The sequence below is a fragment of the Strix aluco genome, chromosome Z (assembly GCF_031877795.1).
Source record: "Strix aluco isolate bStrAlu1 chromosome Z, bStrAlu1.hap1, whole genome shotgun sequence".
NCBI lineage: Eukaryota > Metazoa > Chordata > Aves > Strigiformes > Strigidae > Strix > Strix aluco.
In genome coordinates, this window is record NC_133971.1 from 82,699,137 (window position 1) to 82,987,494 (window position 288,358).

The following is a 288,358-nucleotide window of genomic DNA, read 5'->3' on the forward strand; positions in this document are numbered from 1 at the left end:
TTTGTTGGAAAGTGAAAAAAACCCAACAGGTTTAATTGGTGAAATACACTGCTGAGAATGTTGAGGGAATGCAGCCATCAAGTTACATTCAGTGATGACTATCCAGACATTCAGGGAAGTATTTTATGGGAGAGGTCAGACCCAGTCCCTGTGGCAGGTATGTTGGCCAGTGGTAATGGTGTCAGCACTGCGAGATACACTCACTGTCAGCAGTGAAAAGGGTGGACAGATATGCCCCAGAGAATAAGGAAACCAAGCAGTGGAAGATAAGAGTATACACAGGGAAAATGACCAGGATGGGACAAATACTTCTCTTTAATATAGAACAGATGATGGACGCATTCTCCCAATTCTGAATTAAAGGCACAAAAAGTTTCACGAGAAAAAAAGTAAGAATCTGAAATAACTGTTCCATTCTGCAGATATTTCAACCCGTATGATCTTATATTTCATACAAATTAGAGGACACATATGCAAGTCAGTGTCCTACACACAGTATGAGGACCCTAACTCAAACAAAAGGATTTACATCTTTACTACAATAATTCGTATCATTTCCCAGAGAAGCATGGTAATAATCTGGGTTATGCTTTTCATTGTCTTTCTGATGAATATATGGTCTCTTACCCTGCAATGTAACTGTCTTTCCCAACTCACCTCCTACTTCACAAATAGTGCATGACACCAAGTTTCTTCTTCTTTAGAATTTAGCATTGTTCCGAGTCCTCTTTCAATTATTCCACATTTGTTGATTATTTTAATACACTGAAATTCTGTACAAAAAGGAGTTTTTACTCTCTCTCCAACCACAAAAGATGACGTTACACTGGAGTCTGGCAACTTAATTATTGCATGTTTTAGGTTAAGACTCAGCCTCACAGACAGTAGGTGAAGGAAAGCATCTGAGTGCTTACACGTGTACATCCTCTTAGTTAGTAAACAAGAAGTTACAAAAAAAACCCCAACACAACAAAACCCTTCCCAGATTCTTCCAGCTTCTGTTAGGAATTATTTAAAACTTAAATTATTTGATTTAGTTCACAATCCTGAAGAGTGCTAGCTTTGTCTCTCTGCTCACATTCAAAATGTTTACAGTAATGTAGTGGAAGACCATAGCGAGTAATCACTAGAGTAAGTCCCTACAAGGGAAGGAGCAAGCCTGTGATGAACATTGTGTCCAACATGCATCCATAAATCCACATGCAACTCCTGACAAAACAACTTCACAGCATAGTAATAGCTCAGTTAACAGAGTTGAAGTGAGGTCAAGCCTGGAATTCTAATTTTAATTGTCTTGTTCTGATTTTTTTTATCCTCCTAACTTTTTTCATTGTAAAATCACAAATATGTTGTGTACATATTGGTTCTGAATAAAACACTGAGACATGAGTTTATTGTTTCTCTTAGTTGGAATTTCCTAGAGAAAAGACACTGCCAAAACAATTTAATAGCATATTCAAAATTAAGAGTGCATTTTGATCCAAATGACTATAAATTAACCTAGGAAAAAAAAGGGGGGAAAGACAATAATTTCTTATTTTTCCAAACAAAACAGGAAAATAACTACAACAAAAGAGCATTTCAAACAGTCACTGAACAATACTGTGAAAGTATGTTTGTATAAAGGTAAGGACAGTTCCTTTGGAGAAAAGAGGAGTTCTACAGCCTGAGGCTGAAAGCTGTGTGTTTTGAGAAGTGTGATGTAAAAAATTAATATATTTGAGCTTCATTAATCTTTGATGTATGCTCAACAAAACCAGGAGAACTAGCTCACTCAAATCTGAACCATATCACTCCTCACAAAATTGTGTTTTTAGAAGAGCAAGACAGGTTTCCTGTCAAGGGCCTGAAAGATGTATTTTGAATTTGTTTCAAAGGTGCAGCTTTTCTCAAGATCATATTGAGGACTGTTTGCTCTCATGCATGACAGTGTTGCTCAAGGCTGCTGCTAAATGTCACAGTACCACTTGTGATAGCCACAGGGAGAAGGGGGAGTTTTCACAATAGGAATTGTGCAATCAGATTAGCCAGTCCAAGGAGGATTATAAAGATGTGAATGATCAATGCTGGCCACGTCAGCTGCCCAGCACGATGCAGGGAGATCATGTAGATGAGGGACGGATACACGAATACAAAGGCCAGACCACATGTTGCTCCAGAGTATCTGAGGGGGGGGGGGGGGGGGAGAGGAAAAAGGAAAAAAAAAAAAAAGAATGCTTTGTGTTAACTCTTATTTCTTGTTGTCATTTCCCCCCCTCAAATCAATGAACAGTCTGGCTAAACAATAACTATCTGCAGTCCCTAAACATCAATTTCTGTTACCTGCTGTCCTTCACCTCCTTCACTGGCATTTAACTATCCCCCTCTGTGTTGCTCAGCCCCCTGCTCCCCTGGCTCCCCTATACCTGCACTCTGACATGCCTCTGATGTTTCAGTCACATCTCCAGATGCTTCTGGGGACTGACTCCCTATCTTTGACTTGATGTTTCTACTTTCTTTCAGGAAATTTGTCAACATGCAACAGAAAAAGACTGGACAGTGCATCCTTTACTGTCAGAACTGCAAATCTCATTGCACCCCAGCCATCTGAGGACATATTTTAAAGCATGTAAGCATAGAAATCCTGTATCTGCAACTTTTATTTGAATTTATTTAATGAACTCCTAGCAAACCATTCTCCAGACCTGAAAAGATCAGCATACCCTCTTGGTAACATGATCAACCACAGCAAGTGAAACATTTAACTACTCTTTTTCTGACCACTCCCTTGCTTACCAAAACCTTCTCACTATTTTCCACTACTGTGAGTTTCCACCTACTAAGCTATACTGCAGCCAAATGTTCATTATTAACTAACAACATCTTTTATTTCAAATATTTGAACATTCCTTTTAGACAGAGGAAACATCATAATACAGAGTAACTATCTAAAACACAAAACCAGCAAATTGCATCAGGCTTCATATAGACAATTTATCAGCTGGAAGTTCACTGTTCAAAATGTTTAGTTACTATGCACAGTATGAACGTATTAGCAGAGGTCAGGATCAGTTTGCAAACAGATAAATGTATTGCATGGTATTTGTTTGGAATTAATAACTAGACCATCTCTATTACTGGAATATAAAAATTTTCACTAAAAGATGATGTAGAAAAAAAAGGAAATGGAAAAAACCTCAAAGATCAGTCACTGAGCAAAAGTAAGTTATTTTGCTCTCTGGTAAGATCCAAGCCTGTCATTCTGGTTTTATAATTGCAGATTTCTGTATTTTTAAACACCTCCCTCTCCTGGTTGCTGTAGGAAAGATGCAAATTAGGAATGAACGACAATGATTACAAAAATGGTGATGTCAAACGTAGAAAATAAAACTTGTAAGACTGTTTCCTCTAATCTTTCTCAATTACAGAAATCCTAGGTGTTGATTAACATGGTAAATTTAAGGTATTGTTTAGAAGTAAAACTTTTATGTCACTTTTCCCTTTGAAGTTACTTGCTTTCTTGAATTTTTATTATGGACTTTCAAAACAGCTTCAAATGGTCTTAACACAAAACAAAAACAGGGGAGAAGCCATACAATAACCAAGCAACTTTTCTACTGACAACATTTTCTTTCACGTGTATAGTTACAAGGTCCTCAGATACAGGTCCAGTGCAACTTGGAGAATCATCCCAATCACTTCAGATACAGAGGCATAATTACAGGTAGCTGTTTGTCTGAAGTTTAAGAGAGCCGGTTGTTTATATTCCTAAACCAATATTTACAACTTAAAAAGGTGTAAGCCTCACAAAATATAAAGATACAATTACCTGCACTCATATTGTTCCTTTTCAACATCAAGGGGCAAACATGCAGCAACACCACAGGCAAGTTCACTGTGCAAGCAACACTCACCTTATGATACCTCCTATATTTGGATAAAATCTTGCCATTGCTACTCCAGCTCCTACAACTGCTACGTTCAGGCTGAGCACATGGAAAATGCTACAGGAAAGTGAGGAAGGAGTGTTAAAATCTATGCTGTATTTATTACAAAATGCCACCATTGCCCTTCATTTACAGTAACATTTAACTGGTACATAGACAGTGCATGCATTTGCAGGACTCACACTATTAAAACTAATTAATTTCACACCAAACATAACATCTACTGAATATTCAGACTGCCAAACTCTTAAATATCTAGTGTTTTGACTCAAAATAGTCTTAAGGAGTAAGTATGTGTAAATTGGCAGTTCTTCTGAAAAACACCGTATGTGGTACTCAGCACTCAAGTATTTCAGATGGATACTCAAATACCAAAGAAACAATACTGTATAACTTAATTCCCACAAGAAAGAATTAGTTTGTTCAGAGAATGATCTGAATTGCTCAAAGTGAACTAATGGAAACCAGAAAAAAGGAAAAGATGCATCGAGTGGAAAACATCATGTAGAATACTAGAGGGGAAATAACACCTTAAAACTTGAACTCTAATGCATTTTGATAGAGGACAAACATTTAGAATGCTGGATGTCATTTAATATATGACCTGTGTACTGTTTATGCTGGAAATTTTTCTTGAATGTATTTTTACAAGTATCCTGTTGTTTTCCTTTTTGCGTTAAGGATGAAAAAACCTAAGGTTTTCTGTTCTGCAAAAGCAGGTTTTAATGCATCAGACAAACTCAAGTTTAGTTATGCACAGAACTGAGTCTCAGAAGAGTATCACTTTTCTTTAGAGAATATGAAATGTTGGCATATTTTAACATAAGGTAAAGTCAGGAAATACAATAAAAAACTGTGATATTTTGGTCACACAGCTGTTTCTACGAAGGGGAAAAAGAATTCGCACAAGAGGATATATAGATACACTTACAGGTTTTGTTCATTCTTCTGGAGGATTTGATTTCTTAAAATAAACAAAACCTGTAAGCCAATGCTAATTTTTACTTAATGTAGAAAGTATCTGTATTATGGAGGATGTCACTAACTAACAAGCTTTTCAAAAGTGACCACTTCCATGGCTGAAAGGCTGGCTGCCAGTTTCCACATAGAGTAATTAAAGTTTAGGGGAATTGAGGTAATTTAAACACAAAGGAATAATTTAAGATACAGACTATTTCTAACATTCACTCTGAAAAACTGATTTCAGAAAGACAGAAATATCTTTAATTTTATACATGACATTTTAACAGTGGTACAAGAGGTGTACCTCAGAGGCTGAAGACAGCAGTGCTAATAGAGCAGCTGAAACTTTAACAAAACATAATTGGATATAAATCTGGTAAAACCCCAAGAATAAAAAATAAAATCCCAAGAATCAGACTTATTAGGGAAAGAAGGACCAAACATTTACTGTTTCTCTAATACTGCTAAGGAAAGCCAATTAATTGAAGTTTCCAAAAAAAGTGTTTGTCATTAAAAATTACTTCCTCTCTCCCCACACATACGGCAGATCACAAATTTTACTGTCAAAGAGCACAATCGAAGCCAAAAGTTTATGAACACAGAAAATGACGGCACTTCTTCCATTCTTTTTTTGCCGAGATTAATTTTTTAGCAAGAGGGATTAAAAAGAATGCAGGCTTAGTAATTCAAAAATGTTCTGCAAATTTGGGTCAGTTCAGAATATTTTAGCAGAAAACCTGAAAAAAGTCTGAAGTGTTTCGTTCTGGCATATTTTAAAACAGAAGAAGTGATTTTGTAGTTCACAGTTGTTGCTTTTAAAAAAATTAGTTCTAGTCTCTTTTAACTGCTAAAGGAAAGTGGTATGTGTGTGTTCAGTGTGAAATGAAACATTTCTGAACTCTTGATTTGGGAAAAGAATAATTGGCTTGTGGGGGCAATGTGTTTTGGCTCAATTGAGAACAATTGTCTCAAAATGCTGGAGCTTCCAAAACAATTCATTACTGGCAGAGTAGTGCTTTGCAGTTTTAATTGTTACAATTAAGCAGGATCCTCAAGTACCCAAATCAAAAAGTCTGACAAGGATTTAAATCCATTTGTTTCAGGGTAACAGGTTACACTGTATTTCTCCCTCTGGAACATCCTTGGTCCTTTTTCTACCTTTTTGAAACAGCTCGAGTTGTAACTATGTTATTGGACAACAGACATTTAACTGGCAAACCTTTCTTTTATCTAGGTAGATATTCATAGCCCATCTCAGCTCCAAGACAGGAAAGAGTCCCATTCTTAATGGAGAGAAAGGCATCATTTAGAAAAAAACCCTATCCTTTTGAATAAAGAAGAATCTGATATCAAGGGCTACTAGTAGCTGTATTATTTGAGATAGTGTTTTTCCTAAGACCAAGTTTCATGCAGGTGTGCTCCAGAAGGGACAAGCATTTCTCATAGCCTGTGACATTTTAACAAGATCTAAATTCCTGTTTTAGCCTGACACTGGCTTACGGTACAATTAATGGTCACCACACAATGCAAGAGGGTAATCAGAAAACAGTATTTTTGAGGGGCATAACCATACCACCTCTGCTTATTATGACTATAGGAGAAAAATATTTAGATGATGTTAGAGATGTGGAAAGATTTAGCCCCTTTTTACCTAACCACCCTGCTGGCACACAGCAGTTTTCTAAGCAGCATGACTTTCTTCTTCATGGTCAATGGCAGCAGAGTAGGGTGGCCCAAGACAGGGCTGGACTGTCTGTTAGGGCAGTCTGATTAGGGTTGCCACTCTAAAGCACAGGTTGGATTGCCTCAAGGAGGCTGTAATTCACAAAAGAGCCACATCCACAGCAATCCAAGTGCAGCACGTGGCACTCTTGTCTTTTATATTCTGTCCTCAGTATTCTCAGTTGGGCAGATGAAGACTCCAGTTCTCTTCTATGAAGGGAATCGCCACTCACCTGCAAAAATCTCAGAATCCCACAAAAACAACAGTAGAGAGGATGAAAAAAAAATGTAAAAAACAATCAGGCCTTCCCCTAAGTCTTGCCTTTTTTCCTCACTGCAAGATTAACCTTTCGGATTGACAGAGTCGAGAAACAACCTGGTATGCCAGAAGATCATTAGAGGGCTTGATCTATCAAGTTCTCTCCTGCAGAATTGGTAGCTACAGTTAAGCCACTGAACGCCAGTGACCACATATAGCTAATTAACTTCAGCATCCTCAAAGTAGGAATCATATCAAAAATGGCGAAACCAAGGGCAGGGGACATTTAAAGAAATAAACTGATTTTAAATCCCCTCAGGTCAGATGCAAGGAAATTAGAACTGATGGACTCAGCATGGAGTCACAGGGTGAACACACACAATAAGGGAAACAGGAAAGCAAGGAAAAAAGCAAAACAGGGTCATTTAAGTAAGAATTTTTGAAAGGTTACTGTATCTAAAAATGCATTTTCTTCCTGGAAATCCCAGTCAAGGGACATTGGTCAAAAGACTATGAATGACAGCAGTTAAGAAGCAAGACAGAAGCTAGGTGAAAAGCAAATAACTAAACACTTATGCAAGCAGCAGAAATGTATTTCATCGCATCAGAAGACACACATCTGTGGGAGAACTGGCAGGTCTGCTGGGCTACCATGGAGTAAAGGGAGGACAATCTTTAAGGAAAGCCAAGTGATTTCTGTCCATCAGCTTATTTAACCTCTCAGAACAGGAAAGATGTTAAAAAGTTTTAAAAACTGATCAGATGACTGTACACAGCATTTTATGTATGGCATATAATTAATCATGGGAATTCTCTGTCACAAATATCACTGTAGCCCAGAGCCAGTAACAGTAATAAGAAAAAAGTTTTCTGTACATGTAAGTAGATCCAGAGTCACGTAACACACAGCAGATAAACCATGCCTCTGGCCCTAAGTAACCCGTTAAATGATGCCATTGCCAACATATCTGACTTTAGAAATGAAAGTAATTTCCCATTACATGACATTTTGGCCTTCCTTTACAACACCAGGGAGAGAAGAAGAGAATGAACAGTTCCTTGGGTTTTGTCCCAGTACGTTACTTTCTTTGTAGTCTGTACACTAGCATACATTTTGCAAAATGAAAAAAGGAGTTAGGATGCTTCTGTCTCTAAATCTTTTGTAGGAAGCACAGAAAGGCTGAAGGCTTTGTGATGACACCTGTCACAAGACTACTGTGCCCAGCGTATCTACACACCTATTTGTTTTTAAGATAGGCAGAGACACAGGTGACTGATACTGGTTTGTAAGAGGAAGGAGATTTCCCCTTCTTAGAAGCAGGGGAGGCTTTTGCTCTCCTTCTGCCTGCTGGAGGACGTAGGATGCTACTCATTTCCTCTCTGTTTCAGACAAGCAACCTATCACTGTTCAGCTGATCCCTGATGTGAAACCTGGAAGAAAAAAAAGTTATGTATTGTCTGCTTAAGCTTTTAAATTTGGAGAGGGTGAGCTGCTCCTCTTGCAAGATTACAAGTTAGTAGGATACACTATGGATAAGCACAGCAAAACACTGTTAGTGGAAAAATAGCTCTGCAAAGTATCTAAAAAGTGTGGGACAGAAGACATGGGGATCAGTCTTCAGACAAGAAAAGCTCCCCTGAAGTTGAGTAAATGGTTCCTCATTATAGTCCAGTTATAATCCACGGCCTACCAGCAAAAGCCAAGATATGAAACAGAATGCTGCTTTTGGTAGAAATTGCCTTGGATTAGACTAATTGTGAAGACTATGAACTAAAAAATGGCAAACTAATACCTCGATGCTTCATCATATCCAGTGACAGATAAATAGTAAAGAAAAAGGTGTTAAAGTAAAGAATCAAATTGATTTGAGCAACATAGTCACTGCTAGAAAATAAAAATTATCTGGCAGCCCTGTAAGCAGGTGTGTGATGAAGCTATTCAATCAATAGCCAGCTTTAAGACGCATCCATTCAGAATTCCAAGTACTCCAGCTAATAACTTAATGGCTATCCATTAACTCCATCCATAGCAGCAGCAGGTATCCACATCTGCAAACAACTGCTCACATGAAGAAGCCTGGCTTTCAATATCAGGAAGCTTCCAGTTCATGTGAAACCTGCAGCACATCCATATGGAGCAACCCAGGGCTTAAAAAAGAAAATAGGAAAATTTCCAGTGGAGACTTTGACCAAAGAAGGATGAGTGGGATTTGGGGGGTTTTTTGGTAAAAAAAATGAATAATTGGACAATTATAGCCAGAAGATAAATTTATAACATTCTCTCAGCTTCAAAGGAAACTTAATAAAGGAAGGATGCACCCATAGAAATATGTGTGATTAGCACATTGAGTCACAGGGTTAAATGAGGCTAGGCTGCCAACAGAGATCCTCAAATGCACAATCAATATGAATTCAGCACACTACCCAATGTGCTGCATAAAGAGATGGATGGATGTACCATCAGTGCACACTCCTAAACCTCACTTCTACAACCTGAAAATAATAGGAAAATGTAGAAAAATAATGTAAATGTACAGATCTTAAACTGTAGGTTTGTTGTTATTTTGTGACTTTTTCTTTTTTTTTTAATTCTTCTAGAAGAACAGCACAGAACCCTACTTTCTGTTCTGCTCTTCTTCTCCTGCTTTATTCTTTTGGTTCATTACTTACACAGATATTTTCTCTAGTCAAGTGATCAGGAATATTCCCCTCCATATACCTTATGCACACATCTAAGAGCTAAAGCTTGAGGCTATGCAGGTCAGTCTCCTTACTGCCTGAGAATTGTTAGCCCTGGACATTGAAGACTTCAATAAAAGAAGCCAAGTGTATACAACTACTAGTAGAGTACTCATTTTCCTACAGAAAAGCCTGGAACTTAGTATTTCCAGGTAGGCTCTTCAGGGTACATCAATAGGCTCCCCAGTGAGACAACAGTTTATGTCAGTAAGAGCTACTTCTTTATATTTGCAAAATGTTTTCCCATAAAAGCAGCTTTGGGAAAAACTCAGAATACTGAAATTTTTCCTAGAAAGGTGATATAGGCACAGTGCTACTAAAGGATCTTTGTCAGTTTTAGCTGATGGTGAGAACCAGGCATCGTATTTCACAGCCAGGTAGAAAATTGTTACTACCCTCCCAGAGACAGGTCCTGTGCTTGCTACCAGTCTTCAGTTAGTCCCCACTGCATAGAAAAACTAAGGGCTGACCTTGCTGGTTGTAAAGACACAGAAGCCAGAGCTTGGAGGTTAGTTGAGTGATTTTAGTGCTATATTTGAGATATTTCAGATACTAGAGAGGGAGACAGCCAGCCAGCCAGAATGTACTACCTTATCACTACCGGTTGGAGTGATTTAAGTGGCTTCCTAGAAACCATTTTTGACTTCTGTCTCTCTACAAGTCTTTTACAAAAAAAAAAAAAGTCCGTGAAGCTACCCACAGAACATCCAGGAGACAAGTACCAAGCAAGTATTTGCATCATCACATTCGTCATACCATGAAGGCTTAAAACAGCAAGCTGGAATTAACCTGAGAAGAGACTGGTATAAAGCTGTAGGTTCTAGGAGAGAGCATAAGGAAAATGAAAACCATTCTGGTCAGGGAGTAACTGGAGGGAGGAGATAGGAAGAGGATATCCACATAATATAAAGGACATGGCTATTTCCCAGTGGCTGTGAAATCCATGTTTAGCACTTTAATCAATGGCCTTGTTTCCAACAGTAACTTGCAGCAGTTCCTAAAAATCTCCTCAACATTAAACTGCGTACAATTTAGCATCAAAAAACAGTAGGCACTTATTTCACTGCCTAATTTTAGGCATCCAATTTCTAGACGTACTCCTACCTATTTTAGGACCCAGAAGAAACGTGAAACTTGGAACAATGTCTTCCCAGACCTGTATGCTACAGCTGATGCCACAGAGGAAATACACATTTCTTCCTGGGATATTTTTTTCCTTTCCTCCATCAACAGTAACTCACAATATAAAATAAGAAACTTGGAGATAAATGCCAACTTCTGAGCTGTGACAAATCCAGACAATACACCAAATATAAATGTCCTAGGTTTTGTTTAAAGAAAACAAAACTAAAATTGAAATCTGGATCAGCTCTTCCCTGGAGTTCAGACAGTGTACAAATGCAGGGGTGTGGCTCATCTCTGAAATTAGCATGTGAAAAGCTATTTTTATAAGCATAGCAGCAGCCTAGATAACGCTCACTTAGCTATTAGCTCCGTTTAAAAACAGATGGATGATTACTAATTATGCACAATCAAAACACACAGGGCACCCTGAGAGGATAATATCCAGACTGTATGTCCTTCACAGCTTAAAGACTACTTGATGAAATGTTTGTGGACTGAACAAAATTTTTTTCCTGTACAACTTCTCTTTTGCCATATAAATGCCTAACACAAAGGAAGAGTGTTGACAAAATTCCTGTTTATTGACAAAATGAAGAGCTACAACAAAAGAACCCCTCCACTCCGCTCTGTCAAGCTGCAGCAGTCCTGATTTACAAGCAAGTTTATTTTGCATGCCTAGTCATCCCCTGACTCTACAAACACTGAGAAATTAGCTTTTGAAATCTACCTAATTCAGCAAAGAAAATCCCCGAAAGCTCAGCCAAATATCTGACAACAGAAGGCCAGTTAAACAAAGTGTGCCAAGCTATTGTCAAGGAGTAGACTTCTTACCTTGGGTAAGCATTTCCAAAAAACTGTCTTAACAGCTGAACTCGTGCCAGATAGCCCAACAGTGGGTATACAGTCATCATCTGGAACAGCAGGAATATTCTTGCAACAAATGACATGATGTCATCGCTGGGAAAGTTATCTAGAAAATTCTAAACATAGGAATGTTACACTTATCAATGGTGTCTTAATTATATATATCTGCTGAGCTTTAATAGCTGTGTGCAAGAAAGAAAGGGATAAAAGCCAAGCAACTGCAGTTGCTAAATGAACTCCATAACAGAAAATACCTTCTCCTTCTTTTACAATTGCCTTGCCACCAAATACCAACTGACTTTTTAATATTACAGGGCCGATGACAGCTTTCATGTTAGGATTAAAGATGGAACTATTTTCTAATCTTCTGAACATCCTCAAGTAATCATGGCTGTGGAAAAGCCACCTGATTTTTTAGGCAGATGGATTGACATACTCCTGTTACTTGTCATATCATAGCTAGATATTTAAAACAGCTATTTAATTAGTAAAACTGCATCATATACAAATGGGGAAGGGATCATATACTACAAGTGGGAACAAGTGGGAACTTGCATAAGACAAGTATCACGAACATATAAAATGGCTTTGTAAGTACTTAGGATAACTATAGAAAATAAATGGGGAAAAAAACCATTTGTCATCTATTATTTAACTGTGGATTTTGCCCCATGAAGTTATTTCAAATGGTTCAAAAAATCCTTTTATGCTTAAACAATTGTACCAGTTCTAACTAACCTACAGTCAAAGGAAGCCTTAAATGCTGCTTTATTTCTAAATATTATGCAACAGACATGGAACACCTGGCATAAAACGGATCACCAATTGATAACTCCTATCTCTTGAAGTAATTTAAGGTGCGGGGATCATCCTTGCCTATAAGCAGATACAGAGTTTAATAGCTTTCACAAGATGTTTCATGTGGTGCTATTATCTGAAGAACTCTGCTGGCAAGGCTCACCACAGAGTTAGACTCCAAACCTACCCTATCTACACGAGCTTGCATTTGCACTATATTTCTTTTTCTGGAGTACCTGAAACCAGTCTCAATGAGCGGAACTGGTCATTGCACACATAAATAAATGCCAACATAATACTTTTCAGGATTAAAGAAGCTAAAGAAATTAAAGCCCCAGCTGTTCACTTGTTCATTTTGGTCCTTTCTTCATCACTTTCACAGAGTACTTTTTAAATGCTTGTTTTTTACAGAACTACTGGCAACCAGACATGAATATAAATGAGCTAACACAAGTATTACTCATCTGCTTGTGGTAGTGGCCATGAGGCATTTGCCAACTGACCAGTGTCAAGGACAGATGTGTCTGCCAGGGTGAGTCATGCAGCAAGAAGCAGTAACAGTTCTTTTTTTAATAAGTATTTATTAAAAGACCAAGGATGAATATATACTGCAGTAAAGTATCTTACCTGTTCAATACATTCTTTGGATAGTGGTGGTGAAGGGAAAGATGCAAAAATTATCACTCCAACATACAAATAGGTTAATCCCACCAGGAAGTATGCAATAGAGAGGTCCCTCACCTGAGGAAAAATAAAATCTTATTTTGGCCAGCACTGACACACCAAAACAGGCAAAAGAAAAACCTCATGAGACGATTTCTGTTGCATCTACTACTGTTGCTTTTGTATTTATTTCTGTTTCATATTTATTACTATTACTTCTACATTTTTACTTTTACTTTCTATTACTTGAACAGGGACTTCAAAGCTGGTCCTGGATCAAATCAGAAAGCTGCAGCAAGATATCCCAAAGTGGAGCTAGACAAGTATGATGTATCTATCTACATACAGAAAAGGCACTAAGAAACATATGTCAATAGATGTAGCACGTTATTGCTGGATGCACTATTTATTAAAACAAACAAACAAGAAACACCCTCTACTTTCTTGCATTCACCTATTCCAGCTAAGAGCTTTGGGACAGAGACAGCTGTCAAAGACAGAAAGTCCAGCAATGCCATATGTTAAATCTCATCAGGACTAAAATCTTGCAATTAAAGACATCAGTCTACCCAACTGCAGGTATAATATAAAGGACATTTTTTAAGAAGCTGCTTTGAAAGCTAAGAGGATGATCCACACACACTGGCTCCAAACCAGAAACTAATACGTTGGCCTTCTCTATGAATGGTGTGATAATGAAAGACATAGCTAATACACCATTAAATAAAAAATGCAAATAAACCACAAATAAAACAGAAAGGCATAGAGGTATATAAGTCCCTTAGCTTTAGCACTGCATTTTATAATGACTCTTTCATTTAAAATAGCCTGTCCACTTTATTACTGAATATCTAGAAACACTCCAATTAAGTGCACTAAATAACAGTCAAAGATTTTTAGAAAAGAGTGCTGAAGCTAGGGTCATAAATCCGTATTTAACTATGTTACATATACCTAAATGCTTAAAATTTTGACTGTATTTATAAAGTATCTAACACAAAAAAAAGTTGTCAACTACACAAAGTTTTTTAGCAACATTTAATACTGGAAAACAAGCAGCAAATCTACTCAAGCGCTTTATGAAATTGCAGAATCCACATATACAGAGACCTCAGCAATGTACTTAGTGCATTATTCTTCTACATCAATTCTTTTTTTTTGAAATAAAGTGGGAGACCATTTGTTTCTAGTTATTAACCAACTATAGTCTGTATAAGCTTATGCTACACTACAAAACACTCATTACCTTACAGCAAACCATTTGTTCAGCTGCCGCTAATAATCAGCTTCTTAAAGGATTACTAGTAATGCTTCAATACATGACCCTATTTTCCTGTGACTGAGAGGCAAGTCTTAGTAGCTCAGGCACAGCACCAGATTATTAGGACTATATGGCATCCAAACCAGGATCATAATTATGGCCTCCAGCCAGCTCACTGAGCATGGGCAAAGCTTACTCACATCTGTGCATGGAAATGTTTCCCTAAGTGTTTCTTCACACTATCTCCTTGACAAAAGAAGCATATCCTACACTTCCCTGGTATCTTCCAAGGGCAAGGTGTTCCCTGGGGAAAGTAAAAAATGCTAGATTACAAGTTTCAAGAAAAGTTCATTAGGAAGTCAGTTTTTAGAGAGGGAACTGGAATCTCCTGTTCATTTTGCCAGTGCTTTTGGGGTAGAAGATTGATGCCTTTTTCCCATCAGCCTGCAAGAGGCCAATAATATTTTTCAAACAACAATAGGCTGTTAACATGTACCCCAAGGTGACCCTCATGCCCCCAGCAGCTACACACTTCCAGCTACAACCTTGCCTTCCTGCTGACCAGTTACATGCAGCTGGAAGATGCTTCTCTAGTCTTCACTCTCCTTGCACTGGTCACACTGAGGAAGGACTATCAACCTCCATCAGAGGTTGAGCAATAGCATTTTCTTTAAATTATTCCCAGAATTTCTTCGGAGTGACGTGAGAAGCTGTACAGGTTTTTATGTAACAGCTACATCTTCAAAAGCACCAGTGCCCATTCTAAATTGAGCATCTAGATTTCTTACAGGTATTTATGAGTAACTTCATTAAGTGCAGGAGCCAGAGACTAATCAGGGTAAGGTGGTTTTGCAGAAACACAGACTCATCTCTTGAAAATAAGACTTGTATAATCTTCCAAAATGCACCCAAGACCTTCTCAAAGCACATCACCTGACAAAACCTGTTTTCATTTGCTTTAGATTTGGTATTTTTGGTGTATTCCTCATGTGTAAGGACAGCATAGTAACTCACAGTTGCTATTTGTACTCAGCCAACATATAAGCTCTAGAATCGACTGTAAAACTATTTTTGCTGTGACAAGTACTTCCAGTTGTGAGGGCAAGCAATTTGAAACTAGATTCTTACTGCTTCCCTTGGACTACACTTGATTAAGAGTCGATAGCTGGTGTGCTATTACCTGTGATTATACTAACCAGTTCATGTTCTACAGTTCTTAAGGGTATATGCTTTAATCTGTACTGAAATCAATTCTTGAGATAATTTTGATAATGTATTTTTACAGCATGTGACAACAGACCCTTGTCTTCAGGTGCTGTCACCATACAAAGAATACCCATATTTTGATTTCCATAAACAACAAAAAAAGAAGTAGACAACTCTAGACCCTGAATTTGTTTTTTTCTCAAACATCCATCAACTCCCTCGCAAACATCTGCTTCTGTGTATAAGAGGTTATCTTTGTACAAGAGTTTGTGTATCTAACAGGAACATCTTTTGATTACTGTTCATTACTCTTCAGGAGACCTGGGTTCACTCCCTAAAGACCTTGACTATAAATACTGTTTAGACAGCATAATTCCAGATAAAACCAAAGGACACGTGGAGAGAGATAAAAGGATTAATTTTAAGTAACAGAACAGAATAATCGCATTTGTCTATTTTAAATTTTATATTAAGATGTTTATATTCAGAATGGACATCACTATGGTGGAAGCTAAGCATAAAGAATACAGCAGTCCTTGCACCTAGAGTTATAAACAGATTCAAATGTAGAAAAACTGGTTGAAAGGAGGAAGTATTTGGGGGACCAGAGTGAAAGGGAAATATCAGAGATAACATGCAGGTCACAGTCCATAAGGATCTCAGCTTGCCACCTGCCAAGCCCTTGTCATGTACACCTAAACTAACAGGCAGATTTTGAGGTGGAACTTGGAGAACATATATTAGCTGCAGTTACTGCTGACCAGGAGCTTCTTTATCAGATGCACAGAACAAAGTGTTAAAAGTGCTTCTGGAAGAACAGAAAACTGTATCACTGAGGCTGGCAGCAGCAGCAGAAGGAAGGCAGAAATCAGCCTCCTAACAAAAGGATGAGTCTGATAGATTGTGTGGAGCTAACAAAGAAAACTCTGAGAAGTACGAGACGTCGTATCTCACTCAGACTAGTACCCAGGCGTGGGCTGGACCTGTGGCACAGGACTGGACACAGCACAGTGAAGGCTCTGTGGCTCTAAGGATATTTCCTATGTTACGCTGAAAAAACCTGGCAACTTGCAGGCCTTGTTTTCCCCTGTTGCATGCCATGGAGAAAATAGTTCATTTTTTCCTCAGTATCACAGTGAAAGCTGGTTTGCAGAGTTGCTTCTTGGATGGAGAAGCTATATCAGTTCTTAGTAACTATTATGACATTAGAAGTAGCTTTTGATCATCTCATTTCAGACTGGTCACTTCTCAAAAGAGAGATACTGCCTCTGTAATATCTCAACAAGACTCTGACCCATATCATAAAAACAGACTTCAAGGGCAAGTGGTAACATTTAACAGGATGACAAAAAAAGTACTTTCCCAAGATGAATAATGCTGTGCATAGTTTTGTCTGGAAGGAGAAAGCAGTGGTAGGGCAGTATCAATGGAAGCTCACTGTTTACAGGGAATAAACAGTGTTTCAGTACTGCAGAAAATAAGAACCATCCACATCTCCACGCCTTCTGCAGTTACCACCTGGACAAAATACATCTCCCCACTCACAGCCTTTCCCCCAGGTAGGTCCACAAACAATTGCTAGGAGACAGCACTAGCATATTCAAGCCTGTACATCACACCCTGGGCTTGTACAGCATCTGCACAGCTGCTCAGGGAACCAAATCATAGACGTGAATCAGAAAAAAATCCAAACAAACAAAAAACCAAACAAATCACCTTTTTGTGGCTGGGTTACTTTTTCTGTGCAATCAGTTTCGAAAGCAGCTGATGGTGCAGTGCACAAAAACGTACACTGATAAATACAAGGGTGAAGCAGTGGGAGATGGGAACAGGGAGCTGAACTTTGAACTACAGACTAAGAACACTGCTCACAGGGCTTCTCCACGCTGTGCTGCTGACATTTCGACTCACTCCAGTGCACTGCTCTGCTCGCACCCACACCACTGTACTGGAATAGCAGCCAGAGGAATCCTCCCCCTATGTGTGTTTCAGCTTTGGACAGTGATATACGCCTGTTACCAGAATGGAAGCTGCTATTGTTTTGCATTTTTGACTCCATAAAAGGAATGTTATTGTTTCTCTTACTTTTTTTCACCTCCCCAAAGAGTTGTTCTTATGACCACTCGTTTCAGGCAGTTTTGCTCAAAACTAAGCCAGTACTTTTCCAGCTGCCAAGTTCTGTGCCTTTTCATAGAACTCTGACAAAGTGACATGTTAACAGATTGATGCATAAAACAGTGGAGTCTCTATTCGACTTCCCATTAGATACTGGTAGAACAAAGCACCTTGTTGATGTAAATACACAGGAAAAAATACCCTCAACACCATGACTTATGACGGAAGTTGAGACCCCTATACATATGCAAACCTCCCACTTAGTCCAGCAGCTTAGTGAAACAGCTCTTGAAGAGCATCAGTGCTTCATTAACATTTGCAAAGCACTTTGAGTCCTGGGTGAAAGGCTCCTGGACAGCTACAAACACGGAAGGAAATACCTAGCCAAATAAAACTCCAAGAACTATGCACAGATTTGGTTTCCCCTTACAAACCTTTCCTGCCATACTTAAAGGTGGTCTTTCCGTGCAATTTGAACACTCTTCTGGAATGTCGAGTCTTGTCGAGGGCTTGGGATCCCTACTAGGGCTGACTTGGAAATTCAGCTTAAGCTCCAGGGAGGGCATTCAGAAAAGCTGATTCAAATGCAGGCAGCAGTTTTTTCCTCCTTAACACAGGAAAAACAAGCTGGAGAAGATTCCAGGTGCTGCACTTTGCAGCCGATTGCTTGCTCCAATGCAAATGGAGGGGGAAAAGCCACAGAAAAAGTCTTGAAGGTGGCATGGAGGCATTAGGCCTCCTCTGCATACAGAGCTGACTGCTGCAGTGACCATGCCTTTAGAACTTGAAAGCCACAGCTAAAGAAAAAGAGAAATCTTGCCCTTTTCCACATTGTAAGATTTTCTTAAGAAAACTGAGAAGAAACTTACTTCGTTTTCTTTCTCCAGAGCTCCACTAACCCTCTCTTCAGTTATTTCATTCATTTTCATAAATGCTCATAAACCCCAAGCAGCTTTCCTGGAGAATTCATGACTCCTTTGCAGAGGGGGTCACTCACTAGGTGGCCTTGGTTCACAGGGACAAAAAAGTAACTATGCAGATTACTAAAGCAAAAGGTCATCATTGGCACATAATCTGCACTTCACCTCTGAATAATCAAATCAGATATATTTCATCTGATGTATTGTGTAAGCAACCAGCTCTAGGTGACATTGCTGGAGCAGGGAAGTTGGACAAAATGATAGCCAAGGGTCCCTTCCGACCTCAACCATTCTGTGATTCTGTACCAGTTTTTCATACAGCTAATATTTAAAATCTTTGTATGTTATTGTAGTTACCTTTACAGCTAAGATTTTAATGAGGCTGGACAAGAATCATGGAAAGTAGGAAGGAAAAAAAAATCAAATAATCAAAATAATTACAGTAAAAATGTACTCTAGGACTCTAATTTTGTACCACGTTTACTCCATTTTGTATTTTATAATGGGAAGATATTAAGAAACAACGCAGTTCCATTTTGATGAGTGGTACATAACTTCTTCAAGGGAAACCAGTCCAAAGGTTACATATCACAAAGGTTCCCAATTCAGGCTTTAACTTTGAGGATTTCCTAAACAGGGTCACGTTTCCCTATGAACTTTGACTTGGATTATGACACAAAACTACTGAAGCAACTCTGAGCAAAGATTATTATCTAGACCCTAACATTACTTTTCAGGATTCTGATAAAATCAGTCCTGTACCCAATATTCTCCTGCATTTTTCACTCTAAAATTGGTCAGTTTTTCCAGAGTTTTACAACATTGTCAAGCCTTCTGCCTCTTCTGTGTAATTTGACCATTTAATACCAGCCTGACCACAGATAAGTCTGGGATGCTTCTCAAGGCTTTCATCTGAATAAATTTGTACTGCATCTATTATTGGTTAGTATCCAGTGAAAAGTATGTATAACTGGTTTCTTATCAGATCACAAGAGTTACATTTTCTGAAGCTATTATAGTCCCTGGATATATTTCAAAAGCAGCAGACAGGAAAAAATTAGTGTCACCTGGCAATCTAGATACAAATCAGCAAGTCTTGTGAAATTACTTACATTGTTTTCTTGATTCCTGTTATTTTGAAGAAGTGTGATGACACAATTGTGGATGAAGAAGGCAAGTGTCAGAACCCCTGTGAGCTGAGGGAACAGAATTCTAAACTCTAAGGGAGGAAAAAAAAGTGTTAACAACTCACTACTTTGAAATAAGCAATGCCAAAATGCAGAGGATATACAGTGCTGTGGAGTCTACTGGCAGAAACATGAACCTCCACGTTGAAATCTATTTTTGACCATGGCCAACACAGATATTTAATCACGAAGTACAAAAAGCATGAAGACAGTGGTTATAACACACTCTCCAGCAAAGTTTCTCAAGAGACACCAACCACCAAAGATAATTGGTTAATCTAGGATTTACACATACAAGCTTTTCAGATACTCAACAGTTTAATTGGAAAACATTTCTGAGGCAGGAATTGATTGCAGTGAGGCTATATATCTACTGGGTCCTGAGCAGGGAGATGGGGGAAGGAATCATTTGCTCTGTAGGCATCTTTTGTTCTTAAGAAGTCACTTAAGCTACCAGAGGAAAAACGACATTTGTAGATGTTGAAGAGGTTCTGCTTACAAACCAGGGCATAAAGAAATGCAGAGCAACTTCTTGTCTTACCATATTTTTTTGTCTCCCTGGGAATAGCATTGCCCTGCTTCTTTTATACTTGAAGGATTAAGTTCACAAGATTGAGTTTCTGGAACACAAGATTGAGTGCTGCAACTGGTCTAGGAGTTCACCAATGTGTAACATTGTTAAAGCACCACCTTTGTTGGCATTATATAAGGATATAAGTACTCTTTAGAGTGTTAACAGCAATTACAGATCCCTGAACTGGCTCAGCTTCTGGAAAGCATCCAGCAATATGGCAAAACACTCAGTCTCACAAACCCGTACATATCAAACCACAGAGCGCTCCATGCAAACGTATTTAAACCAGATTTCTCTAAAGTGCTATGAAGTCAGTAAGGTAAACACACCCTAGGCAATTAATGAAGGGCTCATTCAGGAATCTGCCTTCCCTAGGTCTGGATTCACTGTATCTTCAGTACCTAACTAGATGATGCGCTACTGAGAATTGAGACTCCCAGCGACTTCTGGGCTGGTTTTCCATGCAGTACTTTAATGTCAATAATAAAAATCAAACTGACAGATTCAGAATCTCTTTCAGCACTGTGTTTCCTCCATCACTACAATAATCAATAGTAGCTGGATTTATATGCATTAGCTACATGCTTTGTCTTATCTCCTAGCAGCACTAGTTGCACTGCCAAAATAATCAAACTACTGGGTGCTCTACTTCTTAGTGACCTGTGGCACACATGTGGTGCTATAACTCATTTTACACTAGGACCACTTAACAGATCTTGGACTTGAACTTTAAGATGCTTAAAACCTGATTTCTTAGACTTAGGTTGGATACCAGTTTACATGGGTTTGTTACTGAACCACAGTTTAGGCAAATTTTCTCCTGCAGTCCCAGGAAAAGTCGGTAGATGTGAGGCCATGCAAGCATTTAAAGACTGTCTGCCGGGGCAGTTCGGGTTAAAACCATGTTTCCATGCTTGCAATGGATCAAGACCAAACATTGTGGTCTACCTACTGACTGAGCAGCACATGCTTGAGTATCATTTCTACTTACAGATAGCATTAATAATAATGCCATACAAAATAAATTAGGTCATTAACACAGATGTTAATCCAATGTTTTGAAATCCATATTTTCACACTGGAGACAAAAGTAGTTTGTTAGTCAAAAAATTCTGCCTAAAAGTAAATGCAGTGATGGAGAAAAACAGATTGCATAGACAGCACTGTTTCAGAACTAACTACATCCATCTATTAATCTGTACTTATGCTGCAGTAGTCAGGAGGATTCTTAGGGAATTAGGATGATAATCCAGTTCATCCTCAAAGCATCTGCTTTGGTCTTGCACACAGTCATACTCAGCAAAACTTGCCTGGCTTTGAAGACTCAGCCAGAAAGGACAGTATTTTTCTTTTCTTGGTGACATGACCAAGCTGAAGAAACTGTTTTATATAGCTTTTCACTTGTTTCTTGTCATTCTGATCTTGAAATGGGGCTCTGAATGCCTGGCTGAGATGAGGAAGGAATGACCTTCAGCAGTTATGGAAGAATGAACAGATTTGATAATAGCTAGGGGCTGGGGGGCAGAGAAGGGGAATACTGTGTTTTGAGCAGACTTCTTTGCCAAATGTACATGAAATACACTGGCTAAACTGTTCATTCTGCTTATTATTGTTCCAGATCAATTTCAGTTCAACTAGAGAGTTGAATCAATCCAAATGGAGTGGTACAAGACAAGAAAGAATAAGACCACTGCAACTGTGATGTGAACACACTCCAATCAGTTGAATTTCATATCAGTAACTTTACTCAACTAACTACTATCTGTAGTTTACTCAGTAGTTGTTACTCTTGTTGCCACAGCGCGTTACCATGATTCCACATATTAGATCAGATTCTACTAGAAACACAGAACAACAATGTTCATTTTTTGGATCTCTATCTTGCTACAGTAATTCCAATCCCATCCTAACGTTTTAAGTTATCCTTGTTTTCTTCTCCAATTCTACATTACTGGGCCTAACAATAGTTTGGCACCCATGTGTAAAACAGTTAGTTCAGTGCTTACTGTGACTGGAAACTAAAAATGCACAAACCCACAAAAGAAACCTGAAGAACATGCATCTCTGAATTTTGCCTTAAGTAAATAAGTAACTTTTAAATAAGGACAAAATACTCATTTCTAAGAACACAAGCAGTGATACAATTCACTAGTACAGGACACAGCTCCCTGGAGCTAACTGGTCATACAATTTTGCCTGTTGTGAAGGATGGGGGAAAAACAGCTAAGCCCTAACCCCTAGGTTAAAAGTCTCTCATTCAAAGCCTCCTAAAACAAGAAACTCATCTCTTTAGACTATCTGTTCATGCAACACCACTATTTGTGACATCTTACACAGTAATTCGTAACAGTAATTTGGAAAGAACAAACGGTCACCAAAACATTAAAGAAAGGAAAGAAACATACTGGATTGCTAACAGGTGTTTAAAAGAGATGGACTAAAACCTGAGACAGATAGGGAAGTACAGGAAAATAGTACTTGTAAATTATGGTGAATGAGCTATTTCATTTAAGCAAGACAGTGTATGGAGAACTTACAGCACCTTTACCAGTCAGTCTGTCTACAGTTTGTCAGCTGTAGCTGCCTCTGAAATAGGTCTGAAAACGGTGCAGCTAGAACTTACTGTAATATAGGTGAAACAGGACTATGGCATGATATACGCTGGAGATACCTCTGATGGGCACTCCTCCACAGTGTTGATGCTGTCTTCCAACTAAGGAACATCACTGGGAAAGGGATTCCTTGTCACTTTGTCACAAGGGATCCTTCCTGAGCCTCTACGTCAGACAGCATTTCCTCGCTTTACTTATGTCACAGAGTGTTAGAAGGTAAGTAAGAAAGTCATTCATTAACTGCTTTAGGAAATCTTAAATCCATCATATATATGCCTCATTACTGCATTTTAACTACCTTACCTGGTACAAAAAAATCATTCTCTGTAAACCAGTTGTATTCTAAGTGGATTCCCAGACGAGCAGCCTTTACAGTAACCAGAAAAACTAAGTAGACAACTGAAACAGTACCTAGAAAAGACAAGAGCCAAATAAACACCAAGAGGCAGTAGCAAGTATTCATGCTGTGTTTTATTCTTGCTCCATCCAACTAGTCCCCAGTAGCCCAAACACTTAGGGTTTGTACTCATTCTTAAAAATACAGACTAGGTCTAAATTGTCTTTTCCTTTATTTCTTTCATAGGCCAGAGAGAAAGAATAATGCACTTGCACCCAATGCAAGCTTTCAGCATGTTTAGTGTTCTCCAGACACTGCACTAGTGACCGTGGAAGAAGTACCCTCTAATCCAGAGTGCTGGGCAGGTAGGTAAGTCTCTAGGCAGTAACAGATAGGTTCCAGCTTCAGCTGCAGGATTTTAATCTAACGTGAGACAAAGTCGGCCACAGTTCTGCAGCTATTACAATGTCCATTCAGTCACTGACTTTTTGAACCAAATGGCCCAGTGAGATATGAATGTTTACTGCAGTTGTGAACTTTACACTGGGAGCTAGAAGCTGATAATGACATTTGATCACTACTGATTTAAACCTTGTCTTGATCATAACCTTGGATAACCTTGATCATAACACCAGATTTGCATTCCATCTCATTGGTTCAGAGGCATCCAGCAGTACTCTGCACAGCTAAAGGAGTACAGATAAGACCATAGATGGGTATAATGGAAAACATATGGTCTTGGCTCCTGAGAAGCAGCATTTTTACAGTTTAGAATACAGGTTCAGATAGGACACCATTTCATTCTAGCAGGATCTCTGATGTTAAAAAATAAATTGAAGAAATTATAATTTGATTACACAGAGAATAGTCAAGAAATTAAGAAGATAAAAGGTTCTGTACTTGAGGATCAGCTTAACAGCTAAAATATTCTGTAGTTTCCTAAAGATTTAGGTTTCTGTAGGTGTAAAGATAAGTAAAAGTGCTCTATTAAGATCAGTTTCAGCATCTCAAAAATTGCCTTCCATTGTTTCTTGTCCTACAAACTTCAAGGTTTACAAAAACTAAGGCAACTTTGAACAGCTTCTGAATTACATAATGATTTACTGAAGTTACGAGAGATCTCATATTTTAACATTCAAGTTCTCAAATAAAAAAACGGTTGCCCATGATAATGTACTTATTTTAAAACCAGATACAGTTATAGCTAGATCTCCCTTGATAAAGTATTATCGCTGTTATATCTAGTCTACTCAGAAACGTTACTTTTTACATAGAAGTGCTATTGCTTACCCAAGTTCCTGTGTTGTATTTCATTTAGTGGTTCCAGCAACAGCAGATCTAAGCTCTAAGTAAGTGTCACACTGGAACAGAGGACAAACTAGACTCTCAATTCCCTGTCCTCTACCTCCTTTACAATACATCTTCTTTTTTAATCCGTTCTGTGATGCCCATCTCCTTTTTCCTTTCTCTTCATCGTGGGCTTCAATGCTATGCCCTCAGACCTTTCCTACTCTATAAACTGTAACCAACCCCACCCATCATCCACATGCTTTATCCACTTTACCAACCCCACCTGCCATGGTCTTCTACATTAAGACATATAAGCAAGGAGAAGTCACAACTTTTTCCTTGTAGTACAGAATAGGCAAGGGTATTGGGAGCTGGGAAAAAGCACAGCAGTGGGTTACACTGATTTGACTGATGTTGTGATTATTAATCAACTGATTGGTAGCAAATGACTTCAGGTCAGAAACAATGTTTGGAAATAACCACCTGTGTTGAAATGATTACCATATGAAGAAGGGTATGCCTGACTGTTTGTACCAAGGTAGTATGCATCAAATGCTGCATAGTAGTATGTGCATCACTGTTGGGGAAAATGTAAATATAGTGGAACTTGTTATACAGGATTATCAAGAGAGCAAAGGAAAAAAAATTAACTCCCTATTAACTGTAAGACTCAAGCAAAGCATGGTAGAAGGCCCGTGGATGATTAACAAACCAACCAATGAACAACTCCGAGGCACAATATCAGCTGCCAGCAAACTACTGGGAGAGTGGCTGGAAAATTACCTGGGGGAAAAGAACCTGGGGGTTTTGGTTGACAGCTGCCTGAATATGAGCCAGCAGTGTGCCCAGGTGGCCAGGATACAAGCATCCTGGCTTGTATCAGAAACACTGTGGCCAGCAGGACTAGGGAAATGATCGTCCCCCTGTACTCAGCACTGGTGAGGCTGCACCTCGAATACTGTATTTGGTTTTGGGCCCCTCACTACAAGAAAGACATTGAGGTGCTGGAGTGTGTCCAAAGAAGGGCAACAAATCTGATGAAGGGTCTAGAGAACAAGTCTTATGAGGAGCAGCTGAGGGAACTGGGGGTGTTTAGCCTGGAGAAAAGGAGGCTGAGGGGAGACCTTATTGCTCTCTACAACTACCTGAAAGGAGGTTGTAGCGAGGTGGGTGTCGGTCTCTCTTCCCAAGTAACAAGTGATCACATAAGAGGAAATGACCTCAAGGACAGGAAAGTGATCTTACCCCTGTACTCAGCACTGGTGAGGCCGCACCTCGATTACTGTGTTCAGTTTTGGGCCCCTCACTATAAAAAGGACATTGAATTACTTGAGCATGTCCAGAGAAGGGCACCGAAGCTGGTGAAGGGTCTGGAGCACAGGTTGTATGAGGAGCGGCTGAGGGAACTGGGGTTGTTTAGTCTGGAGAAGAGGAGGCTGAGGGGAGACCTCATCGCCCTCTACAACTACCTGAAAGGAGGCTGCAGAGAGCTGGGGATGAGTCTCTTTAACCAAGTAACAAGCGACAGGACAAGAGGGAATGGCCTCAAGTTGTGCCAGGGAAGGTTTAGACTGGATATTAGGAAGCATTTTTTTATAGAACGCATTGTTGGGCGTTGGAATGGGCTGCCCAGGGAGGTGGTGGAGTCCCCATCCCTGGAGGTGTTTAAAGGTAGGGTCGACATAGCACTGAGGGATATGGTGTAGTTGGGAACTGTTAATGTTGAGTTGATGGTTGGACTGGATGATCTTCAAGGTCTTTTCCAACCTAGACGATTCTGATTCTGTGAAGTTGCACAAGGTGAAGTTTGGATTGGGTATTAGGAAAAATTTCTTCACTGAAAAGGGTTGTCAAGCATTGGAACAGGCTGCCCAGGGAAGTGGTTGTGTCACCATCCCTGGAGGCATTGAAAAGAGGTATAGATGTGGCACTTTGGGACATGGTTTAGTGGTGGACTTGGCAGTGCCAGGTTAACAGTTGGACTTAGTCTTAAAGGTCTTTTCCAACCTAACTGATACTATTCTATGATTCCACTAACTGGAGTAGCTTTCACTGTTTTCTATACATTTTAGCCACAACGAACCAATATTTAACAGTATTTGTTACCTACCTAGGACATTAAACTTTGCAAAGAAGGATGGAGACTTCAGATTTAACAGCGGTAGAAGAACAGCAATCAGGTAAAATGGTACTGTTTGTGATTTGTTCCACCACTCCTCAAAGAGTTCAAAACCTGTATTGTTGCCAGAAGAGAACATCACACTCCTGTTCTGTGGTGGGTGACCACCAGCAGCACTTGGACAAATCACTGGAAGAAAGGAAAAGAAAAATATCCCCAGATGAAAAGGGTTTTACTTGCACAGAATGTTCACAGCCAAGATCCCCTAATTTCTGGAGTGTTCTACCTGTGGTGAACAGGACTACTCAAAAGCAATGTTTGACAACTCAGTTCCTATCTTCTTTTTTTTTTTTTAATCAGGAGTTCAGCGCTAAGATTTCACTGCTAGACACCTTGCACACTAAGCTGACAAGTGCTACAGTTCCTACAACCAAGCACTCAAAGATGTCAATTTGACTGAAGCCTGAGCTGTCCACAGATCAGCCTTCAAGGTCACATACCTATAATTAGGTGTGTTCAGTGCCTACATGCACCTGCTGAAATCAAGTCATAGCAACACACCTCTGCATCTGGCTGTGTGTTTAGCATTGTAATCTGTTCCTCCACACTTCAGTAACATCATATGAAGCAAGATGCAAGTGCATGTGGACAGATGAACCTGTATTACTGTATGCTGTTCTGGGAACACACAAACTAAGGATGACAAGAAAGCTACTATAACAACTAGCAGGTCTAAAACTCATGCACCAAACCAAAACACCCTGTCATCTTGATGATGTGCCAGGTGCAAGTACATCATTGCTAGACAACACAACGGAAGCAATTTAAGATATGCACCCATAAGGCTGCCAAAAGGGAATGTCACACGCCTGTTACAATGGTGGCTGAACAATGGCAGCACCTGAACAAGTGACTGGAACAAAACCAACCAACCAAAAAGAGCCCTTGATCAAATCTGTTTATTTGATTTTTGTTAATATCATCATTTCTTTCTAACACATGCCTATGAAGTTATGTGTTGAAATATGAACCTGTCTTACTGTTCTCATAATGTCTTGTTTTAAATTTTGGCATTCCACAATACCCAATAGCCTCCCTTCTGCATTGGCTGCACGCCTGCTCTGTTACAAAGGCAAAAGTGTAAAAAGTGTTCTATCAAATTTCTTGAGAGACCATTATGTTACTTTACTTCCAGTTTTCTCATTTGCTTTCTCTCCATTACTTATGAGAGGATTGTTTCACAGACCTTGAAAAATGCTTTTGTTCTTACTGATCTCTTTGGTAGCCCTGAATGCCCTGCCAAGAGTCATCTGAGCATCTGGTAGCCCTTAATGTAGTGAAGCAGCTGCTTTAAATCTTCTAGTTGCTGGAGGATGCTGTGGAATATTGCTGTCTGCTCTGTCTCCAAGTTATACCCCCTGCTGTATAAAAATGGGACAGAACAGCAGAAGCAGGAGAGAGCATAAAAGAAAGAGCACTGCAGCAGCTATTGGTGCCTTGCTAGTAAGGACTGCAGGAGAAACAGGATTCAACACCAGCTCAAATGCAAATCAACTGGTTTTCAGAATTATTTCTCAACTTCTTTGACTCCAAACAGCTGCTCTCCAGAAACATGGTGACAGCTAGTGTGACACACAGCTGTCTGGCTGGTACTGAAACGTTTCCTCACACCCATAAGCACCCAGGATACAGAAAACTTTCTGCTTTGTAACAAAACACTACATGTTTGGTTACTATACATAGGCAGGAAGATCAGAGGCTGCCAATGTCTAGCTCCTGGCTTCATTCTACATTATTCTGCCTACTTAAGAACTTCCACAGACCTATCTTCATAGTTGACCACAGTTTCTTCCCTTAGCTGTGCAAATGTCAGACTCTCCACAAAACACAAGTCAATGCTCATATAGCCTGACACTTGTTTCTTTTTGTGCTCAGCATCATTAAAGCTGTTCTTATAGCATTTTTTTAAATATGAATGTTGCTGCAGAGGTGGTGAGGAGCAAAGATGCCCCAGCCAAGGTTTTAAACAGCAAACAGATCTGATGCGCCTCAGTTTTAGGGTGCGAAAGTTAAAATTCCTTATGGCAATCCCTCATTGTGGAACTACTGTTTAAGAGGTCTAACTTTCATGGTTTTAAGGATCTCTCTGGGTATACACAAACTTGTAATCTGCTCTTTAATCCTTATTTCCACCCCCACTTACTTTCTTTATTTTCCTTCCAGTTATTAAGCTTTCCAAGTGTGTGGTTATTTGTGGAAGTACAAATACCAGATAGAAAATGACATTTTTAAAAAAAACCCAGGTAGTTCAAACTCATAACATAAACTTTATAACTGGAATGTGGTTAGGCATGGAAACGTGATGATTTGCCTTTAAACACCCACTCCAAACCAGGAAACAAAATATTAATATGTTCTTCTTACCTTTGTTACTTCCATTCGTGCCAGGAACAATATCTGTTACATTAATGTCATGAACGAAGTCTGAAAAGAAGAAAATCTTACTATCAATGTCCCAAATCTACTATTAGGCTTTAATCTGTTGACTTGATAAAAATTAAGTAAGGAAATATCTTGGAAAATTACATCAGAGGCGTGATACAGCAGCTTGCGCTCCCCCCAAAACCAAGTGGATATTTTAAAACTTTCTTTTAGAATTGTTTTAAAGTAGCACCCCACTGCACTATTTTCTCAGCAGCCCTGTCCATTTATGAAGTTCCTGAGTCTCCCCTCCCAGATGCTCATTTCTGTTCCCTTAGCACACCTCCACCTGTCCCAGCTCCTTGGACTGCAGTGTTGTACAGTTGGTTAATGAGGAGATGCGTCTTAACACCAGCCTTTTTGGGGACAGCAAAGAAGTGCATGCAACCATACCCTTAGTTCAGATGGTATTATATGGAAAAAGCTTCCCCTACTCATTTTTCTCATCTTTTTTTTCCAGAAGAGGCTCTGTGGGATGCTTTTTCCCTGTTGTATTTTAAAGAAGGGAATCTCTGGAAAAAGGTTTAAGTCTCACTGTCTACAGCCACCTCTAGTATTTTGTTTCTAGTACACTCCTGTGCTACTTTACTGCTTTGCCACATCAGATATTTCCAAGTTTCTACAACTTCACCAGCATGAGAGTATGGGATAGCAAATTCTTCGTATTTATGCATATATACACACAGAAAATGCCCATCAGCTTGGAAATTTAATTACTGTGTCTCTGGTTAAAATCTGCTTCTACTGCATGTGGGTGTATTATTCACACAGAAAATCAACTGGGGCAGTAGGCCTCAGATTTTTTTAACTGCAATTAACAGCAGCTTGTTTCTCATAAAGAAAGTAAAGTCTTGCGGGAAGAAAACTATTTTTTGTTTCTTCATTTTGATTTATGACTATCTGGATCACAGCTGAGTTTCTCACACTTACTGATATCAGTTCAGTGTATGCAACAGTCAAAGATTTAACTAAAATCACTCATCACCTCCTCACTTCACCACTGTTTTGTGTGGCTACTTAAAAAACCAGTACCTAGTCTGAAGCCATCAAAATAATTGATAATTTACAGAATTAGAGCACTTTAAAATTAGTTCTAGATGGATAGCCAACTTATGTTTCCTCTGTACTTAAGAAGTGTTTTAGCACTAACAATTGCATTTCTGGGTTTATTTCTGTTTCATAAAACAAAAACAGAACAAAAGCATGGCAGATCATGTTAAAAAAAAAAAAAAGACAGGATATTATACTTGGCTTACAGTTCTTGCATTCTTTGCGTACTACTACTTTCTAGACCATCCTCCTTCAGGAAATCAGTTTGTTCCCACCTAAATTGTATGTGCAGATTTTTTAGGAAGTCATCTGAACGTAACAGAATTATATACAGTAGCCTGCTTAGAATAACTTAGAAATGCATGGCTGCAAGATGCCCTTGTGTCAAACCTACATCCTATTACCCATTCTATAACCTAGTAATTAAGTAGCCACAATGAAAGTTACGACAAGGATCCAATGATCAAAGTTATCACAGAGCAAACAAATGAAATAAGAGCCTTGAATAAATATAGGTAAGTGATAAAATAATATGCCAATCTCAGGGACACTTTTCCCAGAGAAGGAACTGGTTTGATCATTCTGATGTTTGCTTATTAGAATCAGAGTTATTTGGTTTAGAATAATTTAGGATTAAAGTGATAACCTTTTTTAAAAAAAACCACAAAGTCTAAAATGAAACAGTCTTAACATATGAATTAGGTCAGCTGTAAAGTACACCAGTCATTAACCAATAAAGTATGTCCTTCAGGGATGGTGGGAACTCTTAATTAAACATTGTTTAAGAGGTATAAGTGTCTGTGCTGTTATTTGCCTCAGAGATTTGTTAATTACCTTCAAAACAGAAATCCTTAAATCTTACTCATGCTATTCAACACCATGAGTCAGATTTTCAAAGCTCTCAATTCCATCATTTATTCTCACAACTCTACATACCTAATTGATTGTATCCACAAAAGCTTGTGTGTCTGTGCACGTACAAGGGTATAACTAATCGATACTTTTTTTTGTAACAATGCCAGACTAAGAATCCTTCTTTCTCCATGCTACAGCTCTTGCAGAAACTTTCTATATGGCAGCACTCTAAGTGTGTTTGTTGAAATCTAGAGCGAAACTAGATTTTTTTTTCATTAACCTGGATGATTTCAACAGCCTAGTCTGTTATATGGCTGTTCAAATAGTTACACCCATGCAAACAAGGCGTGAGTGAAAATACAAAGTGGAAACAAGCAACCAGGTTTGGGTTGTTTAAACTACACCAAAAAGCCTCATTACTGACATGCAAATCAGATAACTGATACTCTGTCTTTCATTAAAATCACACTTTAAAAGAGCAATTGAGAAATTGGCTTTGAAAGCATACAGGACTGTGCCCATAGTTACTTATTCTCACTTAACTTTTCACAGAAAGTAACAGAAAAATCAAGTGATATGGACAACCCTTTTTCAGTATAAAGTCTTGATCTTTCCACAAGATAGCTGTGAAAGTTAACCAAAAATGTATACTTACTGTATATAAACCTTCCTGTGTTGAACAGAAAGTTGGACATAAGCACCCAATAAACAACCATGGCTCCAACCAGCGATACCATAGAAAATAAGAGGCTTGACCATTGACCAAAGGATCCAAAGTAATACTTGCAAACATCTGGGAATTCCCAGTTTGAGGTATCTATTAAAGCTGAAGAAGATACAAAAACCAGAAACATATCTAGACAAAATGTTATATTAGAGTCAGTAGAACTCTTCATGACAGGATGTGTTCTTGTTTCAGAATATTCTGACACAAATTCACAGTGCTTCCAAGGGCTAAGAAGATTGCTGTTAGCTTTAAAGTATACACTCATTAGGCGTTTGACTGAAGGAGCCTGAAGAAGTAGAAGCTTTTATTGTGGCCATACTATTACTTTGATCCAGAAGCACTGGAATAAGACATGGTGTCAAAAATGCAGCCAGGCATTTGCAGCTACAGCCTTTTGCAAGAGTTATGGCAACATAGGTCAGACCAGGAACTAGTCCTCAGCAACGCTCTGAAATGAGTTTTCACAAACTAGAGGTCTTAACTGCCTTTATTTGAGCAAGTAAGGGGTTAGTTTATGCATCAACTGCAAGATGAGTTTTGAACAATAGAAGTACATCCTAAGTAGAACCACTGTCACATGAGGCAATTGTCCATAAATTGCTTCCAACACAGAATATATACAAATATTAGGGTTGTACAGGCATACAACACAAGTGGTTGCAGCTACAGCCCACACTGTTCCACTGTGGGACATGATCAGAAATACATGTAGAGAACTGGACAGCATTTATGGAGAAATGAAAGCCTCTAACTCAGTTAAGTCCCCAAACGCTTACTAAGCGACCATCTGAAACCTTGCTTGGTAAGAGTCTGGGTTTGGCTATAATACTTAGGTCCTAAGGAACTGAAGGATAATCTAGTAAGGGAAGACAGACACTTAGTTTACAGAGCTTAGATCCAGTCTACAGAAGTAGGGAGACATTCAAAGGAACACTTTGCAGGTCAGGTCTAACATATAGTAAAGATACAGACAAACTAAGAATCTGTTAGGTCTCTGTATTTCACACTTAATAGAAGTATTTGTGTTATGAAGCTTTGTATTTCTTACGTATCATTTTCCGTGATTTCACAACTCTGTAGCAGCAATAAAGAGTCAAAATACCCATCAGCAAGATGAGAATAATTCCAGAAGTAAAGCCTGCCTGTTAAGAGGGAGAAATACACTAGCTTATTTATCAGTAACGCTAAGGAAAAATGAAGAGCAAGCTATGTTACCAAAAACATTTTCATACACATGCGTTTTTCACAGTTTTACCTGTTTTATTCCCCATGGGATACTTAATATAGATGTACCCATCATTGTATTCCATATCATAAATCTAGGAAGAAAAGAAAAAACCCAGTAAATAATTTGAGCAGCACTCTTACTTCATACTATCCTCTTAGCAACAATAGTTACATATACAATTACAGGAGAACTCAACAGATGAACTTGTGGCTCCAAGACTAGTGTTACCGGCAGGGCTTTGGATTTTTCAATCACGGGTTAGTATACAGGATACCAGAGCTTTTGGCATCAGATGGGATGAACCTGTCCCAGAGGGGGAAAGGATCTTGGGGCAGGAGTGAGCTGGGCTCAGTGAGAGAGATTTAAACTAGATTTGAAGGGGGAAGGGGACAAAACTGGAACTCCCAGATGTAAGTCCCAGGGTAGATTACCAAAGTTTGTGTGCTGATGTGCCAGTGATGACCCTCACCCTGTCATCTCAGGGGAGGCAAGGGATGGAGACATGCAGCACAAAAAAGATGCAAGGGATATGTTGATGGATCAGTAACTGTGGTAACACCTGTGAAAGGTCAGGCTGGAATTAGGACCTCTAAATGTGAAAAGGTGCTGGAGACATCATCCCATCTGAAGTGCATGTATACCAATGCACACAGTATGGGTAACAAACAGAGGGAGCTTGAAGCTATGATGAAACAGAAAAATTATGATGTAGTGGCTATAACAGAAACATGGTGGGATGTCTCCCATGACTGGAGTGTGCCAGCTGATGGCTACAAGCTCTTTAGAAGGGATAGACAAGGAAGGAGAGGCGGTGGGGTGGCGCTGTGTGTTAGGGACTGTTACGATTGCTTTGAGCACAAGTGTAGTGAAGACAGGGTGGAGTGTTTTTGTGTTAGAATCAGAGGGAAGGCCAACAGGGTAGATGTTGTCTACTACAGGCCACCCAACCAGGACAGAGAGGTGGATGAAATATTATGTAGGCACTCAGGAGAAATCTCACGATCACTTGCCCTTGTTCTTTAACTTCCCAGACATCTGCTGGAAATACAACACAGCAGAGTGGGACCAGTCCTGGAGATCCCTGGAATGTGTGGAAGATAACTTCCTGACACAGCTGGTGAGTGAACCAACCAGAGAAGGTGCCCTGCTGGGCCTCCTCTTTGTGAACAGAGAAGGACTGGTGGATGATGTGGCAGTTGGAGGCCAACTAGGGCACAGTGATCATGAAATAATAGAGTTCTCTATTCTTAGAGAGGCCAGGAGGGGGGCAGCAGAACTGACATCCTGGACTTCCAAAGGGCTGACTTTGACTTGTTTAGGCACCTGCTTGACAGGATCCCTTGGGAGACGGTCCTGAAGGGTATAGGGGTCCAGGAAGGCTGGGCACTCTTTAAGAAGGAAGTCTTAATGGCACTGGAACAGGCTGTCCCCAGGTGCTGCAAGAGAAGCTGGCACCAGAGAAGACCACCCTGGCTGAACAGGGAGCTTTGGCTACAACTCAGGGAGAAAAGGAGAGTTTACGGCCTTTGGAAGAAGGGGCTAGCCACTCACAGTGATTACAAAGAGGCTGTGAGGCTATGCAGGGTGGAAATCAGGAGGTCTAAAGCCCAGCTAGAAATTAGTCTGGCTTCAGCAATCAAGGACAACAAGAAATGTTTCTATGTCAACAGCAAAAGAAAGAGCAGGGAGAGCCTCCATCCCTTGCTAGACGCAGGAGGAAACATGGTAACAAGTGATGAGAAAAAGACTGAGGTGCTTAATGCCTTCTTTGCCTCAGTCTTTAATAACAAGACTAGTTGTACTGCGGGAATCCAGCCTCCTCAGTCAGAAGACAGAGACTGGGAGAACGACCCCCACACACATTCCAGGAGGAGATAGTCAGTGACCTACTGCATCACACACAAGTCTATGGGATCGGATGGGATACACCCGAGGGTGCTGAAGGAGCTGGCTGGGGTGCTCGCCAAGACGCTTTCCATCATTTACCAGCAGTCCTGGCTGACCAGGGAGGTCCCGACAGATTGGAAATTGGCCAATGTGACGCCCATATGTAAGAAGGGTCGGAAGGATGATCTGGGAAATTACAGGCCTCTCAGTTTGACTTCAGTGCCCGGGAAGCTGCTGGAGCAGCTCATCCTGAGTACCATCATACAACACATGTGGGACAACCAGATGATCAGGCCCAGTCAGCATGGGGTTATGAAAGGCAGGTCCTGCTTGACAAACCTGATCTCCTTCTACGACAGGGTGACCTGCTTATTGGATGAGGGAAAGGCTGTGGATGTTGTCTACCTTGACTTCAGTAAGGCCTTTGACACCGTTTCCCACAGCATTCTCCTGGTGAAACTGGCTGCTCGTGGCTTGGATGGGTACATGCTTCGCTGAGTAAAAAACTGGCTGGATGGCCAGGCCCAGAGAGTTGTGTCCCCCAGGGCTTGGTTTTGGGGCCACTCCTGTTTAGCATCTTTATTGATGATCTAGACGAGGGGATCGAGTGCACCCTCAGTAAGTTTACAGATGACATCAAGTTGGGTGGGAGTGTTGATCTGCTCGAGGGTAGGGAGGCTCTGCAGAGAGACCTGGACAGGCTGGAGCGATGGGCTAAGGCCAACTGTAGGAGTTTCAATAAGGCCAAATGCCGGGTGCTGCACTTGGGCCACAACAACCCCCAGCAGCGCTACAGGCTTGGGGAGGAGTGGCTGGAGAGCTGCCAGTCAGAGAGGGACCTGGGGGTGTTGATTGACAGCCGGCTGAACATGAGCCAGCAGTGTGCCCAGGTGGCCAAGAAGGCCAATGGCATCCTGGCTTGTATCAGAAATAGTGTGGCCAGCAGGGACAGGGAAGTGATCTTACCCCTGTACTCAGCACTGGTGAGGCCGCACCTCGATTAGTGTGTTCAGTTTTGGGCCCCTCACTACAAAAAGGACATTGAATGACTCGAGCGTGTCCAGAGAAGGGCACCGAAGCTGGTGAAGGGTCTGGAGCACAGGTCGTATGAGGAGCGGCTGAGGGAACTGGGGGGGTTTAGTTTGGAGAAGAGGAGGCTGAGGGGAGACCTCACTGCCCTCTACAACTACCTGAAAGGAGGTTGCAGAGAGCTGGGGATGAGTCTCTTTAACCAAGTAACAAGCGATAGGACAAGAGGGAATGGCCTCAAGTTGTGCCAGGGAAGGTTTAGACTAGATATTAGGAAGCATTTCTTTACAGAACGCATTGTTGGGCGTTGGAATGGGCTGCCCAGAGAGGTGGTGGAGTCCCCATCCCTGGAGGTGTTTAAGAGTCAGGCTGACATAGTGCTGAGGGATATGGTGTAGTTGGGAACTGTCAATGTTAGGTGAATGGTTCAACTGGATGATCTTCAAGGTCTTTTCCAACCTAGATGATTCTGTGATTCTGTAATATAGAACATTCAGTAATAATGCATTTTCTGGCTAATATATGACAAGGTGCTTAACATACATTGTCACTATACTGGAGTTTTTACCATAGCCATCTGTGCAACTGTCAACTTTAAAAGCAGTTCCTAATGGACTGTACACGTAGATTTCATCAGGAGCTGGAAGTACATGATCAGGAGCAATCTAACAAATGGATAAAAAACAAGACTTAGTAACACCAAAGTAACTATTGTTCCAAATACAGCAAGCCAACTCCTATAAATCACAAAATCTTTCCATGAGAAGTGCATTTTAAAAAAAACGTTGGACTACATTAATTTTCTCGCCTTGAAAAAAAAAAAAACAGTTAATAGGGTTTTTAGCTAGATAGCAGAAAAACAGATATTTCTTCTGCAAAATGTCTGTAACATACTGTGCACATATCACGCTAGTTCAATCATTGCAGCTGACCACTGCTTAAATCCTCTTTCAGATGGGAGAAATGAGTACACACATCTGGGAAACCTGGAACTCTGTTATAAAATTCAAGCTGTTTGTATGTTTTCTTTGGATAGTGAGGTCATTGCACAGCAAGTCAATCACAACTTGTGATAACACAAGACATTGTTAAGGCACTCAGCTACTTGATATTTACTTCAAAGCAAGCTGCAGAACGATTTTCCCCCTGCCTTTATTTCTGTTTCTTTTATAAACCTAGTCTGTGGAAGACCCAGGATGCCAGAGATCACACAGTTAATCTGGCCCTGTCTTTGCCTTACCAATGCCCTGTCTGCAGGAGACGTGAGCCTGCTATAGTAATGAATCCGCTTATTCATTGCTGAAGCTTCATCAGTGACTCTTTGCATGTCATCGTTCACACTGACTATGTTTGTAGGCTCCACATGAAATGGTCTAAAGGAGGGGAAAAAAAGAAAGAAAAGGAAAACCCTTAAAACCCTAGAACACAAGAGCTAACATACAACTCAGAAAACAGCTTAACATCACTCACAATGAGTCTGTCATTCATTGACACAAAACAAATACAAAAATATCACTGTCACGAGGGAAGCTGCCATCCATGAAAGAACCATACGTTTATATCATTCATATTAAAATGGCCTCTTGCCCAGATTCTGCGGGGCAATCTAACATCAAAATTCAGACCTTATATCCATTTAATGAGTTCTCAACAATGAGTCACACCAGAACTACATGTTAATATGCTTCTCCAAGCTTATTAGTGCTTATAATCGGTGTTGCTAGAACTAGCGATGAGGAACAGAGGTAGAAACAGAAAGTGTGAGAATGCAGAAGCAGAAGGAAGATGGAGAAAAAGAGGAATGAGCGGTGGTAAGGAGGACCACCTATGAAAAGACTAGGAACTACTAATTAGCAAAAACCCCTGTATGAAATTATGTTTAATGGGGAAGAAACCAAGCCCAAATAAGCCCATGTGCTAGTACTATTTTTAAGCCAACACAACTGAGAATAGAATTTGTCACAGAACATAGAACAAGACATGTCCATTTGCAGTTCTGAACTACTTCACAACTTCCCTTCAGATTTAATTAGGGTCGTCACAGAGAATAGGACTGTCAGCAACAGAAGTCCTACATCTCTCATACAGAGACACACAGAACACAGGTGATACCCCTTCCCTCTTCCCCAGCTGAGTTAGACTGCAGGCACAATCACAGCCACTACAGGAGAAAGCAGCCACATCATGTCCCTTGTTTTCTCTGCACACATGTAGGTACAGAGCAAGCAGAGTAAAAGCTGCTCCTAAAGTTACAACACAACATAAAACTAGTTTCGTGCAAGAGATGCTACCAGAGATATGTGACCTAATCAAGATATTGCAGATATTTTTTTTTCTTAATCAAGTATAATTTACTTCCATATAGGCATACTATGCTATTGCCTAAATGCCACATTCACTCTTGGAACTGACAGGCTAATTTCTCAGACAAGAGGGGGTACTGGTGACCTGTAAGCCTTGATAAAGTGTTTGGGTTTTTTTTCCCTTTCACCAGTGCTTTTAATTTCTAAAGCAATCTCAACAGCTTTCTGATCATCTTCTTCCAGGATGATGTTTAAATCACTCAGAAACAAGAACCACCTCAAAACCAGAATCCACAGAAGTAGAGATCACAACACGTTTCAGGCTAGCAAGAGCAGAAATTAGGCCAGCAATAAATCCATGCCATTTTTCCTGTAATATGAGCAAAGCCTATTTGAACTGACTGTTTTTTGATACCCATTTCTGGCTTAGACTACAAAGGAACTTGGTCAACCCCCCTTCTGCCCCAGCTCTCAATACCGTAACAAAGGTCCCATTCTCTTTCCCAGTGAATCATTAGGCATTTGCACCATGGCACCACCTTTTATCTGGAAGGAAGAAAAGGAATAGAGCTCTGAAGCTGGTTGTTATATCTTTGGAAGAAATTAAGGTAGGTCCTTATTCCTGTGTGCTTAAGGGGACACAGCAGGTAAGAGTATTTATGGGACTAATAAAAACTGACAAAAATGGAAAACACAGAAAAATAATTTCCTTCTCCACAAATTCATCCTTTCCTTCATCTTAGACTTCATTAATTCTTACACCTTCCTTCATCATGGAAAAAATGGCTTAGATTTGCTAAGCCATTTCCCACTTACTGAAATAAAAGTGAACACACTTTCAATTTTTAAAACATACTTAATTGACTCCTAGATGATTCTGTGTGATTCTGTGACTCTCCTTTTTCCACATCTCTGACACGAAGAGGGAAATCTCCATTTTGTGTATGGACTTCTGTGGTGTTTTTATAAACAATTAAGACAAATACTGCAATTAAACAGGAATAAATTTTAAGCTATAGTTTTATTACTCAAATCAGAGGCATGCAGGGCTAATTCCATAGGCATTTAATGAACAAAAGTAGTCATGGACGGTCAGCTCTACAGGACTTCACCTGTTTTAGCTTAAAATTTATTGGGTTGACCCAATCATTGGACACTGCTAAAATATTTCATTAGAAGACCTGTAAAATAAACACTGTAGTTATGAAAACAGGAAATGTAGTATGTTTAAATGCCTCCCCACCCCCCAGTCAACACTCTGCATTTTTGTTTTTCAATCACTGATACACATTGTATTTAGAACACAAGTAGTATGTGATATACTGCAGTTGCATAGTGTGAAGAGCTTTATGAGGACTACCTCTTTCCCCATCTCCAGTTAATATTATTAGTACATTCCCATAAACTTCCATTGCTACTGTGGAAAAACTACACTGAGACAAAGTCTACATTTCGTTTCAAAGCGAGCAGATCTGTGTCAACGATTCCTTCAAAATGGTGTTCAACTGCTGACATGGATGTCAAAGAAAATTCTTCTAGACTGGAAAACAGTGGGAGACTATTTTTTAAAGCAATTCAACTTAAAGCCACAGATGATTTTAAAATTAAAATAACAGAAATATGAATACAACATCCTATTTTATGGGGAAAGCAGTGTTGTTAGTCAATGACCAAACAAGTATCAAGAAAAAATTTAATGTGTAGCAAAAACCTATCTGTCTGTAGGTAAGAAATTCTTTAGGAGAAAGATATTTCATTTCCTTCAGTATTATGAACAGAGTCTTGTTTGAACAAACAATTTATGGTGCAGCACAAAACAGAAGGGTATGATCCAGAATCTAACCTATTGGTGAGGAAAGAAAAACAACAACTAACCTCGAAGAAATTCTATATATCTGGTGCTGCTGCTTCCTGCCTAGAGGAGTTTAATGCTGCCAGTACTTGGGGCTGCTCCCCCTCTTGATCCCTTCTGGTGCATGTCTGTTGAGAATGAAAATGACCGAAAGCAGCAATTAATTTTCTTTTTCTCAGGGTACCACTGCACTTCTGGTCTTACTGAGCAAGTGACTATGCTAAAATAGACTGTCCACCCATTAGTTTTATGGTTGTTAGAGATCTCTTTGAAAACATCAGTCTGACTTGGAAGCTATGCAGGCAGGCTGGGATGCAACCTTCCTCCCTGATCTCCAATAGGAGAGCATAGCACTATCTAGAATCAAGGTCATTTCCAAGCCCCCAGCTACATCCAGATCAAAGACTGGTTGAAGGGTTTACTCAGTGGTTGTAGGGTTTACTCGTAAGTCTGAGAAGCTCTGAAAGACTCAAAGTCAAAGCCCAAAGCAGGTAGGATATAATCTGGGACGTATTTTGGAAAACTCTCTTTAGAGACCGTAAGTCTAGCAGACACGCACCCTGTAGATACAAGCATCAGCAGCTCCAACAGATTCCTAGAAAACTTTCTGATTTATACAGCCAATCACATCATACCTCTTATGTGGCAAAATGATTATGAAAAGGATGTGTGAGAATGTGATCTGGGGGAAGGGAGAGGTTACATGACTGGAGGGTGTCACTACTAACAGAAAACAGTGCAGACAATTTCCATGCATTGAGATAGACTATAGTGTCCAATGAATTTATTATATCCATACTAAAAAGCATAATTACAATTTATATTTCAATAGCTAGCCTGAAAATCAATGCTCTTTTTACCAGGGCAAACACATCAGTAAAACAGCTGTTTTCCACAGCACAGGGAGTATGGACAAGATGCAGGATCTCATGCAGGAGGTCTACACCTCCCACACACTACACCCTGCAGATGTACTTCAGAAACCCTGAAGTTACACTCATCTGCTAGCTATTTCTTACACACACAAAGGGACCATTAATAAGAATTCAAGTGCTGGTCCAGGAAGAGAGAGAAGAGAGCTTCTGTCCAAACTTCCTCATATTATGAACTTCAGCAGCAATTTTTGCAAGCAAAGAAAACAGGAAGAGATGCTCATGACTAAAGCTGTTTCCAAAATATTGTGCTAGGCAAAGTTCAAGTGTTGGATTTGGAGGATTAGGGGGAACAGCACAATAGGAAAATTTGGTTGGCGAACTACATACAATCTTGCAACTGCTAGTATCCATAAGGGTGTTACATATTTCTTCTGGATATTTTTAGCAATGTACTCTTGCAGAGCAATGAAGCAGTATGACGGATACCTATCTCAAGAAGTTGTAAACTAAGTAATACTGTTTTCCAAGTACCTTTGCTGAAATATTTTTAAACAACTGGTTCTGGACATCCTCTCAAAAGCAGTGCTCTGAGTACTGAGCTGCTCAAACATAATACAATTTTTTGTGTCAGTGTTTCTTTTGGCTCTACATGATGGTATTAAAGACTTCACATTAGACAAACTTTTCATATTTAAATAAATATGAAAAAATCTTTTTTACAGGATGCTTAACAATTTCTTTCTTCTCATCCAAGAAGACCACAAGGAGCCACGTTGGTTTATTGCATAGATTTCTTTCACACCCCACATCAATCAGTTACTTTTCTGGGATGCAATAGGATTATTACACAGAAATAAAGCTAGGAAATTCCTACAGCTTTATTGTTTTACTGAGTCACCAAATTATTATAAGAATGCTGTATATGGCACAGGAGAAACTACGGAGTAAAACTGATTCACTATCATGGAAATTAAAGTAAGGAGAAAAAGTAATAATAAGAAGACTGTACTCATAGGTTGCTATTTCCTAATCGGGAACTGGCTATCTAAATAGGAGCATTACAGATGTCAGTGCAGTTCTCTTAAGGAAAACTGTACCAAAGAATTCCCTGTCTGACTTGATTTTTACTTCCTAAGCTGTCTGAATTTACTTAAGCATGATAAATAGTATGCTTACAGTTTATCCTGTAAGATCTTTATTCTCTTGTCAATACATTTTCACATTCCACACTACTGTCATTTTGATTACAGCATGACCACACAAGTATCTTAAAATGCTGGATGCAGAACCAAAGTAACCTTTCAGAGCACAATACTAAGTCACCTCTGCTGCTCACAGGATACACATTTTAACAAATAAAAAAATCACAAGCTTTACCATACTACATTTTAAGCTCTGTTCCCTGTTCTGTGTCAAAGGCAAAGCTATTCAAGTCTTCTCTTACGAAGTACAAAACGTTTTTAAGAAGGTTCTAATTCTTCCCAGTTAGGAAGTAGTAATATTAAGAATTAGTAAAAATGTTAGCAACACAGAAAAATGAAAGCAGGCAATGGAGTAAAAAGACCACATGGATGAGGAGCAGTAAAAGCATAATTAATGCAGGTAGTTTTGCACAGGTTAGTCCCGACCATTGTCTACCTTTCTGTAAGCTGAAAGAACTTTGAAAATAAAAAAGAACCAACCACTTTTGCATGAAAAAGGCTTCTCTGACTGCCATCTACAGACACTGTTTAATTTATAACTGTTTAATTTCACCTACTGATCTCTCCTACATTGTGTGAGAACACTATGGCACTTCAAAAAGAATAAAAAAAGGAAGAAGGCTTGATCTCCCTTTAGCAGGGGGCATTATCAAGTTTTTTCGTATGCAAAACCACTAAGACAAAACACCGTTTGTTTCTTTGAAGGTTCAAGTATTCTCAAAGACAACTGCAGTATCTGTTGACAATAAACAGATGTAAAAAGCAGTCAGAAGAAAAAAAGAAACTCCCTCTCTTGCACACAATAATCTTCAATAAGCCACGGCAGCAATGACATTCTAGTTTTTAAAGGGACCTAGAAAATGGGCAAAACACACCTAATATGGTATGAGTAATTCGAGTCATTGTGAAGAACAATAACATCCTTTTTAAGAGGATTAAAAGTGGCCTTATATTTTCCCCAAATTAGCAAAAGAATAATAGACAAAATAATTACAACTCTAAAAAACAATCAGCTTATTGTTCTTATGTAAACACTGAAAAGCATGACTTTTAAAAATCAAAAATCCTCCAAGCCGTTAAGAAAACCAAATAACTATGTAAATGCCATCTAATCTCAAACAACCCGAACAAAAGAACAGAACAGCACTAAAAGAGACAAACAGTGATTATAAGCAAATCCCACAAAACTCTCCAAGAGCAATCTCAATGCCAAACAACCACCCACAGTTTTCTGAATAGCGAAGTTAAAAACCGGAGCAAACTAAGCAGAGCCAATCAGGTATTGTTGCACTTGCACTGATACTTCTTTGCACCATAAACCTCCCACTCTGGAGCTGCTACTCCCTAAAGCTCTAACGAAGTTGTCCGTCAAACTGGCCACTGCTCTGACCACAACTGACACAGACCCCGACGGCCTATTCTTCCTCATTGCTTCTACTAAAGACTGCAGCTGCCTCTTTAATTCGCAGAGATAGACTTCAGCCTTGTTTGGCCCTACTATGATTTCTATGTCTTCCTGATATCCCAGCACTCATGCCCTTCATCTTTGTGCCTCCGGATGCTTGGAAGGCAGACTAGTTGTAGAAATGGAAGAATGAACTAAAAGGAGGAGCAACAAGGACAAAGTGGATAGATCTGCAAAGCTGGATGTTGTGGAGGGGGGAACACAATCCCAAGTACACGCTTCTGCTTTTGGGGAGGGCAAATGTCACATGCGATGACCTTTTATGAAGCTGAGTCTCCAAATTTAAGAAATCACAAGAAAAAAAACACATAATGAGGAAACAATACCTAACCTCACTTTTGAAAAGGGGATCTTAGCATTTCGATATATCACAAAGGTGAAAACTTTCTCTTGTCGCTACTGCATCACCACAACACTTGAAACCCTTTGCTCCTCAAACAGAACACATACTTCCTCCAACACAAGGTGCTCCCAAAAGCAGTAAAAATTAGCAGTCTTCTCGTGCCAGGAGGGCCATGAGGGGCTCAGACGCTCCTCAGAAAGAACATAAAGCAAGAATTCATTTTGCACACTTCCTTCTTCCACCTGAAAGTACTTCACCATTTCCTAATCTTTATATACACAATTCTATATGCTCCCACACCTGTGCTCCCTCCATTTGTTCCCCGGGCTCACTCAGACCCTTATCCTCCTTCCTTTCCTCGCAAAGAGAGATTATTTAGCCCCTGGCAAACATAGGCTATCGTGGCTTTCCAAAGCAGGCTGAAACAGCTGCAAAACACTATCAACAAGAACTTTTTTTGCTTAAGTGGGCACAAACAAGAGGATTTTGTATACAACACTGCCATCTGTACTTCCTTCAGGAAAACCGCTCTATTGAAATACGATGCCGGATGCAAATGGCAAAAAAAAAAAAAAAAAGCCATGAACAGCACCCAAGAGGTAGCACGCAGCTATTCCTTCATCTAAAAAAAATCAGAGCTGGTGCCTCCAGCTAGGGTAAGGTTAGTTCCCACTCCCATCTCAGCTTTGGTTTCAAGACCAGCTCACAGAAATCTTAACTGCAACAGCAGAGGAAATCTCAAACCCCGACCTCCTTTGGGGAAGAGGTGTTAAACTCTTAAGAAAACATGCAAAATAACCACTTAACTAGATATGTATTATTTTCACAGGCACGGAAAAAAGGCTGGGTGGGATACCGAATTTTTCATATTTGCTCAATCTAAAAAAATACTTTTTTTTTTTTTCCTTAAAGGTAGTAAAGGTTGCTCAGTTCCTTCGTACTAGCAAATAACGTATTCTTCCAGCACCACCTGCAGAATGCATACAGAGCCATTTACACATACTGACAGCCATTTTTCTGCACCATCTGGCAAGCTTCCTTGAACAGTCTCAACATTTCAGTTTGTTGTGCTAAATAAAAACCGTCATGATTCAGTATACACATGATATTCAGTGTTTGAAGATCACTGTCAAAGCCACATGCCAAGTTCTTATTGGAGCACTCTCTCTGAAGTGATGTTACTAGAAAAGTCTTATCCTTATAAATACAATATGAACATCTGTTCACCTGGTGCTTGGAAATAATATCATACACAGACAAAGCAGTAACTGTACTCAGATCCTGGTTTCCAAATGTTAGTCTTGTCTTTGTAGGATTCTGTTGCCAAAAGCAAAGATTAAACAACTCATTGCTATATAATCATTCCGTAGGTTCAGCCTTCCTCATACCTTTTGCACTTAAAATCTTCTGGATTGAACTGTATATTCATGATTCCATAATTGCTTTCATCCCCTCCCACAGGAACCAAAAGAGGTTTGGTATCCTCTTCCATGTTGGGTGAATATGCCTCCTTCTACTTATTCTGACCTAAAAAAAAAAAGAAGGGAGACAACTGCAGTTAAGCAAAACTCTGCTCCACTACAAATTTAACACTGGCAGAGTCCCACAGCTTCAGAAGCTCCTGGGGTGAAAGCCACCAGAAAATCCCTTCAACTTGCCACTTGAGAATTCTCATTCCATAATGCAAACATCACGGGACCAGTACATCGGGGACAGTATTTTTTACAACAGATTATCCATTTAAGTAAAGTGGTCAACATACAATCGTGCTCCCAATCTCTTTTAGCACCACAACAGACAATATAAATTAAAGGAATATGATGGATGCTTATACTGGGACTGAAACAGGTTTGTAAAGAGTGAGGCTCGGAATCTGAATTTCCTTTGAACTACCACAGCTAAGACTAAAGTCCACCATGTGCAAATTAACATTAACTATATTCATACATAGGTCTTTTCTTCCTGCTTTCAAAGCATGGGACTCCTTTTCTTACTGCTCCACTGTAAAATGAGTGTGATTTTCAAAGGAGCTGTATTTCCAATTTGTAACAGTTCTGCTGAGCACAATTTATCACAGTTATTAGAAAATATTGTTTCACTAAATTATTTCCAACTTCACAGCAAACACATATGCAGTTTTCCAGCCTATTTCCCAGAATAAAGATCACATTACTGCAGTCTACCCTGTTTTGGCTCTTTGAATTAAGGGCAATGAATGGTTTAATAATGCATTAATAATAACATATTATAGGCATTCAGAGCACTCCTGGCCAAACAATGGGGAGCAGATCACTTTTAAGATAATGGAACTCTACTTAAGACTGAATTACAGTCCCCACATGGGACTCACTGTGGTATCGTGTGCAGCTGAACAAACATAATGGCTTTAATCCCTGCTACCTCCTGGAGAAGTTCTCAGTCAGGACTCCTTCTTCAAACAAAAATGGTAGGAGTACCTGCTCTTTCACAGGGGGTCTGTTTCCTGATGCTTTAGAATGTTACACAGGAAAGATAGATGAGCTGGCACAAGATACAGAAGGATGGCACTGTATGTTTGAAAACTGGAGTGGTGATGGAAGAAGATAGAATGAGGTGTGTATCATTCTTCTGCATCCTCATGAAAATGCACAGTAAAGACCAGAAAATCCCAGAGATTATTTCAACCAAGCACTGACATGGCTCTATCCCTTTCCAGCTGCACGTTGCCCATCCTCTTGCATTAGTAAGGAGCCAATGGGTGTGTGGTCTCCACCAGGTAATAAATCTGAGCAAAATTAAGAAATGGAACATAAGTCTGATTGTCTTCAACAGATAAAGCACCTATTACTCGTATATAGTTTTTTTTTTTTTTTTTGTGGAGACTGTGAAGAAATACTTACAAGAACATAAACCTTCGGGATTAACTTACATTTTTAACACGATTCTTTTTTCTTTTTTTAGGTTAACGGGTCCAGAGGCCCGTTAAAACCGATGTCAGCTTTCCCCTGATTACGGACCGCCCGAAAAGCTTTCATGTCGTCTCTGCACACCAGACAACGCTCTGACGTGTTGTTCGTTTGCTCACGTAACGCGTTACACTCAAATCAGAGCGGCCCGAGCCGCTCCTACAGCGGCCGCCCCCCACCGCAGCCCCAGCGCCCTCGGCGGCGGGCAGGGAGGGCAGGGCAGGGCGCGGCGGAGCGGAGCGGAGGGGCTAGCCCCGAGGGAAGCAGCGCGGCGGCTCGGCCGGCCCACCACCCCCTCAGCGAGGTGCTCAAGCCGGGGTGCAGCGGCGCGCCGGCCAGAGCTGGTGAGGCAGCGCCACCCGCCGCACCGCCTCCGCGAAGCCCCCGGCACCCGAGGGCCCTGCGGCGCCGCCCTTCCCGCCCCGGCCGGGCCCGAGGGCGCTGCCAGCCGGCGCCACACAGGCAGACGCGACTCCTCGTACCTGCGGCGGCAGCTCCGCGCTCCCGCGGCGGCGACAGGAAGCACCGCGGTCTCGGGGCGGCGGCCGGAGGCCGGCGGCGGCCCCCAGCGGCGGGCGTGGCGGGCCGCGTAGTTCCCGCGGGCGGCTGCGCTGGGGAGGCCGCCGGGGCGCCGCCGCGCGCAGGACTCCGCTTCCCAGGGAGCTGTGCGCGGCGCGAGGCCGCCGGGGCGGGGCGGGGCGGGGCGGGGCGGGGCCGCGCGCCCCTCTGCAGGCGGGACTGACCGCGAGGGGGCGCTTTCCGCCAGCGCCGCGCTGTCTGGGCGCCGGGCGCGGGGGAAGGGGCCGGCCCCCCGGTCAGGGAAGCCCAAACCGCCGGCCCAGCTACGAGGAGCCTGCCGGCTCGGCTCGGCTCGGCCCGGCTTGGCCGGCGCCATCGTTATTCTCGGGGGCGCTCGCGCTTGCCTCCCCTTTTTCTCTGTAAACCAGGTCTCCAGGTGGTCAGTCGAGTGTGCCGTTCTTCCAGGCTCCGGGCATCGCTGCTGGGAACAAAACCTGCTCTGTGCTTGGCCCGGTTCTCAAGGGACGCCATTACAGTATGGACAAGCGTTTACCAAACAGCCATGAAGCAAAGATTTGCATTTGCTGGTGATGGTTGACGAGGTGCCTCTGTTAAGAAACAACAGCAGCTCAACCATTTGCTTCCATGCTTTCACAGTCAGTATGTTGACAAAGGGTAGGCATAATCCCAAACACAACCACGCTGGTCCTCATGTGGCTGGCTAAGCACCTTCTGTGAGGAGTGTCCTCACCTGCTCAGGCAGTGTGCAACACTTGCTGACCAAAGGACAGGTAAGCAGACAACAACAGGGACAATCAGCCAGCAAATACATTTTAGAAATTCACTACTTCTAATCCCAGGGGGATTTTTTGGTTCTAGTTAAAGTTGGGAACACATCCCTTCCATAGTTGACACCAAAGTCAAATTCTAGGGATATTCATAGCTCATGCTTGGGAAAACTGCTGAACTGCATGCAAGGAAGGCAGCAGAGGTAGCTTCCCCATGTGAGAACAACATTACAAAACAAGCTAAAGCACAAATCCCAATCTGTACTTTCTGTTGAAGTGCAACCCAAACCAGATTGTGTGGCTAGGAGCAGGACTGTTCCTGCTAGAAAACTGCTGTGTAATTGAATTTCAGACTGTGGGAGGAAATGAGGCAGCAGAGACTAACACCACCCGTTTCCCTGAAATTCAGCTGCACCCAAGCTCAGTCAGAACAAAACTCTTGCTTCTGCGTAGCCCAGCAAATTCACTACCTTCTTTTGCCTCTGAGCCACTCCTAGAATCCAAGTCTACATTGTGACTCTTGAACATTTGAAGATTTTGGTCGATGAGTTCAGTAGTCTGTCCACCTGCTACCACATGAATTTGAAATGCAAAGCTAACACCTCATGCTGGTGCTATGAAAATTAATTAAAGCCACAAAGGTAGAGATCTGTGAAGAACTGATTTTTTTCAGCATGCAAGTATCTAGTCTTACTCTTGCAAGCCTGTCCTGTGTCCTATGCTATGAAAGACTTACATAATTACTATTATAGCAGATAGATGACCTGTATTTCATTGCATTCTTGGTTACCAACTACTGCCCTTGAGTTATCCTTAGGAAAAATTTTTATTTTAAGAACTGTGAGCCAAACAGAAATGTACAGATTCCTCCCTCTCCCTCATCAAAACTGCTACCAACAGCTGACCTACTTCACAAAAGGGTTTTCAGTCACTGTCCTGCAGTATTTGTGTTGTGTCAGTCTATTCTGATGATACATTGCCTTCTGGGCAAAGAATGTCTCTTCCTACATACCTCAGCAGTGTCTAGAAAAATGTGAGCCTAAATTCATTTAGGATCTCTTGGTAAATCTGTAAAACAAAGAGGGTATTAAATCCATCTCTTTAAAAAATTTCCACTTACATGTTGAATCTTCTTTTGATTTAGCCTTAAGGCATAGTTTGCTCTGTACTTGCAGGTATAAGATAATTGTAATATGCACAAATTCGTAAAATTGAGGCATTGTATAACATTATAGTGGATGAACGAATAACTTTCCCCATCATTGCAAATGATGCATGGTCACATGGCTAACAAACTTAGTGGGTTTTGCATTTTGTTAGAGATGACTCTGGATTTCTTTCTGAAAAATACTGATAATACATCAGGATAGCATTTAAGATGTAGAAATTGTGTTACACTTAAAATCTTGTTTGTGGGCAAAGAGAAAGCACACTTTGTATATAAGTAAACCCAAGAATTTGTTGTTAGTGTAACTGCAGTCCTAAGAGTCTGATCATCATTACTCCAGCTCTAACTGTTACACACAAAAAATTTTTTATGCATGTGTGTACTTTCTAATCCTTTTCCTGGTGTTCTGCTTGTTAAAAGAGCACAGTTCAGTCTGGGTGTCCAGTGTTAGTTGCTCCACAGTTTGAACCCTAGGTTTCCCGAAGCAGAGTCTCAGACATCAAATCTCATAAAAATAATTAATTTAATAGAGTGGCAACCGCAGTATTGGCTCAAGCTGGGTGCCTCTGGAGAGAGACCTCAAACAAAGAAATCCCTGGGTAATTATATCCTTCACAGACTATGCATCCCCCCTTCATGCAATCTCCGTGTACCTGCCACACACCCTTTGGTCCAACAGCAGTTCTGGCCTGAGATCTTCCGACACCTTCTGCCTCCTTATTGTATTTCTTCACTGTCTCCAGGCAGTCCATTGTTTTGTCCAGTTGCAGCTGCTGTTGACACTTGTATCTTCTGCTCTGCACTGGCTCTGGAGGCCTTGTTTAACTTGAGTAGGTAACGGTCATTAAAAGTTCAGTACATATAGGTGAAAAGTTTACAGCTTGCAGCCTAAGGGTTCAACAATCTAGCTCCTTATGCTAAGTAAGTGAACAGCATACTACATCACACACCATTACAAGTCTAAGCGATTCATTCTATGTAAAACTTATTATTTAAGCTAAACAACTAATATTTCTTAACAAGGCTCACCCATCTGCTGCTGCTCTGGGTCCTGAGGTTGGTGGTTTCATTCTTGGATGGTGGTGAGAGGAGGGGACATTACAGCAAGTTGTCAGCATCTGGAGGCCTTCTCTGGGAGGAATATGATGTTTATGTCGCTGGTTTCTTCTTCCTCACTCTAGGGGGTTACACTCACACTTGGGGTTATTTTTGTAAGTTCTTGTAATATACTTTTATAAGTTTTTCTCGTGATCTGCAGCTCCATGTTATATTCGAATGTATTATATAAGATGCTGTTTATGTTGGATACTATTTTGTTCTCTTTTGGCTCTGGATGACTCTGCTTGAGTGGGGCTGGCTGGACAAAATGACCTCAAGAGTAGGCAGCAAATGTCTTGTGTAACTTGTGCCCTGCCACCATGGTTTACATTGAATTGTTAGAAGCCTTAGGAAAAAGAAAGAAAGAAAAAAAAAAGTTGTAGCTCCCTGAAGAATCTTCTGAGTTGAACAAATTAAGTTACATTTACCATGTAGTTTCTTGGTGTTCACAAAATTTCATTGTTTGGCTTCTGAAGTAGCAGGAAGTAATTTGGAGGTGGTAGTGTCCTACAATGAGCAGAATCAAATGATTCTCTGAGACAGAGAAGCTGGTTCTTATGTTTCTTAGCTGCTTTGCATTCTAAGTTGAGCTCAACCTGTGTTCTGTGCTGATATTCCTAAAAAATGAGCAGCTCTAAAGGGTAGGGCTTAACTGACAATGGGGTAAGGTGAAAGTAACCAGAACATTAGTTCAGAGAGCACTCTTCAGTAACCTCCATCTGCTGCAGGAATTTGCCTTATTGTTGCCCAAAGACCCTAACAGACATTCAGATGTTCACTGCAAAATTACAGATCCGGCATCACTTCTGTGCAACAGAAGACATAAAAGTTCTCAAATGGGCACACAGTTTTTTGAACAGTTTTTCTGATGAGGAAAATCTGTTGAACATGGTGGAGTGGTTTAACAAGTATTTACCACATTTATGGAATGATATATACTTCCTTTATGATTTTCAGAATAAGCATTGCTGTATTATTTCGCAGCATGAACAGAGTTACAGAGAAGACATACACTGCAGCAGCGGCTCAGAAACACAAGCAGAAGTGTCAGAGTACTTGCCGCATTTTTCGGTAGATGCACTGAACTGATACTGATGCCCATGAGCAGTTGGTGCCTGCAAGTTGAGGCCTGTAACAATTAGCGCTAAGAGAAGCATGCCATTATACCTTATATGGTCATGTTGTACCCAGTTGTGTATACCTGGAAGTCTCAAAGGGGGAATATTAAGAAATTCTTGTACCAAACAATGTTTAACTTTGTCTTTAACATGGCCTGAGTGATTAAAATGTATGGAGAAGATATCCTAACCTTGAGAATAGATACATTCTGGCAGAAATGCTCTAACAAGGTGGATAAGAAAGAACAGCCTGACTGGACAACAGAGTTGGGAAACATCCAAGGAGAAGAAATTGTCCTCAAAAGACTCGTGACCATAAAAGGGAAAAAGGAGTAGGGGGCTAACTCCCCAAATGACCACTGACGACCACCCGAGACCCCTGCACATGTGTAGTGTAGTTTTGCAATGCCAGCATTATGTAAATGTAGTAGATAGACAGAAAGGTGGAGACTTCTTGGAAAATGTATGAATACTCATGTCTTTAAGGTATATAAAGGATGAACTTTTGTTTTATTGTGTGCATGTTAGGTGGAATGATTCCCCCGTGCATCCAGCACTGCAATAAAGAATGCCTGCTTTCTAAAACTCCAAAATGAGTCTTAGAGAGTTCCTCTGAACAGCTTTTACCGTAACATTTTGGCACTCAAAAGGGACCTTCCGCCGTGTTTCCTGTGGATCTGGGGAGTCTCTGGGACCTTCGTGCCAGCATCAGGAACTTTTCCTGAGAAGGAACCACAGATCCCCAGACCAACTCGGGACACTGTTAAGACCCCTGATTTTTTTCTCTTTTGAAAGGCATTCTTTAAACTTGTTTGCCTATCCACATTAGTCACGGGAGACATCCTGTGCAGTGGATAGAGCTTTGTTTGGTTGTCCGGACATTGTATTTGAATGGAGGTCAGGATCATGGGTACCACTGCCTCCAAAGGGGGAATCCTGAAAAAGTCCCTACTGGGTTGCGTGTTGTGACTTTGGAAACAAATAGCGGAGTCCCCTTTGAATCAATATGCTAAGTTGTGTATTGTAGTTCTGTGTTAGGTTATGGTTTTGTGTTGTTACCGTACTATTTTGTTTTGTGTGTTGTTATTGTACTATTTTGTTTATTGTCTTATTCTTGTGATGGGTTCTGTCCAATCACAGAACGGAGGAATTCTAAAGGCTGGTCCTTTAAGCTGCATATTGAAACACTGGAAAGATCTTTGGGGAGAATCATTGAGCCGAAAGAAACTGATTGCATATTGTAATCATTGATGGCCCTTATGTACTTTAGATGATCAGGAGAAATGGCGTAAGAATGGAAGTATAAACTATAATACTGTGTTGCAACTGATGTTGTTTTGTAGACGTGAAGGAAAATGGAATGAGGTGCCATATGTGAATTTGTTCTTTGCATTATGGGATGATTATGATGTACATAAGGAATGTGGTTTGATTGGAAGCGAAAGTGATGTATTGGAGAAGTGAAAGGGGGGGATGAATGGAAGGCAAAGGGAACAAAAGGATAGTGACTCAGGTAGTTCCAACAAGGAGGAAGGTTTCAGTCTGGTGGCGGGTAGGACTAGGCGAGGAAATGCTCAGAACGGACAAGCCCCTCTCAGGCAAGCAGTAGGAACGGATAGATCAGTTGAATAAAGGTGCCATTTGCAGTATCAGATTTAATGAATTGGAAGAAGTCTGCTGGGTCCTGCCTGAGGAAAAGAGAGTGGTGCTGGAAAAAGCTCAGGAGGAGGAAAAGAGGCTAAATAGAAGGGATGGTCCAGATGGTTTTATGCTAGCACAAGAGCCAGATTGGAATCTAAATCCAAGGGCAGGCAGATTGATGAATAAACAGGATCAGCTGTTGACTACTTTGTTCGTAGGTCAGTCAGCATCAGATACAAGAAGAAAGTTACAAAAGTAGAGGGCATGTCTGGAATGTCAACTTCTCAGTTAACAGAAAATGCTGCAGTTTTAGCAACAGCATTTGCTTAAGCACAAACCTCCTCTGGGGGAAGAAATTTCCCAAGACGATGAAGAACAGGAGGAAATATGAGAAACAGAATCCCTCTGGGAAGGGATCAGCATGTGATCTGCAAGGGAAAGGGACACCGGAAAAATGAATGCCCAGACAATCGGTTAATTGGATACCCCTGTCTGCACCCATTCTGGAGGGAGACTTATTTGTGTTTGGTATGGAAGACTTGGATTGACGGGGACTGGGGAGTTGAGGAATTAAAACTCCCCAGCCGAACCCCTGCTTTCAGTTAAGCTGGGGAATGAGACAGTTAAATTGCTAGTTGATAAGGGGCAGCATATTCTGTACTAAACAGTTGTAAAAGATCCATTAGCAAATTCTTTATGTCAGTGATTGGTGCCACAAGGTGGAAAGAAAATCAGCTATTTTTCCAGCCTTTGAAGTTTGGAATTGGGAACAGGGTGTTAACCCATCAATTTCATTATATATACCAGATTGCCCTATGTCACTAGTACTGGACAGGACATATTAAGTAAACTGAATGCATAAATCACTTTTGAAAAAGGGAAAATCCAAATCCATCTTCCTGAAAATAAAGCTTTGGATGCCCAAGTCTTTATGTTACAGAGGGAAGCCGAGTTACAGGAGGTACTTTCAGAAGTAGAAGATACTGTGATTCCTATTGTATGGGTCAGAGAAGTCCCAGGAAAATCCAAAAGAGCAGAACTAGTAAGAACTGACCTTAAACCAAGATCATCCCTGGTAAGAATTAAACAGTGTCCTCTAAAGCTAGAAGCCAGAGATGGGTTGGTGCCAATAATTAAGAAATTGTTAAAGTACAAGTTGTTAGTAGAATATGAGTCAAAATACAACACCTCCATTTTGCTGGTTAAAAAGGCCAATGGTAAGGATTACCAGTTGGTCCAGGACCTGAGGGCAATAAATCAGATAACCTAGGATATTCATCCTGTAGTGGCAAATCCACATACATTGTTAACAACCCTCACTGAAGAACAGGGTTGGTTGGTTCACAGTCTTAGACTTGAAAGATGCCTTTTTCTGCATTCCCCTTGATACTAAAAGTCAGAGGAGTTCTTTTGCTTTTGAGTGGAAAACCCAGAAACAGGGAGAGAAGCACAATATACCTGGACGGTTTTACCTCAAGGCTTTAAGAATTAAATTTTAGAATTAATTTTAGAATTAATTTTATGGTAACTATACAAGTCCTATCTATGTTCTCCTGCATGTCGACATAAATAAAACTTGCAAGCCAGGAATTTAGCCTTCTTTCTTTTCTCTATGAAGTCTGTTGTAACAAAAAACATGGGAAGAGGATGATCTTAAGTTTGGGGTTTTTTTAAATAAATATATAGCCTGTTTGACCTAGGTTGTTTCTGGGGTTTTTTTGGTTTGGTTTTGTTTTGGTTTTTTTTTTATTAATTCTAGCAGAGGTATGTTCTGTTAGCCGTTAATGCTTGAAGATTTTGTTTGCAGCTAAATGATTAGTATATTAATTGCGGTTCTGCCAAACCGTGGATTTCACTTTTATTAGTAGATGTTGGTAAAATAAATCACACTTTCACAGTCCTACACGAAGAAAGGAAGGATTGTTCAGGTGCTCAGAGAGCCGAGCAGGATCATCACCAAAGCAGAAGCACTCAGATATTGTGGACCTGCATTTTCCCGAGCTCCCTCTTCCTTCCACATGCCCTACCCCGACGCCCCATGCCGGTACCCCATGCGCCCCCGTCGCACCGAGCGAGGCAGCACCGACAGCCAACCCCCCGGCCTGCTGCTCCGCCAGCCCCACGGAGGCGCCAACAGCCCCCGCCCGCCCAGCGGCGGCGCCGCCGCCGCCTCCGCTCGCCCAGCGGCGCCATAGGCCGCAGCACACGCGCAACGATGACGACCCGCGCTCCTATTGGCTGACGGGCCGGGCACCGCGCGAGGCCGCCAACTGCACGTGCGGTGGCGTTATAAGTAGCGCGGGTGAGGGCTGCCATTTTCTACCTGGGTCGAGGTGCGGCGGCGGGGGCGCGGAGGTAGAAGCGGGGCTGGGCGCCTCTCTCCTGGGAGCGGGAGGCTCTTCCCCCTCTCCTCTCCGTTCCTCCCCCCCCCCCGCCCCGGGACAGGGTGGGGGGTCGGTGAGGCCAGTGAATGCGGGACAGGCAGGATCAGCAGTGTGCCCTGCGTGGGCACCGTGGGACCCGCTGGGAGCAGGCAGGGGCCTGCTGCTAATGTGTTTTGTCTCCTGCAAGCAGATCTGGCACGGGACAGTATGAACCCAGAGAACTGGAATGTGGAGGTGGGGGACAAGGAATCACCCAGTCTCCCACCCCTTCAGCAGGTATGGGGTGGCAGCTGTTGGGCGGTGGTGTGTTTGCTTCTCTTCCCTTTCTTTCTCCCAGCCTTGGGAGAAAAAAAGCAGCCTGCTTTTTTTTCCCTTGTGACGCATTCCTATTCCCTTATGTCTGTCAAATCTAGTATTCCTGAAGTTGTGGGACAAATTGAGGACAGATTGCTGGTTTTTGGGTGTTAGTAGGCTGCAGTTTTCTGCAGTAATCAGCTTGATTTGATGGTCCTTATTACTCTCTGTTGAATAGTGAAAGGGCATTGGTGGAATTGCATTACTGGGCACTAGCAGAACCATGTCTTTTGGTGGTAGTTCTTGGCTGTGGGTTAGATGTGAACTGTAGCTTCTGTCTCTGTGCTGTTGATGTCCTTATAGCTAGTCTTTTGTTTCTTTTTAGCTGACAGTCACTGAATTGGTATTTCTTTTTACCACAGCAACAAATAGAACCTAGGTGACCCTCTCAGCTGATCTGCATTGTCTTAGAAAATGGGGATCTGATTTTTCAAGCAGGCTTAAATGTGTATAGAAACCATATATATATAGTGAGCGAGTGGCCGCATGGTGCTTTGTTCCCCGCTGGGCCTAAACTCTGACATTACTCTTGAGTTAAATTCCTGGCAGGAGAAAAGCTACAGTAAGGTCAGGATGTAGTACATTTAAGTTGTTAAATTGTGTGCAGCTTAATTGTCTCAAGAGTTTGACAGCGGGTTAGAAGAATTCTTAAAATACAGTTCTGGAGTTCATAGCAGAACGAGGGTTATGTCAGGTACCTACTGTCAGGTCTAGTTCTGAGCTAAATCTTGTGTAGAAATTGTTCCTATCTAATTTTGGGGTTTTTTGCATAGCAACAAAATGCTTTGGTGTGAAATGAAGTGTAAGATACAGAAGTGTAATGAAATTGCTAAAGAATAATGTTTCTGCTTTTGACATTGTTGATTGAATATTGGTATCAGAAGAAACTGCAGTAAATTTGAGGAGAATCTGTAGTGAATCTTTGATTGTTGTCGTTGGTCTTAATGGGTGTTTAAATTCAGCCTTGAGGAACACAGAGGAAGGAGAGGCGAATGGCTTATCCAGATGGATGTATAAGGCTACCAGTAAGGTTGCCAAAAGAAGTAATTACAGCATATACTTTCAGAATAGAAATTTTACCAGTTTAGGTTTAATTTCTTGTAGTGGTTGCAAACCACATTGAAAAGTCTGAAAGCTGTAGTAATACCTGAAAAGCACAGTCCTGAAGTGAAAGGTTTGGTAGTGATGTGATGTTCCTCAGTCAGCTGGTATTTTGGTTTACTAGTACCTGTCTGGCTTGCATGAAACAGGAGAAAGTTAAGCATGGGCTTTGCTGGAACTAAAACTGACCACAAGAGTAAAATGTGAAAATTAGGTGCTGTTCTGTATTGTTTCAGATGGGGTATCTGAATCTTTGAATAAGTAAACAGAGACTGACATATTTCAGGTATTTCCTTTTAAGATAATCTGTAAGCATCCTCTAGTAAACCCTGGAAGTGCAGTTATGAAACTAATGAGGACAGGTTTTTATTTACAATACAAAGAGTCTGGAAGATTGGAAAAAAACTTCAAAGATTATAGTATTTTTCTGAACAATGTTTCATATATTCAAGGCTTAAAATGTTTGTTGGCAAGGTGGCAAAGCTTATACCTCCATAAAGCAGTGGTTTTGGTGACATTCAGAGGCAAACAGTATGTCACTTAGTATGCTGAAGTGTAATAAACTTAAGTGAACAGAAGAGTCTGAGAGACTGCCTTTCAGAAGGTGCAGAAGGCAGCTTCTTTAAAGTGCAAGACTTAGCAACTGCATTTGTATTTATGTACTTTGGCTTGAGGTTAACATGATGTTGTGCCTTTTTTCTTTTGTAGGTTAACGTCTCTGAAAGACCAAATGGCCCCTTGTTCTACTTCAGTCCAAGCATAGGTTCATTTGGTATGTGAAAGGCACTTTTGATTTTACTGACATTTGGGGGAGCTGATCACTTGAATAGTTTGGAAAGTAAACCATAATCACTGTGGTGTTTTCATGTGTCCCCCATGGAGTAAGCAACATCAAATTATATGGGTAACATAATGAGTAGACTTTCCTTTTGACCCTCAACCCTTCTTTATTTACTTGTTACTTGTTGAATACAGCATATAACTTCTAATGAGAGCTGGTAGGTGTTACCTCACATGCGTTTCTAAAACTGGCTGTGCTAAACATGAAAAGTATTGAAAATAAGTGTTATATGTGATGTTGAGCAGTTCTGGTGAGGTTCTATCTGACAGTTGTGTTGAAAACAAGAAAAGGTCAGATGAAGTTGTTGAATGGAAATTTAGATCCATTTAAAAAAACCCAACAAAAACCACAAGGCAAAATGTTGATGTTTGGTATCAAGTTTCTGTAAAGCACACTTGGTCTAATGAGGATGATGCCTTTATAAACTTGAACAGAAGTTTTAGATGTAGAAGTTTGAAGAATTTTAGATATAGAAGATAGAAGTTTTAAATATGCCAAGGCAGGGTTGCTGCTGAAGGTAGTTTGCCCCAGGCTTTACTTTGTGTGACTCTACAGTAGTCAGATCAGGAAACAGGTTTTGCTTAGAACTGACAGTCTCTGGGTTAAGGTAGTTTGGGTGTTCTCACTGTAGTCTCTGAACTCAGGAATGGTCTTTAAGAGTACTCAATATTTTGACTTCACTGAAATTCAGTCTGAGGTAAAAAATTTTTGAGTTTAATAATTTAGTTAATCCAACTATGGAAGAGCAACCTAAACTTTATTTTAACAAATTGTAATTAACACAAGTTATGGTCATATCATAGAATGATAGAAGAGCCCAGGTTGGAAGGGTCCTTGAAAGATCATCTGGTCTGACCTTTCATGGTAAAGGAAACCTAAATGAAATTATGTAGTACCCTGTCCAACCTCATTTTTAAAATCTCTAGTGATGGGGACTCCACTATGTACCTTGGGAAGTTGTTCCAGTGAATGATTGTTTTCACTGTAAACAATGTATTCTATCTAGATGAAACCTCTTCCAGTACAACCTGTTTCCCTTTGTCTTCTCCATGTGGCTCTTTGTGAAGAGAGAGCCCCTGTCGTCTTCGTAGCATGTCTCAAGTACTAGGATACTGTGATAAGATCCTCCTGGACCTTCTCTTCTAGGGAGAAAAGACCTAACTCGCTCAGTCTTTCCTCATAGGGCAGGTTCTCCATATCTTTCTAACTGCTCATGTGTTTGGACAGTCAGATCATGGCAGTACGTTTATGACTGAGGTATCCATCCCCTGCCCTTTAGTGTATAGCTGAAAGGCAGACTTACTTTCTCCAATTCCTTGTCCCTAAGATGTTGGGAAATTAGGAACAGCGCAATAAGATATCACTTGTGCTACTTGAATTGCACTAAATTTGGACAGTTACAGAAAGTAGAAAATTCGGAGGACAGGCTTTGCATTCATCCTAGAACAGCAGAAGTGGTTTTTTGTGAGGTCTTCACAACCTTGTGGGGTTGCTAACTTCAGTAATAGTTTGACACAGAACAAATGGGAAAAGGCAGTGCTTGTGAAGAGGACTTAAATTGCAAATTAGGTGGAAGTGAGTCTCAGAGCTTCATGTTATGTTCCAGCTTGCTCTTTCTGCCTAGCTGTCAGCTCTGCCTGTTAACTTTTTCATTACATATTTCAAAAATAACTTGTGTATTCTCAGATTTGTGCCTCTTGTACTGAACTCATGGCAGGCAGGGCTTGTCCTGCAAAGGTCTTGCTTTCACAGTTATCATTAACCATTCATTCCTTTCCTGAGCTAGGCATATTGTGTCATTTTAGATCAGTGTGAGCAATTTCAGATTGTCTGTTTTGGCTTAACACAATCTTTCTGGTTTTATTGGTATAGTTCCTTATCAGCTGTTTTCAAGCATAGGTAATAATACTGAGATTATTTACGCTGTATAAAGAAGGACTTAAAGAGCTAAAGCTCTTCAGGAATTCCAGAGGTGAGGCTCTTGGTTGATAAGATTATGCATCTTGTCTTGACCTTGTTTAAAAGGGTGCCTCAGTATTAGGGTGTCTTTCCCTACAACATGATGGAAAAAGGTGTCCTTTTTCCTCTTTCCAAGAAAGGCTGCATGGGCCTTACTACTTTTTCCCTTGCAAAGCTTCTAATTTATTAACAGATTGTGCTTCAGATGAGTTTTAAATTAAGCTCTCATGAGCTGCTCTTTTGAATGCCATGCACTTGTAGGCTCTGTATAGTTTATATTAGTGATTCAGCTTACTTGTTTGACACTAAATAGCATGAGTAGAGTTAGTGTATGCAGGTTAAACTTTGATTTTTTTCTTTGAAATAATATATAGGAGTAGTACTCTTGTGTAAATCCTTGTAATGAGGGTAAGCTAAAAGTAGTATCTCAAACTCGCAAATTATTTTTTAATAAAGCTTTACTTAAAGAAGTGAATTCATTCTTTGTATTGCTTCTTCATGAAAGCAAAAAAACTGACTGTTCTGAATTTTCATCAGTTCTGAAGGGACTTCTTTCCTGTTTCACACTCCTTTTGGTACTTAAAAAAACCCAGCAACCCACCCACAAAAAACCCCAAGCAAAAAACAGAATTAAAAGTCTTGCTAAAATGACATTTAGTGTGTACAGGATTTGGGAATAGATGTCTCTGAAATGTATTAGTTTCAGGATTTAAATCCCAGTGTACAGTAGAAAACTATAAGTAAATGCATATGATGAGGAGATTGGTGGATCTAACAGCTGTTATTCACAGATATGCTGTTGCAATGCTAGACTTTAATTCCAGTGAATTGGAAGCAAGGACTTATTCTAGTCCTCTTAATCTATCAAATATTGCTTGAAAATTAGTAAATTTAGAATGGTAAATGGTATAGTGATGAACCAAATACTAGCATTTGGTACTTCTAGACTCCCTGTAAGACCAGCTAGCTTGCAAACATACATGGACGTGAATTGGATGAATAATTTGCCTAGTAGTCGAATGAAAGTTGCTCTACTTTTACCAATTTTAAGTTGGTTGGCAAGTAACATGGCAGTCTACAACTGATTTGGTGTAAGTGCTAAACATAGCAGACTTGTGTAAAGAATGATTATTGGTTCTAAACTGTTCACTGTCTATAAACCTGTGGTTTTGTCCAGCATCTTCCATTAGTAGAGGCAGTAAACACAGAGGGCAGCATGGTGAACAAATTTACTACAGCAGATGCATTACTGATCAAGTATTTTGTTGACACATGATGTACTTTCCAAAAACTTTCAATTTTGAATTAACTTAGTATGCTGTGGAAATCTCAGTGGAAGAGGAGTGATAAAGTAAGAATGGATTAGGATGGCAAGTAAAGGGAAGAGTCCTCACCCCATTAAAGGCAAATAGACTTGGTCAATGGAAGCCAATCTATTGTGGTAAATCATAAAAATATCAATTTAAATAATTGGTAAGGTGTTTTTATTTGTTGGTTGTTACATGTTAGATTAAACATGACTATCAGAATCTTTTATACTGGTTTTGCCACAAACTACTCACTTAAATCTTCCAAGCGAGCAGGAACTTCGAACATTGTTCAGACTATGAAAGCAGCAGCTTTAACATTTTGTTTAGTATTGTGTGAGCAAAATTCCCTAATTGAGTGACTTGATACTCAATTGGTAAAGGAAAACACTGTGTTTTCCTTTATGATAAGCTCTTGGTGATCTTTAGCCAATATGTTTGCCTTGTTGCAGAATGTACTAGTGCCTAGGTTGTTTGGTTCTTTTTTTTCAGAGGTAGCTATATCATTATGTTAAGCAGTTTTAACTTGGAAGGAAAACAGTAACAATCAGTTTCTGTTTTAAGTCCTGTGCACATCATGGAATTTTGTAGACTTCATGTTTTGATTTCAGATTTCCTATCTTTATTATGGTTGCTGATGTACCCTGATCTTGACTTTGATACTGCAGAATAGGGAATTTTGTTTTTTATAGAATCACTGAGGTTGGAATGCAACTCTGAAGATTGGCCAGTCCAAATCCTTGCGTAGAGTAGGGAAGGTCAGTTATAGCAGGTTGCTCAGGACCTTGTCCATCTGAGTTTTGAATTTCTCCAGAGATGGAGAACATAACAGGCTCTATGGGCCATCTGCCTAGTGTTCAACTACCCTCACAGTAAAAAGTTTTTCCTTATGTTAAAATGGAATTTCCTGTATTTCAATTTGTGTCCATTGCCTCTTGTCCTCTAATTGGGTATCAGGGAAAACAATCCGACTCTGTCATCTTCACTCATTTCTGTTAAGATGTAAGATCTTTTGAGCCTTTTTGTCTCCAGGTACAGCAGTTCCAGCTCTCGACCACTCTGTGTATGACAGATGTGCCAGCCTTTTCATGATCTTTGTAGTTCTTTGGACTCACTGCAGTATGTTGGTGTCTATTTTGTACTGGACAGCTTAGAACTGGATGCAGCACTCCAGATACAGTGTCAACAGCGTGGAACCTGTCCCCACCTGCCGTCAGCATTCTTCTTATTGTAGCCCAGAAGGCTGTTAGCCTTTACTGTAAGGGCATATTAGTGGTTTATGTTCAATTTGCTATCTACTACAGTCCTCAGGTTTTTCTTTGCAAAGATGCTTTCCAGCTGGTTGGCCCCAGTGTGTACTGGTGCCTGGAGTTATTCCTCCCCAGCTACAGGATTTCACATTTCTCTTTGTGGAACTTTGAGGTTCTTCCCTGCCCACGTCTCTAGCATGTTTTGAGTTTCCTCTGAGTGAAAAACAATCTTGTGTTATGTCCTGGTTTTGTCTGCAGGCTTTCTGAGGGTGCATTCTGTCCTGTCATCTGGGTGATGAATGAAGATGGTAAACTGTGTTGGCCCCAGTATCAGTCAGTGGGGTACGCTGCTGCTGACTGGCTTCCAGCTGGAGTTTGTGCTGCTGATCACAACCCTTGAAGCCCAGTGGTTCAGCCTACTTTGTCTTCCTCACTGTCCAATTATGTAGGCTGTACTTCTGTGTTAAGTAGGTGGTGGGGTTTTGGTAGTGGGGGAGGGGCTGCAGTGCTGTCTCCTTGGGAAGCTTCTCCAGCTCCAGGTCAGACCCACCTCTGGCCAAGGCCGAGCCAATCAGCGACAGTGGCTGTGCCTCTGTGATAACATATTTAAGAAAGGGGAAAAAAAAAGGCTGCTGGAGAAGCTGCAGTGGAGAGGCATGAGATGAGACAAACAACAATGCGGAAGCTAAGGCCAGTGAAGGAGGGGGCAGGAGTTGCTCCAGGCATTGGAGCAGAGATTCCCCTGCAGCCCCTGGTGCAGCCCATGGTAAGGCAGGCTGTGCCCCTGCAGCCCATGGAGGTCCACAGGGGAGCAGATCTCCACCTGCAGCCCCTGGAGGACCCCACTCAGAGCAGGTGGATGTGTCCAAAGAATGGTGTGATTCCATGGGAAGCCTGTGCTGGAGCAGTCTGTTCCTGAAGGACTGCATCCTGTGGAAGGGACCCACACTGGAGCAGTTCATGAAGAGCTGCAGCCTGTGGGAAGGACTCATATTGGAGCAGTTTGTGGAGGACTGTCTCCTGTGGGAGGGACCCCACATTGGAGCTGGAGAAGAGTGTGAGGAGTCCTCCCCCTGAGGAGGAAGCGGCAGAGACAACGTGTGGTGGACTGACCACAACCCCTATTCCCTGTCCCCTGCACCACTGGGGGGGAGCAGGTAGAAAAATCAGGAGTAAAGCCCAGGAAGAAGGGAGTGGTGGGGGAAGGTGTTTCTAAGATTTGGGTTTATTTCTCATTATCTTACTCTGATTTGATATGTAACAAATTAAATTGATCTTTTTTTCCCTGATTCTGTGTTGCCCCTGACTATAATTGGTGAGTGAGCCCTCCCTGTCCTTGTCTTGACCCATGAGCCTTTGGTTACATTTTCTCTGCCCCAGCCCACTGAGGAGGAGAGCGACCAGCCTCATGGTGTTTAGTTGATCTCTGGGCCTAAACCATGATAACTTCATTGGTTTGTATATGAGGTTGTTAGGGGAGACAGTGTCAAAAGCCTTACTTTCTTCTTGTTTTCCAGGTGCTGTTGAAAGACCTAACAGAAGTCAGCATATGCAGAATTATTTTGAAGGGTATTCTAGGAGTAGAGGTAGGATCGCATGCTTAAAATTTGTAGTTTTGGGGGTGGTTATGCCTTCCTTTTGGACAAAAGATTTAGAATGGAGGACCTTACAACTGCTGCCAGAGTAGATTCTGGATATTCAGATTTTACTGTGTTGGTAGCAGTACTGTTGCTGAGTGGTGCTGTTTCTTACAGAAAACAGTAGTTAGACCTGTCCAAAGCTTTGTAATTTTAATTTTCTTTGTCTTACAAAAGGGACAGCTTTGTCATGTGGTGTTTTTTTGTTGAGTGGGAGGTAGGCTGCAGACCTGAGGTGCCTTTCAGCAGGAATGGTTCTGTAATTTCACTGAGTTTAAAAAAAACACAGCAAACTGAAGCAAGAAAAAAAAAAAAGCCCACACCCACCCAAAACCAAAAGCCTACCCTAAAGTCAAAGATAGCTTTGAATGTGAAGCTGATTCTTCTTTCTAATTGTAGATGCTGATGAATGTCTGGACAGACAGTGTCAACCAGTGAGTAGATTTGGTGGCAGAAGGAATTTTGGAAACAGAGGTAACTTTCTGGAGTATCTGTAATTCTAGTGGCTAGTCATATTTGGTACATTAAATTTTCCCTATTCAGGTACTCAGTTTTCTTGTATCAGAGCCAAAAGTGTATTTATGACTTGCAGGGTAATACCAATCCATACTACATAGTGTAGGCACTCAGTATCACCCCTTAGTTTTGAATGCACAACATAAAATACACCACCATATTTGTCAGAAGGCAGGACTCTACACTAAAATTGACGTTTTCTTTACCTCCTGCTTTGATTCCATTCTCCCTGGAGGGAGGTATTTTTCTGATTTTGTTATAATGCAGTATAATAGGCAGCTGAATATTAGTATTCACATATATGCCATGTGAGGGAGCATACCAGTGCTTTTCTACAGGAGACCTGAAAGCTAGCTTTCTTTAGTATCCATAAAGCAATATTTAATCCCTGTCCTCTTCCCGCTTACAATGGCGAGTGCCACTCTTGCATGCAATGCACATTGAAGAGGTTAATAATTGGCAGTTTGGCAGTACTGCCATATATGCTTCCACCAGGTGTTATCAGAAGCACATAGGGCAGTGGAAGTTACTGTTGCTTAGCATCTGTCTCGATAGTTCTATGGCTATAAGCGGGACTGGTATGAAACAAGGAAGATGGAAACTCTAGTCCTGTTTTGGGCTTGTTTAGCAAAAGTTCTGACCTGCAGAACAGCTGTGGAGCCTCTTGGAGTTATGTTTGTTCTTTCAAAAAAATTCTACACCATTTCTTCATCTCCTGTATTGATGCACAGTATGGTAGGGGAATGCTAGACTTGTTTGACTGAGTGTTGACCTTGGTGGTGCTGTAGAATGCCAAACAGGTCTGCTGTAGACTGACAATTGCAAAGCAACTCACAAGCTGTATTTAAGGTCTGTAGTGTTTATGGATGTTTATATGTAGACTGTCTTATGCATATGAGCCTGTAAGATGTGATTTTCATTTTTAATTTGGCAAAACGCAAATGACATATAAATTGGTACGCATCAAGCAAGCACTGGTGGAGAAGGAGCTACAGATACTATGGTAGGAGAACTTCTTGGTCTCATTTAGCAGAAGATGCTCTTTGTCACTACAAGATGAAAGAACAGGTGTTCAGTTGAAGAATACAGTCTAAGGACTAAATGACAATTTAAGTGAACTGCTTGGATCTTAAATAACACCTAAAACTGGCCACTCTAAAATGGAGTACCTTTTTTATGTATGTGGCTGTTGACTTCCTCCCCATCAGGAGGGTGACTAGGAAAAGGGGTTAGAAATAAAAATATGCTAAATACTTTACACTGCCTATCCCAAGCAACTGAATAAGCAGTTCTGAGTAATAAAATAGAAGTTGATAGATCTGAAAGGCAGGTTTTTAAATCCTTGCTCCATAGGAGGCAGCAACTGTAGTGGTACTTCAGTCTACAGTACTGGTTATGAAAACTGAGAAGGTACAAATGCTGTCAGTTTTGTGTGACTGAACCAGAGAACTGAACTTACCTGCATCATAACTGAAGAGTTGAAAGGTAGTAGCTTATATAGTGTATATGCATGTAAAGTCTTAAGTCAAAATACTTAATGTTCAATTTACTTCTTGTAGGAAGCAATACTACAGGAGAGCAGAATGCTCTTCTTATACTTTTTGGCAAAAAATACTCCTTCTCTTCACTTTTTCATAAGCTTAGGCAAATCAATTAGTTTTATTGTACTTTTTATCTGAATTAATAAGGTCTGTGAAGAATAATTGCCAAATAAAAGGCACTGGACCTGCACATGCAAAATTGGACCATCTAAGTTATTTGCTGTGCTGTACCACCAGTTTTCAAGAAAGGGAATGTTGTAGGAGATTCTAACATACAAAGTAGTGGTTTTAGAGGATTTCCTGTTGGCTTTGAACAAAGTGAGACTCAGTTTTTCATGTTGACTGGTTTGTGTGGGAACAACATACATTTGGTCATTCTTTCTGGGTTTGCTTGTCTGCTGAGCTATGAAATAGCTTTTCTTCAGCCATGTTGTGGAACATGGATGATGGTGTCTTTGAATAATAGTATCACGAGGAATAATACAGCATAGGTTGGAATTAGAAAGAATCTGTTGGGGCTGTTGCACTGTAGAGTTTTTGGAGTAAATAGTAGTAGCTTTAAGCATAATATTTCATTATACTATTTTAGACACTGTATCCAATATGCTGTGTATTAGTTACAGATATTAAAGACGAGCAAAGAGGTGAACCTCAGACTGGCATTTTTCTTGACTCTAAAGGAAGAGGAGCATTTGGAGGTCATGCAGGTGAGACTTTTTAGTAGGGTGGTGAACCTTTCAGATTTCTTCACTGTTGATTTTTGGCAATGCACTACCACCTTAGCTTTGCTAAATGCTGTCTCACTGTTTGTTCTCCCTGTCTGAATTAAGAACCTACTGCAAACGTTAAACAGCTTGCTTGCATGGCCACACAAGATGTATTTGTAACTTAAACAGATTTTAGCATTTGGATCTTCAAAGCTGTTGTCCATAATGTTTTTTTTCTTGGTCCTACTGCCACTGGTCAGTTAATGCACAGTGAAGCAGAGATGCTAATCCCAGAATTCCAAGTAAGCCTTTAAGAGCTGCTCAGTTTTGAAATAGTCACTCTAGTCTTTTTCCACCCCACCCATAAAGGGAAGTATTGTTTTAGGTTTTTCTAGGCTGACAAGTAAGGCTTGTATCTCTGAGAGGCCAGCTTTTCCTAATGACTTTAATCTGTTGGGGTTTTTTACTGTTTACAAAGGGTTTTTCCCTCATGGTTGTATTTTGCTTTGCCACTGGTGGTACTGTAACCTATGTGTTGTGCTACCTAGAGCATAGTAATCTATCACTCACAAAAGTCCCCATAATCCAAATTAGAGGATCCATTAAACTAGTGTACTGGGTACTGGATGCCAGTAGTAAATATTCTCTATTTAAGAATAGAGAATATTAAATATTCTCTATTTAAGAACATTTTGTGTGATCCTGGTAAAAGGATTTTTCACTGTAGATAAGATAAAAAGATTAGTATGCATTTTCAGAAGTGCTGCTTAATATTTAAAGAACAATTGATTTGCCTCTGTTTGACTCAGTTAAAGTTAAGTTTTTCAGATTTTTAGTTCAAATAATGGTATTTTTTTTTTAGGAACTTAACTGTTTATAAAGGCAGCATGCTAATACTCATAGTGGACATAACTGCATCCTAAACACAGGATAGTTGTTCCTTACTTTTTTGTGACCAAGTATTTGTATGTGAAGACTGTTATAGATATTGGTAGGCAACAGTTACACTAGTTCGTATGAACAGCTTTTGTTGTTCTTTCCTCTTCACTCAGTCTTGTATCCCTTATCTACATTGCGAGGCTCCTTTCTGTTCAGAGGGGCCTTATGTTAAAGGGTTTGTTTAACCTTCTTTGAAATCAGCACCACAGTTTCTTGCACAGAGTAGCTAGATGCTACCGCTTTGGTTTAAGGCTTTTTCTATTTTGTGTATAGTAAGAGTAGGACTTAAAACAGATTCTGGAAATGCTGCTGTTAATAGCTCAATCTTAAGTACAGTTTTTACATCTGTAAGATGTGGTACTTTCTCACTCTTAAGAATAAATGTCATTGTTTTTCCAGTGGTAATGAAAGCAACACACAAAATGTGTGAATGTCAAGGTCAGAATTTTAATGGAGTGAATATTATAAATGTGTGGCTGTTGAAATAACAGGATAGTTTTCTCTTCTGATTTAAATTCTGTCCTAACTCTTGAAAAATTACGGTGATGAAGTTTACGGCTGTGGCTCTTCAGTTATTCAGAAGTTGGTTATGTAGCATAAAACAAGCATCCTTGGATTTTGTGGAGAAGTTGAATGGTTCTTAAAACCAACATGCTGTAATGGTAAGCATGTGTGAATTTCTTGTTACAACATTTGTTTATCAGTTTTAGGGGGAAAAAATTCACCTAAGAGGTAACAAAACAAGGTTATAAAACTCAAATTTCTGTGGCATGTCAATTTGTTATGTTTTTTTTTTTGCTCATGATTCATCTTGGGTGAATATAGAGAGCCCTTTCAAAGCATATGGTGGATTTAGGAGGGATCATTCCTCTTGGTTGTCTTTAAATACAACTGGCCTCATTTAGACACCTTGTGATGGCCATCTGGAATGATTGCATTTGATTTGATGGTAAGGGACTTACTACAAGTCAAGTAAGGACCAGATGTGGTTTCTGAAGTCCCTCAGCAAGATGCTGAGTTTAATTACTTCATGGTATTACTGTGAGGTCCTGCTAAGCTCGGTGTTCTGACATCGTCTCTTTCTGCCCTTTAAAACATAAATATGGGGCCTTTGTCTTCTGGCTTTATGTAACTATGCTTTTGTTGCTTGCTTAAATATTTCCACTCATTCTGCCAACTATATCAGGACCCCTAGTTGAGTTTTCTAAGTGCCTCTAGGAATTTTTCATTAAGGTTCTTAGATTTTTTTTTTCTCTTAAATTAACTTTTTTCCCAAAAGCAGTTAACTTTGGAATGCTTCCTTTAACAGCAGCAGAAAGCAAAGAAGAAACAGTAAGTAGCTTCTTCACAAGTAATATGCCAGTTTTAGTTTGCTTTTAACTCAAGGAACATTCTTTTAAAGTAAGTTACTGGAAACTAATTGAGTGAAAAAGAAGGTAGCGATATGGATAAATGCATAACCATCTCAAAACTGTTCATGTAACATGAGTTGTCAAGCAAATGCAGTTAGACTTAGTATGTTTGAACTTTGTTAATCTTTAAATTACTGGGCAACACAAGTGGTTGTTCTCACCTAGACTAACTTTTTGGAATGGAGTGCTGTAGAATTCCTCTGTTGCTGGCTGTTTCTTCTTTCAAATAGTAAAGCTTATCTACCTGAGCCACAGTGTTAGAAAACTTAATTGGCAATAGTGTAGGCATCTAAGTGATGATAGTTGTTAAAGTAAACCATGAAGGAACACTAGATACTCAGTTTCAAATGCTATAGTGTCTGGAAAACTGGCTTGATGTGTTACTGAGTGCAAGTTAGTAAATAGAATTTCAGGATTTGTGTATGCAGGAGATCAGATTGAAATGTATGACGAACGATGACTTTCTGACATGTATTGAAAGTGTCAGTGGGACAATCTGTTAGAATGTTAACTTACCTGCAGTGTTCTTTTGCAAGTGACATTAGCCTTACTTTGCCTTTCTCTTACTCTTGAAATGTAAAAAGACAAATAGCGAACTCCTGACTTCTGTGTGAATAATTTTGGTTCCTGATCCTTCCTCATTTGAGGTCCCTGTGAAATGGCTTCTACTGCCAATCTTTTAGTGAGCATCAGATAATTAGTTTTATACCTTTGAGTTTATTATCTTGAAAAATACCTTAAGGAATACACAACTATAAATGTACTGCCATGAACAGATTAATTTTATCCTTGGTATTAAATGCATTGTTATTCAATGGGATAATTTGTAGTATAATGAGTTTTTGGGGTAGAATTGTTTTTTGCATGGTGGTGAAGTAGAGCCTAATTTAATTTTTGGGAGTGGCTGTTGAAAGTAAGGTCCTTGAGCAAATGTGAGACAAAAATGCTTGACAAAAGACTGTTTTTTAAAGTGAGTTTTAGGCCTAGTAGTATAAAACTGTTCTAATAGAATTCATTTATGAAATTTCTTGTCTTCCTGGAAACTGGACAGAAGCCTGAACGATATCCCACTGAACTTAACTTCAGTAGGTACATAATTAAAATAGTTTTAGTTTAAGTTTTCCTTATATTGTTCATGAACTTGAGTGCTTGTGTTTTTAAGGTCCAAAGGTGACTTATGTGCCCCCTCTTCCACCGGATGATGAACCATCCATCTTTGCACGTTATCAGACAGGAATTAATTTTGACAAGTATGATGAAAGTGTTGTGGAAGTGTCAGGACATGACCCTCCAGCACCACTACTGGTTAGTAAACTCATTAATCTCAGGATTTATGTTGCACACAATTCTGCAAGGATGTATACAAAGTCTAATAATATTCATTGCTAATGAAAATTTTTTGAATGTTGCAGACAGTACTGTGTTGGAGGGAGATACTGCCCACTTGAAAGATATAAATTTGAATTCAAAATTATGTTGACAAACTACAGGAATGTCCCAAAGAAATTAATACTGAATGGACAGGAAGTATAGTCCTTAAATGGCAGAAAAATACGACTTTAGATCTTGAAAGAAAGGTCTTAGGCAGCAGTTTGTGAGAAGGCTGGTAGGGTTATCTTGTTGAAGTCTGTTACTGGGGCACCCTTAACACTGTAAATGAACACCTGTAGGAGTAGTTTTTATTTGGACAGAGGTGTTTTTGAAGTAATTTCTAGGCCTGTTTTCTGGGGCTGCTGTTTATTGTTTAAAAGTAATACGTAACTTTGCTTCTATTCCATACCATGTAGCTAGTGGGTTGGTTTGGGTTTTTTTTAAAAAAGCTCTTAAGAATGAGGAAGAAGGGTGGAGGGTGTAATAGCACCTGTGTTGAAAGAGAAGCTGCAGAGGTTTTTTTTCCTTATCCATCTTCTGAAAGATTTTCTCACTGAAGTTAAACTGATTTTGTCATGTATGATGATTTTTCATCCCGGGTAGGAATGTTGCTTTAGCTCCCCTTATTAGTTCTAGCACAAAAAACTAAGTGTGTTTGTCCTGTGTGAAATGTAACAGAAGAGTTTTAGTCTGTTTTTTGGCTTCTGAGATGTTTCTGTCAAAGCTAATAAGACCAGCTGAAGGCCTTCACTGTCCTACAAACAACTTTACTTGAATGACATGGCTAGGCTGAAGAAACCCTTGGGGCTTTTACATGTAGGAACCATGAAAATCTACATGACTGGCAAGACCCCCTCAAAAGTTAATACTTTTTAGTGTTTTGATGTCTGTATCCTACGGTAAACATCTTAGGTTTTTAAATTCTAACTTCTGTGTTTGTGTACTGTTAATAATAATTCTTTCTTGTACAGACTTTAGAAGAAGCTAACTTGTGTCAGACTTTAAAACTGAACATTGCTAAAGCTGCATACTCTAAACTTACTCCAGTGCAAAAGTACAGCATTCCTATTATACTGGCAGGACGGGATTTAATGGCATGTGCTCAGACAGGATCGGGAAAAACTGTAAGCATTTTCTGTGATATTCTATTCATACTACTGGAAGTGTGTGATGTTGAACTTTCAGGTGGATGCCTTAGTCTTACGTGTGTCAGATGCTCACAGCTTGTTGTCTAATGATTTGACTTGCACTGCAATGGCAGGTGTAGTGTTCAGTGCAGGTATGAATGATGGATGAGTTGTTGCATTTTGGGGCTGAATTTCTTTGTAATTTCAGTGAACTACTGTCATGATACAGCAGGCCAGTCTTCAGGGCTACAGATACAGATTCAAAAGTGTAGGCAGTCATAGAAACCACTGAGAGAAAAATCAGCAGTTGGAAGTTGGGGTTTCTTTGTGGCTTTTTGTGTTTTGGTATGTGTGTTTTGTTATTTTTTTTAAACTTATGCCAGATTGTAACAGTGTGGTGTGCTGGTTTGTCATCCTTGGTTTGATCAAGTCTGATCTGCACCGGACTTAGTTTTAGGTGATTCAGTATTAATTATGGAACAGTGTTCAGAGTTGATACTGAATTGACAGTTGTCTCAACTTGTTAAACTGTCTAATGTACCCAAATCTATCCACTGACGGCTTTGTACAAGAATATTTGGATATTAAATATAGCTTTTTGCTGTTCAGTATAGTGTGGAATTCTAGCTTTGTTACGTAGCTTATTAGCTACTTTTTTTGAAAAACCTCTTCTGTTTGCAGAGGGGAAAATGTCCAGACCTTATGCTATAAATATTCTGAATGTTTTTGGGACTGCTGTACAGATTCTGTTTTGAGGGTAACTAGTCTTGCATGGGAGTAAGGGTTCTGGTGTAGCTGTGTTGCAAACTGCTATGCTATTATAATAGTCTGGAGAATGGTGACACATGGTTACCTTGAATCTACCGATGATACTGTAATGCTTGTAAGTAAATCTTTCTTACAAGAAAGGTGGGGAGGGACTCTTTATCAGGGAGTATAGTGATAGGACAAGGGGTAATGGTTTTAAAGAGGGTGGATTTAGATTAGATATGAGGAAGAAATTCTTCACTGTGAGGGTGGTGAGACACTGGAAGAGGTTGCCCAGAGAAGCTGTGGCTGCCCCCTCCCAGGAAGGGTTCAAGGCCAGGTTGGACGGGGCTTTGGGCAACCTGGGCTAGTGGAAGGTGTCCTTGTCCATGACAGGGGGGTTGGAACTAGATGGGCTTTAAGGTCCCTTCCAACCTAAACCATTCGATGAGTCTGAAATGTTAAGAAGGGGATTTGATCCAGGGGTATATTATCAATCTATGTCAGCATGATATGTGGAACTGCCTGAAGAACCCACGCTGAAGTGTGTTCCTACATTATTACATTCTTAAGGTCCAGAGAGATATTTTCATGCTTCTTAAACAGGGAGAAATAGGCTTAAATGTTCTGTACTGCATTCAGGTCAATCCTTTTGCAGTCTGATTTCCTTGAAGTTGATAGTGTGCTGTATCATTGTATGTAGCTTTAAGATTGATATGCAGCTTTTAGTGTGACTGAACAAAGTTTTAAGACTAAACAGCATAAATAACTGATGCTTTTTTTAGGTGGCTTTTCTTCTACCAATTGTGGCTCAGATGATGAGAGATGGGGTGACTGCCAGTAGCTTTAAAGAGCTGCAAGAACCGGAATGTATTATTGTTGCCCCAACTAGGGAACTGATAAATCAGATCTTCTTAGAAGCAAGAAAATTTGTTTATGGGTAAGCTTTTGCACTGTTGCCTGGTATTCATTGTTACTTTGTCTAAATCAGCAGTGCTTTGTTTTTTTTCATGAATACTTTCAACGTTTTTTCTGTGCTAGTTGGGTAACTACAAACACTTGAATTTAGATGGTTATACTGGCTAGCAGGTTTCATACTATGTGGCTAAGGATTTAAACTCCTGATATTCCTGATGTTGCGGGTGGGTGAAAAGAGACTTAATCTAGCTTGAAGAGGAGATAAGTACTAAACTTGTGTCACATCATCTCTACTGATGAGAAAAATGAAACTTCTTAAAAGAAGTTACTTAAATTTAGCTTGCATTAGTAACTTATACTTGCTTTTATTTTCCTCTTGACAAAAATTGAGGTGTGTGTTTAGGGGTTTTTAGTTAACTTCAGTGTTGGTTTGTAATAACTACTTCCCAATGTTTCTCGTCTTGGGCAGAAATTTCACAGCTCAAGGAAGCTTTTCTGGCTCTTTCTTCAAAACAGAGCAAGAGATCTAAACGCCACTGAGGCCTTGGAAGTTGTGTGAGACTACCTTTGTACTAGTTTGCCAGTGATCTTTCTGCTGCTAAGTGATAGGTGTCATCAGTGAACAGGAAGAGAATTAAATCTATTGTCTGTAGTGACTTGTTACTGTTAGGAGGTGGAATGGAGAGCACAGTGCAAAATCTGGTGGGCTAAATTAGACTTGCCTTTGCCCGTTCAAACAAACTTAGGCTTGGAGGCTGTTTCTGCCTTTGGGAAGTGACATCATGTTTGCATATGTATTTACTAAGCGTGTTACTAAGAATAGCTTCTTAATCTCTAAAGCTGTAGCTAGTTCTATTAGTTAAGCCACTTTAAACTAGATGTAGATTATTTCACAATAAAATAGCTTTTGAATTTAGAAAGTTTCTGCTACAGCTGCCCTGCAGTAAAAGCAAGATAAACCTACATTTGGGGGGTAGTTAAACAATATCAGGGTGTTAATCTGTTGCCTCTAAGGAACTGCATGCATATTGTTCTGTTCAGATTCATGATGCTCTTAAGCTCTTTGGCTTAGTTCACAAATAGGTATATGAAATATGTGTATTAATTGATAGTGGATAACTGTTGAAATGTTATGAGTCCAACCTGTTTCTATTCTTGACTAAAGATTTCTGAAAAGTTCTGATTAAACCTGGTAAATTTTTATCAGATTCACAGTTGCTGCATATGAAGCTGAATTAGTGTCTTCAAGAATGACAATTTGAGTATGAAAAATGCACATAAAAAACTTAGCAGGGGGTTATATAAAGATACCTTTATATAAAGATATAAAGAACTTGTTCTTCAGCTATGTAAGGGAGTCCTTGTTCACAGAGGTGGTTTTCTACAAGAAATGAGTATCTGATGTAGCTCTACTCAGTAGATCTAACCAAAAAACTTAGTAGGAAGAGTGCTAAGTAGTTCAGCATTTGAATGGGTTTGCAGTCTAACTCTTGAGTGGCACACTGCATGGCCAGTGTGATCAGTTGCTTCACAAAGATCTATCTGTGTGGTTTGGGTTTTTTTGCACTGTCCTTTCAAGGTGTGGAAAGATGACTTCCAAAGCTCTAAATGCATCTGTTTGGTGATTCTGCTTTTTCTAAGTATGCTGTATAAAAGGGGGCAATGTCTAACACCATTTTGGCTCTTACTGCCAATAGCTCTCAGTTGAAGGGAGAGGGAAGAAGACAGGTGAAATGAAGTGTTCTTTCAAAGTAAGGCACCTGTGCAGCCTATATTATGTAGTATGAATGAGACCTTTGAGCTTATGATGAATGACTTTTTGGTCTTGGGTTCTGCTTTTGGTTATAAGCTGTGCTGCGTGGTGAAGGAATTGAACCACTCTAAGATGGTTTATGGTAGATCTGATAATTTTTTACATATTTTCAAGAAACAATACTGTGTGCATACTTATATCATTAATCCAAATTTTAATCCAAGTCTTTTTTGTATATAATAGAACTTGTATAAGGCCTGTTGTCATCTATGGAGGTACACAAACAGGCCATTCAATTCGTCAGTTAGAACAAGGCTGTAATGTACTATGTGCCACTCCAGGAAGGCTTATAGACATCATTGAAAGAGAGAAGGTAAGTTCTTAAAAATCTGAATTCCCTAAACAGGCTTGGTTTTTTATGTACTGGTTTTCATTCTTCAGATTTGATAGAAGCAAAGATGGAGCCACGAAAACCAGTCAGTGGGCTGCCTTTGTACAGGCACTTACTTAAATACAAATGAGCTATTCTTGGCATACCTGAATACCATGAGATTTTTGAAAGATTAGTGTGAGTCCAGATCTCTTCAGTTCCTTTCAGGACCCGCTGGAAAATATCAGTCTAAATCAAACTGTCTGCAGTGTTCTTGTCATTTAAATTTTATAGTATAAATACATGGGAACATCTTCTCTTAGTCCTTGTGGAAAATTCCATAGCATATTTTCCTGTTTGTCTTGCTACAACAGCTTTTATGTGTCTGGAACTATGCTAATATTAATTCTTTGGATATTTTAATACTGATTTTATTCAAATTACAAAAAGCCTCCAGCTGTAGTATTGTATTTGAATTTTTATTTTTGCAGACACTGTAAGTTCAAATCAGAATTGCTACATATTGTAATGGTGGCTCAGTGACAAATGAAGTTTGGAAAACATTTCTTGATAGTAAACTGGAGATTTGCGTTCTGTGGTTGCTAGGCTTCTAGCTAAAATTACAGTCTTGGTCAGCAACAGTGAGGCTGTAATGTCCTTAATAATGCTTTCTGACAAATTTTTTTCAGAACAAGGAGTTTTTTGAGAATGTGTGAGGGTTATATGAGAACCTTTCTAAAACTCAGACATAATTTAAAAATAGATGTGCTGAATAATAGTTGATCTATAGTCTCTATCTTGGTTTACATGCTGAACCAGGTTCTGAAGCACTTCAGTGTATGCCATACTACTAGAACTAGTGCAGATCAAAAAGTTAAATAGAGGTTGAGATGCAAATAAAACAGTGCACATAGTCTTTTACTTGTGAAAAATTCTACTAGAAAGAAATAAGTAAAAGGTGGATTTTGGCAATTAGAACATTCTATAAGTGTATAATGTGAGTGAACTAATACAGTTTTTCTTTTACTGAAATATTTGCAGATTGGTTTGCATCATGTGAAATACTTGGTGCTAGATGAAGCGGACCGCATGCTTGATATGGGCTTTGGGTTAGATATGAAGAAGTTGACTTCTTACCCAAGCATGCCACCAAAAGACAAACGTCAAACACTAATGTTTAGTGCCACTTTTCCTGAAGCAGTTCAGAGGTGAGTAAAGTAAAAATGAATTATATCTGAAGTTGTACTTATGTGGAGCTAAATGTTTGAAGAGTTAAGAGCACTCCTTATGTTTAAAAGCTTATAATCTTGCTAGAAGGTACTGAAAAACTGTGATGTTAATATTCCTTGTTGAAGACTTCCTTTTTTTAGGTAACAGAACTAATAGCTTCATAGATTAACTGCTTAATTTAGGTGGGGACTCTAAAGCAACTATGAAGTTTGTCTGAAGGCTTTTAAATTCCATTTCTGTAAAAGTCCTCATACTGCCCCTGTTTGTTTCTTGTCCCTCCTGCACTACAGTGATATGCTCAAAACGGTGATCTTGCTGTTTCACAAGCGGCACTGGTAGTGCTGTCTTAGGCACCACGACATAATATAACCAGACACCCCAATTATTGCTCGATTCACCAGCCTTTGATGTACAGTTCTTACATGCATAAGTGCTATTTGTTTTCTGCAGTTTTAAACCTTCCACAAACAGGTTTGGGATATATCTTACAGCTCTACTACTCACCCCCCTTAAAGTTCCACTTTCCAGGCTCTGAGAGAACTGTCTTCAACAGATGGTAGTGGGGTTGCTGAGCCTGGGAGTAATAGAACAAAACACACCATTCCGTGTAGGTGTATGAAATTATCCAGTATTGCCACTTTTGAAGAGATAGTATTGTAGAGGCTCTCAAGATAAACAAATGACAATTAAAATTTTGTTTTAATACAATCCACTGGCACTCCAGCAAACTTACAAGCAACAGATTTAAATGTTTGAGAGGAGAACAAAAACTGTTATACAGACACTAGGATTTAACAACAATCCAAAACGCTTGGTCACTCACCTAAAAAGTGAAGGCTCTCAACCTCAAGAAATCTCTTTGGGCAGCATCCCAACCCCTAGGGGGAACCTCAAGGAGTTTCCTTGCGTGGTGTCCTGACTCAAGGGGAGAGCCTTAAACCAGTGTGCTACTCCAGGGGGGACTAGCTCAAAGTGGCTCCCCCAGGGGACTCTATTTATACCTGAGCTGAACCTGATCTGTGGTCAGTATCAGCCCTTACTGGCTGAAGGCCCCAATTACTGTAAAGCCCTGAGAACAAGGGCATGAAAAAATAAGTCAATGGCCACTACATTTCAGCAGCCAGAAAGCCCCATTTTCATGTGGGTGCCACAGACAGGTGTCTGAATACTCATTCTTAAATCAGAAAAGTCTAAACTTCAATTTGAGCAGTTGACATGATTTTGGTGACTTTTGTGGTAGGCATACTGCAGTTTGAGAGCATGTAAACTGCTCAGACCATTGCAATGAATTATGTTGGTACTTCAGTGAATCAAATCCTGACAACTCAGGATCAAAAAGCCTCAAAGGTCTTTCCTGAGGTGGGGAGAAAACATCTTCAGTAGTTGACAGTCCTGAGTGGTAGAGGGGAATGGGCTGCTTTCTCCCATTCAATCAGTTGTTACTGACAGCTGTTGGGGAGATGAATTGCCTTTCTTTAAGTAGGATTGAATTCACTTTAAATTCAGTCTTAAGTTGCCTGTTGTGGCTTTGCTTCCTCGGTCAAGACTTTCATAGACCTTTTTTTGTATTAGAAGAAGAGTGAACTAATAACAGCCTTGTTTCCACAGCTGGGTATCAAGTGTTCAAATGATAACTGTACATGAGTGTGGTTCACATTCATTCCATGTGTTTACTCTTTGTGCAGGTATGTGGTCTCACTTCACACTGCATCTGGGGAGAAGATCAGATGTATCTCCATTTAAGATGCACAGTGTGCTCTAATGGGCTCAGGTTTTGGGGTTGAGAGAGAAACCTTGATCCCTTGATCTCTAGATGGGTTATCTTTATGCTCTTGCTATGTGTTTTTGCTACATGCTGAGGGATGAGTAAGGACTACTGTAACTATCAGCATCTGAAAGGAGAAGATCCCTTCAACTGTGTAAGACGTTTGCTGTCTGCTTCTGTTTAATGAAAAAAACCCTAGATCTACCTTTTTGCTGTCAGTCTTGTAGGATTTACATAGAAGATTTCAGAAACCTGAGTGCTTGGATCATGGCTTGGAAGTGCATAATGGCATTCTTGTGTCCTTTTGAAACTGGAATGCCTAAAGTTGTTCTTATTTTAGCAAATGAAAACCCTTCTTGTCTGGAGTCAGTTTCTTCCTGGATTTACTGTATTTCTGATTCTGGAGTCAGGAAAGCTAATGTTTTCCTATACTCTGCTGTTAAAACAACTTTGGACAATATATTACTTCAGTACCGTAGGATGTTTCTTTGGCCCTTCTGGGTTCAGGCTCTCTTGCACTTCTATTCAGTGAGTGTAATTAGATTTAGTTTCAACATACTGTTTGGTTTTGTACCTGAATTTGGGTCTCTGCTGTTACATAAACCTGTGGTCTGATCATCAAGGCTCTTCCTGTGCATGTGGGTTGAGAACACCATGCATTTCCTAGCTGACTGGTAAACTTCAATTTAGCATTTGGGGCTTTATATCTCCCATTAAAAGGTCTTTTCTTCTCTCTCTTCCTGTTTTTTGTTCACAGTTCCATTTTCAGAGGGTTTAAACTTGCCCTTTACTTTCAATTTAGAACTGTGTCCTTTTGAGATCTTAAACCAGTCAGACTTTAAGACCAAACACATTTAAATATTAATAACTTTTTTAGTTGCTATGAAAAACACCTTTTCAGTGGTAAGTGTAAATCAGGTGGGAGATTCAAGTTCTTATGGCAGTCCTTTAACACTTTTAAGACTATAATTTTTTCTGAATTTATTCTAAACTTGAGATTTCCTGTTTTCAGTTAAGGGTTGACTTGTTTACCATCTGAATTTTACTGCAGTGGAAGCTGCTTTGTGTACACTGCACATGAAGCACACTGTCAATAAGTTAACACAGTTTAGTAAAACTCCTGAGTATTATGGGGCGTTCCAAGGAATTACCTATTCTGCCAAGTTTGATCTCTCAGATAAGATCACCTAGGTAAGGGATAATTGAAGAGGAACACTGTCTGAACAAAACCTGACTTTTGCCTATGGCAACTGGTAAATAAATGCTGTGTAATAAACTGTTTTTAAGCAGTGCTTTTGTTGAACAGTCAAAAAGGATGGTGTTGTCTCTTGGAGGCCTGTTTTGAGTTGTGGCCTGTGTAGAATTCTCCCCTGTCCCTCCAGCAAGTGATGATATAGTGCTCCGAGAACAGTTCTGTGAGCATGTATGTCAGTAACCCATTTTATGGCAAGCATGTATGTGGAACTTTCTGAGATGGCTAGAAAATGCAGTATTTGTATTATGAAAAGCTGCAGGGACATAATCAGTCTGTGCACCTTTGTGTTGATCAGGTTTTTTGTACAGCTGTCTAAAGAACAGTAGAGAGTCTTTTAGCTTTTAAAAAATGCCATGACTGCTTGTATCCTCTGCCTTGTGAGAAATGATACAAGTATTTGTTGTGAGGGTTGCTTAAATATAAATGAAGTTACTTGATCTTAAGCAAAAATACAACTATGTAACAGACTTCATGTTGCTCTGTTTCTTTTCAAGGCTTGCTGGTGAATATTTGAAAACTGATTATTTATTTGTTGTTGTTGGACACATGGGTGGAGCTTGCAGTGATGTTCAGCAAAACATTCTTCAAGTTCCTAATTATTCCAAGAGGGATAAACTGATAGAAATTCTACAAAGCATAGGTAACTTTCATTATTGCTAATTGTTTTTCAGGGAAGACAAAATTGGTTTTAAACTTGCGCGCTTGCTATTGACCAGTCATGATTGCATTTTATTATGTATGTTACACACTTTACAAGACTGCTGATTGAAGCTTGAAGCAGACCTTGGGAATTTCTAGGTTTTTAAGCCTATGTGTGTTATGGGTATTTGCTGAGGTCTCATCTCTGTTGAGTACTAGCAGACAAGCTTCCCTGATGGTTAGTTTCTTTATATGGTCAATTACAATACTTTAGCATTTGGGGGTATTATCTCCAGATTATAGGTGTATTAAACCCATGTGAGCGTTTGGGCCTGTATTTTGTTAATGGCTGGGGGTTTTTTGCTCTTGAATGTATCTTAAGTTCTAATGCTGAAAACTCAAAGGAGTTTGGAATTAAAAAACAATCTGTGTACCTTGCTGTTTGGTGCTCAGAATGGTGTGACACTAAGCCACATGCTGTAAAAAGGGAGTGCACACTTATCACGGAGAACAACATTTGTTTCCTCCTCCTGTTGAGGAGTAAAATACAATGCACCTGTCTTCACATAGGTTTCCGTATTGATCTAAAAAGTGATGGATTGAATTTAATTAGTTCAACACAGGCAAGAGATTACAGTCACACCTTAAAGACTTTATTCAAAACATTCTGATATTAGGTGTTTATATAAGTAACTGCAACTGTGAATAGTGAAAATGCATCAGTTTCAAACTGCAGTGAATCTGAACTCTTGTTTAACAGGTTATGAACGAACCTTGGTGTTTGTGGACAAAAAGAAAAAAGCAGACTATATTGCAGCCTTTCTTTGTCAAGAAAACATACCAACCACTAGCATCCATGGGTAAGTGTTTTTACAGTGGAAGTCAGGTGGTAATAGTATTAAGTGCAAGACACTTAATACTGTATCTTCCCAGAAACTTTTATTGAGATTTCATGTTTGGCCGTATCTGTGTGACTTAGCTTGCCTTGTTTCAGATAGCCCTGTAATCCTCAGCAGCGCTCCCCAATTGAGAATGTAGTGTTTCTGAAGGCCAGTTCTCAAAGCATGTGCTGAGTTTACCTCTTTCTGGTTGACCACACTTCAAATGCTGTATATGAACTGGAGAATCTTACACCTACTGCTTAAAAAAAAGTATATAATTCAGTAGAATCAGCTGTTGTTCATAGGTAGTTTTTGTCATCACTTGTGTGGCCAAAAACTGGCACTTTGGTGTTACTGGTGAGACAATATTTGTAAATTCATGTGGCAGTTGTGGACCTTCCACTCTGTCTTGGGCTTCCTCAAAGTGATGAGGTAAGTTGAGTCACATACCATATGGATTTCTGATGCTGTCACTTCTGCCTTCTTGTCATGTTCATGGACATAGCATTTGTATGGAGACTGATCTAAAGAGAAGATGCTTCTAACTTGTGTTTGTAGTCTTCTCATTAGTGTTGCATACCTGAACAAATGCTAAGAAATAAAGTGAAATAGTTGCTAATTCCAGGTCTAAACCCATCTAAAAATAGGACCTGTCTTCCACTTAAAGAGCTGGAATGTAGTGCAGTCTTCTGGGGTGTTTGTTTATATGTCAAATTGTAGGACAACAAACTGAGTCTTAAGATTCCCAGTGAATGTAGCACGTCAAAAATGTGATTTTGCAATTTTTTTCATCTTGTAATAGGAGGAAGAGACTTGAATTCTTGCCAATAAAATGATGTTTTGGGCAAGGGTTCTGACATCAGAATGTTAAGGTTGTAGATGGGTCAAAATGATCTTAGCACAGAGACAGAAGATGTTTGTGTATATTCCATGCCCTATCAGTTTTACACACCTGTGGAGGGTCATTTTGAGATCTGGCCTTCTGTTCATGGCTAACCTGAATTGCTATCCCACAACCTGTCTTGTGTGGGAGGAGATTCTGTAGAAGTATAACACTGAGTTACTGTATACTTATTCTCTTATATAAAGAGAATAACTGGTTCCACGGAAGCAGCTAAACTGTCATGAATGCTACCAGTTTCTGATCCACTTGAGTGTTGAAGTTAGGATAGTTGCTCTTCTCTGGAATAGTGGTCATACCAGGCTTCACTAAATGTCCCATATTAGGTTCAAAAGAGCACTGTTTTTTAGCTTTCTAGTTTGTTCTTTCATTTGAACAACAAAGAATGAGTTAAACTCTGATCTACTGTATTTAAATACTGGATAATTTGTAAATATTTTTAAAAATACAAACCCCAGAGCAAATCTAGTTTTCTTATCATGATGATAAACAAAAGACAAGTTCTGTGCTGTTGGCCACACTCTATAGTATATCTGAAAAAATGGCCTGTGCACAAGTCTAGGTAGACTTCGTCTTTGCTATTCTGGCTCACTGCTATAAAGCAGTAGGAAAAGCACTTCTGATTATGGCATGAAGAAACAATCAGTTAAACAAGTGGATCTTCCTAGGGAGTCACTGAGTTTGGTACATGACTATCTCTGGTTCTTTTAGAGAAATTAATTTCTCTAGAGACTTAGGTTAAAATAGTTGTTGTGTGTGACTGCTAATGAGTTAAAAATTCAGAAAACCTAAACCAGTAGTGTGTGGGTTGATTTCCACCCCCCACCCCCACCCCCCCGAACTACTTCTGTCCATGAATCATGACCTTTTAACTTGTGTCTTAAATAATACTGTAGAGTTTCTGAAACATCCATTGTAACCATTGCTTTCTTTGTAGAGATAGAGAACAGAGAGAAAGAGAACTCGCTCTTCACGATTTTCGTTCTGGAAAATGTGCAGTTCTTGTGGCAACTTCAGTGGCAGCAAGAGGTCTGGATATTGAGAATGTGCAACATGTTATTAATTTTGATCTTCCTTCCACCATTGAAGAATATGTGCACCGAATTGGACGAACTGGCCGTTGTGGAAATACAGGCAGAGCAGTTTGCTTCTTTGATAACAATTCAGATGGCCATCTTGCACAATCTCTTGTTAAAGTGCTTTCAGATGTAAGTTTCAGATCTTGGTGCTTAACTTTTTCTGTTCTTCAGGATTTCACTTTAATGTACTGATCAACTCTTATTCTTTGGTACAGTTATGGAACTCCTAATACCAATTGGTAAAGCAGTCAAACTGTCTAAATTCACTTTTCTAATTATGTAGGCCCAGCAAGAAGTTCCTGTTTGGTTGGAAGAAATTGCTTTTGGTTTTAAAGAAAGAGACTTTACATCAGTTAATACCCAAAGGGTAAGTCTGGAAGTAAACTCGAAGTCTCGGCTTTTAGAACTTAGTCTCAATATAAAAGTGTGTTTAGCAGTATATATCAAGAGTAATGCCACTGAAACTGTTCTGACTGTTAACTGAAGATGCACAACTAAGATAAGGGACACAAAGTCCTCAGTATTTCTGGAACTAATTTTGGACAACTTGCTTGACTTGGACTGTTACAGTGTGGCCTTACAAACTGCATTTGTCTTGATCTGTAGTGTCAAGAATTACTCTGTGGAAAAAAGGTTTGTGTAAACATATGCAAAAGCTGTAGCTCCAGAAGATTCTCTACTGCACATGTAGGGTAGGAGCAAATAGATGCTAGTTACACAATCACTGCTTGTTATGAATGGCTCAATCAAGTAACTCATTTGACTGAAAACTTCAGCTAATTAAAGTTAAATGCCCCAATCTGATCCATGTCAAAATTGTTCTTAATGTCTGTGATAAGGAGGTGCCTTCTGGTCTCTGTTTTGCTGAGACCAGATGTTAAAATAGAGCTTGAGTAAATGAGACAGCCTAGGTGGCATAGCTCTTAAATCACTCTGCTAGTTTAGGATTTAAATTATAAATTATATTTAAACTACTCCTTTGAATTATTTTTCTTTTTTCAACTGATGTTTGGTATTTCTTGCTTTTATCTACTTGGATTTTAATGCCTTCATCAAAAGACTGAACTGGGGTTGTTTAGTCTGGAGAAGAGGAGGCTGAGGGGAGACACCATTGCCCTCTACAACTACCTGAAAGGAGGTTGCAGGGAGCTGGGGATGAGTCTCTTTAATGAAGTAGCAAGCAATAGGACAAGAGGGAATGGCCTCAAGTTGTGCCAGGGAAGGTTTAGACTGGATATTAGGAAGCATTTCTTTACAGAATGGGTTGTTAGGCGTTGGAATGGGCTGCCCAGGGAGGTGGTGGAGTCCCCATCCCTGGAGGTGTTTAAGGGTAGGGTCGACATAGCACTGAGGGATCTGGTGTAGTTGGGAACTGTCAGTGTTAGGTTGATGGTTGGACTGAATGATCTTCAAGGTCTTTTCCAACCTAGGTGATTCTGTGAAAAGCCTTTCCTTGATCTTTTGCTTCCGTAAGAATTTTATCACATGTCAGTTGCATTCCAAATGATAATACTCTTACAGACCACAGGAGGAGTAATTACTGACACTGCTTACACAATGTCTGAAGCTTGAGTTCAAGCTCACACCTTCCTTTCAGTATTTATCTTTTTCCATACCATAACTATTGAAAGTATTGGGTGTTTTGGCTGTATTTACCTGCCTGACTAGTTCCCTAATCAGATCTGAATGTTTTTTCTTTGGGTCTTCATGGGACCTCAGTTACACCCTTAAACTTTTGCTGCCTTCCCGTGCTTGCAGCTTTAGTGGATCGTTCTTCTATATTCCTGTTCAAGAACACTTTTTGACTTTGTATAGATTGCTTTCAAAGGTGGATCTTGTCAACCTTGCTTCCAAACACATGTCTCCAACATTTGTGGAGTGTCTCCCAGCATTTCATGAAATCTGTCATTTCTAGGTCCAAGTTTGTCCTTCATGTCCTTTATGACCTCTGAGTTACCAAATCTGACTGAGTCTTCGTCCACATACTTGTGAATAGGGTAGTTTCAGGGGAAATCTGTTTACCTTGGGAGTGCTGCCCTCTCAACCATGTAAATGTAATGTACTGACTCTTGAGTTGGAGATCATCAGGTTCTAGCTACTTTCTTATGAGACCTGAGATCAGCAATTTTGACCAACTCTGCATTTTTAATCAGCCCTCTTTTATTATATTTTATTATGTTTTATATTGGATTATATTTTATTATATAATTAATTTTGAAATTAACTATTAAAGCTGTTTTTTGCTGTTTTACTATTATTGAAAGAGAGTCTGTATCATCTAGTGTTCAGTAAGGATTGTGTTACCTTTCTTCCCCAGAAGAAATGGCATCATCTTATTTGTGTTTTTACAATATTCTCTCTTCCAAAACAAATGCATGAAAGGGTCATTTGATAATCAAATAATGAATTTGAAACAGGAACCTGTTGGAGGCTCTTACCTGATTATTTTGGGACAATCTTATAGATGACTGGGCTTCATCCTTTTTCCAAAGGAAAAGGGTTTTGCTGGGAAACTAATGCAAACAGTCATTCTTAAACAAGAAATAGAGAAGGAAGTTTTTCCCCAAAGTTGTGTGAAATGATTTGTGTTGGGTAAGAGAAGAAGTTGGGGATTTGACAAGAATTATTGCTACACCTGGTAAATCTGAGGTGGATTAAAGTGCATTAATTTCACACAGAGCCTAAAAACCTTACGTATATAAGTGTAATGATGAAAGAGCTTCTGTATCTATTTAAAAAATATGTGTTCACATTACAGAAGGTAAACTTGCTCTGTAGTGACTTTTACTGTTAAATGATTGAAAGTCTTAATGATTCTAAACTAGTACTTCTTTTTCCTAGAATTACAGAGGCAGAGGCAGCATGAACACAGGAGGAATGAAGGTGCCATATTCTGCAAGTGCATTGGAGTCATGGGATTAAAACTGCTTTAGTACCAAACTAGGTTGTATTCTGTTGTGTTTTAAGTGAACTGTTGCACTTATGTTCCTTACTGTTGAGTTTATAGAGCACTTAATGTTTAAAAGAGTAGCTCATATTGTATGCCACAAGTTCTCAGCAACTGGTGTGTACCCTGTTATGATGAACCCTGTGATGATTAACACTTAATGTAAGAAGTCAAAAGCAATCTTTCAGAAGACACTTCAGGTATTAAGTGTTAAAACTTTCAGTAAGTGTTTGCCTGGTAGCTAGTATGCTGCTACAGAAAGATGGAGGTTTTGCAAGTGGAAACTAGTAGATCCCTTGAACTTACTGCTTTGTTAACAAAATTTTGCATGGGAGGATAGTCTTGTGAAGACCTAGTTTGGGAAAGAGCTTTATGTAAAGGGCTCATCTAAACTTAATGTTCATTCTGTGTTGTAATGGGTCAGTTACAAAATTTGAATCTAGGGATGTTGGGACTTAAGCATCTGTTAAATCTTGTAAGCAGTTAATTAAAGCTTGAGTGCATATGGATGGTTGCTTCTGTGTCAGATATACAAAAAAAGCATATGTCAGGAGGTTTCATGAACTTTTACTATTTTGACAAGCACTCCTTCACCTGCAGGGATGAGAAGGAGAAAATAAAAGAAAAGAGTATGGAATTGAGATAAGGATAGGGAAGTATGACTCACCCATTATGGTTACTGGCAAAAGACAGACTTGTTAGGGGAAGAAAAAGGAACATCAATTTAATTTAAACATCACTATCACAAACACTTAATTTAACAATCAGAGTAGGACAGTGAGAAGTATAACCACATCTTAAAAACATCTTCCCCCTGCCCCTCCCTTCTTCCCAGGCTCAGCTTCGCTCCCAATTTTTCTACCTCCTCCCCACTAGGGGATGGGGGTTGCAGTCAGTTCATCACCTGTTGTTTCTGCCAGTCCTTCCTCCTTAGGACAAGGACTCCTCACACTCTTCCCCTGCTCCAGGGTGGGGTCCTTCTTACAGGAAACAGTCCTCCATGTACTTTGTCCTACATGAGTCCTTCCCATGGCCTGCAGCTCTTCCAGAACTGCTCCAGCATGGGTCCCTCCTGCACATTTCAATCCTCCCAGAGATGAATTGCCCCAGTGCAGTTTCCCTCAGAGTCCCGGCCTTCTTTGGGAGCAGCCCCCTTCCCTGGTGGCTGCAGATGGGCATCTGCTCCATCAGTGACCTCCGTGGGCTGCAGGGGCACAGCCTGCCTCTCACCATGGGCTGCAGGGGAGTCTCTGCTTGGGCGAATCCCCCCCCACCTCCTACTCCTTTCTTCCTCTGACCTGGGTGTTTGCAGAGGTGTGTCTCTCACAATGCCCACCCCTCCTCCCACCTTCACCTGCTTAAATACGTTATTGCAGAGGTGCAGCCACCATCACTAATTGGCTCGGCCTTGGCCAGAGGCACATCTGACTTGGAGCAGGGGGAGCTTAGAGAAGCCTCTCACCCTGACACACAAACCTAACACAGCCTTTTGAGTTGGGGGGTGCAGCAGAGAAGTTCTGTAACTAAAAAGCTGTTGCGGCCCTATTCTTAATCACTTGCACTGAAAGCTAGATAAGAAAAAAATAGTGCTACTCTTACTGTAGTGCTATGTCACATGTTGCTGCTGGGACGGTAAGTGCTTGTGTTGCTGCCTTGTTTTAGAAGCACCGCATGGAAAACTAAACATGGTGAAGTTCACTAAGCACTCCGTAACAATGTCAGCATACTTCAAAAGAAAGCCAGTTCATAGCTGCTACAGGGGCTGGTCCCAAGCTGACCAGCGGCAGACTTGACAGTCTAGGCTCCCTCTAGTTGTTCTAGGTAGAACCCTCAGTGAACTAAAATGTCATGACCAGCAGATGGTGTTCATAGCACTCAGTCAGCTGTTAATGACAAGAGGCGCTAAATACAGCATGTGTGTGGGGCTGACAAGCAAAATGGCAGTACCTTGTTGCTGCTCTGGCTGAGATGCCAGAGTTCTTGCTGAAGTTCTTGGTGGGCTGCTGCTTGATTGTACCAGCTTACCTAACTTAGCTTGCTTCCTGGGAGCTGGTCCTTCACTACAAGTGGATCATAGCTGAACCTCCCATGAGCTTTTCTGTACAGAAAGGTGGTTCCAGGAATTGGTAGCAAAGCTTTGTGTCTGAAGTGCCCTCACTTTTATCAGCATACATCATCCAGCTGATTTGACAGGCAGCAGAAAGTAGAATATATATATGTATGTAGTGTGTTGGCCCAGGCTAACAGCCAAGCTCTTGCCCAGCTGCTCATTTACTCCCTGCTGCTCCACCTCAGCAGGTGAGAATAAGGAGAAACAGGAACAAGAAGTCTCATCAAGATAAAGACAGATTGCTTATCAATTACCATTGCAGGCAAAATGGACTTGATGTGGGGAAAATGATAGCCAATTAATATGTGTATCTTTTAATTACTAACTCAGATAATGGGAAAAGACAAACATTGAAACAGAGGGAAAACCTCTCTTGTCCCTGTTTTCCAAGCTCAACTTTACTCCAGGGACTTCTCCCTGCATTGTTATTGCTGCTGGTTATGCTCCCTCCCTTTAGAGTGGCAATGAAGCATGTGGGGAGGATTGGGGATGAGAGTGTTGTGGTCAGTATGTAGGGGTTTCACACTATGCCTCCTTCTCCCAGCTTTCCTATGCTGGATCCCAGGTCTTCCCAGATCCTCCACAGGCAGCAGAGACTTTCTGCTCTGGTGTGGGTCCTCTGTGGGCTGCAGGAAACACCTGCTCTGTCATGGAGCTTTTCCTCTTCTTGGTGTTCCCTGTGCTGCTTCTTGCTCCTTTTTGTTCCCTCCTCTGCCTGTCTGACATTTTTGCCCTCTTAAACACATTTCCCCTGAGGCCCCACCAGCTCTGCTGTGGGGCTCAGCCGTGCCCTGTGCCCTGCGGTGGGCCCGCTGGGCTGGCTGGAACCAGCTGTGCCTGGCACCGGGCAGCCCACGACTCGACTCCCCGCTGCAGCCAACCCTGCGGCTGCAGAGTACACACAGCCTGGGATGGCATCTGGTGGGGCAGGAGCCACATCCTTTTTAAGGTAAGAAAGCTGAGAAGTGATGGCCCTGCTGTCTTTAGAGGGCCATCTTAGCAAGAAGCTTTGCTTAGCAGAGATTCAAGACTTTGCAAATCTGACAATTAATACAATTTACCCTTGTAGAGGCTATTTTGGCTTTTGGAAGTTCTGTATATATCACCTGTGTGGGTTGCACTTCCTACCCTTTAATTTGGAGAAGTGCAGTGCTGTTGGGCACGCCACCTTTGAAAGATGCTGACTCCAGAAATAACGTGAATCTTTTCAAACTGATGAACGTGATGTGTGTGGGAAGAGAGGAATATCTGTACGATAAGCTATTCTCAGCTACATAACCTTTTTTCTTTTTTTGTCTTTGTTAAAATATACATTTGTGAGAAATTAGTTTTCAATGCAGGTGGTAGTTAGTATAAACTGCTGCGACTCTCCACAGGTAGTAGCTCTCTGTCAGGAGTAACTCATGCTGGTTGTGATCGCCACTGGGAATCTCTGCTTGCTGTGGTCTTGGGAGGGAAAATTAGAGGAAATGGTATATTGTAGTCCTGCTATTAAAGCCACATGGGATTTTCAGTAATTCCCTTAGTCTGTTTGTACAAATGGATTTAATTATGTTTCCTTGCCTTTGGAATTGTAGTAAAAGGTTTGGGAAGCTTGAATTACCATAGGATGAAAACATTAAAAAAATTTCTGTAGCAAACCTCCAAAGGCAGCACTCTGGGGATAAAGCGTCCTTTCTTTGCCAGCATTTTAACAGATTGCAATTACAGTTGATGTTACAGTGTTGCAATACTGTGAAGGAAGATGTGACGGGAAGGAAGTATTGCATAGTTCTCTATTCTGTAATGGGTAACGGCTTTGTGGCCTTCTTAGGAAAATACCTGATTCTTTTCTTGAGGAATAAATCTTCTCTAGAACAGAGATTGAGAAGATTCACAAATAATTACACTTAACTGTTAAGACCTTTCTGCATATATTAAATGTGAGTAGTTGCTTGCTGTACAGCTGTGGTGGTTTAGTCCCTGCCAGGGTCTGAGACCACGCGGCCGCTGCCCCTCCCCCACAAAGGGAGTGAAATAAAAAACCTCCGGGCTGAGATAAGGAAAGGTTTAATACAACAGTGCAACTGCAACACAACAACAACAATAACAATAAGAATAACAGTAATAACAATGAACAGAGCAAAATATCTACCAATACAGCAGTGAGAACAGAACAAATCCCACAGTACACGTGTTAACCGACTGTCCTGCTTCGGCGCCAGGATGTGACGTCCGCAGGGTATCTGAATAACCCGGCTAGAGCTTCCCCCCCCACTGCTGGGGAAACTTAACCCTATCCTGGCTAAACCAGGACATAATCCACCCCTTTATTCTATACCATGTGTGTCACATCCAGCTGCCATTTAGCAATGAACATTAACAAAGAAAAATTGACAAAAGCACAGTATAACTCACGGTGTGTTTTCACCCACAATCAAGTCCCCTTGTGGTACGCATCGGACCTCTCCATCCTTCTGCATCACCCACCAGGTGCACCCAGGTCCTTGAGCAAAAACAATCCCGTGGATGGGTTTGCCTTTGCCCGGCGCAGGACTAACCCAGACCATTTTTCCCAGCAGGTCCCTCATGCGCACCACAGGGACTCTATCCCCGTCCACAACACGTGGAAGTTTTGACTGAGCTGGGCCAGCTCGATTGGCAGATCCTCTTGTGTTCACTAACCAAGTGGCCTTTGTCAGATGTGTGTCCCAGTGTTTGAAGGTTCCACCCCCCCATTGCTCTCAATGTAGTTTTCAACAGTCCATTGTAGCGCTCGATCTTCCCAGAGGCTGGTGCGTGGTAGGGGATGTGGTAGACCCACTCGATGCCGTGTTCTTCTGCTCAGGCATTTATGAGGTTATTTCAGAAGTGAGTCCCATTGTCCGACTCAATCCTCTCTGGGGTGCCGTGTCGCCACAGGACTCGCTCTTCAAGGCCCAGGATGGTGTTCCGGGTGGTGGCGTGGGACACTGGATAAGTTTCGAGCCACCCAGTGGTTGCTTCCACCATTGTGAGCACGTGGCACTTGCCTTGGCGGGTCTGTGGCAGTGTGATGTAGTCGATCTGCCAGGCCTCTTCATATTTATATTTCATCCATCGATCTTTATTCCGCTGGGGCTTCACCCGTTTGGCTTGTTTGATTGCAGCACACGTCTCACATCCATGGATGATCTCTGCGATGGTGTCAATGGTGAGGTCCACCCCTCGATCTCAAGCCCACCTGTATGTTGCATCTCTGCCTTGGTGGCCCGAGGTCTCATGGGCCCACCGGGCTATGAACAGTTCACCTTTACGCTGCCAGTCCAAGTCCACCTGAGCCACTTCGATCTTAGCAGCCTGGTCCGCCTGCTGGTTATGTTGATGTTCATCAGTGGCTTGACTCTTGGGTATATGGGCGTCCACATGGTGCACCTTCACAACGAGGTTCTCCACCCGGGCTGCAATGTCCTGCCATACTTCAGCGGCCCAGACGGGTCTGCCCTTGCGTTGCCAGTTGTTCTGTTTCCATTGCTGCAACCACATCCACAGGGCACTTGCCACCACCCACAAGTCAGTGTAGAGATAGAGCCTCGGCCACTTTTCTCGCTCAGCAATCTCCAAAGCCAATTGGATGGCTTTCACCTCTGTGAACTGGCTCGATTCACCTTGTCCCTCAACAGCTTCAGTGGTTTCCCGTGTGGGATGCCACACCACAGCCTTCCATCGTCGATGTTTTCCCACAATGCAGCAAGACCCATCAGTGAACAGGGCATATTGTTTCTCTTCCTCTGGCAGCTCGTTACATGGTGGGGCCTCCTCAGCATGTTTCACCTGTTGTTCTGGTGACATCCCAGCATCTTTGCTCTCTGGCCAGTTTATGATCATTTCTACTAATCCTGGGGGATCGAGGTTCCCTATTCGAGCCCATTGTGTTATCAATGCAACCCATTTACTCCACGTGGCATCTGTTGCATGATGTGTGGAGGGAGCCTTTCCTTTGAACATCCATCCCAGCACCGGCAGTCGGGGTGCCAGGAGGAGCTGTGTCTCAGTACCGACCACTTCTGAGGCAGCTCGAATTCCTTCATACGCTGCCAGTATCTCCTTCTCAGTCAGGGTATAGTTAGCTTCAGAGCCTTTGTATCCCCGGCTCCAAAAGCCTAGAGGTCGGCCTCGGGATTCCCCGTCTGCTCTCTGCCAAAGGCTCCAGGAAGGGCCATTCTCCCCAGCTGCGGTGTAGAGCATGTTCTTAATCTCCTGCCCTGTCCGGACTGGCCCGAGGGCCACTGCCTGGGTAATCTCCTGCTTAATTTGTTCAAAGGCTTGGTGTTGCTCTGGGCCCCATTTAAAATCGTTCTTCTTGCGGGTTATGTGGTAGAGAGGGCTCACAATCAGGCTGTAGTTTGGGATGTGCATCCTCCAGAACCCCACAGCGCCCAGGAAAGACTGAGTCTCCTTTTTGGTGGTTGGTGGGGCCATGGCTGTTATCTTGTTTATCACCTCCATTGGGATGTGGCGACGCCCATCTTGCCATTTTATTCCTAGGAACTGAATCTCCCTTCCAGGCCCCTTAACTTTCTGTTGCTTGATGGCAAAACCAGCCTTCAGGAGGATTTCAATTATCTTCTTTCCTTTCTCAAAGACTTCCTCAGCTGTGTCCCCCCATACAATGATATCATCAATGAACTGCAGGTGTTCTGGAGCCCCACCTTTCTCCAGTGCAGTATGGACCAGTCTATGGCAAATGGTGGAGCTGTGTTTCCACCCCTGGGGCAATCGATTCCAGGTGTACTGGATACCCCTCCAAGTGAACGCAAACTGTGGCCTGCACTCTGGTGCTATTGGAATGGAGAAGAACGCGTTAGCGATGTCAATCGTGGAGTACCACTTGGCTGCCTTCGACTCCAGCTCATACTGGAGCTCTAGCATGTCTGGCACTGCAGCACTCATCGCTGGCGTAACTTCATTCAGGCCACGGTAGTCCACGGTCAGTCTCCATTCGCCATTAGGTTTTCTCACTGGCCATATAGGGCTGTTGAAAGGTGAATGAGTCTTGCTGATCACCTTCTGGCTTTCTAGTCGACGGATCAGCTGATGGATGGGGACCAGGGAATCTCGGTTAGTACGGTACTGCCGCCGGTGCACCGTCTTGGTGGCAATTGGCACTCGCTGCTCTTCAACCTTAAGCAACCCCACCACCGAGGGGTCCTCTGAGAGGCCGGGTAAGGTGGACAATTGCTCAACCTCCTCCAGGGCAGCTATACCAAAGGCCCACCGGTACCCTTTTGGGTCTTTAAAGTACCCTATCCTGAGGTAGTCTATACCTAGGATGCACGGGGCATCTGGGCCAGTCACAATGGGGTGCTTATGCCAGTCCTTCCCAGTTAAGCTTACTTCAGCCTCTAATAGGGTCAGCTGTTGGGACCCCCCTGTCACTCCGGAGATGCAGATGGATTCGACCCCACTGTGGCTTGATGGCATCAGGGTGCACTGTGCACCAGTGTCTACCAAGGCCTCATATTCTTGTGGTTCTGATGTGCCAGGCCATCGGATCCACACCTTCCAGTAAATCCGATTATCCCTTTCCTCCACCTGGCTGGAGGCAGGGCCCCTCTAATCCTGCTCACCATCACTCACTTGATCTAAGAGTGACTCCTGCAAGAATGACTTCCTGGTCCCCTCAAGAGGGTCAAGCATACTGTTGGCCATTCTATTCTGTCTGGGGGATTTCCGACTAGACACTGGAGCTGCATCTCTCTTGGAAGACTCCCCTTTCATGGTGGTCTTCCCTTTCAGTTGCTGTACTCGTGCAGCTAGGTTGGAAGTGGGCTGTCCATGCCACCTTCTCCTGTTTTCCCCATGGTCACAGAGGAAGAACCACAGGGTGCCCCGTGGTGTGTGCCTTCCACTGTCCTTCTCTTGGGTGGGGAAGCGACTGCTTCTAATGGCTGAGACATTGGTCCATGCAGGTGGAATGTAGGACATGTCCTCTTCCACTTTCTGGAGCCTCTGAGACAGTTCCTCTACAGCTGAAACCAAAGCATGTTGGGAGGAAGGGAGACTTCCCTCATATTGCCAGAGCTGGATAATCACTTCATCCACTGTCTGAGTCTGGGTGTCTCGCCACCAGGACGCTACTGCTAATGCTTTGGAATGTGCCTCTGGTCCACTTTGCAGGAACTTCCGCCACATCAGCTGTGTGCAAGGGGCCTGATCTGGATCCATTGGTGACTGCTCATCATTCAGATCACCATAGACCATGTCAAACACAGCCATTTCCCTGAGGTTTTGAATGCCTTTCTCCATGTCGGTCCACTTGCCTAACTGACATAGAGCATCAAGCATCATCCTTGTAGGGGTACCTCTCCCTCACACCGAGCAGGAGTCGCCTCCAAAGGCTGAGGGTTTGAGCCTGTTTCCCTATTGCCTTGTCAATACCAGCCTCCTTGGCTAAAGGTCCCAGCTGCTTGGCCTCCCTCCCTTCCAATTCAAAACCAGCAGCTCCACTGTCCCAGCACCGGAGCAGCCAGGTGCAAATTTGCTCACCTGGAAGGCGGCTGAAATCCCTCCACATATCTCGCAACTCACTGAGGGATAGAGATTGGATGATTACCTCCGGCTCTTCCTCCTGCTCTCGTGATGGGCCTGGTTCATCATCACCCTGTACACTGCGAGGGGATTTTTTGGTGTATTTGGTTTTCTGTGTCGGGGCGACTGATATTGGTACTGCTTGTCCCTCTGGCCCAGCTGCTGTGCTGGTGGAGGCGACCGGTACTGGCACTGCCTGTCCCCCTGGCCCAGCTGCTGTACCAGCAGGTTCACTTTCAGACCCTGCAGCCCTTTTTCCCCCTTGAGGGCAGTGATCAGTGTTAAGGGCGATGCGGTAAGCATGGGCAAGCCCCCAACACATCGCAGCGAGTTGCATCTCCCGGGGTTTGTCAGATTGGCAGCACACCTTTTCCAAACACTCCACCAGTTTATCAGGACTCTGCACTTGTTCGGGAGTGAAATCCCAGAACTTTGGGGGTGACCACTGACTCAGGTACTTGCCCATCATCTCCCACATACCTAGCCATTTATAACTATCTGCCCTCGGGGCAGGTTTCTGTTGTTGGAGAAATACCGCATGGTCCAAAACAAGATCTGGCAGACATTTAGAAAGAACAGAGCCGCAAGCACACTGGTTTGGGTGCTCCAGGGAGAGCTAAAGCTCTCAAAAACCGAGAGAATCTCTTCCCCTGGCTCACCCACAGAGGGGGTGAGACCCCAAACAAAAGACCAGGCAGCAAACAGGTACCAGTTCACCCCCACAAGCAGCGATACGAGCCCATTATAAGCAGACAGTAACCAGTAGAGCAGAACAAGACCCTTGATACATCTTCCACCGAGAACAAACACCAGCACTGGGAACACACAGGGGATATAAGGATTAATCCAGCCCCACCACGCAAGCAAGTCGGCCAGCATTGCAAACGTTTCTTATCAAACAATACGAATAAAAACAGGGAAAAAAAATTACACCTAACAGATGGCTCTAACACACCTTCTCCTTTTGTCCTTATCTCAGTCTTCTCCAGCCCCACGTTGGGCGCCAAAGTTGTGGTGGTTTAGTCCCTGCCGGGGTCTGAGACCACGTGGCCGCTGCCCCTCCCCCACAAAGGGAGTGAAATACAAAGCCCCAGGCTGAGATAAGGAAAGGTTTAATACAACAGTGCAACTGCAACGCAACAAACAACAACAATAAGAATAACAGTGATAACAATGAACAGAGCAAAATATCTACCAATACAGCAGTGAGAACAGAACAAATCCCACAGTACACGTGTTAACCGACTGTCCCGCTTTGGCGCCAGGATGTGACGTCCTCATGGTATCTGAATAACCGGGCTAGAGCTTCCCCCCCACTGCTGGGGAAACTTAACTCTATCCTGGCTAAACCAGGACAAGAGCATAGAAATTGGCACATTCCTTACCCCTTCTGTTAGGTTTGGACAGTTTGTAGGTCTGCCTCTAAAACTCCAAGTGATACAATTGTTGCATGTTATTGTTGCTTATTTAGTGATACAGTAGTCATAAGTTTGGCCAATGTATTGCTTTGAAACTAAGGCTATAGTCATAAATCAGTAATTTAAGTGCATGGTTTTCATGGTGCTGTTCCGGAATTTTTATGTTATCCTGAAATGAATTTTAAGAAGGACATAGTTACTTTTTCACCCCTTAAATGCAGCCTTGCATGGAGGCTGATGCTAGTAGATTTCTGATGACAGGTTACTTACTGAAAAATGGAGTTATGTATACTCAGAAATTGATAACAGTATCTGACTATTTTCTCTGGATTTTCCCCACACACAAGCTAAATCAGTAGGGAAAAGGACACTCATGGTTTTTATTTGTGTGTGGTTTTGCAAGGGCTTAAGTCAATGAAAGTATCCAGCCCCTGCTCTTTATATTTAGGGGAATGAGGTGGTTCAGGTCATTGGCCCAGGAAAAAATCAACCTAACAAGTGATGTAGGACCAAGTTAGTTTATACAGGGTCTTGTGAGCACAAGTACTGGCATCAGAGACAAGTCAGGAATGTCGATGAGGTAAAGGAGGGACTGGGCCAGTGCTAGCTTTTATTGGCTTGTATTGCTGTGGAACTGTACCTTTTATATTGTAACAATGCATCTTCATATGCAGAAGAAAGTTTTAACCTGCTGCTGACAGGAAAAAAATATCCTTACAATGATAGTTTCTATTACATGGTATAGCTACATAAGTACGTGTATTTGATGATCTTGTAAAGCAGTCAGAATGTGGCTCAGTTTGCAATGTAACTTTAAAACCATGCTACTTATCTTCTATGACATCAACTTGCCTGATCTGAAGTCACAGCAATTTTAATGTTACTGTACAAGGAAGCTGTAGGTTCTGAAGCAGTTAGAATTTCCAAATGTGAATACAAACTATTGATTTTATTTGCTGTTGTGTATATCAGAAAAGCCTTTTCAAAGATGTGCTGCTGTCCTTTCAGTAGTTAGTAGATAGAAATATAAGATAGATAACATTTAAGAACTATGTTTCTAGACAAATAATTAAAATAAAAGTGGGGTTACAGATTGCTACAAAACCTGTCCCTGGCTACCTTCGAATTTCTGTAAAAATAAATTCATCTCAAGTGGGTGGTCTTTTGCAGGCTATATTAACATTAGCATTAAAGTTGACTTGACAATGTAAACAAAACAGACCCAGTTTAGAAACCAAAGATGTAATGTTTCTCTGCTTCCTTTCGCAATTACATTACTATTACAAGTTTATAGGAAAATAAAGTTATGGCTTTGGCAGTCAATACTTTGCATCAAGTGTGGGAAAAGTGCTTGGTTTTCAAGAGAATGGCTCATCAAGATCTGACTAAAGCCTTTGTAGCAGGATAGGAAAAGAAACGAGTATTGCTGTAAGGATTGGGCAACCTGTGTGACTTGGAGAGCCATAGGCAGAGTGGGAATAGGTGGACAGGGCAGAGTTAAGAGGAGAGTTAGGTTTGATCTTACTTTGGCTAGAGATCTGTGAGGCAAGGTGGCAAACTTACCACAGTAGCTCAGGCAGTGCTACCTTCTCAACATATGTCACTTCCTATGTGCATCTTGACTTCTTCCTTGTCAACAGCAATGAGCAATGGTTTTTCAGGATGCTGGTGAAATGGTTAATGTGGACACAGCCAGTCTGCTTCTCCTGGTCATTACTATTTTGTCCATTCATGTAGATGTCTCTGATTCACTCATTTCTGCCTTCAGTTCACTGATAATTGGGCTGGCAAGGATCTTTAGCCTAGAACTGCTTTCAGTACATAACTTCCAAATTATTTAAAATGAATTGGAAATGGCTGAACAAGTCACATGTAAATAGAAGTGTTTTACCTTTCTTCCTTGAATGAGAATCTGGTCAAGTTGTCCCTTGTTATGGTTTAGGCCCAACCAGCAACTAACACCACCCCACTGCTCACTCATTCCGTCCCCCTGGTGGGATGGGGAGGAGAAAGTATAACAAAAGGCTTGTGGGTCAAGACAAGGACAGGGAGGGCTCACTCACCAGCTGTGGTCATGGGCAAAACAGTCTTGACTTGGAGAAAAACATCAATTTAATTTGGTACCAATCAAATCAGATTAGGATAATGAGAAATAAACCCAAACCTTAAAAACACTTTCTTCCTACCCCTTCCTACTATCTGTGCTTGGCTTTGCTCACGATTTCTCTGTCTCCGCCTCCCCAGCGGGTCGGGGGACAGGGAATGGGGGTTGTGGTCAGTTCATCACATGTTGTCTCTGCTCCTTCTTCCTCCTTGGGGGGAGAACTCCTCACACTCTTCCCCTGCTCTGGCATGGGGACCCTCCCACAGGAGGCAGTCCTCCATGAACTGTTCCAGCATGGGTCCCTTCCACAGGATGCAGTCCTTCAGGAACAGACTGCTCCAGCGTGGGCTCTCCATGGGGTCACAGCCTCCTTCGGACACATCCACCTGCTCTGAGTGAGGTCCTCCAGGGGCTGCAGGGGAATCTCTGCTCTGGTGCCTGGAGCACCTCCTCACTCTCCTTCTCCACTGACCTTGGTGTCTGCAGAGTTGTTCCTCTCATATCTCACTCCTCTCTCCACTGCAGCTTTTCCCCTCTAAAATATGTTACCACAGAGGTGCTACCACCATTGTTGATTGACTTGGCCTTGGCCAGAGGTGGGTCTGACCTGGAGCTGGGGAAGCTTCCCACAGGAGCCACCCCTGTTGCCCCTCCCCCATTACCAAAACCCCACCACACAAACCCAATACATCCCTGAAATTTTGAAAAGTCTTAGTTCTTTTCTTGCGCAACTCAGGCATTCAGGTATCTGATTTTACAAGTTTTGCATCCCAACTGGATGGATCAAAAGAAAATGTACATGCAGCTTGAAATATGACAGAGTTTTTAAGTGCTCCTTGAAATTATAGTTCTGAATGCTTGAGGGTTTCTTCTGTGTGTGGATGATTTTTAGAAAATGTTACCATCTCATGTTTTAGTAGTTGTTGGTGTGTGTCCCCACTCTTCTTAAGATATCACTGGGTCTTCAACTATTTCATGCTTAAAGCCAACTTTGCCACTTCTTGAAGTAAAATTCTCTGGTTTCCATCAAACCTGCTTTCATTAAGACTGCACAATTGATTAAATGCTGCAAGGTCAATTTGCAGACTGACCAGTGAAAATGCACCTCATTTTTCCACTTAACTACACAATTCTCTGTTCTGTGCCAAAGTGTTATTTTATAGAGACCCACTGTAATTATACAGTGATTATTAACTTTATAGGGTGTGGTGATACATAATACAGAAGATAAATACTTTTCAAAACTGAGCTACTGTAAAGTAACAAATTAATATGGGATGAGGGTCAGTAGATCTGCAGTGTCCTGTCTCATCCTGCCAATAGGGACAGCGCAAATGCCTCTTTTCAGGAAGGGGTAGCATCTGGGATCAGCCAGTCCCTGGAGCAGCCATCCCTGAATCACCAGCCAAAAGAACACTGGTAGTGAGGAATGGGCAATGAAAACTGTGAGTCTTCCTTTTGAAGGCACTTTCTTCTCCTGTGTTTCAGGAATAGCAGCCTCACTTTCCTCCCACCATCAGGACAGGAGAATTCATCGTTTTAGAGCATTCATGTGCAAACTGGATAAAAGCATCTGTAAGTGTGCATATGAAAACGCATTTTTGGCATGATTTCTATTATGCTCTAAAGTTTTCCTGTCTTCTGTGGCAAACCACTTTTGATAAATCACATCACCCTTTTTTTTGTTTGATAGTTTTCCCTTTATTATTAAATCATTACAAATGGTGGTAGCTGGAACAGTTACTGCCACTTTCATTAAGTGTCCTCTGCATCCTGGAATCTCCTAAATGCTACAGCCCATTCATTCCACACCAAAACATTTAAGGTGATGGGAGCTTTAATTTAAACGTGTAAGTAGTCCTGCAGTCAGAAGGATTACTCAAGGTTTTTAAAAGTTAAGCGCTTGCTTAACTATTTTGTTAGGTGTGGTGCAATTTTTCATTGCTTTGAAAGATTGAGCAGCCATCTTTCAGTGTCAATAAAAACAATGTATTAATCTGTCAGCACCAAGTCCAGAATACAGGTCCAATTTTTTTTTTTTTTTTTTTTTTAAAAGGATCTAGTTCTGCCCTTTCTTTCCTGCTTAGTAAAGAAAAAAAAAATGGTATGTCAAGGAGAGTTTAGGTTACAGTTTGGTTCTCTTTCCGTTGAATCACATTTCTGGTTTATGTTACCTAGTAGTAAAATAAATATTTAAAATTAAAAAATATTTTAAAATATTGGTATACATGCTGATGTATCACAATACTTCTAAATAGCAGAGGGAATTTAGAAACACCAAAGCAGTTCACAATGCAGCTTTATACTGAGGTCACGGATGATGGGGAGATAGCAACATCATTCAGAAAATGAAAAGGGAATCAACAGGCTACCTGGCTGAATCTGACGATTAGCTAAAGAGGGCAAAGGCTAACGAGTGTGCTAAAAATTGGAGTGGGTGCTGAGCTTGTGTGTTCCAATGGCTGCTGTGAGGGAACGAGGCATGCAAAAACACAAGCTGGACAAGTCACGGCAGTAGGAACAAGTCAATGAGCCCACCAACAGCTTCACCTGAGACACGGGGCTTGTGCTTGGGGGATTTTGCTCTCATTGTGGTGCGTGTGCAGTGTGAGGGTTTGAAACTGAACTTTTGAACTCTCGAGTACAAACCTGCTGCTTGCTAGCTGCAGCTGTGAGGGCTGCTTGTGACTTTTTGTAATGCTCGAACTACGCAAAAGGGGCATTTCCTGAATCCTCCCGTTAATGAATAGGCATAAGCCAGTGAGTGGGCTGATCGACTTCGTGCTTTTGCAAGTAGATTATCACATGAGAAAGCCAAGGGCTCGGACAGCGGAAAGAATGTGAACATCCTGCAGAAAGACAGATCTTGGAAGTGGGGAGAGATTCTGGAGATGGGAGAGATACATGGAGACAAACACTAGGGCAGCGTGAGGACCTTGGCTGGTAAGGCTTGGGTCTGGTAATGGTGAGCAGCTGTGAAGCAGGGAGCCAGCACAACCTTCCCAGAGCAGTGGCCATCTCCCTGATGGGAAGGGCTGGTGGGCCTCAGTGAGTAGCTGAGATAACCGATTAGGGTGACAGCTCAGATATCACTGGTCTTAAACCTCTCTATCCAGATCTGCAGCTTGTCTTTCCTGTGACACTAGTGTGGAATGAACACATTTATTGTCTATTATGCATGTCTTCCTAAACTGGGGTCAGGACCTCTGCATGACATCTGTATTGATTAAGATATTAAAATACAGTATCTGTTCCTGGAGTGTCTCCTTAGAAAGGACTGTCAGTACTTAGTAAGAGGCACATTACTGGGGACTTTGGATTTCCATTTACTAACCTTACAGTATCTCCTTTAATTGCAATGCTTCTAATTCTCATTCCTTTTATTCCTTTTTATGTTGCTGATGGCTGCAGTTTTCTTCTAAGTCATTAATTGGAATGCATTTGTTTAGGTTTAAAAGGGATCATAATTGTAGTTGTTTCTCTCACAGTGCTGATACTCTAAATAATGCATGAGGTACATATGTGTGAGTGCTCCTTGGTGATGGCTGTTACCTAATACACTTGTTTCACTGTGCATGTTTATGTAATTTAAAGACATTGCTGAACTGACTCATCTGCATCAAAATGTTGCTGTGTACATCATTATATAGCTGATTACTTGATGCCCTTTGAAAGTACTGTGAGATTTTATAGAACCATAGAATAGTTTGGGTTTGAAGGGACCCTTAAAGCCCATCTAGTTCCAACCCCCCTGCCATGGGCAGGGACACCTTCCACTACATCAGGTTGCTCAAAGCCCCGTCCAACCTGGCCTTGAACACTGCCAGGGAGGGGACAGCCACAGCTTCTCTGGGAAACCTGTTCCAGTGTCTCACCACCCTCACAGTAAAGAATTTCTTCCTTATATCTAATCTAAATCTACCCTCTTTCCATTTAAAACCGATACCCCTCATCCTATCACTATGCTCCCTGATCAATAGTCCCTCCCCATCTTTCCTGTAGCCCCTTTAAGTACTGGAAGGCTGCTATAAGATCTCCCTGGAGCCTTCTCTTCTGCAGGCTGAACAACCCCCACTCTCTCAGCCTGTCCTCACAGGGGAGGTGCTCCAGGCCCCTGAGCATCTTCATGGCCTCCTCTGGACCCACTCGAGCAGGTCCATGCCCTTCTTGTGTTGGGGATCCCAGAGCTGGACACAGCACTGCAGGTGGGGTCTCAGGAGAGTGGAGCAGAGGAGGAGAATCACATTTGTGCCGGTGCACCGTAAAGAAGTACAGTTGTGGAGTTGCAGGCTGTCCCTTCGCCGGAGACAGCACGGCCGGGTCAGCCTCCGCCTCGCCCCGGTCGCCTGCCAGCGTCCCCACGCCGCCCGCGCCCCGCAGTGCCCCGGCCGCAGCCCCGCCCGGCAGGTGGGGTCGCCGCGAGGGGCGGGCGGGAGGCGGCCCCGCGGCCGTGCCTCAGCCCCCCCCCCCCGCTGTCCCTCAGCCTCCCCCGCGGCCCCGGCTCGGCGGGAGGCAGCGGTAAGGGCTCCGGCGGGGTCGGGGTGCGGCGGGGGCCGCGGTGGAGGCTTCGCCCCTCGGTGCCGGGCGGGTCCCCGAGGCGGTGTCTCCGCGCGGCGGGTGGGGCCGTGCTCCCCCTCCCGCGCCGGCCCCTTTCGGGGGGCTCCCGCCGCCGCAGCCGGGGAGGGCGGGGCGTTCCCGCGGGCGGAGGGCGCAGCGGCGGCGAGGGGACGCGGCGGCTGTGGGCTCGGGGGCAGCCCGGAGGCAGCCGGCGCGGGGCGGTGGTTTCTGTCCGTCAGAGTTACAGGAAAAAGTGTCGCTTGTGCTGAGCCTGATAACTTCCTATTTTGTTACATCCCTTAGCAGTCGCGAGGAGGCAGGGGTCCCTGTTAAGCGAAACGCCCGTTCTGCAGCTGCGGTAAGTGTGAAGTTGGGTTTTTTGTTGGTTTTTTTTTGTGGGTTTTTTGTTTGTTTGGTTGTGTTTTTTTTTTAAAAAAGCGGAGGTCCCGCTGCTCATTTTTGTTAATATGGAGTTGGGAAAGTGTGAAAGTCTTCCCTGCAGCGTTACGTGCTCGCATTCATATCTCTTCAGATGTTCATCCCAGACTTGAGGCAGTGCATGCTTCAGGGTCTCTCCAGGCCAAGCAACTCCTTTCAGTTTCTTCCAAGTCCATGAGATAGTAAGAATTGAAGCTTCCTATTTAGCTGATTGCGTTTGTCTCTTTTTGGGAAGAGTATGATACAGATGCTTAGCAGTGGTTTTCAGTATGTGTGCAATGGGTAGAAGCTAGTTCTCAGAATGTTTGCAATATATGCAGCCATCAAAGGCAGTAAAAGCTCTTTCCTAACTGCTGGCTGCTTAAGTTGTTTGTATTCACTCGAATTTTCTCAGTGGTGTATCAGATTTAAATATGCTAGCCCCGTGCTTCTTCTATGCTTGCACAGTCTCTGCCTCCTGGCAAAAAATAATTTTGTATTATGTTTGTGTACGTATCTGTCATGAGTATCACCTACATGCATTCCTTCTTAAATTGGGGAAGCTGCACTGAACTTCTCATCTGTAATGGACTGTGTGACTGTTGTCTTTTGAAGATGATTGTCAGAAATAGTTGAAATCCAATTTCTAGCTTCTTATCTGTGAATTAAGACACTGGGCAAGAGAATGTTTTCATGCTTGCAGAAAGCTTCATGTATTGGGCAAAAGAATGGAATGGTCAGTTCGGAGTTTTCTGTCAGAGGCTAATCAGTAACAAAACGGGTCTCAAGGAATAAAAATGGGGAAAAAAAAGCTTTATATCATGGAGGTTGCAGTATTAAATGTTAAAGATCTTGATTTCTCTATAATAACCATGCAAATCTGGTAATTTTTTGCATTATTTGGTGCTTGTCAAGAACATTTTCAATTTAAAAATGCCGTACTAGGAGATCTCAAAACGTAGCTCTTTTTAGTAGGTCCCATGGAGCCTGGTTTCACAATGCCATGCTATGTTTCACCTAGCAGTTTTGACTAAGATATAAAAATATTGTTAGTGAACTTTACAGGATGGGTAGTAATCAAAAGAAAAACAGGATATATAACCTTTATGGGAGTATCTGAATTAGCAGGGTGATATGGCAGTTGTCTTATGCAGGTCAACACCGAGGTAAATGTATTTGGGATCAAAGAATAGAGAGGATGCTCAACAGGACAAAAAACTCTTGGAAATTAGTAATGTAAAGACTGTTTCAGATTACTGTGTTCTCTGATGGGGGAAAAAAAAGGGCTAACATTTCTGCTTGGAATTACAGTAAGAGGAATAGCAGGTAAGTGTCTGGTAGTGATCATATTTATGTTCCTATAACAAGATACATGAGGTGTTTATCATCCAGCAGTCAAAGGTGGTAAGGAATAGGTGAAGGTTCACTGTGCAGAGGCTTCCGTGTCACGTTATACATTCACTGCATTAGTGTAACGGAGACGGTGGCTCACTTCTGTAAGTCTAGCTCCGACTATTGAGATATTGTGTGCGCACTTCAGTGAAATCCTGGAGAACCTTCAAAAAAGAGTACAAAAAAATAACCAAACGAAATGGAAAACAAACCTTTTAAGGAGGACTTAATGTATACTCTTTAATTTATATAAGATTGAGATGAATATGGAGAAGGATATTTGATAGTGGCAGTGTAAGGAAACCTCTTAATCACTGAAAAATATATGAAATGAAATGGTGTGCAGGTATTGCCTATATTCCAAATTAACTCATAAAACCAAGAATAAGTGATGCAACAGTATAAGCGCAAAACTCACTATTAGCTGAGTTTGTAATGAGTCTGAGTTTACAATGTTTTCTAGAATATATGATGAAATCTCTCAGAATGGTGTATTATGCGTACAGGTAGGCTACAGGGTCACAGTCATCTTTTCTGAGTGATAAAGTATGAAAGTGGGGTTTTGCACTCATTTTGTTCTCTTTCCTTCTTGCGTGTGTGAGAGCACTGGATTACCTGCATTGTTCTCCAGCACTGCAGTGGGACAGGGATTATAATTATATCCTACATTTTGGGGCTGTAGCTGATTCTCTGAACAGTCCAGGGAAGTTTTTATTTGCTTTCTTGTGAAACACAGTTTGCTGACGTTATTCAAGTGGACATGTATTTTACCCTGGAACATCTGGAATTGGACTTAGTTCAAGAGCCGAGGCTGGACAAGGTGAACTTATGCTCCGAAGTAGTACAGAGTATCTTTCTTCTGATTTTCTGACAGATGTGCGTTCTTCAGGTTAAAGCCACCCAAATATGGCAATGGTAAGAGGTTTGGATCTGGCCACCCTCTCTCGATAAGGGTTCCACATTTCTTTAAAGCTCAACACATGGATCCTCCTGCCCTGGTCATCCATTTTTCTCACTACTTGCTTATCATGGCAGAGGCATATTGTTCTCCACCTTTCTTTGAGTGACTGTGCTCAAGAAAGGGGCACAAAGGCAACCATCCTATCTAATAATGTCTTACTAAGTGAAAACATCTAACACAAAATCATCTCTCAAAGTAGACTTTTGTAGCCAAAATAGACTTTGTATTCCCTCAAACACTGATCCGAAGAAGAACGCTCCAAGACCAGACCTGTACATGAAGCCTGTTTAAGCCCTAACTTCACTGTTTCCTCTTTCTCAGTGAAAAAAGAACAAGGAGTGCTGTGAGCACTGCAGTTCTCTCTGATAGTATCACCATCATTTGGTTCTAGTGATATTGATGGCATGGCCTTTTACTGAGTGTTATCAAATAGGATATAATCATGTAGTTAAAATGAAAAAAGTGACCAATATGAAAAAATAAAGGAATTAAATCTTGTTTTGTGTTTGTAGCTTTAAGCTTTTTTCCCCAAAATTGTTTTTATTTTGAGGTATAATATATTAATTAACAAACAAATATTTGTTTTGCAGCTTTTTTTTATCTACCTGAGCATTTTAAACCTTAAGATAAATTTAGAGGCTTATTTGTTATGCTTGTTGAGAGAACAATTAATTATATTCTATTTACTATATACTCTAATATGTTCTATTTACTCATTATTTTTCTGTATTAGTATCAAGCTGCATTTAGGTAAAAATTATTTTTAAATTTCAATGAACAGCATTGTATGTTAAAACATTAATATTCAATGTGCTGTTAAATATTGCTCTATAACAAAAGGATTTATCAAAACATGTTTTGCATCTGTAACTCTAGGGTATAGTAAGCAAAATAACTGTTATCAGCAGTTATTAACTGAACTGACATTTCCCAGTCTCTACATCCTTGAGGAATTTAGAACAAAAGTATCTTATCCTTTTGTGCCTATTTTTTATATTTACAGACTGAAAGAGGAAAATGGCTTTCCTGCTTTTTCAGTTTCCAGTTGATTTGCAGCTTTTAAATTAACAGTCCATTGGACTTGATGAATACAGCCTTTATTTCTATCCCCCCCCCCCCCCCCTTTGGCATTTTTAAGAACAAGTTTCTGTGTCAAAAGTTGGCACTGCATTTCAAGGAGCTCTGCTCCATGCTGCTCAGATATGTTCATCAGCTTAGTGGCTTCTCTTTTCTCAATATCTATTGTTTGAATTTATTTAAGTGATTTTAGTAGATTATGATACCAATGTGTTTTAAGGTAGGCTGTCATAATTTCAAATTTAAATAGCTTTATTTTTCAGAAGACAACACACCTAAGTCCTGTTTAAATCAAGTTATTTTTAAATGGTAAAATTTTAAATATTATTCATCCTGATCTGATGTTCAACTGACTATTTTGAGTTCAGTTAAGGGCTGTGGGTTATGAAACCAGTGTGCTCAGGATATTTCACTACAGTCTGTCATTTTTGTCATGGATGAGCTTGTCAGTGCATGATTTATAGGGATTAGAGAGTTGGGAAAAGCCATTAGCTGTCCCTCACATTTACTGCTTCCTCCAGTAGGTTTACATGTCATTTTCCTCTTCTGATGCTCACTGGTAGTGCCCTTGATGGAAACCTGACCAATCCTGGAAGCTGATGCTTCTACACCCTTTTATCTAGGAAGTTTGTATTTGGATCATTTGCCTGAAATGTCCTCTTTCCCTTTAGGATTTGTGAAAACACTGATGGATTTGAATCTTGGAGTTCTTCAAACTGATGGTTAAGGCTTTTCCAGTTGCATCTGTGCATAAGTTACATCACAGTCGGGTGGCCCAGTGGGGCTGAGTGTAGGCTCGGGCTCCTGGCATTCAGCATTGGCTGATCACATATAGGGCAAGGTCTGTCTCCCCATATGGTAGCTGGCATGGCAGAGCTGTAGCAATTGCTACTAAAGAATAAATAAAAGCAATGGCTGTTCAGCTGCTTTCCTCTTTCATAGTTGTTAGAAGAGTGTCACACTTAGTAGGGAAGGATGCATGTCAGGTTTCAGCAAAGATGTTAGAAATTCTTGAAGAGGACTGGGCTTATGTTTTATGTAGGCTAAAGGCATACTGCCTTTCCATTTGTAGATGTATCATGTTCTTTAATCATGGTCTAACAGTGTGTAACTACACGTAGAAGTATGTGTTAGTGTAGTTGAAAAGAATCTTAGAATTGGATCTGAATGGAAAAAACTTTCCTGTCCCAAAATGGAGGAGAAGGATGATTAAGAAATGGTTCTAAATAGAGTATGGGGAAAAGTTACTTTGGGTAAGTTTTTCTTCTGACTTCTTTAAATTTTTAAACCATAGCTCTTCCAAACAACTTACATTTCAAAATGAAAATAGAAAACCAGAGGTTTTGGTATTGAGAAAGCTTTTGTTTCATCAGCTATGTTACACAATTTTTTATTTATTTAATGAGATCTTCATTGAGATTGCCCAGTCCTGCAAGAAATGTGGCTTTGGTGAATCAGTTTTTTAAATAGTTGAAGAAGACAGTTCTGTTCATGCTAATTGTTCAGTCATCAGAATTTAGCTTTTGTACATATCTTTAAGTGAAGCACTTATGGATTTATGATGTGACTTTCACTCAGGAATGTTCTTTCGTCACTTTAGTATGTGCAATTTCTTAAGTAAAGAGCCAAAGAGCTATTTAGTTATGTATCAATACAGTGACAACCACGGTAAGATGTAAGCAGATGTAACCTGCTGAGTCACTACCCTGGTCTCTGACATGTAGTAGCTAGCAGCTGGCAAGTCAAATAACCAACTAGCTGCTAATTGGTGTTGGAGAAGGTGGAAGGAGATGCAGCACAGCATCAGGACTGAACTAAATTAACAGCTCACAGCTGGGAAGAAGTGTCATGGAGTTCTCTTTCCACAGTCCTCTCCTCTGTTTCACCAACTTAGATGCCTGTCAAATCATGTAGTGAGTTGCTTATGCTTGCTAACATAATACATTTTTTGCTTAGTTTTCTGCTGTTTTAGCAAGTGGAAGTGACTTACTGTGTGATGGGCACTAGAAGAGTGGGTACAGGAGAAGGAGTGCTCACTGAGCTGTTTAAGGTTTTTGGTGAGCATGTGGAACTAGAATTTTTCAAAGGCTTGGCATCGCAGCCAGATTTGCCATGCCTGATCTCAGCACTGGGCTCCGCTGTGCTGGAATATGCGGTGGTATGTGGTACTTTCGGCACAAGCATAATTAAAAATGTTTTTATGATTTTTCCAATGCTTTTGAGTTCCAATCCCTTGCTAATGAAGTGTGGGATTGCTGGAGCTAGTCAAAGGAATATGATTAAAGAAATGGTTTCCTTATTCTTTGAAATAGCTGAACTATTTTAGCTGAAATGCAGCCTCTTCTGTCTCATGTACCCTCAAAAATCGTGAAACAGCATACATAGAATGTCAGCAGAAACTGTTAGAGATCTGCGAAGTTGTAAGCGAAGACAGACAGTGGGAGTGTTTGGTAAACTTGACGGGCTTTTTCCTTTTTCTTTTTTTTTTCTTTTTTATATATCAGATTGTTCTTCAACTCCCTGTAGAGTTTTTGCACCCTTTGAAGTGTTCTATTCTTTAACCAAGGCCGTGGTTCTGCTCATACTGTCTTTCAATTTTTCTCACAAACATTCAGCAAAGATCTGTAAAATAATTTTAATTTCCAGAAGAAGGGCAGCTGCTCTCGGGTGTCCATGTCAACTCATGGTTGCTTATTTTGCAACAGATCTTCTATTGAAACAGACTGTTAATTTTATTGAAAACATTTTGTAAATTAATTCTTTCTAGGTACGAAGGGACTTCGCATGTCCTCCCTGGGGAGAACCATGATCTTAGTTTTGTTCTTGGTATTAGCTGGCTTTTTGGGGGAGTTTGGGTTTTTTGAGTAGTCCACAAAATAGGAAAACCTGTTAGCCCTTTTTACTTAGCGCAGTGTAATCAAAGTTCAGTATAGACAGCTGCTCTGTGGTGAAATTGCTTGTTTCTCTTTTTGCTCAATTCTTTTATTGTTGCATATATTTCAAATGATGCTGCTGCCTGTATGATCTGGAAGCAGTTGTTTCTTGACATACTGTAATCTTATGGCAAATTTTTCCTGTTTTTTGTTACTGTGTATTTATGTTCGGTGAATCTAAGGAAAATGTCAATCACTAGGGGAAATTCTTTAGTTAGTTGTGGCCATAATACATAAACCTTGTATTCTGTGGTTGATGCATGTAAGTGGAAAGCCTGTGTTTTGAACTATTGATTTTATTTCATGAAGTCTTTACAATACAGAATATGCAGTGGGCTTTTATTACATGTTGCTAGCAGTTACGTCTACAGGAAAGAAAGAATAGAGCTTTATTATTATGTTGAGTGCCTTAAGCTCTTTCCTGTAAACAACTGTACATATGCTTATCTTCCCACACAGAGGATTTGGTATTCTCATGAATAAGTGTATCCTCCAAGATTAAAGCCATATTCATAGAGCTGTTGCAAAAACATTTTATTTGACTAATAAAATTGTTTGCTTTTAAAAGTTTTTTAAAAAATGCTTATGCCAGTGTAGCATCTGTAACTCATTGTCTTTGGCTGACCATTCCTCCTCTGTCAGATAGTTTTGATTACGCACATCATTTTGGAGTGCTCTTTGTAATTTTGCTTGATTTTGTTGATGTTGATAATCATCTCTGAAGCATGTTGGTTTTCTGCAACTACTAGTCTCCTAGCTAATGAAGTAGTGACTACATTAGTGTTCATCGCAGTTGTATAGCAATCATTGGTGCATGTTCCTATGAAGTCAGCAAAGCCTTTTTTAGTCATTGTTATGATTTTGCTTTATTTTTGAATGGAATGTAGTTTTCTTGTAGCTGTGACTTTGGGACTGATTCTTTTACTTTGGTATCTTTCTTAAACTTAAAAAAAATATAGTAAGAATAAATACATACTTTAGTGCTTACAAAATAAATTCTTAGCTTTAACAGAGTAGAACTTCTAGTATGTCATCAACATTGCTATGGACTATATTAATACTAAAATTTTAAAATAACCAAGTATTTTTAAATCTGCATCTGTTTTTTATTCTGCGTCTACTGGTGCAGAATACTTGGAATATTGCTTAAGGTTCTTGGTTTTTATTGCCATCAGTAGCATAATTTGTCTTTACTGCTTTAGAGAACAAGAACTTACACCCTAGGTAATTAAAGTAGTAATAGATTCTCTTCTTGTAATTGCTTTATTTCTTGTTTTTACAGATCTTGCTACAGCTCTATTTTAGGTGTGTGTCACTGGACAAACTCCTCCCTCATTTCTCTTTTTATCCCATGTGTCTTTTTAATTTTTTTCTCCTGTTTTGCACTGTCATAGCCTCAAAGTTTATAAAATGCTTTCTAAGACAGACTGAAAATAATGTTTAAGATGAGTTCTGTCAGAAACTCAGCACAAATCATTTTTTTTACTCTTTTAGATTACTGTAAAACTTTATTTTGTAGCAAACCCAAGAAGTTTTAGTGGAAGGGACCATAATGTAGGGTCTATAGATCTTTGTCCCAAGGAGTGACCTGGTGCACATCTGCTTCCTAGCACTGTCGGGGCCTGTGGGAGGAGGAGATGCTTTGTTTGGTGTGAAAGCTGTTGGTGTATCTGTTCTAGGGAGATAGCACTTGTCTCCTACCTGGAGCCCTCCTGACATACAGGTTTGCATGGAAAGCTGAAATTTCAGCAGCTCGCTCCTCAGATAAATCTGAAAACCTGATGTGAAACAGGGACCCTAACTAACTGCAGCAGTAATAATACCCACCTTTTGCTTATGAACATAGTAGCTAGAGTTACTTGTCCAGTAAGTAGGAATATTGGGCCCTAGGCCCTCATATGCTGAAGGGGATCTGAAATTATTTTCTACGGGCAGATTTCCTGCTTATTAGACAAATGAGTTGTCTGGGTTGCAGCATATTCTGTCCTTCATGTTGAAGTTGGGCCACTTCACAGACCGTGGTTGTTACAGACAAGCTGGTGAAGTGTGGGCTGGATGGGCAGACAGTGACGTGGATTGAAAACTGCCTGAACTAGTGGGCCCAGAGGGTGGTGATCAGTGGCACAAAGTCTGGTTGGAGGGCAGTGAATAGTGGTGTAGCCCAGGGGTCAATACTGGGTCCAGTCTTGTTTATCATCTTCATTAATGGTCTGGATGGTGGGGCAGAGCATACTCTCAGCAAGTTTGCTGATGAAAAAATTGGGAGAAATGGCTGATGTACCAGAGGGTCGTGCTGCCATCCAGAGGGGCCTCGGCATGCTGGAGAAATGGGCTGCCAGGAACCTCATGAAGTTTGGCAAGGAGAAGTGCCAAATCCTGCGCCTGGGAAGGAACAACCCCAGACATGAGTGCAGACAGGGGGCTGACCAGATGGAGGGCCACTTTGCAGAGAAGATCCCGGGAGTCCTGGTGGACACCAGGTAGAATATGAGCCAGCAATGTGCCGTTGTGGCAAAGAAAGCTAATGGTATCCTGGGCTGCATTAGGAGTGTAACCAGCGGCTCAAGGGAGGTGATCCTTCCCTTCTGCTTGGCACTGGTGAGGCCACACTTGGAGTATTGTGTCCAGTTCTGGACTCCCCCATACAAGAGAGACATGGACATACTGGACAGAGTGCAGTGAACGGCCACAACAGTGATTAAGGGACTGGAGCATCTGTCATGTGGGAGAAGTCTGAGAGCTGGGACTGTTCAGCCTGGAGAAGAGAAGACTCAGTGGGGATCTCATCAATACCTGAAGGGAGGGTGCAAAGAGAACAGAGCCAGGCTCTCTCCAATCGTGCCCAGTGACAAGACAAGAGATATCAGACACAAACTGAAAAACAGGAGGTTCCCTCTGAACATCAGGAAACACTTTTTCACTGTGAGGGTGACTGAGCACTGGGCAGGTTGACCAGAGAGGTGGTGGACTTTCCATCCTTGGAGATCTTCAAAAGTCATCTAGACATGGGCCTGGGCAACTGGCTCTGGGTGGCTGTGCTTGGGCTGGGTGGTTGGACCAGATGACCTCCAGAGATCCCTTCCAATCTCAACCACTCTGTGATTCTGTGAGTGGTGACAGCACTTGAGTGCTTGAGGCAAGGGGAGTGTTTGATTTCTGTCATTTTTCCCCTGGAACCCTAGATTCAGCTGTACCTTTAGAATAAATCATTCTACTTTGCATTCCTCCTTCTTATCCCAGAGTTTTGAGGTTTTTTTGGCTGTACAGCAGTTCAGCTTCAAAGAGCAAGCCAAACAGGGGTGTCTTGCCTTGCCTTTGAAGAGTGTCCTCAAGTCTGGTGCCTGGGACATTTAGCTGGGATAACAAAAATATGTGAATTCACCTTCTCTTGGGTGGACGATGACCTGGGACTGTTGCCCACTTCCTGAACAATTTTTTTTATTAGGTAGTGATGCACAAGAGATGTGGACCATTCATTCTCCTGCAACAGCCTTACTTTTCAAAATAATTCAATCTGCTCAGAAGATGGCTAGGCATCTGGATTTCAAGTGGAAATAGATATATTTCTTACCAATTCTTTACAGGGTCCTCAGAAGGTAAAGTACTTAGGTGAATTGAATTGCCCTCAGAAGGATTTCAGGGGAACTTACCTCTCTTTTTATAGAAAATGTATGCACTTACCTTAGGAAAACTGCATCAAGTTTCTCCCATTGTACAGGAAAGTAACACTTAGACAAAGCAATATTTAACTCTAATACAAGTGAGAAAAGCTGAATAACATTATTAACTTGTACGCAAATGTTCACAAAGTATTTACTTGAAGTATTTTATTTTTATTTTATGACAGCATTTCCTGCCTGTAGGCACTGAAAAGGAAATGTGCAACTGTTTGATTTGGATGTTCATCCTGCTCTGCAGCTCTATAGCAGGTATGTTTCTTGATTAGCACCTGTCTTATCACAAGAAAGTTTTCCAAAATGTGATCTTCTCCAAATGAAATTTTGAAGAGTTCTGAAAATGATAAAAATGTGTTTTAAAAACAGAAGTTAGTAGGTGCTTGACTAAGTCGTGCACAGTATAGAGAGAAAAACTAATTTATGGCACTCATGATGTCCTTTTGTCCAATAGCCTGGATTTATTTTCTTTTGTATTTAAAGTATTAAGAAAAAAAATATTTTAAAACTTACTTTGTTAACTTTTTCCCTGTTGCACAGGATATAGACAAGGAATCTGGATGTGGAAGGCATATCATACTTCAGTTCTAGTTGGGTTGTAAAGGCTGGTAACTTTGGAGATCTGCTGATGTACAAATTAATGTTTATGTAACACATGAACACTTAAAATGCAGTAAATGTCTTCTGCGTTTAGAGAGTTTTAAGTCAAATATGACCTATTCAGAGATTCATGCAATGGCTACTAATTTTCTCATTACTGATTTTAAAAGTCGCCTCACAATGTGTAACTATTGGGGTTTTTTTGGTGTTTGTTTTTTTTTTTTTTTTCTTTTTTAATGTGGAAGCTCCACAGTCGTTTTAAGCCAGCACAGGTAACTGCTGAAGTTGGAAAAGCAGGTAGTTCGGCACTCCCTCTGCCTCTCATCTCCCTCTCCTTCTGCTCGAATGCATGTTCGTGTGGCTGGTTCTGAAATGGTGAGGAATCTGATTTGGATGGAGGATGATGTTATTTTTTGCCAAGCTTTTATTTTTCATCTGTATCAGTTTCCTTTCGGTTTAAGCAGGCAGTTCTGGCATGCAAAGGGGATAACAGCAGTGAATGGGTGGTTGAGGATTAAAAATGCTTCTTGTGACAACACTGCCACTTTAAGCTGATTAAGTCCAATAGTATAGCTTAGAGTAGGAAATCACAAGAACAGATTGAAATAATGACTTTGTGACAATAGTTGAAAGTTCATGTGCAATTTATCACATACAACTTAACATACAACAGTAATTTATCATGTAATGGTATTTGGGGATCATGGAAGTTGGGACCATATGTTTGTAGAAGCTTGAACAGTAAGTGAAACAGTACAGGTAGTTGCTTACAACTGATATACAGTAAAATTTGTGCAGTAGAGTGTAAAATAGCCATTAGCGTGATTTTGAAACATAAATTACTTTGAAACAAAAATAACACAAAAAGAAACATAGAAAGCAATTTACAGTTAAGACACCCAAAAAGGGGAGAATTAGCAGAGAACCAGGAAGAAAGTTTAATATTTGATTCCCTTTCATTCTTACATTCTAGCAAAAAATTCTATCTGTAAAAGTTGGGATTTTTTTGGTTTTATTTAACAGATTTATTTATGAAATTTGGCTTCAAGAAATAAGTAGCAGCAACAAAACCTCCAGCTAGCTTCTTGCAATACTCTAATGGGTAATTCTTTCACTGTTCGATAACTTTGTTGCTGAATTTATTCATTCAGCCTACTTCTGTGTTTTCCTTTTACATGCATTTTACATACAATTCCTGTACTGTATCTGGGAGTATAAATTCTATGAGGGTTAAAAGTACTAATGAGATAGTGAAATATATTGCAGCTTAGTTGTAAATTTTAAGCTTACCAGTTTGATGTATTTTCTGATATAATAACTAGTAATGATAACATCTAAATGGTATGCATACCTTTTACATATAGGAATGTTTTTTTAAAACATTTAAAAGACGAGTATCTCTTCTTCATTTTCAGCTATTAAAAAACACTTGAGTTGAAGTTTCTCCATTATTTCTGGGAAGGTATAGAATCAGCATTCTTATATAATACCTATGGTAATATAGTAATAAATGTGAACTGAGTTTCCAAGCAGCAGTATCTGATTCAAGTGACTAATTGGGCATTTTATTTGAACTCCATATGAAAAAAAAATCTAATTAAATGATCTGTACACAACAAAATAACTTACAATTTTTCCACTGGTATTTTAAAAGGAATTAGGTTATGTGATATCTTTGGTTTTGTTTTTAGATGAAAACTCTATCAGAGATGCTGACATTTTTCCTTCATCTCCTGAAATTGAAAGAGGATCCACCCTGAAACTCTTTTGTGTTCTTGGAAAACGCTACACACCTCACAGAAATGCAAGCCATATCATCTGGAAATTGAATCATGAATTAATTGCTCAGGAAAACTATAGCATTGTGAATGAGACTGTATCTAGTGTAACCATCCATAATTTCACTTACAGCAGAGCTCATGTGAAATGTTTCACTAAGTACTTGGGCAAGGAACAACTTCTGGTTCACACTGAAGTTAAATCTGGCTGTAAGTAGAAATGCAGAAAAATGAATTTTAATTTTTTTTAATAACTTAATGTAAAAATTTTACTTTTAAAACAACTGCTTTTTTTTTTTGTATTCTTAGCTTGTGGCATTGTAAGACACTTGTATTCAAGTATCTCCTTTTTTTTCTGAAATAAAACATGAAATCACAGGCATTCCTTACTGACACTGGTCCTAACCTCTCTGACCCTTCACTTTTGGCCAGCTGAAGTGAGTGGAGGTTTTCTGTTGAGTTCAGAGGGTACTGAGTCTGTCCCTTTTGTTATGTCTTTTGTCTAGCCTAGCCAATTTTAGCTTTCTCCAGGGAAGATTTCCTCTCTAATCCTCTGTGCCAAAGAAGCTGTAATTACAGTCTCTTATGGAGAAGGTTACAGGATAAGTATGTATACAAATTTTCTAATTTATTGAATGGATTAAGTCCAGATTATACTGACGTATGCCTAGGGGTGCCATTCTAGTAAAGAAGCAATAAGTACAGAAAAATACATCTGTGGAATAAAACCCAGCAGAAGCTGTTGCCTGTCTGTGGAGTTTAGTGTGGCACAAGCTTGTCAATAAAAGAAAGATCTTTTGAGTGTTACATTAGGTGGGACAGAAAAGTACTGTTTTGGAGAGAGGGCTTTTTCAACTAGTGTATTTCACTGGGTGCAGTTCTCTTCCTTTCAACTCCAATTTCTTCTATTGAGTGAAGAAGTCTGACTTTAACAAAGAAGTCTTTGAGGGTGTTACATTTTTATGGATGACTTCAGACTATAGAGATTGCAGAGGATTGTTTCCTTTGTGCTGTCGTGCTGATAAGATAAAGAGAGTTGAGAATTAGAGATCTCTTCCAGGTCATATAGATACGTTTCCCAGGAAGTTGTCATCTGCTCTCTGAGGTCTTGCAGGCTCCTCAGATGAGGGGTTCTTATAAGGTATGTGGTTAGACATTCTGGGAAGGAACCAAGAGGAGTTTTATCTTTCAGAGAATGCCTTTTCCTGAACTTCTGTGCTGTTTCCTTGTTTTCCTCTTACACTCTGGACTGGCCTTGAGCTACAGGCATGTTGTGGGGGGTATACTTAGAGGTTCAGGACAATGTATGTAGTGATATACAAGTTATGTATGTAGTGAGATACAAGATAGTTAATGAGCTACTGCAAAAATACCTTCAGGCCTGCTTATTTAAGTACTTCTGAGTATTTGGAGAAAATGTCCCTGTCTCCCTATGGGAAGAAAAAGTGGTTTTGATTTTGGATTTGTGAGGAGTTTTGAGGGCAGTAAGAAATTATAAAATTAAGTGCTGTGCAAGACACTTAGTGAAGTTCGCCATAATCTGCTTTTTGACCAACAAAATCAGTGGTACATTAAAGTTACTTATTTTTACTGGACGACTTTTTTTTTTTTAACCTTTGTCCTTGTAGTTCCACCAGACACACCAGGAAATATTTCCTGCATTTATTACTTTAATGCTGAACTTACCTGCACCTGGACTTCAGGAAGAGAAACAAATCTTACAACAAACTATACTCTATACCGAAAAGTGTAAGTATAAGATGTATTGGGAACTGGCTTGCTGGGGTGAGACCACCCTTCCCCTCAAATCCTGACTTTAAACAGAAGAAAACCTGGAACCATCATGTTCAGAGTCATGGCATTTCCTCAGTAAATTCAACTAATTTGGGGTTAGTAATTGCTGAAAAATGTTACAATCTGATACCTTTTTAGTATGCTGTATAAAGGAAATGAGCATTCTCAACCCAGTATTCAGCAGAGAAATGTTTACATCAGAATTGATACTCACTCGTTTCCTTGAAGTAACATTACTAATTTGATCAAAAGCTGAGTGAGCCTAGGTACAAATGCAGAATGGAGACACTTTGTGGGAGTATTACCCAGAAACGTCTGCATAACTAACTATCTTCATTTTGGATGGTTAAAAAAGATTACTTCCTCTTATACTTTAAAAAATTCTCAGTTAAAACTATTAAAGCCACTGTTACTCTGCTTGATGCCAGTAGGGTTTAACCTAGGGACCTTTGGAGTCATGAGGCTTCAGTGAAAGAATTCAGAGTTGTCCTTTTTGGATTGCTCACATCTGAGGATTTGTATTTACAAATATGAATTATGTAGTCTCATGCTTTTTAGTGTTTTTGTGACCCCATTATAGAAGCATAAATACTTGATTCTTTCAATCTCCATTACATTTTAAATATAGTTTAGGAGCCTACTTTTTCATAAGTTAACTGTGAAAGTGGTGAAATCAGTGTTGTTCCAAGGCAGATCTCAGGTAAAGTTTTGAAGGTGATAGCACAGATTTTGTCCCAAATATACTTGTCAGTCTGTTCTTCATAATAGTGCTGCTCGTAGTGCTCTTTTTCTGCCTAATCAAGACTCTAGGTAATATGATTTCATGAAGAGTTTTCTAAAATCTCTAAAATTATTCTTGAGAACAGGAAGGAATTTAGACTTCAAAGGAAACATTTTCTTATTTGTAAGTTATGCTAGCATATGATGTCTTTCTTATTTAAGTGGTAGAGCAGGAAACATCTTTCATTTTATCTCCATTTTCAGCTTCCACCTTCATTAGGTGGACCTTGCTTACTTCTAGTGTTTCTACATTTTGTAACTTACCTGAACTTGTGAAACCATAAACTAGAACAGCTATTGAAACTGTTTCAGTATTGTTCCTTCCTGTACCAGCACAAATTCTTCTTTAACCACAGAGTGAATTGGATTGCAGAACTATTTCCAGTAAAATCTAGCTATTAATTTTAATCCAGGTAACTCCTCAACTCTTTACCATATGACTACAAAAGCACTGGTACGAGGGGGCCAAGAGCTATGAATGGAAACAAACAGCTATGCATATTGGGGAAAGCAGGAATACTTCCTTTCACAGCCGTTGTAGGCTTACACTAGCTTACAAATGTTCATGCCATACCAGCTGAGAACTGTTGAGTTACACAAATGATCTGCTTGCTTACTGCATACTAGGAAATATTTAACACAGGCCCCATATATGAGTTTTTATTTGTTGAAGAATTTCTCTGTGGGTCAGTAAAATGAAACAAATTTTGATACTTTTGCATCCCACACTACTTATTATGAAAGTATATGCTGTAAAGACAGCACATTATCAGTGTAATCTTTCAAGAAAATCTGTCAAAATTCTATTACCTTGTAATAGCTTGGCAGTGGTACAATTTGGCGTTTCTTTTTTCTATATTTAAAAGAGGAATAAAAGCTTATTATCACATAATTCCATGTGGCATGTGATTCTATCCATATTTTTAAAAGAGGTTTTGTGTGGGGTTACATAATTTCACTTCTCTTTGCTATTTTAATGTAAAATAATAATAGAATGTGGATGCCCCATTAAGACATTTTACTCCTCATTAATGCTCCTGGTAAGCTGTCTTACTAGTTGCAGTTAAAAGTAATTGAGTCTGTGCAGGCTATTTATATGCATTTGCAGGAGCAGTGCAATTAGGAAAGAGAACTCATTTGCACAAGCATATCATCTAAGGAGATGTTCACTGCTAAAGATGTTCTGCAACCTCAAAAACATGTAAATAATAATTAAATAGTAAACCAACAATCAGCCTGAGTTATTCTAAGAAAATCCTCTAATTTATAATTCCTTTTTCTCTTTTGTTTTTTAGGATGACAGAAGAAAGGGTGACTCTTCCAAATACAGGGAACTCCTGTCAAAGCAAAACAGAGTCATGTTCGTTTTATTATCCAGATGTTTCCTACAGTAGTTCTTTTTGTTTTCAGGTGAAAGCTGAAAATGTTTTGGGTGAAGCCTCATCAGATTGTGTTCCTATACCTATGGAAAAAATAGGTAATTAAAAAAAAGAGTTAAATAAAGATAAATCAATGTACGCTGAGCTGACTGCAGCCTTCCCAATTCTTTTTCCCTCCCTACAGCATACAGGTTAGACAACTCTGAAACAGATTGTGTAATCAAAGTTGGTTTACATAGAAGAAAATAGTGAACAAATAATTTTTGATATAATAGTTTTGAAACTATTATTTGGGTTTCATTTGGTTTTAAATAGGTTTCAGTTTTGAAGCACCATCTAATTTTAATAGTTAGCTAAAATTATGAAGTCTCTGAAATTAGGTTTAGGGTTTAATAAAATGTTTCATCCTTCCCAATTTTTTTCATCAAAGTTTGGATGCTTCCAATTTAGTTGAAGCAAGTCTCTTGTTATGTTTTAATTAATTGCCTTAATTATATGTTCTAATTAATCACCTTTCCATGTAAAATTCTTCAGTCTGGTTGGTGGTACAGAAGCAATTTTCAGCAATTTCTTGGTCTTACCGAAAGGTGGTGAAAAATGATAGTGTGGTGTATTCATCTATGAAGTATCTAAGTACAATATTTTTAAAGCTAATGTCTGACATTTCCATTATAATTTACTAAGTTTTTAATTATTAGCAAGTAAAGGCCATACACTAAATTTTCCTATCAAGCAAAGTGGTACTTGGACTGTACTTTTGTGTTTTTGAGTGGTAGTAGATGACAGTGCAATATCTGATGGTAAATGAATAGTGATATTATAATTCCTTCAGGTCCCCCCACCATTTACTCTGCTATTCTACTTTCTGGTTAGGAATGTTAAAAACCCACCTGTTCTGCAATTCCCAGGAGCAATAATAATATTTTGTCTACCTCTTCTCCCTCTGTGCTGTGCTGCATTTTCCTCTTGATTTTGGTGTAGTTCTTCAACAACTGCTTTAACTGAGTATTTTTGCTGCAGCACTCTGTCAGCTTTCCAGCCACATGCTCCTTTATTCCCTGTGTTCAGACCTGCTGTGGCTTCTCATTACTTACAACATCCTCTGTACCAGCAATCTCATTTCTCAGTGCTAATCCATTATTTTCCCATCATCTCCTTCATACTGGCCTCCCCCTCAAATCCTTTTCAACTGAATTGTTCCTCATCTGCAGTTTGGACTTGACTTTGGCATCCCTGCTGTGCTTTGTTTCTTTTCCCTGCTGTTGCCTCTGAGTAGTATTCTTCAGTGCTGATACAGATGAAAGAAACCTCTGCACATTTGTTTGAGAGCAGGTTTGTCAGCATTGAATCAGTTGTGTGCAATCTTTCTTATAGATAATTTCTCATATGTAGAGTTACGTTTATAAAAGAGACCATCATGTGAATACTCTGATAGGATATATGTTATTGGGATAATAAACTTCTTGGAACACACATAGATGGAGCAATTCTGAACTTCTAAAGAAGCATTTTCCCTTGTTAATGTTTTTGTTTCTCTGTTCTAGAGAAATTTGAACCTCCTGAAATACTTTCAGTTAAAAAAATCACTGGTATAAAGCAGTTGCTTACAGTAACCTGGAAAATGCCTGAGAAGATTATCCCTTCACAAGATTTAATTTGCCAGGTTCAATACAGAAACTTATATTCAAACTCTTCGGTAAGCTACATAAATTTTTTTCTGAATGTTAGCTTCTTTGTGACTAATTTCTTAATGTTGTAAAAGGCTAAACAGAAAAAAGTGACAAGTAGTTGGAAATAATGTTTAAAACCTTGTTTAGTGGAGCATAATTAGGTATGCATGATCTTAAGATCATGGTTTTGAGGTCTAGGATTAATTGTTCTCTTCTTTTTGGTTAATGACTGTTTTGGTACATACCATACTTCTGAATGTATTTCTGTGAAAGGCTAAGGGATGACCTTAGGCTGGGGGATTACACACACAGTCAGTCAAAATATTTTATTTTCCTGTTGCATTTTGGTGTTGGAAAGAGCATGTACTTCCAACCACAGAAGTTGAATCAGATTAAGATGGACTAATGATAACATTAGTTTTCAAGTGAACTAAAATATAAATTTTGCGAGATGCAAAATAAAGGAAGTTATTTTTCTGAGTTTGTCTTTCTGATACTTAAGTGGAACTGTTATAGAAAAAACAGTATTTAGTCATTTGCTTCTCTCAGATGGCCTATTCCGATGCTCCTCAGTATGGCAGTGATTCTGTTTGCAGTCTTACTGCTTCCTCCTCTAAATTTAAGAATAGGCCAGGTTGCTTGGCTTGTTTTTTTAAGTTCATTAAACTGAGAGTTCTGCTTTGACCTTACTATTTTATACATTAAATGTGTAATTCTGGGAGAGAAGAATTCATCAAGGTAACTAATAGTAGTGTCCTCAGAGCTTTAAAGAAGTTGCTGATACTAAAGATGTTTCCAATTAGCTTCCTTCTCACATTCTCATGGCTAGCATCTTTACTGTAGGTATGACATATAAGTTGTTGGATTCTGGATGCAGTATCTGGGGTGATCTGATGGACAGTATGGCTCAGGTCCACCCAGGATATTAGAAACTGAACTAATATTTATTTAAAAGACCTGCTCAAGATGTTTATACCTTTGGAGTCAAGACGCTGCTGTCCTTGTGATGCTTACGTGCATATGAGATCCTTCCCAAATGTTGAAAACATTCACATTTTTGCAAAGTTTCAGCATTATTATGTATTTGTCAGCACCTGCATAAGAAATCACTTTTTTTTTATCAGCTTTTTCACTATCAAATACAGTCTATGTCCATTTTCTTCCTCACAATTTGCTTGCATTTTTCCACAGACTTTTTAGAGAAAAAATAGTAGCCATGGTCAGTAAAGACAAAAATCCAGTGCGTTTAGTTCCGTAGGTTCTTAGACAGACATGATTCAGTTTTGTCTGTAGCCAATCCAATGGCAGTGTCCAGCAAAGACAGCCTCAAGCCATCAGTTAGACATAGGAGCTGTTTTCCTGTCTGTCAGCACATATACGCAAAAAAACCCCCCAAAATGTTTGAACAAATGATAGATATTTTCTTGACCTTTTAAGTCTTCCTACCAAAACAATCTATATAGTTTGCTGTGAACTGTTTTTACTGAGTGAAAAACAGATGACCTATCTTTCTACTTCCATATACTAAGTTTCTAGTTATAATTAAATGTTAACAGCTTTTTGGCAAGTAACTAAAAGCTAGTCTGGAGTGTCTACAATTCTGTGTCAGGTTCTGCAGGGGGTTGATAATAGTTCTGAAGCCCTTTTTAAGGTTGGCTAAATTGTCTGTCACCTAGCAGTGCTTTGTAGATCCCTGAATTTGTTCTTGTAGAAGCTGTTTTCTGTTTTTGACAATGAGTTTCTTGAGATCAGAATGGACTGAAATTTTCAGTTTCATTAGGCAGTGCACTTCCGATTATGTTGTTCAAAGGAGTGGGTGTCTCCATTTTGTATTCTTATAGTTTGATTTACTTTTCATTGGAATGTTCAACTGGTGGAAGACAAGAATTTCTTCACAGGTTTTTGCCCTGTGTTTTACATCTACGTGACATTACTACTTCAGTTTAGCTCCTGAGAGGGAATCTTCCTTATTCTAAAACTTAACTTTGCTGACCTTGTTAGAATTTAACTAGCTTGAACGTTTATTTTATCATCTTTCAGTTTCAGTCATCTGACACTTGAGAGGAGGAGAGTTGTTAATTATTGATTAATTTTTGCAATTTGGAAGAGAAAACATTAATGTTGGTGTAGTGATTATATCAATCCTTCTGTACACAAACACTTCAATCTTTCTATTGTTCCTGCAGTTTTCTTCTACTTCCTTTTGTCGGACCAGTTGAGTTGATGCATCAGTTCCAAATCCTGGTTTTCATGTTTTCTTTCACATTTTGTTTTGAAGGAACAATCTAGCTTCTGATTTCCATCAATGCAATGTGAGTGGGCTCCTTTTAATATGAGGAAATTACTCACTTTGTCATTCCTTTTCTAAGAAGATATTGCATCAGTTATTTCTTGTACTCTTGTCTTCCTTCAGCTAGTTAAAGGCTTCATCTTTTATTCTCTGGGTACCAGAATTTTCTGTGTTTTCGTTGATCTTTTCATTTTACTGATATGGTGATAATCTTTGGGATGGCCTACACTGTTATATGGCTAAGAGCTAGAAGACCCTGTAACTCTGGAAAGAAACTGAGTACCCAGGTGGCTCACAAGCTGCAGGTGATCACTGCTTCTCCAGTGATGCTTCTGCTGTGAAGTGGAGGTGTATCCAGGACATTATGGTGATATTTGCTTGAGAAGTGCCGTGTTGCTTCCCACCAGTTCCTGTGCCAGCATAGCTGCTCTAGAATCGCATGTGAACTGCACACAGTTCAAGCTACAGGTCGGTCAGTACAGACCTAGTTTTGGCTCAAGTTCTTCAGACCCTGGAGCTCTACAGGAGGAATGAAGATGATACACAGAAAAATGAAAAATGAAACAAGTAATTTTGAGTTTCAGAGGAGTGAGGTGGGACACATGAAAACTGCATCCTTTGTGTACTTTTTTTAAAAACTAAGTCAAATGTCTGCATGCAATTTTATAGTGAATAGTTTTTGTTCATGCATCTACTTTCAGGAAATTGTCACTGTCCCACTGAGTTCTGCAGAGAAAACAGGATCATGTAATCTCACAGGTCTGTGGGACTCCACAGAATATCTGGTTGCCATTCGGTGTATCAGTGTTGTGTCAATATTCTGGAGTGAATGGAGTAGAGGGAAAACAGCAAGCACAGAAGAGAAAGGTAGGGTAACTATTTAGCAAGTTTTTCTTTGGTTACACTTTGGGGCATTAGGATTTAATAATGGAAAACTGGATTTTCAGCATATTATCAGTCTCTTGAATTTAGAATTCTGTTGTTTAAACAGAACACATGTATTTCGTTTAAATAGAGAGAGAACTGGAAGACAAGAGCAAGGACTGGAGGAGATTTGAGAGGTGATACAAACAGCATAGGACTAAGGAAGAAAATGGGTGAATAGACAGACAGTGAAGAGAGGAAAAATTAAGAGTGTAGATGGAGACTGAACATGGCTAAATAGCAGAAATGTAGTGTAGCAAGTATATTTAATGAAATTAACTATAAGTAGAGAAGTTAAATTGCCAGTTATAAGACTAGAAAATCTTCTCTAGAACTTAACAAATAAAACAGAAGAAAACATATGGAAAGGGAGTAGCTGTACTAATTAGGGAAAAAAGGCACAACAGTACGCAAGGGAAAACTTCTGTTTAATAAGTTGCTCTCAAAAGATTTCAAAACCACAGTCTAATTGGTTTTACCATAATACACTATCTTTTTAATATAACAACAAATTTCAAGATATTTTTGTGTCTTTAAATAGCTCCTTCAGAAAAAGTGGATTTGTGGAGGGTAATTGAGTCTTCACACCCAGCTGGAAGTAGATCTGTGCATCTTATGTGGAAGGTATATACTCTTTTTGTGAATTGATAATCGTATTAGTATCCTGCAGCTGATGTCGCATTGAAGTATTTTAGTGTTGTAGGACATAAAACTGCCAGGGTTTTTTGCTGTCATCAGAAAAAATATCTCACTGAACTAAAGTAGAATTGAAAAGGCTTTTGTGTACTGAATGGTAGATGAATAGGGTGTTTTAGTCTGTGCAGAAAGGAAGGGTTTAATTGGGTTCAGATCCCTGGAAAATCTGATTGAAAGTCCTTACAACTGCTCTTAAATAATATGGCTTACCAAAGCTGTGGTTAAATTCACTTTAATCTTCTAGTAGAGTGACTAGAGGCTCTTTGCATTTCAAATCTCAGTATTTGACTTTTGAACCTTTCCTTCAATGAAGTTGTCACAGCTGACTGTCCTGAAGATGGGACTGAAGAAAGTACCTTGCTTTTCTAAATATAGTATAATCATTTTGTAATTTGATCTGGACTCTTTAATACAGTATATACTTTTGATTATACAAATAATATTGTGAAACACTACTGCATGTTTTTTTAATAGCCATTAGACAGCTTTCCACCGTCTGGGAGAATTCTGGGCTACAAAATACAGTATTTTCCAGAAAACAATGCTGCACTTAAAATGACAAATGTCTCTACTGATAAGAAAATTGTTCTACTTTTAAATGAAGAGGCGTACATAATATCTATTACTGCCTATAACTCTGCTGGAAATTCTCCTGAAGCTATTTTGAGGATTCCATCCACTGATGAAAAAAGTAAGATTTCTCAATATCCTGATATATTTTTCTCATTAACAAAAAAATTATCTTTTTTACAGTGTTGAACATCTGTTTAAGTTCTGTTACAGTGGAAGCAAAATTGTAGTAAGGACTTTTGTCATAGACCTACATATATAGAACTGTATTATGTACAAAGCTGTGTAGTCCATTACTTTTTACTAGAACAGTATTATCTGGTGTATTTTGCTATCCCATACCATGTTCTTGTTAGAGACAATTATTTTGGAGGTTTTTGTTTTGAGATACAGTTGTTAAGATACCAGCACTTTCTGATGTCTTCTTAGAATTTCTATTTTATTACTTTCTGAGGGTTTTTTGGTTTTGTTTTTTAACCTTGGGCCTCCCAGATAAGCTTAGGGAGTCCAACCCAATTCTGTCTCATCCCTCTACTAGGTCATAAGATTGGTTACCACAGAGCATTATTGAAGTGCATTTAACAACATCATTCAAAGACGTATTTAATACAAAGTCCCTAAGATGCATCAGTGGAAGTGGAGAGAGAAACATTGTGTTTACTCTCATTTCATATGCATTCCTGCACCCACTGCCAGAGTTAGGAAGCTGGTCTGCTCTAGCACAACAGTTGTGTTCTTTGACTCTTACGTTTAATTCTGGTATCTCTGTGAGCCTTGTATTGCAACATCCTGCTGCCTACCCATGATCCAGAAGAGAGTTTGCATTTGATACCCTTGAATCACTTCTACATCAGTCATTCATGAAATAAGCGCAAGTGTCCCACTGGAATTGCTCAATCAAATTCCAGTTTTATCAGAAAACTGATATGTAGACATGATGTCGTCTTTTCCTGGAGGTTGCTGACCTTCTATATCCCACAGTAAATGTTTTTCTGATTTTTTTTTTTCATGCTGTGACATGCTTTTTTTCCCTACATACATCTCTCTTCCCTCTGCTTCACCGGGTCTTTTTTCCCTCTGCTTTGCCAGGTTGAGTTTTCACTCAGACTTTCATTACCTCTATTCTGCAGGTTGATGGTTCACGTTTGCTTCACCGTCATTCATGACCTTGCTGACTTGATTTACTGCTTTCCTGTTTCTCAATCAAAACTTGCTTATCTGCACTACCTGTAAATTTGATCATAAATTGGTTTTTAAAATTTTTCAAACTGAAAAATTCAGATCCTAAAAGAGAGACTGGTCTTTGATTCTGTATGTGTAAATCTCCTTGAGTATCATCTCCTCAGTCAGCCCCCCCTGCACCTTTTCCTTGTAACAATTCTTATATGCTTCATTTTAAAATATTTAGAGTACATGCATGTGAAAATAGGTATAAAGTAACTTTATAAACCTTTTTTTTAACCTTGACTAAATCCCATACTCTTCTAAAGAAGCAGTCTCAGCTTGCTATAATTGGATTGTTTTCTTGCTGCAGTTTTTATGAAGATAGAATTGCTGACATTTTCTGTTAAATTTTTAGCTTCTCAGATTATTGAAACAGTGAGGACCTTTACAACAAATGAAGAAGTGGTTGTGACATGGATAGCCTCTGAACCAGAAGTAACCGAATATGTACTTGAGTGGTATGAGGAATTGGAGACAGATCCCTTTGGTAGATCATGGCAATATGTATCAAATTCTACAAACTGGAAAACTAACAAAAGTATGTTCATTTATCAGCTACAGCTGTAACAATGTACAGATATATATGTATTTATGTATATTTATTTATAGGTAGACCAGAAAGAACAAACAAGGATGAACTTATCCAGCTTTCCTCAGACCATTTAAAAAAATAACAGTATTATTACATGCTTTATTGAAATCTTTGCATGTAATTTAATAGCAATTTTAACTCTCAGATTTTCACACAACATGGAAGATGGTGATTGCTCCCATGTAGGATTAGGCTACGTATTTCATGTTTAAGCACTTCTGTGTCTTGATCTTATGTCATAAATCTTCCAGTAGGGAGGCCTATGATAGATGTACACTATTTTAGCAGAGAAATCTAGAACCAAAAAAAATAATTTGAAGATGGGAAAATACCATGTGTCTTCATGTGTGTTAGAGAGAGAGCAAGAAGCCTGAAAGAGGGTTTGAAGGAGAATTCTACTTTAAATTAAGCAAGTGAAGTGATTTGTCAATCTGACATGTTAAGTATCACACAATCACATTTGTATTGTGACCCAAGGCATTTCTAAGAAGTTTCAGTGGCTTTATGATGCACTGATGAATAGGTGAGGATCTGTTTACTTTTTTTGTTTTAGAGGCTGACTTTTTTTAACAGATAATCTCTTTAAGTAGTAATGTTTTGGCTATGCGTATGTAGTTTCAATGAAAAAACAGTGTGCAGAGCTAAAGAGGTATGTGCAAAGGCAAAGCCTTGAATGTTGATGTTGATGTGAATAACCCATGCATATTACTTTAGCTAATAAAATGCATCTGCTTTTCTGTATACATCTGGATTTTTTTTACAAACATAGGAATAAGGGTGAAAATGACTAATATATGTGATAAGTGAATTTTAGATTATTAGTTCTTTGATTCTCCATTAGTGAAGTGAAATTTATCAGATTTGAAAGTGGTTCTTGTTCATACAAGGATCTTTCTTAATCCTACATTAAGGGAAAAGAATCTCCAAAGTTTTCAGAAAGCAAGTACCCTGCATTTTCTAAAGTGAAAAGGAACACTTGGTTCATTAATGATGTATATAGCTAGCTTGCCCATGGAATTTGTCTTACTGGCTCAGACAACAGTGATTTAAATACTGTTTATGTGGTACAGTAAAACAAGTGAAACAAAAGTCTGCTTCAAGTAAAATTCAAGAGCACTTTATTACATATTGAACTGAGATGGGTGAGTCTTGAGTCCTATGCTGAAGATGGCACTATTTCAGCAATTTAATATGGGGACTAAATGCTCTTTATAGCTGTTCTCACTATAAAAAACCAACAACTTTCCTCCTCAACATTATTAGGAGATCTTTGTTTACACTAAGCACAAGCCACATTAAGAATGTCAAGCAAATTCAGACAGTGTTATTCAGGCCTGGAATTATTTTAAGGATGACATATGGAGTATCATAACTTTTTCTGGGTTGCAGTAGGTGTAAGGGACTGAAAAAGCAGCAGAGAGCAGATATAATGCAGGGATCTGTCAATAGCCATTATTCCTGCTGAAGAAGCTGCAGAACTTGAGAAGGAATGGTCTAGGAAACCCTTTACGCTGGTTTCATCCCATGGGGTGTAAAGCCACAGATGTGTCCTCTCAGAATTGATGAGAGTTGCTCATAAGTAGGGGGTGCACTCTATTGATTACTTGACTGCTAGATTGTTCAGAGTTCAAAACTTCATTTCCAGAATGAACTGTGTTTTGAAACATAAAATTCTACTGCAGAGATTACGTTTGTACAATTGTACTTTCGAGTCAAGCCTATTAGAATCAGATCTGCAGTTGGCATAACTGGAACATCAGTGTAGAGTTAAGAGCTGGGGCTCCACTCTGCCTTTTAAGCTGTTTCATGCATGAGACAAAACTCTCTTCTGCAGAGCAGTAAACCTAAAGTTACGTGCAATTAAAAATATTCCTGGAAGTAACATTTTATGCTGGTTATTTGAAAATAAAAACTTCCGGCAAAACCTTAAACTGTTACAAGATGAATAAATGGCTTCGTACAGAGAGGATGTATAAGGCTGAAGTATAATTACTCATTCAAAGTATTCCTAGTGAGAATGAGTCAGAAACAAGTACTCTTATGAATGCTACTAAATAAAATTCGTTATGTTAAGGGCAGTAATGAGCATTCGATGTAATAAATATATATCATGCTTGCTAAAAAGCTGAAGAAAATAGAGGTCTGTAACAGTATATTTAGAACTGTACTGTGATTTATTCTACTTTCATTGATTTAATCTCACATAGGGAATTGTATGTAAATATTTCCTTTTTTCCTTTACAGAAAACTTTAAACCATTTATATGCTATAACATCTCGGTGTATCCTTTATATGGAAATAAAGTAGCAGCTCCATGTTCCATACAAACTTATGTTCAAGAAAAAAGTACGTATTTTAACTAATAATGTTGTGAAGGGTATGTTGTAGTTTGTCTCTCAAGGTGTATTATCTCTGAGCAATTTGGTACTGGCATTACTAAAGGAGAGATGCAGGTACTCAAAAAAAAACAGGTTTCAGGCTTCCAGGTTTCTGTTCATAGATCAGCTGCTGAATTGTTCAGTAAAGAAAATTTGTATCTTATGATAGAGGTACATTGCTGCTTGAATCCACTCATTTGTTGTAAAGTTTACATACTGTATATAGAGCACTTGGAAACAGTATAGCTACAAACATGAAAGTTTTTTAAACTAGCTATCTTAAATGTTACAACTCATTTAGATATAAAATTAGACTTGATTTTAATACTTGACTGCATTTATCAGTCCTAATATATGAGGAGATAGAATAAAGGAGACAGAATAAAACAGATGGCTTGAAAAGCTTGCTTTTTGTTAAATTTTATACTGTAACAAAATATTTGCAGTCCTGCACATTAAAAATGGTAAGAAGTCGTGATGTTTGTGATTAGATAGAGACTGTGGATGAAATAGTGTTTTGGGGAGGAAGGTTTCTTAATTTGTAGAAGTTTAATGTGAATTGAGTGATCTCTACATCCAGCTGTAAGAATGTAGTTTGCTGGTAATTTTAAGATTTCAGGTGAAAATGTCAATTTGTGTGTGTGCGTACACAGGGCTATGTAAGTGTGCATGTACACATAGTACAATGCACTACTAAACCAATAATTACTAGGAGGAAGTAATGGATTATTGTATGTTTGAATAATACTTACTAGCACAATTAGAACTTTGTTTTGAGTGCTTTCCTGTTCATAGGGAGCTGTGGCAGTACTAAAGGTTGTCAGAGAATGGGAAGGAGGATACTTGTTTTAAAACTGAGGTACAGAGAACTCTTGCTTCAAAGTTACGAGCAATACATGTGAAGTTGTATAAGTAGAAAGACTTTGTCTAATGTAATGGGCAAAGACTGGGGGTGCTGGAGACCCCAGTTGAATTTCAGCTCAGCCAGAGATGTCCTGCATATACAGAGACCTTGCACCTGAGTTCCCCCATTAGTGCATAAGGATGTTTTACCTCTTGATCTCTCTGATTGTGGTGAGGATGGAACCTTTTAATGATCTTGAGAAGGACTTGGGGGTATTAGTGGATGGAAAATTAAATATGAGCCATCAATGTGTGCTTGCAGCCCAGAAAGCCAACTGTATCCTGGACTGCATCAAGAAAAGTGTGGCCAGCAGGTCAAGGGAGGTGATTCTGCTCCTCTACGCGGCTCTTGTGAGACCCCACCTGCAGTGCTGTGTCCAGCTCTGGGGCCACCAACATACAGAGGACATGGACCTGCTCGAGCAGGTCCAGAGGAGGCCACAAAGATGATCAGGGGGCTGGAGCACCTCCCTTATGAGGACAGGCTGAGAGAGTTGGGGTTGTTCAGCCTGGAGAAGAGAAGGCTCCAGGGAGACCTTCTAGTGGCCTTCTACTACTTAAAGGGGGCTACAGGAAAGGTGGGGAGGGTGGGGATAGGATGAGGGGTAGTGGTTTTAAACTGAAAGAGGGTAGATTTAGATTAGATATAAGGAAGAAATTCTTTTCTGCGAGGGTGGTGGGGTACTGGAAGAGGTTGCCCAGAGGAGCTGTGGCTGCCCCCTCCCTGGAAGTGTTCAAGGCCAGGTTGGACGGGGCTTTGGGCAACCTGATGTAGTGGAAGGTGTCCCTGTCCATGGCAGGGGGGTTGGAACTAGATGATCTTTAAGGTCCCTTCCAACCCAAACTATTCTATGATTCATTCTGTGATTCTGTGATCTTGAGGTATTTGGATGAAGTAACTTTCAGAACTATGCAAATGCTAGAATAGATGAGGGGAAATATTATCAGAAGAAAGCACACATTAAAGAGGGTGAGAAAAGTTAAGGGCTATATCAGAGTATTGAGATGACATACTTACTTGAACATTTGTTGCCTCTAATGTTACTGGTATATGTGAAGTAACATAGATGGATTACACTGTGGTACTTAAGACTATTTTACTACCTTTTTAATTTTATAATGCTTCTGTTTAGAGCCATCAGAAGGACCTGTGGCTGACACAGGCATTCCAGGGAAAAACGAAGTTACAATAAAATGGAAGGAGATTACAAAGGAGAAAAGAAATGGATTTATCAGTAGCTATACAATATTTTATAAACCTGAAGATGGAAAAGAATTGAGTAAGTATGCACTACACATTGGTGCTTTCAACAGGGTTATGACAATCTGCTGTCTGAAGATAGTTATTTTCATAGTTATTAGCACACTTTATTATTGTATCTTATAAGTATGTATGAAAATAATGGTACTAAAATGTGGCTTACATAAAGATTAAAAACTTTTGTGGGTTTAATTGAAATGATGCGGTATTCTAGTGAATAGTCCCTGCTTTAATACTACATGTGTACTCTTGCTTAATTTCTTCGTTCTGAACTTATTTTTGTACAACACTGATTGCTCTCAGTTAATTTTTTTGCTATTAGTATTGTACTGCCCATGATAGTGTAGCCATGACTGTTGACCACATCATCCTTTCTGCTTCTCAGATGCAAATCTGATGGATCTCCATGTGATAAATCTAATCAGTGTATGGCACTACCATTCTTCTTCCCTTTCCAGACCAGGATGGAAATTCATATATGAGAGGCTTTTTGCTGATTGTTCTCCACTAACAATAAAAAATTAAAATTAGCAGGTTTATGCCAAATGGGAGAGTATTATTTGTCAGATACTTGCCGTTTTCCCCTTTTACATATGTACTAGTCTCCCTCCATCTTCACATCTCTCTCTCATCGTGACACACCTCTGAAGCCAATGGAAAAGTCATGATAGAAGTAGAGGCGGTAAAGTGGAGCTGAAATATATTGAAGAGTCATAGATCCTGTGCAAATTCATGAATTTGAACCTAACGAGGATTCAGTGCATTTATAAGCTCCATGCATGTCCTTGGAAGGATGCTTTTCTCATGTTCTCAGCTTCTGGAACAGTATGGTGGAAATTTTCTGGTAAAAATGTTTTTACAGTCAGTTTTATAATAAAAGCAAAATAGCAAATGCTAGTCAGAAGCTAAAACAAGCTGCCAAGAAATAGTTTCTCTGAACATAGTTTTTAAATTAATTTCTTCAAATGTGCTTGATTTTCTGTGCTGGATATCGCTTTTCTGCTCTGGAGGCTGATAGCATAATTTTTTGAGCATATTATGAATCTCCTACCTCAGAAGTAATATCCATCCAAGGTGTCAGTAATCTATTCAGAACTTCTCTAGCCTAAATCTCAGCAGAATCTTTCATGAGAAGTGTTTCAGTGACCTAAATTTGTTCGTCCTGTGTAGTTTATGAAGAATGCTGTTGGATGATTCAGCGCTTCAGAAATGGTTCTTTTTCCTCCTTTGTTTCAGACATCACTGTTAACAGACACCTAACATAATCTTATTTAAAAATAACTCAACCTTACAAATCTTGTGGTGTTTTCAATTGCTTCTGGATATCCAGTTTGGAGCCAGGGCAAGAGTATTCTTGATAATTTTTAAATTAGAAAGAGGAAGCTGATTATTTCTGTCACATTCAGTCCTCTACATGCAACTTCTCGTGCCATGTTGGTTTCTGAGTAATTTAATGCTGACTGCTTTGTATGGGTTCATCCTCAACACATGCAGCCTCCTGTTGTGGAGCTGTATGTCTCCATGTTACTTATAATATAAAGCAGACTGTGCCCATTTTAGGGGTTCAGATTAGTTCCTTTAGGAAATTAGTTTTAAATAGCAACTTGAAGGAGTTAAATATAAATGGCAAAACACTATTGTACTGATGTTTTTTGAGGCTTCTCTGATGTCGCATCTTGTTGATAAGAATAGAACATGGAGTTTGTGCCAAGGTGACTTAACTGATGGCCTTTTAACTCTAGAACTTCACTTTCCCCTCTTTGATTTAAGAGAAATTGAGTTTGTTTAATCTCAGTGCATACTGCCCTATATCTATTTCCTGAGTGTTTCTGGACTGAAGTGAATGATGACATGAGTTGGCTTTGACTTCATGCATCAGAAAATGTTTTAGTGACTTTAATTTCATGATATGAATATGCTTTTAATACTGTTCATAGTCATAGAATGTTGTGATATATGCCCTGCTTAAAAAAATTTAAAAGAGAAGCATATCTTACTAATTCCAGTAATGGAGAAGGTATTGGAAATCTTGAGTTCTGTTTGGAAAAGCATTTTGAAACTTGGAAAAGAATTCCTGTTGATTTTGGCTTTCCTCTGACTTTATTGGGGTGATATCCCAATGCTGGTAGATTGCATACTTTTGGATGATTAGTGTCGAACTGCATGTACTAGAAATATAGTTAAATTTCATGAGCTGCAGAAAATTTTTTAAGTTTTTAATTTCTGAGCCTAGGTTCCAGGAAATAAACTTCTCAAAGCACTGTTTTCAATGATAAAATAAAACACAAGGGATCATAATTTGCCTATCTTTAATATTAGCAAAAAAATGTGTGTTTATTTTTAAAAATAAATACATAATGGTTTATTTTTTCCCCTAAACTTTTAAGTAGCATTGATAAATATGGGTAATTTAAGTTTTCTCTCTCAAAGATTGATAAGGTCACTCTGTGTTTCAAGTTGTCTTTAAAATACTTTGTGATCTATCATTGTAAAAGATGCATAACTGTATGGTTCCCTGATATAACACTATTTTGTGTGTTTATTGACATAAATCTTCTCCTAAAAAGGTGAAACAGTGAACTCTGATGTTCTGCAATACAGACTGAAGTCCTTACAGGCTAATACACAATATACTGTCTATATAATGGCAAACAATGGAGCTGGTGGAACCAGTGGAGAGCCCAAAACCTTCAAGACTTTGAAATTTAGTAAGTAATATTCCAGGTTAGTTATTACTGTTTTAAAAACAGGTTTGGGAGTAAGAAATAATGGATATATTTGTTTAGGCATTTGTTTATTTATTTATTTTTTAAAAAATCAGTGTTAAGACAAGGAAGAATTACCAACACTAACTAAATTTAACTCAGTTTCACTGATCATGTCACAGACTAAAACCTCAAGATCAGAAGTCAAACCCCAAAATCTTTATTTTGCTGTCAATAAAGCTGTGGAATACTATGGATGTTGGTGGGAGCAACAGTTTGTATGCTGTCAGTTATGGGATGGGGTGCCTAACAGTTTATTAAAAAGTAGATATTTCCATCTGACATACTAGATTTAGGATAGCCGTGCATTGCATTGGATTCTTTCTGCTATGTAAGCTTAACTAATAGATCACTGCACAGGTTGTGGCCAGTGTGCGTGTGGAAATATCTTTTCCTATTTCTTACTGTTTGTTTTAGCCAGATTTTACCGAGGAGGTTGGTATGGTGGCTTCAGTTCAGGAGTTCAGACACTTCCTCATTTCTACTTCTGGAAGAACATTTTCAATACATACATAAATTGTCACAGTGGTGGCCAAACTGAAGTATAAAAAAGTGCTTGAACTATCCTTGAACTTGGGGACTTGAAGTTAATTTATTTTTTGCCTGTAAATCCATCTGCTAGTTTGCTAGTCAAATGCAAAGTAAGTTAGACTATGCTGAGGTCCAGTCTGTACTTCTGTCAGTACCTACCTGTGGTAGGTACTTGCAAGCTAGCTCAGAAATCTGTGCACTGTTTCAGTCAGAGTAACTGTATTTTCTGTCTATTTAAAACCTGCATTGAATTTACTGTTTACTTTGTAGTACAGGTAGAAGTGGCACTGTATTGCAGCTTTATGTGACTCTGAAACAACAGTTGCCCAGAGAGGTGGTAGACTCTTCATCCAAGGTGACTTTCAAAGGTTGGCTTGGTATGATCCTAAGCAACCTGATTCTAATTTCCGAGTTGGACGAGGTGACTGACAGATGTCCCTTCCAATCTGATATTTTTGTGTGATTCTATTAAATAAAGGAAATTTTAAAATGCAATACATCTGTTCTTGAGATATCCTAAGAAGTCTTATCATGAGCTGCTTTTCTGGCTCAGTAACTGTGACTTGTTGGATTCAAAATACTCGTCTTTTGACATGTTGTACAATGAGTACCAGTATTATGAGTAATTTTGGCTAGTCTTGACAGAGCTCTTTAGAATTGTGCTAATTAGATGACTTGGATGTTGAAAATTAACTGTCTTAAGGGAATACGTGAAGTAATGATGAACATCTGTGTGGTTTGGTTTTTTCCCCTCTAAAGATAAAGAAGATGTTATTTTCATTGCTCTACCCATTGGATTAAGCATGTTGTTTCTGTTAGGCTTTTGGATAACATGCATTTTGAAAAAACATGCGTGAGTATATCTTCTGCTTTCTAAAATGTAATGCAATCAGTTCATTTTAACTTGTAAAAGGCAAATTTTTATATGTCTTATAAATGCCTTTGTTGGATTCCAAACTAATGTCAAGAAAATAAGCAATTTAAAAAAGAAAATAAGTAACAAATAACTAAGTTCACAGGTTATCTTGTAACTGCAGTTAATGTGCTGTAGTCCAGAAATAAATATTAATTTTAGAAAGTGCAGTAAATCAGAACAAATGGAATAAGAGAAACAGATTTACATATTACCTATATCAGTTTATGGAAAATGCTACATGCCATTTGCAGTTCCATGGTCCGTCAAGTGAGGGAAGTATACTTCAAAGTCAGTTACTGAAAAGCTGATAATGACAGAGATAAAGTTTCCCAGGCACTCTTAATATATCAGCTAGTACACATTTCAGATAACCCCTATTGCTTGTCTTAGCTACATTAATATTGTTAGTTTGTGACACTTCCCTTGAGCTAAAGAAGTCGTGAAGAAACTAGAAATTACATCATATGAAAGCATTTGGGTGCTTGATCCATGAGTATGGATCCAGATCTATACACAATTCATAAAATCCTTTTATCTGCCATCACAGATGTCCCCTGCCAGATTTTAATTTGCTTCTTCAGAGCATGGAGATGCTATAACATCCCAAAGATGACTGTGAGGATTTTTTAAGGTTGTAAAATATGCTTTCTTCAGCATGAAAAGTGACTAGGTTGTTTGGTTGAAGCTTAATAAGAAGGTTAACTATTTTGGGGTGTTCTAAACTATTAGAACCAAGATTGTTGTTATGCGAAACATCAGGTAATAAGTACAGTTGAAGTAGCAAGTATAGGTTCCAGCTCTTCTACATCTTAATCTGTGTTGTGTACTCTTGACTTTTTACGGTAGAAAGAAACTGTGTTTTGATTCTGAAAAATACTTTGAGATGTAGTTGAGTGTTCATATTCTTGTGTAGATCAAATTGCAATGTGAAAAGTCAAGCTATGGCCTGGTTTTCGTTCACTCACATATATACCCAGTATCAATGAATGATTAATTTTTTTCCTGTTTACTACTGCATTGGACAGTTATAAGCTACAGTGTCAGTCAGCATCATTTATCTGCTGTTAATGTAAGAACTCAGTATAGCTCTAATGTGGTGTAGTGCTAGGGACACTTGCCTAGAGCAAAGTTTACCTGAGGTGGCTTCTCACTGAAGAACCACCCTGAAACATAATCACAACAGATTTTGTATACAGCCTTATTTTGGCATGCTATTATTTGATCTACTATATAATAAGACAGAAGACTTTTGTGCATTAGTAATTTTTCTGCAGTGTCTCTGTAGCCCAAGATTTTTACTTGTTGAGATATTTTTTTAATAAGAATTAATGTGAAGGAAAACAATTTTAATGAAAACGATTGTGTTAATATAGGAATGACTTCTGTTGTGGAAGTTTGATATTTTAGCAGTATTTGGGCTTTCTGGAGATTTGTTAATTTTTATTTTTATTAATCTATTTCTTTCATTATTTGACTAAAATTCCTTTCTCAATGATAGGTTTAAAAAGGTTTGCTGGCCTGATATACCCAATCCTGCAGAGAGCATTGCAGTGGAATGGCCTCTTGATGTATCTATGGTAATAATTGCAGTTTTATCTTTTTTATTGTTGGATATTTCTTTCTTATTAAAGTTTTGATGTTTGTTTGAATGATGTGGTGTTGATCAGGTTTACATAGAAAGTGTAATCTGCGGAGAATGGGATTTAACTTCTGTCTCAAAAATGGCTCATTAGAGTGGAAAAGAGGGAAACACTCCCAGCCTGATTCCAAGTCTTCATTAAAACTCCTTATTTTATTAAGCACAGAAAGCCTAATATGAAAGTGTTTAACAAATGGGCAGAATGACATTGTTATTTTTAGTACTCATTCACATATAACTGCATCCCAGCTGAAATTAACATGAACTCTGTATTAATGCACTTTTAAAATTGAGTTAAACAGAGCTTAAATGGCAATATTTTATATATTAAAAAAATAAACAAATACATTATCTATCTATAATTTTGCAATTTATTTCTTTTTACTGACAGAATAATTCATTTTTGAAGGGAGTGACATCTGAGGCTAAAACCGTAGACTTTGAAGACATAAGTGTTTTGGAACATTGTTTCCCTGAAGATCAGGAAGGATCACTACTAATGAATTGTGGAAACCATGTTTCTGAATGTACTGATACTAATACAAAAGGCATGATTAATGGAGATAAAAAGATACTGTATAATGAAAAAAACGAAGTTGCTAAATGTTTTTCACCATCCATGCCTTATATAATTACTGATCAAGATATCGGAAGTCAAATGCATTCAGCTTTGATACCAGCAAAGGAAATCCAACCCATAGAAATGCTGGAAGATGACATATGTGGATCCCAACAGACTTCAATTAAAAATGAAAATTATAATGAAGAAGCTTTAAAGCTGGAAGATTTCAGTGAAAAAGCACTGTTCAATCCATACCTTAAAAATTCTGTTAAAACAAGGGAATTTCTTATTTCTGAGAATTTGTCAGAACACAGTAAGAATGAACCCAAAAGCCAATCAACTGTCTTACCTCCTTTTCAAAAAAATGTCGCCGGACAATCCTATGTAACATTGGACATGTTTGGGCTGGCCACAGCTCATTAGCATGAGAAAACTTCCCTTTGTAAAGTCCCCTTGTGAGATGTATCTTGAGCGCTGCTGCTTGTATGTATTCATATGTACTAACCTCGCTGATCTCAGTTCATTTGGATGAAAACACCCCTTTCCTTTGAGCAGTTGTAAAGTAATTTTTTGCACTGTGTTTATACCCGTCAGGGTTCACTTTCAGTGTGAGGTGGGGTTTTTTTGTTTGCTTTTGTTTTTTTTTTACTAGATAGATGGATCAGTAGTGAGGCAAAGGAAGTAGCTTTTCTTACTACTTCTTAGTTCTGCCATATCAGTCTGCTAAAACAAACTTATCTTTACTGTGGAACATAAAGCAGTGCAAGCAGCTTACTGATTTCTCCCCAGGCAACCAGCTCCCGTGGCCGAGCTCTGCTGGGGAAACGTGGACTGACTCGAACAGAGCCAGGATCTGCTGAATCATTCCTTAAGTTACATGGAGTAGAACCACTTTCCTGTTCTTATTTCCCTCAATTGTTCTATAACTGGTTTTATGTATAGTGTTCCTCCTGTTTCGCAATTATTTGGTAGATTTCAGTAACTGTCTTTTTGCATCCTGTCTCTTAAATCAGTGGTTTGGCTCATAGCTACTCTGTCTCTAATGAGAGGATATTTGTTATGTATATGCTACTGACTTTTCTGCATTTTAGAAGAGGTAGCGTTATGCTGGTTTTGTTGCTTCCTTCCCTTTCTCTTGTGTTTTTAATCATTCTCTGCATTTTGTGCTGTTTTTGTCTCTCCAGTTTGTTTGCTGTGTTTGCTGCTTTTTAAAACTCTGTTTACTGCAGGATATCTTCTTGTCCTTTGCCTATAATTTCTCTCAGTTTAAAACTGTGTTTCCTAGTTGAGGTTTTGATATTTTGAGATGAACTGAAAAAAAATTCAACTAAATACAACATCTTGTGTTGGAATAAGCACTGAGTTTATATTTAGGAAATTATTTTTCTGGAAGGTGTTGAAAAAACACTAAGTCTACAACAATATCTCCAGATATCCTCAGGTAACTGATTTAGGAATAGATTTCTGTATGAAATCTATAACTTTTGTCATTTGTTTTATGATTTAGATAAGTCATAAAACTACTTGTAGTTTCCATTTTATACAGCAGCAATTAAGCAGGAAACTCTCCATCACGCTATTTTTTTTTTTTCAGCAGGAAAGAAGCTATTACTGTAAAATTCTTACCAAAATATTTACTCTGTTAAATGACAGGTTAAGAAAAAGAGGTGGAGAGTCAGCTCAGAGTAAAATGTGTTAAAAGAGAATGTTCAGTATGGCACATGTGTGGCATATAGTAATTTTAAGACTAAACTATTTTCAGAATATTTAAAGGCCTGACAGCATCAGTCTGTTGGTGCATAACTACAGGCTTCTTTAGGGGTGAAAAAGATACAGGAGTCATGGGGATAGAAAAAGGAGAGACAAATGTGAATAGGAATAGAAAGCCTTTCCTTTCTGCGCAGGAAGAAGAGTGGGAGAATGGAGAATACATTGTCCAGCATGAATGAGAAGGCTGAGCCCTACCCTGGATATGTTGGCCATTACTTGCATTGTGTTGGGGAAGAGAGGGTAAAATTTATATTTAGGCTTTTCATGTATAGTTTGGAAGCTGCTTTTACTTATAGCAATATTTGCTTAGTTTCCAAGAAGGGATGAGAAAACCATTTCTGCAAATGTTACTTGTACAGCAACACTGATTCCTATCCCCCTCCCCAAGTTTGTTGGATCACTTTCCCAATCACAGTGCTATAAGCTGAAATGTATGTATGTTTGTTCTTAAAATCCCTTGCTTCAGATAAATCATGCTCTGAAATGAGCATAGGATACAGCTTCGGTTGGGTCAATGCTCCTGCTGCTTCACTCGCTTCTGGACTTCTCACACACAGTTACATTGCCGTTCTCTAGGGTTCAGAAGTCACTGACTCAGTCACAGCAGGTGTTTTTCACCTTAAATCTCAGTATTTTTTAAAATATCACAAGATTTTAAAATAAACCGATCCAGAGATATTTTGGGGCCTGTCTAGGAATTGTTTAGCAACCATATGAAAGCTGCATACTCTGAGTTACATGATTGAGTCAGGTAAAAAATAAAAATAATGCAAACTTTAAGAGGTCATTAGGGGAGGGTCTTGCTGGGTGGTTTGGGTAGGATCTCCCTGTAAGAACACCTCTTAGCTTCTGAAGGGTAAGTAATAACCTGCTTTTTCATCCCATTTTTTTTCTTTCTCTATTGCTATGCAGCTTTTCTCTCCCCATTTTGGAACTGCTTGTCCATTATTTTCTCTGCAAAAGGGTAATGCAATAAGTGGGCTCAGTACATCTCAGAAATTAGGGCTGCCTTTTGCCTGTGCTTTGGAACATCAGCTTCTTGGACTTGGTTTGTTTTACGTTCACAGTTGTACTCTTTCTGACCTTTTACAATTTGTCTTTCAAACTAATGCTGTGAACCATGAAAAAAATAAAACTGAGAACATATGGAAAAGTTTTTATCAATTTATACTCAGTACACCATTTAGACATTTTAGATTTCCATATTCATTTAGAAATGTGATCCTATTTTGAGAGGGATCCACAAATAGATTGGGTATTTGGGCAGTTTATTCCACTTTTACAATGTCAAGTGGCAATGGCAGGTTGGACACTACAATATTTTAACATTTTTGGTACTTCTTTTTACAGAACATCTGGTGTCATTATTTTTAGAGTGGTCTTCCTAGATTTCATTTCATGATGACCGATCTGAAGAATGCCCATTTCTACTCCTCCTTAAAATGCAGAAAATTAATCTCTCAGGTGTATGGGTCTTTGCAAGGTTAATAGAGATCAGTTTGTGGCATAATTTCAAGATGATGTTGATGCATCTTAACAGTTGTCATTCTTCTGTCCATCATACAAATAATTCCTTTCTGACCTTAAGGCTTATGCCCTGCAAATTATTAATAAGTCATGTTTTTCACTTACCAGATTTTTAGCTAAATTAGATGTTCAGTCTATTGTTATGTGAGTTAAACTTCCCAGAATTTTGAAGTCTTTGAACAGGAATCCCACCAACTCTATGGTATAACAGAGTAACCTATTATAGGCAAATTTTCCGTACTACATAGCCGATCATATTTTTGTGTTCCTCGTGCCCTTTGCAATTGCCCAGACAGGGGGAAAACATATGTTAGTGGTTAATGCAGTGGAGAAGGAAGCTTTCTTCCTCCAGTTAGCACTCACTTGGTCAGTGCATGCTCCTCCATAGATGATGTGGTTTGCTGCTGAACAGCTACCGCAGACAGACTGCCAAGGCGTCTGACCTAGCTGGTGCTATTCAGTGTTTATCTGGCCACAATGCGTATTTCATTACAGATAACATGTTGTCTTTTCCTATTCCTGAAGGATTGATTATAATAAATAGATGTGTCTCTTTAAGATAGTTGATGGCTTCTCAAGATAGATGTTTCAACTTCTGTTCACAAGTGAGAACTTACTTAGAAGAGTTGCATTGCTAGTCCGAGTTTGGTATCTCATATAGCAGAGGTAAATGTTTGCTTTCCACAGAGCCCTAATCTGAGCACAGAGTGTGTCTGGGACGTGCAGCTTCTATTCTTGCTCAGCAAATAGGTTCATACCAGCTTTGCAGTCATTGCAGCAGTCCTGCTACAATTCCTTTTTACCAGTTTTGCACAGTGATGCCATAGGCTTTGTATTTGTATTTTGCTTTGAGACTTAACAAAGGAGTCCAAGAAGGCTGGACATTCTTCAAGAACAAAATCTTAAAGGCGCAGGAACAGGCCATCACAATGTGCTGAAAGACAAGCCAGCAGGGAAGACAACCTGCCTGGCTGAAAAGATTTGGCTGGAACTCAGGGAAGAAAAAAAAAAAAGAGAGTTTATGGCCTTCGGAAGAAGGGGCAGACAACTCAGGAGGACTACAAGAATGTCATGAGGTTATGCAGGGAGAAAATTAGAAGGGCCAAAACTCAACTAGAAATTAATCTGGCTCCTGCCGTAAAAGACAATAAAAAATGTTTCTATAAATACATTAACAACAAAAGCGGGGGTAAGGAGAATCTCCATCCTTTACTGGATGTGGGAGGAAACACAGTGACAAAGGATGAGGAAGAGGCTGAGGTACTTAATGCCTTCTTTGCCTCAGTCTTTAATAGTAAGACCAGTTGTTCTCAGGGTACGAAGCCCCCTGATCTGGAAGACAGGGACAGGGAGCAGAATGAAGCCCCCATAATCCAAGGGGATAATGGTCAGCGACCTGCTGCACCACTGAGACACACACAGGTCTATGGGGCTGGATGGGATCCAGCCAAGGCTACTGAGGGAGCTGGTGGAAGTGCTCACCAAGCCACTTTCCATCCTTTATCAGCAGTCCTGGCTAACTGGGGAGGTCCCAGTTGACTGGAGGTTAGCAAATGTGATGCCCATCTACAAGAAGGGGCGGAAGGAAGATCTGGGGAACTACAGACCTGTCAGTCTGACCTCGATGCTGGGGAAGTTTATGGAGCAGATCATCTTGAGTCCCATCATGTAGCGTATACAGGACAAGGTGATCAGGCCCAGCCAGCATGGGTTTATGAAAGGCAGGTCCTGCTTGAGCAATCTGATCTCCTCCTATGGCAAGGTGACCAGCTTAGTGGATGAGGGAGGGACTTTGGATATTATCTACCTAGACTTTAGTAAAGCCTTTGACACTGTTTCCCACAGCATTCTCCTCAAGAAACTGGCTGATCATGACTTGGATGAGCATACTCTTCACTGGGTAACAAACTGGCTGGATGACTGGGTCCAAAGAGTGATGGTGAATGTAGTTAAATCCAGCTGGTGGCCAGTCACAAGCGGTGTTCCCCAGGGCTCAGTTCTGTTTAATATCTTTATCAATGATTTGGACTAGGGGATCAAGAGCAACCTCTGTAAGGTTGCAGATGACATCAAGTTGGGCGGGAGTGTTGATGTGCTTGAGGGTAAAAAGACTCTACAGAGGGATCTGGACAGGCTGGATTGATGGGCTGAGGCCAACTGTATGAGGTCCAACAAGGCCGAGTGCCAGGTCCTGCACCTGGGTCACAACAACCCCATGTAACACTACAAGCTTGAGGAAGAGTGGCTGGAAAGCTGTCCAGCAGGAAAGGACCTGGGGTGTTGGTTGACAGCCACCTGAATATGAGCCAGCAGTGTGCCCAGGTGGCCAAGAAGGTCAACAGCATCCTGGCTTGTATCAGAAGTAGTGTAGCCAGCAGGACTAGGGGAGTGATAATCCCTCTGTTCTCAGTACTGGTGAGGCCGCACCTCAAATACTGTTGTTTAGTTTTGGGCCACTCACTACAAGAAAGACATTTTGATGCTGGAGCATGTCCAAAGAAGGGTAACAGAACTGGTGAAGGGTCTAGAGAACAAGTCTTATGAGGAGCAGCTGAGGGAACTGGGATTGTTTAGTCTGGAGAAGAGGAGGCTGAGGGGAGACCTTATTGCTCTTTACAACTGCCTGAAAGGAGGTTGCAGCGAGGTGGGTGTTGGTCTCTCCTCCCAGGTAACAAGGGATAGGATAAAAGGAAATGGCCTCAAGTTGTGCCAGGGGAGGTTTAGATTGGATATTAGGGAAAATTTCTTCACTGAAAGTGTTGTCAAGCCTTGGAACAGGCTGCCCAGGGAAGTGGTTGAGTCACCATCCCTGGAGGTATTCAGAAGACATGTAGATGTGGTGCTTAGGGACATGGTTTAGTGGTGGACTTAACAATGTTAGGTTTACAGTTGGACTCAATGATCTTAAAGGTCTCTTCCAACCCAAATGATTCTGTGATTCTACAAGGTGCATGCTAGATATAATCCACTCTGTTGATGTTACTTATTTCCTAGGGCAGACAGGAGCTCAGAACTTAATAAGCTCTGAAATTTAATCCTGTTATAGACTTTTTGTAAGTACACCCATGCATACCGGTCCTGAACACAAAAATGACTTTAAAATTATCTTAATGCTTTTTAATCTACTTGACACACTCATGTCTTCCTTGTTCTGAGCTTCTTGCCAGCTAGTCTTAAATTACTTGCAGGGGCATTTTGATTTCCCCCCCAACCCCTTAGTTGTCTCCCTAATGGTTGTTAGACTTTACGTGAAGATGTGTTCAGAGTTACCACGTTATGCATATAGGCTTGTCTTTGGCCTGTATGAGAAAACTTAAGTATCCTTACATAGGTAATGGAAAGCATATTGTGCTGGTTTTGTGCACAGTATGATTTTTCCAGTGTGATAGACAGTCACAGATAAGGAAAGTTCAAATGTTACATTCATTGTTTGCTTCCTTCAGGGTTTGTGCAAGCAGAGTATCTTTAGATGTAAATTTTCAAGAGAAGAGGAGGTGGCCCTGTTGCTGCTGCAAGTTGGTGTAGATTCAGCAGAAGTGGTGCAGTTATGCAGATCTGTATCATCTGTGTAACTACACTGATTCCTTTGAGAAACTGCCTGTTGAAGTGTTTGTGCATGTGTGTGCCTGAGCCGAGGCACAGTGATGTATCATAATTAATCTAGAGTTTGTGCAGCAATATCTGCACAGAATGAAGTTATTTATGTAATTTATATTGCTGCTCGGTCTCATTCATCAGCATAGATGAGATTGCAAGCTGCTTCACTGCTGGGGTTTTCTGTTTTATGTGGTGCATGGAGTCTATCATAAGAGCCCACAAGATACTGGCCCTTGACCAGAAATCCTAACCTATGTTTTTACTGTCTTTGTTGCTGTGCTTTCAAATTGACACTTCTTGTTTTAGTCTGTGCATTGCCTTCATGTTTGAGTTTCCCATGTGAGGAGGTGACTGGCTCCCTCCACTCACAGTTCAGTGCAAACCAGCACTTAAGCAGTCTGGATGATCAAGAATCTTGAGACACAGGCAGGCTCAAGTCCAGGACTACAGTGACAGTGTAGGTATATCTTCCAGTGCTCCCATGGTACAGATAATTACTATGATCAATAGTAAGATAATAAGTTTAAATGCCTAGGGATTGCATCCATGATATACAAGGCAACTGTCATGGATAGATATGGATAGATGGATAGATATAGCAGATATCTGCAGAAACAAAGATCTTGAGGTATTAATGTTGGGCTATGTTTCGTACATTTCAAAATGACACTGAAAGGCTGGGTGGAACAAATCATAGAATGGTTTGGGTTGGAAGGGACCTTTAAAAATCATCTAGTTCCAACCCCCCTGCCATGGACAGGGTCACCTTCCACTACATCAGGTTGCTCAAAGCCCCGTCCAACCTGGCCTTGAACACTGCCAGGGAGGGGGCAGCCACAGCTTCTCTGGGAAAACTGTTCCAGTGTCTCACCACTCTCACAGTAAAGAATTTCTTCCTTTTATCTAATCTACCCTCTTTCAGTTTAAAACCGTTATCCCTCATCCTATCCCTACACCCCCTGATAAAGAGTCCCTCCCCATCTTTCCTGTAGCCCCTTGAAGTACAGGAAGGCCACTCTAAGGTCTCCCTGGAGCCTTCTCTTCTCCAGGCTGAACAATCCCAACTCTCTCAACCTGTCCTCATAAGGGAGGTGCTCCATCCCCCTGATCATCTTTGTGGCCTCCTCTGGACCTGCTCGAGCAGGTCCATGTCCTCTGTATGTTGGTGGCCCCAGAGCTGGACACAGCACTGCAGGGGGGGTCTCACAAGAGCCGCGTAGAGGAGCAGAATCACCTCCCTTGACCTGCTGGCCACACTTCTCTTGATGCAGCCAGGATATGGTTGTTTTTCTGGGCTGCAAGCACACATTGCTGGCTCATATTCAGTTTTCCATCCACTAATACCCCCAAGTCCTTCTCCACAGGGCTGCTCTCAATCTGCTCATTGCCCAGCCTGTATTTGTGCTTGGGATTGCCCCCACCCATGTGCAAGACCTTGCACTTGGCCTTGTTGAACTTCATGAGGTTTGCACAGGCCCACCTCTCCAGCCTGTCCAGGTCCCTCTGGATGGCACATCCCTTCCCTCCAGCATGTCGACCGCACCACACAGCTTGGTGTCATCAGCAAACTTGCTGAGGGTGCGCTCGATCCCACTGTCCATGTCTCTAACAAAGACGTTAAACAGTTCTGGTCCCAACACCGACCCCCGAGGCACGCCACTTGTCACTGCTCTCCATTTGGACATCGAGCCATTGACTGCAACTCTTTGAGTGTGACCATCCAGTCAATTTCTTATCCGCTGAGTGATCCATCCATTAAATCCATGCCTCTCCAATTTAGGATGTTGTGCGGGACAGTGTCAAATGCTTTGCACAGGTCCAGGTAGATGATGTCAGCTGCTCTTCCTTTATCCACCAACACTGTAACCCCGTCGTCGGGGGCCACCAAATTTGTCAGGCATGATTTGCCCTTAGTGAAGTTTATACAGCATAAATGATTTGAGACTATGTAAAACTTGTTTGTAAACAGGTGAAATGTGTATTAATTTGAGTTCCAAGTTGTTTCACTCTGGTTTCAAATCTACTGCAAAGATAGTGAAAGACTTGTTTTGCTGCTCTGTGTTAATGTTTCTCATATTGATAGCGGGAAGCGAGGCCATTCTCAGTGTAGGTAAGGCTTGAGCCCATAAGTATATGGACTTACGGCAAGTTTAGGTAGTTGTTAATAGCAACCTCTTCTGCCTCCTGGCAAGACAGAAGTAAAATACACAGTGGTCTTATGGTGTGTTTGTAGCAGGGCTATTTATCAGAAAATGTGCTATCCTTGGCTCAAAAATAGAGCACACCTAAAGCAATTGTTTTGTCCTGTATATGAAGGATAGCATTTGTAAATGGAGCTGAAAGAAAAAACATTAAGCATTCTTTTTGTAGTACAAACTATTCTTAGTCATGTTTATTAGGCATATTTATTACAAAATACTAACTGTATCCTTTTTGTGTACGTGTTATGCTTCCTAGTCTGATAATTTAGGAGAGAGGCTCTAAGCAAAATATTGTCTTTTTAATCCTTTATGTCTTTCAGTTTTCTTCACAATTTTCCTACTTAGCAGAAATTCTTTTTTCAGGATTTGACAAAAATGTAATTACTGTAGTGACCTTGGATTAATTTGCCTGCTTTTTTCCTGGGCTTCCCTATGATTATTTTGTTTGCCCTTTTTTCCAAATGTAAATAATAATTTCATTGCCACCTTGCTACTTAATTCAAACTATTGTTTTATCTACATCTTTTGAACTCAGAACATGAACATGAAGAGTGACAATCCAAAAGCTGGAACAGATGTTTGACTAACATGTTCTTCTGTGAAATGAGATTTTTCTGTAATAGAATATCAAAACGTGAACAGAAACAAATGTGTATATGTATAGTGTAGATTTGTTCTCCTAACTCCGTTTAAAAACAGGATACTTGACAAGTGAGCAAAGTGATTTTTCATGATCCCCATTCCTATGCTTTACTTTCTTCTGCTCTTAAAAGACAATGCATGTGTTGAAAATGCTCTCCCCAGATGGAAGGGAGAATAGTTTCAAACCAGTCATGTATCTAAGTTTGTCTGAGAGATTAGTACTTCTGGGCACAGGCTGCCCTGAGCTGCCCCACCTATAGCTTAATAATGTCTGTTCCCAGAGTCCTGAGTTATTCAGGTTACTCAGGTGAGCTTTGGGAGCAAGGTGGAGGGTGGGGGATTACCCTGCTGCTCATTTGCTGCAAGATGAGGATGCTAGGAGAGTTGCTGCAGCCCAGTGGGTCCTCATTAACAGAATAGTCCATCTAAGCCTGGAGTGGGGTTGCATTTCCCAATTCAAGTGGCCAAAGAAACTATGCTATAATATGGTGTTTTATATTTCAAAAGTGAAAAGTGCTTTTTTAATATTGACTAGTCCGTTTGAGTAATGAAGTCAACACTTTCAAGTTTGAATGTCCACCGCCAGCATTTTTCTTGAGCTCTTAGATTTTCAGGCATTGCTCAGCCCCACACTGATGAGCTAAAAGTGCTTTATAATTGCTGAAAGCCTGCTGAGGCAACTTGTATATTATCTAGATTTCAGTGTCGGACTTGACAGAACTGAAGTTTTGAAGGGAGTACTTATTCCTCAGAAAAGCAGCCTTATTTAGATTTCCTGGCTCTGTCATTGCTATCCTCAGAGTGCAGTGCTGACCTAGCCAAGGGTAATGTCTGCAGAATTTTCACCATTACATGAGAGCAACTGTATGTCTAATAGAGTTCGATGAAGAAGCATGTTTCACAATCATGGAAAGATTACACAATAGTATTCAGGGATGCCAGAAACAATGAGCATAAGATTATAATCAGCGTAAATGCTCTGGAATGCCCACTTTGAACATCACTGAACTAAAACCAACTCTTTATTCTGAAAAAAAAAAAAAGAGCTTGAAAGGCTTTCTAAAATGCTACTACAGGAAATTATGCCCTAATGTAAGAGGATGCAAGACACTTCTCCTTAATTCTACCAAATGAGCACAGCACACTTCTGAAATGAATCTTCTCATAATGTCTGCTAAGTCTGAGCATGGCCTCTAGGTTGTATTTCTGTCACTGTCTTTAACTCAAGCTAGGGGATTTTTGAGCTGGGAGGGGTTTTAGTTTTTGCTTCCTTTTCCTGTTTTTTTGTGTGGGGTTGTTTTTTTTTTTTTTTCCCTTCTAGGAGTAGGAATTTATGCTAGCATTGTTTATGAGCTACAGACATTTTTATTTACAAAATGTGTTTAAAAATCCTCTGAACACAGGAAGTATTAAGCGCAGGGGACAGTGTCTTTGCTTTTAATGTAAAGCTTTTTCATAACTAGCATACTGCCCAGAAATGGTTCTATCCAGCTGCCTTCATGGCTTGCTGCCTTTGCTGTCTGCTTCTCTCTCCCATGAGCTTACAACTCCTTCAAACATGCTCCCTGCATTTGCTTTCAACTCCAGTGATTTTTTTACAGTTTTATAACTTGGCTCATGAATAGACCCTGAGTTTTACTTGTCTTTAGGGACTGCATCTCTCTTCTGCTTTTGCTTTTATTTTCAGAATGGCTTAATTGCTTTTACACTTCTGATGAAGGGTATCTGCAGCTAACAAGCTTTCACGTCACCTGAGCTGTGAAATGAAGGAAGCAGGGAAGTGTTATATAATTTTGGGTGAAAATGGGCACACAGGAGCTTAGATTTTGCTAATTTTCACCTTTCTTCCAGCACACAGGGCTGGTTCTCTGTCTGTAAGTACTGTCTTTATAAAGCAAAGGATAATACTGGTTATAAGCTGTGCATTATGTCTCCTGATGTACTGGGGTGGGAGGGAGAGGAGATGCATGATCTTGAATAGAGATGACCTTGTCCTTTTACCCCATCCCTCTTCACCCTCCCTATGCACATTCCTACTTTCCCAGGCCCATGTCCCTAGGGACATATAAATTTTTTGTGCCATAGGTTTGTGAGGCTATCTCAATGCAAAACTACTGAAAAAGTTTCTGCAAAGTTACCTAAGCTTTGGATTTACTAGTGGATCTGATAGTCTGTAGAAATGGCCCAGGTTCCTGATCTGAGTTTAAGGTAAGAGCAAGGTAGCTCATTTCTCAGTGAAAGTGAGATGGCAATGCTGCATCTAATATGGGATATGAGCGTAGGTGTGTGTGGAAAATCCTTCATGTCCCCCTGCTTGTTTTGTGGTGAGTGTTTTTTGTTGCCATGTCCTCAGATAAATAATTGGATGCATTGTCTTCAGCTTGTAGTTGTTCTGGTCCCACCACTGAGGTTTAGTCTTGTAAGGACTGATTTTTTTTTCTTTAATGATAGGGCTGGCTAACTTGAATTTCTCTCTGGGCAGAAACACATGTCATGTGAAGTATCTCTATTTACTCCAGCTTCCGTGGATAAGTCTTAGTTTCACTGCCTTTAAAGGAGTTTGTGCTCTGGCAGTGTTTGTTTATTTTTGGTGTTTCTATTTTGACATTTTTATTTAAATTACTCCACATGTTGCAGTCTCACAGAGTCTTGACCTTTTTCTTGCATTGCATGCAGGCTAATTTTAAAGGCTGATATGAATTCCTTTATTTTTTCATACTTACATAATGATTCAATTTAATTTACAGATGTGTATCTATGCATTATCTATTTAAATGTTATTAATTTATATTAATAAGTAAAATGGAAAGGCTCTCTGACACAGACAGACAGGAGTGTTACTGGTTTCACTTAAAGAGGAAGATACCCAGCAGACAGGTGAGTAAAAATGCATGCAGCAAGTGGAGCATAATAGGGGCTTGCTGAAAGAGCTGTGCCCTGAGCACTCTGGAGGCATCTGCTTTTGTCTTGGGGCTAGCAGCAAGTGCTTGTCTAGAAAATGTCTGGGAGGGAAGGAGGGAGCCTCTTCAGGTGTCTCTGACTCAACACAGGGTAAGCTTCACATAATCCATGATACATGGCAGCTGGAATATGTGTTAGTGGTTATTATTACAGTTCCCCTATTTAGGAAAATTTGTCTTAGTACCCAAATAGTGTCCTCACCTTGTCCATAACCGAGTCCTGCACTGGTGGTGGAGAGGGGCAGTGTGCACGGTGGGGCAGTGCCCATGGCTCTTCGCTGCACACACAGCCGTGCATGCTCTTTCTCCAATGCTGAATCTCCTCAAAACGGAAAAAAGCTGCATCCGTTCAAGCAGGAAGAGTTTTGCTGCCATAGGTCTGGTCCAGAAATGGTATTCAAGAGCCCCGTGTTTGTTCCTAAAGTGCATGGGAATGTACACTGGTAACAAATGAAGGTCAGTGGGGATTACTTATCTGGATGGTGCAGTGCAGTGATTCAGGCTGTTGCAATGCATGAGAAGAGGCTTCCTATTAGCAAATCCCAGCATGTTTTAGTCAGCCCCTGGGGACAAGGAGCCAGTAATCTGGGCCTGTTTCGTGTGGATGGGCTATTGTGTGGCCCCGACCGACGGGACTGTGAGCCAGAGGGCACTGGGAGGCTGACCTGCCTGGCAGCGTGCAGGCCCTGAGCCTGCCCATGGGTCTGGATTTAATGTCCCACTCAGGACTGCGGGTGATGGAAGCACGAAACATGGAGCAGAGCTTTTGCTGATGAAGGGAGAGGCAGGAGAGAAGCCAAGGGGTCTTGCTAAACCATCAGAAAAGAAATATTAAAAAAACTACATGAGTAATTTGGCCGCGGGTAGGAGCTAGGGCTGTGTAGGAGCAGCCTGTCCGCCTGTTGAAGGTGACATGCTGCTGCCATCTCCTGGCATAGCCCCGCTGGTCTGAAGGGGCTCTGGGGTGCTGGGGCCAGGCTGGGCTGCCCAGGACCTGCCAGAAACGCCCCTGGAAGGCCAGGAGTGGGGCCATGCTGTGCTGCTGAGAGCCGCGGATCCGTAGTGCTCTGGGTCCCCAGATGATGTCCAGGCTTCCGCCCACAGCCCCAGCGTCCTCCCTCACTGGTCCCAGTTATCTTTGCTGGCATGTGTCTACTGCTCAGTTGCATCCTGGAGGTAATGAGTGCCCCAAGCACTCACAGCCTTGAAGAGCATTTTCTGAGGAGCTTTCTTTGGGATTTTGGTGCCCAGAACCTGCTGCATGACAGTGTGTGCTCAGCGTAATGGGCTGTGCCAGCAGCTGCCAAGGACCAGTTGAGTGCTGGTGGATATGGGTGGATGGTTTCTACTGAGTTGTGCCCTTGCTGAAACCTGTCACTGGCCCCTGACCCAGCTCAGTGCCCAAGTCCGCAGCGTGACTTCTGTGTTAGCTTATGTGTTATTGTAAAAAGAAAGCCAGTGTGATGCCTAGCACATCAATGCACAGTATGTTTCCATTTTGCAGGCGAGACTGGAGTCAGATTACTCACTTTTGAGTTTCATCCTGTACCTCCTGGTTGGGTCATTTGTGCTCAGAGTCTCCCTGGCTGAGCCAGAAATTTCGTAGCACTTTGTAGGGGGTGGGGGGGATAGTTTGGCTCTGCTAGGGTTCATGATAGTTGGAGACTACTGGGAAGATGAGAAGGTGCTGGATTGCTCTACCATGAACAGCACAAATGTCTGGAAAATACATGGAAGATGCTTTTGCAGAGAGGTTCAATATTACTAACAATGATCAAAACAAAGCTGTAATGCCCCAGCAGCCCTCCAAATGCATCGCCCCGAGGTGCACAGGGCTAAGCAGGGCTCCTGAACAAGCGCTCTGTTGCTCCGGGGCTGCTGTGCTGTGTTGCTGCCCAGTGGCCATCCTGGCTGGCCAAACCGCGGCTGCCCCAGGGCTCGCCTGTGGTTAGGCACATCCCCAGCTCCTCTGCCGGTTCCTCTGGTCCCCAGCCACGGGGCTGCACAGCTGTTCCCAGGAACCTGCTACCTTCTGGTGTGTACCCTGCACAAGTACATGCTTCCTGTAGAAAGCAGGGCATTCCCGACATTCAGTGTCCAGCCCTATTTCCTTTTAACAGTGACAGGAAGCAATCTTGCTCTGCAGTGGGGCAGTCTATAAAGACAAAGCTGCTGCCTCCTCTCCTGCATGCAGTTCACCCCACAGCTGTGAAGCACAGCTGCACTGATGCTCAGCAGCCATGAGCTCAGGTGAGGAGGACATGCAAAAACCCCCTGCTCCTGTAGAAACTTCAGGGGCCTTATGTGAAACAGTGGTAAGTGAACTACTGTGCAATGAACTAAATTAGGTAGAAATAGAACACTGTTAACTGGTGTGACATGTCTGGGATGGCTCTTCTGTCTGTGGCAGTGACTGGAATGATTTTTGGTGCTGGAGGTGACACATAATGTAACACCCCCCTCCCTTTTACATGGGTCTGAGTCTGCCTATACAAATCAGAACTTTAGCCAGGAGGGAGAAACCGCTTTTCCTTGGGTGCCACCCTTGAAGCCTTTTGCAGATGTGACCATCCTTTGAAGATCTGTGCTTTTTCAGTGCCAAGATGCAAACTCACTAAAGGCCTGTGAAGGTCCTCCACCTATTAGAAACAGAAGAACCAAACCCAGGTGAAACTAAGGGCAACATCAGCTGTAGCCAGGTCTGTGACTCCTTTCTTGGACATGAGTCTGTGTGAGTAGACAGCATCAGACCCTGCTCCTCACTCCCTCAGTGGTCCTCAGAACCAGATTCTTGGACACGACTCTTCCCCTTTTCAACAGGCCTAAACAGGCCTGCTGGAGCATCAGTCCTATAGGCATCTTCAGTGCAGGGAGCAGCAGGCAGGCACAGGCAGCCCTTCCCTGACAGGACATGCCCATGGCCAGCAGTGGGAATGCAGCCGGGGCCCTGGACCAGGACCTGTCTCACTGCCAAGGTCAGGCAGTCACAGCCAACACCTACAGACATGAGCAGTTACAAAGGAAGGACTAAAGAGCGTTCACCTGCTGATGAACTCACCCACATACCCAGCTATGTTGTCTTTTGTCCTGGCATACCACAGTCATGTCTCTCTCTGGGAGTCTCTCTCCACTTCTTATTAGGTACTGCCCACTCTTCTCCTTCTGTGGTTACTACTCAAGTCAGCCTTACAAAACACCAACTCCAGCACACAAGGTAAGTATGGAATTCTATTTTGTTTTCTTTTTGTATATTATGTACCAGACAAATGCAACATTCAGGCTCAGTTGGGTAACAAAGAGGAAAACATTCAAAACTGACCAGTGAATTGTAGAAAGCAGAGTTTATATGACAATAAACATGCAGCTTGCAAAAGAATGAAGATAGTGTACTGGTATTAAAACACATTACTATATAGAGACAGCTTATACAGCAATTTACAAGTTTAACCTTGGGCCAGAGTATGCAAGCCCTTTAAAGCTGGCATTCAAATTACCAGTAGCTTAAACAGCCATACTTAAAGTACATAGTAAAATCTGACTTAGTATTTACATTCACTAGCCATCCAATCCAGTATCAAGGCACTTTCCTTGTTAGTATGTCTGTCCCTGTGTACCATGCATCTGCTTATCTAGATGCATGTATTGGCACAGCAACATTCGGTGACCAGTGACCTTGACCATAGGACTCCTTAACCCCAAATAAAACTCCTTAATCCCAAATAAAAGCACTTGGTTACTAGACAATCCATCGCTGTATTGAAGTGTCAGGCTATACGTGACACTGTAAACAAGACTGGTATGTTAAAAAAACAGCAAGTTGACTGGATCCATTAACAAATGTGCTTTGATATGAAGAAAAGCGATAGGTGTTACCAGTTTCAACGCTGCAGCGAATGCTCATCAACCCCACCTGCACTCCCCAAAGAAGAACAGCCACTGCAGGGTGCAGAAGATGCTTCAGTCTGAGCAGAAGGATGTCCTGTCAACAGTTGTGCCATACGTGTTTTTCATCTATTGTTACAGAAGTGTGCTTCTGCAGAGTATGAATGACTATTGCGTTTATCCCCTTCAAGGTTGTCTTTGCAAACAAACACAAATACTGGCTAAAGCTGCATTCCGGGAGGTACTTACTGCCCACCCTCCCTCTGCATTAAAATTAAGAGGGGCAGGGGGAAGTGGAGAATTGTTGAGATCTGGCCCTTAGTCATTAATTTTAAATTTGTATCAAATCTTGTGGCCTTAAAATGCATCCTTGTGCATTAAGTCAGCACTGCTGTCATTTTCAGGAATGGCTCAGATAGCACAAGTACTACAAAGAAAACAACAGTGAAAGCAAACACATATGCATTTTAGCTTCATCCTTTTTTTTTTTTAAACTGACGCTTTCACTTTTAAGAAAGAGAAATGGGAATTTGTAAGTCCAACACAAGATACTTAATTTTACCCTTCTCCAGACTTTTGCACTTACAGCTCCACTTACTGCACTTCTCTGGATCAAGAGTTGAGCTGAAGACTGTAGGGTTGGCTGTAATTCCTAGACGGGTGTTTCATGACAAAAGACAACATTTCTGTTATAGACTGCTTCCAAGTAACATTAAAAGTGACCTTTGAATTTTTTAAAATGGCTATATGCATCCATCCTAGCAAATAGACAAGAGGTTACAGGGGATTAATAAAGTTTCATAATGTCTTAGTGAGGAGAACTTTTTAACATAAATGAATGTATCCAAATAACAGTTAATCTCAGTTACAACAACTGTCTTAGGGAAAATAAACCAGTATATTTAGTCCCATTTAATGCACATAAATTGTAATTTAAAATAGGTATATCCTGGAGTGGAGCTGACTATTAACAATTTGACAGTTTTTGGAGTTTCAGATCCCACTGTGAAGTCAATACCGTAGCAGCATATATTGACATGGGTCTTGGATATTCAAGACCTGGCACTAATTAAACAAGTTCAGTTACTGAAGTTAAATCAGCGTGGGGACTCCCACATACTGGGCACGCTAATGTGAGTTTTAACCATCTGGTGGTGCTCATGAGTTACAGTCAAAGCTGAAGCTGCAAACCCCATTCCAGGCCATGGGGCTTCTCCAGTGCCCAAGAACAGGACTCAGCCTTCACATGAAAACTCCTTCCTCCTCCCAGACCAAAGTTTTTTCCAGTCCTGGTAATTAGCATTTTGCCAGGCTGCTGTAGCACAGATAGGCACACACTTGGTCACAGACACTCCACAATGAAGTTGAGAAAAATTTTTGCTCTGCTGTGCTTTGCGTTGTCAGGTTAAGGCTTAACAGGCAGTTTAGTTTACTACAGTAGGGCATATGAAACCATCCCCAGACTTTCACTTCAGCGGAGGAGGATATTCCCAGACCAAGTGCCCTGAAAGTGAGCCAATACAACCCAGGAACAACCTCAACAACCTCCTGTTCTAACAGAACTACACAGATAAATTCACTTCTCTTGTAAACAGAGGAGCAGATAGCCAGCCTGCACTTAAGAAGTGTTTCAAACATGCTAATACAGGAAAAATACTTATTTCTACTAGCCTCCCTTCCCTGCCACCAAAGTAACAAGATCTTTACAGCTGTTCTCCCACCCCTACCTGAAAAATTCCAGTCCATGAAATCAAGATGGACATGAAAATGTCAATAGTGAAGTGTGATTTTATTTTAATAATGCCTTTATTTTGTAAAGTGCACCACAGTTACTGGGGGGGGGGGACACAGGGAAGCTTTAATTACTATGTTAGGGCCAAGTTAAGAGAATTTCAGTGGACTACTATAATTATGTTACAGACACTCTAAAAACCTGTATGCAACTGTTTGATACAATTAGATTGTTATGATCCAAAGTACAAAATCAAGTTAACCCTGAACACTGCATGATATAATATTTGGCACATAGGTTTATGAACAAGCTGTAAACCTGTTATTTATATGTATTGTGGCTTCTACAAGCTGCTCATCCACCAGTATCTCCTGCTTAGTCCTGAGTATTTTAGCCCTAGATAAATGCACAAGCATGAAAGATGGAATATAACTCTGTCAGACTGACAGAATTTTCTCTAGGATCTGCTCCTGTACAATTCTGTGAGTTTATTACCACTGGCCCATAAACACAAAGAAAGAAAGATGCCAGAAGTGACAGGCCAGAAGTCTTGTTAGCACAGACCTTTAAAAATGAGAATCTCTTGATGCTGTTTAACATTGGAAATGGTCCATAATTAACAGCAACTGAGAACCAAATGCCTTCCCTTTACACAACAGAAAGGCAAATAGTAACTTCAGGAATAACTGAAGTCCCTCAAATATGACATATGCTATCAAAAGTTAGTATCGCTGGATCACAAAAAACAATTTTAAAAAAAAGGAAAGAAATCATCAATATGTTTTTGATGCAATGTTTGGAGTAAGTCGTCAGGTTGTGGCTCACAATATTTCAGAGATGAGCAGGAGGTGGATTAGATACACATGGCTGCAGGGCAGTTCTAAGAGGCACTGCACTGCTCAGCAGACTTTCCCTCTTACGTGCGGTTTCTACAGTCACAGAGATGCCTACATAGAGAAGACAACCCATCCCCCAATAAAGAAACTGCTATTACTTTCCCAGAAGAGTGTGTTCTAATGAAGGAACAATCCTTCAACCTTTGAAAAAATGGAAGATGGTCTCCACTGTCTCATGACAGCATAGTTTTCATTATACCTCTGCCCTCTGGGAAGGAGTCTGATGGTGCTGAGGTGGAGTAGGGAGAAAAGGAAGTGGACTGGTTTGAAGAAAGGTCTAGTTATAGTAAGCTGCAACACACCCTTTTAGTTTAAAAGGGTCCAGATACAAAAAAATACTGTTGTGAGAAAGGTATGGAATACTGAAATGTTACTAAAGAGTCTGCATTCTTTATCGCTTTTAAATAGTCCAGACTTCAAGAGGCAATCTTATGAATTTACTCTAGCATTGAAGTTGTTTGTAACAAAAGTGGAAGACACATGAAATTTATATGTATACCTGTCCTTCCATGCAAGCCTGCAGACAAGGACAGGGGAAGGTGAAATAATACTGACACCTGCCTTTCCAGGGTCATTAGCAAGTGCTTTGCAGAACAGCAGTGCCACAGGTCACAGCACAAAAGGTTTCCCGTTGTCTTAAATACATAGTTCTTTTGCTGAAGGAGAAATAAAACCCTTGTTTTATTCTCACAGCACAGTATTTAGTGTTTTGAATGAAGGTTTTATTAGTGTCAGATTAGAAACCTGACTAGACTAAGTTAAGGTTAAAAAAAAATCTGCAAGAGTGCCATAAAACTTCTAGTTATCATTAAAGAAGGGGTTTATCTTAGTGTAACTTCATTTTTCTTTAAACCCTGGTAGAGACAGTCCCCAAGAAATGTATCTTCTTCAATAGAATGCAAACTGTATAAACAGGGAAAAAGTGAGACATAAAAAAGGAATTTTAACAGCCATGTGTGTTATTTGTGGCTCATGATTGCTAATACATACATACTACCAGTAACGTTCAAATTCAGGGTACAGGTTTTGTATTTTCTTTTGAGAGTTTCAATGACTTCAGTGCTTTGGTTTTTGCCACTTTCAGTTTCAAGGAGGTCCTGTGGCATTAGCAGTGGGGTTACAGCACACTAATCACTGTAGTCAATCAGGAAGGTCATATTCCCTTTCTCCTGAGCAGTTAGAAAAATAGTAAAAACTTACAGCTTGTTACTTGCCTCTTAAGCTGTATACAGGAAAGGTGCACTTACTAAACAAAGGCAATTTGTATGACCAGAGAGGTGTGGTATAATCAGTGATCTGGGTACAAAACATTTAACTAACTGTTAATCTGTGTTTTCATCTGGATTTTTAAACTTTTGAACACGAGACTGAATTGCTGTGCGTCAAGTTGCAAGGCACATTTTTAGGCCAAATTATTATATAGTTCATGTGCACGCATATCTAAATGTAAGCAGAATATCAATTACTATAGTAGCATTCAGAGTCAAGCAATCACGGTGTTTTCTTATTAGCACACCACAGCAAGTTCTATTTAAATTTTTATAATTTTTAAATGGGGTTGAACATGATTTGCATGTCTGGTGAGATGGAAACTGGAGACACTGGGCCAAATCAAAATTCAGAAAGTCAATCCAGCTATTGAAAAGTATATGACACAAGTATCCTTCCACATTAGAATACTAAGCTTCAGCCTTACTCTTGCACAAAGATGCTCCCAACAACTACAGCCAGCTTTTTAGGCTTGTACACTGTCACAAATCAATTTCTTCTGGGAGGTCTACTGGCTGATGTGATTAACTGAAACTTGCCATTTTCAATCACATGTAAGTCTGCTATGACAAGACACAAAATCCCCAATGTAGCACAAAGGCTTGTTCAGCTATCCAGACATAAGATTTTATGTAGTGCATAAAAGTGTAGGTCTGGACTGCAAATTTTTCACAAACACACAGTCCTTATTGTACTTTGTCAAATTAGTTGTCACTTAATTTCAATATTTCTATCTGCATTCAGATAAAAATACCTAGCTTAATTTATCAGAAACACAGGAGAAAGTGTGAACAGGCACTAATGAAGGCCTAAACAGAGCCAGTCTCTTCTCTCACTGAGGCATATAGCCCCCTTGTCTCACAGTCTGCGGGAGGTAACTTTTTGGCATTTCATCAACCAACATTGGATTTCCTTCCACTGTTTCAGATCTCACAGTTTGTCCTTCAGTACTTTCCTGTAAAACATCTGATAGAGCAGCTTCCTGGGTATTTTTTTCCAGCCCAAGGCCCAACGGCTGTGAACTCTGACCTGAGATCTGCAACTGTGCAAATCCAACAAGATCCCCCTCATTAGCATGAATAATTTGCTTTGTTCTTTCAAAGCATGGCCTGTCTGTGTTGGTTTCATCCTGACCACCATTTTGTTTGAAATAATGCTGCCTCTGTGTTGTACTGTCACCTCCTCCAGCTTGATCCTCTGATCTCTCTTCTGAATCTAGTAGTGGCTGAGTTGACTCAGACCTTGAAAAGACTTGTACAGGTGTTTGGTCTCTGTAGCCATTAAGTACTACAGTTGAATACTGTACAGTGCTTGAAGTGTTTTGTGTAGTTTCACCTTCGTCGCTGTCAGAGACGCTTTGCCTAGGAGAAGACATGCACGAGGATCCTCCAATACCACTGCTGTGCCCTTCTGAAGTACTTTTTTCCTTTTTAAGCAAGTCAAATGGTTTTAGATCTTGTTCTGAAAAAGACTTCTTGTCATCAGCTTCTATTTCTACAACGCTTACATCTGTAAAGCTGCCTTCTGGGTACATCTGATCTTTGGAACTAAAGTTATGCTGAAAGAAAGAGATGAATGTTGCCTAAGAGGAAGGTTATTTAAAAATCAAACCCCCCATTAAATACAGGAATTTTTATTCTGTAATTGTTTCAAGTTTCTTCATATAAGTTTTCTCCTTACTAAGTTTGGCAGTATGTCCAAATTATCTGTTACAAAATGAAGAATGTATTTTTGTTCCCAAAACACAGTCTTAATTATGCAGCTATTCTAAAACCATAGTGGGTGTGCAAGCTTTGTTCTAACTGTAATTATTCTTTAAAGCTGTAAACATAGAACCATTTGCTGTGTAGCACAGGAACATTCTTTGAGGCCATACATACATTACTTCCAATAATGTATTCAACATCACAGCAGTTCTTTATAGAAGTTAGCCACAGTTTATTGCACAGAATTTGCTATGTCATTCACCCCACATGGGGCAGAAATCTTGCTGCCATCTCCTCATCCATGAGGAACTCTTAGAACTTTCTCTCTCATTCATGACATAACTGTGCAAACAAGTCACTTCAGGGTTTTAAGAATGGGAATCATGAATACTGTTTACTTAATCCTGATTTCCTGTAAATGAGTAACATAATTAGGACATGACCCTTCCAACTGGTAAACTGAATATAATTCACAATGCTCTATGCTGTGAACTTGTGCTAAGGGCCATGCATTTCTAATCTATTGATACAATAAAGTTTTCTAACCATATCATAATCGCAATGTCATGAAACTTAACACTGGGTTTTTTTCCCTTGAAATCCATGTGTGCTAGAAGACAGAAGACTCCCACTGGCTAGTCCGAGATGTTTATATGGCTTATATAGTTTATAAAGATGAGCATTACCTTAGCTGGAACTTGAGGAGACCACTGAGCAATGTTACTCTTGGATGGATCAGGGACAATAGGCCAGATATGCTTTTTAATTCTGTAAAGGATTAAAAACAGAGTAACATTACAAGATGAACTTCCCAAATTCCTATGTTGATAGCAAGTACTGCATAATCCAGAACACCACTCCCTTACACAGCAATTTTGCAAGAGTATTTATTTCCAAATAGGAATTCTTCCTGCACTTCTTTACATCTTTGTATGAAGCTGTACTACTTAGCAAAACACAGCACTGCACTTGTGACTCTTTCACACATTAGATATAGCCATCCAACACAAAGCAAATCAATAAATGTAACAGTTAGTGAGGGATTTTCAAATTTACAGCACTCTAGAATCTACAGAGCAATTATTTATCTAAAGTTTATGATGCAGGTCAGTATAAAAATACACTGTTGCTTATTTAAAATAACGATGAATACCACAGCTGTCAAAATCTAAGCCAGCTTCACAGCTAAAAATAAAGTGAAAGTATTTGAAGAAAAACTTGCTTGGTCTTTTGTAACTCTAAACTCTAAGAATGTAACAACTGTTACTTAACAATAAAAGTTTCTGTAGAGAAATCATCCCCAACCAATCTAACTTTGAAACTGATGTATCTCTCCTGCTCTCTTATAAACAGGCTCAACAACAGATCCTCTGTAGTAGAACTCTGAAGAACATTGCAAGATGGGCTTTTCAACTGATTAAGAACAGATTTTAGGAGCAGCAGGGAGGTCAGAAGGAAAAGAGCACAAAATGCCATCTTTAATTAGAAATTAAAGATAGTTCACTGGGGACATGGGAGAGGTGATACTCCTTACCAGGGAAAACACTTCAGCAGTAAGCTCTCAGCTAAAGCCACAGACAAGAGCTCTGGGGTAGAGGGAGCAGGAGGAGGCAGGATGTTTCCCAGCAGATAGTAAACAGACACACAGTTTGACTGAGGTTATGCAAAGCAGGTAAATAAGATGTCTGCCTACTTTTTTTGGCTGTAAAGCTTGCTAACACTGTAAAATTAAATAGCTCAAATACAGCCAGAAAACAGATCTTCTGTGCTTCACAAACTAGAGACCATCATTCCACTCTCATATGATGACTAAGAAAACACCACAGACAGTATATCCTGATCAAAACCTAACAAACCTAATCCTGACCAAATCTAGCAAGAAAAGCAGCAATTTCCTTGCAGGACTGAGTCATGGAACATTTAGTTTGCATGTCAATAGTTAACAGTAAGAAATTAGTATCAAAAGAGGCCCTGACTTCTCAAGGAAAACAAGAAATACACCAATCAATGTATGCATCTTTTACCTTCTTTTTCTGATCTAACTGTAGATTATTTACTTGTTTGTATTGCATTATGGCCACCTGTTATGCCCAGAAATATCATAAGCATAAGAGAAAAACCTCATTTATACTTACAAGTCACGTTTGTTGAAGCAGAACAAAACTCCAAGGAGCACAATCAACAGGAATGCTAGACACACAGGTACAACTATGGCTTCAATTTCTCCTTTCCCTGAAGAAAACAAAGAGAAACAGTTATAGCCCATTTTGGCATCTAAGGAAAGCAGCAGCACACATTCCCAAAGGGACAAGGAGAATCTGGAACTGAATACAGCTGCAGCACTCAGTTTTAAGCTTCACCTTCCAATGCATCTTTTCACTATATAAAAATAGCCTGTCGGTAAAAACATGAAAAACTGTTGCAACAATCTAATGCCTTGCATCAATAAAAAACACAGGTTGCTTTAGAAGCTGTAATACTGATGGAGTAAGTAACTTTACAGTCTGAGCAGATAGGACAATAACATCTATGTGAATTCATGTCTGGTCCAGGTGTTTCAGTGGCCTACTGGTTGCCGTAACAATATCACATTCAAATAAGTAATGTCACTAGTCATCCATCAGTTTATTCTGCACATGAAAATATCTTTTGCCTGCAAACACTTAAGGTTGCATTACTGTTATTTATTCCTTCCAATGTTATACACATTGCCATGGTTTGAGCCCAGTCAGCCTAAGCACCACACTGCCACTTGCTTACTCCTCCCTGTGGTGGGATGGGGCAGAGGAAGTATAACAAAAGGCTCTTGGGTTGAGACAACGACAGGGAGGGCTCACTCAACAATTATGGTCACAGGCAAAACAGACTCAACATCAATTTAATTTGTTACCAATCAAATGAGAGTAGGACAATAAGACATAAACCCAAATCTTAAGAACTTCTTGCCCCCACCCCTCCCTTTTCCTAGACTCAGCTTTGCTCCCAATTTCTCTACCTCCTCCCTCCCCAGCAGCACAGGGGACAGGCAATGGGGGTTGTGGTCAGTTCATTACCCATTGTCTCTGCTGCTTCTTCCTCCTCAAGGGGAGGACTCCTCACACTCTTCCCCTGCTCCAGCATGGGGTTCCTTCCCACAGGACACGGTCCTGCACAAACTGCTCCAGTGTGGGTCCCTTCCACAGGATGCAGTCCTTCAGGAACAGACTGCTCCAGCACAGGCTTCCCATGGAATCACACTGTTCTTTGGACACATCCACCTGCTCTGAGTGGGGTCCTCCAGGGGCTGCAGGTGGAGATCTGCTCCCCGTGGACCTCCATGGGCTGCAGGGGCACAGCCTGCCTCACCATGGGCTGCACCAGGGGCTGCAGGGGAATCTCTGCTCCAATGCCTGGAGCAACTCCTGCCCCCTCCTTCTCCACTGACCTTGGTGTCTGCAGAGTTGTTCCTCTCATATCTCACTCCTCTCTCCACTGCAGCTTTTCCCCTCTTAAATATGTTACCACAGAGGTGCTACCACCATTGTTGATTGACTTGGCCTTGGCCAGAGGTGGGTTTGACTTGGAGATGGGGAAGTGTCCAGCAGCTTCCCACAGGAGTCATCTCTGTAGCCCCTCCCTTGCTACTAAAACCCTGCCACACAAACCGAATTCTTAATTAAACCTTACAGAATGCTTAGGGAAGAGCAACACTATACAGCAAAAAAATATAAAAACCTGCTAAATCTAAAGTGCTTTGCACAACTAAGTTCGGTTAATGCTGTTGCTCTTACCATTACAAATAGGAAGCTGAGCATACAATACATTTAATTATTCAAAATGAGTCTCTGCAGAGAACTGTAGCAAACTAGTAGTGGTATGAATGAGAATGCAGAAGCTGAGGAAGGGTTTTAAGAATGGCATGTGCTGACTGGCACCTAGATTAGCAGATCAAGATCCCAGCACACCTCTGCATCTTCTCAGGACACCTGTATCAGGATAATAAAGGCCAACCTACCTTCAGATTAAAAAAAAGACTCTGTACTCTTTGAGACCAGGGTAGGAGCTATCAGACACCAGAACAGATGACAAAGGCACTGTCCTAATGACTTTACACAAAGTTGGGGCAAAAGAATACTGCAACCTAAAGTATACACAAAACATCCAAAACCACCATGTTTGCCAACATAAAAGAACAATCCAGGAGACCTGCAGAGGACAGCTTGTCCTCTGTACAATCAGAAGAATAAAAGCACCTTCCCCTCCAATCAGATCTTGCACAGAGCCTTGTTATACTGCTGTAACATTACTTCCTATTTCTACTAATTGTGCTGCTCTTCCTTACCAAATTTTTGTGTAGTAAATGTAAAATCAGGGCCACTCCTGCCTCCTTCATCTGTGTATGCCATCATCCGCACAGTATACAGTGTGTCACTGGTTAGAGAAGAAAGGGTATACTCTGTCTTGGAAGGATCCACTGTCACAGCTAAAGAGAGGAAAAAATTTATACTAGTTTTCTGCACAATTTATTACATCTCCACAAACACAGTAACATTAGAACATCATGTCTTCAGATGTGCAAGAAGTTTTAGTAGAACGCATGGCTGTATGGAACATACAGTACACAGAAAGACCACAAACTTACAAACTTGTACAAGAAATGCTGAAATTTGGTTTTTTTTCTGCTCAAGTGTTTGAATTTAGTCTCTTTCTTGATGATATTTTACATGTTAATTTCCTGGGGTTCTTTTTCCCTCAGAATGCAGCTACAAACTAAGCTAGTAGTAAAGTTAAGGCCTAAAGGTCTCTAATAAGCAGAATACATGGCTAACCAGAAAAAAACATGGTTAACTAGAAATTACAAGTAGGGTAGGCACTTCCAATTTAAGCAAATCTAAAAAGAAAACTTTTGATAGGTCTAGCTCTCTGTTAAAAGCCTGCAGGTCATACACATTACTGTGGACTAAAATGCACTTCAAACAAGATGTTTTATACCAGTAATATATTGATCTAGACTTCCAGGAGGATTAAAAATCCCCCCCTTTTTTAAGGCTTTATCATAGGTAAATGCAGTCAACTCCTTTACATCTTGAACAGTCTTGCTATACCAACTCATCCTGTATTTAGAAAGAAAGATGGAAACACAATACCCACAAATCAGCTTTCATAAACTAAACTCAGTACCCTGTTATACACAGACCGCATGGTGTGAATTCTTTGTTAGGGACTTTTTATGTTCAGTATGGAGGAGAGCTATGCCTCAGACATCAGCCTGATGTCATCAGAACAGACTGGCATCCATGCTCGATTATGTATCTTGTTTTCCAGGAACATGTATTAGGAAGGAGACAGATGGAATACTCAATACCACAAAGCACTTCTCTGCTTTCTGTTACCTGTTTCGTTTCCATCGACAGTTTTGTAAAATATGGTGTAACTTCTGATAAATCCATTTTGTTCATCCACTGTGAGATGGTTCCATGTCAGAACAGCTTCAGCTTTTCCTACTTTTTTGGTCTGAACAGTTGGTCCCTTTGAAGGACCTGTAATGGGGAGATGAAGAACAGTTTCTGTTGGGCACCCTCACATCCAGAGCAGCAGTGTATTAATGAGCACTGAATTGCTACTGCATAAGAACTTCAATGGAATAGCTGGACTAACTCATCTGCAAAGCACTATTTTCAGACAACTTTAAAAGAGAAACTTCCAGGAAAAAAAAGATATGAAAGACAGTAATCAGACCAATTGAAGTTAATTAGTCTTGGCTTCGTGCTTGAAATTTAAAATAAATCAGCACAGAAATTACTATACTGATAACAAAAACTCATGCCAAACTATCTGATAAAGGTTGGAAAAATGGGAAGAGCCAGTCACAGATATCTGTTTAACTCCTAAATACTGTTAATAAGCAGAATGGATGTTAATAGAAGGGACAAGATGAATTATGTCAGATGACCCTCAAGAGCAGGAGCAATTTTCATTACACAGTCACATTAAAGCAAAGGTCTCATTATGTTTAGTCAAGAAAGTCAGTTTATGTGCTCCAAGATGAGTATTTTGTACTTACGATCCTGCTGAAGATAAGCCTTCACAGACTGTCCACTTCCCTGACCATCAGCGTATAGAGGGTACACAGTTATCAAGTAACACTTGAATGGCTTTATATCACCTAATAAAGGGAATTTAAAATGTGTTGTTTCACAGACAGTCAAATTCCTCATCATCCTTCTCATTCACTTCAGATACAGGGTTCTGGGTTTTGGCTGTTTATCATTAGATGCACTTGCACCTAGTGCAGCTGACTATTTTTCACAGAGCTTATTGACATACTGCTCTAAAATATTAGCTACAGTAACAATACAATGGTTCACATTCAAATGTTGAATTTAATACAGAGACTTCATACAAATATGTTTTTTTCTGATTTATTTTAAATAAAAAGCCTTTGTCTGCAGCACTGAACCCCAAATTTATTGATCTAAGCTACTGATCATAATCTGAAAAGAACTGTAAAGCTGATCAAGTTCCATTGTTTGAACTGAAAGAGGGATCAGAGAATTTGATTTTGAAGGAACTCAGCCTTCTCACTATTTTAATGGTTTCCAAGAACGAGAAGACTAAAAATAAAATGCAGATAGAACCCTTGCTGTTACATAATAAAAGTTTCAAAATCCAAGATTAGATACAGTTTTGTACTTGCCAAAAATATACAGATACTTTGACACGATAAACTAAGAGAAACTCTTGTCATTATCCCAGAATACTGTTCTACAACACAATTCTAGTCAGCAAGAGGACGTTCCTCACTTTGAGAATACTTAATAGGTCTTTAGAGTGTTCTACAAAGTATTTGTAAACTTATAAGCTAAATACCTTTTAAGTATGTTCCTTGAACATTTCCTGGTTCATTCTGCCATTCTATGATGCAGTCTGAGCTGTTGGACACCAGACACCATTCAATCACATATTTAAGAACATAACTGTTAGGAGCAGTCCACCCCACCCACAACTTGCCATCTTTAGGTAGTGTTCTAACACTCTTCACAGGAGCTGTGATGAAAGAAAACAGAAAAGTGATATATATTGACAATTTCTCCACTAGATATTCATAATAATAGCTAGTTTTTCAAACATGGATACTTTTTGGTTATTGTAATAGCGACAATTTTACAGAACCTAAGTAATTTTCTAAACTCTGGAAGCTTACATCTGAATCTTTATATCAGAGATCCAAAACAAGTAGTATTAGGCTGTTTAAAAACTGGAAATTAGACTCAGCTTCTCTGTTCTCAAACACAGTAAGCTGACTTAGTAAAGAGACATCATGTTGCTCGCAAAAGAAAGGTTCTATTTCAGAGAGAAATCAAACCTTGAGACACCTCTAAATTCCCATTCTAATCCTCACACTCATGTACCTTACCAAGTACTTCTGGCTGCACTGCTACTGTGAATTAGTTCACCTAATAGTTTTAGAACCTGTGGTTCTCCCTTGGTGTTTACATTAAAAGCAGCATCTGTCCATATACTTATTTTTTGCTTCCTGTCCTGGTAGTGTTTGGATTGTCTAAGAGGAGGCTGGAAGTAAGGAGAAACCACAGCCTGTAGTTACTACTACTGAGCAATGAAAGGAACATAATAAAAAGGAACATGAACAGTAGGGAACAGTGGAAGCAGGTAACAAAGCAACCAGGAAAGATATTGAAAATGTGGGAGAGGGAGACTGGGACAAGAACAAAAAAGGGGCAGGGAGGAGATCGAAAGCAGAAGGAGAACAATGGTAAGATGGTACATACATGAAGTAAAGGATGCTTGCTTCCCCAACCCTTTAATTTTTTAAAAAAGAAAATAAAAATGCCTGCTATGTTAAGAACAAAACAACAGGTAATATACTGCACAGTAGCTCCAAGGATCAAAAAGAACAGCAAAATAGCAGCCACAGCTTCACATGAACCTGTGAATACATAAATTCGCACACTCCCTAGTTTACAAATGGTAGTATAATTATAAGGCGTAAGACTGTAGATACATTCAGTAATACTTTAATTATGTGTCCATGTAAAAAGCTACCATTTTGCAATACTAAAGATTTATAACAAAAGCCATGCAGATGCATTTGAAAGCAACATTACTAGGACACTAACCTTTTGAATTACTTGCTGGGATAAGTAAAACTGATGGAGGGGATGCCCCAGCTCTGTTATGGGCAATCACAGTCACTTCATAAGTTCCATTTGGCAGCTTTAAGGTAAGGTTGGTGGTATTAACATTGTATTTCTCTGCTAGACTGGAGAGAGGTGATTTAGATCTGACAGTTACTTCATACTGGAAGATTACTCCATTGGCTTCAAACGGCTCCAATGCCTGTTAGAAACAAATCTTTGATTAGACTGATACTGAACAAACGTGACTTCACCTTTAATGTCTTTGATGCACAATTTAAAAATCTGAGAGCAAGACAAGTTACATAGACCAAACAGCTGCATATTTAAGGAAAATGCAAATAACCTGTGTTCCATTTCTGTGAAGCAGTAACGTCCAGAACTATTTCTCGTTTATGTGACTTTACAACACAGTGACATAAGAACACAAATGCAAAACAGCCAGTTTAGTTTTATTATACGTGGAAAAAATACTGTTTCTGTGTTATCTAATAACACAGAAAAATACTATGTTTTTCTGTAACATAGTTTTCTGTTAACTGTAACTTAAGAGAAAATTGTTGAAACTGTAAAGTAACACCAGTTTTCCAATTCTAAGCTAAATAATGTCAGAATTGGCATGTGGCATATGAGTTACATCAGAAAATGATGCTGCATCAATATACATGTAACTTCACACAAGCCATGTAGTAATAGGGAGAAAGTAATAATAAAGAGACAGCTAGATCAAATGTGACAAAGTTCACAGACCAAAAGAAAGCAGGAGATGGGGACTGACCGTAATTGCATTCACTTTCTCAGCTTGGGACTAATCAGGCAACTAGACACAGCAGACTACTGCATGCAAACATGCAGTGCTGTATTTAATAAGTCTGGCCTCTGGAATTTCCCTAGGCTTAATGGATTTTGCAGCTGGAGTATCCCTCTCCAGACAGTGTTACAGAAGTTTCAGGATACAGCAGAAGGCATAACATGAAGGTTTACTTTGTTCCAATTGAAAGTTTCTAATTCCACAGACTGCTTCAGGACAGCAAGCCAGGAATCTGAAAGTGGATTCTGTATACACTGGATCACAGATATGTGTCAGTTAACTGACAGCTTTTACATCTATACTTTTAATTTTTCATAACTATTTATTTTAATAGTACTACTAAAGTAATTTCTCCTATCAATATAACCAGTACTGTCCCAGCTACCTACTCAAGTTTGTGAGGTAAATTTTGCCACTTAAAAAAAAAAATCATGTTTTTAAAAGAATGCTCAATTCCTGCAACTTATCATGTTGCTTTACCTTCCACATCAGATGCACAGTCCAGAAAGCTGGTGAGTGACATGCAGCAATGCTCCTCCATATAGGTGGTCCTTTAGATGGCTCTGATGAAAGAAACAACGGTTAATAGTAGAAATATTTTTATTTAATCTGTTTGAATTCATAAACTGACTATCATTAGATGCTTACTGCTTTTTTTTTTTTAATAAAAGCATATACAAGCAGTGTTTCCTTAGTTCCTCAAAGAAAATAAGACTTGGTATATTAAGTGGAACACATGCATGGAAAGACTTCCTGAAGGGATAAGCAAAACACCAGTTCTGCTTTAAGTGTACAGTTTCAATATAACTGAGAGTCACCATGCTGACCATCTGCAACAACAGGCTTACGATTGCAGTGCTGAATGAGGTATGACCAAACCTACACCATGCAGCCTGTGTCCAGAGGCTCAGCCCTGCACATCTGTATACTGCAAGCATTGTTACGGTCTGTAGCTGCAACTCTCCCTACCCCTCGGTATCAAGTCACCTAAAAAAGGAAAGTGCAGAACAAGGAGACAAATTTCTCCTGCCAGAATTCCCCAAGTTTCCTATATCCTTTATACTAAAAAGGGTAACAGAACTGCAGTACCTTTGTGCAGTACTACAATACCTTCTGGCATCAGTACTGTAAAAATTTCAAGTGGTATGTCCACTATAAATTTCATTTCGATGTAGAATGAATCAATCTATTACAGTGCATAAAGCAATAAGAAGTGGCCAATCCTTTGAGAGGGCCTTAGCCCTAATAGAAAGATGATCTTAAAATGCATTTACATTTATAATCTTGCTAGACTGTTATCTTCTCTGAGAGTTCTTTTATTTCATATCAGTCATGAGTTTTTGGCTGTTTTACCTCCTAAAAACATTATCAAGTCTACAGTGTGTATCTTGTCTCTTACGCTTTACTTTAGGAGGGGAGGAGAAGTGGAAATTGAGGCAAAGGGAGCTCTTAACAACCTCACTGGAGTACCCTGATTTGATTCATGTGAAACAGAAGCAATTGTACATCTTGCTGAATATAGATGACAAATGCAACATGATCGGCCTCATGTTCATTTCCTACTATAACACCTTTGTTCTGAGACTAAAATAAAACACAGGTACTTAATCATTCTAGCAGTGTTTTTGCAAAGCCAGCCATCACAGCAGAACAGCACCACAGTCTAAACAGGCAGGCAGTCCCGAAATCCTCATTGCTAAGATTGAGATACTAACCACAGAAAACAAAACCATAATTAGGAGTTGAAAAGAAGTGACTAAAATATTGAAAGAATATTTTAAAGTATCTCCCCTAGAGAAAGTGAATTTTGTGTAGAGCAGAAGAAATAGCATTATGCACACATAAATTCCATTTTGTTTAAATAAGTAGGGTATACACTACAATCTTTTTCTTACTTCTACAATATAAGATGACATGTGAATTCAATCAAAACTCATTGTTGGAAACTCAATTAGGGTAAATACGGAAGGATTTCTGATCTAGCATGCTTAGTTAAAGCTCCAAGCATAATGTGGTGTTTTGACAATGAAACCTCTATTGGTTTAACTCTGTTTCAAGATATGCACTGAAATGCTGCACTAAACAGACTGTGTAAGAACAGGGCACCCTGGAATGCATTAAGAAACAGACAGGATGTTACAGAAAGGAATGCAAGCAGTAAAGGCTAAAGCACATTTAAAAAACCAACAAAACCAATGAGGCTGACTTAGAAGCTAAACAGATATCACAATGTATTTGTAGTAGTCGGAGGGAATAACAGATTCCCTATTGGGTATCAAGCACACAACCAGAAGGTCCATTCATTGGTTCCATATGGGGTAGGATCAGTACTGGCCAGAAACAAAGTCAGTCTTGCAGGCTATCAAAGTAGAAATGAAAGTAGAAATGAAATGGAAAAAGGCCCAAGCTAAAGTAGTTTCACTTCTCACGATACTAGAATTGGAAGAATTTCTAACTGATAATAACCAAGTTCCTGGAAAAACAAGACAAAATCCCCACATCATTTAAATCTCTTTAAAGTCAGAAATTGGCAAGTGATTCCCAATGTTGCTGCTACTGATGATTCAGGAGGAAACCAAACAAGCTTTTAAAATCAAATCCTTAATCACTATTTGGAGGTACAAAGTAGATGTTTCCTGATAAGGATTATGTATTAGAACAATTGCCAAAAGATTTCAAAACTGCCAGAATGTTTACATTTCTCTTCAGCATCATGACTGTACAGTTTCTGCCTTTGCATTTAAGGATTCCGTTGAAACTTCACTTGATAGTTACAGTACTTAACACTTGGAAACATAACACTTGGATAAAACCAAATGGAAATACAGAAGTATACCTTTCTGAATACAGTACTGGTAAATACACCTGTATCTTGGTAGCTTGCTAATGAGACAAACACCAAATCTTTTGAATGCAAGCAGATGTGGAATCTCCCAGGATATAGGTCCAACAGTCTTAGACAAAGCACAACATCTGAAAGTTTTATAATTTGATTGAGGGCAATAACAATGGTATAAGTGTCCAGTGTCTGCTTGTTTAACTTAACCTTTGCAATAGGCAACTGTACAGCAAAAAACATGACTAAAATTTTGGTACAGGTTTTGCCAAAATTGCAACCTGAAGTCCCTTGTCTGAGCCTGACACTTTGTAGAAAACAGATCAGAGAACTATGGACCTTAGGAGCTCCTTTCCTACTTCAGTTATCCCACTATTCTATGAATTTGCAAGAGTATCTAGGCACTGACAGCAAGAGGTGACCACACCTAAACAAACTTAGCATAGCAAATTATTTTACTGTCAACTTATAGCTACAATAGCAAAAAAATACTAACTGATTAGCAAGCAATGCAGAAAAAGTATGACTATCCTGTTATCATTAGGAAAGGTAGCTACAAGAATTTGTTAAAATGCTGTTCTACCAGCAGAAACCAGATTGTATTTACATTTGCAGTGTATCACAACCATGGCACAGGTATTCATCAACAGCTTATTGCACACTGAAATTAGTTCATTTTAGTTTTAGCAGGAAGCAAGACACTAATGTAGGGTGTTCTGACACCAGCAGAGGTTCATATTCAAAAAGATACCAGTTAGCACTTCTCAAGCATCTATTTTAAGATGTTAAATTAATTTCAGTTCGTCTAAGTGGGCTTTTTATATCAATGACAAAAGAAAAATAGACTCCAGAAATGTAAGTTATACAGCAAAGCCTGGGGCTTTTATTTAGAGAGCAAATTAAAGGGCCAAATGCACAGGTCTTAGTTGTGTTTTTATATATACGGCATGTATTTTTGTTCTGTTAATGTAAGAATCCACTATTTGAGAACAGGATTTTTCATACTCTAACAAATGCAGGCAGGGGTGTGATTCTAATGTTAGTGTTCCAACAGTTACTGCTCAGTTACTGTTGCGTAACTTCATTCTGTGCAAGTTTACAGTTGCTGCAACACTTGCTAAGTCATGAAATGCTGCAAAACAAAAACAATAAAACAAAGTAAAAATCAGTAACAGAACACACTAAACATACTCAACTAATGGTTTTGGCACAACTCTGGCAGAATAACTGTACTTAAGAACAAACCTGCAGAAGAGCCTCTCCAGTGGAGAAATACTGCAATGACTTCCATGAGCTGTGAAGTGTATTAAATTCATAACACAGAGTTGTAGCTACTTTAATGTCACAGCACATTTCAAGCAATGCATGTGCTCACGAGCAACTGGAAGCAATCAATAAAGTTAAAAAACATGCTGTGGAATGCAGTGGACAAGACACTAACTGCAGAAGCAGTCTCAGTGCCAGTGGCCTGAAGGAGTATGAATGAGTCCAGGGCGATACAGCACACCTGCAGAACATTGAGTTCAATGTCATAACAGCTGACTGGAACTTCATAAGGAATTGAAAGGCCAGCCAAGTTGATGAGCTGGCTGTGATGTGAACACATTTGGTGCATGTCAGCAACTTTGCAATACTGAGGATTTGTTCTACAAAGCAGTGAAGGCTGACACTTCACTGATGCTCTTAAACATTTGTTTTTTCCAGGGCTGTGAACTTAAAGCTTAACCTAGTGGTTTGCTATCTTTTGTGTGTCTTAAATAGTAAGTTTATACTTTGAAGTTGCATACAACCTGCTTGCAAAGTCCTTTTGTGCAAAACTAAACACAATCCAAATACTGCCCCTGAAGAGCTGATGCCGGTAAGAAGTTTTCCTCCTTAGATCATGACAGCAGCAATTCAGTGTTCACCTGACTGCAAAGGGACAGGATATTACAAGTCCAGATCTACAAGACAACAACCCCAATGATTATGTCATCAAGAAGGGAAATTGTAAGGAAACAAGTGATTTTTGTGGTTAAATATAGCCTAAATAAAACCATTTTCCACACAGACTCAATCCTGTATAAAATCAGAGGTTTATAGATGGCATTCTCTTTCTTACTCCTCCTCCACTGACAACCATTCAGTGATAAGCAGCAAGACTCTTGACTACTGTGTGCAGAATATTGTAAACAAGTGGGTACAAGACAGTGCAGAGGCTTGTCAGCCACTTAAAGCTGCAAAAAAATGTTGTAGATGCAGAATACCTTGGGAAAAGGTAAGAGTAAACCAGTGTTTTATTTAGAAGCCTTGTTGCATAGAAGGCTACACTTCCCATATGCACCAAAATTTTTATCATTGCAGTAATAATTTTGTGAAGAAGTCAATGTACCCTATATGACTGAAGTCTTCTGTTCCACACTTACGTTTGTTCACCTATGAGTTTATCCAACGGCCTCCTAAATACCAAATTGTTCATAAACTAAGGTAGGCAGTCTGTCTACCAGAAAACTTTCACACAGGCAGAATAGCTTGTTACAGAAGATAACCTTCAGAACAAAAAAAAGCATAAAGCCTACATCTCTTCCAAAAGACTTTGGGAATAAAACTTTCTGTGAAGAAAGCTTTTCTTCCTTACCTCCCATTTTAGCTATTTTCAGGGAGCACCTCCCTTCCTTTATGGGAAGCTATTCTCATGCTCCTTGGAACACATGGGTCAAGTTGGTCAGTACTGAAGGTAACTCAGGAGATCCTTGTTGCATGTATAAACAAACAGTTCAAGCGAGGATACAGTTTCAGCTGGCTATGGCCAAGCTGCTGAGCACTCATACATTCTGAAAGTCAGCAATCTACTTTCACATATTACTTACTATCTTCAGTGGTGACCCCAGTTTTCTCTTCACTCCAGTCACTCCAGTAGCCCACTCCATCTTCCTTCATGCAACGAATTGAAAAGACATACTCTGTGTACGGTCTGAGCCCTTGAACACTGAATGAAGTTCTTGGTGAAGCTGTATCTTCAGGAGGAACCTGTAAATGGGAGAAAGATTTTAGAGGCACTGATCAAAAATTGTAAAGCTGAGTTCTCTGTTACTACAGCTCCCATCCAAGAGGGCTCCCCACTGCATACACACCCAATACAAACAACGTAGTTTTTCTCCCCTCTTATTTCCAAGAGTTTCAATCCTCAACTGTAGTTTGGTACGAGTCAGTCATAGTTGTGTGTATTTACCAGGTATAATACAATACATACACTAGAATAGGTAAGCAGTTATCTCAGGACAATCTCTCATTCTCTTTTTTAACTAGTTTATGTCTACCTCTCCTTCCTTCCCATATAATTCCTCAACTTATTGATCCATAATATCCCACCTCACATTTCAGAAGTTTGCTAGCTTATCTGCTTGATTACTGATTGCAAAATACCTGTGCTAGAAGCCTCTTACAAAGCTAGAGAATCCAGGATCATTGCTTCCACTGATACAGAACAGTTTTTCTTAACTGTCATTGGAAATAGTTTGTTAATAAATGAGTTTATTTTTAAAAGCTCTTTCCTTTATCTTAGATGAACAACTGAATGCCAGAAAATATTCCTACTGCATAGGTACAGAAACAGATATGTGATGTAGATAATAGATATACATAGGTACACACACACACACTGACTCCATCATGCATTATTCCACTTGCAACTAACGTGTTTTTATAGTGAGCAACTCTGCAAAAGGAATGACTGCAGATTAAACACACATGCCGGACACTCAAGAAGTTAATCCTGAATGCAAACATTTGCCAAAGTAGTCAAATTTTACCACAGCTAAGCAAGCTCCGTTGTTTTAAAAGTTACTATTTCAATGGTCTTGTGCACATGTTAGATGGGCAAGACAAGTTAAAAGGACTTAACAGGAGTGCTCTTTAAAATATCAATACAGATGACCTTAGTTATTAATCTCTGCATCTGGAGCTCAAAAAGTTCTTCCAAAGGAATACACTACATTAGTCACAAGCATCTGTGTTATGCTACCTGCTTCAAACACCCTATTTTGGTAAGTCAGAAGCAGCCTTCCTTTCAACAAATCATGAATTTCAGAATACTTTTACACCTCTGTACTGAAACAAAAGATGGGAAGATCTTGAGGAGAAGAGGGTTTCTGGTATACTGCTGCTCAGAGAAGGCTTAAGAAAGGCAAAACTGAGAAGCTATTGAAAATATGTCCACAGACTGATGTAGAAGACAACACCCACAACTCTTGATGATGGGAACATACTATAGTGCACTACAGGTAAGATCAAGTCCAACCATGAACTAACACCGCCACGTTCACCACTAAACCATGTACCTAAGCGCCACATCTACACATCTTTTCAACACCTCCAGGAATGGTGACACAACCACTTCCCTGGGCAGCCTGTTCCAGTATTTGATAACACTTTCAGTGAAGAAATGTTTCCCAATATCCAGTCTAAACCTTCCCTGGCACAACTTGAGGCCATTCCCTCTTGTCCTATCACTTATTACTTGGTTAAAGACGCTCATCCCCAGCTCTCTGCAACCTCCTGTCAGGTAGTTGTAGAGGGGAATGAGGTCTCCCCTCAGCCTTCTTTTCTCCAGACTAAACAACCCCAGTTCCCTCAGCTGCTCCTCATAAGACCTGTGCTCCAGACCTTTCACCAGCTTCGTTGCCCTTCTCTGGACATGCTGCAGCACCTCAATGTCTTTCTTGTAGTGAGGGCCCCAAAACCAAACACAGTATTCAAGGTGCAGCCTCACCAGTGCTGAGTACAGGGGGACAATCACTTCCCCAGTGCTGCTTGCCACACTATTTCTGATACAGGATGCTACTGGCCTTCTTGGGCACACTACTGACTCATATTCAGGCAGCTGTTGACCAACATCCCCTGTCCTTTTCCATCAGGCAGCTTTCCAGCCACCCTTCCCCAAGCCTCCAGCATTGCATGGGGTTGTGACCCACGTGTAGGTACAGCAAGTTCAAAAAAGCACCCCAGCACTGAACAGTGTTTTCTCAAGCTTTAAATGATGTTTAGATCAGAGGTTTTGCAACTGCACAGGAAGATGAAAGTTCATGAATGTTTTAGATGTTGCACGTACAGAATAAAAATTCAAAATAAACATATTGCAACATGATGGGGAAGACAGCAGAGAGCCCACAAAGAGAAGATAAGGTCACTGTAGTCTAGATTGTGCCAAAAAACCCTAGATCAGAGCCTTCAGGAACAGACCAGATAAACTTACCTTGGGAGGCCACATAAGGCCTAAGGATAATAAAGTGAATCTTCTGAACTGCAGCAGTGAGGGTACTTCTGCAGTTTGACAAATGGCTGAGTTACAGCAGAAGACTGACAAGGGACATTAGTGGTATTACCTGCATCCAGTTTGTGTCACCAATGATCCTATAACGAATATTGAATTTCAGCTTCATCACAGCTACTGAAATCCGATTCTCCCAGGAAAGCTTCAGAACAGTAGGCAGTATTCCTGAGTTGACTGATAAGTTGTGTGGAGACAGAGGTTTAACTAGAAGAGAAGGAGTTAGAGTCAACTCTACAGTTGTATTTTATCATGCCTCTAGCAGTTGCTACACTATGCTGTAACACTATCATTAAAGCCTTTCACAAGCTCAAATGGCTGCAACTTCACACCAGTTTCTAAAGTGGACTACTCAACAAGAACTTGCTATCTGAATTGTGATCAAGTGTCTCACCTTCCCTACCTTTGTTCAGCACAGTTCAATATTCTGACAGCATTATTTTTTAGTGACACAACATTAACATACCAACTGAACAATATGCACAAAAGCAGCAGTTATGCACCACTGAAGTTTTATTAAGAAGAACATAGTTACCAATCTCAATGGGATCAAGTACAAGAGGATCAGATTCAGCCTTCCCAAGAGCATTTTCTGCTTCTACCCAGACCTCCAGGTTAACAAAGAACTGAACATCAGTAATCATACAAGAATTGTTTACATCTTTTGGTATACAGTCAGGAAAGTTCTCTTGTGGCCTAAATAAAAGAGAAGGAAAAACAAGGTATAAAGCAGTAAGTTTGGTTTCCTTTAGAGAATCTTTTTAAGTAGATCAGAGCGATCAATCAGTTTAGCAAGTATGTTTCCCCTCTGCCATTATCTTTGTAAGCGGGAAGAAAAGGTGAAGAGGTTAGAATGGCTTGTTCAGCCACAAATGCATGATTGCATTTGAATAGAAACTAGAATAAAATCTCTTGAATTCAAGTCACATATCTTCAAGAGCACAAACCATGGGATTGTATTATAAAGTTTTATAAAACCTGCCTTAGCTTAAAAAATAAAGATCAAGAATCAATACATTTAATCAAAAGCAATATGGCTAGTATATAGAAACATATTAATGCATTAAAAGACGTAGTCAGTGTTATCTGCATACCTGTCAAGAATACCGTGTTACAGCTGCAAAACAATAATTTCTGTTTGGAATCTTCTGCTACACTAACAGCAGATAGTTCTAGGGCATCAGGAGATTTACAAAACATTAAGGTTTTCTATCTATCCATGCTTTCTGCTACCCTTGTTACCAAAACACTAGTGGAATGGGGTAGATGGAAAGCTGTAGGCAGTCATTCCTGTTTCCAGAGCAGAGCAACAATTCTGTCTACTCCATTTTAAGATGTCTACAAGAGACCATCCGAAGAGTTTGAAAAAATACTTAAGTTAATTTGCTTTCACAGGAGAAATACTTTGGCTGAAGCTTTCATGTTATGATTAATCATGGACGAACACCATTCTGAGTTCTTAAGAAATACAGAGTAGATAATACTTCTACAGAATCCAGTTGCTATATGTTGGTTTCTCTACTTAGAATCATGGAATGGTTTGGGTTGGAAGGGACCTTTTAAAGGTCATCTAGTCCGACCCTCCTGCAGTAAGCAGGGACATCTACTTCTTTAGAATGGGATAGAACAGTCACCACAGAAAAATGTCAAGTATATAATTTGGGTACAGTCATGTAACGATTAGGTGTACTGTACTCAAGCCACACTAATCATGTATTTGAAGAATGGAAAAATATGAGATAGCTGTTACTCCAAAACAAGTGCAGCAACAAAATTTCAAGTCTGACTTAGAATTACTTTAAATGTGAACTTCTTTAAGTCTTCCCTTCACTCCAAAAATAGACAGCAATGATTCAGAAAACTTAAGAACTCTTCCAAAGTATCAAGGAATTTTAAGGAAGTTTGGTTTAGCCTACAAGTATTCTTCAACGTTATTTAGATCTTCTATAGAGGGCTACTTACCATCTGTACTTCAACCTGAAGTGAGTATCCAGGAACGTAGGCCTTCCAGGGTTCCAGGTACAAGTCATAGGATATGCAAGTTTTGACACCTGACGCACAATGCAGCTTAAATTCTTGGGCTTTTCTGGGGGCACTGTACAGAAAGAGTTAGCAATAATTATTCTATACACACATTTAGATCAAGTAAGACTCATGCTAAGTGTCCCAACAGAGCAATTTCAGTGAACATCGTAAGTATTTATAGTCAGATTTGTTTCTAAAGGAGGGGGCAAAATGTGCTAGATACCATCCAGCAATGGCATTCAAGCAGCTTAATCAGCTCCTCTGTGAAACAGTAGGCTGTATAAGGAATAAGGATCTGACAGTATGGAACAGCACAGAAGATTTCTCATTCTTTGAGGAGAAACCCTGGTATCTACCATCCCTCATCTAAATCTACTTTAATTCACACAGAAAAAAATGCTAATGAGCACTACAGCTGAATTGGCATATGTTGACTTTGCAAATAACCTGAGCCCTAAGGCAACTGGGATAGGTCTTCACTCCCCCACCTGAGCCACAAAAGAAGGATGCTTCAGCTGCAAACACCCCCAAGACAGATAAGGGCTCTTCATCAATGCACTTTAGTATTGTGTAAGAAACTTTTTTACAGTCCAGCTGAAAAATTTTTTCCTTCTTAAATTCAAGCCATAGTATACAAAGAGTTTGTTTCTTGCTTTTAGAATATCACTTTTTGTAAGAGTATAATGTACCTGAAGAATCTTATTTCCTTTCAAGCAGAATGCTATTTCCAACAGAACTACCTTATATTTTTGTAAGTAAAAACCTAGTTTTGTTCCTGAATAGCTGTATTCTTCTCAAACCTGTTGTTCTTCTGTTGTTCTTATTGTTTACAGAATTTTTCTTGAATTAATAGTATGAGAATACAGTAGCTTTAAATACAAATGCATCTCAAGATTCATATGTGAACTACAACTCTAGAATGTTATCTGTACTCTCATTCAGTTTATCATCTTAGGTTATTATATTTGTCCTCACCTTTCCATGTATTTTGCCTGTCACATCTTTTCTGGTAAGAAATTTACTCCATAGAACTTTAAATAGAAATACTGTTTGTGAAAGCATTTTGTAACTTATGCTTCTTAGAAACACATTAATTTGAATTGCGAACTCCAGCTAGCCTTCTGTACAGACCACACAACAATTACAATACCTTTTGCCAACACTAGGAGGAAACAATCAGCCATTCATACTCCGATATTAGGACACTTGAACAGTTATTTTATAAACAGTCCACCAACTAATTAAGTAGTAGTATATTAAGTTATCCATGTTACTTATTCATGTTACTTTTTCAAGATCTCAGTCGTCTCAAAGAGCACTTGCTCAGAACTATGCAAGTGTGATCATGCTTGAACAAGGGAAGTTTATTAGTTAAAAGTATTTTCTTATGCATAGAGGTAGAGTAATCCAAATAGTATGTTCCATCCTTATGGCAGTTCAGGTTAGTTTTAGTGATACAGATGGACTAAATACTTCTCAGTCCATTAATGAAGGAAATCTTAATTTCACAGCATTACTATGAAAGCAGGACATATGACCTTACTGTACTTCCTTGAATGCTGAAACAGAAGAAAGAAGTAAGGAAAAGTTAGTTTATCTCCTAGGATCTATTTCAGTTAAATTCACATCTTCTTCCTGTAACTCAATTCCTCCTGCTTCAACATTTTTCTGTTGTTCTGTTTTCTTCTTATTTCAACACTGAAATACTCCAGGATATTTTCTATTTTGTAGAGAACTTTATTCTGTGCATATTTACCAGCTTTGATGGTATGTAATTTGACAATGTTTTTATACAGTTATCCAGGAATTTAGTGAATGGAAACAAGTGTCTCAAGATGGGCACACTTCCTATTGTTTGCATTCTCTTCCCTGTTTCTCAGAAGCAATTTTCTTAAGACCAGAATAAAAGGCAAGAAAAATGGTACTTACGGCCTACTGTAACTGTAATTCCATAAATGTTCTGCTCAATCTGTCCATCTGCTAAAATGTTGCATGTCAGAGGATTAGCTAGTGAAGAAGTGTCATTAAATGTGACACTGGAAACTGTTCTGTTTATTTCACGATACTGTTCTTTGGGTACCACTCTATTTTTAGTTTTCCAGATAATTTGATTAGCATAGATATTGCCAAAGTCAAGACAACTCTCATTCAAAATGCATAATGCTGTGAAACTGGAACCAAGGGTCAATACAGGAGACTCTGGGATGATGTGACCACATGACTGCACAAGTCCACCTGAAACTAAAAAGAATTGCATCTTTATTAAAAACTACAGAACATTCCATAATCAGTACTGCTGATTATACATGAGTGTAATGTTAAAAATACTACATGTGTCTATGCAGGAAATGAATTAGTTACTTGACAGTTATAAAACTGAAATGCATTAGTGGACCACCAAGCAGATTTAAGGGGCAAAACCAGTGTAGTGTTTCCTAGGCTTTGCAAAAGCCATTTTCCCAAGCAAGAAAAGCTCTATTAATAAACAGGGGCCTTTAGAAAGAGGAGAGTCAAGGACTGAATGTTTAGTATGTTTTGAAGGAGGAAGGTAATATACTTGAGGCTACCCTTGCAGTTAAAAAGGTATTTTCTGCTGAGAAAGTTAACAAAAAATTGGGATAAGCACACACTTTTGTTGTGGTGGACTAGTTTTAGAAGAACTACATGCAAACAGTTAAATACTTGAGTTGTCCACTTCAAAAGCTTCATGTGTATACCATAAGCATATTTGGGAATTACAGTGAACACCGCACATTTGATAGTTCTTTTTACAAAAGAACATAAAGACAACAAAATTGTGACTATTGCTACAGAGGCACATAAAGAGAAAAGTGGCAAGTTTTGAAGATGAAATAGGTAACTGAAATACTGCCTTGAAACAACAGTCATACTAAACATCTTGAGGATAATCATTTGCTACACAATAGCAGTGGCTCACAGCTCTAACTTGATCATAGAGTCTACTACACTAGTTCATTGGTAGCTTATTGCTTTAACAGCATTTAGTCTAACCAAGACACGCTTTTGGCATATGTGATATTAAACTCAGTTTGCTACAGTGACCAGCTCCAGTGATGTCAGTGGAACCAAAGCAACCTTCCACTGACTGAGGTTGCTCTTCACTATCTCTGTACGCAGATGAGCCATGAATAGAAGTATTGGTTTAACATGCATTATTTTACCATGGTATTAAGAGCATAGACTAGGTCTTTCTATCCTAATACACCTTGCTTTCTGCCCCCACCCTGCAGTATTTAGACAAGAAGCATGTGCTTCAAGCATCTGATTAAAGATGTTCTACAAGTCTCATGTCTGAGACACAAGTCTTACCTCCAAGAGAACAAATATTCCAGAGCAGATACAAGCCATGGGCCACCCAGTTCCACCCAGAAAACATGCTGCACAGAATTCCTGTAACAGAGAAAGATACTTGCACTGATATAAATGCTTCGCACAAGGTTCAGAACAACTCACCATAAAACCATGTGTCTCATTCACAAGAATGACTGAAAATACATTTAAGACTTATGAAGCACAATGCTTCCACATCAAGAACTGTTGACTACTACAGAAAAAGTATTAACTCGCTCTTCAAAACCTTACAAGGGAGGTTGTAATTCCTCAAAAGCTGGAAAGTTTAACATCTTGTGTTCTTTATTTCTGTCTTGCAGCAGACTTCACTTGTTCTCTGTTTTGACAATTCTGCAAAACAGTTTAGAGAAACTGAAGCATTCACAGAGTAGCTTCCACTCCAGTTGTTTTGAAGCTACAAAGTCTCTTCTGTATTTCTCAACTTGCAGTTATAAAGCAGCCTTGAATCACTAAAAGCAAGTGATCATTCTCTACTACGCATATGAGCTATATTATTTTTAGTTACATTCATGCATCTTTACAGGAATAGCTAGACTGGCTTAGTCAAATAGGGCATTTAGTCCACAGCCTGATTTCTAGAAGTAGACTTCATACTGTTCTTATAGCTAGAAACTAAACACAGAATTTCTAGGTTTACTAAGGTTTGAGATGAGATTTCCTGTAGCAAGCCTGCTTCTGAAGTTTTATTTTCACTGACCTGATGAAACTTCTTTGGAAATTGGTATTCTGAGCTTTACCACTACTAAAGACAACTTAAGAAGTTTAAAGGAATTCCACATTATTCCCTAGAAAGGGAAATTTAAAAGCTACATTTACTATTATCAGAAGGAAAAGAAACTGCAATTTATCACAGGAAATACTCATTTGCTTTGACTGCATGTAGTTTATAATAATGACAGGAAGACACAAGTCATTTCACATAGATCAATAAAACTAGACAAGACATTTAAGCATTGATATTTCAATACCAAGCTAGAACCTCATTCCTTAAGCATCAGCACATTTAAGCCATTCTTTTTATCAAATCAAGGTAACTAGCATAGTGTAAAGAAAAATCTCTATTCACAAGAATTAGAACCCAACAACTAAATGAAAGCCAATCTCAAACCTTTACAGCAGAGTCTTTATAGGGCTCACCAATGTAGTCAGTTAGGACTAAAATAGCCATCAGAATCACTCAGCAGTATCTTTATTTGCATCTATACTTGCGAGTTCATTACTCAAAGCCCACCAAAATTTCCTATATAGAAATTTTATAGTAGAAATATTGCTGATTAGAAGACTTGACAGTTATGTTAACAAACATTTATATTTGTCATTAGAGATTATTTTGTGTTTTTTTAACTAAATAACAAGATTTATTTATAATCAGATTGTAGCAGCATGGAGCTGAGAATTAAAAAGCTACTCATTTCTTCTATGTTACATTCAAGTACTCTCACTGGGCTGGATATGAAAACCATCATACAGTTTTAAGTGCAACACATCTTTAGATATTTATTAGAAGTGTACAGTAAGAGGACTAAACCCACTGATTCTTCCTTATTGTGGATGTCAAGTCTTCCAATATTTGAAAAATAAGGTTTCTACCCACCCACACCTTTCTGCATTTTAAAATCCCAACTGGTTTCACAAATTTTAATTAATTCATATGGTGAATACAATCAAACTCAGAAGATTACTTTTGATTTAGGTCTTTAGGACACTGAATAAAAACAGCACACAGGAATTTATTTTAGTGTCTTGACTTTAACATCTATCAGAAATACTGCTTGCTACCTAAAGCCTGTTGTACTCTATTAAGGATAGAACTTAAGGTTTGTTATTTTAAGCAAGATCCATTTAAAGCTATTTAAGTTGAACAATTTGAGTTGCAGAAGATCTGAAACCCATGAGAACCCTGAGGGCAACTACAAGCTAGGTGGAAAAAAGCAGCAAGCCTCACTTGCCTGCTTATTGCCAAAAGCTGCAGAACAGCAGAACCAGCTTCCACACTGAAGAGGAAAGAGTGAAGCAGGTGTAAAAAGGCAAAAAGGAAAGTTGTTTAAAGAATGTTCAATATAGTATTTCTCTTCCACATGGTATCACAATTGGGGCCACATTAGAATAACGGCAGTGTCAGGTAAGTTAAGTATTACATCACTACAAAGTTACTGGTTTTCTTTTAGGTAATGATTTATTTCAGGATGAACAATATTTCCACTAAACTATTCAAGAACTGCTGGTGTTAAAATCATATGAAGTCATATTAAGTATGGCTCAGGTTAATAAAAAAAAATACTGTGAAGCACCTGAAGAAACATAAAAGCCAACACTTAAAAAGCAATAACCAACTCAACAGAAGTAAATGATAATATAGAATTATAATGTATTTTGCTCTAAAATATAATGGTTTTTTGTAAGAAATCAAACTGAGATGACTTCATCTTTTTAAATAAATGCCATTTCTACATTCAACTGTCTTCCAGACTTGGAATGCAACATTTTAGTTGTCCTGAGCAGATTCATTTACACATGGGAAGCTGAAGTACAGATCTCTTCTACTTTGCACTTTGGAAAATTTAGTATCTGTTTTGAGGGAGCAGAGAAACCCTCCACAGTTTATAACACTTATGCCACTGCACACAGCTCCTGGAAGGCAGGCGAACTGAGACTCACGATCCATCACCTGCAACAGAAATTAAAGTGGAAAGCCCACCCATCTACAGTACAGGAAACAAGCCGTTGTGACTGTAGTGTGAAAATCATGCTACAGTTCAGCACTGATCGGCTTTTAGGCTGTTCTGATGTATTTTACTTTTCCCCCAGCTAATCAGTGCAGTTTGAAGATGACTGAAGCTACACATCTCTGAACTCATAAAGGGGCTATTGCAATCCCTTCTAATGTGCACTGGTTTTGAAAACATTAGTCTCTCTGGCTTTTAAAAGACTGATTCTTAATTGAAATTTAGTTCTATGGGAAAGAACCAGAGTTACAATAAGCACCTCCATCCATCTTGCCTAGATGAAAACTGTAAAAAGAAAAGAAATAATATGGTGGGGTTTACAACTTACAAAACAAGGAGCCATACTTCAGATTAGGTTAAGGAAAATACTTATATGGAAACTAGTGTTTCCTAATCTGAGCAAAGACATTCAGGTGCATAAACCCTGCATACAAGCCGTACGAAAACTTTAAAACATAGTTCCATCATTCAAAAGAAATGCTGCTAAACACCAGTTGTTGACCATTTAACTACTTTAAGTCTGAATAAATTGCAAGCCTGCACAACAGAAAACTCAGTAGTTTCGGTGATTATGCAGCACAGCCCAAAGTCTTGCATTTTACAAACTGGTGTAGGGTATTAGGAACCCACAGTGAAAGTTCGACCTGATGCTGAATTAACACTGAAGTAGCTAATTGGTTCAGAAGCTTTTTTTTTTTCTTAAAAAAAGTCAAATCAACATTTTATTTATACTACATAGTTGCTGTAGACCACTAAGTGAAGAGGAAAGGGAGACACAGAAAGAAACTGATCGTAGAAGTCTGTCAGGTTACTTTCATAGTTAAGTCTGTCAAATAGCAAAGGACCAAAGTCCATCAAAATACTACACAGTAAAAACATGGTCAATTTAGAACTGCAGCTGGTGACAGTCGTTAATTCACAGAACGTAAGATACCTTCAAGAAGAAAAAAAAGCCTGTTAAAATGCCACCATTACTTCAGTAAAGACAGGCATATAAAACTCATATGCCATGAGACCACCTCATTTAATCTCTAAATCATATGGGATTTCTATTATTCTTCATATTCTGCTACCGTTTTGAAAGGAAAGCAGTAAGTCTTCATGTCTGAACCTTACACTGATGCTTCAGGCAGTGTCCTATGAAAAACTAATAATGACCCTGAAGTCAAGCTTTATATGCACAAAGTAGCAACAGCATTGAGTTTTATGACTAATCTGTGGATAACAGTTTTTGAAGAAATGTCAGGCATTCATGTGAAACAGAAATCATTACTTATTCTGAGCAACAGAGAGAAGTCTTACAAAATCTTATTTCATAAATCATGAGAACTACCCCAACATGAATACAGGTATATGTCATATGATGAGTTATCACCTCTCCATTTCAGAGAGGTGACAATTACTGTTCAAGTGACCTATAAATGACACTTTCAGTTTAAGAGACTACAGCCAAATAACATGTTCTTGCCAGCAAAGCCAGCTTGCAAGTCAGGAAGTATAGATAACACCACGATCACCACTGGAAGGTGTTAGGTCTATTAAGGCTCATCATCATATCAATCACAAAAGCCCAAAGATTGCTGGCAAACAGATTTCTAGAAATGCCTCAAACAAATTAAGAGCTGAATTTACAGCTTCAAGTGGTAATCTCACTAAGAATCCACATACCTCAAGCAGATACAGCCAGGAACCAGCACATAAATTGATACTGCACACAGCTGCTACTGATTGAGGTTTTACAAGCAAGGTAGTACGTAAAGTCCATCTAAAAGCTGTAACTATCCTCAAGGAATTTTGATTACTCAAACTGTAACTGCTTTCTAATTAGGAGTAATTCATCTGCAAGCTTCCTTCCTTCCTCCAAGCTTACTTCCTTCTTCGAAGTATTTATGAGACTCAAAAAACCCCATGCACCTCTAAGAAAATCACTTGAAAAGTCTTACATAACATTATATGCAAGAATATTTTGAAATAATTTTCATATTTAAAATACCTATACACAAATGATATCTCTATTCCTTTCAACAAATAGACAAGTCATTTCTCCACATTACTCATTCCTTTGCCTCTAGGAGGAGGCTTCTCCCTACCTCTGAGGTTTTAGTATAGCACTCAGAACAAAAAACCCAAAGAGGCACAGATCAAAATGATCAAAATACCTCATCAGAGGTACCAAATATTTTGCTTTCAAGAATTAAGTTCTTTCTGTATCTTCTTAAACTGCAGATCACTTTCTCTGGAACACTTCAGATTATTTTTGAAGCTAGCAAGCGGTTTTAGTCTAAAAAGCAAATGAATTGATACAAAATAATCTTAGTATTCCATGCTCTCACCCTGAAGTCAAACCTTCAACACTGACAACCACCAATACTGATTGTTAAATTTAGACAGTTCTTGCTAATGTAAAAACTTGTCCAAGAGGTTTATTTATTTTCATACAACTGTGCTACTGCTAATCCTCCACAGAAGCAGCATGGGAGACACTGTATCTCCATTTCGTGTACAGTCCCCACCTCCCCCTCCTCCCCAAATATATAGGCTTTACTTGAAGAGATCACATTTCTAGACGTGTAAACAAGATCCAAATATTTATTATTCATGCTTAACTTGTAGGAAGTAATCCCAATTTTTCATCATCCTCTCCTACTTTCCTATTGTGATACACCAACATATGTTTGTTAAATTCAGAAGTTTGATGCTTTCAACAGATACCTTTTACACATCACTATTCCTCCAAAAGTAACAGTATTTAGAATGACAAGTATAAATTTTATGTTCCGTAAAGGAAAAGAGGATGAAAGAAAAAAGCCCTAACTCCTCAAAGTATCTAACCTCTTCAGGTTGTGGATGTCTTTTTTTTTCCTCCCCTTCTCAGTGACAGGACAGATCAGCAGTGACAAAACTATAACCCCACATAATTCTATTACCAGGTTTCTCCTTTAGAAATGCCTCAGAAGTAATGAGCAGTTGCCAGCTGGCAATCACCTACTCTGCCTAAAACAAGGATGAAAACTGAGACTGGGATTTATTCTCCTCTGCACTGCCAGAACACTTGGCAGACCTCTTTCCTTTGTGCCTCAGTTTCATCATCTGCAAGATGAAAATCATGACACCGTTTTTCTTTAGGAAGAGCGTCAGAGACCCACTGCAAGGATGACTAAAGCTCTGGAGTACATCGGAAGTTAGCAGACAACCCAGACTGCTCCCTGTACCCGCTTCTCCCCGATTTCTCACGGAATCCCTCCGGTAGTTGAACCAGGTGTAAAACAAATTGTGCCTTTATTTCAAGACCAGCACCCTTCCACCTTCTGGTCTACAGCCAACAGGAACAGACCACTTGTGGTGAAGGCAACAAAACACAACGCTTTTCGACAAGAAACCGCCTTCCGATAATATGGTCAAGCTTATCGGAGAGTTGAAAAAGCCCGAAAGACACGTGTCCAGTGAGGGTCGCAGCACCTTTATTAATTACGACTGTCAGTATTAACAACCACGGCACCAGAGGAAAAACCCGGATATCTTCACTCTTAGCCTCCGCGCCACGCCAGCAGGTCAGTAAAACCGCATCAAGACAGGGGAAGGGCTGTGGATGGGGCATCGCCAGCAGCTGGTACTGCGCACACCGGCAAGAAAAGGGACTCGACAGCACTCAGACCCCATACCGAGGAGGCCCCAGGCGCCCCGGCAGCGGGCAAGGCCATATTGCATTTAAGCGCCACCGCCGGGCCCAACTCCGTCAGCGCCCGCCGAGGGGAGGGGAGGCGAGATGCCGCTGCGGGGAGCGGGTGGCGGCACCCGCGTCCCCTCAGGGCCCGCCGGGCCGGGCCCGGCCCCGCTCGGGAATGACTGCTCACGGCCGCGGAAGGCTGCAGCCAGACGCCCCCGCCGCCGGGGGGAGGGCGAAGAAGGATCGGCTCGAGAAGCGAGTGGCGCAGCGCTGCCGTCCGCCCGCCCTGTCTCCCAGTCAGACCTGGCCGAGCGCCCACCCTCCCGCCCCGGCGTCCCCGCTAGCGGCGCACGGCCCGGCCCGCCGAGCCCAGCTACGGCCCGGAGGAGAGGAACGGGCCAACGCGGCCCCCGCCGGCGGACGCCTCTCAGGGAGAGGGGAGGGTAGCACAGGGGCGCTTAGGAGAAGGGGGAAAACCACTTACGGCCGCAAACCTCCCAGCCCTTACCTGCTGCTGCGGCGCTGCCGCCGCCGCCGCCTCACGGCGCCCCACCGACAGCCCCTAAATAACGGCCCCGCTGCGCCGCGCCATCGCGCCGCCGTCCCGCACGCGCGGCCCCACGCCCGGTCACGCTGTCCCCCGCCCCCCGCCCCAAGCCCTTCCCTCCTAGAGTCGCGCCGCCATTGGCGCGCGGGGGGGGTGACGCCGCCGAAATGGGGCGGGGGGAGGAGCTTCCCGTAACGCGCCGGCCGGTGCCAGGATCTCGGGCGCGAGGGGCGCGAGGGGCGCGGGCGGCGGGCGGGGGGGCGGGAAGGGCGGCGGCCGTCTGTGAGGGGAGGCGGGTGCCCCCCCCCCCCCGGCCGCCGCCATCTGCCCGGCGCTCCTCCCCCTGCCCCGGCGGTGGCTGGGCCCCTCCCTTCCCCCGGAGAAACGCTCCCCGCAGGGTTTTCCCCTCAAGGTGTGCTTCAGGCTGCGTGCGAACAGACTAGGGGTTGGAGAGTCCCCGCTTCCCTGGGCGCGGTGCGGGAGCGCGGTCTGTTGCTCCCCCCGCGGCTCTTACCTGCGGGTCGGCGGCAGCCGCGGGACCCCGAGCTGAGGCGAGCCAGCCCCTGCCCGAGCCGCCGCCGGCGAGGCCTCTGGAAGATTCTCCCGGCCCTTAGCCGGCCGGGCCTGCTCTACCGGCGCGGTGGTGGAGTCCTCCCGGGCAGGCCTGATTGCAAGGCTCCCCTGGGAGCACGGGCGGCTGGGGAATTTATTAACAGCAGTGTTGCTGGCAAAACGCTGTTATCGAGAGCAGTACCTAGAAAAGGTGTTTGTGGAAGGCTGGGTTGCTAGGACATGGTCCTTAATATAGATCGTTCATGTGATCAGGAGCTAGGGAAGGGTCTGGGTTCCTTTGACGGTTATCCTTGTATGTTCGTTCATTCAGTAACCCTGAAAAATTACTTTTGTAAATGAAACTGTCATATGCTCTAAGATGACCTCTTCAATTCCATATTTTTTCCCGTTCCTGAGTGAGAAGGAACACATTTCAGTGCCACATCCACAAATTTATACTGTGCTAAGAGTGTCAAAAGTAGGCTGTTTCTAGTCAGGAAAGTACCAGACATCACTGATGCGTGCCAAAGTTGCTTCTTGCTGTGAGTTTTAAGCCTTTGCCCATTTGCTGCTTACATTATCTTTGGGCTTGAGTGGGATATGAGATACATTATATTTTTAGTCACATCTTTAGGGGAATAGGCAGATTGTCTAGACAAATAGGGCTTCTACTCCAGTATCTTGTTTCAAACACTGCCTGGCATGAGCTGCTAATGAGAAAAGATTCAGAACTTTGGAAAAGACAGTGGAACATAACCTATTTCTCACGTGTTTAGCACCAGTCTCTGATTATGTTTGGTGTACTTTCTGAGATGGCTTAATATCGCCAACAAAAATATTGTTACTAACTCTGTTGTGTATTTTATACATAACAAGAGTAAAGCGCGTGGGCACTTCAGAGGTCATTTAAGTTCCTCTGCTTTCCTCAAGACAAAACTGACTATACTTAAATAGTTTCTGATAACTATTTATGTAACCTGCAGATGAAATTTATTACTTCATGTCCCTACTCAGAGCTGATGCTCCTTCTAGCAACCTTAGATACTTGTAGTGTTGCTGTTTCTCCCACTGGTGATCTCTACACTTGATGGACCTGGTCCTTTCCATCTTCAACGAGTTTTTAATATTCAAACCCTTCTTAATGTATCAGGACAACTGACATCTGGGGTATAAGTTTCACAGTTTTTTCATTATGAAAAAAGTACTTAAGCATTACAGTTTGACACTTTTGCCTTCTCTTCAGATTATGGTTGGTGTGTTTGTGCTTATCTTGATGTAGGATTACTGTTTGAGAATCATGTAATTGGTAGATTTTCAGTCTGTGCAGATACCCCTACTTCAGTATCCTCAAAAAAATCGGGGTCTGGCAACAGGTTAAGTGGAAACAGGCTCCAACTAGAGGGACTGCAAAAATAATGTGGTTTTCCTCCCCCTCCCCCCCCCCGACCTGTTTTAGCTTATCTTCTGTGTCCTGTAAGATCTTTAAAGTTCTGCTGCTAAATAGACATTCCAGGACTAGAGGCTCAACTCTCCCCCCTCCCCCCAGCCAACAGAAAGCGTCTTGTGACATTCTCATTCCGAAATCCGATAGCCTGAAGCTATTCCTGGTTTATTGCCAGAACTTGTAGAACAACACCCCCCCTTTCAAAACCAATCCTGTCTCAGGCCTCACTTACGTATGACATGTATTGTAACTCTTCAAATAAGCAAAGCTCTTGTATTTCACAGGCTATTTATAGATATAATGTAAAACTATTTCCACATAGCTGAAGTTGCACAGAACAAAACAATTTGTTTGCAATTATACTTAATTTTCCTGTATTGACACAAAATATCATTGATATTGATGTATTCGGTATTGTTTGAGCTCTTCTAAAATGATTTGTTTTCCCAAAGATTTTCTGCAGGTTTGGAAAGTGATGATAGCATGCTTGCCTATATACCTTCTCTCCCCTTCAGAACATTTGACAAACTCTAGATGCATGGAAAGATATCTCAAAAGTATAAAGAAAAAGCCTTATGGACAGACTGAGTCCCATTTCTCTATGGTACCAGTCAGCAGGCACAAGACAGTCCTGTATTTTCCACCAACCATAACTGGCAGCAGTGACATGGATGGTGTGTTAGCCACTCTTTGTGGGTGACCTGAAGACAGTTCTAATAGCCTCTGTTGATCACTTTGTTGATCTTGTTGATCTTGTTAGTTCAGTAATTCTTAGTCAGGGCTGCTGTTTGGCTTGCCTTATGCTACTCAGAGGGAATAATTTGACATCCACGTTGCAAATGGAAGTAAGTGGAATTAAATGTGGTAAGATATATTTTTATTAAATGATCACCATCTACCCCAAATGTGATTTGTATTATTCTTTTCCTTCTTTCACAGGCATGACAATATTTTTGGCAATTATGCTACATCACTCAATGGGTTGAGTTTTGTTTTTATTATGAAACCTAGGGTTTTAATCTGACAGGAGGATTGTTCATGTTGCAGTGATTTCTAGTTCTGTGTCAACATCTTCTCTAGTAATAAATGCTTCGTTTTGAGTATTGTTGGTGAAGGTGAAACTCAACTGTGGTTAGAAACACTGGGCCAAAACCTCTGCTGGCATAAACAACATGGTCCATGGGAGCTGTAAATGCTTACATTCTGGCACAGGGTCTTGTAGCCTGGAGTATAAAATAAATTGTCTGGACTGTGGCCTTTTAAAATACACAGACTGTACTTTCAATATCACACAAAAAATCTGACTGTTCTTATATATCATTAGAGATTTTCTGGTGCAAGCAGCTAAAAACAAGTTAATAACATTATGACTGCAATTTGATAGAATCAGGACATTTGGAATCCAGGTAAATAAAACAATTAAGCGCTTCAAGCACATTGTGAAGTGCCTTTTCTGCACATGGACAATTTCCTGAAAGACTCTTTAGTTTGATTTATTGCATTATATTCCTGCCAACTGATGCACATTGTACTGCTCTATACTGTACTGTATATGCAGTATAGTACTGATATATAGGTAATATAAACATTGAATTACGCATTATATGAAATAAGTTAATCTATTGAATTCACTAAATATGAGGCAAAAATAAAATTAAGTTAATTGTCAGGAATTGGAGAGTCTTTGAGATGAATTATCTATCTGCTCATTTGCACTGCAATTTGTGTCCTAACACAGTGCTCACATCAGTGCTATATAGGACATTTCCAAACTCCCATGATCCACAGCTAGGGTGTAAGTAGGTGGAGCATGCCTTCACACCCTCTGTTTTTTCAACTGCTGGAAGAAGGGGATAGCCTGGGAATATGGGCAGTAACAGCTGGAAAACATTCAGTGATTGGCAGAGGTTTCTGGGTGACTGCTTGACTGTGGGAGCAGAGATACTTTTAGAGGTGCTGTCAGAGATTTCCTAGGAACAAACTTAATGGATCATTTCAGCAGTTTTGTAACAAGTTGTGACAAAGTTTGCAGTCAATGCAAAATTACTGAATGCTACAATAGACGTGCCACAGAGAGGAAAACATCTTTATGGAAAGTATTGTTATCTTGGTATAAGGTCATGAAGCATCCCACAGATACATCAGGGATGTGAAAAGATTCCTCAGTCCTGGATACATGTCGTTTTGTTGGAGATGGGTTGCTGTCAGAACAGTGATTTTGAGAAAGGTTTTCAAAGTCATGGAGAAGCTGAACAGCAAGACCCTTTAATGGCAATGTTCTGACTCATGCAAGTTAAAAACATTTCCTGTGAGATGGCTGAATCACTATATCGAACTGTTCATCTGGGAGGTTCAGTGATGTAACCAAAACTCTTGCTGAAGTGATGATGTTATCTCAGCTTGTATCACTGTTCTGAAATTGAACTTACAACTATGGGTGTTCAGTGTCTTTACACTCAGGAAGGATGTCCATCTTCTGACATTCTTTAACAGTAAGAAGAATCAATTTATTTTTTTCCCTAAGAGTGGAGAGGACTGGTCCTTTGGCCTGGGTGGCCAGAACAGTAGCAGACTTTTGTGTTGAAGCCATAGTCTTGTAGGTCATGAAGTAATGGTAAAGTCCCCTGAAAGAAGAAGGGAGGAGGCAGGCTGGGAGGCAGCAGCAAAGAAACAAATACATGATGTAACTTGGAAACAATTTAGTTAGATTTCCCAGCTTTATAACTGCTCAGTGGCAGCAAAATCCAGGCTTGGTAATTCATTACGTCCTTTTGAGGAATATTGGAGTATATTGCTTTCTCCCTAGAGTAAGTAGGTGTTTGTGATCCTTGTGACAAAGGGGTGAAAGTTCACTGAGCCAAGCAGCCACTATTGCAACCAACCCTATATGTACAACCTAGGCAAAAGCAAGGCCACTTGACACTTCATGGCACTTGTTACACCAAGCAATGAACGATGCATATGGCAATAGGGCTGTCCTCAGTCTTTAGTACTGCTATGCCCGGTAGGTTGCTAAAATCTGAGACTTGGGACAAGGTCTTGCAAAATTCAGTCAGGGTCTGTAGAGCTGTAATTGGGCTTCAGCAGTTCAGGAAAATCTTGTGATCATCAGAAGAAATTAGAAATGGGGATAGTTTACTCCTCCATGTGTGATAAGCTTGACAGGGAAGCTTTGGGTTGTTGAAGACTTGTCCCAATTCTTTTGTTGTGATGCTCAGGAAGAAGAATAGCAGTACCATGAAGCTGCAGCAGGGCATGTGGAATAGAAAGAAGGTTGGTTATAGCCCACTGAAAAATAAGGCACATCTGACAGAGTGGTACAGAACCTAGAGATCTGCTTGTTCTTCTGGGGTGGGAATCATACAGCTAATGTCATTTAAGACCTAGGCTGATCGAACTGATCGAACATGTTGCTAGGTGGTGTTTTTTTCCCAGAAGCAGTGGGCAGGACAATCAGAAAAAAAGGGGTCTGACATTCACTGGAGTAACAAGGCCAAAAGTGAGACCAGAAAAATGAAGAGGCTTCCAAATCAAAGAGAGCAAATACAAAATATCAGTGAAGATAAAGTAAAAATACCAAAAAGGATGAGATTAATCAAACATAGAAATTGCTTAAGTTAGAATGAGTAATACAGTGAAATTGCAGTTCACTGCAAGGAAGTGCTGATTCAGACTGGTAGCTAAGATGAGCTGATGTTGTTACAGCATGCTGCAGTCACTTACGCCTCATGCACGAGCTGCCCATGAGTTTAGTATGCTTTTGGCAATTTCTAGAGGTAAAAAGCCTTTGGAGTGATTCTGCATACACAGCCTGAAGTGTAGACATGTCCTTGGACAAACGCTTAAGGCAGAACTCTTGGAGAGTGGACAAGAAGACCCAAGTGAGATTATCTGAAGACGGTTAAAAAAGAGAGGAAGATGCCCTCAGAATGAGTGGGATTGTCTTTCCTACTTGGCCACAAAGACTTTAAAGAGCAGTATGGCCAGTCACAGATACGCCAGAAAATGTCAGTCAGAACCTGAATATGGGCTGACAGAAGTGATACTAGCAACAGAAAAAGGCATTCTGAAAACTCAAAGCTGTGGTTCAGTCTCCTTTGTTATAAGGTGTATATTCACAGCCAATCTGGGTTACATAGATGTAATTGTGGATTCCTTTTTGATGTCGACCTCTACAAAAATACATCTAAGTGGCACTTCCTGTCCTTTCCAGTGCTCAAGGGAACGGTCCTAGTTAGACAAATCGTGACTGGCCACGGTTATTCAGGTCTTCTTTGTGTTTTGGACAGGCTGTAACAATGTTCCAGTTAGTGCAGAACAAAATCAGATGACATGCCTCTTCAGATTGAATGATAATTGGCTTACAAGGCACAGAATTTCAAATGGAGCTCATGTTCTTGGTCCTCAACTGCAGAGCATAGCAGGGACAGCACAGGGTGTGCCTGGCTCCAGACACCACACTGTGGTTGCTCCATTGCACAGTGGAGCTCTCCACACTAAGGCTAAAACTTTTATGTATGAGGGCTGGTCTTAGTGGAATGACTTTAAACGTGAAGAGCTATCGATTGCTGACCTCTTCATCCTTCCTCTAAGTGCAAGGTGTACTTCTTAATTTGTATAGGAAAGCCAGGTCACAAAACAACAACATTAAAAAAATTACCATAACTTAAATAGGGAGGTACCAGCTAACACGTTCCTGTGCACAAAGAGAAGCTATAATAGCAAACAACAACAGTGCTTTAAGTTGCTGTGTTTCATAAGTGCTAGTCATGCTGTCTAATACTGGAAAGTACTCAGCAGGGTGGTTGTGGTATAAGTACCTGTATGCAGTAGAAGATGGTTCAGCCTGACTTTCTTTAACAACCGTAAATTTGCTTCCTGTGAATTCACACATCAGGGTGTCACCCAGCTTCTGAAGACCTATTCTGTTGTAGCATGCTGTGTATGAATTAAGCTCTGGTTATGGTTGAAAACATTGGTTTTCTGATATTACAGCTTCTGACTTCTCAGTGTAGGATGATAGAGACTTATGAAGAAACGGTGTATATGGAGCTTACAGAGAAGAAATCTGCTACAGGCAAGCTACTAACAAATCCTTCTTGTATTTTTCCACGCTATACCTACTGTCAGACAGAAATCAATACAGTGAGATACCACTTGATTTTCAGGAAGAGCTATCAGCAATGATATATAGTTAATTGCCTTAAAGTAGCACATTTTAAAAAAGATCCTGACAGCTTTGTGCTTGGAAGTTTTCTGCTTGAGCTGTTACAAAACACAAAAGGCTGGAGCCCGTTGCTACAAGTAAAGGTTGTGGGACTCATGAGGATGTACATTCTCATCAGTAAAACTGAAGCCAAGTTCTGTATTAGAGAACCCCTCATTCACTGCTGCCTTATAGTTAAATTGACTGATGCTATTCAAAGCACTTAAGGCTATGTGTAGAAAAATATATTCAGTTCTGAGTATTGTACTGATACAGTAATGTCACCAAAAGTGAGTGCATTTGTGAGAAAGAGTAACAACTTCATATGATGAAGGAATGAAGACTTGAGAATAGGAACAATTGAAAAACCAGTAACAAAATTCAGCATGCCAGGTATATTTGTGTGTGAATGTGTAACTAAGAAATACAAGAAAGAATATAGGAATTTGTACATTTGTAGCACAAAGGGGTTGTATATATAATGAAGTAAGCAACAGAATGAGAGAGAAAAAAGGAGAATATAGGCTTTTGGTAATAATTTCCCATTCCTAAGACATACTAGACTGTGGTATAGCTTCCATCAGCTACAGGTCTTAAGTAATTTATATCTGGAGTGAACAGTATGTTTAGGTACCTAGGAAGCTTATGCATTCACTGGAAAATAAAAGAAACAATAATGAGTTGTATTAGCTAATTCATATTGCAACTTTATATATGGTACAGAGATACAGATAAAATATCTTTGCTCCATATGCTTCACTACCTTTGAGGTTCTACTTTGCATTCTACATTTCTGGTCTCACTGATCTATATTCTCCTTCCTCTACTTTATCATTATACTTTACCATTTATTAAGAGGTCTTCCTTTACCTCCTTGTGGTCTTTTTCTCTTCTTCCGTTGCCAGTCTTACTTTCATATGTTTTCCTCTTTTCTCTGCTCCCTTTAGCATTACCTTAAATACAGCCATTATATTTACAACTTGTCCAGAATCAGTCCGTCAAAATAATTCCTTCTAGCGGTCATCTTAAGGACAAGGTTAATGTGATAAGAGTATTTGTGTGCCATATTTATACTATCACTCAGCTGTAGAACAAACCACATTCTGCCAAAAATCTGAAATTACAGAGTTCCCTTTCCTCTTGTCTCACCACCTGCAGTAACAAGTGCTTTGCAGTCAGAATTTAGCAAACAAAAATGATGGTGGTTGTGCATAAAGCATAGCAAAATCAAGCCCAGTTTCTCAGTACTGAAACTCCTCTCTAGTGCCAACAGCAGTAAAAGCTTGCTTTAATAGTTAAACCAGAGCGATATGAATCATAGCCTGAAAGCATCTCCTACAATGAGCTGTGAAGCATTCTTTCTAGAGCCAAGGCCCCAATTTAGAAATTGTCATTGTTACTTGAAATTCTGGTATGAATATTTGTAATCAAGCTTTAACTTCCAAGAACACAATTTTGTAGTTTTTGTGATTTCTTTTTGGTTTTGTTGCAGCACTCAAATTTCCCAGACTGGACTAGAACCTCTGTCTTGCTGGTATATAAACATTTGGAAAAATGCAGACCTTCTCCCAGAATCAGGGATGCTAAAAGATTAAAGAAAATGGCAGAAAAACATTGGTGTTAAGAGGTGTAACATACAAACCAAGTTGTTATCGTAATCCTAGGCTAATGGTCCTTCATTCTTTACATTAGCGTTGTCTACTCCTTTCTTTGTCACTTTCCTGCCTCTTTTCTTTTGCCCTTCCTTTCTTCTGTAACTGGGCCCACTTGTCATTCAGCCTGTAAAGGTTGACTTAAATATATTTTGTCTATAGTTAATTAAGCAGTGTGAGAATTTTCTTGCAGATAGGTATGTACTCAAGATTGAGTTCAAGTCATGTCAATATCATGTCAATATCAATATATCCTGAAACACATAGGCTGCTCCTGTTCATATTTTTGTGCCCTTTATGAATAGGTCCTTTATGAAACTGCTGGCTAGTATTTGCTCCAAAGTTCTAGTTCATAAAATATTACTTGAATTTTATTATATGACTGACTGTGATAATACCAACTAAAAGATTAATTCATTCACCAATGTTAGTGTTGAACAAGAGGCATTAACATTTTCACTATCCTGGTATTTTACATGCAGTCCTTAGCAATGTGAATAAATGTATTTCAGAAATGCTTATAAATTCTTATGTTGCTTGATTAATTGCCTGATAAGCCTGAATCAAAAGGAGCCATTAACAAATTACTTTTAATACATTGGATTTGATGAAAATTTCTCAGATTACGTTGACATTCTCCTGTAGATCCTGTTGTCAGCTTCATATGCTGTATTATATGCATGTCAACATGTAATGGCAATAGTATACGCAGGTTCGTTTAAACTAAATGTTTGAAAAACATTAGCGTGAAGTTGGATAATCTCATTTTTGGATGTGTTGAGTGCACTCTTCTCCCATAAGCTGATGGTGGCTAATACAAGCTTTGAGAGGAGGGTTGGACCATAGTGCTTTTGGAGCTTTCTTTCTAAATGATTTCCTAAATTATTTTACAATTCTATGGTAATCATTAGCTTATCATTGAAGATCAGTCCATTAGTCCAATGCATACTATTTATAGGTTTACTGGAATGTATTCAACATGTCTTTCTAGATTTTTTTTAATGTTACATTTTTGCATGCATACCTTATTACAAGTTTAATTGTGCATCACTGAGAATATGCATACTTTATAGAGACTCAGATGACCATTAATGCTTGGAAATACAGCAATACATTCACAGTAAGCACACATCTACTTTGGAGCGATTGCATGTTTAGTGTAAAGATGTATTACAAGTCTCATTTTGAAAAAAGATGGCCTATAGTGCCTTCATGTACCACTCCCACCCCTGGGACAGCTCCTCAAATGTTGTCTAAGTTATGGTCTAAAGTTGCTTTGCAGGTTATTTGTAGTTCAAGGTTTCTTAGAACATTTAGTGTTTTCAGGAATGACTTGGTAGTTGCTGTCTCTCTGCTCTCCTGCAGTGTTTTAGGTGTCAGGGTCTCCTTTTCCTGCCTTGTATTCCTTCAGAGCTTTTTTTAAAAATTATTTTTTCCTTGCTTGCTCCACTACATTTCCTTCTCCTGACTGTTTTTATTTAGTGTTGTCCAGGGCACGTCTCAGTGTCAGGAGGCAAATTTGGTAAGGTGGGCTGGGATACCAGCCTGTGATCTATGGGAACCCTTGCCACAGACAGAAGTACTAGGAGCAGATACAGGCAGGGAAGAAAAGGCAGATGTGATTAACAAGCTACTGCCCTCACTGCCTGAGTTAGGCCTTGCTGGCGGCCAGAAACATACAGATGAGCTATTGAATGTATGGTGATGGGACCTTGCCCCTTGGGAAGCAGCAGTTCCTGGCTCCTGCTGAGTTTCTTCCAGCAAATTCAACCACTGACTTAGAAAAGAAAAATACAGTCTGACATATAATCCATGACAAGTTGCTGACCCTTGTATCTGAGGGATGAGAGGAAACTATTCTCAGTGTTCACACAGTTCTTTTCTCTATAAGCAGTAATTCTTTGTCCACAGCCTTTTTTTTTAAAAAAAAAGGTCTGGGTTGAAGACAGAAAGTTCAGTCTCATTTCTGTGTGTAAGAAGTCCCTTTTACAGATGATTGAATTCAGCCGTGTCTGGGGTGAATGTAACAATTGTTTAATAATGTGAAGCCTTAAATTATTTCCAGCTGATTCTGTAGGGGGATTTTGCTGGCAGGAAGAAGTTAATTATCCAAAACTGGATCCAGATCAAGATTAGGCTTACTGGCTCACACACTGGAAGCTTGATAGCTCTAAAGTGGTAACTGACATACTTTTTTTTATATCATTTGTGAATTTGTGCTATGCTGTAAGAAGGTACTTTTCCAGCCAGCTCAAGAAACAACTTCTTGTCTGCTCATTAATCAATTACATATTTCGTGAGAAAAGGAATGTAACCTAACATAATACTCCACCAGTTAGTGCAAAAAAAAAAAAAAAAAGTAAGTAGAAGCTTTTCAGGTCATGATTTAGGGTTTTCATATCATGGACACTGGCTGTTAGATGAAAAAGTTCTTTTGGTAATGACCTTACAACTGTTTTGGTTTTTTTTCCACAAAACTAGTCAGAGTCAACATGACAAATACATTTCAGTGTTCTTATATGTAGTAACATGAAGTCATCGTGACAGTATGAGTATATTGAAGAATCACAGCTTGATTTTCATCATAATTAAGGGCTAGCTGATTTGGTTCCTGAACTGTGAAGTGAAATTTACTGATAGAATTCTACATCAGCAAAGCTAATGAGTGTTTTATTATTGATCCTGTAGGGTAAAGATGTTCTCTGAGGAATTAAATCTTCAGCCACTATTAGAAAGTTAAGAATGACTATGAATGTATATTAATCCTAATTCTGATTTCATTTAAATGAATAGGAATTTGCTGCTGAGTTCAGTAACTGTTGGACTGTACTCCCGTTGTCAAATTATGCAGGGTTCTGTTGACCCCTACTAGCCCCTCTTGTTTATATGAAACCTAAGTGATCTTTACCATGAATTTATAATGATTTACAGAAAAATACTCAAGAATATGAATATTCATAAGAATTATCTTAATCTTTAACTTACAACTTGACTCAACACACCAGTTAAAACACTTTAGTGGTTATACTCAAAGTGAAGATGGTATCCCCTTCTAAAGTAACTTCAGGGAGAATGAAACTCAGACTCATGAAGGAGTGGAAATAAACCTGTCACTGTGCTCTTAGGACAGGTTGCTGCTTGGAAATTAATAAGAAGAAAATACTCATTTGCAATTATAACAGGCAAGATGTTTTGAATAACTTACAGACATATGGGATCATTATGAAAGTATCTTGAACTATTCAGAAACTTTATAAAATACTGCTATATAAAAGTGAAGTTATTCCAAGATCCAGTTAACTGAGGACAAAAAGTGTTCTAGGATATATGAAGACTGTATCTAGTAAGAGAAATCCTTACTTCAGCACCAACCTTCTTATCCTATATGAGACTTTATACTGTTAATGCAGTGCATCTATGTTAAATGTATCTGTGCTAGTTTTGTAAACTATTTTTCTGCAGACAGAATTCATTTTCTGCAAGGGCATGCACATCTGTTGTGTGCACAAAAAATGTAATGCCCAAATAATGTTTTGTGAAAGTTGCTCCACAAATGGAGACTGGAAACCAAAGTTTTCTTGGAAAAGCTCAATGTATAAAAGAAGAAGTGGGAGGAAATTCTGATCTCACTGAGATTGAATTTTTTTCATTGTCTTTTAAAAGTTCAATTTTCATCTTCAGTTTTCCAAAAATAGACTACTCAGGTGAGTAAGTGAGATCTAACCAAAAATGTAAAGAAAAGTTGCGGTAACATTTTGAGCCTTTAACAGTACATTTTTTACAGTGTGTATCTTTTCACTTACTGTTGGTTTTTGAAACATATCTTGATTTTTGAAACATTGATGACAACACTAGTGTCAATTCCTTTATGAAGTGAAGCTCCAATATAATAGTGAAGTGAAATGGAAAAACAAGAAAACAAGGACAGGATGCTTACTGTTTGTCTGACTGACACACACACAGCTTGAAAGGAAAGGAAACACAGCAAATCCACTTCCTATTTCAGTCAAACCCTAGTGCTAAAAAAAGAACTAGGGATAATAACAGCAAACTAAGTTGTCTGAAAAGGGCCACAAATTGTCAAGGTAAAAATGAGGAAGATTATTGAAGAGATACAGAGAACGCCGTGGCTCTGTCAACCATATTTTGGGTAGTGTATAAATTTTAGCTCCTGCAAAAAAAGGGGAAAATATCTTTTATTATTTACCTTAAACAAAGAATGTTATAAATTGCTTAAAATAAGTTGCTTTAAGCAATAAATTACTTTAAAATCCCACCAAATTTCAACACTTCACTCTTCTCTATTTTTTGCACTAAAACCTCTGAGGTTTCTGTTAGTTTTGGATTACCTTTGTAAAATGGGCATACAACTCACTCTCCTGTGAAAAACAAACATATTTCTCTAATTATTATTAATGTGTTATATTTCCTAGGTCACTTCTTTGAATTCTTGCCAATGATATTACTTGCCCACTTTTCTAAAGTATCTAAAGACCTGAGGTGACTATAGTAGGTACAGCAAACGTGTTGTCTGATGTTGGTATGGGAAATGCTTCCTAGCCCAGCAGCTAATAACACTAGAATGACATTCGGTAGTTCTGTTATCTTGGTCTAATGTTGGTTGTGGTCTATTAGTAGTAGAGTCAAACCCTGCGTCGTTCCCCTCAGATACAAATTTGTTAAGGCTTTTCCTAGCAGCCTATATTTCCTAGGCAACAATCAACATTTAAGTGGGGTCTGACATGCATTTAAATGAAGGGTTTGAATTTGTGAACTAGACTGTATAAATTTACTGACTCCAGACCTTTCAGAATCTGTAAAATTTTCATTTTTTTTTTGAGACATCTGTTATTTTGCTAAGCCTGATCATCAAGCACAGCCCTTTGTGTTCTCCACTAACCATGATTAACCATCTGGCAGCTATCTGTAGATTTAGTTTCCCAAACCATAATTTCTCTATAGTGCTAAGCCTAGGAGGACGACTAGGGGCCTCCACTGGCGTCTGCTTTTTTGTTGTTTTAAAAAATTACTTCCAGTATTTCTGCCCAGTACTTAGCATCCTTATTTACTTTAGAGTATTTCCAGCAGATGGGGAGGAATGTTCCATTTTCCTCATATTCAGCACATTTCAAAAGAATGCTGATTTCTTTTTTTGGTCTGTAATGGAACAAGATACCACTGGAATAATATGTTTCATAATGGGTTTCTTTGATGGTTGCACTTCCTGATGATCCCAGAGATCTGTTAGATGCCACTGTTCATCATCTTACGTCGTGTTGCTTCAACCATGCCATAAAAGCAGAAGTGTAGTCTGAAGAGCCAGTCTGCTCTGAAGTACTCCAAGTCTTCTCTACTGCCTCTTACAGCTCTGCATTCATGAAAACCATGCTAACCATGTCTGACAATTACAGTTTAGAAAACAAACAACTGTTCCAGGTTACAGGAAGAGCAAAATAGTATTCAATTCCAAGATAATAAGAATTGTTTAAAAAGTAAGCCAAAACAATGTTATCTATATTTTTTCTCCTGGTTTGGAAGAGTGCCACATTTGCATGCCATGGGGGCTTGTAGAAGCTTTAAATTATAAAAACTAAGTTTTCGGTAGTGCTTTGTTTCAGTGGCCTGGCTTCCACACCCTCTGCTACAACATACAGGATTTATATTCTAAAGATATGAATCAATATCATTGCAAGGCTGGAAAGCACAAAATTTCCATGCACTTAGCAGTGTTGTGAAACCGGTGAAGCTATGTTGAAGGTACGTTGACACTGAAGTGGTTTACTGTTAAGGGTGATGAGGATGGTGGTGTACTTCACTTTTGTAATGTAATGTCAGAAAGAAGAAAAACTGCTCCTTTCCACTATGCATTTTGTGGCCCACTCTCAAGTTGTACCTAGGTAAGATTATTTTAGGGAGTGTTCTCAGCAGCCAGATTACTACATTTGCAGTGAAACAATTCTGTTCCAAGCCTACGAAGTACAGATAAGAAATAAAATAGAAACATTAATCTAAACTTTGTGGTTAAATAATTATTGGTAGCAGGAAGTCAGCCTTCCCAGTTTTTTTCATCAGCTAATTCATCCAGATTAGGTTTTACATCAGTTCCAAACAGACTGAAGGCAGTGTACCTTGGAAAGCTGTCACAGGGGTTTCTGAACCTTTTCAATCTATCATAAGAGAGGCTGTGGGTAGTGTAGCTACATGATAGGCCTCTCTGTATGTGCATGGAGAATTATTATGCAGGACACAGAATAGGCTCAAATAACATTAGTGGGGAAAGTCCAGGGAAGGACCATGGGAATAGCTCAGAGTTTTTAATCTTTTCAGCCTGCAACACAGGCAGAAGCTGTTTCAAAGTGTATTCTGGAAGAGAGGGTGTGGAAGGTCGTGCAGTCCTCAGGGAGCTCATGATTTGCCAGGTGAATTCCCCCTTCACGAACATGCTCATAGCCTGTAGCTTCTGGCATCTTGCCTGTTTTTCTGGTTTGAAAAGGGAGGGGTGAATTTCCATGTATAAGAGTACCTCTGTCTACAGTTCAGCTCAAATAGTTGTTGAGCAGCTGCCACACTTTCTAGCTGGCCTTAAGCCTTAAACTCTGTGACAGAGAAACTTTTTTCTAAAAGCACCAGGGAACATAAAATATCTATTTTTTGTGACCTTTTTATATAAACGCTTGAACTACATTGAAATATTGTTCAGATACAAATTGGACTTTGTCCTAGAGAGGACGAGAACTAGCTGGGGAAAAAAATGTTTGTTTTTCTATTTTCACTTTCTACATTAAATCATTCAAAGCTTGTGGGTGCTGATTATAGTATTTCCTCTTTACTTCTTGTAATGCTTTTCTCTAATACACTCATGTAAGCCTTGCTGCAAATCGGTCTGTCATGTATTTCTTTTCTCTTTTCACCTCAGGAGTGTAAATGAGTAAAAAAAAAATTTAAATTCTAAAAATCTCAGATATTTAGAAAAATACTTAAAATACTTTCTAATACTAACAAAACATCAATAATTTATACTAAATGTATCTTGATGCTCTTGTGACAAAAAGGGTTCTGAAAGCTCTGCTGCTCTTATCTGCTGATGTGTCTTGCACTCTAACAGCATCCCAGAGCTCTAAAAATGTTATTTTAAAATTGGAACATTTGAAGGTAAATCACTTACTTGATTCTGACTGGCTCAATGTGCATCTACGGTGATTTCACACTAGCTTATGCAAGAATCCAAGCAGTTGTATTTTTCAACTGGTGTTGTTGTACCTGTCCTACACCAAAGGCAATGTTCCATTTTAGAGAATATGTTTAAATCTCTGGCTTCTAAAAATAGTAATGGGAATGAGGTAAGGGTAAGAGGTGCTCTGTGGGAGGGTTAAAGAGTATTCTGTGTAAAGATCCTTTGAAAGAGTGAAGCTATGTAACTGTTGAAATAATATGGATTTCTTAGCTTATATACATTGCTGACATGTTTGGAGGAGCACAGGCTGCTATCATTAATGTAAAAATAGCTAATACTTAGAGAAAGCCTAAGGAATTATGCATATGTGATGATTATATTTTGTTCACTGCCAAAATGCAGCCCCCTCCTGTATCTATCTGTGTTAATAGATCCATCCTGTCATTTCACAGTGAGAAAGGTGAAGTTGTATGCACAGTAATTAACCAGGAAGGACAAGCAGTGCATATGCAATGTCTGTAAAACACTGATAAAATCCCACATTCAGATAAAATGAAAATATGAGAATGTAAGCTTATGAAAATCAAATAGCAAGCATGTTAATCTTGTTTGGAAGACTCTATTGCACTGCAATGACAATATGAAGGGCTTCAATCTATTTGAGAATTAAAAGACCCTAAGAGAGTAGTGCTACAGGGAAAATAGCCACAAGAGGTGTAAGAAAGAGAAAGCAGACCTTTCACACTTGAATGGTTTCATCAAAGTGTCATTTAAAGCATCATTTATTTCATTCCTGAATGTTGTTTCACAGAGCTCATATAAAGAAAAAACACAGTGAGAAATGAAGTTCATTACTTTTATGATTTTCTTACCATAGTTCTATGGAGAAATGGGTAAATTTTACAACATGCTATCAGCAAATGTGCTTTCTGATTCATAGATATCAGAAATGGATAGCTTAACTTTCCTTTCTCCAAATAACATGTCTTTCTTTTATAGCTGGAGGATCCCAAGCAAAGAGATAAAAAACACTCCCTGCTACTCTGTAACTTCATTTTCTGCTGTGCCATTTTGATAACCAGAGGTACTGATATTAATGGATAATGACATGAGAATATTACCATTTTCAGTCATTAACTACAAACAGGAATCATATTGTCAATTTTGGAAAGCTACTAACAATACATATGGCTGAATCAAGAAACCAGCCAAGACATCTTCACTGTATCACATGGACCAAATTGTCTCATTTCACCATTGCTGTTACTCTTGCTACTCTATGTGTAGCCTGCTTATTTCAGTTCTAAATTTTGGGATCACAGGGTCTATTTCTTGTAATGTATTTGTACAGTAAGGAACACAATGAGATTTAAATCTTCACTGGAATGTCCAGGTGCTACTTTGATATAAGTAAATCAGTTACAAACAGTTAAATAAGTAGTCACATCTTAAGTATAACAGATGGACTTTAGTGCAATTAGAGTCTAATGGAACAAGAGTGAATAGCAAAAGATTTGCCTGCAGCTTGGGAGAGGACAGATGCAGTCTGAGGCAATGCTGGCTTCTGCCACAAGCTGTATTTCCAGTTATGCTGACTGCAAAGTGAAAGAATATTTTGCATAATGGAATTTGCATTTTTTTTTTTCTGTTTAAGCCAACCACAGAAATCACACCCTAAATGGTTTCTCTTTTATAGATCCCAGTACAGTTTACTGTCACGTGACCCACTGCTCAGTGACATTCCACTCTCTCATATACGTATTTATTAGTTACTTTCTTAAACTCTTGCTAGAGGCTATTAAGAATACTTGCCAGTAAGATCTTAATTTAAATTGGATAAGTATTCCCAGAAAGTCAGAACTGTTAGCACAGACCTGGCACTATATGGCACAGCTGTACAATGCTGAACAGATCACATGTATATAGAACACATTCCTGAGGTGATGCCTGAGCCAGCTATGTTGATGCTGGCTAGTATGAACGAGTGGTGTGAAAATCAGTGTATGTTCACAGCAGAAAGCGGCCAGGAATCCACAAGAAAAGGGAGGGTCACTGTTATGATGACAATGGGAAGAGAAGGAATAAGCTCCTCTGGCTCTGCCTGGAAAGCAGGTTCCCATTTTTGAATGCAGAAACTGGAACTGTATTTTGGTGTATGTTCTTTGCATGTAGGAAGCATAACCCTGCAGATATTCTTGAAAAATAATCAGATGAAGTCAGAGACCATGCTGCTACTTCTCATGAATATATTTTTTTGATTTATTTGCTAGTCACTTAAGATCCAGTGGCAATAGGTGCTTTCACAACTACTGTGAATACCTCCTTCAAGCTCTTGATTTAGCTCAAATCACATCTAAGCTTCACCAGGGAAATCTGGCATCTTGTGGTTTTCCTCAGTTCCTTCCTTCCCCCTTGGCAACAGCTTTCCAGAGTGCCTCTATGTGGGCACACAGGACTCAGACCTCAATGCATTGTCATCTTTCCTTCCATTTTGTTGTTATGCTGCTCTGTTGTGCCTAACTAGACACTGCCATTTCCTCTTTGCAGGGGTTTGGGTTGGCAAGTGTAAGTCTCAGGAAGCAAGTTTTGATTTAAAAATAATGTATCTTACTAATCCATCAAGAACACCACTGAAATAAGTGAAGGTAACATAACATTTTTATGAAGAAAATGGCATTTTCTTCAGAGTACACAGCAGAAATGAACTGGTGAGCTGAGCTAGTTGGTTTTATTTTCCTAGAATTTCAACATTCAGCTGACACTCCTTTAACATTAACAACAAAACAAAAAACCACCCAACCACCCCAACTCATCAAGTATTCAGTGTTTTCTTACTCACTGTACAGACAAGACTACACGCTCTGGGAGACCTGCCCAGGAAGATTGGGTAATGAGTTTAAAAATTACAGACTGACAGTTTTAGTCCAAAAAAATATTGTCTGCACAAGTACATGACATTACTTGTACAGGTGTACACCACTCTACAGGTGGTACACCATACCCTGATGTACTAGAAATAATTACAGTCATTTATGTTGTGACATGGCTTTTTGAGAGTTCATACAATGCAGTGTGTTATCATTTCCAATAATGCATCACATTGCTAGGTGTTGATGGCATTGAGGAGTTAACACTGTTCATCTTACCATGTGGATAACATTTCAACAGATGGAGGGTCAGTGCTGACTGCTTTCAGGGATCTCTGGTAAACAGAAGAAAGTAATACTCCCCAGCAGAATTCAGACTGTTGAAGAAATCCAGATGGCTGCCAAATCATAAATGTCATTAGGATGTTGTTCTCCCTAAAGATTCTCTCTTGAGCTATGATTTCTGTTATGAAAATATATTTAAAAATAACTTGAGAGTTGGTTTCTCAGACTAAGTCTAAGATTGAGATTGTTGGTAGACGTGCTTGAAAGGAAGTATTTTACACCTGTGGTGGCATTTCTTTGAAGGTCTCCTTTATTTAGAGAACATTTTGACACAGATCTCTGACATCTCTGAGCTTCAGGCAGCTGAAGAATTAAAATTTTTCTTGAAAAATGTTTGAAATAGAAAAAATCAATTTGACTGTCAATGTAATACTGTTACATAGTTACATAATACAATGTGGTTATGCATAGCAACCAACAGAAAAAAACCCAAACTCTGTTGTGTGGAATGCAGAATTTGTCACGCTCTTGCAGACTGTAAATTTGCAGAAATGCTCATGAATCGGAGAATTAGCTTGATGTTCTGACAGAGTTGAGAAGATGGGCCAGGAGATAAGTAAACCTTCTACTCATGTAATGACATATTCAGAGAAAACCATAAACAAGTGAACGTTAGTTCAGAGGGTAATGTCTACAGGCTTTATTCACATTTTAAAATAGGATAATTTTAAGTCATCACTTGAAACAATTCATACTTGTTAGTTTGAACTGGCCCAGCTGTTGAACTTAGCCCAACATTTGTGTAAGTAAACTAGGATTATGGAGTTTAGAACATTAAACAAGGGAGTTATGCTACTGTGGATTTTATTTCCATGGTGTGGTGGTGCAATTCCTCCCCCCCCTCCTTTGCTAGGTCACTTGGTGTTTGGTGCAATTCCAACACCTCCCTGGGCCACATACCAACCTGAGAAGGTAAGGGCTGCAAATGACAGTGAAACAGAGTGCTAAGGCACCCCTTTGATGAGCCTGACTCCTGCTCTCCCTATCTCTTGGGAACAGCTATAACAGCCCATTACCCCCTGACAGCCTGGTACACCTGTACCTGGGATGTGGCCAAAGGAGAACAGTAACAGAATTGCACAGCCATCAAGCTCTTGTGCCGCTGGTGGAAGACACCAGAATACTTCATTGTTTGAGCTGGGCCAGAGTGAAAAGCACCTGACAAAAGTCAGTTATCTCGGACCCTATAAATAGTGACCCCAAGTGAGACCCTTTGAGCTCTCCTGGACTGCAGCGGGCCTGTGACCAGCATCTCCCCTGAGCTGGGACACCTCTCAGGTACCAAAACCCTTAAGGCACCGTCCATAGAGCTGACGGGAGGCCAGGGCGAAGTCGACCCTCTCGAGTCTCAATTATTGCCCGTTGAGGAAAGCTGATGCATTGTGAGTATTTAAACTCGAGGAGAGGGAACCTTTAACTTTGAGCTAGCTTCTCTTTCACCCACTCTCTCTCTGCTTACCGATGTGTTTGGGTATACACTGTTATTTTCACAAGTGTGGGGGGACACATATTTCACTGAATCCAAATGCTTTTGTCTGTCTGTGTGTTTGTACATTTTGTGTTTGTGAATGTGCATGTATATATGTATTGATTTAAGGTACCCTGTAGTAAGTTAGTGTGATTTTGTCATCTTCGAATCTGTAGTTAAGTTGCTGTTTTAATTTTAACATATTTTAGTGAATTATTTTGTAAATCTTTAAATTGGTTAATGATTAAGTGCTGCTAGTCATTAATAAATCTTGATTTGTTGCTAAATCATCACAGTGTTAATACTTTCATTTGTGATACATGGCTGCATGTATCTGGGTGGCACAGTAAATACAAGAAACTTTTAAAGAGTAGACTGCTGGCTGAAACAGAGCTTGTCAGTAAGAACTGAACTCGGTCCTATAGCTTTCCAGTGGCCTCCATGGTTTGAGCTGATGATTTTGGTTCAGGTCACAGAAGACAGTTTTAAGCACTGTTAGCACTGGCCTTTTAAATCTTAAAGGGAAGTCAAAGAAAAAGAACAAAGAAACTTTGATTTAGATTCTACTACAAGAGCTTTCCTTTTGCTACAAATGGAGAACTTGACAACCTTCCACCTCTTCAGCACTTACCTGTGGTTAACCTGTAAATATAGCTCTTCATTCCCGACAAAATGGTCACCCACCATTTTGTTTGAGTGAAAATGATGTGCTGAGGTGCCTACCAAGTGATGCTGCCCAAGAGAGGCTGTGCTGACCTCATGTACCATATTTCGTGTCCCTCCAAGGGCAATACAAGAGGGCAGCAGCATTTGGATTTTAATCACAGAATCACAGAATCATCTAGGTTGGAAGGGACCTGGAAGATCATCTAGTCCAACTGTTAACCTAACACTGACAGATCCCAACTATACCAGATCCCTCAGCGCTATGTCAACCCGCCTCTTGAACACCTCCAGGGATGGGGACTCCACCACCTCCCTGGGCAGCCCATTCCAATGCCTAACAACCCATTCTGTGAAGAAATACTTCCTAATATCCAGTCTAAACCTTCCCTGGCACAACTTGAGGCCATTACCTCTTGTCCTATCACTTGTTACTTGGTTAAAGAGACTCACCCCCAGCTCTCTGCAACCTCCTTTCAGGTAGTTGAGGAGGGCGATGAGGTCTCCCCTCAATCATCTAGATCATCTAGAGGATGTGAAACAAAACTGTTCTCAGTGAGAATGGCTACAGCTCTCCTATGTGGTAACAGTCATTGTTCAGTGACTACTGCAGAAAACCTGCTGTAGGTATTATATGATGAGTTTAGTTAGAATTCACTGTCAGGAGAGCAGCTGGAACATGCCTTTTATGTATTAGCATGTTTAATCTCTTTTCTGTTGTTTGGGATTGCAGAGTGGTACTGTTCTCTTCCATCCTCTAAGGAGATTGAGGAGACAAGAGAACAAGGAGGATCAAGAAGACAAAGGAAGAGCTAACTTCATCTGACAAATAATTTATCCAGTGCAGCTCTATGCCTTTCCTAGTCCTGGCAGTAATCACACTAAGTAACTGCCATGAAGAAGGTTGTTAATTTTCCTAAAGATAAAGGTTCTTTGTCAGTCCTTTACTATTGCTCTGGGTCTGCAGTTCCTGGCCAAAATCCCCAGCATCCTGCATGAACTGTCCATAGCCATGGGTAATCTTGCTTTTCAGACTGTCAGTGATAGCACTGTGACTACTACACACTCCCCAGGAGGAGCTTTGCAGCTGAGCTGGCCAAGGTGGCTTATGGCCAACAATAAGCATAAGCCAGTGGCCAGGATTTGCTGTCAGACTCTGACTCTCTGCACTGTGCCCTGAGTCACTTATAATCTTTATTCTTCAGCCCTGAATTTGCTTCCTGCATTTCTCCACCTGATTGTCATAAATACTGAACGCTCACAAACAAGTTCCTGTAAGGAGGGAAAACAGAAGTCACATTTTGGAGGGTTAAGACCTGAGCACTGAAGATAACCCTTTGACCCCAGTTCTCAGAAGCCACTATTGGAAATTTTGTGTCTAATCTTTCTGCCTTAGTTTCATCATATGTTACATTGGGATAATATTATTTACTAGTCTACTGGGAAGGTTTCAATGATGGAGTGATTACTTTTTGTTAAGTGCTAAATTTCATTAGAACATATAAAAATATCTTTCAGTTTGTGACAAGATCTCCATGGATTTTAGTAACCAGGTGCTATCCTCACATAAAAGCTGAGAGGAGAATAAGGCCTTTGTGAAAGCAGACTATCTTCCTGTTTACCACCTTACCAGAGAGCACCAGAAGTGTGCAAAAACTGGTGCATGCTTTTTTCCATTTAGATAAAGAGCTTGCCCTTTAGTTCCTGCCACAACTTTACAGTCTGTTTTTGACACTTGTCTGACATGTGCTGATCTTACATTTACAAAAATAACATTGAAAACTGACATTGATAGATCTGACAGCATAGATGTCAAATGAAATTTTCTTTGTGAAAAAGCATTTGGAAAAGTATCTCTTGCTGTGGTGAACCAAGAGACTTAGGACCTCACAGTTACCATGGTTAAGACGGTGGTGTCTGAATTCTCAATGACTACTCCAAGGAAAGGATTAATATAGCTCAAAGTCCTGACACACTGATTTTTGCATTTCTGAAACTAAGTAGTATGAGCTCTGCATCAGGAACAGTGTAGGAGAGGCTTGAGTTGTGCTTTTAAAGTGCCTACAAATGCAGCATTTGATTAAATGTACAGTAGGCATGTATGTAAGAGTGAAAACAATAAAATTGTGATGTGGATTCATCAGGCATAAAAAACCCCAAAAGAACAGAAGGAAGTAGAAGGACAGCAAGGGCATGAACTGCTCCTCATGGTCTATGTCACTGAAAAGTCACTATATCTCTGAGTGGAAATTTCCATGCATATTAATTATCATGAACCCTTTTAGTGGGCATGATTTTTTGTCTCATGAAGAAACCTAAGCAATGGCAAATCAGAAGCAGCTTTCCCAAGATATGTCTTGGAACCCACAATGAAAATAAGATGGCAAATTATTTACAAGAAAATCAATCTTTTAAAAATGTTTAGCTGAGAGAGAAAGACCGCAGGGACAATGACAAACTTCAAGTGGCTTTAGTCTGTAGTTTCTAGGACATACTGAAAAAAATGCCCAAATCAACAACTGGAGGAAAATCTAAGATCACAGCATAGTGAACTGTGGAAAAAACACCAGACATTGTAACAGGAGAGGCCAAAGTCCAAAAATATTTTTAGAGTTTCAAGTATTAGAATTTTCAAAAGCATCCAAGCCCTTTCTGACAAGTTCCCTACAGGATGTCTCTTTGGGCCAACAGCTGGAGGGGGAATGAACCTTTAAGAAGCTCTAGATCTCCAGATCAGAAAAAAGTACATCTCTCTGGTGCTAACAGTCAGACAGAATGGGAGGCAGAGCCTCCTTCTGGTTTAAGTCATCATTTAACAGTTTGGTTTAGCTGTTCTTAGTAATAAATATCTGCCTTATTTCCAAAACTCTATTACAAATAGTCACTTCAGAAATAGGACAGGATTGACAAATTTTAGAAACTGAAAATGCAGTCTTTACAACTATATATTTAGTATAGCCTTTCTGGTTAGACTTCATATTTTTTCCTTCCTCGGATGATATTTACCCTCAACTTCTGTATGTGAAAGATGCAGTCCCATTTCTTTTCAATCATTAGTGCAGCTAACTATTCACGCACTGTGGGAAGGTCTCCCTTCATCGTTTTCAGTATGAAAAAGCTACTTTCAAGCTACTTTCAGCTCAGTTGACAAGGTGAAATTATAGCTGAAGTTTGTGGCACTGTGTGTAATCAGGGGATCTGCTTCTCTGGCTCCTTCCCCTCATTTGTCCTCTTACCAAACTAATCTTCCCAATGCGATCTTGATAGGGAAGGCTATGACTGTGTGATCTTTTGTAGTGCTGGAGATGGCTGCAGAGATGCATTGGAAGGGCTGGACCAAACCTTTTCTTAGTGCACTGATGTGTTCAGACAGTTTCAGTCTGCTCCTGTGTGATAAAAGGAACTCCACTACATCCTTCTTCCAAAGCATGGGATCCCACATGCTGAGCACAGAAACATGCACAAAGATGCAGGAAGGCACATGTGCATAAAGTACTCCTCTGGGACAGATATAAACACCCCCTTGACTCTACCTATTCTTTCTGGTGTTTGCAAAGCAGCAGGAGGTCACACCATGATGCCAAGTACCCTAGAGCACCACAAACGGTGAGATGGGGTATGGAAAGTTACTGCAGGATCTGTACTATGTAGGTGTCTGCAGACCTTACTAAGCTCAGTAGCAGCTGCAGAAGGCAGGCCCTTGACAGTATTGTCTGACAGGGAGAGAACACTTAAGACTTTAGTATCCTGATGGGCCTGGATTTTATTCCTTGGCTCTGTGTCAACTCTTTCGCAGCAAGTGCTACTCACTACCCTTGGTTAGAGGTGGTTTTGATGCTGAACACCTGACAACCTCTGGTCTAAACTGCCTCTGTCATAATGCTGAGCTTTTCCACCAAGAGTGACAGGACAGGAAAATCTTTGCTTTCTCTGAAATTAAGGAACATAGGAAAACCCTATGAAAATAATGAGAGAAAAATTCCACTTATAAAATACAAGGGCAAATAATATACTTTCTACACTTCTGTCTTCTCCTAAATCATTGTTATAATGCAGATGCAGAGTAAGAAGTCTGATGACTCGTGATGACAGTATGATCAGATGAGCTCTTATAGCCCAGTTAGAACTGTTTGAAAAGTTGCTGTGCTTTTATGTCCTGAAGTGGTAACTGTGATTCTTCTTGTGTTTTGGAGTGGAAAAATATATGGATTGTCCAGACTCCTCTTTGGGGAGTGTATTTGGGGTGAAAGGACAGAGATCTCCACCTTTGGCAGTGGTAGGGGTGTTTAAAATGCCTTACTGGGGCTGAATTTTAGAGGAGATAGCTTCCTCTTTATGCAAGAAAATTAGCCTGCTCACCAGATACTCTGCTCATCAATAGAATAGCCTTTGAAAGATCCCCACAATACTGGATGATCCTTTGTTTTACATATGAACATTTTTTTCTGTTTTAAATAATGGACTAATGCTAACCTCCTGTGCAGTTTACTCCTTACATGATATCAATGTATAAGTAAGTGGTTTTCTAGCTTAAAAGCTAAACCATTTTTAAAAGCATTTTAAAATTCTGTTCATCAGAATGATATATGGAATGTAGTGCGTGTTTCAGTGAGGAAGTATACTGTGTTTTGGTCAGAAAATATATCCTGTATGTATATATATTTTCTTAGCTTTCTGTGCCAATCTAAACTCCCGAGACACCCGAGTACTGCAACGCTGTATGAGTTAACACTCAACTAGTGCCACAGAAGAATGTACCAGAGATATTTAATCACTAGACGGAGGAAAAAAAGTCTCTGTCATGACCTACTGACCAGACATTTCTTGGCAATTGCTAATCAACTGTGTTAGCCTTTTATTGTCTCTCCTGCCTTTTTCTTCCAGGAAAGGTCAGATAAAAGGTCAGTGTAGCTTAAGTAGGTATTGCTTCATTTGTTATCTTTTATGCAGTATGCTGCAGTCAACAGTCTGTGCTCTTCTGAAGGCGAAAGACTTCAACTTATTTTAACTGGTTTATTTACTGTAGAATTTGGCTATCAAACCCAAAAGATAATAATAGTTCCTGGTGGGAACATTTCTGAGAATAATTTTTAGTGCTTTCTATGAGCATTAATTTTTAAAAGCTCTATATTTGGTAAATTGTGAACTACTTCTTTATTGACAGTCTACAGAAGAAACACACTAGAAAAGTGCCCTGGATCTTAGTTCAGGTTGCCATGCATTTAAGACTGTCTCTGTTCAGGTAAGTACTGTATTCTAGGCTTACCTTTGAACAGGCAATTAGACTTGGATTCCTTTCCTCAAAAAGTCTATTTCTTGGGTTGGAGACCCAGGGAAAAAAACCATTCTGTCCTAGAAAAAGATGAGTAAAAAGGGGGAAATGATAGCAAAGAAATCAGCTAGCAGATATCTCCTGTCACACAAACTGATTGTATAGAGAGGAGGCAGTGGTAATGTGTGTTTCTAGCTTGAAGTGACTGCACCTGAAATTCTGCATTTTTTAAGAAATTTCGTTTGAAAGACAGTGTTAGCTTTGGTCAAAAATTGTTCATTATTCAGTTCTGTCCACGCATGCTGCATTACCAAAGCACTGCTGAATAGGATAACCGGAAAGCTGATTACTTCCTTTCTGGGAATGGAAGTGTCTAGCCTAAGGCGTGGGGGAATGTCTCTCCCTTTCTCTCTTGCTGTAATACTGGAAACATTTGAAATTTGTTCAAGCCTCTATGGGAAGCCAATACAGACTTCTCCTGTATCTTTGTCTCCAGCATGGAACCACAGCTGGCAAACAAATGGGTGCCACCACAGCTTTTATGTGATTGCCATTAGGCAGCCCAGGACTCTCCTGTTCCCTGGACATGCAGAGTAACACAAGAGATGAGAGAGATTCACCCTCTCTCTCAAAGCCAATAATAGCAACGAGGGTCCCCTTTTACTCAGGAAAAAATGGAGTTTCAACACCTGACCCGCCTCTTTTGAGGCATCCCAGTTGATAGCAAAATGCTCGGTTTTCTTACCCACTCAAAAGAGCTAGAGTGGCAATGGAGTTACAAACATTTGACCTCATTGGGATTTTCTTGCTGTGCCATTTGGTCTTCTCTTCCTTCCACACACTGTACCCATTCCCAAACAGTGTGTTAAACTAAAGATGATTAATCTCTGCCAGAGTAGTTACTTTGGGCTCTCACTCTGCAAGGACAAACCTCATTCTTGTAATGTCTACACCGACACTCAGGGTTAACACAGAGTTATTCACTGCCAGACAGAGCTGTATGAATTAGTTTTTCCTTCTTCTCTGTGCGGTCTGCACCAAGACCATCTGCTCTGTACTGTTTGATAGTGGCTTAAGGTCTGCACTGAATCTTGAATGTTTCTAGGAACTGACTTGCCTCTTGTGTGAGGCCACAGGGAGAGGTAGAAAAGGGCTGGAGTCAGAATACAGAATTTAGGGGTTACAACTGGTGGAGGTCCAGGGCAGAGAAGCTATGGGGCTCTGGAGAGCAGAGCAGCTCAGGCAGTGACCCTGTGGAGTAAATACCAGTCTGCTACACTGTAGGAGTGACTCTGGACTTTTCAGTGAGGCTGGACTGAGCAGGACTGGTCAGGTGCAAAGAGCATGCCAGAATTGATTTTTCTTTTAACAGATCATGCTTCTGTCATGTTGAATTTGAGCTTTATACCCTGACATTTGAATTAGATGTTAGAAATAAAATATCCTTTTAACTGTGTTCAAAAGTTCCCTCTTCCCTCTGTTGTGTCAGAGCAGCTGTTGTTGTGCACTGCTTTTTTCTTTCTGTGACTGACTGTGATAGCCACCAGCCATCCTTCTATTTACAGTCATTATGGCAAGGAAATTGGGAACTGCAGCTACTGGGACAGGATTAACTTCTCTTTCATGTCAGGTTTGTCTTTTACTGTGACACAGCAAAAGAAATGTTTGTACAGCTAATAAAACATTTATCTAGAGATAAATAGAAATGCCATGTCCTGGCTGAATGAGCTGCTGATGTAGAGCTAACTGACGACAGGTTTGCTAGCAATGGTGATACAGAAAGAGTGACAAAAGGGGACTATCCCTCCCCACCCACACCCACAGTAATGCCCACAGCCCCTCTGTAATCAGAAGTGGGGAAGCCTCCACAGAAATAACAGCAAGATTTAGATACGAATTTTGGAGCAAGGAGAGGTTGGCATCTTTGTTGGCCTCTAGGAAAGGACAGTATTGTGAAATGTTTAGTCAAAGGCTTATAGGACTTGCCAAGGCTCTTGACTGTACAGCAGTCTAGTTAGAGTTCCTTCTTCAGTTCAGTGATCAAAGTGATGAAATAATGCCTAAGCTCAGGACCATGCTATCCTTGTTTTAGGAAAATAACAATACACAACTGCATTTTTGTCACTGAGGAATATGAAGAATTAAATGGAAGAGACATAAATCTGTCAGTGCAATGAACAGTTTTGAACAGTGTGAGCTATAGGCCTGTCTGTCCCACAGGGATTAGCATTTCATTGTGCCTTTTTAGCTTGTTGAATTCACAAAACCCACAAACTTACAACATAGAATATATGTGAAAAACAAAGATCCAAACCCCTGCATTTGCTAAAACTGCCTTTTATTTTGAGCTTATTGTTTTAATCTTAAAAAGACATTTTTGGTGGTACACAGCCTCAGAATCAGCACCTTTGCATTTACAAACTACAGAGAATTCCTGTCAATTTTTGTTTCCCTAATTTTGACTTTTAAAATCACACAGAAAATCTTACTCTTTGTTCCTGTTTTCTATGAAAGGCTTAACAGCACTTTGCTGCAACAAGATTGCATGTTATGAGGATTCCATTCACAAAATAGATTTACAACACATTAAATATTGGTCGAGTAATTTAATTGTAAATAAAAACTATAATGAAAATGCCTATATAAATACACAGTGCAGCTTTTGTGATGTGCTACCCTTTCTTGTTTTTTGTTCATTTACACTCCAGTTCACAAGAGCATCATTAGTGCAAATTAATGAGATTTTACTGTACAGTTATCTTGTTACAAGCTCTTAGATATATTTCAACTGATTGAGGCCAGTGTAATGAGTTAATTTTCAGCGTCTGATTTGGTGAGAGATTTTTCAAGCTCTTCTGCAGGGTTAGATTTCTTCTGACTTGGGATAGCAGGTAGGACACGGCTTGTTTTCAGAGGCTCTCCTGATATACCAGGCAAGAGAGAATAGAGCAAATGACTCTGAGAATGTCCCCTTTTCTGGGATGTGGAGGTTGGGGCTGGTGGGAGAATAACTGCACCAGTCCTTAGGGAATTTAAAGGCAGGGACTTAAACTTCTTAGCACTCTGAGATGATAGCTGAACTAGAGGAAAAAAAAAAAAGAGAGAAAGAGTGCACAGAAAGTGAAAAGCATGACATTTTGACAAGTGAGTTTGCTACTTTCTTTGAACTGTTGCTTGTTTGTCTTGTGTTGTGTGTACTCAAAACTGCATTTGAAAAATATGATCAAAATATAAGGAAAAAATCACTAAGGCCTGGCAGGGCTAATCTTCAACTGAAGAAACAGCTCCAGTGTTAATCAATTTACTTACTGTTTGGTGATCAATAAGACTTGATAAGTTCAAAGGTTTACTTTTGATAAGCAGAGAGTCTATAGTTTATCTGAAGGAGACTTGGTCTGTTTGGAGAGATTTCCACAAGACATTTTTTCATCAAAAACCACAGGCTGACTGAAACAGAAATGTTCCATGGAATATACTATTTTTAACAGAAACTTTGTGTGAAGATGCTCTATTACCCAGGGTAAATTCTGATCAAAATCTTAGGAAGAGGAAATGGAAGAATGTGGGACACTGTGTATGGGTTGGTCTAGGCACAGTCAGTCATGAAGACAGGTCCATATGTGCTCTGCAAGTCACAGGCCACAAAAGTAGCCCATTACCCTGTAGCACATGAAGACCCGCACTGAAACACAAGAGCCACAGATGTTGTATATCTTGTGTGTGTCAGCAGACTTGTAAGAAACTGTGGATTTAGATCATTCTTAATCTCCACCTCACACTTAGCAGTGTAGCATTGTTTGTGCTTTAAAGTTAATATAGTTCTATATCTTCTCTAAATTGAAATCCTCAAGCTCCTTCATTCAGGCAACACGTTAACTAATTTCCTATTTTTTTTAAAAGGAGAATGCAAAACCTTAATTGTAGACCTATTTTTCTCTGTCTTGGAATTTATTGTGAATTACATTAGCTTCTCTTGATTCTCCATTTTATTCACAACCTCTTTGTGTGCAAACAGTTTGGGTTTTCCAGTCTAACCATATGAAGAGTTCTCTGCTGGATTAACACCATCTCTATTTTGGCTAGAGAATCTTCCTTGAGATTTTTCACATTAATTTTTCCTTGGTTGCATTCTCCATCCATCTGTGATTTCCTTCCATCTGCATCTATTGTGCAGAATATATGAGAGGCTATTAACTTTTTTCTCTGAGGTGTTCTAGTTTGAGCTTCATCTTACTAGTCATGGCAGCCTCCAGAAGGTTATTTGGATTCTCTATTTTGCTGGCTTCATCCTTTGAAACTAACCACAAAAGCTTCCTAGTGGTCAGGTGTTAAGAATCATCCTCTGAGCCAACCTCTTGTTCTCAGATTGTATCATGCTTGTGTCCTGATTCTTTACATTCAGGAAGAAACCTGCTATAAAGCACTCAGCTCAAAATGTGACCGTCTCAGCCTGTCTTTATAATTCCATTTCCTAGTCAACTCCAATGAATACCTGAGTGTTCATGTTTGCAATTTTCCTGGCAGCCCCTTTGATTATTCCATTTTCATAATCTCTGACAGAAATTTTCCTGGTGCATGTTCAGAGAAATTCTACAGAAAAGAGGAATGGAGAAGAGTATCCTCTCTTAACCCAATGAAAATCCTGTGTAATTCCAGAGAAACAACTGAAGTCAATCTAGATTTTGATCATTTTAATAGAGGATAAACTGATAAATGAACTAATTTTTATTAGAAATAACAGACTACATAATCAACTGGTATGAGCTGAGTAACTACTGCAGTCAATGCACCTGTGATAAGCTGGACATTACAAGTCAATTTTGATCTTAAAAAAATCCCCAAACCAAACTAAACATTAAGCACGCTTGAGGAACTGATAGAATAGTAGAAAACTTGTAGAATAGTGGATGGAGTTTCTTGAGGGCTGTAGAATAAAAAGACAGGAAAAGAGCACTTAAGGAATTTCAAGTCAGTTAACCTAACCTAAAAAATCCTAAATACCTAAAATTCTGCCCACATGTTTCTCAGAAGTGAATCTTTAAACCTATGAAGTCTGTCTTCTCTGCAGGAGAAGTGAGAAATGATGTAGTTTTAATAAGGAAGGATTATTAACTGTTTCACAAATTTTCATAAAATGTAAGGTAGATCCATTACTATAATGTGGACACACACCTGATGAAAAAAAAGGCGCTCAATGTGTAATTTCCTGGAGAACAGGTTTACAATGCAAGATGACCTTGACAAATTGGAGAAACAGTAAGAAATTCAGATCATGAAACTCAGCAAGGGCAAATGCAAACCACTGCACTTATGGAAAACAAACAGTCCAAGAAATCACAAACCACCAAAAGTACAAATCTAAGATGGGGAATAACTGGCTAAGCAGGTGACAGTCCTGCGAGTAACTGGGGACACAGACTGTGCCTGAGTCAGAAATATATTGAAGAAGTTCAAGCAGAAACCCTGCAGCTTCCGTGCCTGGGCAAAGCAGAAGCACACCAGTCTCGTCATGCAAGCCCTTCTGTGTCTGTAGCTTTACATTGTATATAATTAGTAAGTCAGAAATTTGCCCTGTTGAAAACAAATGTTACCTCTCTAACGTCTGCAGTGTGCACTAAAGAACTTTGCATCTATGTATTTTTTAACTATATACATTGTGCAAAAGAGGCTGAAGTTCTTGCCTTCTTCTCCTGTACCATATGCCATATATTTGTTTCATTATTCATCATCTGTTTATCAGGAGCTGTAATTCTCGAAGACTCACCAGGTATCTATTTGGGGCAAAGCAGAATCTTTATAAAGAGGATTTAAAAAATTGGTAGATTTTCTTTCTTTTCAGGCTAATTCCAGGTAATTTAAGTTGTGATGGCCTGAGGACGCAGTGTTTACTAGAACTGCCTGGCCTTTGGCAATGTAGTGTATTTTGTGGGTCATATTCAAGGTTCATTCACATTCAGAAGTTCAGGAAATCACTTAGTTCTCCTTTCCATGAAAAAAAATAATACCATTAATACTCTGTTTTCGTTCATATTGAATTTGTGTGAATCAAACAATGCTAAATGCAATAAATGAGCCTATTTCTTTCCTGGCACATGATAGAATGCTTTGAGTTCACTGAAGTTTTGGTGTGTAAACCAAATTCATATTGAGAGGCTCGTTTCCCTCTTTGGAGCATAAGCATATGTCTGTGCAGTCAAAGTTTACACCTGTGTAAACTATCTCCAGAATACTTTACATCAGTCCTTAATGATGGGTTTAGGTAGGGCAAAAGCAGGGTAGTTTAACTTCACCCCGATGGCGGGGTAGCCATCACAAACCAATGCTCATTCAAAGAAGTGAAAAACAGCATCCAAATATCAATGCTTTCCACCTGGTTCTACATAATGTACTCAGTTTAGGATTTTTGATAAGGATTTCAGGACTGATACATGGATGGCTTTGAAATAATACATATAGTGACTGGTATTAGTATATATATTGAAACACATGAGCCTGGACCCAGCACTAGGCTCTGTGAGAGACAGAACCCTTAAGGCTGGCTCCCATACATCCAGAAGCTATATACAGCAAAAGCACCAATAATTATTCACATTCAGATGGCAAAGTCAGCTACTGAAGAACTAGTGATACAATAACAGCTACTAATTCAGGGAGCCTTTTCCACTCAGTACTGACTCTTGAGTGGCTGCTATTACAAACCACAGAGGCAAGAATAAGGCTGTCAGGGAGGCACTGCCCAAGGAGTATGTACTCCAGAAGAAGGGATGGCACTTAGGCTCTCTTTCTTTGGCAAGCAGTGGACCATGGTAGCCCTCTGCAGAGAGGAGGGTGCTTTGTGGAATCATTTGGTGTTAACCTGGGAAAGAAGAAATTTCAAATTATGATGAATAACAGCAAAACCAACCACTGATCCCCAGAAAATACTGTTAAATGACCTGCAGAAGTGGATCTTCTTTTTTCTGTTGTTCAACAAGTAATAATGTCACCATGGCTTCAGACCTTCTACCACATGAAGGAGTGAGAGCAACAGAGAGTTCTCTAGAAGTCCCATATTTATTTGGAAAATTATTCTGGCATTGTGTGAGCTGTGTGTGATAGTTGTAAGCCTGTTTTCCAGGGGTCCTTGGAAGAGTTGTGTGATGAGATAGAAAGGGTGTGCTGGGAGTGGAGAAGCAGCATGCAGAATAACAGAGATGCCAGGCTGTGCAGAGGCTACTCAAGAAGTCATGTGATGGACCTCTTTGGCCCTGGCAACATCTGGAGGGTGGGGCTTTATAAACTATGGCTTCAAGTCACTCAAGTACTCTTTTCCTAGGCTACTGTTTCATTCCTATTATTCTCTTTCTAACTTGTATTTTTAAATGTTTTTGCCTTAGAGATTAAAGCATCTCTTCCTTTTTTACATTGTCCTTCCTTTTTTTGGGAGATGTTTCTTCTTTCTGTTAATCTCTGAGTAGTTTCAGTTCTCTTTCTAATTTATGCTTATTTTATTGTTCCAGGTCCCGGATTGCCTTTTTTTTCCCCACTGGTTTTGTTGCATGTTTTTAACACACAACTTGTCTAACAAAAATATTAGAGAAACACAAATGTTTATATTAAAACTTTGTTGCTGGAGCCATTTGCCTGGATGAAGGATGTGTCCAGAACAGTAATATTTTTAGGGCTGGATGTTGAATGAGTGAAATCTTGTCTCTGAAGCAGTTATTTGGAAAGCTCCAGGATCAAATGTGTCATTTGTGTTAACAACAACAACAACAAAAAAGCAATCTATTTTGCAAATAAATTTGCTTTTCTGTTACTGGCTTGAACTGATGTTCAAGCAGTAATAGCACGTAGATAAATGTGCTGTGAGTTAATTAAATCATGATTATTAACTGTGATAATTGTATCTTATTTGTAAAACACAGTTTTTTGGCAATGAGACTAGAACTAAAATCCTGGCTGCTTGTATGAATTACTGCAAGAACACCAGTGATTTTTTTGAGGATTTTGCTTACAACTATGTTTTAACTAGAAGACACAGAGAACATTAGTAGAAAGCTTAAAAATAGAAGCCTTGGAGCTGGGGTTTTGAAAGCAGTTAGATTATTTTTTTTTTCCTCTGAGCAGATAGAGAATACCACCTCAATTTTCCATATATGTCTACTTTTCTTCTTCCTCTCTTATTTGCTGTGCAGTAGCAGTGCAGGATTCTGTATTTCCCCAACCCAATCTGATGTTCCCTATAAAGCTACCTCAGCTGTTTCGTTTTTAGTAATATTGTTATAGCTGCAGAATTTCTTCTGAACTCAGTTCAAAAGAGGCAATGGATCTTAAATTTAACTCTGAAATGTGAATGCTTTAGGATCTGGCTGATCTGCAGGATTACAAATAGTAAACTTGCAGATCCTCATCCAAAATACGTTGGTGGATTTGCACTTAGTGGAACACAAGAATGTGAGGGCGGGACAATGCTTGGGAGAAGGGCTAGTGTTTGTATGTGAAGAACATCCCAGTCACTGGCTGGATCCAGCATGGTGCACTCACTAGGTCTTGACACTCTGCTGGGGCTGTGGGAGCAGGGTGAGGCTTCCCCTGCTCTTTGGGACCTTGCTTCTTACTGCCTTGGGAATGAGGACCTGGCTGAAAGTGCAGAGGAAAAAAAGGCTGCTGGTCTTTCAATCCCTTTATTGTAGCTCCTGTGTTATAGAAGCTACCCAAACCAGTTGCTGTTAGCATGAGAGAAATGAAGATTCCCATCCTCACATAAAAGCTAGTCTATCTGCTGTGCTTGACAGAAAGAGATAGAACATCTTTTCACCTTTGCAACATTCAGAAAATGACAGTTTTTTGAAACCTGATGATCTTGTTCTAATCCTCTAATTTTTGCTAGCAAAAGGATACAAAAATCAGTGTCATGATATTTTTCATGTTGTCTGCAGAAGAGTCATTCATTATCCTGTCTTTCATCTCACATATCCAACCTTTCTCTGCCATGCAGTCATTAGGGTTTTGTCATCCATCACTTTACATCCTGTAAGTCACCATGTTACACCATGTCCTGCCCCCTATGAAAAGCTATCAGAGTCATACAGGCATATGCAATCAAAAGTGAAACTGGGAGTGAAAAGTCCTGTGTCTGTAAGAATTCCAGTCACCTCTGCTCTGGAAAACAAATGTAGAATCAAACTCTCCTCTATATTGACATACATTGCTTCTACTAGGTGAACTCTATGAAACTCATTGGAGAAAAGGGTTGTGATCAGCAGCACAAAGTCCAGCTGGAGGTGGGCCAGTCACAAGTGGAATACTCTAGGAGTTGATACTGGGGCTAATACTATTTAATGTCTGCATTAGTGACTTGGATGATGGAGAAGAGTGCAGCTTCTGCAAGTTTCCAAATAATACGAAACCGGGAGGAGTGGCTGATACAGCAGATGGGTGTGCTGCCATTCAGAGAGACCTCGACAGGCTGGAGAAATGGACAGACAAGACACTTACAAAAGGAAATGAAAAGTCCTGCACCCGGGGAGGAATAAATCCCTGCACCAATTCATGCTGGGCATCAAACAGCTGAAAAGGAGCTTGTCAGAAAGAGACTGGGGGGCCTTGATAGACAAGCTGAATGTGCCCTTGAGGAAAAGACAGGCAACATCATCTGGGGCTGAATTAGGAAAAGTGTTGCCAGCAGATTGTGGGACGTGATCCTTCTCCTCTACTCAGCACTGGTGAGACATATCTGGAGTGCTGTGTTCAGTTCTGGGCCCCCAGTACAAGAGGCAATTCCAACAAAGGGCAATGGAAATGATTAAGGAATTGGAGTGTCCAACCTCAAAGGGAGGCTGAAAGAGCTGGGACTGTTCAGCCTTGAGAAGAGAAGGCAGCTCAGGGGATCTTGTCAATATGTATGAATGCCTGTTTGCAGGGAGCAATGAAAAGGGAGCCAGACTCTCCTCAGTGGTGTCCTATGAAGGGAAGAGAGTCAAAGGGACAAATAAGCAAGAATAAACTTTTTTACTCTGAGGGTGGTCAAACACTGGAACAGATTGCCCAGAGAAGTTGTGTAGTCCCCATCCTTGGAGGTATTTAAAACCTAACTGAATGTGATCCTGCTGTAGGTAACCTCTCTATGGGCAGGGGGGTTGGACTAGACAATCTCCAAAGGTGCCTTCCAAACTCAACCACTCTACAATGCTGTGAGAAAGGAACGTGAAATCTCTCTCAAGCTCTCAGATGCCAGTGATGGAGGCACACAGTATGATATTGTCACTGAGACTTGCCTGTACTTACTTTTGTGAGCACAGTGGTTGGGTATGGGAGCTAGGCTGTTTCGTACAGGAGTAAGATTTTTTATTTTGGGTTGGTCTATGGACATCTGTTGAAAATTTTTACCTGTGAAAGAAAAAGATAATCTGTTACCACATGAAAATAATTGTAAATAATACAGTGCACTGTAGATCTCTGGCTTCTAGAAAAAAAGAAAACTTACTTAGACCAGTCAGTCTCACCTCTGTGCCTGGCAAGATCATGGAGCAGATCCTCCTGGAAACTATGCTAGGGCACATGGAAAATAAGGAGGTGTTTGGTGACAGCCAACATGGCTTAACTAAGTGCAAATCATGCCTGACAAATTTGGTGGCCTTCTACAATGGGGTTACAGCATTGGTGGAGAAGGGAAGAGCAACTGACATCATCTACCTGGACCTGTGCAAAGCATTTGACACTGTCCCGCACAACATCCTAAATTGGAGAGGCATGGATTTAATGGATGGCTCACTTGGTGGATAAGAAATTGACTGGATGGTCACACTCAAAGAGTTGCAGTCAATGGCTCGATGTCCAAATGGAGAGCAGTGACAAGCGGCGTGCCTCGGGGGTTGGTGTTGGGACCAGAACTGTTTAACGTCTTTGTTAGAGACATGGACAGTGGGATCGAGTGCACCCTCAGCAAGTTTGCTGACGACACCAAGCTGTGTGGTGCGGTCGACATGCTGGAGGGAAGGGATGTGCCATCCAGAGGGACCTGGACAGGCTGGAGAGGTGGGCCTGTGCAAACCTCATGAAGTTCAACAAGGCCAAGTGCAAGGTCCTGCACATGGGTGGGGGCAATCCCAAGCACAAATACAGGCTGGGCAATGAGCAGATTGAGAGCAGCCCTGTGGAGAAGGACTTGGGGGTATTAGTGGATGGAAAACTGAATATGAGCCAGCAATGTGTGCTTGCAGCCCAGAAAGACAACTGTATCCTGGGCTGCATCAAGAGAAGTGTGGCCAGCAGGTCAAGGGAGGTGATTCTACTCCTCTACTCGGCTCTTGTGAGACCACACCTGGAGTCTTGTGTCCAGCTCTGGGGCCCCCAACACAAGAAGGGCATGGACCTGCCTGAGCAGGTCCAGAGAAGGCCATGAAGATGATCAGGGAGCTGGAGCACCTCCCTTATGAGGACAGGCTGAGAGAGTTGGGGTTGTTCAGCCTGGAGAAGAGAAGGCTCCAGGGAGACCTTAGAGTGGCCTTCCTGTACTTAAAGGGGGCTACAGGAAAGATGAGGAGGGACCATTTACCAGGCAGTGTAGTGACAGCGCAAGGGCTAACAGTTTTAAACTGAAAGAGGGTAGATTTAGATTAGATATAAGGAAGAAATTCTTTTCTGTGGGGGTGGTGAGACACTGGAACAGGTTTCCCAGAGAAGCTGTGGCTGCCCCCTCCCTGGCAGTGTCCAAGGCCAGGTTGGACGGGGCTTTGAGCAACCTGGTCTAGTGGAAGGTGTCCCTGCCCATGGCAGGGGGGTTGGAATGAGATGATTTTTAAGGTCCCTTCCAACCCAAACCATTCTGTGATTCTATGACAATTCTCAGAGATATGTAATAACAAGAAACCACCAACTGAAAAAAGCTGTTGCTTTGGTTCTCTTTACATTCATTACAAAGAGTGATGGATTTAATACAACCTTCATTTGTACCCTTATCACTTCCTCTTGTATAATGCAGTAATTCATCTTAAAACAGGCACAGTCCACTAACTAGGTCTGTGTAAGAATATTTGGACACTAAATTTGTAGAAATATTCAACTAGATGGATTTGCTTTCAGAATCAAAGCTTTAGTTTGTAAACTTTTCTAATAGCGTCTTGGCCTTTCTAAATACTAGAACATGAATTCAGCTGCTGGTTGGAAAATTAAATGAGTGGAAGTCTATCAGCAGTAGAGATGAGCTTTGAGAGGGCTTTGCTGCAGCTGAAAACAGCAGAACTGATATAAACTGATATTGATTCTTAGCAAATGATGTTTATGGCAATTTCATTTTTAACAAGAAGAATAGGTAGTGGAAAATGAAAGGTTGGCTAACCATGGCATTTCACTGGCTAAGATTAAAGTTAACTTTGGTCTAGTACTATTAAAAAAAGTATGTTAGATGATGTAATGCATTTCACTACATAAATGACACATCAAATACTATCAAAAATGTAGAAGTTCAAGCACCAAATCAACATTTTCCCCAGATTCTTTTCCTGATTTGATCTTAATCTGTAATGTTTGAGTCCTCAAATTTTTCTTTTTCGTTATCCCCATATCTGAGATGAACAATGTAAAGAATCTTGAGTTGTCTTGCCAAACAGCTGCTCATCCAACATGGCATTGCAACATTGCTCATTGCAGAGCAAGCATATGCTCTGTTGGCACCCAGAGACAAGGGGAGACACAAGCTGGATGTAGCAGGACATCTTAAGCAACAGGAAGAAATGCAATTATATAAATTGCCTCTGTGGCTTTGTAGTTGGTAGTTGTATATACCTATGTATTGCTGGTCTGTGCAAGACAAAGCTATAGGAAAATAGTTGTAAAACAGTTTCCTGGAGGTGTCCTGAAGTAGATGTCAAGACTTCAATACTGCTGTTACTGCTGTTACTGACTAAATAAATTCTGTGTGAAAGTAGCTAAAGTAGTTATCAGACAAAGCCCCATGTTGTAGTGCAGCCTTGGTAGTGCAGCATGGAGCAAGATTCTGGTCCAAAGGCCACAGCAGTTGATAGACATTGGATCAATCTACTGGATCCATGGGTAAAGCTGATGCGTATTGGGCTAAAGCATGAAGAATCTCTTATAGATGAGCTCTGTTTAATAGGAATAGACTTTGTTTTCCTTTTCCCATGTTTTACGCCTTATTTAGTCTTTAACACTTCTCCAGTGTGATCAAAAAGGGGGTGTAAAAGTTGTTAAATATCTTCTCTAGACATCGCATCCACTGTGCACAAATAAATAAATAAATTGCAGAATAGCAGAGAATCAAGCTTGCTGCTCCCTTTAATACAATTCAAGTTATATTGTTTTCAGTAATGCTTATGTGGAGAACTAATGGCTTATTATGTATGTATCATCATGGCTTTGATGATTGGAAGTTGTTTTTTTTAATCAAGAGATACAGTTATTTCATAAATGGGGATATCTGACAGCAAAACAACGGTACAAAGCATAATCATGTTTGTAAGGCTGATATGAATGCTTGGAAAAGAATCCTTGTTGTCTAAAAGCTCTGGCATCAAGTGGAAGCATTCTGCTCTTCCTTTTTATCTGTTCCACATGACATCAGAGAAAAAAGTTTTTCTTTTTTTAAGACATCATCTTTGTCATCCCTGAGAGCATATTTGTGACGGCATTTATTTTTTAATGAAATGGAAAGGAGGCAATTTCATTACTACAAAATGCAGGACTGTTGTGCATTTCGTTTACTGACTTTTTTACAGGTTGTTCTTTGATTTTCCTTTGCATTTAGGTAGGTGAACCACATTGTGGTGCGTTTTCTGGAAAAGTTGTAAATGTTATGATGAATGTCCCACTGTAAATCAGTCCTTCACTTTGAGAAAGAAACAGCCACACCGATCAGCTTTGCTCTACCCTTTCCTGGTCAAGAAGTGATTCCTGTGGGACTATACCATACTGCTTATGCCAACATGAGCTTAATAATAGCCTGTTTTTACATTACCTGTTCAAGCAAATAGAAGATACTGGGCTGCTGTAATAAAACCTGTAATAAAGTATCGCCTTAGGCCTGGAAGGTTAGTAATCTGAAAGATGAGTTGGTGATAGAAGGAGACTCCATCTGGTCAGAGGGTGCTAAGAGCTGCCTTATATTTGAGACAGGCTTCCTTTTACTTTATCACTTGGAATTTCTCTACTTACACCATTTTTTCCCGTGGAAAGTAGATGGCAGTACATTTTGCAAAAAGACATGATTGCAAAGCTCATAAATACAAAATGCTTCAGATTGCAGATGCCAGCTCAGCACTGTGGCTGGCAAGCACTCTTGCAATACTGACAGTAGTGTTTGGTATAGTCTATCTTTGTTCTTCCCAGCGGAGACAAGACAAAGCCGTTATTCCGAGAGAAACCAGTGGCATGATAGTAAGGTAAGTCTCATTGCTACCCACAGCAACCTCCCCACTTTGTGTAAGTGCTAAGGCTCAGCTAGTAAATTGACTCATCTTTCATTTCCAGGAGCACAGAAAACAGAACAAAAAACCTCAAAAAGTCCCCATCTATGTGCCAGCTGCCTTAGTAGCAGCAAGCAAAAATTAGCTCTGACTTTAAAGAAAGACATGGTCATGCAAGACAATCAACATTGTGTATCAGCTGAGAAAATAATTTTCAAATTGAGTTCTCCTAGATTATTGATACCCATAATCCTACCCTGGATATTTAGTGATTAGGCAATTGTAGCCCCCACAGTCATGACATGAGAAATGGAGTATTAACACTTCATTATCTTTCAAAGACCAGATGTTTTTTCCCTCAGCTAGGCCTCCTCAGAAAAAAATGACGAGAAAATATCTTCCCTCAGAGAGAGCTGCCTGCACATCACTGCCAGCTGGGCAGGAGCCAGGCTTACTTTGCTTCTGATCCTGTAAGTCCAGCAGGCACAGTGCACTGGAGACCTGGAAGCCCTGGAGTTCATACAGTAAATACACTTCTCATTCACAAGTCAGGTGGCTTTAATTACAGGGGAGACAGATTTAAACCACACACATAGGTGTGAAGAGGGATAAGCAGATCTTTTTATCATGAAGAAATGTTAGACAGTATCTGGGTTGTGCAATGTATTCCTGTCAGACACTCTCTGCCTCCTTATAAGTTTTTAATTCACATGCTTCAGTGGAAGTCCTTTTTTTAAGCTACGAGAATCTTTTTACTGTTGGAAAGTTTTGTTAAACGGAGGTGGTGCACAGAGAACTGGGCTTAAAGCAGACTCAGGCTTTTTTTTTCTCCGAGGGAGATAATAAATTTTCAGAGATAAATTGAGTTACTTTTCCATTGGACATACAAATACAGCTTCCATTGTAACAATTAGAAGATTTCCCGTAATTGATACAATTTTGCTCTCATTCATGCATTTAGACTGCTGGTTCTATACTGAGTCCCCGTGCAGATCATGGAGCACTGAATGGATGCATAGGGTCCATCCTGACTCAGCTGGTTGCAATTTTTTGTCATAGGATGTTCATAGAAAATCACCTGTCCTTCTGTCCAGAGCAAACAAGGACTTAACCACGGAGTATTCTAGTCTTAAGGAAAATAGATAATCACACTTTAAATAACATGGTAGTTACTTCCACATCAAATGTATTTATAGTCTAGCTAATTCCACCAAGAAATATTTCCCCAATGTTGTCCTCAGGCTTGGTTTATCCAGTTTGAGTTCATTCCTCCTCCTACTGTCAACATGAATGATGTCAGATATCTCAGCCTCACTGTACCTTATTATATTTAGGTTGTAAAGAAGCCCTGCAGGTTTTCTTGTCTTCCACATGTGAGCTGAACCTTGGAGAGTTCAGTGTTGAAAGAGTCGTGCTGGAGCAATCCTTGCTAGCCATGTGGAGTCTGGGGTTTGTATGGTTGAATGAATAGCTGAAGAGTGCACAGTGAAAAAGTAGTGACACCTATAGACCAGGTCTATCAAGCTTTCAGGAACATGGCCTGATGTTCAGGAAGGGGAACATTTTGAATAGCTCCTTTTTACCCTGAAAGACTTTTTCCAGACCTGTCATTCTGAAATTGCCACGTCTATTCTCATTATTAGAGATGTGAACAAAGATTTGTTACTTTATATGTCCCTTTGCTTACAAGTCAGTACAGTTTGCACTATCATGCAAGCTCAGATAGTGACCTGACCTAACTGAGGGTTCTCAGACAGGGTTTCTGTTTACTCCTCTTTCCACTGGAGGATAACAGCTCATGTCTGTTGGGGTGAGGGTAGATTAACTTATTGTGTAATATTTACTCCTTGTAATGGTGTACTGGTAAGTTTGGGGATTGCTTTTGCTTGCTTCATTTTCAGTTGAAAATTACAAGGGTTGGAAAGCATTCTAGATGTGTTTATTTCTGGCATGGAACTAATCCCAAAGGAGTTGAAGTTGGAGACACTGATATGTTGAAGTAAACTCCAGCATGCAGATCAGCCAGCCAGCCAGATCATTTAAACATGGATGTGAGTCAAACAAAGTACTAGATCCCAAATTTTGCCAAACCCTGGTTTTGAGTTTACTTCAGAATTCTGATGCTCTGCTTCATTACTGTTGCATTACAGTTTCCAAACCACAACATAAAAACATTTACTCCATCTCCGTAAATCTAGTAACCTGAATTCAGCTTTGGAGAAACCATAAGAACAGCACATTAGACCAAAGAGCTGGCAGTCATGGTGGGAAGAGTGGGAAGGGGTGACACTAGAGCCTGGAGTCAGAATATATATATAAGGGGAAAGTGGCATGGTGCAGGGCTGTCCAGCATGGCACATGTGGACTTACCTGTGGATCCAGAAGCAGCTCTCAGCACAGTTAGAGATTTGAGTGCAGTACTGTTCCCTTGCACATCTAGTTCCAGGACTAAATGTGGACACAAGGCAGCCGGCATGGTACTGGGTGTTAACGTACGATTCACAAAGCACATATATAATCTGGAGGCACTTACCTTGCTAAGGTACCTTACATGCTTCCGAACTACCTGCCTTTTTGCTTACTCATCAGACTTACTTAAATCTCTTATTTCCCACACCTAAGCAGCTTGCTTCAGCTATCAGCTGATGTCCTGTCCATATGCTCTCTGTGATTGCTACTACATACAGGGAGAAAAACATATTAAAGAAATAGAAATGTCATGGGTCAGACTTACCTATTTTTTCTGACTCAGCTTGCCACATCAGTAGATATTATAGGGTTTGGGAGATAGAGAAGAATTAAATTACCTGATGGAGAACTGGGAAGTGAGGGAAGGCGGGGAGGGCACAAAAGCACGTGGTGAGATCTATCAGAATTTAAGCTATTTATCAGTTTGTCTGAAGGAGTCCTAGTACAGACTTTGTAGGAGAGTAGTTGGTTAGAGTCTGTGTTCCAGGGATCATCCAACAAAGCTTGACAGCTGCTTCTGTGGACCAGCAAGTTGTGTTCACTCCTACTCTTTTGAGACTTGTATGCAAAATGGTGGGTGCTGGTGCTGGAAGAGAAGCTTGCCGTTGTGCTCTGGGAAGAAGTTAGGAAGGAATTTCCCAAAGTGATTGGGGGCAGGCTCTGGGTTCTGATAGGCAGAAGTCCCTGACACTCTGGTTGCTTCTTTTCTGGTATGAGGTACTTTGTGTCTGCGCTCCTTCTTTTAAAGTCAGCGGTGGTCACACACTCATCTGGAATGTCTTTGCAGTTTGTGTCCATAATGCAATCAAAAGTTGTGATGATGTCATCTACTTCTGAGGTCTCTTCTCTAGGATATTGGTCTCTGCTTCTCTCCTTCTGACTGGTTTTTTGATAATCTTTCTTCTTTTTGCAAGAGAAGATGTGGTTCAGCATACTGAATCGTCCTTCTTTCTTTAGGAGTCTGTTGTTCTGGGAGGGAAACTGATGAACTGTCTCAGATCTACTGGAAGCACAAATCAAAATGTGATATCATTATTACCAAATAATGAAAAAGATACTGCCTGTGTTAGCCCATGAAATGGGGTATATATTGTTCAGATATATTCCTGAGTGGGGCGGTTCAAGGAGGCAGAAATTAGGACTCCAAGTTTATAATTAACAAAGGCTGAAAATTATACCGTGCTACTTCACTCTTTCTTGTGGGGTTAATTGCCTGGCACTCATCTTAATGTAGACTCAGTGCAGCTATCAGGAAGACAAACAAACTTTTCTGGCTTCAGCATCTACGAGCTGCAGAATCATTATTCTTAATGGTGAAGCAAGATCCAATAACAATAAGAAGAACGTGCTGGGATCTTTAAAACCAAGTGGTCTTTGTATTGTGTCATATTTGGAAAATGCTATTTCCAACAGCACAGCCATTGCTAACGCTGTAACAAAGGCACTAGTTCACCATTCCTTTTCTTGCTTTCCCTTTCCCTTTCCCTTTCCCTTTCCCTTTCCCTTTCCCTTTCCCTTTCCCTTTCCCTTTCCCTTTCCCTTTCCCTTTCCCTCTCCCTCTCCCTCTCCCTCTCCCTCTCCCTCCCCTCTCCCTCTCCCTCTCCCTCTCCCTCTCCCTCTCCCTCTCCCTCTCCCTCCCTTTCTCTCCCTTTCTCTCCCTTGCCCTTGCCCTTCTTTTCCTTTCTCTTCTTTCCCTTCCTTCCCTGCTCTTCCTTCTTTCCCTTTCCCTTTCCCTTTCCCTTGCCCTTGCCCTTGCCCTTGCCCTTTCCCTTTCGTCTTCCCCTTTCATCTTCCACTTTTGTCTTCCCCTTTCATCTTCCACTTTTGTCTTCCCCCTTTCCCCTTGCCTTGCCTTGCCTTGACTGTACTAAAGAATCCCAGAGAGTTTCAGAAGATCTGTCAAGATAATGACCTACACTGGTGCTGTAGTGGTTTTTAGATGAGATTTTGACTAATCAACATTTCAGACCTACTCAGACAGGCAAAGCACAGGAGGAGGAGGAGAGGTAATGTTACCCACATCTCACAATTTGTAACACAGGAAATAGTACTAGCTGCTGACTGGAAAGAAGGGGAAAGCACAAAGAAGTGTGATGATAAATGTCTTTGTAAGTGAATGATCATTTACCAAAGTTGAAGAACTGAAGTTAATTCAATGACAGCTGCTGAAACATGAGAAATACAAAGAGAGAGGAAGATCATAAGCAGTAGTAAAATCATTATACTTTCTAACAGAGAAGAACTCAGAATAAGAAGAGACAATCAAGGTAGAGATCTAAAGAAGGCTAGGAAACCACTCCTAAACGCTTACCCTGAGGATGAAAACTTGAAATTAATTTTATTATCTATATAGTGAAGCTGCCTTTGTGTTCAGTCTATCCCTCTGTCTGATTACATGAACACACAGCTAGTGCATAGAGATTTCAAAAAAGAGGAAGGCATGTATCTGAGGGCTGAAATTTTCTGTAAGATAAATTTTTTGAGAAGGTGACTGAGCAAGAGCTATACTCACATCTTCTTGGTTCAGAACCCTCTGCTATCAGCAGATTACCACTGTAACCACAGTGATGAGTCTTCAGAAGATGACTAATTCTAATGTTGCTATTTTGGTGGAAAACTTGAACTGAGTATTGCATATGAATCAAGGAGACATCACCCAAGGCTTAAACCCTTCAGTAGCATACAAAAAGCTATCAATTTGTTTTCTAGTCAGTGGCAACATGTGAGCAAGATGTAAATTTTTGCTTTACCTGCTCTCCTGAGACAGCAGCTTGATGCATGCTGTGTGCCCACAGTACACTGCATATGTCAGAGGAGTGTTTTCATTGATGTCTCGAGGGCTGCTGTCTATCCCCAGCTCTAGCAGTGTCTGCACACAGTCAGCTTTCCCTGCTGCTGCAGCCCAGTGCAAAGGCGTCCTACAGAAAAGTGGGGAAAATCATTAAAATAGATTAATAAATTTACTATCAAAACTATTAATGATATAATGCGGTGTCCTCTTACGCTATTTGTCCAGATTCATTACATCCGTTTTAAGGTATTCTCCAGCAACTTATCCCACACTGATGTAGCTGCCACTGGTGGCAGTAAGGGCATAGACTGGCATCTATCTATGTGCATCTATTTAGCTGTAAAGTAGACATGGGTCTTCAGAATGCCTATACATTCTATATAATAGCATCTCTTTTGCTGCTGGGGTTGCAGAGTGGGAGGAGTGCCTGAAGTTTTCAGAGCAGAATTTGAAAAAACTCTTTGTAGTGTCCACTGCATAGGGACAAGCTCTTCTCATCTTTACACCAAACACAATTAGCAATGGTTGACTCAGGGCTTCTCCATGAGGGTAATAGGAGAAGAAGTTTTCCCCAGCTGAATGCGAAGGACTGGACACATCTACCAGACTGTCATTGCCCCTTTGCCAGTTTCTGTGTTCTTTGGTGGGCACAGACTGGAGCAGATATAATTGTCTTGAATCTGTGCAGGAGAATCAAACTGATTTTCTGCTTGGCAGAAGTTTTGCGCCTTGTCTTTGGAAACTTTTGTCCAGTTTCCAAATTGTAATATTTTGCTCTTGTGAAAAATCTGAAAGCACAGAAAACATCATAAGAAAACTGTGCAATAATAAAAAATAAAATTGACTTTTCTCTGCCTGTTTCTTTACAGTCCCAGTCACTTCAGATGGGTACAGTCAGAAACACAAGAGAATGAAAATTTACTGTGTGTTTATAGTGAACAGATTATCTTTTCCCCTCTTCAAGTATAATACCTTCTATGGAAATATCTGAGAACATGTAATAGAAGGTCATGTCTTACTGAGCTCTCAAATGTAGTTAAACTCCTCCCTTTGCCCTTCTTTCCATAGAAACGCAGCCTCCTCAACTACATTTTACTGACGTTTAGAAACTTCTCCAGAACCCTGTTGGTTTTATTTCTGTTCCATTTTATTGCACTTTTCCATGAAGAATGCTATTATTTTAAGTACCTGAAGGCCTAAGCCAAGAAAACCTTGGCTTTTCTCCACTGAGCAGGATAATCAATGCGAACAGTCAGTTGGTTCTCTTTGCATTAAATAAATTTATGAGCAAAGTTCCAAGGGAGGTAGGTGTGGGGTGAAAAAGAGAAAGAAGATGACTCTTCTGCACTTATAAGGATTTCATCCTGGAAGGACTCAAATGCCTTGTTGGAGTGGAAGGAGAAGGTCCCCTGGTCCTATAGGAATACTGTGTAAGCATCTTGAATGCAGCAAGGGAACATTGCCATTTCTTAAATACAAATAGCAGCAGGATCCCAGCTTCAAGTTGTAGGATCCTGTTCTATTGTTTTGAAAAGAATGTTCACTTTTGATTGGAAGGAGTTAAGTCAAGTGGTCACAAAGTCCTTTCACACATGATCTTATCATTTCCTAGCAGAAACACAAAGCTAAATAACATTCTTACTAGTTAGTTTTTACACTAGATACGATACATGTGAGCCAGACTGCTCTGCAGTGTTTCTGAGCAAGCATGGTTCTCTGTAAGTGCAGTTCATTAACTAGGCCATGGTCTGTGAAACAGGAAACGATTATAGAATAAACAGAGCTAGTCTCAGGTTAATAGAAAGGAAGCAGCAATTTCAGTTTCAGCATTTCCATGGTTACCTGTCATCCACATCAAGGGCCTGCAGGTTGCACTCCCGGACTTTAGCCAGCTCACTGATAATATCACTGTAGCCTGCAGCAGCAGCAATATGCATACATGTTTTGCCATTCTCATCATCATAGTTTATTATTGATGGTCCCTGGTAGTGGTCCAGAATGATGGAACACAGAATTCTGTTGCCACTCTGGGAGGAAGTTCAGAGAAGAAAATAATTTTACAATGGAGCTCACACTGAACTGCATTTTCTCTGCTAGAGAAGGCTAAATACAATAATGTTATTTTGTTTTGTGTATACCAGACTCCTCAGGTATGAAAGCCAAAGCTTCCAATCTCCTGCTGGGAATTGGGTTTGCTTTATGAATTTCCTAGAACACTTTGAACACTGGAAAAATAATAAATAATGTGCCACTACAAATATCTCCAAAAGTTACAGAGTGTAAATTACTCAACAGCTTTTTCAGAAATAACTTAGGGTTTTTGCTGTTTTGCTAAGCCAGAGTCCAAAAAGATACAAGCCTATATTTTCTCATAGAAATTTAGGGTTGGAAAGGACCTCAAAAGACCAACCCACTTCTGTAAGCCTGTTGAAGTACACCTAGAAAAGCCATGTCAAATATTTGTTCAAGTGGTCCTTGAAAACTTTCTTAGCTAGTTTGCTCCAGTGCTTCAGTGTCTTAGTAGAAAGTTAACGTTGTTCTCTAACCTGCAGATGATTCTGAACATTTTATATTCTAACTTGGTGGAAACAGAGAAAAAGAATTTATGATTTTTTTATAACAACATAGAAACACAAGACTGGAAAGATCTTTCTAGATCATCAGAATCAATCCCTGCAATCACTTGCAGCTATGTTACATCATCCCTTTCATAAACTTACCGTGCCCATTAAAAAGAATTCGTTTTTTGTCCCCATTACTCCCAAAGGAAGGCAGTTCAATGTTTGCTTTAATGATTAGTATCTCTAATTCCTATTCATACTCATGGCTGATTTATATCCCTTTGTTTCAGTGCCAGCATTATTATTTAGATTAAATACTTCTTTCCTCTAACTGGTATTTGTTCATCAGATGTATTTATAGACAAGCATCATATCCCTTCTGAGCTGTTCTCTTGCCACTCTAATCAATCAAGGTCTTTAAAGTTTTCTTTGTAAAATATATTTTCTGTTTCTCTCATCAACCTACTAACCCTTGTCCTTTTGTGTTTTAGTTGTGTATCCTTGCAGAGGGATGATTAAAATAGTACCTAGCCTTACACAGACATTTTTGCCAGGTGACACTAGCTCTTCCCTATTTGTGTTAGAAATGCCTCTTTTGGTATGTCACAGACAGCGTTTGACTTATTCACAGTTGTGTCCCATTAGAAGCTCCTAGTCATTTTGGAATAACCCTTTAAACCTCAGTACTTCTCTTCCATAGTAATTTCCGAACAGAGTTTCTAGGGAGGACCTTCTGTTATTAGTATCCAAGTGCATGACTTAAGTGTTTTATCCTATTCAATTTTGTCACATTTGTATTACTCTAGACTTGAAGGTGATCCAGCTTCCCCTATATGATATCCCCATTCTTTTCTGTTAATGTCTTCCACTCTTTTGTTATTGGAAGATTTCATCAGAAAGCCCCTGTACTTTGTGCCAAGTTATCATGAAAATATTAAGTAAGATTGATTTCAAGACTTATCCCTGAAAGTAATTTAATTCCTTCCCCTATTCAACATTTAATTATTACTCTTCACTTCTTGATTTTGAGATATAACTTGTCTTGCTTCCCTGTACTTTTGCCTGTTATTTTGTAAGATGCCTACTGATTCTAAACATATCTTTTAAAGATGGGTAGTCAACCATTGTATCTCAAGACTCTTCTACACATTTTTCTTCTCTGCTCTTGGGATACTGATTCTCGCTACATTTTGCACCATTGACAGGATACATTCCAGGTCCCTGGAACCTGCTGGTCCCAGAGCTTCTCAGTCCAGCTGAGAGTTCCCTTATTTTACCAAATTATGTCCCTTGGAAATCAGGAATTTTGTTTTGCATGTATGCTTTGTTTACTCACCTGTTTAATTTAGAGTCTGCTCCGGATCATGCCATCCAAGCTTATTTTCTAAGACCAGGGATTTTATAACATCCTCATTAGCCATGTTAAAATTGTTATTAATTTATAGTTGTCTGAATATTTAATGAAAAAAGAGTGTTGATCTTCATGTTCAGGAATACTGAGATCCTATGAATAATTGTTGGTTTTATTCTCCAGTCCCTATGCCAAATGTCAATGTTCTCCATTCTAGCATAATTCTCAGTTACATTTTTTGGTCACTAACATCAGAGAAACCTCTAGTCACATTCAGGGCTAACCAAATCTGGAAGTTTATTATATACTTCTAGTACTACCACTATAAACATCTAGTACTACCACAATAAACCATCCTTCTCCAAGTTAGTTTTGATACAAAAAATTATTAACATGCAGTATATTACTATTTCTGTATTCATGTTCTAGTGACATTACTATTCCTCTAATTTTATACTGTCTTGTTAAGTCCAAATTCCACATCCTGCACCTGCAGTTTCTGTCCCTCAATGTTCTTGCACAACTCTTAGCACTTGCATAAGAAATTTCCCACTGTTCTTACTGGCATTTTATACATTTGCAGACTGTTCATCTCCCACCAATCTTCCATTTTCTAGACTAAACAAACCATTTCAACCTCTCTTCATGGGTCAAGTTTTCCAACCCACTTATCATACATGGTGCTTGCTTTTGGCCTCTTTCCAGTTTGTCTACAGCTTTCTTCAACCATGACACACCAAATGACATAATTATCCAGCTGAGGCTTCTCTTCTGACATTGAAAATGACATTGCTACTTCCTGTAGCCCACCATGTATCACACTTCTGTTAATACATCCCAGAATGGTGTTTGTTTGTTTTGTATCAACACTGTAATTTAAACTCCTACTCACTCTGTAATCCACTAGCCTACTAGTCTACTAACTCTTCATTTTGTGCAGACAGCTTTAATTTTTCACAGTTCTGTACACAGTGCTATTTTATTAATTTCAGTTCATTCCTACAATTTATCAAATAATTTTGAATTTCATCCTGACCTATGAAGTGTTTGGTGTCCCTCTAATTTGGTTCTAGCTGTGGGTTATATACATGTTCTGTATTTTGTCACCTCATTATGCAACAAATGAAAACATTATTATGATAAATCCCTGTTTGGACTGTCTGTGAGGTGTCCATCTCCAAAGCTTGTTTGAATTGTCCTGAATGTGGCTGATAGAGAATATATGATGTGTGATATACATCCCTGGGTTGATTTTGACGGCATTACTCCTTCTTCCCCGCTGTGACATTCTTTCTTTGGATTGAATTCCGAGTCCATTATAGCAGGTTGTGCTTATACAAATTGTGCTATTGACATCATTCAGTGTGATCAAAATTGCATGTACCACTCAACCCAAAAAGGGACAAAAATTGGACTTTTTATGATGACCCTATTCACCACCTGCTTAACAATCTTTCTGTGCCATGTGATGAACTTTATCTTGTTGGCACTTTTCCAGTACTTCTGTGTTTTACTACATGGTATTAAACTGATTAATTGACATTCAAACATACTACACCCAATAGCTTCTTATCTGATGAAGTAATAATTGCTTTGAAGACAGCTATGAAATTTCTGTCCTGTTTTAACAATTCAGTCAAATTGTTAATTACATTTTCTCAATAATCAAAGGATATTTCCTAATATTTTGAACCTTTTGCTGAAAAAGATCTCTGGCCAACTGCTCTATGGCTTTCCAGGTCTCTCTTCTTAGGAGTGCCTTCTTATCTTTACATTCATCTTGGCTTTTTTAAATTGCACAAAAAACTCTCTTAAAACGCTTACACTGCCCTTATTCTTAGATTGATAGCTTTGAGCTGAGGTCACCAAAAATGTAGTCTTCCTGTGGTAAATTTACCATGAACCACAGTACTATTGTTAGACCAGGATGTTCAGTGGTAAATTTACCATAGGAAAATTACATGGTTTTGTAACTTTACTGTATGTATCCCTACATTTCATCTTCCCTTTTTGTATTCAAATTCTTTTCAGCAGTGTTCTCAGAGATTGTTATTTTTGCTATGTGTTTCTATATAATTCTGCAGGGCTCCCCCCCAGATTGCTTTACACTTTTGTTCCATCTCACACCTTTATCTGCTTTCACCCATTATTCAGTCTCTTCAGTGAACTTTTCTTTCTTAGATCACTCATCTAAATTAAACTTACTTCATGAATAAGAAATGTTCTAAAGACTTCATCCAGGAGCTGCAAACTCTCATTGTGCTTTATGCAAATTTTTGTCTGACATCTGTGTCATCTCTGGACAGTGGCAAACAACAAATTCACTAAACAGGGTCACTGTCACTTGATTACAACTCTGTTTTCTTTAGGTTGGTTAATAAAAAGCCCAACTTCTGATAGTTGCATCTCTCAGTGCTTTCAAAATAAGAAAATAATTCTTCAGGAAGTACCCACTGAATCAAATACCACAAGGACAATCCTGCAAGTTTGGGACATGTTTTTGGTTTTGACAATATTTTCACCTATGTCTACTCAATTTATCCTCATTGTTACTACAGCTATTGTTCTTATACTTCAGCCCTTTGTATGTCCCACTGATATGTAGAATGATAATTTTATTTGGGAAGTTTATTATCACTTATGTAGTATTCTACCATAACGTTGCATTTTGTTCTGTCAGGTCATGTTTTTCTTGTTCACTGCACTGTATAGAGGATTAATGTTTTCCCCTTCCCAGAATACTCTAATTAACTAGATACTTTGATGCTAAAGAGAAGAATCATGTGAAGGGAGTCTGCTAAGCTGGCTTGTAGCTACCAGTAGTGTAGAGGTAGGAGTGGGAAAGAGATAAGCTATGGACCACTTAATGGTTTTCAGGAAACCATGATGAAGTATTTTTCTTCCAAGTGAATGTCTCTGGAGATTATGTGGTTAGGTTGTACTAGTTCACCTGTATTTTCTGTCTGTTTGTACTAGTGTGCAGTTTAAAGCTTTCCGATATCTATAGCCAGCTTTGCTGTATGGAATTTCCCCACTAGCAGCTCTTGATATTGCTTCTTATCATTAGCATTGTAATTTAGGGCTGTCTGTGTTTTCTATTCTACATTCCCTCCTCTTTCAATTCCACACGTGTGAATCCAAAGTTTTGACATTGTCTTTGATGTCCTTCTGCTCTGACCCTGAATGGCTTGACATTTTAACCATTGTTTCACTCCTCTCTACAGCAACTAGCAAATACTATTCCCATTGTGCTGCTCTGGGAGGTAACTTATACAGAAGCAGCATAAATTACTAGAGATGAAATAAAATTTGCATCAGTATTTCTGTCTTCCTTCTGGAAACCATCTTTGTGCATCATTGGATGCTGTTTCAGTTTTATGTTACAGAATGCTGTCTCGTGTCCCAACCCTTTTATCTTTCCTCTTATTCTTCAGAAACAGACACACATAGCATATTTTACTATGAAATTGACTGTAACACCAACATGCCTATAGAAAAAAAAAAAGGAAAGATCTTTTTCTCTTTTGCTGAAACGAAGAAACATGAGCCATTTCAAGTATTTGTTGAGCAACCCATAGCAAAATTTGAACAAATAACTTATCTGTGGACTTTTTTTCCTTTATAACTCCAGTTGAGGTTATTACATTGCTAATTGTGTCTTTCCTTTCAAAGTCACCTTTTTTTCCTTTGTGATTCTGAAATTCAGTATTTACTGACAGCAAAAGCCATTCTCCAGACTCTTCCCGTATGGCTCTGTTGGGTTGGGGTTGATCTTTAACTCAAGGCTTTGCTGGCAGAAGCCCTGCATTCAGTTACAGCTAGACTGGCAAAACTGAACTGTTCCTCCAGTCCATCTTTTTTTCGTAGGGAATTCATTTCACTGAAGGGCAATTTTCCTCATGTTCATGTTCAGAGCACCATGGCAATGTATTATGTCATTACCTTTGCTGTAACACAAGTTCAGAATTTCATCCAGAATCAGAGCAAGACAAATGTTAATGTTGCATTAACAGTGAGGACACATCTGGTTGGAATCAGATATTAAGGCTGTATCAGAACAACACATCCCTGTCTTGTAGATGCAGTGTCTGCTGTTTGAAACATGGAGAATGCTAAACTCGAGAGCAGAGATGCTGTTCTTTCTAGTCTGCAGCAAACATTGGGCAATGAGAAATGTCCATGAAGCTGGCAACTTGGGTTGCTGAAGAGTTTTGCACACATGGGAGCTTTCTCTCATTGTTAAGGACTTCCAGCATCCCCCCTCTGTACTGCAGGCTAGGGAAATCTGAGTAACGGAAGTGTGTTCACCCTACCTCCACTGCTGCCATGCCCTGGCTGCCAAGATGGCTGTGTTGGCAGTGGAGAACCAGTGCAAAAATTCAGAGTACCCTGTGCTTTCTCTGCCCTCAGGGGACAAAGACAACTGGACCCTGTGCTGAGGAAAGGAACAGTCCGTAACACCATCTTCAGCTTTCCTCCTGCCAGGGAAACTTTGCCAGAAGTTGCCTGGATGCAGCCCAGGCACTTCACAGGGTGTGTTTCTGATGGCAAACCAATATAAATTAACAACAACTCTACTGACGCCGCTGTAGTTACATTGGTGAGACTCAGCCAAGTCAGAGAGAAGCTCGTTTGTCTTCTCCTAACCCTAGTGCTTCAGCCTCAGACACCCACTGAGACAGTGTCTCTTGCAGACTCAGAGCGACTCAGCTTGGCTTGACTTTGTGGTACTCTTGGAAAGAGAATGTGTTGTTGTTGTACAGGATACTTTGTGCTGTGGTCCTCAGAGCACTGCTGCCTCTGGTACAAATAGGGGACATGGTGTTTTTAAAATATTTACCCTCTCAGCAACCTTAGTGGGTGTTGGAAAAAGCTACCAAATGACAAAGGCAGCCATGGAGGCATACCTCTCTGGCTATCATATGACCCTGCCTCTCTTACCCTCTCTTTGCTCAAACAAAAAACTGCATGAAATACTGGCCAAATCTCTCTGAGAATTTATTTTCACTTGGAGTCTTCTATAATAATTGCACATAATTTACTGTGTAAATGACTATGGCTATGACTAAAATTACTTGGCAGATTTTCCCTGCTAGTACATTGTTGTGAGAACCGATTTCTCTAGATGAGCTGTTTATGTGGTTTGAAAAAGAAGTAATCTTTTATTCCGCAGTAGAATAAGGATTTGTTCCTTACTACTATCAGAGAAATGGAAACATTTGTCTTCTAGTGCCTTTTTGTCAGGCTTAGGTGATCAGGACATTTATAGATATGCAAAAAGTGGGGTGAATGTACATTACTCATGTTCTGGCATCCACTTGTAGAGTTAGACTGTGTTGGGAAGAGGTCTGGCAATTACCCTGTACTTACAGGTTTTGCCTGAGACAAATTCCTACTAAGCTCAGTGGGAGTTCTGCAATTAATTTCCTTAGAAATTTGATTCACATGAATAATTACATTATCAACAGCATGTTCTTACTTGAAGGACTTACTGTTTAACAGTCAATCATTTCAGGTAAAGGCAGTTTTTCTGATGATCTGGTTGTACCGATGAGTTTGCATATCCATACTGCTGTACCATGTACAAGTCACAAAAGGGGCTTTGGCTTATGAACTGACATCAGTGAAAGTGGAAAATCAGGTTAGAGCTGTGTAAAAAAACTAAGTAGCACTAGGGAGCATCCCTGAGCATTGGAACTCAGCTGACTGTTTTAAAATCCTGTACTGTAAAATATTTGAAATCCCTCCTGGCATGGTTTTGCCTTGGGTCAATTAATACTTTCCCCACCAGTTCTTGGACTTAGTTCAGGAGCTAGCATGGGCTACAGACCATTCCCAATAAGTGGTCTGCATATGACCATCCTGTTTTAGAGAGAGAGTTTGTCAGCAGAGATATAGGATGTCCTGTGATAGTTGGCCTTGGTGCTAGACCCAAGACTCAAGCACATTTCATTTGCTATTGCAGACATTGTCGCAAATGTTTCTTCTGATGGTATTGGAGCAAGTTTATTTCTTACTCAAAACTATTTGCGAACTCTCTTCCTCCTTGTTTTGCAACTTGACAGCTCACTGTAGAGCCCTGCTGCTATGCAGTGTTTCAGCCTTCACGAAAAACAGCTGTACCTTTTCTGGAATGACAATATTTACACAAGAAAGTGATTTCTTAAGGGTATGCTTAAAAATGCAAATTGATCTGTTTTCATTTGTTTGCTAAGAGTCAAAATTGTCTTCAAAACTTAGTGACATAAAAAAAGAAATCACTACCCTCCCTTTCTAGCTATCTCTAGAAAACTGTACGAAACAAGGAGAAAAGAAGTACAATTTTGCAGTGAAAGAAATCTGCCTGAAACCAATCAGACTGTAACTGTGCCTAGCAAATACACCTTTTCTGGCCTATGCCAACAACAGACATGTCTGCCATGGAGAAACACCCACTAAGAATTAAGAAGTCTTTGGAAGTCTCTCTGAATTCTTCCAAGAAAAGGCAGCCCACAATAAAAAAACGGAGTGCTGGTCAGAAAGAAAGAGCGCAGTGATCCCCTAGGAGAGACCCTGGCCCTGAGCCATCACTGCCTTCCCTGGCCCCTTCCTCTGCCCTGGTGGGGTGGCCAGTTGTGTCCTCAAGATGCCCTGAAGCAACACAGAAATTCGTTCCTAGAGATCCTGAGATTTAAGTGTGCTCTCACCTTTCAAGTAATTACAGAGAGGCCACTAGGCTTGCTCAGCCAAACACAAATGAATAATTGCCTATGCTTTGCTTTTACAATGTGTTTAAGACATACAGGTATTTTGCTCTGCTCTCAGGAAACAGGGGAATGAAATAATTGCATTGTTGCTATGAAGCAAATATGCAGGCTCATAATTTTTTAAAACTTTGCACTCTGAATCAACCTATAAAAAAATCATAAGCACAATTCCACATGGCAGAATATTATTTTTAATGGCTTCTTTTTAGTTGCCTTCTTTTTATCCCTAGAGGTTTGCATTTCTTCACTTTAAAAGAAATCTTTGTTTGATTGTTTGTTTATTCTTTAAATGAAAGCTGATATTTTTATATAATCGTATGACTGGGAACCAGAGTTTTAAGAAAGAGACAAAGAAACTTCTGGTAAAAATCATGACAACTGGCAAGGCGTTGCAGGAAGACTCCCAATCTTCCCAGGCTATTTCCAAGGTACTACTAATACTATTATGATACAGCAGTATGTAGTAGTAAGATAGCATATATTGTAAAGAATATACTGTATTTCACTAGGATTTCAATGACGCCATGATCTAGAAGTGTTAGAACAGCTATACACTTTGTTTCAATATCAGTTAACAGTTTTCTGGTATGAAGATGTTTCCTTTGATTACAGCAATTATTGCTGGCTGCAATGAAAGGAGAGAAATACCTCCTAAAACACTTCTAATATAGCCCTATCTGTACCAGCTCTTAAAAATATTGCGTGTGTAAAAGATGTGACATGATATATTCTCACTTCAAACCAGAATGATATGTGTTTTTGACACCGATGTAACACATTTTTGCACTGAAGGTGTGAACTTGAGTGGCAGGAGGTTTGAGCTTTTGAAGAGTGGACAAGGTCTGTCTAAGTTACATGGCAGGGACTCCACAGCCACCGTTTGTCTGATGGGAGACCAAGCTCCAAACGTAGTTTTTGAAGCAGCCAGTGTGAAACAATTATTTCATGTGAAACATGCCTGAGAATTTGGTTTCGAATGGCAGGCAATGGTTTTCATGTGGCCCTGCTCTGTGTTTCAGCCCAGTGTACACGAACTGCCTCTTTCCTGCAATTTCTGAAACAAGTTTCTGTGCAGTGCCTGGTCTTCCACTTGCTGCATTTTTAAAAAATGAAATTAAACACAGGGCCCTATTCAGTCCAAAACAACCCCTGCAGCTGGTACTGCCTGAGCTCTGTGAGTCACTTGTGCTCTGAAGATATTCACACAACTCTTAAAGGAAAAATATCCCCTTTCTGGTAGCCATGGAAGAAGCTATTAGACATAATGATAATGCTAACCAGCAGAGCTGTTCTCTGTCACAGCAGAGAAAGTCATGCTTGTCCAGAATATCTATTTCTCCTGGGCCTAATAGGGCAGCAGAAAGTATTTTTTCTTTGCCAAGCTTGAGTAAGAGAAATATTAACAGATCTATTGCATGATCTGGTATTTCAACTACCCCTTCTGGACCTAGAATATGGAGAAGTATGTGGATGGAAGAAGCAATTTATAAGGCTTCATAGCAAGAATCTCTCAAGAATTAAAAAAGGGGAGTCATCCTGCACGTATTTCCTCTGATTTCTGGGAGCATTTTAAAGGAAGAAGAGGGATTTGTGATTTACCTCCACTGAAGCCAAGTGGGTTTTATGCAGTTTTAATTTCCCATATTCTCAAGCGTTATTCTGCACATTTGTGAGAGAAAAACGGAGGTAGGACTTAATTGTGGAATTAAATAATAAAATTTAAAAAATACAGAATGATGGAAAGATTAAGGTGTGAGGGGTACTCTGATGGTCCTGATACAAAGGGGATTCCCTTTTGTCTTTCTGTTTGAGAGACAGCTTGTTCCCAGAGCTATGATCCAGACAACTCCCTAGCCTGCAGGAGCTTGCGTGAATTTCAGAGATTTCTCACTGAAAGCAGCCTGCATTGGAGTAAGCCTAGTAAAAATGCATAACAGGTTTTGGAGTAGATACCAAAATAACAAAGGGATGTTATTTAACAAGGCAAAATAACAAGGGACGTAGCCCAATTTCAGACTGATTAGGATTAAAGAAGAACAAAACTAGTGTTGAAATAATACCAGTTGCAGAGGTCCAAATATACCTCTACTTTAGAAAAACAGAAGTTGAGCCTATTCTACACGAACCACCTGTGGGAGGCTGTGGTTGAAGGAAACAGGTTATTTGTTCTAGATGTCCTTACTCATTTACAAATATAGTATGTGGCAGTTCAGAGCTTTTAAATTTCTTTGTTGACACATTTTTTAAGATGAGTGAACTTAGACCAAAAGGTGAGGATGCAAATATTTAGTCATTCTAGGAAAATGTTACTGCATTTTCATGCAAGTTCTATTTCTGCTTCTCTGGTGTGCAGGTGTTTTGAACATTGATACCAGAACTTGCTATGGCAAGTGAGCAAGTAAAAACATATTTATATAATTCCATCTGGGAAGTTTTCTGCAGTAAAGTTCAGGCATAACTTGGTAAATTACACTACAGTTTAGACCACTTACTACCAATTGCATAATACAGTGTTTAATGCCATGTTCTGTTTTTCTTCTCTAATGATGGCTTGAGTAATTTTTAGCAATTTGACATTTTTTTTGCATGGGAGATAGGAACATACAGCTCAACAGGAAATGTGTTTGGCTCCTTGTCTTCCTTAATCTCCAGAGAAATAGGTCCTCAACCTTCAGCTAATTATTTCACAACTATAGCTATTTAAATATGTTTTAATTAGTGTTTACATTATTTTAGTCCCAAAGGCCTTTGGCAAGATTGTTTAAGCTGCTGATTTCTGCAACCCTGATTTAGCAAAAATATTTAAGCATGAGTTCAACATGAAGTATACACATAGTCCCAGTGAGGTAAATAACTTTGTTTAGGGCAGCAGCGCTCAGACTATAGTAAATATGCCTTGCTCTCTAAAGAAGATGTTAGATCCCTGATCTGTGCCCACTGGCAAAATGCTGGGACTGTTAGTGGCCAAAATAATTGTGTTTGGAGTGTTTAGGACACCACAATAGCCAGCTCAGCTCAAGCAACTGCCTGGTGAAACCGTGGCTGTGGCTCACCTGTACTGCCCAGTGCAGAGCTGTTTTGAAGTCTTTGTCCACCAGAGTCAGGTCTGCTCCCTTGTGCAGCAGAGTCTGGGTGTGCTGGGGCCTGTTGTGGAAAGCAGCCCAGTGAAGTGAAGTCATTCCCTGAAAGCCACAAACCAGGAGAGCAAATAATTGTCACTCACAGAAGTGCCCTTCAGGTCTTGGTTAGATAAGCTAGACAGTTCTGAAACCATTTGGGACTGACAGACTTCCCTCTCCCTCTTGATTTAGAATAATTAGTAACAGCTTCTGAATTAATGAAGTTATAAGGGGGAACCAAACAATTAGCTTTTTGGAATTATTACAGAAAATGGATACAAATATGAATGCTTCTTTCATATGTGACTATAGTCTGTTATAAATAATGTGTGGTCAGGACCACAGCAGTTATGGGATGGTTCCTCACTGCTCAGTTTGGAGGACCTCAGTTTGGAGTTTGTGAGAAAAGCCTGTTTCAGACTGGTGCTTTGACATGACATAGTGTGATGTTTATTTTAGTCCTTATCTGTGATCCAAAATAAATATTATAAGCTAGTATTCTAGCTGGCTTTAATCAGCAAGCTAAGGAACTGGCCCAGTGATGTCAACAAAAAAATTCACAATATAAACATATTTACTGTTTAGGGAGAAAGCAAAGCAAATGATAAGTTATTGACTTGCATTTTCATTCCATCTTAGCTGTGTTTGGCTTTGGTAGATCAGAGAATTCATGGCCTGTATTTGCACCTTCATCATCATTGTTATATACACCTATATTTTACTCTACATCCATATTAAAGCTTTTCTGTATGAAGTTACTCATTCAATGTGTTTCTTAAAAATTGCTAGTGTTGTTCAGATGTTGTAACGTTTTACTTTGGTCAGGTGTTGTTTACTGTCTCTTATCAGGGAAAATGCATTTCAAGGGTCTTGCCTGGTTTCCAAAATGATAAAAAACAGAAAACATAGAATGGAAAAGAAATTAAAACTTGACATAGAACCCCATAAAACCAATTGACAACAACTCAGGGAAGGCATGAGCTATAAAACATTGATGCAGAGAGCTTATCAGTGCATTAATAGTGGAAGTTGTAAGCAGTGATTTTCTAATTAAAAGCTTGAATGCCCTGACATTAATTTCTCTCACACATCAGGTATCTTATAAGGCTTTTCAAGTCCCCAGATGGCTTAAGCATAGGTGATGACAAAATAGAGCAGTTAAACAAAAGCAGTTTTGGTTTTAGTTAGGGTTTGCAAAGCTTAATCATAGGAGTTTTGGTTTTGTAAAACCAAAAACAAGGGTAAAATCCTGCCCTAACTGAAATTAATGGGAGCTCTACCATTGACATCAGTAGACCAAAGTTTTGACCCAAGAGACTTAGTACTGTTGATGGACACTCGGTATCTGTGAGTGCTGTGAAGTGAGGCTTCAGTGAAGTGATTTCCACCTGAGAAATGTGTCCTCACCCCTCGTCCTGGAGAGCAGGAAAAATCACTGAAAGAGGAAAAGCTACAGTGTACCAGGCCAGCTTTCTGTTATCCACTCTCAGCCTGTTGATATGGACAAAAAAAATCCCTGAAAAATCAACTTTCTCTCTGTTTCTGCTGTGGTAGCCAGCAGAGTCAGCTGTAATATAAGAGTGTGAGAACTGTGGAACTGTGGATAGGGATCAAAGACCTCTCTAGTACAGGTTCATAGCTCAGAGAGGTCAGCAGCAGATGCTTAGGGAGAAAATATAAGAAACAAGGCTTGATGATATACAGTCACCTAACATTGGGTAATCAGGCTAAAGACTTCCTATGACACCCAGACCTCCACAGGGTAACACATTTTTTGAAAATGTGATTCTTTTCATTTTCTTTAAAACTGCTGTCTGATAATTTCTGTAGGTGCCCCATCATTTTAGATGTAGGAACCAGTTAATAAGAATTCTCTTTTCATCTTTATGCAGTTTGCAATGTCATGGACTTGTATTATATCATCCGTCTGACATAGTTGCCAAGCTGAAAGTACTATTGTAGTTAGTTTGTTCCAGTTGTTAGCCTGCCCATGGAAGAAAGCTACTCTACAACTATTGCTATCTTTGTAGTCCTTTTCTGTTCCTTTTCTTGTATATCCTTTTTCAGATTACAGCCGACATTTGAGGTGCGGGTGTACCAAGGGTGTCCCAAGGATTCAGACAGAGCATAATGCTGCTTCCTGTTTTGTTCTCTATTTCTTTTCTAATAATGCATACATTCCACGTGCCCTTTCAGAGCACCCAACTGAGCAACGAGCATTGAGCTGGTTATAGCAGCAGCTCACATGTGTGGGCCTGTTGCAGCAGGCAATGGCTGTCTAGCCCGCACCCATCTGATTTGTGCATGGCATCCTTGAGTGGCATCTGTAGATAGGCTATTGTTTGTGAGAGGAAGCATGAGAGTGATATCAGAACTATCAAAGCTGAAGATCCAGCAGAATATAGTACTAAAGGTGAGACAGCCAAACAATTGCACATTTATAAAAAATAAGGAGCAACAAGGGACATAAAAAGAATAAAACCAAGAAATGGCTGTGGGAAATACAGTGTGGCACTTGTTTTGTCCAGATTTGAGGTTTTGTCAGGGAATGTTTCTTCACATTGTCATTTCATAGGATTCATAAGTAAAGCCACAGAAAGACACAGTTGTGGAAACTATGAAACCTCCAGATGTATTTCTTACTGTTTACACGTTCATGTGTTTGTTGGGGTGTTACTCTCAAGTGTAAGATGGGAAGACTGAAGTGTTTTATTTATGCCAAGAGAACAGCTCTATCAGCTGAAATCATTTGTGAGGATCCACATTTTTCAGCAAACATGAATATTCAGGGATTAGTACTGACACTTGAACAAATATCTTCTCAGTGCCAAATGACAGTGAGCTGGACTAAAAGTTCCAAATTGCATGTAGTGATGCATTACAGCAAAACATTACAGCTTGAAATTAGGATTCATGGTTCCATGTGATTCATTAGCAACATAATTCTACACCAAGACAAATTATACATCTGGTTTAAGTTGTTGTGAGCAGGGTCTGCAAACCATCCAGTGGATGAGGAAGGTTCATGGGAAGAGGGAAAATGAACAACCCTGTGGCGGTTCTGGCACCATGGAGAAGAGACACATCCTTGAGAAATTGTTCGAGTGAAGGGAAACATATGAAAAGACATCCAATGTCTCTTTTGTGTCTCAGCTTTTCTATTTGGAGAATAATACATCTGGGACATTAACAGTCTCCTGTCTCTACTATATATATATCTTCAGGGCACAATTCTTTAAGGATCAGAGGATAGCATAAAATTTTGTAGCTCCATGGCTGTTCTGTGTAATGCCAGCTTTCCGATATTTTTCTTGAGAACAGTAATTTAATGATGGGATGATTGGTAAAGGTGAAGATTTAGTACAATGTCTAACTTCAGAAGAATCAAAAGCAATTAATGTCTTGGTAAGTGAGTCAGGAGACTGATTCAAGGTACCTCATAGTTGGTGGTATCTGGAGAAGGTTTATTTGCCTCAAGGTGCATCATGTATAGTAGGAAAAATGAGATAATGCTTTGCAGAGTTCAGCAAAAGCATTACAGAAATTTTTGACCAGTGCGTAGTCTCATCATAAAATTGATAGTACAGTGAACTCTTTCTGAACAGCATGACTTGTATCCCCCAGAGCCTGGGACTGTGACTTGTAGCACAAACTCACTCACCTCATTGTCCTGATGATTAATTTCACCAAGATTTGACTGCTGCAGAAGCACATTCAGAAGCCTGCAGAAGCAATGACATAATCAGTGTGTGCTGCACTCCTGACTAAACCTGAAAAACTGACATTTTTTGAAAAGTAAAACATGCAATTTCAAGAAAAATCAGTGTTAGTGATGGGCACAGGTCAGAATCTTAGTTCTGAGCTTTGTCATACTAGAAAAGCAAATAGGACTTCATGGCTTACTGTAACAACACAAGTTTAGTGCTAGGAATTAAAAGCAGATCCACTAGGAAGAATTGTGCTTATTGCCAGGCTAGAATCAGAGTATGTAATACTATACATGTGTGCAGTTTTTGGTAGCTTAATAATTAATTGTCATCCTGTTTTATAAAGTTTTAAACAAATAGAAATGCTAATGACCAGTTTCTAAAAGGATTTTTCACTCTCCTTAACTCTTGGAGTAATGAGATGCTGTGTACATGTTTGTGTGTGTTTGTGTATGCATGCATACTAAATATTTACACACACACAAACCGGTAGTATTTTACAAGGTCTGTGTGTCTGCTGGGATAGGTCCATTGTATGGTATAAAATATAGCAATGCATTGGTTCACATTTTATAGAATATCAGACTACAAACACTCCCCTCTGGTGGAGGGAACAGTTACAATAAAATATTTACATGAAATATTATTCAAGTGCAATAATATTTTTAACACTGCATGAATTTTGCTTTTCTTTTCCTTTTGGTATCTTATGAAGATGTTCTGAAATTACTATAGGTTTGGCAAAGATGGTTGTGTTTTATAGTAGCATGCTAAGTGTTTGAATTGTATATATGGGTGGACCATGGAAATGAAGAGGACCATCCTGTCACAGGCTGTAACAAAGCCACATAGCATAGATTTAATGTGAATGTACAGTTCTTACGATTCTAGCAAAAGGAAAGATATATCCTTAGTGGATTCTGAGATAAGATCATAATGCAAATCTGTGGCTCATCTGAAGGTGTGAATTTGATAGAAACCTTCAAAACATGGACAATTAAAAAAACATGCTGTTTTGCAAGGACAAGATGATGAAGTGTCAAGGAGGAACTCTGATAAATGCACAGATAATGCACACTTAAATGTATATAACCATGCATTTTTTCCCATGCACAGGAAACTGAATGAAAATATTTTGTTGCTTTTCATCAGGACAATCTTCAACAACTTCCATTATGTTTTCTGTATTGAACTGTGCTTAGGTGTGTGGATCAGATCAAGCTAAGAAATTATGTTGCATGACAAATTTGTTCCCCCCACCCAGTAATAAACAACTAGATAATATAAATTATTAAAAGAAAGACATTTACAGTTGCTTAGGCCTGATTTGGGCACTTCTGCCGGTGAAAAGCTTATCCATTGGTAACGCAATCTTCAGGTGCCAGAAGTCCAAATTTAATTTTTTTCTAACTAGAATATACCTAAAAAGGGTGAAGACTGGGCAGATCCCAGTGCTTTGCTTGGATTTCAAATGCATTTGCATATGGATACAAATACTTGTAAAAAAGGGGTGTTATACCTCCTCTTCTGGATCACACAACGAATGGCATAATGGAGTCATACTATAGGAACTCTGAAAAGGATGACATTTTAGGATTGCTGTGATTAGTTTGGTAATAATTTGTAAAAAAGAAGAGACATTTTGTGGTTGTTTGGCACAATGACTCAGAATCTCAGAAATTTAGTATCTGAAAACAGGTCTGGGTAAGAACGTACCGGTGAGCAGAGAGAGAACCATAATATGCTTGTAAAACACATTTATCACATAGTTTTATATTTTGATACATGGTTCTGTAGTTTAACCTCAGATATAATCAATGAAAAAAGTCTATGTGAAGGAAATCTCATTCTCTGAGTGTAAAACCTCTATCCACAACAAACTTTGGCTCACTTACGTCCTTAGAATATTATGACAACATAAGTGCTACCAGTCAAATATGTAGATATTCAGCCATGCAGCTGAGATTTCTCTGATACCTACTCTTAAAGGCATAGATCAGGAAGTCCATGTATTCTTTTTCCACCTTTTCTCTTAGGCTCTGTGGAATGCACTGAAGTACATAAATCAATACATAAATTGGCTGATCACCATCTCTGTCTTTCATGTGGTCAATGTGCTGCCTCTAGCGTATTAGGTTGTAGCAGCAGGCTGCCAGCTTTCAAACTTGACTGAAAAAACGTTTCATAGATGGCTACTGCATATACTTCTTTGGCAACTATATGGGATTCAACACAGTGACAGCTGTGATGGAAAAGCCTTCCACTCAGTGCTCCAGGCATGTCTTGGCATGGGGCAAATCCAGAGACAAGACAGAGGAAAAGGAATTGAGCAACTAGAAACTCCTGTGCAGAGCAAAGGTTTGCCCATATCCATGGACAATGTGAAAAACATTTAGGGAACTCTGTGTGCTGCTGGTAATGTAGATTACCATTCCCTTTCAAGTAGCAGCATGTGCAGTGTTGTACAAACATTGCCTTCTTTCCGTGGAGGCTTTGCTTGATAATAGTGACTTGTACTTTTTCAGAAACCTCAAACCATATTCTCCAAGTGACGCATGAAAAGCAATGATAACGTGAAAACTGAATAAAGCTGTTAAAAAAGGCTGAAGAGCAAGTTCAGCAGAAACACACAGAGGTCTGGGCTGGTCTGATATGGCAACAGTGGCAAAACTGCAGACTCAGTGATTAAGTCACATGAGCATTTTGCATGTACTGAATGTTTTACCTGTCTCTAATGCCTTCCTATTCCTCCAGACATGATTTACTTAGGAGAGTTTTTTGAGTGAATTTTAGATGTACAAATCAAAATTTGTTAAACTTTCCTCTTACCATAGGCTGCAATGAGACAAAGAGGATCTTTCTTAAGACTCCTTGTGAAGACACTCTGTAGTTGTTACTCCACCTTCAGTAAAAGTAGTTAAAAAAGAGCCAGTCCACCAAACCTCTGCTTCCCTTTTACAGTAGGGACTCTCAGAGAGGTTGTTGTGTGGAAAACTTTTCTCACATTTACTGTGCTACTTGGAGCAGAAGTCCAGGGAAGGAGCTTCTTGTAATATGTCTTGTGGAGAGGTGGGAGAAAGGTAACTGGTCAAGGGAAACCCAGGGCTTCAACCTCTCTCATAATTTTTTTTCCTCTCCTGCTGTTGTGATCTTAAACTTGGCTCCACACTTTACTTGGCCATATATCTCTGTTACACAAGTGTTGTACAATGCTTTTCCTTCTCTCTACCCTCTTTATGATAACCACTAAACAAAGGAACAAGTCACAAGTGTAATTGTCACAGCTAACCTTCCTGACTCCGGCTCCCCTTTGGGCTGGGTAGCTTGTGTTGGTGACTACCTGTTGAGATTCAATCAGCAAATGCTGTTGGAGCCTGGGACATACCTCACATCAGGCTCTGCAGTAGCAGCATGTAGTGGCAACCTCCCATTTTTGTCGGGTATGTTTTGCTTAGCACCGTTTCTGAGCAGGCTGACACAGCCTTCCAGCCAGCCCTAAAAAAGAAATTAGAGCATGTCAAAGAGGAAAGTGAAATGTATCAGGCCAGATATTTGTTTGGTGGTTCTGGCATCTGTGTGTGACTGTAGCTGTTTCTGCCAGCAGAGGAACTGATCTTTTGTTTCCGCAGTGGAGGTCTTGCAGCACTGAGAGCAGTTCCCCCTTTGAAGTCCAAGCCTCAGACTAGCTAGGTCATTCATTTCTGTGATAAGGTGTTTTCTTTACACTGCATTTTGGGTTTTCTGCAGCTGTGGGCAAGTACCAACTGAGTAAACAGTGATTAAAAACCTGCTAATTCCTAGATCACTAGCAAATGCTATGCATATTCCTGCATGTGGATTTAATTACGCTAGGTTAAACCAAGAACATGAGCACTTAATCTCATTTCTTTTATGAGATTTTAACAGGGATGACAAATCAATAGTAAAAAGCCTTTGAGTGTGGTCATATAAACATTGTTGCAGCAGTTTGAATTAGTGACAATGTTAGGCTGAAAACAGCACCAGAACAGATGGGATGAATCAGTTCTTGGGCTAAAACCTTCTATTGATCACCTCAACAGAAAAGCAAGTAAACAATCTGGTTGTGACTGCATAAATCTTTCAGTGTATACTTAAGTCCCAGGGAAAGCAAACATGTGTTTTAGTGTTTTGTTCAAACCTCAAACCAATGGCTAAAGACTGTTCCCTCCTGTATGAGCTACATTGGATTTGGATTACCCGCATTTATAGGGAAAAGGTGTGGAATGATGGAATCAGAACATCCCTGTTGCAGCCTCCGGTGGAAGTACAAGACCATTGAATTCTGCATGTGATTATGACTGTGGAGCTCTGCTGAATTCTGTTCTCTGGACAGACATCACAGTCAAATGTTCTCTAGACCTCTGATTATATCCATCACAGAAACAGAAATGGAAACTTTGAAGCCTGGGTGGTTTAAATCTCTTCCAGTCATTTCTTTTTTTCCAAAGAATATTTTTTCCCCTCTGGGAAAAGAGGAAGGAAAAAAGGAGCATGACACTAATTATGGGATTTTTTGAAAATATCTGGCAGGGGAAATGTTTATTCTCAAGTAAGTGGGGCATGCTCCTTGCACTGAATGAGACTGCCTGTTTTGTTATTTTCTACACTTATTTTCTGGCTGAATATTGCATAGCTGAGCAGAAGCATTGTTTTTATCCTGAATTTGCAGGAAGAAACTAGATGCAAGGGATGTGATTTATTTAGGTTGCCACATTATCTGTTTAAATGCACTGGTGATCATCCAGCCATAACTCATACTATGCAGCATGGGTGAACATGCCTTCCTCCTTTCTGTCCAACTAATAATGGAAGCCCATGGTCAACCCCTCTGCCCAACTAACTTGGTCTCCATCCTCTCTCTGAACCCTGAATTCCCTCCAGCCAGGAGTAGAAGACTAAGGAGAAAATGACCATCCTTGTGTGCTTCAGACAGAGAGCACCACATCTCCTTTCCCAAGCTTTACAATGGTGTGTCTGTCCCTACTGTCACTTGCATGTGGGCTAATTGGGCGATGGGGTTGCTTATGATCTGAGTATCTTCACTGGCACCTGCGGCACCTTGAACTTAAGTTCTTAACCTGGTCATCTGAGGTCCAGCACTCTAGTGAAAAAAAGCAATGCCCTGGCTCATGTGGTGTGCAGGAAAACATGCCAGCTGTCCACCAGAATTTGAGATAGGAATGCCCTCTCTGGAACATAAATATCTGATGCTGACAATGGGAGCAGAGAAGTTAATCTGCATATTAAGAACAAGAGGGGACTTTCCAGTGTACAGAAACAAGTAGGTTTCTTGAAACCATGCAGAGGATGCTGGATCTAGTGAGATCCCCATACCATGCACTGTTTTACAACCTGAAAGAGAGAAAAGACACTCTGACAGGAGTGCTGATCCTTTTCTATTAATCATTGTTTCCAGCTTTGCATTACAGTAAGGTTTACAATTTCACTGTTGTCTAGAACCAAATGTTTTGTCCTTTTTTTCTTTCTGTAGTATAAACAGAAATCTTATTTGGTCTGCACATTTACTCCATTCACTCCATCTATCTTTCCACCCTTCTCCCCCACATCTTGGTACCAGATAAGTTGCCAGAGATAAACTGGTACGTCCACAAGCATCTTGAGTATTAAGATTGGCTCCCATCTTCAACAGAAGCTTCACTGTATCAACCTGGCGTCCTGATACAGCATGCATCAAAGGTGTGCAACCTGGGGAAGAAAGTCAAACGTTCTTTTACAATTTTTATTTTGTCAAAGCCATAAGATAGAGATATTTTCTTATTTGGTAATGTTAGCACTGGCAAATTAACAAATCCTTTCTCTGACAACTGTCCAGCAGTTGTACTCAGCTTTTTGTAGGCAGGAAGTAACTACTGTGCCAGTTACTGACCACTGATTTTTAAAAAGAGCATGATTTCATCAGCAAAACCCCTGCCTCATTAACTCTGCTTTTGGAGGGAAAAGTGTTTTTCTGTTGACGAGCTCCCAGTATGAACCATTGGTTTTGTACACCATTTTGGAGGCTGATATTTTTCAGAGTGACTAGCAGCCAGATGGTGCTTGGCTAATTTTCTCAAACCCCAGCTTCATTCTGTCTCTGTGTATTCAAAAGATTTATGAAATCAAGCCCTGTCCCGTGCAAAGGTGTATGCGTGTGAGTTGATGCTTTATGCAGACAAATTATTTTAAAGACTGGATTTGCTCTAGATTATTTTCTTTTCTGTTGTCATGAGAACTTTTTTTTTTATATTCTGAAAACAGTTTCTGTGCTGGAAAAAACATGAAAACTACATTCAAACCTAATAGTCAAATTTCATCATGAAGTATTATGATATCTTCTAATTATTTCCTCTTCCTTTCTGATTCCTGCAGAATCTGACAAAGCAATTTAAAATGACTGAGCTGGGAACAAACATGAATATTAGAAGCTATAAAACTATTAGAAACTTCACACACAACTGAAGAATAATTATTCTTACTGGATTCAATGAGACTGCTGAGCAAATGCATGCTACTCAACGTGAGGTTATGCAGACTCTGCTATATGTGCAGGATATGAGCCATATGTTTTGTCTTGCAAGACTGGTCTTTAGTTACATTTGTATGTACAACCTAGTAAACAAGTTTATTCTGGAGCTGAAATACTTCCATTTGCTGATCAGTCTATCTCTACCCACTGCCCTTCATACTTAGTCCCTCTCCCATTATAGATGTGGATTGAGAACATTTCAGCCTGATTATGCATTTTTCCTACTGACCAGTAGAAGTTTTAAAGATAACAGTTAGGATTTCTAGTTTAAAGTTAGGAAAAATTGGTAACTTGTTAAAAGCTGATAAGGATTAGAATAGCCAGTGTTCATATGGACCCTTTAAAAGAAGCTGAAATAAAAAAAAATACTTTTAAATAAACAAAGTCTTCCTTGAGAGAAGCTTCCAGAGATCTGTGGCTCTAATTCACTTGGGAAATAGATGCAACGGACAACGGACAACGGACAACGCTTTGTAATAACAGTAAATAGTAACCTGAATGCAAAATGAAAAGTCTCACAGATAAAACAGATTATTTAGATCATTGCACATTGTACAACCAACCCTTTAGCAAACAATTACTTGACAAAATCATTCAAACTGTGTCTGTACACATATTTTTAGAGTGCAAAAGACTGGAACCTTCTACTCTACAGATTTGCAGAATGTATAGCATTTGACTTTGATAAAAAATATTCTTTTTCCTTCCCTGAAATGACATCAATTTCTCAGCATCTCCCTAAAGAAGATAAAACAGATTAATGATAAAGTACTGTCTGATTATAGCAAAATTTATTTGTATCCATATAAAAAATCTTACAATGGGAAAGAAGTATCCAAAATGAGCATTTCCAGTGGATGTTCCAAAGAATAACTCAAATTTCCCATATCCTGCTACTAAATATAATTTACTGAACACAAAAATCAGGATAAAAAAGTGGAAAATTTAATTGCAAGCTGAAGCAACTAATCCCCTGAGAATAAGCTCAACCTTCATTTACCCTCGCTGTCGCAGCACTCCAGGATGGAAGGATCTTCTCGAATCACTGCAGTTAGTGTGTTCACATCACCATTAGCTGCTGCTTGGTAAACCACAGTCAAGTCAATCTCTTCCGCTGCATCACCTGCAGGGGAAGAGTATGTTCATGAGTAAGCAGAAAGCAAGTACAAATGATTAACAGTGAAAATAATGACACTTATTTCACTGAGTTTTTATGACTGTATAACTTGAGGTTGAACAAAGTGTATCTAAACAGCACTGTGTTTTTTGTTAGTCATCTGAAACTTGTTTTTCATCATAACTTCTTCCCAAAACTGTCAGACATGGACACTGAGAGGACATAAGAAAACTTCTGGAAAGTTTCCACCTCTCATAAGAAATCATACTAACATTAATGTAATGTGACTTGAGAAACAATGAAGTAATAACTGAACTAGCTCATAATATTGCTGGCTACACTTTTATGAGATAGGATGAAACCAGGACACAGGTGTTTTCAGTTTCAGTCTTATCCTTGCACCAGTCAGAAGACTGAGGCCTTTCACTTCCTTTCCTTGCAGTGTCCAGGGGAATTCTCAGGAGAGTGAACTTCTAGCAGCAATGGTTTGTGCTAATAATTCCTGCAAAAAGGAAAGATGGACTATTGCTTGGAACCCAGGAGAGGTTTATTTTGATTGACAATTACAGTGTGAGATATTATTTAAAGCAGATGCCTTGCAGGACCTGTTCCTGAACACTCTTCAAATTTTTGATTCTATAGAAATTAATGTGATGATTCTCTCTCTGCTTCTTTGCTTGTAACTTCCTACCAGACTGGTGATCCCATGCTCCACATGCTTACACCTCCTTTGACTTCAAGTGAACTATTAACCTGTTAACGCCAGGAGTCAGAAGAGTTGATTTTTTGGTGCAGGGTCAAAACTAGATGTGTGTTGTCGGTCACCCACAGTCTCATGTTTAATTTTAAAAAGGGTTTCTGATCTCACTTAACTCAAAAAGAATTACAGCTGTGGTAAGCTGTGCTGTTTGCTGTGGCTTAGAGTCAGAGCTACAGACCATAACATTTGTCTAGCCACTGCACTACCTTGTTAGCAGGAGAAAGTAAAACTGACACCTCAGTCATACTAGAGAGTTGATCAAAGGAAAGACAGATTATGCGACTGATGACTTATCCTTACTGTCATGTCTTCTGGAGATAGTATAACTACATAAGCTGTGCAGAAAAAAGGGAGATGGTCTAAAGATAATTTGAAGAGTTAGTAAAAAGTCTTTTTCATAGTCAAATAATACATTATTATTAACATATTGGTATAACATATTTTAAACATTGTCATATATATTTTTGAGTGACAAAAGGTCTTTAAAGATAGTTTTAAAGTATTAGATGTACTATTCACATTGTGATCAGACGTTGTCACAGCTGAACGTGCATGAGCTCCATGCTGGGGTTTACAGCCCAGTGTAATTCCCCACATGTGACCTTCTCTTCCTGGGATGCAATCATCACTCTCAACTTCAAAACTTGAGTGCCATGGAAATGCAATTAGCTCTTACCCTGGGAAAGGTTAGTCTGTCAAAGCTGGAGCTCTGGTTGTGGGCTTGGGAAAACTGGAAAGCTGATGTTAAATCTGCCTTCACTAGTGCACAGATTTCCTCTCCGTCTCTACCCAACTGAAGAGAATTTAATTTATTTTCTTTCTTCTAGCTTGTCTTTTAAATTACACATTTGTTAAAATTTGTAAGTTAAACATGTTAACTTGATTTTTACTCTGTTAGGGAGTCTATTGCTGAGGGAACTGTTCATTTGGCTCAGAAGTTTTGACCTGTGTGCTTGGGAGAGCAGGAGAGACCAAGAGTCATTGCCTCCTGAGAGTCATCATCAGTGACTAGTATATGAAAAGAAGTGACTTTACCACAGGCCCATTAATCAGATTTCCTTATCATGCCAGATCTGCAGACTGCTCTCACAATTGGTAAACTCAGCAAAGACATGTTAATAACAACCTCAGGTCTGAGCTAGTCCCTTACTCAGAATGGGCTGGGTGGAGGGCAGGGAGACCTCTGTTCATCTCTTGTGTTGCTCTTCTTGCCCAGTCTCTGGAGGTACACAGGAGGTGCCAGCCATGAGCGCTGACACAGCCCCTGTTACAGCTGCATGTGGTAGTTATTATAAGGGAACGGTACAGACAAGGTGCTGCTGGCATTGGGAAAGAAACCATTGGATGTACTGCGACAGACAGTGGATCAAAGGGGCCCTCCTCTCCTTTTATGTATTATGCACGTAAATTTTGTATTTTTTGCCTTTTAGCCTTGTAAGTACTGCTAAATTTTCTTGCTGTGAGTCAGGAACAGAGCAATCCAGCCACAAAAAGAACCTCTCCATGTCCTGAGCAGAGCGGTTGCTTACTCAGAGGACAGGATAGCAGGAAGATGAGGACACAGATGCACACCTGCCTGTGGGTCCCTGACTCTCTCTGACATTTTTCATCTAGCTAAACCCAAAACACCTTCTTCCCTGCACCTTTGCTTGTGCTGGGCTGAATCTGCTTTCCCCAGAGCAATTATCCTCCTGTATGAGGAGAGGAAGCAAAACTCGGATGGATGGATGATGAACAAAGTTTTCCCCGTGCCTGCTCTCACAGAACATGGTCTCCACGCCTTTTAAGGAATGGTGGCGTGAAGCCACATCTAAGATTCACACTTGCCCACCCATGAGTCCTAGCTGCCAGAGCAAGCAGAGGCAGGTGGACCAGGCTGTCACGCTGCTGGCGAGGGTGCACCCATATTGTGCATCTGACATAAAGTAGACTGACACCAATTCCATTTCTGTAGGGTGACATGATTTTAGCTGGGGTGCTTTAACATGACCTGTGTGGCTTTGGGTGGGGGGCGAGGAGTATGACAGATGTGTGGTCTTCTGATGCTTCACATGACAGGGAGCAGGAAATGCCAGGAGGGCTTGAATGTCATTTATGCTGGCAGCACTTGACTCCATGTGACACAACATCTCCCGCTTCATCTTCCTCCAGCTTACCATGTCAAGGAATGAGACTTGGGTGCAAAGCTTTTAGGCCATTTCTTTCTGCAGACACCTTCCTGTACAGAAGAGGAGTGGTTTGGAGAGTGGGTGTTCTGCAGAAGGTGACAATTAGGTATTGAGTGTTTGTGTTCCCCTCTGTGAGCTTACCTTGACGAGGAGCTTGGCTGCAGCTGGGACACTAGCACCACATTGGATAAAGTGATTGTGAACAGCCAAATGCCTGACCCTCCATCTTTAAATGTGTTAGCATTACTTCATTTGTTATATTGCAGTTCTGTAAATGCCAGTGAGAACTGGTGCCATGTCAGATACATTTTACATTTTATTTTGGAAAATTGTGGTGCTGCTGGTGAAAGGAAGCTGTCAGTTAGCTTCAGGAAGGTGGGAGGTCCAATTAAGGGTCTGGATATGGAGCAAGGGTAGGCAGAAACTGCAGTCTGACTGCAGTGGTGTAGAAAGGTCTGGAAAAATCTTGGTGAGCAAAGACCAAATGATATACAGGGTTGTGACATCTCTTGTAGGTAAAATCCTCAGAAAAAAATCAAACTTAAAAGCCCATTTACCTGAAATAAGATGCAGTGTTTTAAAAGCGTGTAATTTCTTTAAGACAAAGTAATTGGTTTTGCTTGGAAAAGAGGGTATATAAAGAAACATGCAGAATGATCACAGGATTCAAAGCAATGAAATTACCTTGATTGCGACATTAATTGTCCTCTGACTCTCCTATGAAGAATGCATGTTTTACACAATCTGCAATGCTGGCACAAAGTGCACGTTAGATGTACGTAAATGCATGTTTTCTCCGGCATTGGTTTTTTAAGGTCTAAATAAATTTGCTGTAGTTTAGTGTACGTGGTCTTGACAATGACTGATTTAGACCTTGCTAAAACACTAAGTTTTGAAAACTGAAGGCTGGATAACAGGATAATTTATGTTCATTGTGAAGAAGAAATATTTATGCATATAATATACTTCCCTCTTTCCTATAAACCTTCTTGTCTCCACCAGCAGCCAAGTGCCTTATGTGACTTCCCACAGCTTGTTGGCAGGACGCAATACTAGGCAGTATATTTGATTTCAGCATGTCAGTGTCAAGGGTCAGCAGGATGTGGATGAGTGTAGTTTTTGTAAGTTGTAACTCTCTCTCTAATATTATGGATTCATTGATTGCTTAACAAAGTAATAATCCCTGTGTGTGCCTGGCTGTGAATGTATCACTCTAGGACTTTGTCCAGCTTCTCTGTTTAAATGGTGAACACTTGAAGCCACGTACAGCACGCATTTAAATTGCGCCAAGTAGTATTAGGAGGGGAGAGGTTTCTGATGTTGTTTGGCTTCTTTAAGTTCCACATTGCTACTGCTGTTATATTGGTAAGTATTACAAGATATTACTGAGCAGTACTGCAGTACTGCAAGTGTTGCAAAGAGACAGTATGATTTTCAAGCCTTGAATGATGTTTTTTCGATCTGTAGCTGGGATAGTTTTCAGATGTGTGTGGTGGAGAAAGCGTTTGTAGGGAAGGTTGTATTATTTTATTGAACCAACAGGTATTGATCTGGTGTGTTTGAAAGCTAGTTTGTATTCTTCCATTGTTATAAACTGCTCCAATGAAAGATATTCCCCTTCTCCTTCCTAAAAATTATTACGCCTGCTTAAATCAGTAATGTGACATTAACATGCTATTTAGATAAAATCCACCATACACTGTACATTTTGAATAGAGATTTCTTTGCATGATAACCAATGAGTTAAGTGTCTCATTACTGTGTGTTGTCTGCTCCTGCTCCCCATCCGCCTCCCATGCAGCTCGCCAGGAAGGCAAACAGTAAGTCACAAATCATCTAATGAGCCAGCATCCCTGCAAGTGGTGGTGGAGGGGAGATGATGAATTTATCTGGAGGGGACCCTCTTGCTGGGGAGGTGCTGTGAGTGGAGTGTAACATGGGGCTGGAGATGATGCTGTACAGGAATATGGGTCAGAGTGGAGAGTGGTCTGGCAGGAGGAGGGGTTGTGGATTAGAAGCAAGGGGAGGTACAGGCAGATGTTGCCTCCCAACTCTTCCACTTCTATCCAGATAAGGTAGCTTGAGTCAGTCATCCCCTGTATTGCTGTCTGCCCCCTTACCTGTCTGGAGACTTGACATCTCATTCCCCTGGCCTGGTCATATTCCAGCCTCATTCCCAACACCACTTCCATTGGCTTCCTGGCAGCCATCCCCATGGCACTGAGTGTGCAAGGTTTCCCCTTTCCTCCCCAGCCTGAGCACTGCTGGGTCAGCCTGTGGCACAGAGCATACTTCTAGTGCCTGCAGAAGGAGACCTTGAGAACTACTGTTTGGAGCTGCAGAAGCTCAGTCAGCCCCATACCTCTGTCCTGTTGGGGACAATGTTCCTTACATCATTTGTGCATGACCTAGGAGCACCTGTCTCTATCCCTGCAGTACAGATCCCACTTCTGTTGTACTTCCCTTTCTCTTTTATCCTTGCTGATTGTATTTTTTGTCTCTCATCACTCAGTTCTGCCTGATGGCTTCTCAGTCTTTCCCACCTACTCAGGGTGGGGTCCCGACTGGGTTGGAATAGGCCAGTATTGTCAAGACTTGCTTCAGCCTTTGAGCGCTATGGTGGCTGAAAGGCAGCCATAAGTCCACTGCTTTACATGGAGTGTATTTACTTTGAGTTCATCAAAGAAGTGTAGGCAAGCACAAAAGCACAACCTGTGAGACCCATCCTCCCAAAAGGTACCGCAGCATCTATCTTCCTCCTGCCCTTCATCTTTTTTCTATAGTCAGCACCTTTGTTGTGGGGCCAGCACAGACATGTCAGCTTGGACACTTTGGAGGTGTGCACTGGAAACTGTAGCCACCACACAAAAATTATTTCACAAGCTGACTTAAAGAGAAATTTGTTACAACATGGATAATCAAACAATGACAGCTTCCTGCTTTGGGAACATAAAACGAATGCCACTACATTCCTTATAGTGGATTAAGTCATAAGACACAAAAGCTTCTATCAGCAAATAAAGACATGAAATTCAACCATTTAACTTAAAAACAGACAACAAAGAGACATTTGTATTTCCATAGCAACCTTACCATGTAGAAAATCTTAATGCCGGGGCTTTTAAATATATCTTAAATTCAGAATTATGGCAATACTTACCTATACAGCTAAGATTTGCTGAAGCAAAGTTGATCACTTGTCAGCATCTAGTCCTTTTAATGTATACAAATGAGCAGACTTACAAAAATCAGCTTTTCTTACATTTTTACTCCTTTTTAAACTGCTGTTTGCTCATATTGCAATAGTTTTAATATATATAACCATAAGAGGACCAATATATAATATAAACAATAAATATATACATACATCTCTCAATGCTAACCATAAGAGCAATCAGATGCTGTTGCTATTCTACTGAAAAATTTAATTTTAAAAATCACTGTAGCAATAGGCTGAAACATCCATGTCTAAAACTGATGGAAGAAATTCCTTCATGTGTAACCAAAACAAATCTCTATGAGAGCTGATCTTTTCCAAAAATTGTTGTTATTAATTCTGTCATGTAATCTTAGTATATTTGCATGGGAAGCATGGGAGGACCATAGGATTTTGAAATTAGTAGCAGGTATCTTACCTTTGTGCTGATCAAACACTGATGAGGAACTGAAATCCATTGTGGTCTATCTCATTATTTACAACAAGACCAGACAAATGCCATCTCCAGGGTTTTCAGGGAAGAATCCCATATATTACAGCGAACAATGCAACGATAGCTGTCGCCAATTTTCTTGTCAGAGAATTAAACTCGCTTTACGGCTGCAGGTTGTTGTCAAGACAAACACATTTTCACTAGCCTAATGGGAATGGTATATTCTGTTTGTTATGGACTCTCTTAAAATGACATCTCTGGAAGCTTAACTGAGCTTCTGAAAAATGTCTAAGCTTCAGCGAGTGAAACTGCCTATGAGCTGCTCTGAGAGATGCTGCAGCTCATCCAGCCTCAGCAGCCGAGCACTGCCCGAAGACAAACAAGCCTTGGAGGGTGAGTGGGACTTGGGTGGCAGATGGAGCATGTGCAGAGCTGCCAGCGCAGGTCGGGTGCAGACATCCTCGCTGTGCCGGCCGAGTGGCATGTGCTGTGCTCAGTGACAGCCCTGCGGGCAGGCTGCCTGTGCTACTGTGCTGTCAGCATGTGTTTGAGGAGGTTTGTGAAATGATGTTTTCAGAGATTACCTATTTCCTGATTTAACTCCTGCATGGAGAACACAAATTAGCAAGCCATTTCTACCTTAGTTTAGTACTACCCAATTACAGTTAATTAAAGTGCAACATTTAATGAAGGGGTAATAACAGAGAGCACATTACCATGGGTGAAGTGGTTAGTGACAGCTCCAATAGCATAGTTCAACAGGTATAATAGTTCACAGTGGATACTCCAAACCCAGTGTCTGCCAAACCAACAGTAAACCCACGTCTTCATGCTATTTTTTTTCACTGGGCCTCTGCCTCCCTAATTTGGGAACTCAGACTCTGTACTATAAAGGGGAGGGGACCCTGGTGAGCTTTGCTTTTTGCTGGGTTGTTTCCATGGAAGAAATAACAATAAATAGGCTGACCTGGAATTTACCTGGAGCAGTAGATCACTGGCAGTGCCTAGGGGCTCATGGATGTGAGAGATATAACAAGTTTAACATGAGTGCTCTGGAAGAGACATATCATTACTGCTGAAAAAGGCAAGCAAATACATGAAAATTAGGAAATGCAAGACACTTTTGGCCCAAAAGCACAGACAGGACCTATATTAAGGCTAGGCCTAAGTTTGATCAGCCTGAGAAGCCCCTAGACTTTATCCACTGTATATATTCTATTCTGGTATTTTGATCAATCCCCGTGTCTACAACAGATGCTACAGACACACTGTACATGTGGACACTGTAGGAGTTGATTCACATGCCAAGCATCTGCTTCTAAACCTAAATCTAAGCTATGTGTTTGGAAAAAGATAGCATGGTCCAGGAAGCAATACAGCCTCAACAGCTTGAAATGGAAGACCAGAGCTGAAATTCCCCAAAATGTGTCAGTGTGATCTGCTCAAGGGTCCTTAACTGTGGAGAGGCATGTGGTGGGACTGTGGAGCTAGAGATTGGCTCTGTTTATATTCTCTACTGCTGACTGGTTTGTGCTTTGGCTCATCTCAGGCCTTTTTTATATTGAGGAGGGATCCATCATGTGGCAAGTGCTGTCTACGCAATCTGGAGGCAGAGTATTAGTTAGGCAGACAGCTCCTAACTGGCATCTCCTTGCCAGGAGGGCGGTTCAGGGGGTGGCACCAGCAGGTTACAGTCCAGTCTGTCTGGTCTAACACCCTGGCCCTGCTCAAAGAGCTACCATGGCTGCTGACTTCATGGATGAGGCACTGGAGCTGGACACATGTCTGCGGTCAGGTGTTTTGAACTGCAAAATACCACCCTTGGTGATCTTAAAAAGACCCCGAAAGTGGCCTTTGCTTCCTGCAAGTGACAAGAGGCCCTTTGTACTCTGTATATGCAGGATTTCTGATCCTGGGTACTACTGCAGTACAGGTTACGCAGTTAGCTGGCCACTCCACTGTCCTCTACCTAATCCAATCAATCAAATACTCTCAGTTTTACCTGCCCATTTACTACTGCTTGTCTCTGTCCTTCCATTCTGCTCCTGAGATGGAGGTAATGGGCTTTGGAAATTACTGGTCCAGTCTCACTCATGCAGTGCATGAGCCTGGGAACAAGGTGCGTTGCAGGTACGCAGCCAATAGAATTTGGGGGAGAAACATCTGGCAGCTGATTCGTTGTGGGTCCCACATGGGGCACAATATTCCCTATGGCACTGTGTACCTTTGCCAGGGCTCAGCTTGCCTTCAGCTATGGGAAAGCCAGGCACCTCCTCTGAGATAGGTGTCCACAGCCCACAGGGACAGAGTGTGTTTGAGAGCTGGCAGCTCCTGCCCTCTACATCCATCAGAAGAGAAGCAAGGCCAATGCTTTAGCAAAACACCTTTCCCCATGTAGACACAAGCACCAGGTGAAAACAATTTTGTGTCTCAGTTATGGTGGACATATCAGAGCTCAGAGGCTGCCAGAAAAGCTGAGATTTAGAAGTTGGACTTGAGTCGCTGACTTCTCTCTAAGTATCTTTTTATTGCTTCTTTAGAAGAATTGAAGAAAACGTCTCCAAATTCCTCAGGGTCTCCTGTGCTCAGTGGCTATGAAAGCAACCCTGGCTAAGGACAGCAAAGACACAAAAGAGGTAGAGCTTGGTCTAGGCAGCAGATGAAGATGATAGCTTTAATATTGTTAATTTTCATTATTCTTTAATTTAAGCAAAGTGTTCCTGACTTTGTATGCTGTAAGTGGTAGTTGGGTTTTTTTGGAGTGTTTTTTTTTTTTTTTTTTTCAGTGGAAGAAAGTCCTGGCACAGAAGAGTAACAAAAAGAGAGTAACATAAACACAGAGCTTTTTTTGCATGTATTTGCCCACATTTGTCTGTACATCAGCATTTGGCTGTATGGGGGGTAGTTAACTCTCTACCTTCTAACTGTTGTTCATGAGGTGAATGCAAAAGTTTTGGTGAGACCACAGAGATTGGTCGAAACATATCTTCAGATGCTGTGTAAATGTTATTTCCTGGGGTGCAGAGCAGGGCCAAAAACTGGCATTGCAGAAACTGCTGAATCATCAGTGCTTACAGCTGACAGCACCTGCTCTGTGCCATGTTGCCACCGTGAGCATAGACTCTGCTTACATATCTGCTCTTCTGCTGCCCCTGCAGAGGACATTGGCCAGTGGGCAAGGGTTCTGCATCCATTTTCACCTTGACACAGTCAGTGTTTTGGAGGAAGGATGACCTTCTGCCTTTGCAAAGCACCTGGAGTAGCAGTGCCCCCAGATGTAAGGAGGACTGCCAGCAGCCAGCACTGCAGAGACACCAGCTCCAGGTGTGAAGTGTTTCCCTGCTTTCTTCATGGGTCTATTACAAGCCTTGGTAAACATGTAATCTAGTGAATGGAAGTCAAAATAAACAAAAAAATACCATCAACCTTCACTTTCCATTCCTAATGAAATCCAGTAATGATAATTTGATTGTAAAGTACTTCAAGTACCATGCTATATATAAACTACTCCTGATTGGATTTGGAGCTCCATCCTCAATGTTGGGAATGTTAGCATCAAGCCCAGACATGTGTGAAGTCAGACCCCTACCCAGGAAGAAGGATTCAGCTGTGCTCTCTGGTGGGGACTGATCTGGGGTCTACCCAAAGGAGTAAATCTCCATTAAAATGCCAGAAGATAAACAGTGACTAGAGAAAGGAGAATAAAGTCACAGCTACATCTTAGAGGTTTCCACGTGAAATGTAAGACAGCGTGAGGATCTGTTCTGCTCCCTGCTTTATAAGGCCAAATATATCCTCTGCTAAGTCAATATGACTTTTTGCCCTTGACTTCCATGGGATCAGAGCATCTGATTTATTAGGATATCAATAGCATCCTGTGAGACAAATTTAGTAACAAGCCAATCACACCCAAGAGTCCACTCAATAATTAGAGTAGGGCTGTTAAACAGTAACTGGTTTTATGGGTACTGTTTTCGCAATTTATAATCTGTTTGTAATTAACTAAACCAAATTTAATTTTTTTTTCTCAGACTGATTGTTGTGCCCACCTCAGAAGGAGTGGGGAGTCTCCCACTGAATTTATCACCCTTACCATGCTGTGGCTTTCTCTCGTTACCCTCTGAAGACTTCCTCATGATATTTTCAGCTCTAAAACTGCATTCAGTACTTATGGCATGGTGTAAGGCTTGTTTGCAGAGCCTGGTGGAGTGAATAAACCAGGTGTATATGTGGAAGAACAGATGGAGTGGGAGTGGAGACCTGCTGAGTCAGGAGAGTCAAGGTGCAGGTGTGTCTGTCCTTGGGTACACACCCCTGTCTGCGACACCAGGGAGCTGGGGATGGGGCATGTCACATTCGTGGTATTACACTGTAAAGTGAAATTTATGGGCCAACCCTCACTTTTTAATTTATTTTTTTAAAAATTCTGTGATTATTTGTTGTACAAGGTATCATAAGGGAAAAAAAATGTGCCTGTTCCAGGTGTGGTTGACAGTTCACCTTGCCTGGTAATTTCAGTGTTTAAACAGCACTCACCAGCAGCTGTCAGGCAACCTGCAGGACAAGTGTGTAGTGGTATTTCCTCTGAGCACTACCCTAGTCTCCAGCCTTTTTCAGATTGTGGCCTGCAGAGCGAGTCCTGTGATTCTCCAGAGTTCCAGTAGATGGTGGGGTGGGATCAGCATTTGGCTCTTTGAACCAGCAGAAGCAGCTGATAAGTAGAGACACTTGCATTGTTTTTCTATTAAATCCTTTTAAGTGGAGGAAGAAAAGTTTATTTGTGGGAAACCGGTAATCTCTGACATTATGCAGTGCATTAAGAATGCCTGCAAATTAACGAAGTCCCATTCCAGATATCAAATAACAGTATTGGTCATGACTAATCATCTCTGAATGGTAAGCTTTGAGAGCCTTGTTGTAAACCTTTGTGATAGTAAATTTGCATTGGCAAAATACAAGAAAAGCTTAACATGTGTGTCAGGGTCACCATTAGCCGGGGTCCTTACTTCTCCATGCGGGAACAGGAACGACACAACACCAATATGATGATCAGATCGTCCGATTATTTCCCGATCCTGGTTACATTTATATTCTACTAAGTTCCGTACACGCGCTCATCTATCTTCTAGTAGGCTACAGGTTATCTGCACGTGCTGTTCATGCGCCTCTACAAGCATTTGCATTGGTTAATTGCAATTAGTACGTAAAGCCCCAAACTTGCCAAAAACTCCCTTATCTCATACCCTGTTCTGCTCAGACTTGTGTGCTTTTGCTGACCACTGATGTTTCTCACTTATCTGCTATCTTGTGTGTTTTTGCCAGCCTTATTTTGCTGGCCTTGTCTTCGTCCTTGCATTCTTCTGCCTGCACTAACTTCCCTCCAGCGCGGCCCAGACTCCTACACATGTATTTTTACCTCTTTAACTACAAAATGCTCCATCTTAAACAAGAAATGTTAGTCATTTAAAGGTAAATAGAAAATTACAGGTGGGCTGAAAACAGTATCGAGAAGAGGGGATCAAAAAGGCAAAACTGACTGGTCTATCTCTGCAAAGTTAAAAGCTGAAGGGAGGAAGTCACCCCTTGCAGCACTGAATCAGGAGAAGGCAGCTGCCCCTTCCCCAGCAAATGGGGATGTACATATTAAGGATCCCACTTTTGCTGTGCCCCTGACTTGGTGGGACAGCTAGGTCAACCCAACTTTGCACTGGATTTGGAGTAATAATTCTCTGAATTAATGGATGTGTGACGGTCTTTTCAAGGCTGTTTGCACCATTCTGCTTTTGTGTGTTTGCTGTACCAGTTTTCCTGTGAGACCCCCAAAACCGGGCTAGTGAGGGAGTGTCAGCTGCTCTGGGAGGACTACCTGCCATAGCAGTGGTTGTGTCCAGACTCTGCAGTGGGACACGTGGATGACACTGGCAGTGTAACAAATCCAAACAGGCACAACTAAACAGAAAACACGAAATTTGATTGAGAAGTCAGTTCTTAGACTTAAAAAATAAACTAGTTCATCCCCTCATTCTGAGCACTTTTATATTATATGAAAGGCAAATATAAAGCATCCAGTCCAATTAGCTTTGGTTGTAGAAACAGGAATCTATTTATAGTGTCATCTCCTCTGTTCCTCATTAATGCTTACAATATACTAATAACAGTCAGCCATGCTTCATATTTTTTTCTGCAGCTAGCCATGGAAGCACACACCTTCTTTCTAGTCCTGTTTCTTTGAATTTCTTTCTCTGCTTTTTAATGCAGAAATCAGAGGACAGTAACCATTAAATCCCACACCTGTATTTTTACGTTGTGTTCTTTCTAACGATTTCAGTTCCATATAATGGTTTTTCTGTGCCAGAGTAAGTGCATGTCTTTGGGATGATGGCCCCTCCTGTCTGACCTGTGAAAACTCAGAAATTGCTTACAGCCCTTACCCTGATATCTCATGACCTGGCTGGGGAGGTAGCATGCTTCACGGAAGCTGGCTGGCATAGTGAGGAAGTTGTGAAGGCATGGCTACTGTCAGTGTCAAATCAGATTTATACATAAGAAAAGTGAAGTGGTTGCTGGAAAAAATAGTAACATGAACAAAAGCATTTTGATGGGGCCATGTTGCAATGGCAGATGTCATTACAAAGTTGAGCATCAGAGTTTACACAGTACCAGGAGAATAACTTTTTGCTTCCTCCATTCATGTTTTGTTATTGTCTTATGCAATTTTTCTATTTACAACTACAACATGGAACTAGTTTACCTTTTCAACTGCTTATCATTTTTCTATTGCACATTAATTCCAGCACGTGTAAGCAAAAGTAAGTACAATGCAGTGACACATGCCAGACTGTTACTTGTACAGCTTTACCAATGACCAGGTTAGTCCAGATGTAAACAGATATATAACAGGTAAATAATGCAGCTGCCTAATATTGCATCAAAAGCTGCTCCTCTGACTCTCTTCAGTGTGACTACAATGAAGTGTGTAATATGGAGTGAATGAGCTGAAGACTTCAGTCTTTTTTGTGTTTGGGGTAATTGAGGTATGTGTCCATTAAAGTCTTTGATTAGCAATATTTTACATTTCATTGCTGAGGTATGTTGAAGCCCCAGATATGCGAAAAAAAAACCAGGTGTCTGTAACATACAATCTTCAAACTGCAACACAAAATGTTTAGTCCTGTATTCCTTGCATACCTGGGACTCCTGTTGATAGCCCAGATTATGAGCTTTACTTCAGGTTTGCAAGGTGACAAGTGCATTAGTAGTAATGGAGCACACATGTCTGTGGTTTGGTATGACACTCACACAGAAGTGGCAACTTAACCGTGTGCCAATGAAACTCAAACAATAATGCAAACATTTAACTGGTATCTCAATATACATAGTGCACTCACCGTCAGAACTTGAAATAAGCAGCTGACTAGGTCACAGCACCAGAGGTAGGTTCAGAAGAAAGCCAAGCACATTGGGCAAAACAGTATCCTTTTGAAGACTTACACTATTACAGCTGCTGAAGGTGCACCACATCTGCAACCCAGCAGGACTCCGGATTACAGCAGCATTTACTATTGCTTTGATGTAGCCAGTGGTTTCCAGACTTAGAAGACCTATTTATGGATGCTCCTTCCACCTGTACAGTAACTACTGTAATTATGAAATTATGGTGGTACTGGGAGAGCCAAGTCAGCGCTGTGCTCCCATGGTGTCACCCAGGGCTGAAACCCAATGTGAAATTCTTTTGAGGTCCCAAAATTTTCCAGTCCACCTAGACAAGACATAAAAAGGCTGGAAAAAGTCACCAAGGTGAAGTACATTGTAGAGGTCACTTGTAAGGCCAGAGCTGGGTCACACACCCAGTTAGCAGTCCTGGGATTTAGCAAAGGGCTTCCAAATGGCCATGGCAGGCTAATGCTGGGTCACTCAATATACCTGGCTGTGAGAGCAAGGGTGGCCTTACTGGTTAAATACTAAATTGAGAGATTGCTATGCTGTGCTGCAGTTTGCTTTCATAGGCTCTGCTGTTCCAGTTTACTGGAAATAATAATAGTCATTAGTTATTCATAGAAAGCAAAAGATTTGTACACAGAACTGATGTGGATGTTTGCAGGAGGTCTGTTGTAAAGTTTGTTCATTTCTTACTGTGATCTCTACAATCAGTGTGCAACAGAAATGTAGAAAACATACTTTGCTGCTGACAAGTGGCTTTTATATGAAGTAATTTTTGAACTTCAGACAACCTTTCCTGAGATTACAAAACCATCCAAGTGGGTCAAAGTGTTGCCTTAAATTATGTGGATACTTTAACTGGCAAGAGAAACTGGAAGCTCTCTGGGACCACTCGAAAACTCTGTGTGTGTTTATTCTGCATATGATGGACAGGCATGAACTTGTTTGATTTGTGCTCTAACACAAAGACAAGCCTGGTTTGTTAGCTCAAGCCCAGCATCGTACTAATGCAGTCACACATTTTTCAGCTTGTACTGTCTGTCTACTATATCCCACATATAAGCATGGGAAAAGTAAGTGCAAGGAGGAACTTTTTCTCAACAAATGTAACTGAAGCCTCCAGATATGTTGGGCAGAAGTAATTAATGGATTACAGACAGATGTGCAGGAATAGGAACACAAGAGCAGATGAAAGGAGGTGCCAAGGGTACCTCAAACAACTGCAGCTGAAGGGGGGAGGCAGCACCCGCGGAGGTGGGCTGTGCCGCCTGACCCGGGGTGCAGCGCAGTGCTCTGCATTGTGTCTGGTTTTCCGTGACACAATAGGTGACAGATGAAACTCCGTGGCTTCCTCCCCACCCTGCGGAGCCAGTGCTAGGCGCGCCTCCCCAAAGGTTGAACTAGCACAGACCTTGCTGGCACAATTGCCTTGCTTCAGATTTTTTTCAGAGAGAGGGAAATGTTTTTTTTTGTCTGGTTAGGCAGGATTAAAGAAAAAATCCTGGAAAAGAGTGTAAAAAACAGGTATTAGCTAAGCAAAAGGTGAACATGCACAGCTTCTTTGGAGATGTAGCTGGCAGGGAATTTTTTTTTGCTTTGTCTCAGCTGGCTGAGAAGACAGCTTTCATGGCAGAAACTGTCAGTGATGGCAATGCCATGTTTGCAGGCCCAGCCTAGCCTGGAGAAGCTGGTGGCTGTAGGTGCAGCCGCAGCCGGCTGGTGTCAGGGATGGTCCACGCCTGCGGGCAGCCGCGTGGCCGTGCAGCAGCCCCGAGGCGAACGCGTCCCCTCGGCCGGCTCGGGCTCCCAGCAAGCAAGCTCCCTGCAAGCTCCCTGCAAGCTCCCTGCAAGCTCCCGCGCCGGCAGCCTCCCCCCTATCCTGAGAGTCAGATCGGGGCTGTGCTGAAGCATGATTTTTGTACGGAGGGGCTAGTGAATCACACGTGTGTGTATGCCTGCACAAACTCTTTACCTAGCTGACATGTCTACAGCATGTTGAAGGCAGCAGGGGAGTATGGAGGTATCCAGCAGCAGGAAGGCAATGGCTAGAGGGAAGTGCACAAAGGCAGTGATGGCTGCTTTCTCTGTAATGTAGGCACTAAAAATAAACAGCCTACACACCCATCCCTTCATCCCTCACGGACACTTCACAAAGCAACTTGTACAACCTTGAAAAACACATGCAAGACTAAAAATGGTTTTGTGTTTTGCTGTGTGACTGATTAAAGGCAGAAGTGTTTTAAAGTTCTTTGAGCATGTTTCTGTTCTTCAATTATTTGGAAATTATAGCAGTTTCACATGTTGTATAGCTTCTTCTTTCCTAACCGGAGTCAGTTTGGCGGTCTTTAAGTCCTAAGCTATTCGTTATAACATTATCAGGAGTGGATAGGACTGCATAGAAGTAAATATAATAAGTAACTTAAGTTTTAGAAAAAGTGAGTTTTATGGAATAGGCCAAGATATTTTTAAGTATGTGAAAAGGCATGCTTGATTTGTTTGTGTTAACATTCAAGTTGGCATAATAATAAAGAAAGCCTTTTGCAAATATTTTGTTCTATTTCAGAATTGGTTGGCTGTGATTTGTGAGGTTCGTTATAATCCACAACTGTCTTTACAGCTGCATGAATATGAAATTGCCATGTTGCAAATCATGAAAATGTCATGAGTCTCTATGGATGAATGAGAAACTTTAGCTCATCTTTATTATTCAGCTATTCTAAGATATCAGTAATTATCTACTTTTCTGAGTTTTCTTATGCTTTTTTTTCCAAACATGATAAGTATACATAAATCTTTTAGGACTGCTCGGACAGTGCAGGGATTTAAATTTATGCAAGTAAGGCTGGAGCTTTACAATTTCCAGGAAGTGTTATAGCAAGTAAATTTTGTTATATGTAGTGCCTTTAGATGACCACTCAAACAAGATGACAACAAATAGTTTACAGTCATTTGCCTACTGAGATTTGCAAAATCATACACACACACATATGCATTGTATTTGCACATAAACACACAGTAGGGCCTTTACGAATCTTTAACTGGAAGCTGAGACAGATTATAGAAGTTCACCAAAAAAGATACTGCAGTGGGATCAGACAGGGGGAACAAAAAAGGAGATCTGTATGAAATAAAGCCAGATAACAGACAACCTTTTATTGAACTTGCTTAATCCAGGAGGAGATTTTCTGCCGGATGGTGGGGAGGGGACATGAGACTGTCCCTGCTCCTCCTGTGTGGCACATGCTTCGTGTCACATGCAAGGGGAGCAGCTGTGCAGCCTCTCCAATCCACCCCATGGCTGTAGTGATCTCTGCCTAATCCGTGGCAGATTTATAACTCACCCCAGGTGGGGCCATGTGAAATCACTCCATCAAAACTCTACAGCCAGGAACAATTCTCTAAAATTAAGACCAAGAACATAGACATCATCCTTGGGTCAATTAATAAAACTGCCGAGAGACCATGTACCTGTCTGGAAGGACACCTTGTCAGAGCAGGGTCTTCATGAGGTCTGATCCATACTACATGATGACAAATGCACTGCAGGCCTTTATCTTCAAAGACACCACAGGATCTACAATATTTATGAGACCACTAGGCCATCTGCTCTAGTGCCTTCTCCAGCAACAGTGAGCAACAGGTGTTTACAAGTGTAGGAACTGAGCAGATAGAGAAAAACCTTTCTCTAGTATGCACTGCTCCTTTCCAGCAATCAGTGCTTTAGAGAGTGCCTGTGCTGGAAGTTTTGTCCAGATCATCACAGATAACTGTAATCAGTGGATCAGTTGCTCATCAGTCTGTCTAGTGTGTTATTGGACTTGCATATGCTTTTGGCTTCTACATCATTCTAAATGACATGATTAAATTTCTTGTGCCCAGTAATATTGTATTTTCAGAAAGAGCGATTGTCATTCTCTCCAGAACTCCTTGTTTTATAGATCTCTATCAGGGGTGCTCAGGGACGTACATTCCTCTGAGGTTCTGGGTCTGGCTACTTTTATGTAAATATTACTTAAGCCAGCAGCTAGTGCAGATGTTTTGGGTTTGTTGGATGTCTGCCATAGTGAAGAACAGCAAAATGGTAATTTCTTCCAGTAGAAACAAATGCATTTTCTCTGTCAAATTTTTACAGCTGAGAAACAGAAATGAGACAAACTGAAGGAAATGATGAGAAGATCTTCCTGAAATAGATACCTGTGTAGCAGAGGGAATTGGATACAGATATTTCTTTGAGCACTTTCTCAAGACCACATTGTCAATGTAGAGCTGAGCCAGAGCAGGTACAGCAGCTAGTTAAACTTGAGGGATAGCTTTATCTAGGAGGGTCTGCTGCTGAATCAGTGGAGTTCTGGCAGTGATGAATTTAGGCCAGTAATTACTAAAACAAATGAAAAATAGCAGCCAGAGGTTATAGTACAAAATACCTGCCATTAGTATATGTCATGGTTCCAAATAGGCTTCTGAAGTATCTTAGAGCAGGTTTGCTTTTCTTCTAGTAGGAGGGTACTCAGGAGAGAAGATAAAGTTCTTAGGCTGTAAAGAAGCTAGAAAGCTTAGCATACTTAAAATTGCTTAGCAAACACTGGCAAACTCTAGCTTACAGTAAGGCCGTTTCTGTGCAATCTGCTGCCATGTTTTGCTTTGAGCAGGGAAGACAGTATTTCACAGAGCTGTTAAGAGGTGGAGCAAATATACCCCCATGAGTCACTGGGCCACACACTGTGTAGTAGAAAGTGTATGTTCACAGTGCCAAAAGAAGTAGAGCCAAAGTGGCAAGAGGTGAAGCAGGTAGGGTATAGCAGTTGTTTCACGTGATACAGCACACCTCAAGCTTGGATTCCTCTAGTTGCACAAAAGATGCAACTAATTTGGTGTTCCAGTCAATATTTCTCTCTCCTGGGTGCTAAGCACCTCATAAACACAACAGCCAGCCTACACGTATGTATGTATGAATATATGTATACACTCTCCTCCCCATACACATTTATACGCACATATATAGTGGCCAACCTAATATATATGTACAATTGATGTCTGTCTAATACGTAATATGCTTATTTGAAATGCAACTGAGAGCGTATAAGATGGTGCATTTGCCTAAAAACTGTTGTGAAGTCTCCTGTTTCTTTTTAGGTAATGCTATTTGTGAAAAGACTTTGGAAGTAAAAAGCAGTGTTTTATCATTTGAGGACAATTGAAAATGCAGATTTCCTTTGGATCCGTATTTTTACTCATCCCATTAAATATTGGTCGCCTGGACATTTTAATCAGGATTATGGTGTCTAATGAGATTAGTTAGAAAACACTTCTTGTTAATTAGGGTGAGTTAATTAGACTTTTTCTGAAGGGCATGTGGGTGCATGAAGCAGAATGCTTTGGAGGACAAGTGACTGTGTGAGAGCAAGGTCAGAGGTAAGATGCTGCGGGGTATGTGAAAATGCAAACATAAGTGTAACACGGAAGTGCTTTTTAAACCAGTTGATTAAAAGGGCACTAAAAGAGAAACCACAACAGACATACTTTTATAGGAGTAATCATGTCTATTCAATTGCTATTCAAATGATATTCAAGTGTATCTATTGAATCTGAAGAGATGATGTGCACAGAGTGCAGTAACAAAAAAAAAAAAGCAGAAAATTACAATGAGAAAGCTTATTTTAAAGAAACTGTTAGAAAATAGCTAACTAATTTCTTGCTCTGAATAGTTTTGGGTTGGAGATGTTTGCATTCTGCTGGACACTGCAATTGTTTGAGAGAATTTCAATTGGATGCACTTGAGACCCACTTACATTTTCTGTCTACTTAAGTCCAGAATTTTTTGCGCTTCCCAAGAACACAGAACACAAAGAGATCCTGATTCTTTACTTAGAAGGAATGAAAACAATTAAAAATTTTGGGAAGAAACACAGCATAGTAAAATGTAGACTGAATATCTGGATAGATGTCATGGTAGTAACATAAATTAGACCGTAAAAGAGTCTGATGAAAGCCTGAGAGTCATTTAAACTAGAAAGAACAAAGCTGCCTGACATACACTGTAGAGAACAGCCCTATGCTCATGGGGAGAGACAAGATGATATCATAGGTCTTTTCCATCATTTATTTTCTATTGTCTATTATCTGTGATAAACCATATTTTGTGGAGAGGGGCCAATATTTCTAAGCCTAGGCACTGACATTTGGATCTAAAGAAGTATATGCAATCAGTCACAGGGAACCTTTCCAAAACTGTAAGATGATGCAAGAGGAGCTGAGAAGTTACTGTGTTGAACTGACAGACCATGCTTAAAAAAGCAGGGGCTGCCTAGGAACCCACATCTGTATAGAAGTTAGTCTCACAGTGCTCCATTTGCAGTTGGCTCCTAAGTATTACCGTAACAAAAATAATAATGATTTGAAATAACAGGGTATTGTCTTTGTGATACTGATAACTGAATCCAAAGCTTCCAAACAAACCTGCATGTGGATCTTGCAAAGCATGGTATGGTTTCAGAATATATAGAAAAACGATTTTGTATCACTGAAGCTTTGTCCTTCCCACAGTTACAAGACAGCACATCCACATTTTTCTAGTGTTATAAGGATTAACACCAGGAGCTTACAGTGAAAGATGTGGCCTCTGACTACTGCATGACCAGTGTAATCATATTGTTGACTGCTGACCTGAATATACCACACACATGAGAATAAGAATGTATAATAGCCTTGTAGCTTTTGTGCTCATAATATTACAGCAGTGTTTCCCTGTCAGCATTACAAACATGGCATTTACAAATACCAAAGGTAGTATGTACTGCAGGACACTACACAAAAAATTTCCTTACACTCTTTACCTTGATTCTTTTCTTTTTTAAAATAAAACCTAGCATGTGTGCGGAGAACATAATTAAAGAAAAGGACATTTGTCTTGCCTAAAACTAATGGATTCTGTAAAATCTATTTGAGAGAGGACAAAAAGGAACTGATGAGTAAACATAACCTCAGCCAGCCAAAGAAATTAAAACTTCCAGGCTATGTATTTACAGTGAAGGAGATAATATGGTGACAGGGTGGAGTCTTCGAAAGTATTTAGCCAGCTGGGTAAGCCTGAAGTCCACCTAAGTCCTTGCCTATTGCTTCCTATTCGTTCTTCAGCTTTTCCTTCCTGTTTGGTTTCAGCTCTTCAGAAAATCTACCCAACAAGAAATAGAAAGCTGGGAACTTGGATGAAATTTTGGCCATTTGAATTTGGAGCCCTCTGTTCTCCCACTGATATCAGTATGAGTTGTACATTTATACATACAGTTATACAAGATGTTTTTTAAGTCTCACTCATGGCACATGGGTAGTGCATATCTTACTTTATTTCTGAAATATCAACTCTGTACCCCTGAGGAGACAGTATGAATGATTAGCAGTGTTGCCAGGCATGGCATTCACTGGAGGTCATGGCACCCATCATCTGTTCTGGATAAATCTTCTGCTGAATGACTCAATGACATGAGTCACAAGTTACTTTCTGAAACAGGCTAACCATTCGCATCTTTATTTGGGTATTTCATGTGGGGTCATAATACTTTATTTTCAACTTTGTGAGCCAGAAGTACAAAGTGGTTGGTTAGCATTTTGCTGACTGCACACATTTATTTACCTAATAAAAACTATACAGCTACATTGCTAAAAATAATTCAGACAGGAAAGAGTGAGCCTCCTTACCTCCCAGTCTGATCTTCACTATATTTTAATTTCAACACATGAGATACCTTAAAAATTATTTGTTGATTTGTTCTTACTCTTCCAGTAAAAGAGTAGCTCCAGAATCAGATGCATTCATATATTAATGGGATTTACAGATGTTTTTCCTAGTCGATCTGACACAGCATAGCCAGACACAAAATGTGTGCATTTCAGCTGATCATTGCTTGAGAAACATTTAGCAGTTGCCATAGAGTGGAGAATCCCTAAATTCCCTCAGAAATTACTGCTGATAGACAATATGGGTTAGTTAATAATGCCAGACTCAGGGGACACTTGACAAACAAAATTGCAGATGTGAAGCCAGGACTGAATTGCATGTGTTTCTTGGAAGCCTTTTGAAAGGTTGATTATAACCTGCTGAGCCTCATGCTGTAGGCTTTGAGAGGTGCTTGAGTTTTAATACGCGCTGGTGGCCTCAGCTTTTGTCTGAGGAAGGTGAGAAATATTTTAGCTTAATTTAACCTCAGATATGGAGGGGCAAGACTTTTCCTGTGTTTGCTGATGTGGCTTGTTCCACGTTTCTGGAATCTGACTCACACAGTCAGAGTCGAGGGCTATTTCAAAATGTCATCAGCAAAAGTAATTAAGAGAAAGAATGTGAACTGGCACTTGCATTAAAGCTGCCTAACAATTAATAGCATAGCTACAATCTTGCTGGCTCCTGTAACAATCTGCAGGCTTGAGCCAGAACTTAGGCTTTCCTTTCTGCCTCTCTGACCTTGAGTAACTATGCCATCCCACCCTTCTGAGCAGTTGTGGAGGAGACTGTTTTGGCTGGAATTAGACAGCCCCAGATGGTTCTCTAATGCTCAACACCTGTTACAACTCCTTCAGTTTTTGTTATCTCTACTACAGCTTTTATACATGCCTTTTTGCAGTTTGTTCAGTGAAGTAGGGAGAGGGAGGGAGGGAGACTCACTGTCCAGCTCAAGGCAGATGTAGGGATGTGGTATTTACTTGGTGCTTCGCCCACACACCAGTAGCAGCACAGCGAGCATGAGCACCCTGTAAGCCATGGGGCAGTAGTAACTCAGTTCACTGAGTCATTTCTCTTTTGTGCTGTTCTGGGAGGGACTGACCACTCCCATCTCAGTCCAAATCATTATCTGGCTACCACGGCTCTTCCAAAACTGAAAGAGGAGGCTTTTCCCTCCTCCTTCCATGACTGCAGATACTGAAGGCATCATGAGCCATTGTTCCTGAAACACTGGCAAAAATTATATTTATGAAATGACCCCATTTTTCATTAGTTTTAATAAAAAGACCTCATCTGTACAGCCCTTGCTTAAAACATCTTCCAATATCTACCTGAAGGCTCTTCCTGGCTGAGTGTATCTTTTCCAATACCTGCTGAGAACATACTTAGTGGGTTGGACTTGTGTTGTAATTAAAATGTTCTATTAAATCAGGGTCCCCACCGTTAGTTCCTGTAGGGCAAATATAGATCCATGGCTGGAACTAATAAATGGCAAGACGTTACCCTGGTCCTCCAGATAGGCCTGTTTAGTGACTTGCGAAGGTCACCAGGTCGATTTTATTTCAAGGGGATATACATTTATCATTCCTCCTGACCAAACAGTGGCAGCAGAGCAGGGCAGATCCTCAGATGCAGATCAACATAGCATCACTGACACCATTTTACCCAAAAATGAAAAGCTGGGCTGACCCTGAGCACGCTGGGTTTGGCACACAGCAGTTTGTGGGTAAAATATGCCCTTGACCTCTGGACCTAATAGCAGTCTGAAAAGGATCAGGCTGTCTGCAGGCAGTTGTGACTGCCTCCTGTGCACATCAGCAAAAGGGTAGCAATCCTGCCAAACAAATCCACATTACTAAATAGCAATGAGGGAAAAATAGGGCCACAGTGTCAGGGGAGTGTGACATGCTTGCAGGGCATCTGCTGAATTTTCAGTACATGTTGTCTGATCCCTTGCTAGCTGATCCAAGCATCTGATTGCTGGAGACAGCTCAAACAAGTTTTAATCAATAAATTAAGAAATGTGCTCAGAAGAAATTTGGCATGCAAACTTCAGTTCCATCAGAAAGCAGCCATTGTCTGGTTTTAGGATTCCCAGTACATGAGATGGTGTGTGAAATGGTAGAATATCTGCCAGGTCAATACTTGAGTATCAAGAAACACTAAAACAACAAGTTTCAAGATCTCCTTAGGGTAAGTTTCTTTAGACCATGGGGTTTGTAATTTTTGATCATTTTACAAATCCTTTATGGGAAAAGATATTTTTCCTCCATACATTATAGCTACAAATGAAATATTTTGTGCATACTAGACTGTTAAACAATATCTAGTGTATACATATAGAAAATAGGGAAGCCATAAAAGAATTGTCAGGTGGTATTCTTCCAAAGTCTCTATTTTATTTACCTCAAAAATTACAGTAGCATGCCATTTTAAGATAACCCTGTTGGATTTAATAAAGGTTACTTGTTGGTGAGTGCTGATGATGTATGTCACTGTGCAGACATACAAACGTAGAGCTCAGCTAATTTACTCTCTCTCTGAGAAGCTTGTTGGAGTAAATGACTGACTCACATCACTTATCATGATGCAAGAAAGCATCCAGCCACTGCTGTAATAGAAGATATTTTACTTTCCTGGAGAAGGTAGCTGGACAAGTTACTTTTTGTTATCTTTCCTGACCAGGGTAAATTCCTGAGGCAGAGTTTCTGTCCTGGAAACAGGCAGTGGTGTTGGGCTGAGATCCTAGAAGGAAGAGATTGCATTGCATGGCTTGTAGTCCTCTTTATTTCAGGATGAGTGTGCACTTGCAAATAAAACATGTTGTACTTAGAATTCCATAGATGGGATCTATCTAACTAAACTGTGCTATGGATATTTATTTGCACCGTTGATACCAGTTTCTGAGCTAGTGACTCTAGAATCCTTTAAAGTTAAGAGAAAAACAGATGCTGCTAGCACACAACTAATCTCAGCCTAAAGTAAATGTGAAAAGCAGGTCAGATGAATGGTGTTGTTAACATGTAGGACACACGAGAAATACATGAAATAGAATTACACTTGGAGAAACAGGGAAGAGTTCATGTGCTTGTTTTACATGACTTCAAAGTGAAACAAAATCAGGTCCTTCTGAACTGTCAACACTAAAGCACTCGTGGTCTTCCAGGGCCCCATGGTCTACAGTCCCAGTTTTGATGTCTCCACACACTCTTACACTAAGACATGCATCTTATGAACTTCTATAGAAATTCCTGTTGTTAAGAACTGACATTGGTATTATGTCATTAAGACATTTTGTTTATTATTTCAGAGACGCTGTCAAATTACAGGACATTATCCAGGTCCACTGAAATAAAAAATGGCCTCCCATTTACACAAGCTTTTGCTTAAAATTATTTCAGTTGTGCTGTTGCTTCAGTTTCTGTGGCAAAAAAATCCATGATGTTGGGTGATACAGGTTTGTTTTTCAATCAGGTTAAGTCAGTTGAGCAAGGTTAAGATTACTGGAAAGACTAATACACTTGGAGGCATGTTATCTGTTATCAGTGAAGTCACATGTGAAATACAAACAGCTTCTGTAAAGTCTTTGTGAATTTCCAGAACAGCTTGATAAAAGTTACCTTACATTTAGCTTACAGTCCAAACTAAGATAACCCTATCTCTCTGGAGGTATTTCTTTTCACAGTTACATATATATTTCACATTTGCACTTTGTCATGAATTTATTAAGTTCAAGGATCTCAATATCTGAAGAAAATTCCACAATGTCAATAGGCTGTTTGTTGTCATGTGAAACTCATTCTCTCAGGGCTAACCTTGGCTTATGCCAGTAGATATCTGGCAGCCTCTTGTTATGTTTGTTCAGTTGCATAATTTTATCACATTTTTGGCATATGGTTTTAGTATTTATAATAAATATTGTATTTATAACTACATTATTATGCTTTTCACACAACCATTATTTCCAATTTTGCAATTTCATTTTATCAGCATGCCAAAACCAGATTGCTTGCTTCTGCATTACTGGTAGGTCTGCTAGCAAGCTTGTTGTGATGTACTGTCATTAACATGCAGAAATATTTCTTAATTCTTCAGTGTATTATGCTAGCAGTTTACTTTCTCCAAACCATTACTGAACTGGATTTTGCTAGATACCACTGAGAACCTTAATGTGTCCACGTAATATGTGTGTATTGCTGTTTTCCCTCCAAGTTCTGTACATCTTCATTTATGCTTTCTGCCTTCCCTGATTTTGGGGTGATGAAGCTAGCTGTATCTGTAAGTTCACTGAATAAATTGTTCAGTGCTCACTGGCTTAATAAGTTAATTGGCTTTCAATACATTTGGAGCACTTACAAAAGAAAGCATACCGGCTGGATCTAAAGCAATTTCATCTGTGGTTTGGCTTTGCAGAACATGAAGACATGGAAACTTGCTAAAATGAAGCTCAGGTTGTCAGCTCTGAAGGCCAGTAAGGCTAATTTGAAAGCATGCCTTTAGTTCATTAGATACTCTAGGTCTGAATATGACTTCAGTTCTTTGGGTGCTTTTTTTTGGGTGAGGTTTTTATGAATTGAAATGCCTCATGATTATGTGCTTTGAAATGTGCTTCTACTTGGTTTTAAAGTGCCTACAGTGGCTTGGTGTTACAACTGAGATATGATGCATGCTGCTTGCAGAATATTGAAAATCTCATTGCTCTAGATGTTATACTTCATTTCATCATTGGCCTTGGTGACTGACACAACTAATGCCTTGTACTGACATACCACCACGCTACCAAACATCTTGATTCTCCTTTAGTATAAGAAGATTTCTTCTTTTTAAAAATGTATTTCTTTATTTCATGAGTTGTTTTATTGTAATGTTTTTTACCTTATTGTAATACTTTTGGTAGCAAAGCATTGGAATTACATATATATATTTCTGCAA

General features: G+C 40.1%; 5 protein-coding genes across 18 annotated transcripts; 2 read left to right on the plus strand and 3 right to left on the minus strand.

The window, feature by feature from the left end:
- Positions 1-299: 299 nt before the first annotated feature.
- Positions 300-47,533, minus strand: SLC38A9 (solute carrier family 38 member 9). Of its 8 annotated transcripts, none has more exons than XM_074812406.1 (15): positions 47,405-47,533; positions 45,366-45,504; positions 37,178-37,310; positions 36,481-36,602; positions 33,049-33,112; positions 32,842-32,935; positions 31,722-31,892; positions 29,105-29,164; positions 26,672-26,869; positions 23,238-23,345; positions 19,674-19,780; positions 13,024-13,137; positions 11,566-11,714; positions 3,894-3,983; positions 300-2,164 (listed from the first exon to the last, which is right to left on the minus strand). In XM_074812406.1, the coding sequence occupies exons 2-15, from the start codon at positions 45,467-45,469 to the stop codon at positions 1,999-2,001; spliced, it is 1,680 nt and encodes a 559-aa protein (XP_074668507.1). In that variant the 5' UTR covers positions 45,470-45,504; positions 47,405-47,533; the 3' UTR covers positions 300-1,998. The 8 variants fall into 8 exon arrangements, with proteins under 8 accessions (XP_074668507.1, XP_074668508.1, XP_074668509.1 ...); XM_074812407.1 differs by lacking the exon at positions 47,405-47,533 and adding an exon at positions 46,886-47,305; XM_074812408.1 differs by lacking the exon at positions 47,405-47,533 and adding an exon at positions 46,653-46,717.
- A 5,553-nt stretch (positions 47,534-53,086) lies between these two features.
- Positions 53,087-86,160, plus strand: DDX4 (DEAD-box helicase 4). The gene is made up of 19 exons (XM_074813673.1): positions 53,087-53,211; positions 55,153-55,556; positions 55,829-55,914; positions 57,802-57,865; positions 63,968-64,036; positions 64,487-64,561; positions 66,762-66,851; positions 68,495-68,522; positions 69,216-69,244; positions 70,365-70,507; positions 71,545-71,697; positions 73,233-73,387; positions 75,362-75,491; positions 76,530-76,696; positions 80,233-80,378; positions 81,138-81,237; positions 83,097-83,367; positions 83,522-83,605; positions 86,080-86,160. The coding sequence occupies exons 1-19, from the start codon at positions 53,087-53,089 to the stop codon at positions 86,158-86,160; spliced, it is 2,400 nt and encodes a 799-aa protein (XP_074669774.1).
- A 15,124-nt stretch (positions 86,161-101,284) lies between these two features.
- Positions 101,285-141,552, plus strand: IL31RA (interleukin 31 receptor A). Of its 6 annotated transcripts, none has more exons than XM_074812118.1 (17): positions 101,285-101,309; positions 103,227-103,281; positions 113,551-113,632; positions 115,669-115,965; positions 117,384-117,504; positions 119,625-119,806; positions 121,253-121,404; positions 124,370-124,535; positions 125,134-125,216; positions 125,763-125,979; positions 127,438-127,620; positions 129,919-130,020; positions 132,089-132,235; positions 134,784-134,924; positions 136,272-136,365; positions 137,927-138,005; positions 138,459-141,552. In XM_074812118.1, exons 3-17 carry the CDS (start codon positions 113,581-113,583, stop codon positions 139,050-139,052), a joined length of 2,610 nt encoding a protein of 869 aa, XP_074668219.1. In that variant the 5' UTR covers positions 101,285-101,309; positions 103,227-103,281; positions 113,551-113,580; the 3' UTR covers positions 139,053-141,552. The 6 variants fall into 6 exon arrangements, with proteins under 6 accessions (XP_074668219.1, XP_074668220.1, XP_074668218.1 ...); XM_074812119.1 differs by having other exon boundaries at positions 101,292-101,309; positions 103,230-103,281; XM_074812117.1 differs by lacking the exon at positions 101,285-101,309 and adding an exon at positions 102,863-102,884.
- A 12,989-nt stretch (positions 141,553-154,541) lies between these two features.
- IL6ST (interleukin 6 cytokine family signal transducer) lies at positions 154,542-190,303 on the minus strand. Of its 2 annotated transcripts, none has more exons than XM_074812066.1 (16): positions 190,200-190,303; positions 183,257-183,337; positions 181,856-182,167; positions 179,864-179,996; positions 178,437-178,597; positions 177,957-178,108; positions 175,443-175,602; positions 170,238-170,320; positions 168,929-169,148; positions 167,661-167,837; positions 166,855-166,956; positions 166,184-166,330; positions 165,133-165,273; positions 162,947-163,043; positions 161,498-161,579; positions 154,542-160,663 (listed from the first exon to the last, which is right to left on the minus strand). In XM_074812066.1, exons 2-16 carry the CDS (start codon positions 183,321-183,323, stop codon positions 159,938-159,940), a joined length of 2,760 nt encoding a protein of 919 aa, XP_074668167.1. In that variant the 5' UTR covers positions 183,324-183,337; positions 190,200-190,303; the 3' UTR covers positions 154,542-159,937. The 2 variants fall into 2 exon arrangements, with proteins under 2 accessions (XP_074668167.1, XP_074668168.1); XM_074812067.1 differs by lacking the exon at positions 154,542-160,663 and adding an exon at positions 161,022-161,223.
- A 28,900-nt stretch (positions 190,304-219,203) lies between these two features.
- Positions 219,204-268,587, minus strand: ANKRD55 (ankyrin repeat domain 55). Its single transcript, XM_074812736.1, has 11 exons — positions 268,258-268,587; positions 261,578-261,700; positions 259,627-259,757; positions 257,416-257,525; positions 253,985-254,045; positions 250,258-250,386; positions 238,389-238,573; positions 236,506-236,673; positions 234,094-234,758; positions 227,151-227,252; positions 219,204-219,961 (listed from the first exon to the last, which is right to left on the minus strand). Exons 1-11 carry the CDS (start codon positions 268,295-268,297, stop codon positions 219,693-219,695), a joined length of 1,983 nt encoding a protein of 660 aa, XP_074668837.1. The 5' UTR covers positions 268,298-268,587; the 3' UTR covers positions 219,204-219,692.
- Between the last annotated feature and the right edge of the window lie 19,771 nt (positions 268,588-288,358).

What these genes read in the sequence shown, in the direction of transcription:
- ANKRD55 (XM_074812736.1), bottom strand. Translation starts at nt 268,297, where the DNA reads ATGGATTTCAGTTCCTCATCAGTGTTTGATCAGCACAAAG. An exon ending in TTAATCATCAGGACAATGAG is followed by an intron (nt 250,387 to 253,984) that starts GTGAGTGAGTTT and finishes TGTGGCTTTCAG; the next exon opens with GGAATGACTTCACTTCACTG. An exon ending in CTGCTGTCTCAGGAGAGCAG is followed by an intron (nt 234,759 to 236,505) that starts GTAAAGCAAAAA and finishes TTGTGCTTCCAG; the next exon opens with TAGATCTGAGACAGTTCATC.
- DDX4 (XM_074813673.1), top strand. Translation starts at nt 53,087, where the DNA reads ATGAATGGAAGGCAAAGGGAACAAAAGGATAGTGACTCAGGTAGTTCC. An exon ending in GTCTCCCACCCCTTCAGCAG is followed by an intron (nt 55,915 to 57,801) that starts GTATGGGGTGGC and finishes TTTCTTTTGTAG; the next exon opens with GTTAACGTCTCTGAAAGACC. An exon ending in AAGGAATTTTGGAAACAGAG is followed by an intron (nt 64,562 to 66,761) that starts GTAACTTTCTGG and finishes GCTGTGTATTAG; the next exon opens with TTACAGATATTAAAGACGAG.
- IL31RA (XM_074812118.1), top strand. Translation starts at nt 113,581, where the DNA reads ATGTGCAACTGTTTGATTTGGATGTTCATCCTGCTCTGCAGCTCTATA. An exon ending in CTGTGCATCTTATGTGGAAG is followed by an intron (nt 125,217 to 125,762) that starts GTATATACTCTT and finishes TTTTTTTAATAG; the next exon opens with CCATTAGACAGCTTTCCACC. An exon ending in AAACTGGAAAACTAACAAAA is followed by an intron (nt 127,621 to 129,918) that starts GTATGTTCATTT and finishes TTTCCTTTACAG; the next exon opens with AAAACTTTAAACCATTTATA.
- IL6ST (XM_074812066.1), bottom strand. Translation starts at nt 183,323, where the DNA reads ATGTTTTCTGGGTGGAACTGGGTGGCCCATGGCTTGTATCTGCTCTGG. An exon ending in GAATATTTGTTCTCTTGGAG is followed by an intron (nt 182,168 to 183,256) that starts GTAAGACTTGTG and finishes AATTCTTTTTAG; the next exon opens with TTTCAGGTGGACTTGTGCAG. An exon ending in AATTACAGTTACAGTAGGCC is followed by an intron (nt 179,997 to 181,855) that starts GTAAGTACCATT and finishes CTTTCTGTACAG; the next exon opens with TGCCCCCAGAAAAGCCCAAG.
- SLC38A9 (XM_074812406.1), bottom strand. Translation starts at nt 45,469, where the DNA reads ATGGAAGAGGATACCAAACCTCTTTTGGTTCCTGTGGGAGGGGATGAA. An exon ending in CTCCTGCAGACAGGGCATTG is followed by an intron (nt 36,603 to 37,177) that starts GTAAGGCAAAGA and finishes TCCATTTGTTAG; the next exon opens with ATTGCTCCTGATCATGTACT. An exon ending in CACAGGAAGGTTTATATACA is followed by an intron (nt 29,165 to 31,721) that starts GTAAGTATACAT and finishes TCTTCTTTTCAG; the next exon opens with ACTTCGTTCATGACATTAAT.